A 251,036-nucleotide genomic window follows, 5' to 3' on the forward strand; every position below is an offset into this window, starting at 1 on the left:
AGCAATGTGCTAATATGATCTGCTTTTAGCCTTTATGTGCCTACAGTTCGATATGAAAGCGTCCTTTCATTTTAATTTCATGTAAGCAACATCTCATTTATATACCTATTTTTTGCATATAAACAACATCTGTCCTCCATAGAGTTTTTTAATCTTATCAATATGTTTCAGTGTATCTCTTTGACATCACCAAGAATAGAGCATGGCCATGTAATATTCATATCACTGCTAGTACCAGGTTGATTTGATTTGTGTAATTTGGCATACCTTCGCCTTTTCTTCCTGTTTCCATTTGTTAACAATAGCCTCTTGACAGTCACCCTTCCACTGAGCCCATTTCTGATGAGGTGAGGGATCTCTCAGGTCCTATGTCAGGTCTTTGCTGTGTTTTTTAAAGCACATTTCTTTCAGATACTGTTTATCTTCAGTAGATAGCCTTTCAGTTCTGCCAATAGTTCTTTTGTCTTCCATCAAGTTTCCTCAAATTTTTTAAGGACACACTGCACACCATTGACAGCTATCTCAGGATTTTGGTCAATAGCTCATCAGGAATCACATTGTTGGTGAAAAAAGTATTTTGTGCCTGCCAAACTGTCAGTCAAACTATCATTTCTTAAATAGATTCAACTAAAGAAATGGGAATCAGCTGTTTGTTTTTGTCACATGCTACTAGTGACAAAGTGCCGAAAGATATAATTTTAAACAGATTAATAGAAACACTTAGTACAAAGTTAGCATGCTAGCTAAAAGTTAGCCTGACAGTATGCTACTATACTAGCTGCTTTAAGCAAAAAAACATTGTATGAAGAGATGGTGCTTGAGTATACATGAACAAAATTCCAATAATTTCTTTAATTTCTATTTTATTTTATTAATTTATCTCTCTGAATAACCATAAGATAACTGCACAATATCTATTCGCCCCAAATGTAACATGTATGGTATCGGGGAATAAATATGGCTGCTTAAGCTTGTTGTAGCTGGGGTGCCTTCCAAAATAGGCTGTTGTGGTAGTAAACAGAAAGACAGCGGCCACAGCTTATCAAACGTCAATCTTTCTTCTGCTTGGCATAGCCAAAAGGTGAGAGACACATCAGTCAAGTCGCTCATATCGCTGAAGCAGATTTGATTTGTCAGGCAGTGTAACCTTGAGGCACGTTACACTGGCTCACATGGATCTCTGGCCTCTCACACACTATGATAACTGAGAAATTTGCATAGGACTATGGCACAAAAATGCACCGTCCTTCACTGGAGCTAGCTCATACCAACCCGTATCGCACACATACATATTGCATTCTGTTCCCTTTCCCAAAACAGAAATGTGCAATTTTTTCCCTTTCTTTTGAAACCAATTAAAAGGAAAATCAAAAATTCTGATTGGATTTTTGATCATTGTACGCCACTTTATTGAGCAAAAATGTGAGATAAAATCTGTTTATGAAAATCAGTATACAACAGTTTTCAGTAGTGTGCCTGTCTAATGTACACAGTGATTTTTTTAAATTATTCCCTGCAGTGCAACAGTTAACATCAGTGGAAAGACCAAAGGGTGCTACATACACGCTAACTTGAACCAGCAACACCCAACAGGATGCTCTGTTCTGACTCCAGCATCACTCCACAAACAACAACCTCAGGTTAAGCAACTAAGTAGACAGCATCTCTGTGTGACTTCAACACGGGTTCAAAGGTCTTCTGACTCAGGGATGAGCGCATTCTCGACAGAAACATTAGGGAGGGGGACTGGACCACCCGTAGACACCCACCCCAGAGCAGCTCTGTTGAAGGAGGGTCGAATTACCGGGGTGTCCCCTTGGAGCTCCGGGAGCTCTGGGAGGATTTCTACCTGAAGGGTCTTGACAGGAGCAGGCCTGGGTGCTTTGCTGAAACCACCGAAAGGGGTTGCCACCCTGGAGATGACAAAGCCACGGTGTTAACAGCAGACAACATGTGCTAATGAGAGAAACTTGAAGTGACATTTGAAGTGATGCAATTAATTAAAGCCAAGCAAAGACATTGACCCGGGGACATTTCTAAGATACAGTTGCTGAGTGTGAGAAACACTGTGCAACGAATGAGGTGAAGGACAGTATTTTCTTTGCTCACTCACCACTTGCATTCATGCTATATTAAAGCAAGAATGTATCATTCAGAGAGAGTTAGACTTTTGAATGGATGCGATTTACATTCATAAATAGTAAAACACACCCTCAACAGTTATATATTTAAATGTTTTATTGTTATAACTTCACTTTTAACTCCTAATTTCCATTTGTGTTTCCATTTGTTCACCTGTTTCAGGGATGTCAGACTTATTTTACATCGTGGGCCACATAAGGTCTGCTTTGATTCAAGTTCATGCAAAGAAGTTTAACTGTGCATTTAATCTCAGGGCTATCTTTTACATGATTATTTTGATCTAGTATGAATGGCCATGGGTGAGGCCTTTATCAGTAGGAAAATCTGTAAAACGTCATTTAAAACTCCAAAATATATGCCCTCTTTTACATTTGAAAGGATGATTCTGGCCCTCGGGCCTTATATTTGACACATCTGACCTATTTGGGAATTACCTGTTGAAGCTTTTGTACCCTGGCAGGTCTTGTTGAGGTGCCAGCTCTGGCATGCGGGTGATGAGAGTGTCAGCCAAGGCAGGGTCATTGATGATGGCCTGCTCCCAGGGTGAGTGGTAGGACTTTGGCACAGCTGTACTGTTGAACTTCTCCGGAGGGATGTCTTTCAAAGGACCTCCATACCCTGGATAAATTATACAACACTGGCAGTGAAGGCATGTGGGGCTTTTCTGTTTTTCTATGTCAAATAAAGACCAGGTGTTGGCTTTTTCCACACGGTTCGCAAACCAGAACTTTGTGAGAGTCAGTTCAAAAGACTTCTTCAACAGCCACCAGCGAACGTACTGTCCAAAGAAAGCAGATCCTTCACTTTCATCGCAGATCTGAAGAAAACTTGAGTTCAGAAGTGAAAAAACGTTTCCCCTTTCCACCGTCTGTAACTGTTAAACTTTTAACTGATTTTGGTTTGTCTTTTAGTTTGACTGCATGTAAATACAAAAGAACAAAGAGATCAGGTCATTTCAGACTAAAGGAAAGTGACATTTAAAAAAAAATATCTTCATCTGTATTTTGTTACAAATGTGTACCTAATTTAACAGCAGTCTAAGTGTCCTGTCTTTCTTCTTTAGCTCCTTTTTTTCTCATTAAAGTTCACAGCCAAACAGAATAAAGGCACAGCTTCCCCGTGTTTGTGCGTGTGGGTGTGTGGATGCATGCCTGCATGTATGTCTCCCCACATACACTGTGTGTGTTGATGGGAGAGTCCAATCGAAAGTACTATCCTTCAAACCCAGCGCTTCACTCAGGGGGGCTTGCAAGCTCGGCGTTACATAACACGGGCCGCTGTGTCACGTCCTAACCCCTCACAATGAACAATTCCCCCTTCCTGAGTTTATGTTTTGCCCTGAGGAGGAAGCAGGAGAAACCAAACAGACCTGTGGGGAAGTTTACAGATTTTTTTGGTAGGGGGGGAATAATCTATGACAAAACACTGTGTAAAAATGTTTCTGAGGCCATGGGATATTATTCCTGTGGTTGGACGTTTGGCTAAGCTGATACTTTCGTGGGAAAGGATGATTACACCCCAGTTTCATGCAGGGATAAAAGAAGGAACTAAACCAAAAAGGAAATGTGAAAAAAAAAAACAGCAGTTGGCTTAATTAGTGTCCAAGTGGCCTGATAACTAAAGGCACGTTTGCTTATTCCTTTTTCCATTGTTGAAAAATGGCACAAAAATAACTTTTTGTGAAGTTGAAATGGGCTTACTGTATATGACTATTGCCTGGCATGCACTCCTACAGTAAGTGGATGAGTGGGCTATTTTAAACATAATTCCCATTTGATACCTGATGCACTTTGGCCGGATTTCTGCTACAGTTGGACTGACTTCATTCACATACCCTGGGGTCTGTGTCCGGTCCACAAATAGCACCCCACCCTAGTGTCAACACGGTCATCCTTAAATCATGGTTTTGTGTCAGCTGAGCAAAATTAGGACATGAGGGAGGATGTGAGTGCACAGCTGATGGTATCAGCAGCACAAGAGCCAAACAGGAAACGGTTTCCGTGAGTAAAACTCAACGAATTTTAGAATGATGGTAAGAGCTGATTGCAATAAGGACGGTTGAATAAAAGGAGTAGACATGAGAGAAGGGAGTAGGATGAATATATAGAAATAAATAAAGGAGTCAGGCTCAGAGAGGGAGAACAGAAATGTGTAATCATATTTAGCCCGAGGCCAGCAGATTCCAGGCAAAGAAGAAAATTGTTTTCCTGCACGATCAAAGCCTGCTTGAGTACAAACAACGAGAAACAGTTGAATCCATATCAAAACACGGCACATCTAGTACTTTGTGCAGAGCACATGTGCGCAGTCACTCTGCTGGGAGCTGTACTTAGCATTCATCATACAGCAAAAAGACCAAAGTTTAGTACAACACAATTAACGCAAACAGGTTAAATGGATAGGAACAGCTGAATATAAGTCAGTAGTATATCACTGCTGTATGATTTTGAGTCCTTGGAAAGTTTTTTCAGTGCACTGTATCACACAGCTTTACCTACCCGGAGCAATGCGGGTGGGATCTGGCACCATTTCCATAGTTGTTGTGTCACATGTCACTTTCGGTGGCTGGTCAACACCTACGTTGTTCTGGCCGCTGTGGCTGTCAGTGGTATTCCCAGTCTCAGTTTGGAAGATGGCAATGCTCTACAAGAAAGATCAAAGAGGTCATTCGGGCCCACAAAAAAGGTTTGAAACCATTTATCAATCAGTTGATTCCTGACAATTCATATCAACGTTTCACACGATTTTTGGAACATTTTCGACAGCATTTGTTTGGTTACTTGGTAACAGGAGAAACAAGCAGCAAACATCTTGCCATCTTTGAGGTTAATATGACATAAAAATGGATAACCATGACATGCATATCAAAGTTTCCTCAGTTTAGAAGTCATAAATCTAAACAGTAAATCAGTTGTATCTTCATTGCAGCGATATCACATGATAAGCACATAACAGATCTTCAATTTTCCACGTTTTCCTTAAACAAAGGAGCTATCGGTTTGTCCAGTTGTCTGTCCATTTGCCCTCTACATTCGAAATACTATTCTCTGGACTGAGATGAAATGTACTGCAGCCCCAGCACCCGGCTTTTCATCCCCTCTGAAAGATATTTATGATGATTTACTCGAGGATTTCCTCAGGAAATGTTGACAACTTGAAACAAAATCCTTCTATTGCCCAGAGCAATAAACAAACCGAGATATCTAAGTCCTTCATACATCAAAGATGAGGGGAAAAACTTCTCTTGAGCATAATAATTATTTTATCTGTGGACTTAAGGGGGGCATTGAAAAGTACACAAGGGAACCACACAACTAAATTAAAGAGGACATAACTACGGATCCTAATTAATTAGATATAACAGAGAGAAACCTGGCTTTACTTGATTTTGCTGTGCGCTGTGAGACATGAACTTCTTTGTGTGACCAGATCAGCGAATGGTACCGCTGAGAAAAGAAAATGCTAACTTGGCGTGTTGCCCATCCATACACAAAGGAACATTAATAAAACCACTTATGACCAACTGCACGACTTGTGCTACAGATACACTGCCCTGTGTTTGTGGCACAAGCAATATAAACACTCGAAGTGCTTATACTTTGTCAGGATGTAAGGTGGAATGTTTTTCATGTTTTGGTGAAAGAAGATGAATTAGGAAAGGGATAATCGGGCATGAAAAATATGCACGCTAGCAATGTGGAATTCTTACGGTACCCTCTTAATCTTTATCCCTACAAATGATCATAAATTTATGTGCATTTCAATGATTAGTTGTGCAGTATAATGAGATTATCTGCTTATTTGCTGTCTTATCAGGAGTTAGGTGGTTAAAAGATTTAAAGATTGCAACCTTGGGTGCTAAAGAATTGACCGTTAGAGATGCCAAGAACTGCCTCCACTAGTGACTGAATCCCCATAGACTCCAGTAAGTAAATGCTCAGCTTTAGACCAGAGATGAACATGTCTCCAACCTATTACAAAAGACAGCTTGGGTTTGTATCAAAAGTTTAAGTTCTGCATGATTAAAAGCAGTAACTGGTCAGCACCAGGCTGGTAGCCATCTTTAGACTTCATCTTGGTGGCTGAACTGGACCTCAACAGTGTGTTTGTGATCTTTATCCTTTCTGGGGCCTTTTAATTAAAATATCTGACTCACATTATTGTTTAATGTGAGCTACAGTGGCCACATTAATGCTTTAAAGTATCCATTAACAGCTACGTATGGGATTTACATGCTGTTATGTTGCAGTGATCTTAAACTGGTACAGTTCAAACAAAGAAGATATGAAATGTGGATTATAAAGTTGTAGAGGACAGATTTTTTGGGGGGTTTATTGTTGGGTTGGTTGTGTTGGTTAATTTGATTAGTTTGGTTGGTGTTTGGGTTAGTTGGGTTGATTGATTGTTTGTTTGTGTTGCGTTGGGTTGATTAGCTTAGTTGGTTAGATTAGGGTGATTGGTTCGTCTGGTTAGTCAGTTTGTTTGATTTAATTAGTTTTTATCTTTTGAGAGAGTCAAGGTAACTGGCTAGCAAATCTTCCTGATAAGGTAGCCTGCTACTGCCTGCAGCTTTAACTGTAGTTCCTACGCAAACATGAACAAGGACTCGATTTTGGGACCTATTGTTGAAAAAGAAGATTTTTTTTCCCCAATATCTAAAGATTTCTTTAAGATAATAATTTAGACCACAGTTCTTCTTACATTCAGCTGTGTGTTGTTTTGGTTCTGGATGCTCTCAAAAGTGTATTTTTCTGATCGTCTCTGACGCATTTTGAAGAGACGGGAGCCCCGGTTGGAGGCGAAAGACAGCTCCTCCAGCATTATGTCCTTAGGCACACTCATCTTCTTTCCCAGATCCATTTCTATATCTGAACAGAAGGAAACAAAACAAGACACTAAACAACTTGTGTTTATTCAGTGCTTGAATCAGACTTCTGACAAGACAAATGTATTTTCACGATTCCTATACTCCCACCTATGCTGAATCAAATTAAATCCATACAGGAAAAAAAAAAACCTCCCTGCACAAAAGAAAAAATCCTGTACATGGCTGCTGACTTAGCATTCCTGCCAGTATGATGAACGAGGAATTATCTTCCCTCGTAATCAGCTCATATTCAGTGCTTGTTTTATGGTTTGCTCCGCATGTTAGCTACTGCATGCTGATCATGGAGATGTCATCGACCTATATTCAAGCGTGAGACACATAATTTGCCAGAATATCTTTCAGCTGTCAGTAGCCTTCAGACCCTCCCCATCCCCAAGGCGCACAGTTGTCCACGCCCTGAAATAGCGTGTTCAAAGGAGAACGACAAAGGATTAGTTACTATGAGCCATAAAAGTAGTCATTTGCTTATTTATAGGATCATAGAGGGGAAGGTTGGCAACTGTTTTGCTAGAAAATGATGGGCTCATGCCTTTTATAAAGTAAATTTTGGAGAATTTGACAGTAAGGCTAACAGATCTGTACTGTAACTTATGGTGTTGTTAACTAATTGTCTTTGTTTACATATTTAATGAAGAAGGTAAGAGCAGAATGTGGGAGGTCAGAGGGATCAGGAAAACATGCAAGTGAAGAGGAAACGATACAGCTACCTTCTTGGGCTTGAACCTCCCTGCAGATTGCTGCTGCCTGCATTTTCCTCTCTCTGGTTGTCATGGTGGAGAACTGTGACATGGCTGCCATTGGGGAGATTGGGGTGAGGCAAAAAGTCACAGGAGACAGTGCACATCAGTACAATCTGTTCAAATGTACAATCAAAGACAAAAGCAAGGCAGCTGCATGTTAGTCATCAAACACCCACAACACGCACAAAATCCCACCGAAGCAGATAGAATTTATCAAGGCAGTGAAAAGGGCAAAGTTAGCACTTCCCTTTAAATAACCTTGGGCTGTTAAACGCCAAGCACATGCTCTGCAGATATGGCAACCAGCAGTGTCAGGGGCGTCTCAGAATCGATATGTTTGAAATTACCCAAGTTGTCACATCGAACATGTGAGACAGCAGATTAGAGAGCAAATCGGAAAGTTTACACCGAGGTGTCGGAGAACACGAGTGTTTTATTAGAATCCAAAATGCTTTTCACAAAGCAAAGAACAATTTCTCAAAGAACCAACGAGCATTTCACAGCAAGTCTTCAAATTACCATCACTTAGAAATCAGTTGATAACAGACAAGGTTGCAAAATGCTTTACCTCCAATACGCTGTTGTGTAGATATATATATATGCTATTTATAGCTTTGTATTTGAGGTACATTCGCTTTAAATAAATCAGGACATATCCCATATATACAATTAAATTAATACAGAAAAAAGACATACATTTTCATGTATGTGTTCATTAAAAAAATAAAAAAATAAATATAAAAGCAAGCTATCACACCAACAGTAAAATACAGAGGGACTGAGTGTAGGTGGCAGAGAGAGTCATGCTTGATTAAAAGTGCAAGTGTCACGTTAGACATGGACAGCACACCTGTGGAGAAGCCCAAGCGATGGCTTACCTGTCCTGAAGGACCCTCAGGGGGTTGTCTCAAGTTGTGCCTGTCTCCTCGGGGAAAGAAAGGTGAGGTCAGACCGGGTAGTGTGACCCGTGTGGGCGCTCACGCTCCCCGTTACTGAGGCTTGTGTTGGGGAGGGCAGCAAGTGGGGGCTGCAGCCTGTGAGTGACTGAATGAGTGGGTGGGTGGGTGGGTGTCAGTTTGTCTGTTGTCATTGGTATTTAGTTCACAAGCAGAGGGCGACTAAATTTAGACCGCTGCCACTATTACTTCACTTGCCCAACACCATCTCCCTTGGCCCGGTGTTATTACAGTAGCTCAGAATGAATCTGTGTTCATTTCAAAACAGGCAAACATTTACCTAGCGGGCACTTTTAGAGTTATTATGTAAAAAAAATGAGAATGAACTTAATGAAAAAAGCAAATAAATAAATAAAAGGCAAACACTTTTATTAGGCATACCTGTTACCCAGTCGGATAACTGCAACTCACTGCATTTAGGCATGTACAGTGCTGTGCAAAAGTCCTAAGCCGCCACTAATTTCTTTATATATTTGGAAAATATAAAGTAGGTGCAGAGATTGAAAATCAGTATTTGGTACGATCGCTTCCATTCTTCAACACAGTCTGAGCTCTCTTAGGTAGCTTTCTCGTCATTTCTTTAAGTAGCCTTCAGATATAGTTCTCCAAGCTTCTTAAAGGACATTCAAAGAAGAAAGCACACACTGCAAGCTCTGCGGAGGCCATTGTGTTTGACTGCGAACCAGTGTGTGTTTTTCTATGCTGATATGCTTTTACAGCACTGGCAGTATTTGGGATCATTATCATGCTGAAAAATGAAGCTGTTACCAATTAGACAGAACCCCCACCATGCCATATAGATGGCCGAAGACACTCAGTGTTGTCCCTCGCTATCCTAACACATCAAAGATGTCTTGAACCACAAATTTCCCACTTGGATTAATCACTCTCTGAGACCTGTTGCAACTGATTTTCAGTCTATTTCTTGTATAATCCGACAGTCTCTCCTCCATGTTTCCCTTTCTTCAGAATGCTTTCTTGACAGCCACCCTTCCACTGAGACCATTTCTGATGAGGCTTCAGTGAACAAAAAGGACTGAAAATGAATGAAAAAGCAGCTAATGTCAAAAGAAAAACTTTGAAAGACCTTCAGAAAGACTAGAAAACTATTCTTCAAGAGCACAAAAATTGCAAAAAAAAAGTCTGGAAGCTAAAGAAGTAACAAATGTGGGGCGATTACTAGATCTGTAGTTCGGATAAACTTAAATGAAAACCCTCTGGAAGATAAAGTGAGGATATATCTGGCAGTTGATAAGTGTTGGAGGAATTGGAGTTGCTCTAACTATACATAGGGCAATAATGTGCTGCCAGCTTGCAACTTTTCTAATAGACATGCATTGAAAAATGCTAAAGACATGAAAACTCGCTTAGTAAACCACTGACAAAGCTTTAACATCAAAATAAAGCTGTTTCAGCACTCAGGAAATTGCTATGCACAGCTAACATTAAATATATTCAGTGACATCCACCACGGGAACATGGTCCCCTCAGGGCTTGCAGACCAATCACATACTATTTGTTTTAAGTGCCATCATGTGATAAAGGAAGTACCAAAGTCTAATGGAATTCATTTACTTTATAATACCATCACAATGTTTCCAACGACCTTGCTACATTTAATTTAGTCTCATTTCCCACCAGTTTTTTAAGAAGGCAGGCTGAGTTTGCGGCACATAGCAGAGCTACAGTATGTTGGATTCAGGGTTGGATATCAAGCTGAGTGGCATAACTGCACTGCATAGTGAACAGAAAGCTATGCCTGGGACACAGAATAATAATAAAGTTATGTCCCAAAAAGTTGATTCTGTTCATCTGGACATAGCGTGACTGAAGAAGTCACTTGGATGAGTTATGTTCAGCTGAACATAACTCATCCAAGTGACTTCTTCAGTCACGCTATGTCCAGATGAACAGAATCAACTTTTGGGGATTTTCTTACTTGGATAATTGAGCGTGCATCAAGACAATAAAATTACATGTGCTACAGTGCTATGCACTTCAACAGGCTTCACCCCTTTAAAAAGCATTTGAACCGCAAAGTGTTTCCCAGATCCAAATTGGTGGGGAAATACTTGCTTTTTATCGGCTCCGTCTGTGCCCTTATCTCTCATTCTCTAATGGTTCAGCTACACTAGGTACCCACTGTTGTTATGTAACATCTGGTCACCATGGGAACTGGTCTCCCTCTCAACTCCCCGTGCTGTATATGGAGTGACCATTTGAGACAACACATCTTGCAAAAAGCTTCACGGGATGGCACAGCAAGCAACAAATGGCCCCGAGCACAAGATGGGAATAGACAGCAAAGAGCACAAAAGGGCAACGTCTTAAATTGTGATATTTCACTGCATTTATTTTATAGAATGCTCTACATGAAATGGACTGCTGTATTGTATTACGACCATAATATGTGTTGTTTGAATGGAAGTGATACAGTAAAACAATCTGAGATTGTTACACTACACTATAGTACATCTGCATAAAACACAACACTGTGTAATAAATCTTATTTGCATTTATGAGGTTGCTCAGTGAGAATCGCATTAGGACATTATGCGCACTCTGTGGAAACACCAACGTAGCTTTAACATTTGGAGATGATTACAAGTCGATAGCAAAAGCCCAAACTAGAAATAAGCCACAAGCCAATTGCACAGTGTAAGTAATCGCCCTGGCAGCACTAAACCTTCCATAAACTAAACAAAAATCTTTTTTGTAGTGTTGATTAGATTTCATTGGTATGAAGCGATCGATGAAATTCACTCCCAACAAAAAGTTGTCAGTCGTTTTACATACTGCATTTGATTGTCTCCTATACAGTATATACTGTTATGTATGTGATGCTAGACAGTTGAAATGTCTATTCAATTCTATTTTAATGATATAGCACCAAATCACAAAAACAGTTGCCCCAAAGCACTTTATACTGAAAGGTAAAGACCCTACAATAATACAGAGAAAATCCCAACAATCAAACGACTCTCTTTGAGCAAGCACTTGGTGACATTGGGAACGAAAAACTCCCTTTTAACAGGAAGAAACCTCTGGCAGAACCAGGGTAATGGCCACATACCAATGCATTACTGAAAATACACCTATTGTGCACCAACGACATCACAGGTTATGGCACCTTTTCCCAAGGTAATTGCATTCTAGCACTTGAATCATTTTCTTATCAGAGGACACCACAAATCCTGCATGGATTTTGCAAAACAAGCAAAAGAAAAAAGAAAAAAAAGAAAAGTGTACACCCATGGTAGCAACCTACATGGCAGATGCATGCATCCACAGCAAAATATCAAACTCAGATTGCTGGAAATCCACAAGCTCAAGAACAACTCAAGAAACAATCTTCACTTAAAACCTACAAAATGACAGGTGTCTTTTTTTTTTCCAATCACAGATAAGTCCACATATGCAATCAAATGCTTTTTCCACCAAAGATATTGATGCACTCTCTCTAAACAACGTACTCATCTCTTTATCTAATCAACTAGTCTTCCACATCAGTGTGTTTGCCATCCATTTTTCCCACATCTTTTCAAATATCTAACAATAGAATGTATTAAAAGGTTCTCTAGCAGTTAACTTTCTGTCCTTTCTAACAAGCTGTTGTTTTTTATTTCCTGACTGCATGTGAATGTATTACGAAACTCAGAATAAATGAGATTTGACTCATTAAAGACCGCACAGGCTGAACTGTAGTCTACCGCCTCCAGCTCCAAGTGTTGCTGGTGTACACAGACTTGTAAGTTTGCTTTCCGAAAGGGCTCTTAGACTCATATGAAGACACCGAGGGCCTCGGGTTAGCCTCTGTCACAGATTTCTGAGGCTGCCACTGTCTGGGCAGGGACCTGTAACCGGCATGACTAACTGTGGTGGAGATAGAGCTCCTTACTGGCGACACAAACGATGGGAGCGAAGCTCGACTCAGGCTCTGGCTTTGGCTCCAAGTCTGGCTGCCTGTTTTCTGCGGTGCTTGGTAAGAAACCCTGGCTTTCCACTCTGCTGGCGGCTCAGGCAAGATTTTGCGCTGGGCTGCCAAGCGCACATTCGAGGCAAGGGTTTGCTGGAGGCTCTGGAAAGCAAAAGCTTCATCTACCAGGCCCATGGGATGCCGGGAGGCAGCCTCCCATGGTGTGAGGAGCTTTTGGCTTTTTTCCATCCAGCATGTCTGCCTTGCCGAGGGAGTTGTGGAGCCCAGTGCTGGGGGCTTTGGGGAGGAAGAAGTTGAAGCTGACTTCTGGCCCGTGAACTGTACTCTGGCTGGTGGAGAAAGGGAGTAGCTCCTGCCAGGGGCCTGTAAAGAAGAATCCAGACATCTTTATTTTAGTAAGGGTTCATTTGTGTTTGGCTCTTTGGCCAAATCAAATTAGCTTGGATAAGAGTGAGATGCAGAGTAGCTCCCTGCCAGGATTATTTCTTTTAAATGCAGTAATACATGTATAATTTACTTGTGTATAGAAGATCAGTCACTCTCTTATTCACAGGGGGTATGTGTATGTGTGTAAAAGAGTTCTAGGACATGTCATACTGCAGCCAGTGAATTAAACTGCACTAGCATTTGTCTAAACACATTGTCCCGCTTATTAATCAGAGCAACTGGCACATGAAAGTGCATAACCTTCTGGAAGTATAAGCCACATTCGGCTCATTTCCACTTAATATAGTTTGCTAAACAGCAACAGTTTGAAAGAATAATGAGACCGGTGCTGCAGAGGGTTATGTGGGGTGAAAACACAGCTATACTGCACATAATCTCATCCAATGCCTCCTGTTATGTATGGTGGATAAGCAGAAAAGCCAGTGCTGCCATCATCTGGTGAGTGATGTGCACTGTCAGCTGATAAAATATGGCACAAATTTAAGAAGAGAGAAGAAGAGCGTGCAGAGATAAATGCTAAATCAGTCAAGGGGAATAAAGTCTCTGCTGCTCAGGTATGCGGTAGGCTTAAAATGCCCACAGGAGTGGGGGTCCTGGGCACAAGAATATATGAACAGATCAGTAGGTCATATTTTTACTTTGCTGAAGGAGACCGATAGCCCATTTGCACATGGTTTATGTCCTTCTATGTGCCATTTCTGCCAGATTTAACATGCTCAGAAAACGAGCGTAACAGCTGGGCTCCTTACATTTTAAGACAGATGTTCAAAACAGTCTTTAAATGCAGGAATGTTACATCCTGATTTATGGTTTGGCTAAGGTTTGATTTAGGGCATAAATACAATATTTATCTTGTATTTTTCTTATTAAAACAGAAATAATATGAAGCAAAAGGTGTCAAAGCTTGGTGTATTAGCACTACAGGGCATTAATGTGTGGGCTCTAAAGCAAGAGTAAACATTTGCTGTCTCTCTTTTATTGTCTTTTGATTGCAGATTGAAGATAAATGAATCGGCATGGGGATCAATTCCCTTCAGAAATAGTCGGTAAAATCCGCTAACTAAGATTATGAAATGATACTAATACTTTCATTCAACATATATCTGCTCTTTTTCAAAATCCATGATGCAACATGGATATATATTTCAGCTGTGCTCACTCACTTGACCATAATTATCCGGTGAAGTCACAGCTCTAATAATACTCTTCGTAAATGCATCATCACATGGTCATTCTGCAGGAATGTGCATCTCAAGTTTCTAAACTCTCTCTTTCTTTATTTTATTTTATTTTTTACAAAAAGGAGGTGATTTGGATAATTAGGTGCACCTTGCTGATAACTCTTGAAAATGGAACCACCAGATGCTGTGGTACGGACTAATTTGTGACAGATTTTTCTTTTTGTTGACAAGGTCAATAAGGACAGTATTTATAGTGAAAGTGGAGAAGTGGTGAAATTCAGCAAGACAACAGCAAAGAGACTAAAAATAGAAGAAACCCTAAAAGCATGTTCAGAGGACAAAAGAAAAGGAAACCAAACAAAGATAAAAGACAGTTTAATGGCACTGCAGTGAATCATACAGAAAGTGCACTATGAAGAGAAACACACAGACACAAAAAGAAAAGAACACAGAGAACCAAAGAAGCGACCCTGTACCAAAAATCAACTTGTGAGCATTACCAGGCTGGTTATCCTTTCAATAACTCTTCCTTTCTAGATCATGTATCATCTGTTCACATATCAAAACAAGGAACAGATACATAATGGGTAAATCTATGAGTGATAGACATTACATAACTGTCTCTTATCAGGAAAAATACTATGGCAGTCTGGAAGTTGGTAGCTTTCACTGGCTTAAGTTGAAATTTAAGCCTACTCTCTGGACCTCAGAATCTTGTCTCATGAGGGACTTTAAATATAGTGTCTAACATGACGCAACAGCTGGTAGAGAGCTTTAAATAAAACCCAACACACTTAAGTAGGTCCTACCAAAAAGGAATTGGGGAAAGTACTGGGGAAAAAGAAGTATAGCACATTTTATGTTTAAGGAAAACAGTGTTAGTTGTCACAAGTCTGTCTGCCGTGTTATTTGGCCTAGAATAGCCTAAAATCCCACTGCTGTTACATAATCTCCGTACTCAACATCTGACGTTACACATTAAGCCTTCTGCTTGATATTATTACAGGCTACAGGCCCCATCCTTTTCACTTACCCACATACAAATACTTTTAGTATTTGCTTAAAAACTTTTTTTGGTCTTTTTAAAATGTAATAATTTGTAATATTAAGAACATTTATCATTTTCCCCTTTAAAAACATCAACCTGTCTTGACTTATCCAGTTCCACTGAATCTTTTTCTCGCACCCTTTTCTTTCACTTCACACTGAGCATTAGGCTCCCCTACATTCTTATTAATCACACAATTCTTTTGCATAAAATGTAATGAATTTACATTTATTACTTTTGCCTAATAAAATATGTTTACAATTATTATGACTATGCTGCGTCTGATAAGATATACTAAAATTCTATTAAAATAGGATGTAAGTCTATCCTTATATTCTTAATTTTATAGATATTCCTTTTTTCATTAGCTCCATGAACTTTTAGACTAGTAGGTTCTGCACTATGACAATAAATAGAGCTGGTAAGGAAAATAGTCCATGTGGCGGGGCACAAAACCTTTAATTCAAGCAGACGTCAAATAAGTCATGATTCTACAAGAATCACTCTTTATCAACTGCTGCAGGCTTCCACACCTGAGCTGAACTCTTATTAGCTGTAAACTTAGGCTTGGGAGCCACTCCAGGGTTACCACCAGATGCAGACTCAGGCCTAGCAGCCACAGGGAAACTGGGAGCAATATAGCTACTAAGAGGCTGTGGCTGGTAGGGCACTGAAGGAGCTGCCAGATAGGGAGGGCTATTGGCTGGCTGGTAACCAGCTTGTACCGAGTGTTGGTAGGGAGAGTTTGGAGACTGAGGGGCTTGGGGATGATAAGCAGGTGGAGCAGGTTGTTGATACTGTTGGTTATATACTTGCTGGTATGGACAACTAGGAGGTTGCTGATAAGGATTAGAGGGGGGATAAACATTTGGTTGGATCTGCTGATACTGGCTATCGTGCATCACAGGCTGCATTGGCATCTCATAGGTTTGTTGGGGGTATGGGGCACCAAATGGTCCAGCAGGCTGGACCAGGGGCATTTGCTCATATCTGATTGGTTGGTTATCATCAGGTGGATTAGGAGGCGAACAGCTGGTCTTAGGTGCGGAAGGCTTGGTGGCCTCTGCTGCTGGACCATAGATAAAGAGTGAGGAATTTAGTTGATAGGGTTGATGTTTCATGACATCTATTACATTAAGAGGTTTAGGAGCAGGCATCTGTTTCGCTTTGTCTTTTTTCTTTGCTTTGGTTGAGGGGCTACTTGAAGGGGGTTGCTTTGTTGCTGCTGGGGGATAAAAAGGTGATTGAATAGGGTTATATGCACGTGTAGGTGGAGCACGTACATTGGGAGTGTATTTCCACTCATTCGGTAAGGAAGCTGCTGGTGATGTTGACCTGCTTGCCTTATTTGCTTCCACCGTCTCAGAGTCCACGATATACTTCTCCATTCGAGACTGCCTCTTTGCAAACATATCAGCTCCTTTTCCTTTAACAGCTGGCATCTCAAATGCTGAACCCTGGGATGATGGGTTTAAGACAGTGGCCATTGGGTTGATGGGCGATGAAACTCTTTGGCCAATAGTGAAAGAGTGCATTCGCTGTGGCGGAGTAGGAGGGGATCGGCTTTGTGGAACATTTTGTGGTGGTTGCCAAGGTTTTGGAGAGGGGCGAGTGTTCACTGTCAGTGTGGAAATATTCACAGGTTTTTGCTGTGATTGTGGAGTCCAGGCATTCACAGGTGTCTGAGGCTGTGTCTGAGCTGGTTGCCATGTGTTTATTGGTGGTTGTGGTGGACTCTTTGATGTAGGCTGTTGCCACTTTGGCTGTGGTGCTGGCTGGGCTGGAACAGGTTGAGCCCATGGAGACTGATGGTGGGCCTGATCCTGCTCTTGAGTCCAAGAACTTATGTGGTGTTGACCGTGCTCTGGGGGGTGTTGAGCCCATGGAGGCTGAGACTGAGTCTGGGCAGGTACTGGCGCCCATGGATTTAAATTGGCTTGAGGCTGTGCTTGAGGTTGTGGTTGAGCGACTTGGATCCAGGGTGGCTGAGCTTGGGGTTGAGTTTGTGATGGGGCCCATGCATTCACTGAAGGTAGCTGTTGCTGTTGTGGTTGAGCTGATACCCAAGGTGGTTGAGACTGACCTGGTGCTTCAGTCTGTGGCCATAATTGTGGAGGAGCCTGATGTTGTGCTTGCTGAACCCATGGTGGTTGTGGCTGGGATTCTGGTTGTACCCCTTGAACCCAAGGAGTTTGTGCTTGGGATTTTTTATGAGGTTGTTGCATCCATGGTGGTTGATGTTGAGAGTCTGTTTGTGATGGCTGTGTCCATTGGTGCTGTTGTTGTGGCTGCATTTGTTCTTGGGCTTGACTCCAGTTGGGCTGCATTTTCTGTAGATGTGGCTGCTCAGTAGAGTGTGCCCAAGGTGGGTGAACCTGCGGCTGAGACTGAGGTTGCTCTCGTGACTGGGCCCAGGATGGCTGAACATGTGCTTGGGCTTGTGATTGCTCTGGAGGCTGCGTCCAGGACTGCTGAATTTGAGGGGTCCAAGTACTTGTGGGAGGTTGCTGTGCCTGGTTCTGAGTAGGCTGATGTGATACCCAAGGTGGGTGAGGTGAGGACTGTCTTGGAGGTGGTTCTGAGGGCTGCACTTGAGCTGAATGCCAAGAACTTGAAGATAACTGTTGTTGCATTTGTGTTTGAGCTGCACCCCAGGTAGTCACAGCAGACGACTCAGACTGCAGCGTAGAATTCATATGACCATTTGCCTCTTGAGCTACAGCTTGTGTGGGCTGTTGTTGAGATTCGGGTTCTGGGAGCGGCCATGTGTGCTGTTCCTCTTTGTTGGTACTGCCAGGATTCTCCTGGGGTGCAGCAGGGGGATAAGACTCAGGGGCAGGTGCAGGGGTTGGCTCTAGTTCTGGAGCAGGAGTAGTCTCTGCGGTGGGGGCTGCAGCAGGTGTGGATAGACTATTTTCAGCACACTGAGGCATCTCCTGGTTGGTTGCTTCTATCTGTGAGGACCAAGGAGGTGATGTGGGATTGATCACAGGCTTTGGGGCAACTGGTGGAGGAATCTTGTGTTTGACTCGCTGAGACTGAAGAAAATTACAAGCCTCGGCTCCAAGACTAAGATAATCATCCTCAGGTCCTGATTCAAACCCGGGCTTTTTATCACCTTTGTTTAGGAGGTTCAGCAATGCTGGGTTTGGGGATACTTTTGGGGCTTCCTTAAATGTGAACATAGGCTTGGCTGCATTCTTTTTCCTTGAATCCAACAAAAGTCCCGTCCTGATTGCAGGAGTAGAAATGCGCTCATCACGGGAAGCAATCTGCTCTCCTTGACTCACAGAATCTTGATTGGTCCCACTCATTGCGTGAGAATAAGGGGTGGCCGCCATGTTGTCTGCTGAGAAAGGCTTTGCAGTACGATTGCTGAAAGAGCTCTGCATTTCATTTGTTTGATGTTGGACAGTGCCATTGACAGTTGCTGAATACTGCTGCATTTTTTGTTGCTCCTGATGATATTCTTGCTGCTGGTGATACATTTGCTGTTGCTGATAGTGACTTTGCTCATATTGCTGTTGCTGATATTGCTGCTGATATTGTTGCTGATATTGTTGTTGTTGTTGGTAGTTCTGCTGTTGCTCATAGTACTGTTGCTCTTGAAACTGCTGGTACTGTTGCTGGGTTTGCTGGTGCACGTTTACATCCATGTAACTGCGGCCTTCTGCAGCCGACTGCATGTAGGAATGCTCCACTATTTTATTTTTAGCCTCTTGCACTGCTTCAACGGGGATCCCTTGGCGCCTAAGCTCCTCGTGTTCGGCAGAAATCTCATCCATCCTCTGGCGACGCTGGGCAAACATCAGCGCACCCTTGCCTTTGGTTTCAGGCAAAGATTCCATCTCTGCTTGGTTCTTCAAATTCCTTTCGATTTCAAGAAGACCCTTGTCCAAGGTAAAAGTTAGCACACTTTTGCCACTGTGGGTGCTAGTGAGAAAAGGCTTATCTATGTCAGAGTCGTTTGGGGCCACAAGGATAAATTGTGGAGCAGAGGTTTCTTGTCTGCTGTCTGGATTTTCCTCGTACTCCTCGTCGCTGTACTCTGGCTCGTCTTCTCCTGTGCCGTAGCTCACGAGCGTGAATTTCTTAGCTCTCTGACGATGCTTCTTGAACATCAACAGCCCCTTGTTATTGGGGTTGGTCGGAGCAGCCGTAAGAAGAAGGGCAATTCGTTTACATTTGGACTTGGCTTCCTTTAGCTGTTTCTCTGAAATGCTCTCGTTGCGCCTGAGCCCTTAACAGAGAAGGAAAAGAGAGACAGTTGTGTTTAAAAAATGGCCAAAATGAATCCAATTTAATGGTACTAAAACCTTAAAGAATTACAATCATAAAAACATTTAATCTGTTCATCTGAATTTACTTAAAAAAATAAACAGTTCGTAAAGATTTTGAACAAGAGACTTTAAAGAGGCTTTACAAACTGCACTAAACACGTGACTGTAGTTAATATTTTTATATCAAATGCTGTTTAGTTTTGCTCTCATCAAAGCTGCCTGGAGAAGTTATGTGGAGACAGAAGATACAATTCACCTTTAACCTCCTAGGACCTGGCGTCCACATATGTGGACATCACATTTTGGGTTATTTAGACCAAAATACTCAATTTTGCTCTACATGGGCCTGATATCCACTTACGAGGACATTATACTGCTACTGTTCTATCAAAATTTTAAACAAATATCCGTATATGTGGCTCTTATTTTTCATAAAAACAAAAATAAGGTAAAAAAAATAAATCTGGTAATTCTTTGTTTTTACGTTCATCTGGCCCCAATATGCCCAAATATCAAAGAGAAATTAAAAATGCATGCCGTGGAAGAGTTTGGGTCTTAGGAGGTTAAAATAAGCAAGCCACGAAGCAGTTTCATCTTGTAACGTTACTTTGATATTAACCTCATCCAGCATTTACAGCTAAAGCAGATACAGAAATAACAGTAAACTAATAATACAGCTTGCTCTGTGGTTGAACTGATCCAAACGCTCAGCAAATAGACTGTAAACTGAGCTATTTACAGATTCATTCACTCAAAAAAAATGATACATTACATATTTTCTCAGTCCACACATTACATTTACATACTTACATACTATCCAGCTGTGATTTTATCATTCAAATGAGCTCATTCCCTTGAACATAATACACTGGCCCATAAAGCAATAATGAAATTCTCCGACCCATGTCTAATATTCCCATTTGTACACTCAATCACTCATCCAACCCTGTAAAGTAGCCAAGAATAGGAAGCAAGAAAGATTATTTTAGCATGCATGCAATAAATTCACCAGGACAGCAACGTCTTTACCAATCCTTCTGTGTGTGTTGGCACGCAGTCTACTTGAAAGAAAAAAAATAAAATAAAATGTTTTCTTCTGAAATCACATTTCGTCCAATCCGACAGTCACGGAGAATGTGCGCCGAATGCAATCGCACAATAACACCAGCGGGCTTACTTTTTTATATTCTTGCAAGACTAACCTGAAGGTGGAGGAGACAGCGGGAGTGAGCGACAGACTCACTTTTTGAGTTTAGTTAAAGCACTCAGTTTGAAAGGATCAGGTAACGGGTCTGGGGGAGCACATGCTGGTGTCTGTCAAAGGGCCACTTCTGCAGGCATCGTCAGCGTGCTGGGGTTATATTTATGTCTTCTACACAGCTCAGAGGAACGCCCCGGTATCCATATTCACCATTGCCTCTCTTTAAATGGATGGTTTTAATGTTTTATAGGGTGCAGATGCTCCCCCCCCCCATACATACAATCCATTCTTTTTGTATCTTTCTCTTGTGATAGTGAATTCTTATATGATAAGACTTTGTTAGAAGCTCGATCGACCCGCAATACTATAACTTTGGTTCTGAGATAATTCAGGTTAGATCCGGATGCATCTCCTTCCTTTCAAAGGAATGAGCACCCCACCCCCCTTGCAGTTGCAGTGAGAGACTATTTTGAGGCGTACACACACTGGACATCAGGCTTTGGAATGCACACATGTTGACAAATGTAATTTAGTGCTGAAGATTACCCCTCTTAAAGAAAAGACAGTTATCCCCACTCACACACACAGAAAGAATGCACACGAAGGTAATACTGGTGCAGGTGGAACCAGTCCAAATATACTTACTGGCATGCCTAGCCCGATGCTTGTTGGGTTTGTGTTGAACTCCTTCAGAATCAGACTCCTGCTCTTCTGCAGGACTGCAGTCCTCTTCTTCTCCTTCACTTTGAGAACCAACTGTTTCCCTTACCCGAGTGCCACCTCCACTCTGGAGGCCCCTCCCTACTCCCGATGCCTCCAAAATGACCTCCACCTGCCCCAGCATTAAAGGGGAGTTGAGAACCACTCCATGATGGCTTAGCGGCTCCCTGACGGAGCGCGATGCGGTGGTGGCATTGGTGATATGAACAGCCTCCACACCCTCCCGGTTTGAGAGGTCCCCATCAATCCCACGAGCACTTCCGAGCGAGGCGCAGCCCACATCATCCAAGGTTTGCTCAGACAGGGACACCTGGAGCTCCACCATGTCCCCGGGTGAGAAGCACCGCTGTACTTTATCATCTTCTTCCTTAGATGAGGGGATATGTAGCTGAGTGCAAAGCAGCTGGCCTTCCTTGGAAAACTCTGTGTTGATATTAAACTCTTTGCTGTAGGTCTCATCCGGGGATTCAGGATTTGGGATTTGGGATGTTTGCTTTGGGGGGAAGATGTGAAGGGTGGTGCTCTCTAAAGTCTCACCCGCAGAGGCCCTCTCACTGCAGTGCATTTCATCCGATTCATAGTCTTCAGTGGTGATGGAGTGGTATCTTTAGAAAAGAAGAAGGCGAGATAAACAATGAGTGACGGAGTAAATGTGTTTTTTCTTTTCATTATTAAAATGAACTGAACTTGGGGGAAGACATGAAAACAATTACTTATTGATAAATGTTATTGGTTACATTTTTTCCTCTTCTACAGTTTGAAATGTACACTTCCTGTTTTCCAGTAATGTCAAAACTTGGACAGATTTCTTTTAGACCCGTGTTTTAATTAAATCTCTAAATAGACTAAAACCCACCCAATTTACACCTCTAAGCAAGATGCAGGGGTGTTCACTCGACAGAAGCAGGCATTTCAGCACTGGATTGAAGCCCTCGTTGTTCCGCTGAAGTTGTCAAAGCAATCAAGGAGATTTAATCTCGATGTAGAAAGTGAATCGAAAAGGTCAGGGCACCGAAGTGGAAAATAATTACGTTCAGACACCGATCTGCCTAATTTCGACTTTCAAGGTCAGTTTGGAGCAGCATAAACTAACATCATTATGCATGACAGCAACTGTGCTCAAGTCAATTAGCCGTTAAAGACCAGCTCTTGTCTCCAAATGTAATCAACTTCTGTCAAACAGCAAAGTTGAGACGATCTGCTCGGAATCTCCCTTTAAAGCAGCTACACAACAAGCAGTCAAGGCCTGTTAAAGAGAAAGCGGGATTATCTGAGGACATGTCACTCTGATAAACAGACTGGCACTGCCAGTTGAGTAATGGCTGAGCAGCTGCATGCCAATCAGACACACAAATCTGCAACACCTTGGCAAAGCCACTTGGTAGGTTCAGCATGGTCGAGGCACAGGCTACAACACACGCAGACGTGGCTGGATATGATCACAGAAACAGGGGTTCATTCAAGTATGCAAAAAGGCCACATGTCATAAAGCTACATGCTATCTAAATGCTAATAAAACAGTGGAACGATCAGTTTTCCCTGCTGCTGTGGTCACCAAGGACTTACAGTTTGCATGGCTCAGTTGTCACAATGCAAAGGCTCTGCGGTGTAACTGATAAACCTACATTATTTTGTGTTTTACTACTTCACATTATTACATGTTATCCTATGAATACGGTCCTGTGCCTTTGTTTTCTGAAACTCGGGGTTTTCTAGGCTTCGCACATGTCTCATATGATCTCAGTTCAGCGGCTGGCATGCTGCATTACCTTCTGACTAGCAGCTGCAGACAGTCGATTGATGTGTCGATTAGCGCAAACGCTTGTAAAAGGGTGAGGTCAGCACACGGCTCCCCGTTGATTGACACCACCTCATCTCCATCCTGTACTCCAGCCAGGGAGGCACGACCACCCTCCTCTACCTGCAGAAGACATTTGGGAGTCAGAAAAGAAAGGAAAAAAAAAAAAACACAGTTTGATGTGTAACTTCTTCACAAACAGCGTAGCGGGGTGCAGCATCAGGCAATAGAAGGATAACATGAGATAAAGGCCTGCCAAGAGTGAGATCTGCTGTTTAAGATTCACGAATCTCGGTTGTCATGTTTGAAATATTACCTGTCAAAAAGCAGAAAACAGTTTCACAAGTTCATATTTTTTCTGGGAAATCAGATAAGAAAACTCTTTTTCACGTAACACGAGGTGAAAATGGACGTCCAGTAAAAGCCAGTGTGAAGATCAAGCCAGCCAAAGTGTGCAGAGGAATTCAGACTGGACCGTTAACATTTTAGAGATCTGAAGAGAGCATGCCGGCAGCGTAATTTAACTTAACGTAATGTACATTTGGCACCAAAATGTACAAACACTGACATAGGCTAGGTGTTCAGTAATAAAACTATTAATTCTACCTTGAATCTTGACTGTGCTGCTGCATATTATTGCTGTAGTCGAGCTCTGGGCAGAGCCATTTAAAGGGCACCTCTTTACACAGTTAGACTAATGACTGATGGTTTCATTTTCTTCTAATTGGTTCCTGGAGCCTATAAAATGGTTCATTAATAAGAGGATTTAATAAGGAGAAATACCTCATAAATTCAGCACAAAAGGCCACTCATACAGCTAAGGGGATAAATTATTACTGTAGTACTATGCTATTAGAGGATTTGGTTTCAGGAGTTATGTTAAGATATTTTGCCAGTATCCCAATTACAAAGCTTTAGGAAGGTTTCTCAGATATCTTAAGACTGGCAGCCGTTTGAAAATGTTGATTCCTTTTTCTTTACGCTTTATCTTCGTCAGTTCTAGATTAAAGACCACATGCCATAAAAAAAATAAACCCTGGTAGTGATAAAGTTATGCTTTTAATAAGCGTCTTTGGCTAATTTTCCTGAGGGATTGATTTAGAGAACTTTATACTGGCATCAAAATCAATACACAGGGAAGGCACCATGATTTTCTACTGTTACAGAATGTCTCTCTGCTGAATGATTTAAATGATCTCCTGACAAGCTGCTCTACCTGAGCACTTGTACAACATGTCTCATTCACACAAGCCTTTTTTTTTTCTGTGGTGCTTTTCTATCTAACATTCACACTCGGATTGATGCATCAGAGACCAACTTGGGGATTTGTAACTTGCCCAAGGATATTTATCAAACCACCAACTTTCCAATTAATAGAGAATCTGCTCTATTTCCTGAGCTGCAGCCACCCCGTTAGTGGGAAATCAACCCCAAAATCTCTTATTTACAATCACTATGCTGTGTTATTAGGATGAAAATACATAAAGCTGTGCAACATCTAAAATGTCAAAGTCGTTTTACATTGTGTACCACATACTGCCAGCTTTGATCTTAAGTGGGTCAGAGTGGACCAGTGAAACTTGATAAATGGGTAAAATTACAAAAAAAAGTTCTGATAGTTCATTGCCCAGGACATTGTTCAATATCCTGTAATTCTAAAATATAAAGTTTTCATTAATTAACAAATGCTGGTGAAAAACATAGTAAAAAAACAACAGTTTGTCATCGTTTATCTATAACTTAATTACTTTGGTGTAGTAAGAAAAGTTGGAAAACCTGAAAATACAGGTAAAGATCTATGTACTCATTTTCCAAAGCTGTCCAGTGGGCCAGATTGGAGACTTTACCAGGCCAGTTCTGGCCCCCGGGCCATATGTTTGATACCTCTGGTCTTAGAATAACAATGCTTTACAAAAGTGTCCTGAAACTTTGTGACTTTCATACTGCAAATGAGGCAGTTCTGCATAGCTGCAGTGAAACAACTTCATCACTAGATGGAGATGCACACACATTGTACAGCTGATGGGGGGAAGCGAAAAACCTCTGAGTGAGATTTCATAATATAGAAAGGAATCAAAAGTCAAAAAAGCCTGCCTTTACTTTGTACACCATTTTTGATTTCACATATTTGCTATTAAAACTTTCCCCAATGAAACCAGTTGTAGTCTTTCTTCTTTGGATGTCATTACTTTTGCCCATTGCTTATATTTAAATATAATGCAAGAATGATCCTACTTTGTTATACATACAAATATCTTTCAGGTGTTCCATTATAGAGATGGTAACTTTCCATCCTCGCTCCAGTTTTTCGGAGCAAACAGCGAACAAAACAAGCCCTATATGGCAGCCAATGTGTCCGTCCCTTTGGGACTCGCACCTCGCTACAGGGAGGACGGTTACTTCTGGGATGCCACAGCAACGGTCCACACTCCAAAAAAGGAGGGGAAAGATTTGTCGTTGTCTCTCCTCACAACTCAAAAATACACAGTCCGCCAATGTTTACCGCACAGCTTACAAAGAAAAGCCTCAGATATGCACTAAGTGCCCTTGAGAGGATAGCAGATAAATGCTGTGTAGGTTTCTTCAAATGGAGAGGAACTTGTCAAAATAATTGGCCACATAACTATTTTAATGTGGGGCTGTAACAATGTCTGGGTAACCACTTTTCAAATGAGCTATTTAAGTGCATTAAACCTAACAGAAAATCACAGGAAATACAGGAACGGGTGATGTCTCTGCCTACCTCCGTGTGGTTCCTGCCTTTCACAGCTTTGAGCAATTATTGTTTTTAGATTACAGGCAGATATTTTCCAGGTGTTTCACATTTAGCACTAAATCCATGCTGGAAGATTTATATTTGACCCTCCTGTATGTTCCCCTTGTTTTGTGTTAGGTTATTTATGCTATCAAGAGTTTAGCTTTCCTCTAAATTTGCATCATTTCTTATTATAACTGTATTTCCTTTCATTTGAGCTGTATGTGTCTTGAGGAGAGATACATTTGTTTTTTTGTCATGTGCATGCATGCCAAGCCATAACACACCAATGAAGGCACTGAAATAGAATATAGATTACTTATTATACATACATGTGGAAGAAGATTACTTTTTTTTTTTTTTTAAACTTATAATATTCATAAATCATTATTCTTCATTTCTGGCTTTGATGTTTTTTCTTGCAAAGAATAATTAAGCCCCCATTTAAGATCTAGCTATAAATCTGTTATTGTTTGTGTCACTGGTAGACGTTTCTCTAGTCTGCAGTATTTTTTTCTATAATAAAGATGGCTTTTAGCTGTAATTGGGTTTTATTTGCAATCAGTAGCAGAATTCCCGACAGTTTTCCATTTGTTACATCATCTGGATGTATGACTAATGTATGGAGTAATGGATCTGGAATGACATCAGTTCCCAAAAACTGCCTAATGTCTTTTTTGAACAGCTTTCCAGAAATTAAAATAATTCTTAAAGATGTCCTGCGGGCACAAAATAGATGAAATACAGTTTCACTTTATTTTTTTTAATTACCTGGCTGTAAATCCCAGAAAGTTCACTTTTTCAGTGTGTGCATAGTAATGCCCTGCTCAGTAAAATAAGCCTTAAACTCAGATTAAACTAAAATAAATAAATAAATAAATGATTTATCCAAGAACAGCAACATTTAATTCATCCATCATCTATAACTCAACCAGTTGAAGGTTGCAGGAGTCTCTTCCTATCCTATCCCAGCTGAGAAGCAGACACTCATTCTTATGCATGCCTTCAGACTGTCGGAGGAAGTCAAAGAGGACCAACGCAGACACGGGGAGGACATGCAAACTCCACGCAGAAAGGTCCAAAAGGTCTAAAGCAACAATCCTAACCACTGCACCATCACGCCACCTATATCTGTGCACCACTCCAAACATCACACGCAATTGCACAATCAGCTATTTTAATATTGCCCTCACATTTGCACTGATGTGAGGGGAATAGCTGGACTCTGACACAAACATCACCTCTTTCACAATAAAAGCGACTTTAGAAGAAAGCAAGAAAAACAGTATTGCAACATCCAAGAATATTTTTTTTCTGTCACAAATTAAACACCACACACTTTGGGGGGTTGACGAAGAGCAGGAATGCCGCAAATACAAAGCTGTTTGAGCACTGGCCCTCATTTGTTTAGATGATGTGAAACAGAAAAGAGGAAAACAAGCCCGGTCAGCCATCGCGTAAGGTCACTGCTTTCTCCCAGGATTGGAAATGAGATGGCTTGTTGCACAACACAATGCCCAAACTCAGATAAGTGACTGAGCTGTGAATCACTCTGCTTAGTCTGGGAAAACAGCAGTGAATGACTGAGGAAACGGCTCATTGGCTCATTTCTTGGCAGCTTAACGAGGTTCCTGTGGCGCACTATTAGGGCCGAAGCATCAGCAACAAAAGCCGTCTTTGCTCTGTAAAAGGCAAAAGAACAACTCATAAAAGTTTTTATACTTTAACAGACTAACAGATTAGTTCATGTATGTAAGAATAAACTCGTGCAAACTTTTAAAAGTCTTTCATGAAGATCACAGTTATCACTGCGTGCTCCTTAACTGATCTGATGCATGTTGACATTTCACATACAGAGATGGAATACCTTAGTAATTAGGCCAAAAAGTCTCCTGATCAGGCTGGTGGGATTTAAACTCTCTTTAATTTTTATATTTTTTGTATTGGAATATCTGTTTAATATGAATGCATTCTGCATCACAGAGCAAACGCAGCTTTTTCACCTCGGTGCGTGTTAGTGAATTTGACACGGCTTTGTACTGAGCGTGCTCCTGCAGCTTTAAAAAAATAAAGTGACCTCATCAACTTTGTACTCAAGCCAGGACTCCAAATAAGAAGAAAAATACAAGCACCCTTATATGGACAGAACCTTTTAAGAGGGGATACAGAGCGCCTTACTCTGTGTCGCTTGTCAGTACACTGAACAATCACTTTCCCCCAGGAAACAAAACACGGTGTCCACGACATTCAGCAGAAGCATTAAAAAACACACATTTTTTTATCAGACGCGGGAGAGCCTCTAGCTCGAGAGCATTTGTCACGATCTCGGTATGTTTGTTTCTCTTTTTGTAACTTCTGACTAACAGACTTGGCTCACTCACAAGAAAAGTTTAAAGGTATGTTTAGAGTTATGTCTTCCAGATGAGGCAGACTGGAACTGAACCCCCCCCACACACAACCCCAGATGTCCCAAACTGGGGCATATGTAGCTACTTCACATTAATAGGCCCATACTTGAACGCAATGTATTCACAGCACCCGTTTGTTAACACACGGGAACACTTTGGGTGCAAGGATGCTTTAAAAAGCACATTTATGGCTGAAATTAGGCAGCACAGTTTCACGAGAAAATTAAAGCTTCAGGAGGCATCGAAGGGAGAGCAACTTTATAAATAGCTTTGCTTGCTTTACCTCACGTTAAGTGCTGTTTTTGGCTTAGAGTTGTGAGAGGGGATATAGTAGCTTATGTGCAATATTTGCAATTTTTTTCTCAATACAGTCTACTAAACTTTATGGGGTATTTCTCTCACTCAAAGCTAACAAGATTTAAGAGTTGTTTATTGCCCACAGAAGATATTTGTCTTCAGGTGCTTTTGCTGATGCTTTTATTCTGACATTAGGCAGACACTGAGTGTCAGGCCTGCGTGAGGGGGGCATTTCATAGGAAAAAGTGTCACTATACTATTTAATCAGACTAATCATATAAAGGACAGAAAGCAACTTTACAGATGTGGCTTCACTTGTTGGAGACATGCTAAACATCTGTCATGAAAATGATCTGCTGAGGTTTTTGGATTCTCCAAAACTTTCTCCCGGTGGCGCTTCGATGTCGCAGGAATGTGGCTTAAGAATGGTTTTTTTAAATTTATTTTTACATGCACTCTGTTGACAAGTTGATGGGGAATGTGTGCAGCTTGAGCACTTTGGAACATACAGACCATATATAGAGCTTAAGCAGCTGGTCAAGGTAACGGCACCTGGTTTCACAAATACTGTGCATCACAGTGTGTGCAACACTATCCCATGTCTTTAAGGCAGATTGGTTTAAGGTGATCCAGCCTTTCAGTGATCCTTACACTCACAAAGATGCTCATTTATGGTTATGGTAAAGAGTAAAAAAGCTCCACTTAAGCTTAAACTTTCATTTTTTCCATCCATCTACTTGTTTATTTGAACGTTTGAAGGCAGTAAACTAAGTTGGCTGGTACAATGGCTTTTACTGTATTATTAATTTTTTTGAGTGAGTTGTTGTATGCAACGCTGTCCACACTTGCATAATATGTAAAGCTGTTAAAAGTGACTAATTAATTATGATACTAATTTAAGTATCATAATAAGCTTTAAACTGGTTTCCATTATCACTGGCTGCAAAATGAGAACGTGTGATGGACGGACGAGCAAATAATAGGAAATAACCTAAAGAGTACAACATATATTATCTGTCTGTGTACATTTACATTACAGTATGTTAAAAAATGGCCTCTGCGTCTCATCAGAAAGTGGCTACATCAGCAGTTACCTCTAAGCAGATAAAACCCCGCACCTCTAAGGTTTATTACCTTATTATCAGGCTAAACAAATGTCACGAAGCTGAATCGTTCTTACAGCAAAACTTCAAATTTGCCTGTCCTCCTCTCTATCTCTTATTTGAATTCTTTTTGAAAGGGATATTTGCATGATAACCTCTTAGTTTTAGCCGCACTTGTTTTTTGTTCATACTAAAACGTAACACCTTGGTGTTATGCACATATACCTTCACTCTTCAGTCTGGTTACTGGACTTGCTTTCTTGCTTAAAAAGTCTTTGTGACTGAAAACAGATCATACTGCCCTGAGCTTCACACTCTGTCGTGGCCTTGACCATATAAGGGTGCCGAGGAATCTCTCACCAAAACACAGCCAACGCGCACAAAAATGCAGCGGCAGACAGCTCTCTCCCATCAAATTTCAGACTTTTTAAAGTCTCTGTTTTTCTGTTTTTTTCTGTTTTCCTGCTGAATTTCTCACCTTAAAAAAAAACTGTCGTGACTCTGAAGAAACAGAAACTTTTCCAGGATCTCAACAACAACATGTCCACAAACTTTCATTAGGCTGTTTATCCATCGTTGCAGTCTCACTAGCATTAGATTAGACAGGCATGACCCTGCTCAAGTGGTATTAAAACATCCTCCCACGCACGCTCGCATACATACCTGGGAAACTAGAAGAGGTCTGTAGGTGTCCCCTTCTCCCTCTCGCAGGGTGAATCCCCAGGGCGCACCACCACGCAGCGTTACGCAGATGTAATCCCCGGTGCCCATGCTGCGCGCAGCTCCTCAGCCAAACTTCCACGGCGCGCTCATGGAGCTGTCAGCCGGGCCAGCAGCACTTAACGAAAAACCACATCCACCGCACCGCTGTAGCCTATAACCCCCATCATCTGTCCTCAGAGTCCAGCCCGTTTTGGAAACGTCACTGCGCACGGACCCGCCTGGCGGCGTTAAACGCAACTGGTGGTGGGTGTAACTATCACTACTTCACCAACATCCCTGAACATCTTATTCAAAGGGAGATTTTGGGCAAGTGAGGTGAGGGGTACTTTTATGATTTAGAGACAGCAAAGACGAAGACAATGAATTATATTATAATAATACTTCTTGGTTATTTGTTTAAATCGAGAATGTTAATTCCAGCTTTGTTTGTGTCAGATACCTAAATAATGAGTACTGAATGTACTTTTGTGGCTTCATATCAGCATCCATTCATTCTCTTTGCCGTATAACTTCATTAAGGAATTAATTAGAATATTTAAAGTAGGTGTCTGATATGATTTTCATGTGTTTTATTACATATAAAAATGAAGTGTGACTAGGACATTTTTTTTTGTCGGAGAGAAAGCTCATGTGCGTTACTAAGGTGACGAAACAACGCATGTACTCTCGAGGACCACCACTCAACCCCTGTGGAGCCAGTGGTGCTGACGTGTATGGGTTCCCTCTCTTCCACGCATGCGCACACGGCAAACTGCGTCTGGGCCTCGTCAAATTAGCCACTCCATTCTGCTCGAAACAGAAGTGCATGTAATTCCTTCAACGTACAACGTGAAGTAGCGTTTTGAAACAAAAAAATAAGGGTACAAAAGGTTGTTATTGTTTTAGTTAGTCGTAAAATATTGATATTTCTACACGCAGGCTCGCGTTTGCATCGTTCATTTTGGATAAGCAAGTTTATTCGTCGTTAAGAGTTTTATTTTGAAACGCATAACAGGAAGCAGCTCACCGTTCTCTACGTGGCTGGAAACGCTGGTTTCGTCGCACAAACCAACAGAGCGACCGGTGCCGTGGTGGACTTTGACGTGGCACTCTGCTTCAACTGAGAGGTGTAGATAGTGAAGAGGACTCTGCCCGACACACAGGTAGATTACAGCCAACAGACGTGAGTATTTCTATCTCCGGTAATTCTTCATTTGAATGTATTTATTGTAGAAATAGCTACGTTTCTGTCTCAGAGGAAAACTTTGTAGTAATTTCCGCGTTGCTAGCAAGATGTTTTCAGTCTGTGTGATTATAACTGAGCCGAGTGCTGTGTTGTCACATTACTGCTCCTCCTTTTTTTTTCTTTAAAAAAAGGGCATTAAGCTACATTTATTGTCAAACAACAAGCTACGTGTTACTGACAAAATTGTGTAGTAGCAGCAAACGGGCCAACGTTTCCAGCTGGATGTGAATTAAAGGAAGGCAGCAATGCTTTCCCCCCCTTTTTATTTTTTTTATAAAAGCCATCATAACGGTATTCGACGTGGCAGCTCTCGAAAATGTCACACGCATTAACTATTGCACCGCTCAATTACCACTCATTGCATTTTTAAAAGGTTTTATTTGGGTGAAACGTGCTTAAAATTGTCACTTTAAAGTTATAAAAGTAATCATGGAGATGTCATAGGCAGCTGTTGCGCGTTGGCCCAGCTGTTCCCATTTCCTTTTAAAAACTTTACAGGCCACGTTTTGTTTATAAGGCGTTATTTTTATTTTATTTTAATTTGTTTTTTAAGAGCAAGTTTAAAGCAAGTAAAACTAGGCATTTTGGTTAAAGGTTTATTAATGTTGGCAGAAAAACAATGTAAACACTTTGGTAAACACTGGAGCAAAAACAGAAATGAGCTGCTGGTGTTGTTAATTACTGATGATACGCCAACAGATTGGCATTGTTTATTGCGAGATAAAGCAGTCAAAGGTTCATCTTACTGTGTGCTAATCATTGCATGAGGTCAAATATCAGTAGTCATTGGTGTGGTTTGTAAACACTGAAGATATGATTTGGTTTTGAATGAGGAGCGTAAAGATCCACCAAATGTTTGTGCAAACGGTTGTTAATTTTATGAATGTATGATTACAAGTCACATGTAATTATGTATGTGTCGCAATGAAGAACCAGACCTAAAAAGTTTTGATTTAACTTGTCCAACCTTGCCACCTGGCAGACACAAGCTTCATTATATGCTTGTGTTCTGGATACAAACATCTAGGATTTTTAGCAGGTTTTTACATAAACGTTCACCTAACAAGCAAAAGCTTCCTCGTTTGATTCCAGGAGGAGATGCGACTGCCTTTGAGGGGTGATCGTGGCTCAAGTTGGGAGTTTGCCTTGTAATCAGAAGGTTGCCGGTTCGAGCCCCGGCTTGGACAGTCTCAGTCATTGTGTCCTTGGGCAAGACACTTCACCTGTTGCCTACTGGTGGCGCCAGTGTCTGGCAGCCTCGCCTCTGTCAGTGCGCCCCAGGGTGGCTACAATGTAGCTTGCCACCAGTGTGTGAATGGGTGGATGACTGGATGTGCAAAGCACTTTGGGGTCCTTAGGGACTAGTAAAGCGCTATACACATACAGGCCATTTAGTATTTTGTCAGGAGAGGCATCCAGCGTAAAAATGAGACTTGCCAAGCTCTCCACTTTGGCAGCCAAAAGCAGCTTTATTTTCATATTAAACTTTTTTTTTTCAGACAAAAACAAACAAACAAATTAAAATCGCTATATATAAAACTGAAGTCCTTGTTTACTTTTTATAATCTAAGTATCCCAGTTTCACTGCCCTAGGTCATACTCTTTCATCTTGGCATGAGAAGACTGTGAGAGACATCCCAGCATCATGAGTCAACAGGGTTATGTCGCTGCACCCCCGTACTCCCAGGCCCAGCCAGGGATGGGGGCATATCAAGGTGGATTCGGATCTGGTCCTACGCAGCCCCTCTACGGGCATTATGGGGGCCCACCTCAGGCATTCAGTGCTCCACCTGCAGGTAAAATGCATTTAAGTGTATTAAATATAACTTTTTTTTTTTTGTTTATCTTGATGTGCATGTCTTTCAGAGTAAGAGTAATGGTTCATTTTGAAGCTATATCAGCTCCTGATATTATAATGTCTGTTACTCACTGAAGGTATGATGAAATCATCAGTTGCCCCAGCTGCTAGCATGCCTCTGCCTGCAGGGTCTAGTCAGTACAATCCAAACGTCCAGCAGAATGGCTCTCATCCTCAAAGGTAACGTTCCTTATCAGACTGCACCGACTCAGATCGACTGATTTTCCTTGAAGTACAAACAACAAAGTGATGAATTTATGTGGGCTGAAAGTTCACGCCATCTGCCTTTAAAAAAAATAAAAAAAAATAAAAAATAAATGTATTTTTCACCATCCCACACCATGAAAGATGTTCACTGTTAAGTCATGTTAATAGGTTGTTGCAATAACAGCTGCTAACTTTTGCCATGTCTTTAAAGCAGCTTTAAAAACAAGGAACTGTGCAAATATAAGAATGCATTGAACCTCACGTATAGCTCAGTGCAATAACTGTTGTTATGATCTTCAGCTACCCGGCTCCACCAGCTGTATCTGCACCGTATGGACAACCACCACACTCACTATACAACAGCATGGCATCACCTGGCCTGCCTCCAACACAGCAGCTCACCAATCAGATGAGTTCTATGAACTTAGGCAGCCATGGTAAGTTTTCTGTATAGCCTCAGATCATACGGTCTTTTAATTATAGTCTTGGAATTGTTAGGTTGGAAAACTCACTACATAAGATGTGCTCTTTTTATTTCTTAGTCCAAGGACTGCAGAGCCCTCCTCCTCCAGCAAGCTCTGTTGTTCAGCAGCCTTTCCAGACACCACCTCCTTCAACAATGGCTCCACCACAGATGCCTCCAGGCCTGCAGTCCCCCCACATGTCCCCTCTGATGTCTCCTCCACAGTCACCCCCAGAAAGCATGCCAATGGCAAGCCAGTCGATGGCAGGCACATCAATGGCAGGCATGGGTAGACCGTTCCCTGGGCCACCTCCTCCAGGCCCTGGAGGTTTCCAGCAACCTGGTTTGGGATCTGCTGGTCAGCCAGGATACCCCCAGCAAGCAGGTAACTCTGAGCCAAAAGCAGTGGACATCACAGGTTTTCATTTAGACAGGTATCTCAACATCTGCATCTAGGGACCTTACAATCTATACAGCATACAACACAATCTGGCTTTGATTCTGATCAGGAAAATTCAAGAACAGTGTCAGCAGTGTACCCTCCATGGAAATAGAAATATCATTTATTGTCCCTCATTGGGGAAATTCACATGTTCTAGCAGCAAAGTGACAGGCAGGTGGAGCATGCAGATTCACACAAAAGTAAAGAATATAAAATAAAAAACAAGAAATAATATACTGTAAAGCAGCGCTCCCCAACCTTTTTTGCGCCACGGACCGGTTTATGCCCGACAATATTTTCATGGACCGGCCTTTAAGGTGCCGCGGATAAATACAACAAAATAAAACTAGTACAGGTACCGAAAAAAAGAAGATTTATTCATAGCACACGTGAAAAGACCCAGGAAATCAGAGTTAACGATCACTGCTAATTCATCAAGTAGTTATAATACAGCTGACTGTTCTTGCATTCTTTTCAGTGGAGCCAATAAATACCTACAGATGTTGTTTCAATGTACAGGTCAGTTTGGAGGATACATGGCTGGGCCTCAGCAAAACATGCCAGGAGCCTTTCCTGGAGCACAATCTGCAATGGCTGGCCCACCTCAGAAGAAACTGGACCCCGACTCTATCCCTAGCATTGTGAGTGAACGATTAATCTTTCTGGAAAAGCATGCCTTCACTTATCAGCACAGCACATTTGTCTGTCCTCATTTTTTGTCGTGAACTAGCAGCTTATTCATTCTTCAAGAGTTGTGTGGCAAAATTACTGACATCGGCTACTTTGTTACTAAATATTTGTAGTGATTTTAATTAAAATGGTGGCTAATGCAAACAAAAGGATTAAGCAAAAAGTCTAAGATTACATAAAAAGTGTTCGGGGATATTAATTTGTCTTCAGATCTGGGCATGAACAGTATGTTTTTATTTTGTCATGGCAGGTCTCCTGTCTTTATGAATGATGGACATATTATGCTTTTATGTTGAAGTCTGAAGCCTGAGGCCCAAAAGCTCAGGATTCAAGCTACTCTAAATACCCAGTTTCTGTGTATTTTTCTTAAGCGCTTTGTTCAGTGTGATGTCAAAGGGGTAGCATGACTAATATGGTCATCTCAGGCTGTGAGCACATTAGCCACACCTACCTGCTGTTAGAATAAGGGGCAGCCAATCAGAACAAAGTTGGCTTATGCTACAGTCACACTAGGCAAAAACACTGATAGGACACCAAAGCGAAACCAAAATTGTTGTGATCCTGTACAGTGAACTTGTTGCCTTAGAAATGGTTGCTTTGAAGCCAGGGGTCAGGTCTTTGACCACTTGCAGTCGGTTTTTGTCTTAAAATTGACTTTGGTGTGTCAAGACGTTGATAAAACAACTCTAAGATAGTGTCAGTCTGCTATCAATCAGCTGTCCATTTGCCATTAAGTTGGGTTAAGTTTGCAGTTACATACCAACTTATCACATACATCAGTTTGTAATAATACCACGATTAACGGCAATAAATAAATGTGGAAATTCACATTAAGTACTTGAATGCAAACTCCAGTCATGACCTCATAGATTTGAAACAGAAATTCCCTCACAAATAGTGACGTAGTTGCTACGAGACAGCGTTTTAACTGCAAAGTGGCATAACTGTTTTTATATAGGAATATAACTGGAATACAACCAGTTTGCAAGCAGCTGAGTCGAGTCTACCACTGCAACGAGAGATGTCGCGCAAAGAGATATGTTGTACTCGTCACCATGGACTGAGTCAGACTCTGTCTGCATTTATGAATTACATGGAAATATTTTGCAAACCTTGTCTGAGAGTGACTGCAGTCAGTCTGTACAATTACCTTACAGCCAAAAGTGGTTGCCCCGAAGTTGAGGGTGTTGCATACTCAACCTATTACAAAATATTTTTTAATACAATAAACTGGACATTGTAGGGATGGTAACCTAAAGGAAAAGGAGCTAAAACAGCTCATTTCAGACAATGGATCAACTGCGGGCAAGTCTCAGTACAAGATAAATAACAATTATATTTAACTGTAAATCAGGTAGAATTACTGTAGCAAAAACATGGAGTTGAAAACTAGCACAATGTGATTACCTTTAATGAAGTATCCATTCTAAAAAAAAAAAAAAGTGCTTTTAACTAAATGATGTTAATAAATATCAGATTGCACTTTAATGCATAACATTTCTACTTTAGACCCATGTGATCGAGGATGACCAAGTGAAACAAGGAGGACAGGTTTTCACCACAAACATCAGAGGACAGGTTCCACCTCTTGTCACCACTGACTTCACAGTGACAGATCAAGGTAAAAAAAATGCATAACCAAACTTTTCGTTGAGCATTTAGTTACAGTAGAGTATTCATTTATCCCTTATAGCGAGTTTATTTGGGAAAGATTTAACAGTAAAAACAAAGAACTGTCCTTATATTGAAATAGTATAACAATATGAATTGGAATAAACAACAGATTATTTATGCTTCGTTTTGCTAAATCCAGGTAATGCCAGCCCCAGATTCATCCGCTGCACCACCTACTCGCTTCCCTGCACTGCTGATTTGGCCAAGCAGTGCCAAGTGCCCCTTGCTGCCATCATCAAACCCTTTGCCAGTTTGCCAAAGAATGAGGTAAGTTACCGATTCACATAAAACTTCATCCGGTCGCAACACAAAATTAAGATTCTACGATAAAAGGTGGACAGCTACTGTAAGGTCATCCATCCATTTCTCAGGGTTTGCATTTTCATTGTTGCAATATTATTTTCAAAACACTGGACGTGATGAGGAGTGAAATAACTATGCTAACAATTAGTGATTGATTGTTAGCAAATGAGCATATCACAGATATCCTTTTTTCAAATATAGTATCACCAAGATTTATAAAATAATTATTTTTTAAATTCACTTTTTAATTCAGTATGACCCAAAATGATGAACCCATTAGCAAAGTGTTTACAGAGACCAAGAGAGCAAGCTGTTTTCCAGTAGACTTCTATAAGAATAGATGTTTTTTTGCACTGGTGGCTTTCAGGTAGAGTTTCAGGTTTTTAGGCACTAATGCATCATCACTACAATCTTTTTTTAATATACAGTCTGTTGTTAAAATACAGTAGAAAGAGAGAGGAAAACAAACTCATCTTGTACTGTAAATGTAACATTTGCAATGACTGATGGGTGCTAATATACACCACTGTCTCTGAGAATTTATTCATATCTGTTGCTCATCCATCCCACACTTATCCTTGGACTGAGCTGTGTTTTTGAAATCTTGAACACTGTCATATATAATGATTCATAAATCTTACTCATAAAGAACACTTGACACTGACTGTTTCTAATGCTGTAGAAGGAGAACCAGTTGTTTATGCCATATTCTCCCAAAGAGTTTGACACTTTATAAAGTCTATGTTAAAGTCTTTTTGGCATCCTCCTGTAAGAGAGACAGGATCGTTAAAATGTCAAAAGTCACTTGTGATGGTTACATATTCTACACTGTTATTTCTCCTTTAATAGATGTTTCCATGAACTACAAAAGATCATTTGTCCCACGAATGACCTCCTTTTGGATCACGTGTGGTCCAAGAACCCTGTCTTAGATATTTTCCCCTCTACACTCTCCTTGTCCCAGACACCAGTTGGCCTTTTTAGGCAATGTTAGCACTGTCTCATCTGGCTTTTGGCTAATTGGCTAATGTCAGATCTGCAGGGACCAGAGAAGACAAAAAAGTCTCATACAAAAAGAATGGAAAATTAGACTCAGTCCCATCCAGTGCAAAAGGGAATTTAGAGTAGCCATAGTTAATCACTGCTCTGAGGTTGTAGAGAACCAAAAGAGCACGCTGCTGGGTCTTAATGTTGTTTCATTGCTGTTGTCATACAACTGCTTTTGCTTAGCTCCAAGATATTATAAACACTTTTACTCTCCTCCTTAAATTTGCTGGTGTAATAACAAACCTGCTTGCTGCCCTGTCTACATGTGTTTTAAGGCACTGGAGTTCATCTGATGCAAACATATTCAGTTTATGTTGTGTCAGAGAGTACTGAATAAACAGTGCGAAGACACTTTGTCATCTGTGCGTGGTGTGCGTAATCCTCACCGTTTCTATTCTATTTTATGATAAACTCTTCTCATTTTGAAAGCAAAGTGTGTTTTTATTTGGGTGCCGTAGAGCTGATCTATTTATCTTTATTCTCTGTGCAGACTCCACTGTATGTTGTGAATCATGGTGATACAGGCCCAGTCCGCTGTAATCGATGCAAGGCGTATATGTGCCCTTACATGCAATTTATTGATGGAGGGCGCCGCTACCAGTGTGGTTTCTGCAACTGTGTCAATGAAGGTACAGCACAATACAGAAAAACTAACTATATTTTAATCCTTGGACTCTGTGTGTGATTCACTGTTCAGAATATTACAATATTATTGTTGTTATACTCGATCTTGTGGCAGCATCCCAGTTCATCCTTTGTCTGAAACAAGTTGTTGAGCTCTATTGCCCCTCTCTTTAAGACATATATTCCTTGTGAATGACTGCACTTCATACATTTGAAAGGCAGATGGGTGTTTATAGCCAGAGCTGAGTGCTTAAGATGACCGTATCTTATTGACGTCATGTGGAGTAAACAGACAAAAAAACCCAAACGACTGTTTAGAGCAGGCTAAAGCCTGAGCTTTTGGCTCACAGGGATTACTTATACAAATGCTAACCTCATTATTTGAAAGTCTGTCCCGAGGGAGCAAGATGAAAGTTATTAAATTTAATTTAAAGAAGAAAAAGCACACAGTGATCAGCTCAACACAGAGTTATATTTCTCTCTCTGCTCCTAGTGCCAGTCTTCTACTTCCAACATCTGGACCACATGGGCCGAAGGGTGGACTTCTATGAGAGGCCCGAACTGTCCCTGGGATCGTATGAGTTTGTAGCCACTCTGGATTACTGTAAGGTACACAAAGACTGATATCAAGTACACAATATGCAGGGTAAATAAAGCTGGTCAGACTGATAGAAACAAGCACTTAGATTCAGGCGTTGTTTGCTTGTGAAAGGATGAGTTTATGCACTGATGCAACTGAATGATGTATCACTTCAAATAGCTGATTCTTTGTTTAGTTTGTTGAACGCAGTAAAAGAGATTTGTATCGGAAGAACGGCTTTTTGGATTTTTCAAAGGACATTTTTGGCCAAACATCCTGTGTTTTCAGCATCGCCCGAACAGGACAGAACAGGGTTCAGCTCAGTCTCTTCAAAGTACAAAAAAACTGTCAATGATGCCAATCAGTGTCCCCACTGAGCCTGTTGAGAACATTAGAGGGTTAAAGTAAGTAGGCAAAGCTGAGTCACTCCACTGGCCTACTTTTGCTCTGTTTAATATGCCTTATAAACAATCTAGGCAAGGCCAGATAATAAACAAAAGCCTGTAAGGTGAGTGTCTTGTAATGGGTGTAACTGTGGAAACATAATATCTCACTGACAAGCCCCCTCACAAACTTCACTGCTGTTCCCTTGTTTTTAGCAATTTATCCCTGATACGGTGTTCAGAGTTATAAAGAAGCATAGAGGGAAATATCTTTGATGAATAACAGAAACCTAAAGTGGAAGACAATGATTGATCCTGTTATGAGCTCACTGATATAGGTCTCTGATAACGGTGTGTTATCTCGTGACTTGTGTGTTTAAAAGGCCAAGGAGAGCTGCTTTCCTATTTGTAAATTCGACATGTTACGTTGGAGGTCAGCCAAGCTATCATTGCCCGAAAAGGAGCAACTCATTTATTGTGCCTGCTGCTGTTTCTCCCACAGAACAACAAGCCTCCAAATCCTCCTGCCTACATCTTCATGATTGATGTGTCCTATAACAACATTAAGAGTGGCCTGGTAAAGCTGATATGTGATGAGCTGAAGACTCTGCTGGAGAAGCTGCCCAGGTACACACAGTAAAAAGCACACTTGCTCACTACGCTGCAGGGCTTCCCCTGAAGCCTTACAGATCAGCCATCCTGCTGAACATCAGCTGAACATGAAACTTTGCAGATGACGGGTACGAGGGAGCGCCAAAAGGGAAAATATGACAGTGCACGCTCTCATCTTTGAAAAGTATCCTAAACAAAAAGCTTTGTTATGGTTTTCTGTTAAGAATGACTTGATTTATGTTAGAGGAGAGGATGGTGTACTTCACCTGGTTACTCCCAAAATAACTTGGAAACTGTCCTGCCTTCTCACTAGTCCATCAGTGCCAGCAACAACATTTCCTTAAATGTCTCCTGCCATGACATCACTCTTTAAACACCTAGCAGAAGCATATGCAAGATAAGGGCTTCTTTAGCTGCGTTTGAACCTCTGCTTTTGCTTTCACAGGCACTAAATTAAACCCACTGGATACTCGGTGGTTTTCATGTGGTTCATGTAATTCTGCAGTATTTGGAAAAAATGCATGAATAATTCACTTAAGAAGGTGGAGGGAACTTTAAATAGATCCAGATGTGTAGATGAAGGCTTTTAATGATATTTTTATCACCACTGGTATGAGGAAGAGCACAATAAATAAAATCTGCTGAATCTGTTATTTAGAAAAGCAGCTGTAGCTGTAGAGGAGCCCCGAGGAGCTGTTTCCAGTCACATTACATATTCCTACGGTGCGAGCCCTTGATTTAAGAACGTACGTCTACAAAGTGCAGTTGGGATTGTCAGGAAAGAATGTTTTGAAATCACTCATATGGTGACAGGTTTTTATTCATGGTCCAGGTCAGTGCAGCTGCCTATTAGACTTCTGAATCCAGGGGTTTCTGATAAATGTCAGCAGGTATTGTGTCTTTAATTCTTTACGTGTGCTGCCACCTTAACCCAAAATCATCTTTGTGCGCCTGGAGGCACAGTGTAGAAGCAAAAAATGACCACGGCAGGCAAGACTCCCCAGTAAATACACATCCTTTGGATTTAATCCATCCTGGAATTCACCGATTGCTCGTTCTCTCCACAGAGAGGAAGGCATGGAGACCTCAGCAATAAAGGTCGGCTTTGTCACCTACAACAAGGTCCTTCATTTCTACAACGTGAAGAGCGCTTTGGCTCAGCCGCAGATGATGGTGGTGTCAGACACGGCCGAGATGTTCGTCCCGCTGCTCGATGGCTTCCTTGTCAACTACCAGGACTCGAGAGCCGTCATCTACAAGTAAGAAGCACTTCGTCACTGATGTGCGGAGTCACTGTTTATCTTAGAGGGCCCTCTAGCAGAGAGCATCGGACGCAAAGTACTGTCAAACATTTCAAGAGTAGCTGTTGTGAAAGCATTAACGAGGCAGTGTGACACGTCCGTGTCAAACCATAATCCTCTTGCTTGTCTCTGCAGCCTCCTGGACCAGATCCCTGACATGTTTGCGGACACCGCTGAGAGCGAAACGGTCTTTGCCCCTGTCATCCAGGCCGGCGTGGAGGCATTTAAGGTTAGCCTCAGTGTGACACCTGTCAACGCTGAAGTGGAACTGAGTGTAGCTCCCTGAAACAAACACTTACTGTAGGTTTGTTTCAGGGAGGGTGTGGGCTTCCTAAAGGTTTGGGGTAATTTAAATCTAAAACGCAGTGCTACTAGGCTCTCACCAACACTGGCTCTCAAGCTTGAACTCATTCAACCTATCAACTGAGTGAAGCAACATGTAGATTTTACTCCCCCTGATATGTTTGTGTTTACTTAAAGTCCAGCAAGCTTTCCCAGTGATATGAAGTCAGTGTTTTGGCCAGTGACAAAGGGAAAGTTCCCACGCAGCTTTTAATTGGAAGCAGTTGCGATATTACACAACAGCGAGGAGTCAGAGACGTATTTATTTGTTCGTGCCCATTTATGTGGCGTACATGAAGTCTAGCATTAGAATATTTGCAGGAGTTGATATTTTTTTCACCTCTTGACCTCGTGGCTAAGCGAGATCTTCTTTCCCCTTCCATCTCTTGCCGCCCTCCAGGCAGCAGAATGTAGCGGAAAGCTCTTCATCTTCCAATCGTCCATGCCCACTGCCGAGGCTCCAGGCAAACTGAAGAACAGGGATGATAAAAAGCTGGTGAACACAGACAAGGAGAAGGTGAGTACCTTTTTATGTCAGTTGTGCCCCTAATCTGAATTCTGAACACACAGCGCTGGGCATAAGGAAAACCAATGCTGGTCTGATCTCAGTCTAATTACAATAAGTGTTTGAAACTGGTGACCTAATCTTGGTAAACTGTCTTGTACTTTTCCACAGACCCTGTTCCAGCCTCAGAAAGGTGTTTATGAGCAGCTGTCTAAAGACTGTGTGGCAAGTGGCTGCTGTGTGGATCTCTTCCTCTTCCCCAGCCAGTATACGGACATAGCAACCATGGCTGATGTGCCGTCACACACCGGAGGCTCCGTCTATAAGTACAGCAACTTCCAGGTACCAGCAGACGTGTGGTGCCTGTTTACATTGTATTTGGCACTAAGCGCACGCACGCACAAATGCTGCATGCAGACTCATAACGAGCAGTTGTTTTATTCTTGTAATTGTATTAAGAAGTCCTAATTTCACACAGAGGCAAAGTTTGCTGCCTAATAAAAGTGAATTGTACCTACATAATGAGTTTGGCACAGAAGCCAGTCTGATATAAAATAGTCCCAAAGGAACGGTGCAGTAAGCATGGGAAGTTTGCACATAAGTACAATGTTGATTTTTATGCCTGGATCTGCTTCTTACAGACACGGCTCCAACAGTAACAACCAACACTGCCATCTGCTGGCTAAAACTTTGTTTGTTTTTGCTTTTTGTTGACAGATAGAGACAGATGGGGAGCATTTTCTGAGGGACCTGAGGAAAGATGTACAGAAGAGCATCGGGTTTGATGCCATCATGCGTGTCCGTACTAGCACGGGTAAGAGGAAAGACACGGTCGCTCTTTTGGTGTGTTCTGATCTATCACGGCGAGTTACCTCCCAGTTTTTCACACTGGTCTTTGTCTCCTTTAGGCTTCAGAGCCACTGACTTCTTTGGCGGCATTTATATGAACAACACCACAGATGTAGAGATGGCAGCGGTGGACTGCGACAACGGCGTGACAGTAGAGTTCAAGCACGACGACACACTGAGCGAGGAGACCGGAGCGCTCATGCAGGTGTGTGTTAAACCAAGCTTTATCCCAGACTGGTCATATTTGAAATCTTTTCTCTGAAGATTAAAAACCCAAGTATGTTTAAAGCTTATGTTTCACGCTTTTTTCCCCAGTGTGCCTTGCTGTACACCACCATCGGCGGGCAGCGGCGTCTCCGCATCCACAACCTGAGTCTGAACTGCAGCTCGCAGTTGTCAGAGCTGTACAAGAGCTGCGAGACGGATTCGCTCATCAACTTCTTTGCCAAATCAGGTTAGATTCCTCTGGAGTTCAGGTGGACTGCATTAGTTCAAACTCTGCTTGTGGGAAACATATTTTATGATGTAGTGCAGAGGCACGGCCTGCTAACACACTCAAATGTCATCTGACATTTGTTGATTATATCCCATGTATCACTAAATAATCTACTTTTACTCATATGTTTCACATGATGCCGTCCTTCTGTAATCTGCACATAGCGGACCATGAGTCCAGCTGTGTTACTGACCTCTGTTACCTTTTGGTTTTTTACCTTTTCTTCCACCTTTTTTTCCCCCCATACTTGCCATCAGATGCCTCTGAGCCGCCCCCCATGTTTTTTGTCTCTCCTGCTCTTGCTTTGTTTTTTTTAACTAATCTTTTGTCCTGCCCCCTCAGCTTACCGTGCCATATTGAACCAGCCTCTAAAGAATGTGAGGGAGATCCTGGTGAACCAGACGGCTCACATGCTGGCCTGCTACAGGAAGAACTGTGCCAGCCCCTCCGCTGCTAGCCAGGTCGGAGAATCACACCTAGAAAGAAGTTTCAATGTGTATTTTAACTTTAGGATTAAAAAAAACAACTAACCATATATTTTTTAATAAATCCACCTGTAGCTGATCCTTCCTGATGCCATGAAAGTGTTCCCAGTCTATATGAACAGCCTGATGAAAACTGCCCCCCTGGTGGGCAGCACTGAGCTCTCCACGGACGACAGAGCCCATCAGAGGCTGTCGGTCATGGCCATGGGAGTGGAGGACACCCAGCTGCTGCTCTACCCACGCCTCATCCCTCTGGTAGGGAATAAAAACACTTTGCGCTTGGTCATCTCACTTAGACACACACTATTAGTTTCAGTTGCTAAACCCTTTGTACTGTTTTTCAGCACAACATAGACGTCAACAGCGAGAAGCCGGCCACTCCTGTGCGCTGCTCTGAGGAGCGTCTCACAGACTCTGGCATCTTCCTGCTGGAGAACGGCCAGTCCATGTTCCTGTGGCTGGGCCAAGCAAGCTCACCAGACCTCATCCAGAGCCTGTTCAACCTGCCCTCCCTCGCCCACCTGCAAGGACACATGGTCAGCATTCATTTCATCACTTTGGCCTCAGTGTGCTCAGAATCCACATGAAATGGTTTTTGAGATATTAGAGTTGACATTTTAGCTCCCCGGTGCCTGGCGGCATTACGGTATGGTCAGAGAATGTCTGGATGGTAAAAGTCCAGTTTTGAGAAATCATCTCAGCACATCATAATTCAGTCATGTTCGACTGTGCCCACATTTTATGAAGTATGACTCACTTGAACTCCACTGCTGTGTAAAATGAGCTAAACTGAGTCAAAGCTTTTGTAAACCTCAAAGTTTTAAACAAGTACGCCCCGCACACAGAGATCAAAGATCCACGTTTATTTTCAAGGCAGAACTCAAAGACTTCAGTATGTGGTACTGCGGCACAGGAAGGAGGCAAGCAGTATTTAGGACTGGTCTTTATTTTTAGTGATCAAACTGCTCCTAATTACACTAAATCTTTTTGTTTGTTTGTTTTAGTGTGCGCTGCCGGAGCTTGACAACCCTTTGTCGAGGAAGGTCCGCTCCATCATCAGTGGCCTTCTTGAAAAGAGGTCAAACTCTATGAAGGTAAGCGAAACACAATCCAAAAGCATTGTTTAAACACAGTTCACATCCTTTATATTTGAACCTATTTAAACCAAAGAGAACATGGTTTACTTGAGGTGAGGCAGAGACGATATTGAGGCTTTTGTTGATCTCTGCTTCCCTCTAGTGGAGCTTTACAGTAAATACACTCCCCCAAAAGTTGCAAAAACATCATTCATTTATTCATGTTTTGCCCTGTTTCTATATAAATAGTCTAATCAAAGTACATCTACAGAAAGCACTGTACAAATGGCCCCATGCACTGCACACCCAGTGCTATTGAGCAGTTAATATATAGAAAGTTTGAATCCTGGATCCACAGAGGACCACACACATATACACACACACCAGCCTTAAAGTGAAGCTGAAGTAAATTCGATAAAATAGATGAGAAACATGTTTCACAAAAACAGGAACGTGCCAGCTGTGACAACAGAAACAATGTGAATAGATTTTGTAGTGTGACAGCTCCTGTGTTCCAGCTGTGCTGGAAATCAGTCACACTTCTCTTTTCTGCCCTGCTCAGCTGCAAATTGTGAGGCAGAAAGACAAACCGGAGATGCTGTTCCGTCAGTTCCTGGTGGAGGACAAAGGCTTGCACGGCGGGGCTTCCTACATGGACTTCCTTTGCTACGTTCACCGAGAGATCAGGCAGCTGCTAACCTAACCCGCTCACGTTCGGGCTCAGGTTCCCCAACTGGACCGTGTGCAAACCTCTAAGGCTCAGTCTCATTAGGTTCTGTTTGAATCTTTAGGATGAGCCACAGAATGACAAGAAGAAACAAGGAACCAGGGAGAGCCCGTCGTCAATTCAACTTCCAGAGTCCAAAGTTGCCTTTATCATTGTTTAGTGGCCCACAGTATGATCTTCAAATAACCACTTGACACATGAGGAACTTTAAAGTAAATAAGGGAATGAAATGGACAACACATTAAGGATTTCCCGCTTGGGCACTCTGTGTGATGGACTGACATCGATGCCCGAGGCTGAAATGCACTCTGGCACGAGGCCCATCGGCATAAGCAGTACAACTCACTGTGTATTCAATCGGGTAAAGTGTTTTTCCCCATTTTACTTTGTAGATTTATAGGATCTGGATTAGACAAGGGGTTATTTGTGGGCCATACTGTAGACGTTCACTAGTCTACTCTCCCAGGAAGACTGAGTATATTTCACTTTTTAAAACTCTTTTTAAACAACAGATGTTCAGAGAATATTTGCAATATTCAAAGGTCTTGCAGAGGTTTGTACATTTCATCACGCTTTTGGTGTCTGACCAGAAAATTGATTTCAATAAATGTTTAAAGCATGTATCAGTCATTTCATAATTTAACAGAAACAACGCTGAAACAAAAGCCACAGGCTGCCAGGACCGAAGCGCGGTCCTGTTATCGCACCCTGAGTGATTCAAAGCATTCGATTCACACATGCCCCCACCAAAAATCTCATTCTTTGACCATTTATGGCTTCACTGCATGCAGTGGTAAACATAGCGTTTTGTTTGGGTGCTCTGAGCACACAATGAGACGAACACAGCTAAACCCTCTCTACATAGAGAACACGTCTGATGAAAAGTGACACTTTTTCTTTTCCAATTACGCGCGGCTCAAAACGGAAAATATTTAGTGAGCGATTACCTCAACAATCCAACATAGGAATTTATATATGACTTTTTGTTGTTGTTGCTTTGGGCCTGCGCTGCTGTTGTGCTTCAACTGCAGCACGTTTTAATTTATACGCCGACTTTTATGGCAGATAAAAACAGTCGAGCTACTGTTTGTGTCGGCTGATCATTAGTGTAAGGGACTATCTGCTTACTGCATAACCATCCAAAATTGTTAAATCTTGTGTTCAGTGATAACATGTAACATCATCACTTCATTCAGTGTAAGGTCACCTTCTGTTAAGAGGTACTGTACTTGCATCAGTATAATTAATGTTATCTATCTGCCTGCTTTTACGTTGATATATGTAACATCATAAAATCTACATGTCTCTGTGTAATACAATATAATTGTTTGGTTTATAAGCAAACTTATCTCAGGTAATCTAAGTATGTAGAAAGCAGTGGCTGGAATCTGACTGGAAAGATCGTTTTTGTGGAAATTTGTGCCAGATGCATTTCATTTCTCACCTTAAATGTCCTTTTTTTTTTTTTTTTTTTTTTTTTTAAATCCAAGTCAACTATTGTCTTTAAATGTTGCTCAACTTTGTGAACGTTTATGTTTTGTTTACAAGTGCAATTTATTACATCACCCTCTGACGCATATTAAAATGAAAACTTCATATCCATACGCCTCATTGCCGCTGTGCTTTTTAAACCAGAGCATTGTTGCTAAAGAGATAGTAGCACTTACCATGACTGGTGCTCATCCTCCTACTTCAACATCCATTTTAGCTACACTTGGTAAGATTCAAAATACAACATTCATTTTTTTCATCCACTTTTTTTCTCTATACACTCTAAACAACTATTATTATATATCCCAGTTTATGCCATTCAGGCAAGAAAGAATCAAGTCAATCGCCTTGTGTAATTCCACATTGCTACCACCAGGAGGCTTCAGTGAGAACCAGTAAGCACAACATACACTACATGGTCAAAAGTATTTGGGCCACGCCTCCTAATCTTCATTTCAGGTGTTTTCAGTCCCATTGATGTATGAAATCAATAACCGAGCCACGCAGGCTGCCTTTACAAACATTTGTGAACGAATGGTTCAAATGAGCTCCATGAATTTCAGGGTGGTGCTGTAATAGGACACCACTGCGGCAACAGGTCAGTTCATGAAATTTCTTCCCTTCAAGATATTCCAGGATCAGTTGTAAGTGGGATTATTGGAAAGTGGAAGTGTTTAGGAAACACAGCAGCTCAGCCATGAAGCGTCAGATTGTGAAGTTGCAGAGCATCAGCACGGAAACTGTGCACCGGGAGCTTCATGGCTTGGGTTTCCATTGCTGAGCCGCTCCTGTGGGTGTAATGTGTAGGTGGCCTGGTACTTTTAGATCTAAAATATGACACGCTCTTGATGGAATCGATTTTTAAAAGTTTTGTCTGCAAACTATTTGATCTGTTTGTAACTTTCCAAATCAACCGTGTTGCTCTTTTGTATTCCGTAGTGGATAAAAGTTACTTTTCATCATCGGGTCTCTGCAAATAAAATACAAATCACACTCAAACAAGCGGTTTAACAAACAGCAAGTTAAACAAGCTAAAACCAAACTATCTCCTTTTACATGAATAACAAGAAGCAGGGCTGAGAAAAAGTGTCATTTTCTTTACTAAATTATGGATGATTAACATGCCTCACCGAGGAGGTTCATATGTTCCCGACTCCCAGTGATACATCGTAGAAACACACTGTACACTTCGAAGGACAAACATGATGAACCATTAAATGTTGCGACACATTAACCATAAACCACAGCTCTCAAGTATAAGTCGTATTTCTGCCTACTTCCTGTGTCTAATATCCAAGTCTCTGTGGAAAAAGAGCAAGAAAAAAAGAGAGCGCATGTCAGACAGAAACACTCAGACACACTTGAGACACTTCTCTCAATAATCCTGTAGTTTTTGCTAACATTTGGGAGCCAATCAAACCAATCAGGCTGAATCGGTGTGGGCAGCTGCATCCCACAGGATGGAGGAGGAGGAGAGAAACAGCAAGAAAACCCAAACTAATGAGTATAATACAAAGTTTGTACCAATAACCAAACCCCACTGGCCTTTCTTATTAAAAACAGTGACTCATATGAACAAATCTAAAGACCTGAAAATCACCCGAGGGTGACTTTTCATGTAATACTGTACAATGACCTGAACACCTTATAAATAATCCCAAGCATTGCTCCTAGTGTAAACTCATAAAACCCAAAGAAAAACATACTGATGGATGATTTTACTTTACAGGAAATATACATACATGAGGTTAAATGAATTCCACTGAAAGCAGCATTTCTCCTGTGACAAAGAAATGGTTGTATAACATCATAAGTAGAGCTACCTGTGTGCTTCTGTAGACAAACCATCGATATTATGGTCCAAGTTTGACATCAATACAATCCTTGTGTTGTCTCATTCTAGTTGGCAAGTAAACAAGAACAAAAGTTTCTCAAAGAGTTCTTATCTAATAATGTTTTTTATAGTATGTACAGTTTAAAATGGTAAAATGTATTGTTTTTTCTTTTTTCCCCCCCTAAACAGTTCCTTCAAAGAGCAGAAAGACAGACCACGATGGCTAACTAAATCGGGAGGGAACACTCTGGAATTGGGAGCCGGTCTGGAATGTAAAAGCAGACGGAGTGTGACGTTACACCCGATGTTTTGTTCGGGTGTTTCTGATGCTGCAGAAAGTCACAGTGATCTGATTTGGCAGTAAATAAAACAGAACAGAATCTGTCTGAAGCCTTTCGTTAGACGTCTTAGGCAGAGTTCGGCAAACACAAAGACACTCCAGAGACAGAAGGCGGAAATCAACCTTAAAGTTAATGGTTTCATTTTGAAGCATCTCCTTTTAATCCATTTTCACTATTTCACTTAGAAGTTTCCCGAATTTGTTTAAAAGAAAGCGGCAACCAGCTCCAGAGTGTCCACGCCTATACCGCCTACTTACAACTGAGGCCCTCTGTAATGAAGAATAACTGTATCTATGGTCAAAAAGTCTGCATAGCACACTGTACACAGTATGAGTCCAAGTCAGTAACTGGGCCAAGCTAAAGATGATGGTCTCTTCCAAATCCTCCACAGCCAGCTGAAAATTAAAGAACGTTTTCAAAGAGGTGCATCGATCGCATGATGTTTTCATCCTGAGGATACAAAATAAGAGACAATACGATGAGCGGTGCTGAGACTGTGCCAGCAGCAGTGCGAGCTGATGTTCTGGGGATCGGCCTTACGTTTTGGCAACAGTCGATGAACTCGTCTATGGTTACCACGCCGTCTTTGTTCTTATCCATCTTCTGTTGGAGGCAGACAAAAGGAGAGATATGAAGGTTTTCTGAAGCCTCGTACATAAAACAGTAAAATCTGCCAACTGCCTGCTTGCCTGAAAGAATACTTCTACGTGCTGACGGGGCGTCTCCTCTTTGAGGACGGGGTATGTGCATTTTCCCATCATGTCGTAGATGGCCTTCATGATGTCCAGCATTTCCTGTGATGCGCAGAAAACATAACAGAGATAAATACAATGTCTTACACTCAGTTTGCACTGACTGCTCGCTAGCAGTTCTTGTGTCCTCACTCATATCTTACGTGCGACTGGATTCATGCACGAGTCGTGTCTCAGGATGAATTATTGGTCAGCGTCAGAAAAAAAATAATTTAAATGAATGGCCCTGAGCCTCAGCTGTTATGCTAATCAGCACGTGTTGCATTATAGAGCATTCATTTGCACCGGGACTGTTTGTTCTTTCAGGTCCCCGTAAAACAGATTCAAGGAGCAGGAAGTTCGAATAACAACCCTGAGAATTTAAGGATGGCGATTATTTTATGTTGTTTTGTGATTTCTGCGCTACATTATTACATTATTCAGCTTTACTTATAGTGTTGAATCAACATCCTAATGAGTGATATACATATATACTCACTGGCCACTTTATTGTTCAACTGCTTGTTAACACCAAAGTCTAATCAAGCAATCATGCGGCAGAAAATCGATGCATTTAGATACATAGACATGGTCAAGATGGGACCATGAAGTTCAAACCGAGCATCAGAATAGAGGAGAAAGTTGATTCATATTTCACTGACTTTGAACTTAGCACGGTTCTCGGTGCCAGACCAGTTTAGCAGTTCCTGAGTGTTTCAGAATCTGCTGGGATTTTCCCACACAACCATCTCTAGAGTTTACAGAGAATTAGCCAAAAATAGATAAAACATGCAGTGAGCAGCAGTTCTCTGCCTTGATGGTGTCAGCGGTGAATGGCAAGACTGCTTCAAGTTGCTAGAAAGGCCATAAGTCAAATAACAGCTTGTTACAACCAAGGTACGCAGAAGAGCATCTCTGAACACACAACACATTGAAGCTTGAGGCAGATGGGCTACAGGAGTTGAAACAAACAACTGTGCAGGGAAAATACTATTAGCTTGTTTAGGCCGGCTTTGAAAAAAGTGGCTTTAAATGTTTGCGGGCTGACTTAATCCCTGCGTTTGAATTAAATTAAAAGGAGCCAGCTTTGTTAATGAACATATGGCAGCTCGACAGCTTTAAAAATAGTGAAAGTAAAGAATAAAATTAAAGGTTAGGGTAGTTTTAGTTAAGCTGTAAATGTAGTCAGGCCACACTGGCAGTACTTTTGACACAAACTACTTTTGACACAGTAGATGGCAAAAAGAGCCAAATGTGGCTCTGGAGCGGCAAACTGGAGACACCTGCTCAGTACACGGACTGAAAACAGTACTGCAACTCAACCATAAGAGGGCAGTGTTTGTTTTCAGTACAGCTAATTCTTCCTAAGAACTTTTATTTTAAGTATTGTGAACTCCAATGCTTGAGTGCTTTCACACTGACAAGCTTAGTGAGCCAGTAGGAGGAGGATATGTCAATGTTAACCCACAGAGGCAGATTCCTGGGAGGATGTTTTCTTCAGTTTAACTGTTACATTTTGATCTTTACTGTACAAAAATCGAGCGCAGTCTGCAGGCTCAATGTGAACATTAGCAAAATGCAAACTGGCGTAGCGCTGTGCTCGATCAAAATCGACGAATCGTGAACATCCTGTACAACAACATGTAAGTGAATTAACTAAAGCATGCGGCGTGAAACACGGCAAATATCTCAGCACTGTGACCTTCGTGTTTTTAGGAGACGTACCTCTTTAGTGATATATCCGTCTTTATTGATATCATAAAGGTTGAAGGCCCAGTTGAGTTTTTCCTGGACTGTGCCACGCAGGAGGATAGAGAGACCCATAACAAAATCCTGTAATGGAAACGCAACTTACTGACAAATGTGCAAAACATCACAGCTTTAACTCAACAACGACGCATGAGACACTTTCTACGTGAGGCACTTCAACCGATTCCACCCTTTCTGTGAGGATGCTGTCCTCTATCACGTATTCATTAGAGGAAAATGATGAAACGGCAAAAGTGGAGCTATCATAAATCAAAAATAGCTCACTATTCAAATGTTTAGTCGACTCAGTGTCAGTCCTCAGGGAGATCTCGTACTTCAGAACAGAGTGGACCGCACATTAGGCAGGGAAACTTTGTTTGGCATAATGACAGCTGTTCCCTGTTCTGTCCTAATAAGCAAATAAGTGCCCTTCATAAATATTAATCAAATGTTGAGCATCTTGAGTAAACTTGATGAGGCTAGATTTTTTTTTCTATAAAGGGGGTTGCAGGTTACATAATGATCGAGTGTAAAGCCTCGTCTGTGGGAGCGTTTGATGCGCACGCCTTTTCGACAGCGAACCCACACACTGGTCGAGCTTTAAGACACTGAGAAATGAACAATCTGGCAACTCTGGGCTTACCTCAAAACTCACAGAGCCATTGTGATCCGTGTCAAAAGCATTGAACAGGAAGTGTGCGTATGTCGAGGCATCTATGGAGAGAACAAACAACCAATCACAGAACATCTGTCGTGATTACGGCTCGCTGGCAGTGGTGGCTACTGCAAACAAGAAAAAGGTTCAAAGCGGAGACTGTTTTTTCTTTTCCACTTCAAGGAAAACAGGCTCGCGATGAGAGGGAAGAACAGTGTGCTTAGAGCTGAGGGTTTTATCATTGTTTCCTCTGTGCTGTGCCATTATGTTCACTGGCCTGCCTTTCTTCTCTCTGAACAGATATATCAAAGCTTCCTAATGTTTCCTCTGTTCCTCCTCGGGTTGAATCTTTGCATAATGATGAGAGCCAACAGAGAGAAACTCAAGGCTGCCTGAATACAAACTTCTCTTCTCCCTCTGCCTCTCACCGACACTGTGTTTTCATGGGAGGCGAGGAAACCTAACGTACTCCGGACTTAGTGCAATTTTTGTAAACACGCATGAATGCGGGAGCTCCTGGGAAAGGGAAAGCATGCTGGGAAAACAAAGCAGCAGGCACAGACCTCCTTGCGGGAAGAACTGTGCGTAGATGTCTTTAAAAGTGTCTTCGTTGACGACCCCGCTGGGACATTCCTGCAAGACAAAATGGAGATGCGCAGGTTATCTGACATCTATGTTTACAGTCCTAGCCTTAAACTTGAGTTCACATAGTGCCAATCACGGTCACGTCTCACTAAAAACAGGGCACCTCTGAGAACGATAAAGTCGGCTAGCAGTGGGAAGATGTCTTTAAATGAAAAACAACATATTCCACCAGTGACTGACCATCGAATCCTCAGCAGCTATCTCGTCCATGCCTGTGGTTATCTGGCAGCATTCACTGGAAAAGACTGAATAGTAACATACCCAAGAATTGTGCGTGTGTCTCTTTTCAAACAATCAAAGTAGTGGATGACCTTGCTTGGAGCAGCGTGGTGATGGAGGCAAATAGTTTTACAGGTTCGATTCTGCGGCACACGCTGACGGGATATTGACTTTAGAAAGTTACCCCCTACATGGGCAATTTCCAGGGCAGGAGCCTCGTGTTTCTCTGTATTTTATGGAAGAAAATAGCCAACAGCAGCGAGGGCTTTTATTGGAAATCAAATATAACAAAACAAAACAAAACACGGTGTGGATGCAAATGCGAACACCTCTATGATAGAAGGACTTCTGAAGCTACATTGTGCTTGTGAACTTGCATCAACATCAACATATTCTATTCCCTTTCACGAAAGTCAAAAGTAGACACGTTAAAAGGCTCTCTGAGTATGAGTAACCTCGCTAGAATTAAAGGGCACGCCGGGTTTCCTGCTTCCCGTGACCACGTCTCATCAGCCACTTTGGGAAACAGTGCGGCGAGGGGAAGAAAATAAAGACGAAACCTTCATCGTCTTGCTTCAAACGGGCGTCTTGTGTTTCAAGTTAAGAGGATGCTGCAAGGTTGTCTGCGCAAGTCCCCTGACACCCTCCTCCTTCTTGGTCTCACAGACTCAGCTGAATATCTTGCAGGGTGAGGCGAGAAAGAAGTTTCGGAGACAGAATGTGCACAAGTCTGTCTCTGCGTTGTCATCTGGCAGGCTCTAACCTGATTTGTGAAGTCTGAAAGTCGTTGTTTGGACTAGCGTGTATGAATCATAATGATGTACAATGAGGAAAATTACTCTCCATCATGGTTGGAATAAATGACACCTAATTATAACGGTCACAGTGCCTGGATTGAGGAAAAATATTCAGGCTGTTAATTTATAAGTATTGATCTTTATTCCTGGTAAAACAAAAGACTGCAGCTGCAAAGAAAACAATTAGTGCTTTTTGACTTAGAAAAGTATGACATTGCTGTGATATGTGGATGTTAAATGTGAAGCAACAGCGTTGTGAAAAGTAATTTTTTGCATATCTGTCACACTTGCATGTTTTAGAGCAGCGGTCTCCAACCTTTTTTGCGCCACGGACCGGTTTATGCCCGACAATATTTTCACGGACCGGCCTTTAAGGTGTCGCGGATAAATACAACAAAATAAAACTAGTACCGGTACCGAAAAAAAGAAGATTTATTCATAACACACGTGAAAAGACACAGGAAAAACGAGTTAACGATAAAAACGATAACAAAAAACCCTGAAAACCGATAAAAACCCTGAAAACCATACATTTCACACCTGAGCCTCAACTCTCGCAGCCCGGTACCAAACGACTCACGGACCGGTACCGGTCTGAGGCCCGGGGGTTGGGGACGCTGTTTTAGATTATCAAACAATTACAACACAAATACAAAGTGTTTTTAAATGATGATTTTTTTTTATTTAGTGAAATTTAGCCCTATGTGACAAAGTTTTTGCCCCCCTTCTTAACTCATTAATTAACTGTGACTCTTCATTTTTTGGAAAGCTGAGTTCAATCTACCAGCCACGCCCAGGTCTGACTACTGCCATAGCTGCTGAATGACTTGCATGCTAACATTAGTGATGTGCGATACCACTGATTTCCTTTCCGATCCGATACAAAGTAATATTCAGGGTGGTATCGACGATACTGATCCGATACCGATACTTTGTACAAAAACGTATTTTATTTATTGTATCTCAAATTATAGCGTCATAATGATTACAGGGCATCAGATTTCTTGTTCTTATCACTTAATAATGCAGAGTAGGGCTGCCACAAACGATTATTTTGATAGTCGACTAGTCACCGATTATTTTTGCGATTAGTCGACTAATCAGATCATCATCCACTGGACGTAAAAGTACAGCTTATTGCACCAGCAGCATCTGCTCTTATATAACTATCATTAGCTTACAGCTTTAAGTGTTTAAGGTCTGTGCTAACTAAAAATAAAGACAAGATGATAGTTAATTGAATTCTAATTAAATGTGCAGATTGTTTCGGTGGAGTTTAATAAACTCAGCCGATTTACTCAGGAACAAATAAAATACTGAAAAAAGCCAAACAATAACATTTTTAAGTTATCTAAGTGACTTGTATATGTTTAACCTGAGTAGGGCGGTGGGTTTGAAAACGATCTACCGGGAGTCCGGTGCTCTCATGGCCCCCGGCTAGCTATCGAGCTAGTGGGTAACAGACGCCTCCGAAAACGTCGGAGCGCTTTTGAAAATATGTGGTGTCTTGATAAACTGAGCAGATATTTGAGGTTTACACAGCTACATTCTCGCCTGAAAATATGTTAAACGTTTATTTTGTGACCCAGAAAGAATAATAAGAGTAATATTAAAACTAACTAACTGCCGCCATTGTTGACAACTGCGCTGGGCCGCGCTATGAATTCTGGGACACAGTTTCTTCTTCTTCGGGGTTTAACGGCAGCTGGCATCCTTGTACGTGCAGTGCTGCCATCTTCTGTTTCAGTCCGTTATTACACTCTTAAATCCTGCTACTTATTCCTGCTTTTGGGATCTTACAAAGCTTCAAATGACGCGTCGACTATTAAATCAGTCGTCGACGATTTTGATAGTCGACGTAATCGTGACTAGTCGACTAATCGTGGCAGCCCTAATGCAGAGTTCATCATATAGAAATAAAAAAACTAAAGTTGTGCCTATTTGAACACCTTGCCTGCCTGCAGCACTAAAGGACTCCATGAGAGAGGTCTGCCTCGCCCTAGCAGCACCTGTCCCTGTCCTCCTCTTCAGTTCGTCTCAACATACGCTCGTCATATTCTGTGATATGATTTACTCTGAGGTGTTTGACAAGGTTAGTGGTGTTGCCACAACCATACATGCCAACCCTCCCAATGTTTCCGGGAGAATCCCGGAGCCACCATTCTCCTGAATTTCCACCTGGACAACAAAATTGAAAAACCATATCGCAGAATTCATAGCGGGCCCAGCCAATTCCAGTTTCCAACAATGGCGGCAGCTACTTAGTTTTAATATCACTCTTATTTCTCTTTCTGGGTCGCAAAAAACCCCCCAACTTTTAACATATTTTCAGGTGAGAATGTAGCTGTGTAAACTTAAAATATCTGAGCCGACCGACACATCGTTTTCAAACCCCCGCGGTCTTTCGCTACTCGGGTTAAACATGATTTATAAGTCACTTTGATAACTTAAAAATGTTATTGTTTGGCTTTTTCAGTGCTTTATTTGTTCGTGAGTAAATCGGTTTGGCTGAGATTAAAGTTTAGATTAGATTAAATTAAATTAAATCCATCGAGAGGGTTCCTCCGGGGTTTTCACACGGCTGAATAAACATCAAACAGAAAACTAATTAAAGAAAGTGTGAGACGGTCGAGAGTTTACGCCAGCGCCCGGTTATATTTTAGATAGCAAGGAGCAGACGGCAGAGTTTCACTCCACCGAGGGAGCTGTGACGTACTACCCGGCTTTCTTTAGACCGCGAAGGCCGGGTCCTCAAGTGGAAGCAGCCTCTGAATTTGGACACCCCCGCTGTTTCCGGGCCGGCCAATAATAACGGTGACATTTAACATATTTTATCTGATAAATAAACACTGTAAAATGTATTTAACCCCCCCCCCCCAACAGCCCTTTTCAATGTCTCCCTAATTCTGAGGTCTCAAGGTTGGGAAAGTATGGCCACAACACCTCACTTTTTGCCACATGTATCGCAAACCACGTCTCAGCTGTTTGTGAAGGTAAAATACGTCCGCACAATTACGCTCAGTCATGGTTGTGAGTGCGCACGCCAAGGGGCTGCGAGACATTTATACAGCCGTATTTCGCACATGACTATGAAAGGCGGAAAAGCTTTCTGTGATCTGTTCATCTATTTAAAAAAAAATTATCTACATCTAATATAAAGAATCAAAAGGTCACATTTTTAAGAAAGAGGAAAAATCCATTCACTGAGAGAAAAAAAAGATTTTTCAGGGGGGAAAGAAGGTTTTTTTTTTTTCAGGGAAAAAAGGCTGAAGTACAGTGGGGCAAAAAAGTATTTAGTCAGCCACCGATTGTGCAAGTTCCCCCACCTAAAATGATGACAGAGGTCAGTAATTTGCACCAGAGGTACACTTCAACTGTGAGAGACAGAATGTGAAAAAAAAATCCATGAATCCACATGGTAGGATTTGTAAAGAATTTATTCGTAAATTAGGGTGGAAAATAAGTATTTGGTCACCTCAAACAAGGAAAATCTCTGGCTCTCACAGACCTGTAACGTCTTCTGTAAGAAGCTTTTCTGTCCCCCACTCGTTACCTGTATGAATGGCACCTGTTTGAACTCATCATCTGTATAAAAGACACCTGTCCACAGCCTCAAACAGTCAGACTCCAAACTCCGCCATGGCCAAGACCAAAGAGCTTTCGAAGGACACCAGGAAAAGTATTGTAGACCTGCACCAGACTGGGAAGAGTGAATCTACAATAGGCAAGCAGCTTGGTGTGAAAAAATCAACTGTGGGAGCAATCATTAGAAAATGGAAGACATACAAGACCACTGATAATCTCCCTCGATCTGGGGCTCCACGCAAGATCTCATCCCGTGGGGTCAAAATGATCATGAGAACGGTGAGCAAAGATCCCAGAACCACACGGGGGGACCTGGTGAATGACCTGCAGAGAGCTGGGACCAAAGTAACAAAGGTCACCATCAGTAACACACTACAACGGCAGGGAATCAAATCCCGCAGTGCCAGACGTGTTCCGCTGCTGAAGCCAGTGCATGTCCAGGCCCGTCTGAAGTTTGCCAGAGAGCACATGGATGATACAGCAGAGGATTGGGAGAATGTCATGTGGTCAGATGAAGCCAAAGTAGAACTTTTTGCTATAAACTCAACTCGTCGTGTTTGGAGGAAGAAGAATACTGAGTTGCATCCCAAGAACACCATACCTACTGTGAAGCATGGGGGTGGAAACATCATGCTATGGGGCTGTTTTTCTGCCAAGGGGACAGGACGACTGATCCGTGTTAAGGACAGAATGAATGGGGCCATGTATCGTGAGATTTTGAGCCAAAACCTCCTTCCATCAGTGAGAACTTTGAAGATGAAACGAGGCTGGGTCTTCCAACATGACAATGATCCAAAACACACCGCCCGGGCAACAAAGGAGTGGCTCCGTAAGAAGCATTTGAAAGTCCTGGAGTGGCCTAGCCAGTCTCCAGACCTCAACCCCATAGAAAATCTGTGGCGGGAGTTGAAAGTCCGTGTTGCTCGGCGACAGCCCCAAAACATCACTGCTCTCGAGAAGATCTGCATGGAGGAATGGGCCAAAATACCAGCTACTGTGTGTGCAAACCTGGTAAAGACCTATAGTAAACGTTTGACCTCTGTTATTGCCAACAAAGGTTATGTTACAAAGTATTGAGTTGTATTTTTGTTATTGACCAAATACTTATTTTCCACCCTGATTTACCAATAAATTCTTTACAAATCCTACCATGTGGATTCATGGATTTTTTTTCACATTCTGTCTCTCACAGTTGAAGTGTACCTCTGGTGCAAATTACTGACCTCTGTCATCATTTTAGGTGGGGGAACTTGCACAATCGGTGGCTGACTAAATACTTTTTTGCCCCACTGTATGTCAAATTATATAAGAACTGGACTGGTAATCACTAGTAACAGATCTTTGGATAAATCCAAATTTAAAATGTTTGTTTAAATTTGTTTGGGATGGAGATCTTGTCAAAATTGATGGAAATAGTATGGTTGGATTGGGTTCCACCATGCAGTACTATCTGGAAAGCATCTGATCTGATTGTTGAATGATCCCAAACCCACTGCCAACACACAATGAAACTCAAACTAAAAATCAGTCATGGATTGGCCTCCCCCCAGCCTGGACCTCAACACAATTGAAGCAGTGTGGGATCACACTGACGGGGAACAGAACAATATGCAGAAACCTCCAAAGATGAGCTTTGAATGTCCTTCAAGAAGTCTGGAGAACTATTCCTGAAGACTACCTAAAGAAATTACAATAAACTTCCTCATAGAGTTCAGGCCGTTTTGACGAATAAAGGTGGTCACACCAAATAAAGCTCATCGGGGTTGTTGTCTGTTTTTGCCTTATATGCTTTTTTCTAGATATGTTTGCACACATTTCAATAAATTGTTATTATTGTATTATTATTTAATTTCCCATTTTCATACTAAAATATAAAGAAGTAAGGGTTGGATCAAGATTTTTACGTAACGCTGTGTATTTTTTATCTGTAGCTTCTTAAGGAATGTAGAAATTCTGTCCCTGCAGGGACTTCACGCATATCCACCATAAAGACAAAATGCACTGTAGCATCTTTGTATTTGACAGTATTTCTCTGTTGTTTACCAGAGCAGCTGTTAATTAATGCTTTGTTTATCTTCTACAACCGTGCAGACAACACGCTCTCAACAGTCAACCTCTTGTTGTAGTTGTGCTCTGTAAATAAATATAGTAAGCAGGGGGATTTTTTTTTTAATAGGACTTCTACTTGACTTGTAGAGTATGTGCATGGCTGCACCTGCGTGTGTCTGTGCATCACACACACTTCTTCTTCTATTCTCTCTACTGCAAATCATCCTAAAAAGCTGCAGAAAAAATAAAGCTCAGTGAAAGCTGTTGGAGCGAGTCTCACTCTCGTGGCAGAATTCAACTGATTGTATATCAGCGTTTCTTTGTAGCCTGATGATGACATTGGTGAGCGAGGCTATTTTTCAGTTGGGAATGGAGCCTGTGCGTCATCTTATTACCACATGCAATGCAGCGCCCCTGCAATTCAATTTCAAGTACAGAGAAATAGTTACACTTTGACTTTAGGTCCCATCAAGGAAAACTTTGATCTTGCTGAGCTAAAAGTCAGGAACTCATTTATTTTATATTATATACATATATAACATTAAGCCAGAGTTCATTTTATTTTCATAAAGTATGCATCTGTGTCCCAACAACAGATGAACATATCACCAAATTAAAGATATAACAAATATCTAAATGTTTACATTTACATACATATCGATAAAATTAATTAGCTTATTTTTCCTGCTAGGACTCAATTCATAAATATTTGCTCATGCACTTCTAGATCAAGACTTTAAGAAAAAGAAAAAAGCAACTAGAAAAACATGGGTTACATTTTCCAGGATGATCACCAACGTAGTCACTGTTTCCCTTTGTCCTCGTTTTTTTGTTTTGTTTTGATTTTGCACATTGTTCAATGCCGTTCTCATTAGACGGACTGAGAGATCAGAAAGTTTATTTGTATTCATTTGATATGCTTGTAAAATTAGCTCATCCATGATAATAAAATCACACATCCAATTCAATCAAATGCAAAACTGGCCAGGCATGAAATTCCTTTTGGAGACCCATGAAGCGAGGCGGCAATAAGCAGTGCGGGGAATGAAATATACCTACGAACAGACGAATCGTGACTGATGGCATCGAAAGTATGAGATCTTAATCTAATGCCCAAGTCAGTGCCCTGGACTGTGAACTGTGAAAGCTCAGAAGATTCAGTCAGACGTGAGGACAATATTGTGTTATTTTCTATAGTCTGAGGTCAAGGTTTTTTTTTTTTTAAATAATAAATTCTCTCAAACCTTTAAGGTGACCCCTTGCTCAAATTCTGCCTCGAGATCAAGGCCCAGAACCAGAGGTTTCATTTGGTAGACGAGACCTGCTCGACAAAGCGCTATATCTAAAACAAAGCACCACTTGTGCTACAAGTGAATAACTTGTAAAGTCTGTTGTCAAGACAGATGACCTCATCCTTCCACCAAATCAAACTTGGAGAAGTTTGATTTGCTTCAAAACCCTGGATACCAAGGACAAAGGGCCAAACTTCTCATCATGGGAATCATGCCAGCTTCTATTAGTCTGGCTCGCCTTAAAAGCTTTCCTTCATTCTGCCAATGTCACTGGGATAGGGCAAGACAAGATGAGCTGTTTGACCCCAGAAGTTAAAAAATGAGCCACACTCTAGATTTAGTGATGGACAGAAGCTATTTAATAGCTGTAATTTAAGCGTCATTACTCTTTCTCTTTGTCCAGTTTGGGGTCCTAGTTCAACCACATCTAACTCCACAGTAGACAGGAGCAACTGAGTAAACGGAGACGATGACCTCCTATTCCAATACATAAATGAATAAATACACTAAAAACATTATAACCATGCTAGTGGCTCAGTGAGGCTGTATTGAGGCTCTTTGATGTACAGAGGTAAATGCTAACATGCCAATATTTTACTATTCTAAACAGCAAACAAGCTAAACACAGTGAGGATCATGTGAATTTCATTTTTTGTTTTTTATCAAAAATCAAAGAATTTGAATTTAAAATTCAAGTTTAGATTTTAAAAAGGCAGATGGAGAATTAGGAAATGATACTGCGCGTTGTGGAAGGCCGGACAGATCCCCATGTACTAAGAAGAAGTAAATAAAATAAAAAGGTTAGATAGTGCTCAATCACAATCAGAAGAGTTGCCTTTTGGTACTTTCTAGTGTAAGTTAAAGACCCTGCAATAACAGAAAGAAAACCCCAACAATCAGATAATCCCTTTCAAGCAAGCACTTGGTGACTGTGGGAAGGAAAAACTCCCTTTTAACAGGAAGTGACCTGTTTGGAAAGCCATCGGCTAGTTTGATAACTTCTGGGCTAAGACTTCTTGTTGAATTGTTGTCAGATGATATCAATGGTTTCATGACTGCAGTTTAGCAGTTGCAGTCTTTGTTTTGCTGTCCACACTGTCTGCTTACCTCCATCCAACCAAGACCTGCTTAAAGGTGGCATTATATGGTACTCAAAAAACGAAAACCAGAACACTTCCAGTACCAAATGGAAATTATGTCCCTTGCTAATAAATTCTGCATATATTCCTGATAAATCACCCAGAGGGGCAAATTAATATGTATGCCTTTTTCCTGGTGCTCAAAGAAAGCTGAAGGGGCCACCTGAGTTATTTGGATTCATCACTTCATCCCTTCCAGTGGCAAAATAGAGAATGTCTTTAAACGCTGTGAAATCAGGCAGCGTGAAGCACAAATTAAATCCCTGATCAGAACACTTCTTACCTCTTACACCATCTCCAGTGGAAACGAACTAATGGGAAAGATTTGCAGGGACTTGGCTAGAGCACATTGCAGGCAACAGGAAACTGAAGCCTCACGGGAACACCATCACAGGACTCTCACTATCCTCTTTCACAGCCAGATAATCTGGGTTGGGTTAATTCTGGGTCATCTTATTATGCCTCACACCAGAGATGACAAAGAAGTAAGCTGGGAGGGGGTGGAAGGGTTGAGGTATGACCTCATTATCTCTGACACAGTGAACCGTGTACCGAAGTTTAAATTTTCTGTGGTAAGCACTATTGGACAGTTTAACATTTAATGCAGGTTGAGCTGCTTCAGGAGACTTGGGTGGAAACACCCTTGCTCACTACAGCAGGTTGTAAAAGAATACATGAAATAAAATCAAAAGGAAAACAATGTTTTTGATGTGAAGAAAAAAGAGATATCCAAGAAAGAACAAAGCATTCCAAGGTGTACATTATGTATGGTGGCCTCGTCACTTACATTCTTGAAGCCGCGGTAAAGAATCTGTAGCTCCTTTCGGGAGAACCGCGTCTGTGCTTCGAGTTGTTCCAGGCCTTCTGGGCGATGGCGGACTGCCGATAGTTCCAGCTCGTCTTCGACGCTGTCTGGAGAGGAGAAAGAACAAGGTGAGACATGAAACGCGTCCTTGCAAATTTGTATTTTTGACACTAGAATTTTAGCTATCTTGTTACATTTTCAGCAAATAGATAATCAAATAAAACAAAAAAAACAACAAAAAGCTCCATTCACAATGCCAGAACTCAACATTTTACTACAAAATGTTATTGGCTCATGGGAAAATCCATTCAAGCGGATCAGTTCTGAAGTCCTTTCTTTGCCTCACACGCCACATTCCTTTATCGGACCCTTCACAAAACCAAACAAAAAACCTGAATGCTCTTTTCTTCTCTACAACAAACATGACAGCAGAAGTAATTAGAGTTTTTTTGAGACCCTGGAACACAACAAGCCCTCGTGGCAGAGAGCCTCTTCATGAAAGAGGGTAGCTGAACCCTGTGAAATGTTTTAATGGGCCTTTAATGATAGCAGATGCTGTCTGGGCACTGTCACCGACTGCACTGTCCTCACAGCACAGCGTTTGACTTGTCTTGTGCAGGGTCTCTCATATACCTCAAGTGTGACACACTAAGTGCCTCATTAGCTCGAAGAGGCTTATTACGGCCCACAGTCAAAAGGCCAAATCTTTAAACGGACCATAATTAACCTGTTGCTATGGAACAAAAGCTCCGCATCCGTTGGGGGATGTCAGCTGATATAAAGGAAATAAAAATGGCTATTTGATCTCATTCTCATCATCATATTAGTCCAGAAACTGTAGCATTACAGCGGTGTAATTAACAAATTTCTGTTCACCTGACCTGTTTAGCATCACATATTCTTTTTCACGTCACCGTGTAATTACGCCGAAACTAATCTGCAATATGCGAGTGTTTTGTTTCAGTGAAAGATGACAGTTTTGACTGTGAACAGCAGTAAAACATTTTTATTCCCTTCAGAAAAGAAAGAAAAGATTTCACGTTGCAGCTAAAATGCAGCTCCGTCAATCATGTGTGACTAAAGCCTGTACTGGCTGAGAAAAGACACAGAAACAAAAGAACATCTTAGACAACAGCAACAAAATCATCAGAGAGACAGAGTGAAGGGAGAGAGAGGGAGAGAAAGCCTTGGAAGAGCCACTTGCTTTGATTAGTGGAGGATGGCTTTTTGGCTGTGGAGCATGGAAAGAGCCTCATGAGTCGAGCTCTCACCCCGCGCTTGTGGACAATCTGAGGGTAACCTGGGAAATACAGCATTAGGTCTTGTGGGTTACCCAGGCAACCAAGAGCCTCAGAACACTGTAGGACGCTGGACATGCAAGACGTGAGGGTCTAAGTTTGGACATGAAGCTAGCTGTCTTCAGGACAACAACACAGTGTTTTTGCTCTGCAGCAAGCAGCCTCAAAAGGAGCTCGGCTTGTGTCATTTTGGCTGTTACTAATTAGCTTTTAACACAATGCATAGCACACTGATGAGTAGTTTTTAGCTATTCAAAATCCTCAGTATAGGTCAAAAAAAAGAAAGATGGATGAAAAGGAAAAGGAATTTTTCAACATTGTTCTGCTCATTCTGAGGAGAAGTTGTCATGGCAATATCTCCCTTCAAATGGGAAACTCATCCCCAACAACAGGTTGAACCATTTGCACCAAGGACGAAAAACTTATTTTACATCATGTGCCACCCACAACCCACGTAATTTTCAGATTAGAAGGCCCAGAGACACTCTCCTTCCTGTTACTGTGACGACTTTAACTGCACTTTTATACCAAGAGCTCTTAATATAAGGAAAGTATGACAAAAAATATGTCAGACGTTTGCTTTGCTTTAGCTTTTTTTGTTTGTTTTTGCTGTGGATATGTTGTAAAAACTTTAAATTTCTACAGTAGACAGTAGAAAACAGGACATTTTCTTGCATTTATCTGTTTATCTATTACTTAATTACTTTGGTGCATTATGAATGACCATGGAGGAGGTCTTTATCAGTAAGAAAAGCTGTAAAATTTATGAAAATGCAGTTAAAAGTCCAGCTTTTATGCAAACCTTCAAATTTCCCAAAGTCTTTACCAGGCCGATTTGGTCCCTAGGCCTAATGTTTGACACTCCTGAGCTACACTACACTTCTCTTAATCCAGCCGAGAAACATCTTAGTCTGAACCAACTGGCAGATCAACAGACATTTTTATTTACTAGCACTGCTGAAGTTATCTCTGAATTTACTTCACGGACAGTGCTCCTAACAGATAAAAACAAGACCAACGAGGAACTTCTTCTTCTGTTTAGCTGAAACAGTACAAAGCTACTCCCAAGACCATCTACGAACTGTCTTTGGATTCTGTGCTTTGTCTACTGAGCTAGTCCTTGGCTTTTAAACAGATGTGCCCTTATATCTAGATTTAGTTGAAAAGTAAAACAGAAAGAGTTGTCCTTTAGGCTGAGGTTTATTGCAAAGAGTGTTCAGGCCCTTTAAATTTACCCACTGAGCAATTTTATGTTGATTAGAGAAAGGCCTAAAAGATCTGTCAAAACCTGTAATTCCTACTTGTGTCAACAGTGTTTAGTCCATCGCCTTGAAGCTGCCAATTTTGGGGTTTGCAGAGGTGGTGAAGAGGAATGGCGTCTTTTTAACCTTTTTAACCAGATTTATACTTAAAGTAGCATCTTTGTAATGACCTGAGAAGATGGCTTTTCACTTTCCAAGAGAACAGATCTTAACAGTGTTTAGGTGTCTGTGAAAGTTGCTTTCAATGCCATTTTGGTGTAATTTTTTTGTGCAGTTTTGATGCAGGTTGGTGAAGCTATGAACTACAGGTTCAGGACTGCAGAAGTGTGAGATAGGACTAGTTCGCTGGTTACATTATTAATCAATCTCCAAGCACATTGTTCTCCATCAGTGTAAAAGACGGGCTCTGAATGTGATATGGAGGCTCATGACCTCGGGTCACGATGTAAGTTAATATCTCATCGGGTGTCATCTCTTCTCGCACATAATCAAGCTGGTTTCTTGACAAATGTGTTGCCTCCTCTTTAATTTAACAAAGTGGTGCATTCAAGGTAGGAATTGATGACCCCGCTACACACCCCAAAAAATCTTCTGTTGTATGCAAAACCAACGCGTGAATATGAAAGCCATTAAGTAATAAGTCCACAGTGTTGCCAAAAAAAACTCCATTTGCCCTCCCTCTCCAGGCTATTGTGAAAAATTTAGTTCAAGGTTTGACGGCAGCTGTGGGTGTTAAGACGAGTGCTGTGAACCATTTGTCAATTGTGCACCAAGCACAAGGCAGCTCTCGCAGGAGAAAACAGTAATAGAGATGTAGCTCATGGCATGTTTATAACTAACTAGTTAAGATGGCTGATGAGAGTTGCAAGAGGTCTCTATAAACCTGGGCTATAAAGGGATGTAGTAGTAACAATTACATCATTGTACAGAGGGCATGGAAATAGTGTCATAAATCTGCAGCCTACACCGTCATGAAGTGTAGAAGCAAACTGGAGGTAGAGGAAAGAGAGAAATGATCCTTGAAAAGGTTGTTGAATTAATGATAATTAATGCTAATATTATTCTTTTGGATCATCTACTGTTTGGATCAGATGTTGCAGCCAAGGCTGTATCATACTTGCTTTATTTGTATGAATTCATGTATAAGCAAAAGTGGCTGAATTGGAGGAGGAAGAAGCTCAACCAAGCTTAGCCTTAAGCGTGAATTTTTACTCCTAATTTTGCCAAATACTTATTCCACAGAGCTGGAAAGAAGCCCCGGCAGAGTCAATATTTAATGTGCCTCTGCCTTTTCAGCCTCACAGTGTATAAAGCATAAACAGTGCACACTGTGTTAATGGACCACAGGCAAACCGCAGAGTGTAGATGGTTAAAAGCTCTTAGGTCTGGCCACATAATGACCAACATTATTGTGCACAACAAACTTGTTTGCTGTGAAGAATCTCTTTCTGTTGAAGGCCGCTTCATATTGCCTCCTCTGATAACACAATAACTTTGAGATTTAGAGGATGAAGCTCTCATCTGTTCTCGTTACCTCGGTGACACACACACACCCTCCTACCTGAGTGGAGAGGAGACGTCTGAGTGCCCCCTCACTGAGGTTGAACTAGACAGATGTTGCTTTTGTTATCAAGATATATTGGTCTTGACAGCAAGCTGGCTTCATCTGGAGGCATTACTGTGCTCCAGAGAGGCACCTTTTTCTACCTTGGAGCTCAAGGACATCATGGAGAAGGGCCTTTAGTAGATTCTTTAGCAGCTGAACCGAGTTTAGGAGGCAGCGCGAACATTACAACGAATCTCGACTGTACTGAAGCGACAGGATGACTTAGCAAGAAGGCAATAAAAGCTGATCTCTAAAGTGGAACGGAGTAGAGCTTGAGTGACAGAGTGCTTAATCAGGCAAGAAAAGAGCAAACAGTCACGGCTGTCTGATTAAAAGTTGCCCTTTTATTTTATTGACAAAAAGGATTTGACGCTCGACTGTGTGTGATTCTGTGAAGAACAGCTCAAGCTGTGTCCTCCTGCCCCTTTGATAAAGGTTAAAGGTCGCACCTTTGCCGGTATTGCACCGCTTGTGTCCAGTTCATTAAAGGCAATAAAACCGCTGTTGTTGTCCTGAAGAATTAAGTATATCATGCAAGTCTAAACATTTACTTCACTGGTTTAGTTAATACGTGCCAACTCATACCGTCATGCCATACTTTTGCCTTCCTCGAAAGAAAAAAAAATGACCTTAGCAGCTTCTTGAGTGACAGCAGCTATAATAGTAGGCTCTGGCTGACTGTACAGCTCGCCAACAACGTAATTCACAGCCACCCCTGAACAGCAAAGCTGCCTTCACTATTTTGGCCTACAGCAATACAAGAGAATGAGACTGATGTCTCAGCAAAATGTAATTACCACAGACCATAGTGTAACACGCTTTGCAGACTAAACTAAAATGGTCTACCACACAGTATCTTCTTTGTCAATGCCCTGCAAAAACACTTATATCCTGAAGAACGAATGTCAGGATATTTCCCTTCCTCCCAGTTTGGACTGATCAATCACGGCCCCGCTGCTACAGTCCCTTAATGTTTATTATATCAGGACTCATTCATTCCAGAGTTATAAGGTCAAGCTGGAGGATAAAACTTTACTAAATCAATCGGGTCTATAAACCGAAAGAGAGGGACTAATAAATACTTGACACACAGACACAACTGCTTACTATCAATAACTCTTGGGTCAGTGCTGTTGAGCTTTCTGCTTCTTTGTTGTGGTAAGAGGGGGTACGTACAGTCTGAAGCTGCATACAGCCAAATGATGGCCTCGGGGAACACATAGGACAGATGAATTTAATACAGTAAGTGCAAAAGACCTGACTCCGTGTGGGGTTCAAATTAAAATGATTAAATTGGTCTTTAGTGGGGGAAGTCTGCATTTAATCTGTGTGAAATTGTCCAAGATCGTTTTTAATTTCAGCCACTGATAGGCTACATCAAAGCCTGGATTTTGCTTCCTCTCCAGCCGTCATTTACTTATTTGTTACAAGCTGCTTTTTATACGGTGACAGTCAAACACTGTGAACCAGCAACATGTGTCATTTTTAAAGACCTTCTATTTTGTGTGTGTGTGTGTGTGTGTGTGTGTGTGTGTGTGTGTGTGTGTGTGTGTGTGTGTGTGTGTGTGTGTGTGTATCTAAGATTAGGTCTTATATACTTTAGCTCCAGCTGCTTTAGCACAGTGGCGCCAAGAAGGCAGAGCTCACAAAAGTAGGCCATGACTCCAAGGGAGCACAACTTATCTTCTAGCACCAACAGTTAGATAGGGTTTTACAGGCATTAGAAATGCTGATGTGCACTTGTACTGCTTCAGTAGGTGGTCTGAAGATGACCGTGACTGGACTGGAGAGTTTTGGTTATAGATGATGGCCAACTTAGAACAAAAATACTGCATTTAGGCACGGAAAGTGAAAACCAAGGTCTGGACATTGAATAAAACCTAAATAACGGAGCTTCATGTTTAAAATGTAAACAACAGCAGGTTTTGGTTACTCACACAGATGCGCTAAAGCTAAATGCTAGTGTCAGTTAGCTAACATGCGCACATACTTATAACATACTTATCTTTTAAGTATCATGTTTTTACCTGCAGCCAAATTCAAAGATGCAGCCCTTGAATTTGGGCAATTAGTTTGCCATGTTAGCAACCTAAAATGTTCCTATTCAGCATTATACCCATTGTGCTGCTAGCTTAGGCTAACATTAAGCATGTAAACAGAAAAAGGGGGAAAGCTACATGACAAAAGCTGATGATGACAAAATCTCAAATTCTTTAATACATCAATGTTTACACATCCTTAAATTTATATTCATGAAAAGGATTGTTTTTCTGCCCTATTTTTGAGCCACGCTATACAAGACACTGTTCTAGATTGCTGATGCCATATAAACGTAGGGACAGAGAGAGCTGTTGATTCTGATTTTGAAAGATGGTGATTTTCACTCATTTCAAAGTCAGTGCTGGGAAATGAGACCAATGGTGTGGTGAGTAACCACAGTCCTTAAATTTTAAAAGAAAGTAATAACTCCCCCTCAACTCCACCATTTGGTTTTGGGCTATAAAATCATTGTTGGAAACATATTTTACACACTGTGGCAGAAAAGTACAGAGCTCCCCCAGAGGTTTTTTTTTTTTAATCCCTAGGGAAAGTTTTCTGTAGTGGAAACGTGACTTTAGATGCATGTGCAGCACATCCTTAACCTCATGAGACCTGAGCTCTTTTTTGGGATGCACGAGATGTAACCGGTTTGAGACACGGGGTCTCAGAGGTTAAAATAAATTAATATAGAAGGACGAAAACGTCATTTAAAGTAGCTACAAAAGATACCACAAATACACCACATGTACGGCTGGATCAAAAATTAATCATTATGTGGTGTTTTTAGTATCAGTTTCCATAACAGACTCATGTCATCATGCTAAATCTATAATAAACAGATGTAAAAAACAAAAAACAAAAAAACCCTTCTTATCAGATTGGCTTTAGTGCAGAACACTTCACTTTAACAGCAATAAATAAAGAGATAGAGAGAAGAAATAAACTCTTATGAGTTATTGCAGCTTTTCTGGAGCAATGAAATAACAAAGATCATGACAGAGACAGTAAATAAGTGATGTAAATAGCTCTTTTCAAAGCGTCACTTACTATCAAAACCTGCCTGAATAAATCTGACTTCCTCACATTCACCAAAGTAACCACTGAGACTGGCCATCGATAAGCTCCAGATGACAACCAAACTCAAATCTGATCTTATCTTAACCCATGCTAACTCCTAATATAGCAGGTTCTGAATCCTGGCAATGCAACACAAGAAACTGAGGGTATCAAGTTAATCACAAGGCTGTGCTGTTTCCTCTGTTGGCCTTTTAGGGTCAAAATATGCTAACATAACAGCAAGGTATGGATGACTGCAATGGTTGTCAAACACACTACTGACTCAGATATTAAATAGTTCATATCCAAGAGAAAATAAAATGAGTGAATTTTAAGTTTGTTGGCTTCCAGCATGATTTGATTCGATCATTTTTTTTAGGCACAATATGGTCAGCAGTGATTTTCTGGGATCCTCCAAGTCACCTGTATGAGTGATTGTATGTGGCGGAGGACACCAGTGCTGCTGTCGCTTCTATCTGCATCCTGATGTGTATCTGGTCGAGAATCAAACTGGTTTAAAAGAAGTAATTAATCGCTCTGCACAAAATGGGATTGTTTTACTAAGCTAGAGAGTTAGTGAGGCATTGGTTCACTGAAGTGCCAGTGATTCCAACGATATTGGATAGTCCGTCAACAAAAATATACTGCCTTTTCAACAACTTCTGCTTTATAGGTTTTCTGGGGTTTATAAAAAAAAATAATAATAAGCTCTTTACAAAGACAACAAATGACAACATGCCAGACATCATTTATTAAGAGATGGATGGTATTGGATATTTTGAAGTGTTTACTGTCCTCAAGCCAGGTTTTAAAGTCAGTGGTTCCCCAGGTGTTAATCTCTTAACACCTTAATCTGTCTCCTGGTGGCCTCGAGACAGATCAAAGTTGGAGTAGAGTCCGAGCAGCGCCACCTCTTATCAGCCAAGTTTTACATTACAACAAAACACACAGCAATTTCATGGCATCTGCAGGGTCAGTGCCAGCTTAATTTGACTGGATCTTAGATGCAGCACAGCTATTTGCTTTTCCTTAAACATGCTTCATATCATTGAATGAACCAAACAGAGGCAAAATGACAAGAGGCTGTAAAAAAGGATTGTTTGATTGGATGGTATTTAAGTCGATGCTAGTGACTGGTAATTGCCATGCTGGTTTGTCAATACCTCGATTTAAATTCTCTCATCTTTCTAAAGGTCACCTTGGTATTAGTAATAGTCTGTATATGGAACATTTACAGAAGGTCATACAGCCAATTGATGAAATTCAGAGGCAAAGCCTTTTCGGTCATATAAATCGAATCTACTCAGCCGGAGCCAGGGGCTAGGATGCTTCTTTTAAGCTCAGTGTTATTTGGCTGTAACGCTACCAGTGTTTAAGTCCCAAGGCTGCATGCTGTTTTTGGGGGACAAACGTGGCAGATACTTGGCAGCTAGCAATTAACTGAAATTATACCCAGAGACAAGGGACGAGGGCAGCAGATGAGCAGTGTCTGGCAGCCTGCGCTTGCATGATTGGCACGAGCCTAAAAAAAGGCCAATGTGATGTGAAACTGACCTGAAGTTACATCAACTCTGATGTCACAAGCTGTCTCCCAGCAGAATACTGAATTGCGCTAAGTGTTGTGTGGCTATGTTGATTTATTGCTCAAGATATGCTTCTGTCAACACTAAAACATCTGTTAACAGATGATACCTCTGGCGCAGATGCTAAACATAATGAGCATGCATTAGTGTAATGCTTGCATTACAGTATGTTAACACGTCGAGCGCAGCCAGATTATACAGATACGGGTAAACAGTTTTCAAGCTACAAAGCAGAGCAGTAAATGGGACTCGTGCTTATATGGTGCTTTTGTGCTTTAGCTGAACACTTAGAGCACTTTGTACTACAAGCATCATTCACCCATTCACACAGTCATACAGCAATTTATTCTGTGCTTTTTGGCACTTTCCCTAACATTCACGCGCACAATCACACTCCAGTGGATGAACTGGGGGCAACTTGAGTTGCAATACATTGTCCAAAGACACAACAAGCAGACTAGAAGATGCAGGGGTTAAACCACCAACCTTCCAATTGATACACAACCTGCTCTACCTCTTGACCCGCAGCCGCCCAGTGAAGCAGAAGGTAAGCAGAAGGTTACTGGGTTGATGCCAGACTAGGTAAGTCTGGCATCAACTTAGATGGGGGTGATGTCACTGCATCAAGACAGTTGTCCCTGCTACAGTAGTAACATTGGAAGAACAAGGAAAAACTGGATTTCTTTTGCTTCTAACAAGGTCGAGTCATCCATCACTAGTAATTCAGCCCGGTCACAGCAGATGGCCGCCCCTCCCTGAGCCTGGTTCTGTCGGAGGTTTCTTCCTGTTAAAAGGGAGTTTTTCCTTCCCACTGTCGCCAAAGTGCTTGCTCATAGGGGGTCATATGATTGCTGGGGTTTTCTCTGTATGTATTATTGTAGCGTCTACCTTACAATATAAAGCGCCTTGAGGCGACTGTTGTTGTGATTAGGCGCTTTATAAATAAAATTGAATTGAATTCAATGTCTAGTTGCAACCCATTCATGGATAGTGCCTGATCCTCCATGAATTGCTTATTTACCAAGTTATAAATACATAAAGTAATAGCACAGATTGAATGATTTACTACTCTTTGCATGCACTGCCATCATCTTGGATTGTAAAGTCGAAGATTGCAGGACATGTCTATGGAACGCCAGGACTGCCATAATGAATTAATTAAATACACCATTAAATAATTAATTAAATGTGTCAATAATTAATTAAAATTGGAATTAATTAATTAAATAAATAGTTATGACACATGTAATTAATTAATTATTGACACATTTAATTAATTATTTATGTATTTCACATTTTAATTAATTATTGACACATTTAATTAATTAATTATTGACACATTTAATTAATTATTTATGTATTTCACATTTTAATTAATTATTGACACATTTAATTACTTATTTATGTATTTCACATTTTAATTAATTATTGACACATTTAATTAATTATTGACACATTTAATTAATTATTTAATGATATATTTATTTATTTCATTTTGGCAGTCCTGGCGCCTGGCTCTCGTCATGAAATAATTTTATCTGTCAGCCTCACCCATCAAACTCAGGGGGCGGGGTTAACGCTGCCCATGCAGCTTCTCTAACATTTGATTGGTTGCCGTGCAAAGTAAGTCAAAACAGGTCGATCCTAGATAATCGATTGCTTGTGTAGACTTGGGGCAGCCAGTTATCCCAGAATGCAGATCAAATCACAGGCAGCAATGGTGGTGGTGTAGTTTTAAAATACCCCGTTTTTCTGTCACCAGCTACACTTTTAACAGTGTTTTAGCCGCGAATGTCGCGACGTATGTCTGGTCAGGTTGTCAACATAGAACATGTTTGCAAAAGTGCTCAGATGTTTTCAGAGATTTCACTAGCTCTGCTAACAGTTAGCATGCAGAGCGCACCGAGGGGGTTACGTTAACCGGTTTGTTTACATATTCCACTCTCCGTGTTCCACATGTTGCATTCGCAGATTCTCATTTTCACCGAACGATCGTCTCTTTCCGCCTGGTCTTGTGTCTCTGTGCTTCTGTAACATAAAGAACGAGCTGACATTTTTCTCACGAAACCAGCGATCAGCTCAACAGACCCTCAGTTTACCTGCATGCATCCTCCTCCTCATCTGTCAGCTGTTTAACACCTGCTGCTAATTCAACAAACACGCCTAGTTACCTGGTGATAGTCACAGTTTAACTGGGCAGCCGGTGCTCGATATAACGCAATGTCAGCGCATTTTTCTGCACAAGATAAGTAAATATAGTATTTTCCCCGAGCGCAGAGCTGCTGGAGCTTGTTTCCTTACAGAGCACTTTATAGGCGAACAGCTTTATCAGCGGCTGATGTCCAATCACCAGCACACAGCTTTCAAACCTCAGCTGAGTTTTAGCTCTCAGTGGTTAAACGCTGGACTTCATTCACTCAGGTTCTGTCTGTCGGGTCACGTTTACTTCGCTGTTTTATTTACAACTGAGCAAATCGGTTTGGCTGAGGTTAAAGTTACGTTTCATAACTGCATAGTTTCACAGACGTTTAATGGTTCACTGGCACATGTGTTAGACTGAACTATCATCTAAATATCATCTGTTTTTTAATAGTTATTCAACTGTATTCTAAGCACCAGCTGTCTGTTAGAATGTGATTTTTTTCTCTCTCTGTTGGCAGAGGTATAAAAATGCGCAGGAAAATCTGACGTGCATGGCGAACTTCACCGACGATATTTAGGGAGGAATAAACACACATCAAACATAAATGAACCATTTGCCTGTCTCCATAATTGAGAGCATTTTCTCTTCTTATGTCAACACTCTCTCTCTCTCTCTCTCTCTTTTTTTTTTTTTTTTGCTTTTTCGGTCATGTTATGTTTACCTGTCAAAGGCTTGTTACAAACTATGAAACACATTGTGCAGACTTCTGGATGTTAGAAGAAAACGAATACTGCTCATGAATGAGACTAAAGGCAGGAAGGTGTCCTTTAAAACTAAACATGTTAATAGGACCTCCCTGTTTATATCATAGTTTATGATATAGCACGTGTATTTCAGTAATAGCCTGCTGAGGCCACTATACGTGCTGGCCTCATATCAAATGTGAAGGCAGACTGAGTCTATGTTTGACGTTTTTTATATCTAATCTTCCTTTTCAAACATTTAAACAGCAGCGAGTCTGCAGCTGAGGGAATACAAACTCAAATTGTCGGAACAGGTTTGCTCGTTTCTTGGATTCATTTGGTGATTTATTAAATGTATAACTGTTATTCTAATCTGCTGCTGAGTCTCTTACACTTTTCTTTATGCTGTATATTTTCACGTCTCTGGAATAGTTGGCAGTTAGATAGTCAGCTGGGAAACTTTGTGTTAACTCATGGAGCTGAGGATATCGTGGATATGCTGACCTCGCTGCGTGGTGTACAGAGCGAGGTCAGCATGATTAATATTCACAATAAAAATATTAGCCGAACATCATGAAGTCTGTATGTGTTTCATAGTGTCGAACAACCTTTGTACAGTTAAAGCCAGCAGTTACTACATGACGGAAACACCAACGTTATCTCTTTTATGTGTTTATACACAGGTCACGCTGATTACTGAACAAAAACCCAAAGATCAGATGTTAAACAGATTTATTTGCTCTCTCTCCTCCTTAAACATGTTTTTAATGTTAGTTATAATTCAGAATTGGCGACTGAAACACGTAGGACACATAAGAACATCAGGAAATAAAACATCGATAAATATAACCTCAGTAAAAGAAGTCAGCGGGGGTTACTACAGCTGTGTACCGGGGCCTGCGCTTTGTCGGTGGGATTGCTTGCGAGGCGAGCGGGTCTATCCCACGCTTTGCCGTGAGACTGGGACGACATCTCCGAAATCATCGAAGCACTTTTGCAAAGAGGCTGTATCTTGACAAACTGACCAGACACATGAAGATTAAACCACTACATTCTCGGCTAAAAAAATATTAAAACGGTATTTGGTAACACACAAACAGGGTTTTTCAAAGCTCAGTTCTGTTAGCTTCCACATGCCGGTTGTTGTGTGCTAGAAACAATGGCCACCAGGCCAAAGCAATGGTTTTGACTCGATCAGCGTTAACCCCGCCCCCTGAGTTTGATGGGTGAGGCTGACAGATAAAATTATTTCATGATGAGAGCCAGGCGCCAAGACTGCCAAAATGAAATAAATAAATATATCATTAAATAATTAATTAAATGTGTCAATAATTAATTAAATGTGTCAATAATTAATTAAAATGTGAAATACATAAATAATTAATGAAATGTGTCAATAATTAATTAAAATGTGAAATACATAAATAATTAATTAAATATGTCAATAATTAATTAATTAAATATGTCAATAATTAAAACGTGAAATACATAAATAATTAATTAAATATGTCAATAATTAATTAATTAAATGTGTCAATAATTAATTAATTAAATATGTCAATAATTAATTAAAACGTGAAATACATAAATAATGAATTAAATGTGTCAATAATTAATTAATTACATATATCATAACTATTTATTTAATTAATTAATTCCAATTTTAATTAATTATTGCCACATTTAATTAATTATTTAATGGTGTATTTAATTAATTCATTATGGCAGTCCTGGCGTTCCATAATGTCCAGCTCTCCAAGCCAGAAATTCAATTTGGGGGGGCAACTCAGAAGTTAACAAATGGAACATAGCATAATGGCTAGTTTATGGTGACTGCATTCACTGTGTCCCATACCAACTGGGACATCGTAGCCCTGTCGCTTGAGGCGTGCAGGACTCCCTGCAGTCTTCTCCTAAATGATAGGTGTTGCCACTCAAAATAAAGTTCCGCATTAGCGATGATGTGGGAGTAGAGGGAGTCAGAAAGTCTTAGCTTTTCGGACTGTTGCAACGTTTCCTTCTGTATAATCTGGGAATCTCTGAGCTCCTGTACTTAAATATCACTGACATGGTGGTAAAGGCTCACGACAAGACCAAACGACACTAAAGAATGGAACACACCAGTAATTGTGAAGTCAATTTCAGTGCGTGCTGGAGGGCATTCAAATGTGGTATCTACTCAGATGAAAGTGACACCATGTATATTCAACTCGGAACACAGCTGTTTGGGGAAATACATACTGAACTTTGGAAATATGCCAAGTAATAAAACTTAATAGCAAAGAGGTTGAAAGCAGAGCAAAAGCACCAATGAATCCATCATCTCCAGATCCGCCAGCAGACAGATTTTGCCTCTACCTGAAGCACTCTGAACACCAGAGCTGCCAGCAGTGGACATCTGCTGATTACAACACATTTTTTTTCCATGTGTAAGATCTGCAGATGCAAGTCAGTGAGAGATAAGTAATTGAAACGCAGGCCTCATGCTATAGCAGATAAATGAGAGGAGCAAAGAGGGAGGTGGATACAGACCTGCCATTTGTTTCCATTTTGGTGGTCACAAATACAAATAAGCTCTGAGACCAGAGTCAGCCAAAGCGATATGTCATTTCTGTTATTTAATAAAACAGTTTCTTATGGCAGGCAGGAAAAATGGCAGTGTAATCGCTGTAGTAATAGGAAGGAGTTGGAGGGCAAGGTCAGTCGAGCAAATTTCTTAGACCACATGGAACAGTGCAAACTCTTTTTGCTGAGATATGAATTTATTTATCCAGAGACATATTAAAAATTCTGCGTCATGCTGCCAGTAATGAAAAGAACATCCAAACGAGCCAAACCAAGGAGACCGGGAACGGATCCGTGTGAACAGAAGCCTTGACTATTCCCTTTACAGCAGGTTAGCTATTACAAGACAGAAGGCAAAATATCTCCAATTACAGTGGCTCTTTACTGGCACCAGGAACACATTATCCAATGCTTTCCACCATTAGTACAATTTGCTACAGCTTCTATGTTGCCTAATGCAATAATAGTAGTTTTAATTAGTTTAAACAAGCGGATACCGAAGACATGTAGGAACTAATTTTTCATGCTGAGTATGGCCAGGACCATAAAAAGCTGTCCTTTCCTGTTCTGACCTGAGTGTGAGTGACTGCACTGACTGGTGGTCTGGGAACCGGATGGCAAGGTTCTTTATGAGCGAGAGCGGACTCTCACGCCGGCCATAATGACACACCATCACCATTTATTGGAATCTGGGGGAAAGAGCAGTCTATGTTTTTAATTGCAATCATTTGTCATGTGGAAGTGCTTCAATAATAGTCTGTCTCTGGGAAGGCGTTGCTACAGCAGTGGAAGGAAAGGAACTTTGCCCTTTCTTCTCCAATCATTTTAAAGATTATAAGATGGGACAAGGGAGGGAAAAGGAGGTTTATCATACTTCAGCTCCAAAGATTAGAGCTTTCACGCCAAGAAAAAAGGATACCCGGAGAAGAGATGGTCTTTATGACTAACTTCAGAGTGAGTCATCCTTATTCCAGCTGCTGACACTGACGCTACCAGTCACTCAGAAAAGTGCATCAATGGATTAATGGATTTTACCCCAGACAATGTTTACAGTGTAATTCACATCAACAGTGAGATGCCAAAACAAACTTTTGAACTCACATCCAATTTTCTTCATAAACTGCGGCTCAGCCAAAAGACGTGATGTGATCACTTGAAGGGGAACAAAATGGCCCCAATAGTTGATTAACGTTTTACTTACTTCCTCCATTATTTCTCTGACAGTGAGGCTTTTACTCTGCCACCGCTATTGTGATGAAAAGGAAGTAGCCAGCTGGGATGATTTATGGTCTGCAACACCAGCCAATAAGATCCAAATGAGCTAAGTGATTTTTTTTCCTTCCTTTTTATTCAAATATAGAAAAGTATTATTTCATGTGCTCGGACTACATTAACATTTTCCTGTAGCTTTACAGCTGATGATGTATGATATTTCATCAGACTCAGTGCAAATTCAGACTTGTCCTTGCTCAGCAAATGGTTTCAATATAACAGAGGAATCTCTCGTGATATGAGATTGGTTTGCGAGAGGTACAATTCAGCACTTTATATTTCCCAGTGTCCCAGTTCTTTTTACAATAGTGCACACCACTAAATTCTTCCAAAAAGCCCTGCTGTTCAGTTAGTCGAGGAGTTAAAATCAAAACAAATAGAAGAAACATCAGTTGTGCCCAAACATGCAGACCCACCTCCCCCAGCTTCCACCCACAAACAACAAAAAAATAAATCCTCAGTGAAATTAATGGGGACTATAAACTCCACTGAATTCACAATCAACCACAACAAGAAACATGCATTATGAATAAGAACTGATGTCCTTGGTTTAATTATGGACAATACTGTTGCTGGAATGATTATTCATTTTGCAGGCTAATTAAAGCCAGAAACACGCTGAATGAGCACGCTTGTTGTGCAGCCTTGATTAAAAAAAAAGAAAAAAGGGGGAAAAGCACGTGCAACTTCAAAGGTCTAGAGATGGTTGAAAGAAGCAAGGCTCAAGCTTAAATTAACCCCAAAAAATGCAACACCAAATCCTTAAAAACCTCTTAATGTATTCACAAGACAATATGCTTTGGAGGTTGTGTCCTACATTGCTGCGCTGTATGTACAGGTCATTTAATTAAGTGAATCTTTAAGTATATATTGTGCCTCCTGCTCACTCGTCCATGGGGAGCTTTTTCATGCTGCCATCACCTATCTCGCAGCATATATATCCTTGCCTCAGAAGCATGCAGCTTACTTTTATCACCACTTATTACCAGTGATGTTTTCATCAAGATTGATTGCTTGTGTGATACTTGCCCTTGCTTTAAAGTAAGTCCTCTTACTTCCACTAAGATCCACTGCCAGGCCTTTCTTGCCTCAAAAGACACCATGAGGACCGGTAACGCAGCACAGGTGGTTGCTCTAAAGCATAGAAAGTAGCTAAAGGAAAATTAGACCATTTGACTGTTTAAATTTACTGCTGAGTGGATGAGAGATTAAAGCGCTACAAAACACTTTACACTTCTTTACCTTTGACTGGATTTGTTTCCAATCTTTTAAAAGTTTGCCTGCTGGAGTAATTATTAGATTTATTCCCACAATGGACACAGCCAAATGAATTTACTGAAAAGACTGTAAATGCCATCCATCATAACAAAAAGGATGCTAAACACTTCTGACCCAACTTTGATGATATGTGACTTAAACAAAACAATCCCATAATAAAGATGCACTAAACCATCTACGATGTCCAAAAAACAACGCGTTTGAATGAAAAATGAACGCAATGCACTTAAAAAAATGAAGAATACCTTTTTGGTATTTTACAGTGATATAAATCCCTCACAGGCTGTATGCCTTAAACAATATCATAAGTATGTGTACAGACAATGAAGACATAAAGACCAACACAGTTAGCTGTCATTCTCCTACTGCAGGGGTCGGCAACCGAAGGGTTAACTGATGGCTCGACCATAGCTGGACTGGCCATCGGGCATACCGGGCATTTGCTCGGTGGCCCGGTGACTTTTTTTCCCCTTTGTAACGGTAAAACACTGAAAGGTGGTGGATTGGCCAGATTCTGGTCGGTGTGTAAAAATAACTCAGTTGTTTGGTGGCGGGTATGGCGGAGCTTCCTCAGATTCAGTAAAATTAGCAAGTGGTGGAGGCCAGCAGGTGGATGAGAGAAAGGGGAGGCAGGAGGAGAGACCCGAGGCAGCCGCCAGTCCGAGTGTCAGGTGAACTGAGCTTCAGGTAAGAAGTTATGACCTGCAGTCTATCTGGGTCAGATATAAACCAAGTTTAGGTGGAGTTTATTTTTGTTGTGCTGACTTTTTACAGTCAGCTACAATAACTCGTACTGCGTACTAGCTAGCATGACGGAGTTTCTATACTGCTGGGTGGGTGCTATGATGTTACTTACTGATAGTGAACTTTATTTAATTCATAAGGTTAGTTAGTAGAGTTGCCAACCGTCCCGTAAAAAGACGGAATCGCCCCGTATTGAGAGAAAATATTACGCGTTTCGTGTTGAGGTGAAAAGGAACAGTTTGTCCCGGACTTCAGCTAGAATGAAAAAAGGACACAAGGCTGGAGTTATTCTGTGTCTTTGCTGCACAGCTGCCTCTTCTTCTCTCATCTCCCCCTCCCTCTCCTGTTGCTACTTCAATCATGAAACTGATCAATGATCAGCTGATCGGCTTTTCTCTCTTGTTTGTTTATCGCCCACTTTGCACCAGAAAGAGGAAACCACCGGATGTCGCGCTAAACAACAGCAGCACGTTTAAACTTGATCAGCTGTTGTTAGAATTTATTTAATATTACTTTCTACTATCAGCTGATGTTTGCTGGAGCCACAGCTGTAAAAGCTGCTGGTCATGATATCGGTTTGGTTATCTGGTGAGAGGGAAACATGAAGATGTCCTTACTGAATCATCAGAGCTGAACAGGTGATGGAGAAACAGGTTTACTTTTTAGGTGACATGAATGAGTTGAAGGGAAGTTATGAACTGTTTCTGAGAGACAAATAACACCAGGATCCTTTTCTACGTAGCTGACAGCTGGTAACTGTGCAGGGGCGGGTCTAGCAAAGTTTTGCCAGGGGGGGCAGGTAGGGCATTAACAGGGGAAAGGAGGGCACAAATAAATACTTTCTTATTCTCATTTAAAATGTCCAGCTTTTATTAAATAATTATCTGAAGCTTACAACCAAAGTTTTTATCTGACGTAAAATGTATAGAAATCATACATATAGCATCGAAGTAGCTGGAATCCATAGATGTGCGTGTTCATGGAGCTTGTATTGTCACCTGCTGGACATCACTACCTGACAAGTTTAACTGTCTTCAGAACATTGCAAAGGCCTTATTGACAGTATTTGGCTCTACTTATCTGTGTGAGCAGATTTTCTCTCACATGAGTGTCCTCAGGTGGCCGTCTGAATGCTGGACACTTGGAGACCTCTGTCTTTGAGTGGGAGACCAGAGATCACATTAACACACATTAACATAGTTTATTTTTCTTATCATTGTTGTGAGGAGACCATCAATAGCATTTGTATTTTCTGTATTTTCTGCCAACATCTGCGAACAAATATAATTCTATAAAGTGGTCCTATATAGTGTGTAACTGTTAATAAAGAGCATTATTAAATTTATTGCTAATGCAATCATATGGCACATTGACTTCTGAGGAAATTTTAAATGGCACTCGCCATCAGAAAGGTTGCCTACCCCTGTCCTACTGTATGGCCAGCTTCATGCCGAGATGATGTGATTATCAATGACAGGCATGTCAGAACAGCTTGATCATAAATAAATGCCACCAAACAGCAACAGAAAGGTCACTCATAATTTTGGATGATAAAAATTCACCAGCTGTGGGTTCCAAAGATTTTTACGCAGCAGGCTTTAGACATCTTGCTGCTTATTAACATTAGCTGAGCACGATTATAACACTCAGCAAAGCTTGGTTGATCCTTAACACCCAATCAAAGAAATCTGAAACAAAAGCGGTGTCACAATGAGCTCTAACTATATTTGCGCTATCAGCATTTTCATCTTCTTAACTTAGCACATTGATCTAAAATGTGTTAGTTATGTTTAACAAAAGGTGTTCACAACCTAAAGCAGTGGAAATGGACAGCAGGACATAAAAATTGTCTAAAGACAATTAATGCAGTATCTGTAGAGATATTGAAATGTAAACCAACTGGTGGTGCTTCAACTGGCTTCATCCATGTGACTGTGCATCCATTTTCTTCCCCCTTTCCAATTCAGGGTTGGTGAAGCCTATCCCACCTGTCACAGGAGGAGAGGAGGGGTACACCCCACACAGGTTGCCAATCTGTTTGCAGAACTAACGCATAGTGTCTTTTCTCCCGTCTTCCTCCCCTCAGCCCAAATGGTGGCAGTAGATGTGATCCATCCCTGAGCCTGGTTCCATCAGAGGTTTCTTCCTGTTAAAAGGGAGTTTTTCCTTCCCACTGCCGAAAGCTTGCTCAAAGGGGATCGCCTGATTGTTGGTGTTTTCTCTGTATTATTGTAGGGTCTTTACCTTTCAATTTGCCTTGAGTGTTGTTGTGATTTGCCACTATTTAAATAAATTGAGCTGAATTTAACTGAATGGAGACAGACAACCACTCACACCTACAGGCAATTTAGAATTTTGCCTTACCATTTAGAATCCATCATGTCTTTGGACTGTGGGAGGCAATCAGAGTACCCAGCAAAAACACACAGGGAGAATATGGAAACCAGGACCTTCGTCGATCATTCTTCAAACCATCCATGAGATATGTGATTATCAACAAAGTAATGAACAACATGATGTGCTTCAGATTACGTACCGCCATACTAACACCCACTATTCTATGTGTACAAGCGTGTCACTAAGTGTATCTCAATGCTGTGCTTTCAGTTAAAAAGTTAACTGAGAAGCACTCAATTCTTGCTTCCTTTTATCCCCATTTCAGGCAAAGGAAGGGACGATAAAGCAAGTTTTAGCTGCTAGAAAGAGGGTACACCAACACCAGCGATGCTAGTTAGCTGTAGCGCGCTAAAAGTCGTAGATTTATTTCAGCCACTGTAGGTAAAAAAAATAAATAAAAAATCGCAGACTGCGTCAAATGTTATTTTAAGTAGGTGCCTGACACGCTTTACAGCTTTACCCCTTCACCTTTGATCTCACACGGTCCTGTGAAAATGCATGCAGAAGTAAGCTGTAACGTACTACACGGTAGTACAAGTGTCCAAACTGACTGAAACCATAAGAATGGCTATGATGACGGTCCAGTTAATTGCAGGTGATTATTATGTCTGGCTCTATTATCTTGGCTTGATTTTACTGGAGTTTTTGTCTGCATCACCTACAAGCATAATTTGTTGGTACTAGGGTTGCCAACCGTCCCTTAAAAAACGGAATCGTCCTGTATTTAGAAACAAAAGTACACGTCCCGTATTGAGCTAATAAGGGACGCACTTTGTCCCGTAATACAGTGAGAATCAAAAGTAGTCTATAAATGTTAATGGAATTAACACTTTGTTTGAAAACATAATTCCCAGCCCCTCTCCTGCTTTGTGACCAATGAGCTGACAGCACACTTATGACAATTCGAGTATGACAATTCAGATTATCTCACTGGTCGAGGAAAGGTCGCTTACGGAGAAAATACCGGAAGACAACAGATGACCACAACAAGAAGCATGGCCAACAGGGAAACAAACGCCGACACTGCGGTGCAAGTCTCGGATGACAGTACACCTAAAGCTGGGCAGACACTATGAGATTTTTTCAGTCACGTTATTCAGCTCCTGCTCAAACTGCACGATTGACTCGCAGGGTTAGAAGTTGGTAGGTCACGATGCAGGGTCTCACACTATACGGCCCGATGCTCTGATGCGACCTGAGTGCTCACACTGTGCCTCCATAAAATGAAGGTTATAACAGAAAATCTGTCGCTCGCTCGCTCTGTCTTTCACTCACACAGACACACCACCACCATCAACTTTGCTAAATTGCTAATGAAAAACATTGATCAGGCAGCTGTGATTGAGCAGCAGTGTAAATCCAACTATTTTCACGGTTGTTGTGGTCGTGATCATTTTGTGATGCCACATCGAAAAGGCTCGGATGAGCTTTCCAAAGTTCTACTTGTATTTTCCTCCGTTTTCTATCTCTTACTCAATCATGTGGATTGAGAGAGTTTTTGTTCTTCTGGTGGCCGTGGAACTGTTACTTTTATCATGGAACGGGACCGCGGCACATCTCCTACACGCACGGACTGTTTACTCCAGAGATCAGCTGATCGCCCTGATGCCGGCCGGCTCGCTGGCCAGGCCCGCAGAAGTGCCCGCAGAAGTACCAGCTGAAATTTGGAGGAAAACACATCGGGGATGCAGAGGTCAAGGACAGAAGAGAAGAAAAAAGGTGACGGTGAGACAGCGGAGGCTCGAAGCGAGGAGGAGGTTTAAACCGTGTCTGCCGTCTATCGTGATGGGAAATGTGCGATCGTTGGCAAGTAAAATCGACGAGCTCTCAGCACTGGTACGGAGTCAGAGGGAATACCGAGAGTGTAGCCTGATGTGTTTCACCGAATCATGGCTGCACCAGGTCATTCCCGATGAGAATGCTTCCGTGGAAGGCTTCCACACTGTTCGGGCGGACAGGGACAGCATCGCTAGCGGTAAGCGTAAAGGAGGTGGGCTTGCTGTTTTAGTTAACAACCGGTGGTGTAACCCTGCCAACATAACAATCAAAGAAAGGATTTGTTGCCCGGACACTGAACTGTGTGCTGTTGGACTCAGGCCGTATTATTTACCCAGGGAATTCTCTCACGTCATCTTGGTGGTTGTTTATGTACCCCCCTCTGCTAACCCCACAGCTGCATGTGACACTATCCACTCTGCCATAGCTCGGCTACAGACTCAGCACCCGAGTGCCTTTATTGTGATCTCGGGTGACTTCAACCATGTATCACTGGACAATACACTACCAACATTCAAACAATATGTGGACTGTCCCACCAGGGGAGAGAAAACTTTAGACTTACTGTATGCTAACGTCAAGGATGCATACAGCTCCTCCTCCCTCCCCCCACTTGGTAGGTCAGATCATAACCTGATTCACCTCACCCCCCGCTATGTGCCAATTGTGAGGAGGGAACCTGTGACCACCAGGACTGTTAGGAGGTGGTCAGAGGAGGCAATAGCGGAACTACAGGGCTGTTTCGAGGTGACCGACTGGGAAACACTCTGTGAGCCTCACGCCGAGGACATCAATGGGCTTACTGAGTGTATCACAGACTACATAACTTTCTGCACCGACTCCATTGTTCCAGCTCAGACTGTTCATTGTTACCCAAATAACAAGCCGTGGGTGACTAAGGACATCAAAGCCCTCCTCAACAACAAGAAGAGGGCTTTCAGAGGGGGCAACAAAGAGGAGGTGAGGAAGGTCCAGGTGTTACTAAAGGACAAGATCAGAGAGGCTAAGGACAATTACAGGAGGAAGCTGGAGTGGAAACTCCAGCAGAACAGCATGAGAGAGGTGTGGAGGGGCATGAAGACCATCACTGGATTCAGGCCAACCAACAGCAGGGGAGCTGAGGGAGGTGAGAATAGAGCCGACGAGTTGAATCTGTTTTTCAATAGATTCGACACCACAGTGTCTGCTCCCACCCCCACAACCTCACCTGCAGTCAGCCTGGAATCCAGAGCCACACCACTGTGCCAGCCTCTCTCTTCACATGTTGCCTCCTGTGAGATTCCTGACACCCCTCCCCCACCCATCACCTTCACTCAATACCAGGTTGAGATGCAAATGAGGAGACTTCACTCAGGCAAGTCTGCTGGACCAGACGGAGTGAGTCCCCTTGTCCTCAAGGCCTGTGCCCCCCAGCTGTGTGTAGTCTTTCATAAACTGTTTATGCTGAGTCTGAGTCTGCAGAGGGTCCCGGTGATGTGGAAGACATCATGCCTCGTCCCTGTACCAAAGACGCCTCGTCCCAGTGGCCCCCAGGATTACAGGCCCGTGGCACTGACCTCCCACATCATGAAGACCCTGGAAAGGCTCATCCTGGACCAGCTGCGACCCATAGTAAGACCACATCTGGATCCCCTTCAGTTCGCTTATCAGCCTCGTCTCGGAACAGAGGACGCCATCATCTACCTGCTCAATCGTGTCTACACCCATCTGGACCAGCCGGCGAGCACTGTGAGGGTCATGTTTTTTGACTTTTCCAGTGCTTTCAACACCATCAGGCCGACCCTCCTGGGTGATAAGTTAGCAGCGATGCAGGTGGATGCTTCTCTGGTGTCCTGGATTGTTGATTACCTGACAGGAAGACCACAATATGTACGTCTCCCACAGTGTGTGTCTGACAAGGTGATTAGCAACACAGGGGCACCACAGGGGACTGTCCTCTCCCCCTTCCTCTTCACCCTCTACACCACAGACTTCAGCCACTGCACAGAGACCTGCCATCTTCAGAAGTTTTCTGATGACTCTGCGGTGGTTGGATGCATCAGCAGGGATGATGAGACAGAGTACCGGGCTGTGGTCGACTCCTTTGTCACGTGGTGTGAGCAGAATCATCTGCAGCTCAACGTGGCAAAGACCAAGGAACTGATCGTGGACTTCAGGAAGACCAGGAAACACTTGACCCCTGTTTCAATCCAGGGGGTCAGTGTTGACATTGTGGAGGACTATAAATACCTTGGAGTACACATTGACAATAAACTGGACTGGGCTAAAAACACCACAGCACTTTACAGGAAGGGCCAGAGTCGTCTCTATTTTTTGAGGCGACTGAGGTCCTTCAACATCTGCCAGAAAATGCTGAGGATTTTCTATGAGTCTGTGGTGGCCAGTGCGATCCTCTATGCTGTTGCATGCTGGGGGAGCAGGCTGAGGGTCGCAGATGCCAACAGACTTAATAAACTGATCCGTAAGGCCAGCAATGTTGTGGGGATGGAGCTGGACTCCCTCAAGGTGGTGTCGGAGAGGCGGATGCTGTCCAAGATCAAGTCAATGTTGGATAACACCTCCCACCCACTCCATGACATGTTGGTCAGTCACAGGAGCTCGTTCAGTGAGAGACTGAGATTACCGAAAAGCACCACTGAACGACACAGGAAATCATTCCTGCCTGTGGCCATCTCCCTGTACAACGCATCCACTTAACACACTGTTTGCTGCTACAATTACACATGTTTCTTTTCCAAATATTTATTTATAAGTGACTTATGTATGTATGTATGTATATATATGTATATATTGTACTATTCTTAGTTAGCGTATTGTCTGTCTTGTCTTAATGTTGGTTTAAAATGGAGCACTGTAACAAAAAATAATTTCCCCCAGGGATCAATAAAGTATTCTGATTCTGATTCTGATTCTACAAGTTGTGCCTCCATCGCTTGTGTCCAGATCACACGCTGCACAGCCGTGCTGCTCAGTCTTTTTCACGGCGTTTACGTGTTTGCGCGTGAGCAGTGTGAGCAGCTGCGGTGACACCCTCACGAGCGATTGATGATCGGGAGCTGGTCGTGAGGTGTTAATCGCTTCTCGTTACCCCACGTATACTACACGACGCACGATGAAGGCCAAAATCGGTCCGATCACCAAAACGGTCGCACGACTCAAATCAGCTCAAAATGGGCCTAAAACCGCACAGTGTAAGCCCAGCATTAGAGCAGCAATGTTTGTTCCCCTCAGAGAAAGGGAAGAATGGGAAAAGGAAAACACCTGGCTGGAAAAAGTTAATATGGGCATGTGCAGTGAATATCAGCGCTATGTGGCCAGAAGTGTGATAATATAACTTATTTTGTGTAATAAACAACTGCAAGGATAGATGATTACAACAAATAGATGACTAATACATAAAAGTAATACATAGATGAATAATGATGATGAGTTATGATGCGTAATCATGGGAACAAGCGGGTTTACAAACAGGAGCAGCTGATTAGCATTAGAAAAGCTGAAATAATACCTCAACTGAAGCCAATTGTACTAAATGCACTAAATGTGCACTGTTACAAGAATGTTTTTCTTTCTATTGTTTTCTATTATTTTAAGTTAAGCAGGACAGAGTTCTTTTAAAGAAAGATTTACTTATATTCTCAAAAGTTAAGCATGACAGGCTTCTGTTTAAGAAGGAGACCTGTTTTACTGTGTTAATGTTGTCATTTTGAGCTAAAAATAAATGGTAAATGATCATTTGTTTCCCATGTGTTCATATCACAAAGAATAGAATATGCATCTACTTAAATCAACTTCAAGTCAAATGGTTAAAAAATAATTTCACACACAAAAAAAAAAAAGAGCTACCACACTGGGAAGGGTGAAGACAACTGGGTCGCCCGGCCCTGGCCACGAGGTGTCCCTTATTTATTTTTCAGGGAGTTGGCAACCCTAGTTGGTACATAAGAGTCCTGTCACTTATGTACCAACAAATCGAGCCAACATGCTCATTAGCACTTTATTACCACTCTAAATAAATAAATAAAAACAGGCAATAGGGAACAAAAAAGGGTCCTGGTCAGTTGCTGACACAAATTATTTTTATTTGCCCGCCTTTGAAAATCCAATCAAGGTCACACAGAACATAAGAACATTGTTAGATGAATGTCGGTGCTGAGATGCTCTGTCCTCTGAGCCGGTAATAAACAAACGGCAGGTCCAAATTGACACAGTGTTCCATCACCGTTCTGGTAATGCTGTAATTGCGTGCAGTGTGTGCGTGTTTGCAGGGCTACGAGGTTACGGTCGGGGGTGTTGCTGTGTACAGCTGAACCAGAGAATAATTCATCATTTCGTGACATACTGATTAGCCTGCACCTTGAGGCTTGAGTCTTTACTCAGCAGTTTGCAATACTGCATTATGTAAGTAGAAATGTACATACGTGTGAGAAGGATCTGGATATGTTTGTGAATAAGCAAGTGTAAGAATCTACATTGTTATTCGCTATTCTGCAAGGAGGAGGAGAAGGCTTGGTGGTTGATTATTCAGCAAAAAACAAGCAAACATCGTAATTTCTCCATCTTTAACTCAGTCTCTAATAAAAGTGGTCATTACATTATTTCGCTAGCCGAGGAGGGCAAACACTTGCCAGCTGCGCTGCCATTCTGCTCAATGGCAACAATACAAGCACACATGCATCAGTTCTGCTGCATTCACAATTAAACTGAAGCAAGTGACTTTTGTGCAGCTTGCCAGACCTTACTTTTATTCACAGTGAATGCTCTGGTGATTGTGCACGGTCTGATGCAATAGTCCTGTTATATTTCTCCAACGTGAAAGCATGCCAGGAGCAGGGAGAGGCTGTTAATAAACTATTTCTCAGGGTCTGAGGTCCTTACAGTCTGTGAAGTCGAAATAATCAATCCCAGGAGGTCAGACTTGATTTTTTACAAAGGGTACAGTTTCTTACTTGCTGCCAGCTGACTCTTTACAGTAAAGAGCGGAGCAGTGCTGGGACACATCCAGAGCGTGCTCTCGGCTCGAGATAACTCCCGTGACTGGAACGTTGCCAGTTTAAATCTACAGCGCAGCTGAGAAACTCCCTCAACATTTACCCCACACAGGCTTTTGAAAGAAAGACCTTTATCCTGCAGAAGCCCCAGCGGAGCAGCTCAGGTGGCCTGCAGTAGAGGGATGTGATCGTACTGGGCAGCTCCCAGCTGTGAACGTGTCTGACTGTATGAATGTTAAGCAGACCGTGCGCTTTCAGTGAACCTCTGTCCCTGGAGGTTTCTTCAAAAATAAAAAATAAAAGGGGCAAAAACAAACTATTTTAGTTATTGCAGAACGTGACAGCTGCTACAAAGGTAAATCTATACAACTGTGAGGTTTATATACAAGTGAAGCTACGCAGATGCTCGGCGGTTAAGACTGTCAACTCAGATATTTGCAAGCACAAGCCCTGAATCCTGATCTTAGCTTGGCCTTTCTGAAATGCAGTTCTTTTAGTTTTAGTTTTTTCCGCCCCTGCTGACTTGAAAATATGAACGCCGACTGAATAATGACCTTAAAGTTGTTTTCTGAGTTTTGAAAATGCAGAAAAAACAAACCTGTTTCCACTTATTATTAGCTCCTCTTTCTGCAAGAAACTTACAAATGTGCAGAATACCCTTAAACCATTTGGAAACATGCTTGTTGTCTGTCCTGCTGAATCCTGGTTGAGATGATCAGTTTGTGTTTAATTCAAACCTCGCTTCAAGACATTTAGCTTTGTTTAACCGAGCAGTGGAAACAGGGAACACAACTGGTCTGTCTCTATAAAAGATGCCATCTAACACAGTGCAAAGTTCTCCTATTTACACATTAAGATATCTGCGCTATAGAAGAAGTTACATGGAAACAGAAACTGTGGAATAATGTGCTGTTGACTAAATATATTCAGGCCTTTATTGGCTTTTAGCTTGCTTACTAACAAGATCTTTAGATGGAAAGAGCAATTTATGTCAACATGGGATCTGTGAAATGAAAAAAGGACCTTTACTAATTGAGCAATCAAGAAAGGAATAAAACTAAAAAGTAATTCTTAGTTGCACCTCGAGTTTTGATGATTTATTTGCTTCTGTATGGGCTTAATTACAAAATTTAACTTCTTTCTACCCCCGCATGCATCGTGGGAGATTTTAAGACTACACACAGCTTGCGTTTGCCAGTGTTGATATGATTACAAAAAGATTTGTGGTCTCTCATTTGAAAACCTATTTGCCTAATGAAAAGCATTTCGCGTGCATTTTCAGCCCCTCTCCCAATATCTTTTTACCATTGCCTCGTCCTGAAAACGACTGCAAACACAAACAAAACATCGATATCTGTATTGACAGCCTGTCGGGCACCGCCAGCGCAGGCATTCTGTAAGTAATCAGGCTCTGAGACGGCTCCGTGGAATATAAATCACATCAACAGGCAAACGGCACCCGACATGCCAGCCCTGACATCTGTATAATCTCACCGTCGCCGATAATCAATATCATGTCAGCTGCGCTTGGAGATGCAGAGCGAGGGGAAATCTGAGTCGCCAGTGTTTAGCGAGGCATGTAAACTGTTACGTCGGGCGTGAGGTTCACCATCCCCCCAACCCAAATGAAAACCCAGCTCCCAGGTGCTTTTGAAACAGCACAGCCAGAGACAGTCAACAGACGCTAACACGTCCATCTAAACACTCGTCTCAGGTCGGGTCAGGTCGGCTTTTTCCTGCTACTGACTAAAGCACATTATCGACTCTCTATTTACTTGCTGCCCCTCTGAATATGCACCCACCTTTGATTGATTATTCTAATTACAGGTTAAGGTGTATTTACTGAGCAGCGTGTGCTGTTCTTCGGTTTGAAGTGCTTACCATAGTGCTCGACTTTATTTAACGAGACAGCTTCAGTAGGTCTAAACTGAACGCTTTCTTTTCTCATTCTGCGCTTGCCGAACTTCCCCGCTCAGTTTTCCTCAAGAGCAAAGTGAAATGCATGCACAAGAAAACAACAGAGGCTTCTAAGGTCTGAAATACAGAGATTCTCTTGCCTCTCAAATGTTTTGATGCTTCAGAAGTGACACCGTTTTGCAGCTCAAGACATTCCTCGATCTCATCACAAGCTCACGCATACTTCTGTGACATTTCCTTTGCTACGCATTAATTAGACCGTCTTTTTGTGCTTCCCACTCCTGTTTTGGCATAATGATTACCTCAGTTAACTTCAAAACTTTTCAAATTGCAGTCTTAGAAAGTTTCAGAGAACTTCGAGCAAACTGAGAGTGAATCTAATGAGTCGAGGGAGCAGACGTGGAAAGCTGAAAAGGTGAGACTGATTGAAAATACATCAGCAAGGCTTATTATAGTCTATCAGTGAGCAAGCTTTAACTTGTTGTGTCTGCCAACCTCCACCTCCCTCCACCACCCCAACAACCTTCAAATCAGTGTCTTACCCTCTGAGAAGCTGATGAGCCCCAGAAGGTGCAGGAGCTTGATGGAGGCAAACACCAACACCACGATGCCCACCGTCTGTAGCCCCTCAGTTTCCCAGATCGCGTTCAGCATCACTCCCCCTTCTGCCCACTCCCCACCGCCATACCCGGACCCGAACCCGGAGCCCGAGCCAGCTTCTTCTACTTCCGGGCCGCCGCCGGGACCAGGACCACCATTCTCACCTGGCCCCGCACTCCAGTTCCCCTGCACCAACTCCAGCGCTACGCCGGCCCAAGCGCACGGGCCGGGCGCCCCCTGGCACCCGCCTTCTGCTCGCTTGTTCTCTAAATCCACTCTGGGTAAGGTTAAAATTGGAGATTAACAATCAGCAAGACTTGTCCTCAGGTTTGCGAGAAGCCTGAAGTCATTAAGGATGTTTCTGATTTCGAGAAGTCACTGAGAATTCAGGACGATCCTCTTCCTCTTCATTTCCTTCCCTCACAAACGAGGAGACCCTTGAAAGCCGGGAGAGCAAACTCTGCTGTTCTCTGACAGTTTGGAGCTCTCGCTCGCTCTTTCAGGCGCACCGACTGCCTCGCTGCAATGTAAGGGAGGGAGCAGGAAAGGGGACGGATATGAGTGAGGGAGGGGAGATGGGACGGAGGCTGTGGGGAGGTGTGGTCCTAGAAGGCGCACAACCGAGCGGGAGCTACACATGTTCAAATTAACTTTAATCACAGGAGCGGCACAGCAAGCGTAACTGAATTCTGTCTGCTGGATAATTATACCATTAAATCAAGAAAACGGCATAATTCTGTGGTTATAGGAAAGACTGATCTTGGAGATGGGAGGCAAAAAAAAAATTAAATTGCAAAAAGCCGTACAGAGAGATCAAACTAACTTTTTAGCAAGGCAAGACAAAATAAATATCTCGTGGTTCAAAAGGAAGGAAAAAGAGAAAAAGCTGATAGCGTTCACTAGATAATCACCTACTTCAGGAGTAAAGAAAGCAACAAATCGCACAACTTTATTTAACTTAATCGCTTGTTTTTGAATCACATTTGATTGCGATGAGATGTGGCGAGCCGATAAAGAAAACTAGAGCGACAGAGACCGTGTGTGTCCAAGAGAGAGGCTGATGCATGCAGTCAGCGTTTGGAGCAAATGAGTGAAGACACCACCATCTACTGGTCCTGTGCAGACTGTAATTATCATACAGCACAGCATTCGATATTTATCCTGTTTTAACCAAAGAAAGAAAATTACTCCCATTTTATTTTGAAAATAATAAGCTTTCATGTTTCAGGAAATCAATGCTTTAACTCCAATAACTACAAGTTCAAAACAAGTAGAAAAGCCACATTGAAAGCTTGTGCGTTTCTGTGAGTTATTTGCGACTGCAAACACAATTTCACTGCACTCTACTTGATTATTTTGACTCAGAATGTCCCTCTGCCGTGTAAGCTGTGAATCAATTTAGAGTAAAGTCCGCCATATATCACTGATGTAAATGCACAAAGCCAACTTGATTACAATCATCACAACAGGATATTTTTTTGGCACTGTGAAAGAAACCGTGTCTCACCGCTTACTCAATTGCTCTATGATAAATATCCAGTGTGACGCAGTGCTCTTTTCCAGTGATGGAAAAACGCGCACTCATCCATTTACATGCGGTCCATCTGCCGCTGCTTTTTCTTCAGCAACACAGAATGGAAAGTAGGAGATGTAATTCCATGTTTTTTTTTAAATTCTCTGAATAATTTAGCATGATGCTATTTGCAAAAGAAAATAATATTCAGCAGACATCCTGCTTAACCTGAATAGCCCAGAGCATTTTTAAAAAGTCGTTGGTATGGGAGACTTGTCCTTGCAAAGTGAGACATTTAATGAGGACTGAACTCAAGGATTATTTTGTATGCAATAATTTTAAAAATGTGTATTTATTTGTATATTTGTATTTTGGGTGCGCTGTTCTGAAAACTGAGTTAGAGCAAAAAGTGCATCTTTAGGCAGTATAATACAGCATGTATTCTGTAATTACCTCGTGCAAAAGAGTCTACTTTTCTTTTCCAAACATTTAATGACTGCAAATATCTCAGTTGCTCTGTGTCTGGATCAGCTTTCTATGCTTTTTTTTTTTTAAAGGAAGATTTTTTTTCCTAAGTAACATATTCAATCATTGCTTTTATCTGTGTTTTACTTAAATCCATCTATTACAGACACTAAAAGAACAGTCAGATGCCATTATTGCACTACACAGCTTAGATAATAGCAGATAAAATAACTGTTGTTGTCAGATCTAGATGCCAGCAGTTTATCCCATAGTCTACAATCTATACATATATTTTTACTCTGAATTTGTTGTGTCCAAATCACAGGTGAGAGGATAGCAGACCAGTTAGTCCAGTCTTTTAAGTGGTATTTTCATACCAACTGTTTATGTTGGTTTAAGCTGAAAACCTCCAATGATCCGACTCCACAGAATCTCTCAGCTATACAAAATCCCCACGTTAAATCCCCCACATCAGTGAGCAACGTCATTGTTTGCATTCATACTTTTGTTCTGGTTGACTTTCATTGCTCTGAACAGCTCTTTTTGGATTTGGAGCTCATTAAATTATGAGGAGAAGTTAATTTCACTGAAATGCACATTTTCGAAGTATACACATTGTCAGTGCTTTAAAAACTGCATTTGTGTAGTGTACAAGGGCAAAATACGATATATACACACACACACAAGCAAAAATGAATGACAACAACTCCATGAATTTAGGCATTTAGACACGGTCAAGCTGACCCCCTGAAATTCAAACTGAGCCAATTCTGAGCATCAGAATTTAAGAGATTCTGAATGTGGCATGGTTGTTGGTGTCAGACTGGCTGGTCTGAGTATTTCAGAATGGGATTCTAATGGGATTTTCTCACAAAACCACCTCATTGTTTGTCTATTTGTTTTTCAGAAGTGGCCCAAAAAGGAGAAAATATTCTGTGTGTGGAAGTTCCTGGCTCTAAAAGCCTTGTTGGTGCCAGAGGTTAGAGGAGAATGGCCAGACTGCTTCACGCTGATAGGAAGGCAACCTCATGGTGCGGGGCGATATTTTCTCAGCACATTTGGGTTCCTCGGTGCCAACTAAACCCCACAGCCTACCTGAGTGTTGTTGTTGACCATATCCATCCCTTTATGACTACAGTCTACCCATCTTCTGATAACTGCTCGCAGCAGGATAATGCTTCATCTCACAAAGTTCTCACAAATCATCTCAAACTGGTTTCTTAAACACGACAATGAGTTCACTGTTTTAGTTCAGAGCCATTTTATTAGACTGAGTAACCAGTCTCAGTCTAATAAAGCACCTTTGGGATGTGGTGGAATTGGATATTCTCATCATTCATTACTATGATGCATAGTTACACTTCTGGAAGGGGACACATCAGGCTGCAGCTGTTTTGTACGACAGTGTAACATAGTCCTGATATTTCATAGTTTTGGTAAAAGTTTCCATTCTCGGTAACATCATTCCAGTTTTCCGTAAAAATGCACCAACAATCACTTTAATGTCTCCTTGAGGTCAAAGGCAGTATCAATCAACATATTTCCAATGTTAGTTTAGCATATTAAGCCAATCAAAGTCAATAATACACATTTATGTGGAAGAATTACAGGTTCAGATCAGATTGTATTGGTATCAGTATTGCTCAGCTTTCACATGCAATTTATGAAAAATCAACTAACCTAAAAGTTTAGTTCTTCAGTGTCTCCTGACAACTCACAGCAGAGCTGCCAACATGTGGGCACTGGCACTGCCTCAGTGAAGCCACAGCCACATCACAAGGCATTCAACGGGCCAACAGAGGCTTCACTATCCCCCTTTTCCAAAATCATGGCTTGGCTTGCCAAACACTTCCCAGAAGACCAATAGTTGATGAAACAAGTAGGAATAACTGTCCAATCATAACTTCTCTCCAGCATACAGATACCATCTTAAAACCATAAATTACTAAAGCTGTGAGGGCGGAGGTGAGACAAATGAGAAAAGTAGTAGTGGGGATTTTGTGGCATAAGCATTCACTCAGCTATTATCTAAGCCATGATTCTATCAATGGTGCTGACAGATAAATATTACACTCCACATCTTGCTCAATTAATGTCACACAAATTCTGGACAATCACCACTCTAAAAACTATTACAGGATGGCAGGTCTGACAGATAGAAAACCTGAAAATTCTGCGTTTATAGACCTGACAAGAATATTTATCTTCGCGAGACTGAGATTACAAAATGATTTTATTTCGATATTGGAGAAGAAAATGGAAGCTGTGGAAAGCTGACACTTCTATCATTTGAAACAAAGGCCTGAGGGTAAAACACAGCTCCCTGAATGAGGCTCTATAGAGCTGCTCACAACACTAATGATTCAATAACCTGTTTGAGAGCACTGAAATGTTATTCAAGGAATATTACATTAAAGACCAATAAAGATGCCAGCTGCCTCAATCAGACATAAAAATATGAAATTATCACAAGGAATAAGAAGCCTTTCAGCTGTAACGTGAAAGGCTTTCTATTAATGTCATCGGGACTATTTAAAAGTCTTGAACCAACCCTCATTTCTTTCTGCTTTCCTACAAAAATTGGAAATAGGCGGGGAAATTTATTGCAAACATACATGGGAATACAATACAAGGCCAAAACAGAATTTGTACTTTCCTAACGAACTTCAAAGTCCATATTTGGTATCATATATTAATAGTAATTCACATTTGACCACCTTTATTCTCAACAAGCTTCCTTGTCATTTCTTTAAGTCATCTTCAGGAATAGCTCTCCAGGCTTCTTGAATGACATTTAAAGTTCCTCTTTGGATGTTGGCTGCCTTTGATTCTGTTCTCTGTCAAGATGATCCAACACTACTTCAATAATGTTGGGGAGGCCAATCCATGACTGATAGGGTTCCACTGTGTGGTTTTTCTATTCAGGTATGCTTTTACTGCACTGGCAGTGTGATTAGGATGAGTGATCCATCTACCCTCATCCATTCGCTTCCGCTCATCCTTCTCAGGGTCGCGGGGGGCGCTGGAGCCTATCCCAGCTGTCGGACGAGAGGCGGGGTACACCCTGAACAGGTCACCAGTCTGTCACAGGGCTAACACACAGAGACAAGACAACCATTCGCGGTCACACCTATGTGAAATTTGGATTAATCAGTTAACCTATCCCTAGGGCTGCTCGATTATGGCAAAAATGATAATCACGATTATTTTCACTGAAATTGAGATCACGATTATTTGACGATATTTATTTAACCCTTTAAGACCTACCATAGAACCAAGTCCACCAGAGCTTTTTTTTTTTTTTTTTTACATGTTGTAGTGCCATTTGTGGGAGCATTTCAAGTTGCTATACATCAATACAACTGTTATAGCCCATATTTTAATAATATGTATGCATTAAGTCCATAGTAACTACATTAATTGTAAACAAGTGCAATAAACTACAAAAAAATTGAAAATCGTTTTTGTTTTGTTTACATATATTTCTACTTGGAGAAATTTAAGAGGTTTATCCCTCAAAACTTTAAATACAAAAAAGTTGCAAAAAATAGTTTACAACAACAGGAAATTTATTTTGAGTGTCTTCATAGTTTTATTTTGGAGATACAGCAATTTTTATATACTGCAGGAAAAACAAAAAAAAACAATCCTATGATGCAAATTTGCAAAGAAAACAGCACGTGCATCAAAATAAACTATTTCTGTCATGGTCCCCGTGCCTGCCCAGCCGGCCTCACAAGGCTACACTTGTGTTTTTTCTCTCTTTCTCCCCCTATCTCTCTGCCTGGGCGGAGCTCACAGCTGGCTCCCGCCCTTGGCTCTCACAGCTGTTGGCGATCAGCTGATTATCCGTCTTCTATTTGAGGCTGGGTCACAGATCCTCTCATCGCGGGATGATTGCGCTACTGACGTTAGTCTACCTTTCCAGCTCCCGTGGTCTTACACCTTTATGCCTTCGTGATTTGTGATTGATGTCTCCCTTTCCCTGTTCCAGCTTATCTTCCCGGACCTGTGACCTCCCCGCGGTACGAACGTGTGTGAGGACGTGAGCGAGCGTGAGAGAGAGAGAGCCTTCCCCTAATCCCCTGGAACCCTGAATTTCCCGTCACTGTATATATTATTGCACGGGTGTGTAAATAAATCGTGTTCTGAGACATCAACCTGCTCTGCGCTTGAGTCCCTGCTTTCAGCCCGTGACAGAATCATCCCGCCAGGAAATGGACTCAGCAGACTCGGCGGCCTCCACTCCCACTCTCGCCACCCTGGCCGCAATGCTGGAGCGACACGAACAGATGTTTGTTCATCTCCGTGGCGAGCTCGCTGCTCTCACGCAGGCTGTGGCCCAACGAACACCCCTGCCGGCAATTCCACCTGCCGCCGCTCCTCTCCAGGAAGCCTCGGCCTCAGCAGTAAGTGCCACACCTCCTGCTTCTTCACTTTCCCAAGCTAACAGATTTCTACCCACACCGAAAGCTTTCTCCGGAGAAATTGATAAATGTGCTGGCTTCCTCACTCAATGTGCCCTTCAGTTTCGTCAGCAACCGCAAGCTTTTGCTAACGATGGTGCTAAGATTGCATATATAGTTCAACTACTCCAGGATCGGGCTCTGATTTGGGCTCAAGCTGTGCTCCACGCCAACCCTGACATAACGTATTCTGACTTTTTGGATAAGTTCAAAGGCGTCTTCGATAGAAAATCCACCACGCTCACAGCCGGCCAGCGCCTGCTCGCGCTCAAACAAGGCAAGCGGAGTTTGGCTGATTTCTCTATTGACTTCTTCACCTTAGCTGAACAGACAGAGTGGGGGGAGGAGGCTTTAAAAAGTACTTTGCTTTCTAATGTTAACGAAGACATAAAGAAAGAACTGATGCTTCGTGAACTGCCTTCTTCCCTAGACGCGCTTATGACCCTGTGCGTTCGGCTGGATGATAGAGTACGTGCACACCGGCGCGCGCACACACGGACGGGACAGGAATCACTGGATTATCACGGGGCCTCTCCAGCCGGCCGCGGGCCGCGTGACTCTGACGCCGGTGATGAGGAGGAGCCCATGCAGCTTGGACACTCGCGGCTAACGCCTGCAGAGCGCCAGCGCCGTCTGGCCGCCGGTGAGTGGCCGTAAGGGTCACTCTGTCTCCTCGTGCCCGACGCTGGCAAAAGGGCGCGCTCGCCAGTGATTGAGAGGGTGCTGGTGGGCGATCTGTCTAGTAAAAACCCTCTCCCCAGACTTCTCTTACCGGCCAAACTTCAAGTACAATCTGTTTTTCACTCGCTTTCAGTACTCATTGACTCTGGGGCTGAGCAGAACTTTATTGACACCTCGCTCGCCGCCAAGCTGAACATCGCTTTGGAGCCCTTGTCACGCCCTCTCCGCGTGCACGCGCTCTCTGGTCACCGCCTGCCCGATATCACTCATGTCTCGGAATTCCTTTCGTTGTCTCTCTCGGGCAATCACACGGAGAGGATTTGTTTTTTTGCATTCACGGCTCCACTCACTCCGCTGGTTCTCGGTCACCCCTGGCTTGTGCTCCATAACCCGCACATTGACTGGGAGAAGGGTGACGTCCTGGGTTGGAGTGTTAATTGTCACATGTCCTGCCTTCGGGCGGCCACGGCGCCCATTCCGCTTCTGCCCTCTGGTTCGCCGTCCGACCCCCCAGATCTTTCGGCAGTTCCGCGGGTCTATCATGACTTGCGTGGCGTGTTCTGCAAGGATCGGGCGCGGTCCCTTCCCCCCCACCGCCCGTATGACTGCGCTATCGATCTCCTTCCGGGGGCTCCGTTGCGGTCTGGCCGCCTGTACAGCCTCTCCCAGCCGGAGCGGGTCGCTATGGAGCGTTACATCTCTGAGTCGCTCGCTACGGGCTTGATCCGTCCCTCCTCCTCCCCGGTTGCGGCTGGGTTCTTCTTCGTGGACAAGAAGGACGGTTCGTTGCGCCCGTGTATTGACTTTCGCGGCCTTAACCTGATCACTGTCAAGAACAGGTATCCTTTGCCGCTGCTTTCCTCTGCTTTTGAGCTGCTCCAGGGCATGACTGTTTTTACTAAGCTGGACCTGCGCAACGCCTACCACCTGGTTCGCATCCGGGAGGGGGATGAGTGGAAGACGGCCTTCAATACTCACCAGGGGCACTTTGAGTACCTTGTTATGCCCTTCGGCCTCACCAACGCTCCCGCTGTTTTTCAGACCATGGTGAACGAGGTGCTTCGTGACTTTGTTAATCGCTGTGTCTTTGTGTACTTGGATGATATCCTCATTTTTTCTAAGTCACTCGCGGAGCATCAGGTGCATGTGAGACAGGTCCTGCAACGCCTCTTGGAGAACCGGCTGTTTGTGAAGGGGGAGAAGTGTGTGTTCCACGCGCCTGCGGTGGCTTTCCTGGGCTATATAGTTGAGAACGGAAGTCTACGTACCGACCCTGGGAAGGTGCGTGCGGTGGTTGAATGGCCAGTCCCTCCTAATCGCCGCCAACTGCAACGTTTTCTGGGATTCGCTAATTTCTACAGGAGATTCATTCGCGATTTCAGTAAGATCTCTCTCCCTCTCACTAGACTCACCTCTCCGAAGGTTCCTTTTCTGTGGGACCCTGCCGCTCAGTGAGCCTTCGTCCAGCTCAAGGAGAGGTTTTCCTCAGCGCCCATCCTCCGGCAGCCGGACCTCACAAGGCAGTTCGTGGTGGAGGTCGACGCTTCTGACTCCAGGGTGGGGGCGGTTCTCTCACAACAGGAGGATGGTAAGCTTCACCCATGTGCTTTCTTCTCTCGCCGTCTCTCACCCGCAGAAAGCAATTACAACGTCGTGGATCGGGAACTCTTGGCCATAAAACTCGCCTTGGAGGAATGGAGACATTGGCTGGAGGGGGCTGCTCACCCATTCATTGTTTGGACGGATCACAAGAATCTGGAGTACATCCGTTCGGCCAGACGCCTCAGTTCTCGGCAAGCCAGGTGGGCATTGTTCTTCGCTTGCTTTGATTTCACCATCACCTACAGGCCCGGATCTCGCAACGTGAAACCGGATGCCCTGTCCCGGCAGTTTTCCACCACGGAGGAGGAGTCGGTACCCGAACCAGTTCTGCCGGCGGCCTGGGTGGTTGGAGCCGTTTCCTGGGAGATTGAATCCCTCATTCAGGAGGCACAAGAGACTGAACCGGATCCTGGGACCGGCCCAACGGGCCGCCTCTTTGTCCCCTCGGCGGTCCGCTCCCAGGTACTCCAGTGGGCTCACACTGCCCGTTTCTCATGCCACCCCGGGGTCTTCCGTACCCTGTCCTTCCTTTGACGCTACTTCTGGTGGCCCACCATGGCGAGGGACGCCAGGGAGTTTGTGACCGCCTGCCCCGCCTGCGCCCAGAACAAGCGGTCAAACCAACCTCCGTCGGGCCATCTTCTACCTCTCCCTACGCCGGCTCGACCATGGTCACACATCGCGCTGGACTTCATCACTGGACTGCCTCCTTCTGCAGGTTACACCGCCATACTAACTATCATCGACCGTTTCTCTAAGGCCGCACACTTTGTCGCCCTTCCTAAACTCCCTACGGCTCTGGAGACGGCTCGGCTCCTCGCCTCACATGTGTTCAGGCTCCACGGGATCCCCGAGGACATTGTCTCGGACAGGGGACCACAGTTCACTTCCCGAGTATGGAAGGAGTTTTGCACCGCATTGGGGGCCAAGGTCAGCCTCTCTTCTGGTTTCCACCCACAGAGCAACGGACAGTCCGAACGGGCTAACCAGGAGTTGGAAGCTGCCCTCCGGTGTGTTGCCTCCCACAATCAATCGACCTGGAGTGAACAGCTGCCATGGATCGAGTACGCCCACAACAGCCACGCCTCCGCTGCCACGGGCAGGTCACCCTTTGAGGCATCCCTGGGCTACCAACCACCCCTGCTCCCAGCTGTCGAAGGTGCGCACTCTGTCCCCTCTGTTCAGGCTCACCTCCGCAGGTGCCGCCGGGCCTGGCGTGCTAATCGGGCCGCTCTACTCCGCACTAAGGAGCGCAACAAAGCCCTCGCTGACCGTCACCGGACGCCGGCCCCTGAATACTCCATCGGTCAACAGGTATGGCTGTCTACCCGTTTTGTGCCGTTGCGGACGGAGTCTAAGAAGCTGTCACCTCAGTTCATTGGCCCCTTTCCCATAGACTCCATTGTCAACCCTGTGTCCGTTCGCCTCAAGCTGCCTCGTACCATGCGGATTCACAATGTTTTCCATGTGTCCCAGGTCAAGCCGGTGCTCTCCAGCCCGCTGTGTCCTCCTGCCAGGCCCCCGCCGCCCCCCCGGCTTGTGGGTGGTCAGCTGGTCTATGACATCTCCCGCATCATGGACTCCCGGCGCCGCGGCAGGGGTTTTCAGTACCTGGTGGATTGGGAGGGCTACGGGCTAGAGGAACGTTCCTGGGTGCCTCGGGCGGCTATTCTGGACAGGAATATGCTTCGGGACTTCCATCACAGGCATCCAGGTAAGCCTGGTGGGTCGCCGGGAGGCTCCCGTTGAGGGGGGGGTACTGTCATGGTCCCCGTGCCTGCCCAGCCGGCCTCACAAGGCTACACTTGTGTTTTTTCTCTCTTTCTCCCCCTATCTCTCTGCCTGGGCGGAGCTCACAGCTGGCTCCTGCCCTTGGCTCTCACAGCTGTTGGCGATCAGCTGATTATCCGTCTTCTATTTGAGGCTGGGTCACAGATCCTCTCATCGCGGGATGATTGCGCTACTGACGTTAGTCTACCTTTCCAGCTCCCGTGGTCTTACACCTTTATGCCTTCGTGATTTGTGATTGATGTCTCCCTTTCCCTGTTCCAGCTTATCTTCCCGGACCTGTGACCTCCCCGCGGTACGAACGTGTGTGAGGACGTGAGCGAGCGTGAGAGAGAGAGAGCCTTCCCCTAATCCCCTGGAACCCTGAATTTCCCGTCACTGTATATATTATTGCACGGGTGTGTAAATAAATCGTGTTCTGAGACATCAACCTGCTCTGCGCTTGAGTCCCTGCTTTCAGCTCGTGACAATTTCCAGCAGTGCAATTCGAGTTCTAAGCATCCCAGCAACTATTCAGAAAAGTATAGAGTCAAACATGACTTATAAAAACACTAGTATAAGTATAGTATAGTATAGTTTTTTACTTAAGGCCTACAAGTAAAAAACTACATTTTCCGCAAAAATGACACAGATTTTTGCAAAGCTTTATGTGGAAGGAAACTGTGACCGAGGACAAGCTGATGGCATAAGATGTAAGTACAACTCCTCCGGTTTCATATGCAAAACAAATTATTGCGCTAGCTTACGCGGTTCAGGTTCTACAGGGATTTAAAAATAGTTACGCAAAACGGAGTGTGCTGCTCTGACCGGCTTTAAAGGGTTAACAATAACAATGTATTGAATAATGACTTTAAAAAATAATATAAAATAGTGTGCAAATACTGATAACAGTGCAAATGTTTGCAATATAAGAAATAAATGAAAAATGTAAACATCTATGTTTAGTCAACTTTGCAGTGTTGCTCTGTGGTGCAGCTACTACATCGTAGCAAAGTTTACACACTGTCTACTTGATCCACGTCTAACTCCGCCAACCCATAATGTTTCCACACCACTGAAGTTTTTTTTTTTTTACCTCTTTTCAACCAACGGCAGTCACTCTCCTCTCCAAATAACTTCTGCTTAGCTTTCCGAGCTTCCCTCGGGTCCTCTTAATTGTTGTGACGCGTGTTCGAAATGGAGAGCGGTGCGCTTGACTTACCACACGGAGCAGCGCGAGAGTAAAGCATGAGGGAGGGTCTAATAATCGGCTCAGTCATTTTTAATGATCGTTGAAAGCCCAGATCGTAATCGTGATTAAAATTCGATTAATTGAGCAGCCCTACCTATCCCCACTAACTGCATGTCTCTGGATGGTGGGAGGAAGCCGGAGTACCCGGAGGGAACCCACGCAAACACGGGGAGAACATGCAAACTCCACACAGAAAGACCCCGGCCTGATGGTGGAACTGAACTCAGGACCTTCTTGCTGTGCAGCAACAGTGCTAACCACCGTGCTGGATGAGTGATGAAAAATTAAATTGCTGTCAATCAGATGCTTTCCAGATAGTATGGTAAATGGTTCCATTGGGTTTTATTTTTTTTATCTGGGTACTGTATTACTGTAATGGCAGTGTGTTTGGAATCACTGTCATGCTGAAAAATTAGACCATTGCCAATCAGATGCATTCCAGATACTATTGCATGGTGATGGCTGAAATTGAGTTTCAACCCATAACAGAGCCCCCACTGTGTTTTACAGATGGCTGTACACACTCATTGCTATACCTCTGTGCTGACCTCCTCTGTACATACTGACAGTAGTTCAAACCAAACATTTCCAAATTCAATAGACTGCTCCATAAGGCCTGCTACCACTGATTTTCAGTCCATTTCTTCTGTAATCTAGCAAATTTCATCTTTTTCTCCCTGCTTTCCTCGGCCACCGTGAACAGTAGACGGAAGAGCTGATAGGCCAGATGTAACGCAATAAGCTTTGCGTTATTGCAGCAGGTGCTTTGCTGAGTTGTCTGTTATGTGCAGACACAACACTGGTCCATCCTTAGAGTTAGGTTTTTGTGTTTGAATGATACACAGGTCAGTGTCAACTGACTTAAAAAAGAAAGCCTGGAGAATTATTGCTTGACTTTAAAAACAAACAAAAAAACCAAGTTAGCTCCTTGGAAACAAAGTATAAAGCTCAAGACTTTAGCAGAGCAATGTATGTTTAATGACAAAGAGCATTTGAAAACTGTGCACATCTAAAGATGTCTCCTTTTTTCCCCTCTGTTGAGCCACAGATGCCAGGGGATGTGTGTTTTTGAGAAAGACTATGGCAAAAAAAACCAACTATTATTTCCTGTGTTGTAGTTTGGCACAAAGGAGGTGTGCAATAATTTCTCTAAATCAGTTCACATTAAGTGCTTTTAATTTGGTAGTTTCTAGTTATTCCTTCTAATTTTTGAGAACCATACAAGAGACATGTGCCTGATGACAGCTTGCACCAACCAAATCCCCACATTCATCATTCCTTCACTGAGAGCTTTCACAAAGACCTTGTCCAACCTCTATAACCTTTGTTAGATAGCATCTTTGAAAAGAAAAAGTCTGAAATGTCAAGCTGCACTCAGGTCTGGAGATTTGCCATGTCCAAATTTCTTATCTGCGATCAGGCAAGACAAGTCTGAGTGACAAACATGCAGTCCTTTTTGTTCATTTGCCGCTGTAGACTGATGGACACTGATCTTGGAACAGATTACATATTTTTCTCACTCACTTGCTGCCCACACGTCTCGTCACTTTTCATGCTCAGTATTCATAAGGGGAGGATCTTATCACGTTTGGTCTGGGCAGAGTGGATACGAAGGACAGGATCGACAGTACAGGTCACTGAGAAAGTCTCGCGAGCTTAAAGTGTTTCCTGTGTACATGAAACTTATGCACCAGCCAAATGGACTAAAATTAAACAGTAGCCTATGTGAGGTTTTTTTCTTAAAAGATTTTACCCTTTTTTCCCCCGCACAGTCACTGCGTATGCATACCAAACAGGCCCCCAAGAACAAAATTCCCATTAAAAACTGGACATGTGTTATCTTTCTTAAGCACACGGTGAGCCTTGGTGAAAATACAAGACCAACAGCAGAGAAACTGGCTTCGATGTAACCGTCATCAATCAAAGCTACACCGATCGGTGGATGGGAAAAGAGGCGAAGATGAGATTGTCCCGCTGTTTACAGATCAGCTTAGAGAACAAGTGGATGATATAATTAGGTGACACCTGCAGTGATTTGCTCAGGCATGCAGAGCAGCGTTAGTGTTTGGGTTATGTGTTCCAAGGCACATTAAAATCAGGCTGTCATATTTACAGAGGCAGCGCCTGTGAAAGGGTAGACAATTATGAGCCGTGAACCAGGGAAACCCTCAGTGAAGCAGCTTGTGCAATCAACCATGGAGTGCCGTGGGGTGACTGATATTGAGGACTTAGTTTGTAGAAAGCACACTCTGCAAGGTGCGTGCGCATGCATGCATTTATAGAAATTTGCAATATTTAACCCTTTCAACCTCTGCATACACATTGTAACTGTAGGGAAGACAAAAATGACTGTTTCAGACTATATATAGGAAGTGACAATTCATTCTGTCTACTGAGTATAATCCAGGACTCAAATAAATGTGTATTTATGTGATATTCAGCAAGAATTCAACAAGTCAGCAAGTGCATGAATAGTGTACAGAATTTCATGTTACAGTATTATGCAAAACTCTTGAGCCACCCCTCATTTCTTTATATTTTGCCTTCTTTTTTAGAGTGCTTGACCAATAGTTCTCCAGGCTCCAGGCCCTTCACTTGATCCAGCTGCAGGTCATTGAAGCCTTATTAGAAATTCTTTCAGTGGAGGCGTGGATGTCAAGAAGCCATTCTTAAGAAAGCAATACATGGAAAATTGCTGAGGTATGCCAGATTACACAAGAACTGGACTGAAAATCAGTGGGAACAGATCTTTGTTGTCAATGCATCAATAAGAGTTCAAGACAGAAGTACAGCAGTGAGTGTCTGCAGCCATCTGTAAAACACGGTGGAGACACTGTCGTGGTTTCTGGCTCTATTTCAGTCAGTGTTGTTGGACAAAATTGATGAAGTTTTGAATGTAGAAAAGTACCATAGATTTTGATCCACCATGCAATACTATCTGGAAAGTGCCTGATTGGCAACATCTTCATTTTTCAGCATGACGATTATTCCAAACACACTGCCAAGGCAGTAAAAGCATACCTGGTTAGAAAAACACACAATGGAACACTATCAGTCATGGATTGACCTCCCCAGACCCCGGACTTCAGCATTAGTGAGGCAGTGTGGGATCATCTTGACAGAAAAAAAGGCAGCCAACATCCAAAGAATCGCTTTGAGTGTCCTTCAAGAAGACTGGAGAACTATTCCTGAAGACTATCAAATCTCTTATCTAATAAAAGCTTGTCTTTATAGGAGAAAGAGTTAAAGAATCCACAAGAAACCTTGTATAGGAGGGTTCAGACAATGTTGTAGAATAGAGGTGGTCATACCAAAAATTGAATTTCAAGCTCATAAAAATTGAACAACTTTGTTTTAACTTACATATAGTATCTCCATTTTTTATTTGGAAATTTCAGTAAATCGATGCACCAATTTTCCGAGCAAGATATGAAGAAATGGGGGAGGGGGGGACAAAAGAGTTTTTGCACAATACTGTAAGCTCACATCTACCTAAAGGAAATGCAAGAAATGAATACTCTGGGATCTGATGCATTTCCTATGGGCTGTAGTTTGTTTTTTGATCTGGACCTTATTACTTGTTTTATGTCTTTTTGTAAATGTCAAGTTAAATTACTCAACAACTGATGTAATATGACTGTAGTAACATTGTTCTATTTTAGAGATGGTATGTTTGAGCTTTTTATTTAGAAAGAAATGCAGAGCTGCGATGTGGCGTGATGATGTGCACTGCTATACTGAGCACTGTTACACATGCAGCACATGAACAAGAGAAACTGTCTTTATCATCATTCTGAGTTGTTGGGTGGTGGCAAAAATACATCTGTGTATGTGGAGACACCATCAATCTACCTTGTCTTTTTTTACTACTGCAGGTATGTGAGTCGGGCTTTTTGGTTATTTTCTGAAATATGGGTGTGTGTGGCCTCAGCGACATTCACAGGAAATGCGTTTTCCGCTACCAACTACATCTGCTGTGCTATGGCGATGCCTCATCATTCAAGGTTGGATGGCTAGTAAACACATACGCTCGTCCTCCCCCATTTCCCCACCTGAATCAGTTCTGTCCGGTCCAATTCACCAACTCTGAAAGTTACAAACATGCCCCAGGAAGCCCTTACTTTTAAAGGTAATGAGCCAATTCAGAAAGCAAACCTTACTTGTTATACGCTTTTGCATTTTAGTGGATTGCATGTTTCACCGTGTTTCCATGCAAAAAAACGAAAAAATGCTAATTCTATCCATAGCATGGTGTCAAATAAGGAAGAAAGGGAGAAAGACCTACAAATTGCTCAAATACTTGACCAACCAGATCATAAAGGATGCTGAAATTTAGCTCCAAGAAACAAAAGCACAATAAAAGAAAAGGCAACGTGTTGAGTGATGGGTCGGAAATTCCCTTTGGAGGCAATAAGCCTATAAATGAAAGACATTCATTTTCTCAACAAAACGGCAGCCATCTCTCTCTACAGCAGAACCACTAGATCTTTATCAAACTCCCAATTCATTCCACATGATTAGTTGTAGTGAAGGGAAAGGTCAAAGGTATTGTCTGCAGGTGGACAGTAATACAAAGATCCAGACAGCGTGCTACAGGAGATAACATTGAACTCCTCCTTTCTGTACCTCTGCAATATTAGCTCCTGCGCGGCTATCTGTTGGCTCACTGTGGACAACACGTGAGGCCAAAGAGCAGGACTCGAGTTGTCTTTGCACAGCCAGCCTGTCATCTGATTTATGATGCACCATCCTTTCAGCAGCAGCAAAGTGCCAGTCAAGCTGAGCTTCGAGTGCAAAGGTCGATGGAGAACATGCATTAGCAGGAACAGTAAAAAGAGACCAAGGGTGGCATAAAATGGCAGACAGAATACAGGACGGCTGGAGCCACTGTCCAAAGGATGAGATATGACGAGCACAGTTCAGCAGAAAGAAAAAGATGCTGAGAGGAAATCGATATAGAAGGCTGTTCCTAAAAGGAATCATCAACGTGGGTATAAATTTTTTTAGCAGGATGTGGAAAAGTGATGAGTAGTGCATGAGCTATTGTGTCAAAGCACTGCAAATACTAAACTTTCTGGGTTATAGAGAGCACGCATTGTGTTGAAGCTATTAAGCGCCAAATCAAATATTTATAGTACTGCTGAGTTTGCTACTCAAACAGACACTGATTTGATGGATCGTATCAAAGCAAAAACACGTGAACCCAGTTTATCTGCAAGACAGAATGAGGAGACTGAGCTATTGAATTTCAGGTTAATGCTTTTATTTCCTCCTCTTCTTTCAGTCGTGTAAACTTAACTGGCTGACACTCCGGGACTAATTCCCGTGTTTGCTTCAAAGTGTAACTTCATTCACCTGTAATTAGAAATAAACTCTGATAAATGAGTCCCAATAAATCTCATATCCTGCGTTGTGAGTTCAGTAGAGACAACTCTGGCTAGGGATGCTTAAAACCATCTTTGCACTGCTGCATGCTGCAGGGCATGCATGCTTTATCATATTCCTGATTCTCCAATTAGGAAAAAACAAATACAAACAATTTACTTTTGCCCTGAAAGCCAGGATAAAATAATTATGCCATAAAGTATCTAATGAAAAAATATCTGTATTAAATAAACATATCCACTTAATATTCCAAGCAAGGGGATCTCCTGAGGCGAAGTTTGGTTGAGGTGTTAATAATCTCGCACTGCTAAATATTCTGGTATTCAATACAGCTTCATTTCTAGTTAATTGTGTCGAGACATCCCCTGCCATAACAGTATTAAATGTGAGGAAATAATTTATGAAAGCTGTTTGGTCCACAGATCAGATATCATTTAGCAGCGGAGCATCCAGTAGAATAATGTTTTATCGAACCCAGAGATACACTTACAAATCAAAAAAATGTTCATCGTGCATAGCGAGTGATTTAATATCACGGGCGAACATGAACCGGAGTTCATTGCTGAAGAATTTCCTGATAACAGTGGGCTGTCACAGTGGCACAACAATAAATAGCACCACAAGCAGGTACTGCGTTATATTAGGAGGTGGTAAAATTATGTGAGAATGCACAAACTGAGAAAACTGCCACAACAACAACATGAAAGTGCAGTTAGTCTGCATTTTTCATGAGCTTATTCGTCATTTCTGGGAATAAAAAGGCTAAATAAGCAACAAGACCACTATATCTGCTATATTTTGGTAAAACCATAATCCGAGTTAGCACTATAATCTTGTTACAGTATACTGCAACCAAATTTTTCTTAACTTGCTTTAATTTCCTATTATAAAATAATTGTGCCAATCTGTTAGCGAAATGGCTTGTGTGTATTAGGGAATAAAACTTGATTTAGCTTTAACATTTATCATGAGGCTTTTATCAATGCCTGAAGGCAAGCATGTAATGATTGCACTGAATATAATCCCCTTCATACAGTTCTACACTGTGCACAGTCCACTATAATTTATTAACATTTCAGTGTGATAATGAGCTTTTCCTCATGTTATTGTTGGAATCAATTCATAATTTTACAAAACATGAGCATAAACTCGGACTATTTCCCACAACGTCTCCCTCTCCTTACCCCAAACCCCTGCAGATGGCTGCCCCTCCATAATCCTGGTCCTGCTGGAGGTTTCTTCCTGTTAAAAGGGAGTTTTTCCTTCCTCCCGTTGCCAATTGCTTGCTCATAGGGAGTAGTCTGATTGTTGACGTTATGCATCTGTTATTAACGGGTCGTTATCTTACAATGTAAAGCACTTTGAGGCAACTGTTGTTGTGATTTGACGCTATATACAAACAATTGAATTGAATCAACCAAAAGCAAAACCCAAACACGGAACAAACAGATATAAACATTCAAACACAAATGTGTGAAAGGAGGAGCTAGGGTGGAGGTGGGTTGCAAAGAGGCTTGCAGATGCACAATGAGATTTACCAACTGGATGAGTAAAGGTTCCATGTTCTAAAACGTCTACGTAAAAGGAAGGAGAGGTGACTTCTAAATGTTCTGCATGCTCCAAAAAGGCTTAACTCTACTTTTCCTTAATATGTGAACAGGTTCCAAAACCAAAGACCAAGCTTAAGGCTTTTAGTTGGAAAAAGTAGATTTTCAAGAGGAACATGAGATTATACTTTGTTTCCTCATGGAGGCCATACAGATTCCAGCACTTAGAAGCATTTGTTTCTACATACAGCTCAGCTCCAAAAAAAGCTTAAACCTCATCTTCCCTTTTACAAATGTGCCTGCAGGATGATCCCCAAAACAAATGAAAGCATCATACGTTCATGATTTTCCGAATCAATCATTAGTAGCTCTCTCATTGCAGAGATTGATGGCAGAGTAAAACTGAAGCCTGTGGAATCATCCCTAACAGAGTTTAATTCAGCAGAAAGACACAAGACACAACAATATTTCTCTCATACCTGTCTGAGGCTCTGGGCTATTATCCAAAATTATAATAAATTGCAGATTTTTTAATATTCCTCCACTGAATAATATAGGACTAGATTTGTGAAAAATATGTCGAGAAAGTAAGATGAAGGCAATAAGGAGCACATTACTCATGCTATGAAGGGGACTAAATGTTTTTTTAAAAAGAGAGAGAAATCTTACATATTCCACTTTATTTAATGTGCTCTATACAAACATGAGCCTCCCTTTGCTTTGTGCCCACATTTTAAAAGTTAATAACTGTCACATCCACATGTGCTGTTCTAACAATATTTAAATGCTTTGTATTTTGTTTAAAACTCACACTGTAGTGTGCTACTTTAGGTTTTACATTTGGTTTCAATTTGAGTTTAAGTGCCCTCCTGGTGTTTCATTTTCTATCTACAGAGCTTTATTACTGCACCCACTTACTACATTACTAGCATTTATATGGTTGCGCTGCACTTTGTTAGGTTGGTGTGCAAGTGCAAGATAAGACAATTTATGTTCTTCTTACCAATTACTGCCCATTAAATCACACAGCTGGAACTGCTGGAAAACGGAATCCGCCTGATAGATACTGGTTTGTTTTTACTAGAGAACCTGGCTTTGCCTCTAGCTCCCAATCCTGGACTCATTAGTACTGAGTGGTGAGGCTGACTGTAAACTCTGGTTCCCTCTGGTGGCACATCTGCTAAACATGCACATCAAAGAGAACATTTTTTACATAGGTTCAACTGTAAAACCACATTAAAAATGTGAGCTTATCGCAGAGAACAGTTATGGGCTTTTTAATGGACTGGAACTACTCACAGTGGTGTAAACATACAAATAATGTACAATAATAACTGTTCTCTGTGTTTATTATGTTGACAGATTCTCTGGTACACAAAACCATTGTAATAAAAGCTACACAATGTAATAAAAAACACACATAAACAAAACACATTATATCTAAAAGCCGTGTCATGGCAGCTTGAATGCCAGTGATTAAGCATCTTTATGTATTTTTTTCCCCAAACACAGTACTGTGTTCGTTCGACTCCAAGAAATCATGTTTTATAATGCAGCCAAGCACATCAGAGCACTCGCTTAGCAAATATTATTAGGATGCAAATACATTTCCTCTCCATTCACTATAGACCAGAGTAGTTTCCTCTGTAGATAGATAGATAGATAAGATAGATGAGATAGATGAGATAGATAAGATAGATAGGATAGATAGGATAGATAGGATAGATAGGATAGATAGATAGCATTAATAAATAACATGTGCACTTTTGTTCTTCTTTTAGCTGCTGCCTTCAGGGGTCGCTACAGCGCCTATCTGCACCATTCACCATCTCTAGCATCCTCCTCTGTCACACCAACCCTCTCCATGTCCTCCTTCACTACATCCCTGTGGTCTTCCTCTTTTCCTCATAACTGGCAGCTCTGTCTTCAACATCCTTTGAGCAGTATACCCACTATCCCTCCTCTGTACATGTCCAAACTAACTCAGTCTTGCCTCTCGAACTTTGTCTCCAAACTGCTCAACCTGAGCTGTTCCTCTGATGAACTCGTTCCAAATCCTGTCAATGAAAACCTTAACATCTTCAGCTCTGCTTCCGTCTTTCTGTTTGTGCCGCTGTCTCCAAATCATACATCATACATCTTTCTGTCTCTTACGCATCATCAGTTGCTCTGGATGGTTGATGCCAGGTATTTAAACTTACCTGCCTTCACCAGCACTTCCTGTCTCCCTCTTATTCACACATGTATTCTCTCTTGCTTCAATAAACAACATGTACACTGTAAATCTTATAATCTTGGGACACAGTCTGCCAACCCAGCAGGTGAGACCTGTGGCATGAGGGGTGCACTGTGTTCAATGAAGGTGAGAGCATACATTATTCCATCCAACACATGAAAATAATTTGTCCTCCTGAAGTCTAAGAGTCTAATTTACACACGGTAATGGCTATGGCAGCATGTACTGGCAGTGTGTTTACAGAGTCACAGCTGATGAAAGCCACACCTTCAGCAGCAGCCATGTAAATGGCTGCCCTTGTCAGCTGTCACGTCCCACTGCACTGGTGACACACCGCTGTCACTCACTGTCACACCACTGAAGAGAGGCACAGACACTGAAAAGAGCCATTTGGGTCTGGCTGTGTTGCGAGTCTATTTTTATCCAAAAACCATCAAGTGGGAGAGTGCCACAGAGTAATAATCAGCTCTACAAATTCCTGATATATTTCCTGGTTTATTGTTGGCTTGGTTTTGGAGAGAGCATGTCAAGTTAAAAAAAATCAAGTCCTTTGTTTTGGTTGGACCTTTGAAAAGGCACTCATACGGGACACTTCTTTGCTTTTATGACAATAATTTTCATAGCAGACTTTTAGTAGAGGGTGTATGGAATCATCCGATTTCAAAGTGCTTTAATTTAGCAGCTGTTGAAGGGTAACGATTGAAACATGTTAGAAAGAGCAGCTTACACATAAGTAGCATTACAAGAGCAGCAGCTGCAGTAAGCGTGGACACAAAAATATGGGATGAGTTTGACTATCTACCTGCTGGTTTTAAAGTTATTTTAAAGTCATATCCCTGAATTTGATTTTTGGTGACATAAATCATCTCCACGTTTCTTTAACAAACCTAAAAATACATTCTTTCTTCTGATTGGTTGAGTTCAGTATCGACCACAAACAAACTGCATGGGACATAAATGGGATTTTCTCACAGTCCCACGTGTGAATGTGACTGTTGCTGTTGGCGTGCTTCAACCGGGTGTTCGTGTCATGAAAAACATGGAGGGAACATTAAAAGTACAAGTGGAACGAGCAAGTGCTTTTAATTTTGAATTGTCAAACGTTGGCAAACATTGGTCCAACACTGGCAACCGACTGCTTTTATCCTGGCTGGTCTGAAGATGTTTGCCTTTCGCAGCCATAAGGCAAACAGCTTGGCAGCCTGTACAGTAAGTGGAGCTCATAAACAACAGGTGGTCTTCTGTGCCGGAGAGACCCAGCTCCTCAATATTAGATTCACACTTTGGTGGGAAAGATTCAGCATGGCACCTTGACAAATCTCCAGTGGGCGAGGGTTCAATCATTGTTCCCTCCTAAGCCAGGAGAAAGCGAACACCAAAAACAAAATGAATCATGAAGCAAAGGCATCTTTGAGAGTAGCCGCAACCAACAAGAAAAATTCAGATGAATATAAATCACTGCTTTTCTACTTCAGTACCTGAATTAGTGAAAACCTTTCATCCTTAAAATGACAAAGAACAGGATTTCATCTGGATTTGAACCCTTTACGTTTCCAGCTAATGAGAGAAAAGCAAATGTCACTGTGGCAGTTTAAAGCCCCAACTATAAATTCCAGGTTCTCAGCACCAGAATGAAATCCAGTCCTCATCATCATCATCTCTCTCTCTGTCTCTCTCTCTCTCATTTGGATAAATAAGTTAAACGACCCACAGATGATGCAGGCTTTCACGCCCAATTAAATTTAATTTCAATTTAATAAACAAACCATCAAAGTGGAGGCGCAAATGTCAAGAACCCACAAAGACTACCGGGTGTAAAATGAAATCCTAAAATTACACTGAGACGCAATGAAAAGGAATACAGTCAAATTATAATATTTGGATGTGTGTGATGTGTGAGTCATCACGACTGTTAAACCAATTAGCGGCAAAGTCAGGTGACTCAGAGAGATGCAACATATTCAATTAAAATAGCTTGAAGGGCGGACGCAGAGGCTGTCGAGGACTTCCGTTTGACGAGCAACAGACAACAAAGTTGACCTTATAAAGTCCACAGAGCACAATCACACAGCGAGGAGACAGTAACATCCATCTGAGCCTCTAATGCTCACACTCAGCCTGTAGCATTAGGTCTATTTTCAAGACATTTGCAAAAGGAGTCAGACTTGTATTGTATATTGCTCAGTGTCCACTATCACACGTTTTAACCATCAAAACACAAACATGTCAACATTTTTAAAATCTATGTAAGAGGACCTCCACTGTTGCACAGCAGGTAGTCTTACTGTAATAAACTACACTCTGCTTTTACAAACTTTCAGCAACAAGTGGTTGAATGCCAGGACAGAAATGATTTAGCTGTTCCCTTACCATCATAGCCAGATTCCAACAAACCAAACTGCTCCAGCACCTTAACGAACAGGACCACAACTACGAGCACGGCGATCATTTCCAGTCCCTCCAAGTTCATAGTCAACATGTCGGACAGGTCATAGGGTGCCCATGGCCAACGATGCAGAGCTCAGTGTTCAGCACTGTCAGCAGGCCATTTAACTCCACTTAAGAGCCCTGCATCTCTGGCTCTGATGAGAAACCGGCACAAGTCGGGGAGGGAGGAAGGGGGAGAAGAAGCACGTGGAAAAGAAAGGGGGGGGTAGAGTGGCAACGCTAAAGATGAGGGGGCGTGAGGAAATGGAAAAAGAGGCAAGGAGGGAAGGGCGAGGAGAAGGGATGAACCTGATCGTTGTGACAAAGATAAATAACAGACAGAAGGGTAAAAGAATGAGGAGAGACGGTGAGCCACCAGTTGCTGTGGGATGTGAAGCACTGATTACGTTTAGGTGTGCTCACATTTTTATACACTTTTTCTTGCTAATGCACGAGAGACAATCGTTACCTGTCAACATAATCCTAATTTTACACACAAACACGATGGATGGCTAATTTAATCATTAACACTCATTTCTATAAGCTTCAACAATAGACTACATACAAAAAAGGTAGGTTGCTTTGCTCTGTTCTGTTTTGAAGGCTGAACTATTTACCAGCTAATGCTAGCTAGCATTATCAGGCTGCAACCGTCAACTGTGGTTGTGTTGCACAGACAAATATCAATACTAGTGCAGACCTTGTAAAAGGTTCCAGTAACACAAGTCAAGAAGTCTCAAATCACTGACTTCAGTGTCTCTGCAGACAGTGACACTGTCACTGACACCCAGTCAAAGTGGCCATAACCTAATTCTCACAGTTTGAAATGTTGGGTTACAAAGGAGATTAACCCTGCATGTAATTTCTCACACAGAGTCGCCCGATTGTTGGGGTTTCGCTCCATTATTGTAGTGTCTTTACTTAAAACACTATGAGGTGACCATTGTTGTGATTTGGCACCATATAAATAAAACTGAATTTAATTAAAAATTTAGAGTTTTTGTGGATTAGTTACTGTTAGTTACTTTCATGCTCTTGTTTTTTTTTTTTTTTACAAGTCTCTTTAACATGTTTCCCAGCCATCCCCAGTGTTTCCCCTCATGCAGAGTTGATTTGTATATTTGTGTGTGTAATACTTTCATTTGTCTATTACTTCCTGTTTTGGCAGTCATCTGTTTCCTGTGTCTTGTATTTACTCATTATTCTCATTGGTTTCACTTGCTTCTTGTTACCCTTCTGTGCCCAGTCCCCTGATTAAACCGTTGTGTAAACCATAAATAGTTCTTTGTCTCTGTGGTTGTGTACCTGCCACATGTGTTTGCTCTCATCGTGTGCCTCTGGCTATAGTTTGCTTTTCCATTTTGGACTTTGTTTTTCACTTTGCCCTTTGGATTTCATGTTTTCCTTTATGGACTTTTGCAACAGCCTAATTAAACGTCTTGCCTTTTGTATAACCCCGCCTGCCTTTCGTGTCTGTGTTTTGGGTCCTCGACTTTTACACAGTCTGCATAATCTGCAGATTGTGACAGAAGGTCTTGACCTTTCTTAAATGCCACTTACGAAAAAGATAGCATGATAGAACGATGAACACGGCCACAGTGTGCTTCGCTTTCTAACCCATGCTGCAATCATTTATGCGACTGTCTTTAATAGACAAAACTTTTCTATAAGTATCGAATTTGCGCGATTTTACTCTTTTTTCCCTTTCCCTGAACAAATTAATTCAGTAGTTTAATAATTAATTATAAAGGACTATCCAAAACACCTGTGTAAATTAGAGGTGATATCAGGCTTAATCAAGGCATTGACAAATCACAAATACTTGCCACAATCGAGTGAAATGTGATACTGACAAGCTCAACTAATCAAAAGCAGGAAAAGCAGGTTCAAAACTCAAAATCAGCTTAACCCAGAGTGATTGTCTGAAAATCATGGCAAATCGCTCTAGTGATTGTCTTGACAGAAGAAGACTGCAAATCACTCAAGTGATGATGTGAAAATGTTTTCCGTCTTTTCTTTTTTTCAAACTCTGTTAAGGAACTAATAGCATCGTTGATTGAGGCGAGACACCAGAGAAAGATGGCAGGAGGACTGATGAGTGTAAAATGTCAGCTCGTGAAAAAAACAACAAAAAAAACAACATGTGTCTGACCTCCCCGTCACCTAGACTTTAAATAAAGAGCAAAACTATAAGGGACGGATGATAAGCGAGAGGTCAGGGAGAAAGACAACACTGCAGATGAGAGGGCTTTGAGGTTTCTGACTGCGGTCAGCAGTCGATGAGGTCAGAGTAAAGTAATCATCTGGTGTCTCCTGATTCTCTCAGTTCATAGTTGTTGATATTGTTTGTATCGTTTCCCTATTTATCAATATACGATATTACTTATTAATCCAGAAAACAGCCCAATTCCTTCACTAACGGTGAGTGAATTCCACAATTCATAGTGTGACCTGAATGTGTTTTTAAAATAGGTCATGCAAACTTAGGGCATCAAGCTGCTAAAAACTGATGAAAGGAGCAAGCAGCTTCTGTCAGATTTTCAAGATGAGCCAAAAAGTGAAATAGTTCTTTCCATTCAGAGCAATAGTCACAACTGCCTGGTGCAGAACCGCAGAAATATGATCCTGCCTAGGCACTTTTTGCATGTTTAATTAGGAAAAAAAGTGACATGGTAGTTTATAATTAAAAGCTGCTCCAGAGATAAGGTCCCTTACACACCCTCTCATGGATGGGAGTGATCATTTCCACATTTAATCTTCGCAGCCCGTTGGCTCAAATGAATTGTTAGGACGCTGTTTTGCCATGGAAACAACCGCTCTCTGCTGCGCATGCTATTGGGCAGCTCGTTTATCCCACTATCACTTACTTTCCTTTATTTGTGGCAGCTGGGTAAGAGCCAAATATAGCTCCCAGGTCTTGTGTGTTTGTGTGTGTATGTATGTGTGTGCACTAGCATGCTGTCTCTGGACATGAGAGGACTGGTAACTGTGTAGCTTTCAGAGAAAAGGGATTGTAAAATTGGTGAAAAGAAGGTGTGACAGAAGCCTCAGTGACAAAAGCTGTACCCCGACATGAAGAAAAAGAAAGTGTTTTAATCTGGAATTCAATAAGATTTTGCTCCTTTTTTTGTTCTTTCAAATACTAATATCAGACCACAACCTAATCGCAAAGATTATGCCTCCACTTCTCAGCATCTCAGCTCTCCAATCACCTCAAAAACGTTGCTCAGGGTGTAATCAAGGCCCTCGGCTAATGGTAATGAAAATAATCAAGGTCTGTGCGTGTCATCAGCACACAGTGTGCGGGATCAATCAGTGTATGATTGGTGATGAAGGTAATTGCCACTGCAGAGGATTGTGCTGTGTTGGATGGAGCATGCACTGTACTGTAGGGGGCAGAGGGCGTCTGCAGCACCTGCAAACTGACAAAACCGCTACAGGAGAAATACACGGAGCATCACATGAGCAGTGCATCAGTCTAAAGCCATAAAAAGGCAGTGAGCCGTACCCGCTGGGAATTGTGATAATTATAATTACAACATTACACAAACAGGGAAAAATGATTTAGTGCTGATATTTGAAAACAAAGCTGAATTCCTTTATGCCTGCGCAGATTCTTCCTGGAAAACAGTCACATGTTATTATTAAAGGAATACTGATTCTATTTTAGTTTATTCCTGGTGTCGATCAATCTTGACATGTCTCATGTGTGAAAATACCAACACATAGGAAATCTTGGGCGTAACAAATAGATATTGATGACTTTTGAATAAAATATATTACACTCCTTAATATAGTGCCATACTGCAATATATACACTCCCTAGACACTTTGTTCTTGCTAATACCCGATTGGACCTCCTTTTGCTTTCAGAACTAGCTTAATTTTTCATGGCACACATTCAACAAGGTGTTGGAAACATTCCTGGAAGATTTTGGTCCACATTAACACGATAGCATCACACAGTTGATGCAGATTTATTGGCTTCACCTCCATGATGTGAATCTCTTGTTCCTCCACATTCCAAAGGAGCCCTATTGGACTGAGATCTGGCGACCAGAGATGGGCAGTAATGCATAATCCAATTACTTTTTTCAAGTAACGAGTAAAGTAAGGGATTACTATTGCAAAAACGGTAATTAGATTGCCGTTACTTTCCCGTAGGAACGCTGCGTTACTGCGTTACTAAAACCGTGATTTTTTGCAAAAATGTCTCACGACAGTGACGTAAGCGAGTGCGCCGTTCGTGACAACAGCTGTGTGCAGATCAACAGTGGATCATATATCGAGTGTGGGAGAGAGTATGAGCGTGCAGCGTTTAAAGCGTGGAAGTACTGACCTTATTTTGAGTTTGATTCCACAAAAAGTGACAAAAACATTAGCGTCCATCGTGCGTGGGAAGAAAACTTATTTTTACAGCGAAAAAAAAACCCTAAACTTCCAAGCAAGCACCGAGTGCGCAACGATGTAACGGGAAACTCACAGAGAAACTCGCGGATTCTTCCACTGACCGCGGCACACCTGCACCAGGGTAAACCTCCGCCTACCCTACTCCTGCTTTACAGGTGAAAATAGAGCAAAAGCACCGCTGAGTCTTTGACTTTATTTATTTTCTGCTGTATTTTACTTGCATCTTTTTGAAAGAGTGAGTGTAGACACACAAGAAAAATTATTTTATGTGCTGGAATGTGCAGAAAATAGGTTTAAATGTTAAACTAATTTCTTCCAGTCAGAGAATGTTGCATATAATTAAATTTTTGCTTGATGCATAAAGTTAAAAGATTAAAACTAATAAAACAAGTTTTAAAAAGAGACTTTTCCATTTGATTACATTTTGTATGATGGATTATGTAGAAAAAGTAGAATTGGGCTGAAAGATCTATCGCTTTATCACCTCTTCAGGTTGTAAATCGTGTTTTTAAAAAGTAACTAAGTAACTAAGTAATTAATTACTTTTGAAAATAAGTAATCAGTAAAGTAACGGGATTACTTTTTTGGGGAAGTAATCAATAATTAGTTACTGATTACTTTTTTCAAGTAACTTGACCAACACTGCTGGCGACTGTGGAGGCCGCTTGAGCACAACTCATTTGAGCTCATGTTCACGAAACCAGTTTGAGATGATATGAACTTTGTGACATGGCACGCTATCCTGCTGTTAACAGCTATCAGAATGAGGTTATATAGGCCTGGTCATAGTCAGCAATAGTACTCAGGTAGCTGTGGGATTTAAATATGCTTAGTTGGAGTCAAAGTGTGCCAAGAAAATTTCCCCCACACCATTACACCGCCATCAACCTGAATCTTTGATACAAGTCAGGATGGACACATGTGCTCATGCTGTTTACACCTCATTGTGACCCTGCTATTCAAATGTCACAGCAGAAAATCAATACTCATCAGACCAGATTCTTTTATCTTGTATTGTCCAATTATGGTGAGCCTATGTGAAATAAAGCCTTGGTTTCCTGTTAATAGCTAACAGGAGTGGCACTCAGCGTGGTGTCCTGCTGCTGTAGCCATCTGCTTCAAGCCTAGATGTATTGTGTGTTCAGAGATGCTCTTCTGCAGTGGTTGTTTGATTTACTAATTTCTTCTCTGAAGTTTCTAATAATCAAAGGCAAATCTATGAGCACAACGTAGTGCAGATATATCTGAAGAACAAAACAAACTCAACCATTCTGCTTGTGCACATTTGCTCAGCAAGACATTAGGCATTCAAATAGTCTATTTAAGCTAATGTGATCACAACTGTGATCAGTGGACCTGCAGGTATAGCCCCCCTCTTAACATAAATGCAGTGGGGGGAAGAAACGTGCTTTCCTTACGTTAAATTAAGTTAAAATTGAATTCCCATCTGCAGACAAAGCAGAGCGCTGCAACATGGCATTAAAACAAATTAATGTCTTCCATTTGTTTGGAAAAATTACACAAGAAGGCCCCAGTGGCCTGTAACCTTCAAAGAATATGGTTAATTGCAAACTGATGTGATTTGGATCCCAATAATGAGATGGGTTGTGCAGTCAAAGTTGTAGTTGAAGACATTTTCTTTCTCATGTGTTTCAAAAGAACACAGTCAAATCAAAGGTCTCTTTTTTTGTTTTGTTCTGCCAATATTACTGGAAAATCAGGCACTTTTATTCTGGACAGGTCTGAAATGATCAATGAAGCTAATATATAATAAGACATATCAGTATCATCTACCTGAACTGCTTCAACACATGCTTAAAATTGATTTGTTTGTGCTCAGCGCTGTTTAGATTTGCACTATTGAGCAAGCAGAACTTGGCAGAAGATAAGTTGCCTATATCTGCTGGCATTTTCACTACTTTGAGGTTTTAGCCAATGGCAATCTGACAGGGCCACATTTTAACATTCTGAATCATCACTGAGCTTCTGTTTTTTCCCTCTTCCATCTTACTGCAAGAAGCTTGTTTGTTTGGACCTGCTGCCATCAGGTGGAAGAAGCAAGAATCAGCCGGTCAAAGCCCATTAAAGTGGTAACAAAGCAAAGCACAACGAGGCTTTTCCTCCAGACACTGTCATTGCCTCTATATAATTTTAACATGCCCCAAAGAGGATTTGGGCCTTTCCCTAAAATAAAATCAACAGGATGGCAATAAAAATATTTGTAATAAAATTTTCCAATGGTATTTCATTTATTCTACTTATGAAACTGTGCTTTCTCATGCAGCCAGCCCCGCAGCAGGCCCATTTTGAGCCAGGAAAAACCCTGTTGCAGCCACTGGCTCTGAAATCATCTCTCATATTGTGAATTTTAATGCTTGATAGTCTATTGCCAAAAAAGGGCATGGCACTGTATTTTGTGGCAAGTCATGCTTTTCTCTTCACCATCATGGGGACCTGTGATGAATCTGAATACTTGTAAATGCAAAATGCCGTTTTTCATAAATGAAACAGACACAGTCACATCTCTAACTATACTTCAACATTTTGGCTTTGGATCATTGCCTCTCTGTCGTCTTATCCTACCTTTCAACAAACAGTACAAAGTGTTATGCATTATTATGGCGACAAATTAAGTATTGATCAAACCAGCGCTGCACCCAGGAGTGGCAGCAAGCACCTGCGGTTGCTCTACAGATGTCAGTAGGAACTGCCGTTGTCCCACTGCTAGCCACGTCACTCCGCATTCAGGCTAAGCCTATTTTCCTGCACCTGCTGAGCTCCTCCGAGCAGGAAGCTATTCATTAATCCAGTTCTAAGTGAACCCTCTTAATACTGGTCACCATGCCCTGTGGGAACCGAGTGATTAATATCAGCGAACAAACTGCTGCACCGAGTACCACGCCACGGCAGGAAACGCAAAACAAGCTCGCAGCCCAAAGCCCACCGGTGTGGCTTCACTTTTCAATTTAAATGCTAATTTAGCGAGCAGCAAAACCAATACTGTATAATGACGGGGTGACTTTGAAAAGGACTGAGATTACGCGCTGCTGATAACATAAGAAAGAAAAGAGAAATCCAAAGGGAACTAGAGACTCCATAGGTGACCCTCCTCCTCATTTACTCCTGCAAGAGTAGCTGAGGGTACATTTGCATATCAGAGAATATGGATAGCTCTGTCTTTTACATGCCACATGGCTTAATGAGAAGCAGTGCCACTTTTCAGATATCATTCTGAGATAATCTTCCCAGGGAGACGGTATAGATTCATCCAAAAAGTGCAGGCTAGGCCTTACTTCATAAAGATGTTAACAAAGGGAATGTCAAGTCTTTTCTGAAGGTCTGCTTTTCACTCAGAATAATTCACAGAGACAATACATTCCAGAACTACATATTAACTGACTCCTTAGGGGATGTCTCATTAGCTTTCACTTAGTACTGTGATACTCATCAATGGACTAAAGAACCATGTGCATACCGAATGTTCTCTCTATTCTCTGTCACATTGTGACATCACCTAGCACTTCTGAACACGACGAGCAGCTCTGTGAAAAATGGTGCATGTGGCAGATGGGTTGGAAAAAAAAGATAATGAGATTCACTCAAAGTGCTTTTGGCACACAGTCCATTTTACAGTGATTTGCCTTTGACTCAGAGACTCTATGAATACAGTAAAAACAGTTCCCGCAGGTCTTTTTGAGACGGAGGAAGACGGGCACTGCTCAGATATGACTTTAATTAAACCAATTTCCAAACTGGTGCTCGAGCTAATAGAGTTTAGTTTAAATATGTTTCTTTGTTGCCAGTGTGCTCAGCAGAACCTGAAGGATTGGTTAAACACAAAGTTACAGTTTACAAGAAAAAAATAAAAGAAATAAAAATGTGTTTTTCCTATAATCATACGGGGCTGTGAGCAAACATGGTGATCGGTGGCACGGCTGCCCCTTAAAATGACATCTGCTGTCCCTGTGGTCGGCCAAAGTAGCCACTCAGTTCTGTAAACACCAGAAGGCCTGGGAGGAGAGGGGGCCAGCGACAAGAAGGATACTGGATATCTCTGTCGCCCTTTGTGTAAATGTCACAGGAAAGTACGAGAACATGAACCATCACTTGTTAGTTTAGACTGCGTGGTGCTATTAGTCCACAAAAAACAGAAAGAAAAAAAATCAGACTGCTAGTTCAGGATGTTTTGAACAAATTTCAGTGCGGTAGCTTGAGTCATACTGCGGTTAATGTTTTGCCGTTTCCATTTGAAGGGCTCTACCTCTGAGTGTACCTAGCTACTCCTACACAAACTCTACTCGCAGAGGCTCCCAACAACAGAAACAGGCGAGGGATTTAAATGACATCGAACACAAGGCCAAACACATCAGCGAACAACACCATAATGAGACTGGAACGTCTATTATCTTTGAAACATTTCAAACACTGTGGGGAGATTCAAAAGTGGTCCAGGTGCATGTTTGAAAAGGAGCTGGAGGCCAGACTACTTCCTGTGACTACTTACTGGACCATCAGCTCTTATCATGCCGATGAGTGGAGCTATGAAAATTAATGGAAAATACTAAAGTGGGTAGTGTAATAGCACCGAGGTCTCTCGGACAGAGCATCTTTTTTATGTTGTCTTTATATAAAGACCTTCTATGGTATGAATCAGTATGTTGCATGATTTGAGGAAACAGAAATGTCAGCAGTGGAACTGGTTTCAGCTGGATTTGCAGAATAAACAAAGGGTTTAAAAGGGTTTGCTTTGTTCGATTATGTAAGAGCCGTAGTTTTGTTTTTCACTTTCTTTCTGAAGGAGGCATCCATTATTCTTTTCTCTTTTTTCAGTTTGCTGATCAACAACTGAAAGTCCACAGAACAGAACAGCAGCAAATATTAAGGATGCACATTTGTGAAACTCTGGATACCAGTATTTAAAATTAAAATCTGCTCAGTGCCAATACTGATTTTGTTTTTCCAGGTTTTGGTTGAAATTTGTTTCTTAGTTTCTCAACATTTGGTGTGACATACAGTACTAGTAAAGTATTGGCTGCTAACAATGGTAAATGACATCTTATTTATACATCATGCTGATGTAACGATACTAATGTATTGCTATACTGTTGTACATCTACCAAATATTCGTTTTCCAGAAGCAAAACAAATTATTCTATTAGAATACAAATACTAATCACTTGATAAACTAATTAAGAGATCAATACACAACTTCCCAGAACATTTAAGCATGTTAGAAAGGACCTGTCAAGCTTCCTCGCATAAATAACAGTTAGATTTTTTTTTTTAAAAACTTCTGATGAATATTTTTTATTTTTTAATAAAAGAAAATAGCCTGAAGAAGAAGTGTGTGTTAAGCAGCATGTTCATATACTCCAACTAATTCTGACAATAAGGACAGTTAACAGGCTGCTCTTCAAGGTTCATTGTTGTAAAAGATGCCGCTACAGTCTGAGAGGCTAATGCCGAAATGCTTTGAATTTGCAATTTTCCTAATGGCCAGAAGGGGGGGTTCCTTCTCTGGCTGCAAAAAGATCTGCTCACTTGATCCATAACTTTAGTAGAATTCCTGATAAGTGTCTCAGTCGCTAGTTTCTTTTTCAATATGACATGATGTTAATTTTAAAATTTACAGCCCCAATTTGAGTCTAAACCGATGACGGCACGTGTGTGGTACGTGATGGTATGGTATGTATATGAACAGGTTAACTGTGAATCATAGATTGTTACAAAATGAGTAGGTTTGTGTAACTACATTGCAGCACAAACATTTCTGTGTCTTACAGATGGATCGCCAACTGATGAGGACGTGTTAAGAGATTCACTGACTGAATAGCCAAGGACATGAATTGGATGATTTCCAGTGCTCAGGCCTGACCGGTGACCAGCTGTCAACCTCACATACAATATATAATTATGTACCAGTCTGTTTTACGCACATGCACAGCGGGGCAGGCTAATACTCGCACCCAGACTCACTGCCACACGTTAGCAGCTGTTCGCTGTGAGTGAGGACAAGTGTTTTTAAAAGTAAACCACAAGGAGACCACCATGAAAAAGTATTTAGCAACAAACCTAAGGAGAAACTTAAACAACATTTACCAAGCTGAACATTTTAAAGACACTAATAAAGGAAAAGCGGATAACGCTAAAGCTAGCAAGAGCACAGAGCTAGCCACGAGCTAGCAAGCTCAGTATTAGCAAATAATCAAAGAACGCACAAGGAAAATTGTGGAAAAAGTGAATTTATAAACAGTTATAATCTTGGAAAATCAATTACGATCAGAAAAGGTCAGTATCATCTGTTAAATCTGAAATCAGTGCATCTGTATTTGCAACCAACCTAGGAAGTTAATTTGTAAGCAGTTAACTGCTCAGTTAGCCAATTAGAACCGATTTTACCAACACAGCAAGCTAAGAGTGTGAAAACCCATTTAACTGCTGTCTGACACCATGAATCCACTCTTTCATAATAATTTTATATTCTACGTTTATCATCACAGTCTACTAACAACCATCATCGACAGGCACAGCAGTCTATTTTGAAAAATCTCAGCTCTGTGTTAATTTCCAAAAGCTATAAACACTGTATACATGTACAGCAAGCATATGGCACAATATATGCAAGAAATCTCCTGCAAGATTGTGTGTATCTGGATCCCATGTTCTCCTTTCTAGGTCTCTATAAAATGTGCTTACAGAGCACACTCTGTGATCTATTGCTTGAGAGAGTTACATAGAGCCCCTCATTCATTTTGCTTTCAAGCCCTCCAACAATACCCAAGTGAAATATGACTTTCTATACTTTACATGTCATCCATTCTGTCTCTCTCCCACTACACCACTAAATATAACCTCTGTCAGTTATTGTCCACTGGCCACCCACTGAATATTTCATTGTTCTTTAATAAAGACTGGACTTCCTTTTGTTTTGTTACAGTGACAAGCTGTGACGGTGACGCTGATCAGCACATTATTGGAGGGATACGACGTTGTAACACAAGCTTGTGCGACTGCGTTGGCAGGGAGTCGCATGTGGCATGCTGTGTGTGTGTGTGTGTGTGTGTGTGTGTGTGTGGGTGTGTCTGTGTGCTGTCACGGTAAAATCAATACCGGGTGAAAAGCAAATGAAAAACTCGAGCAAGTTTGTGGAGTTCAGCCTCAAACGTTTACTGAAATGCGGCGAATTTCGAGTCAATTTCATGGACTGCTGGTGTGGCACCGTGAATTCATTTGAGATTAAAAGGAAAACACAAGATTAACAGGAAACTTCCACAACACACACACACATATGCACAAACACACACCATCTGTATGAAATACATCATACAGTGAAAGAGTAATCATTACTTTACTGGTTGGGCAATTAGTTTCGTTATTTACAGATCTTCAGTCTTGCGTACCTGTCTTGCGTCTTTGTTTTGGCTGAAGAGAGAAGATGACCATTAAAGCTCCCATGATGCCCTCTAGACTTTCTCGCTTAGTGATCTAGAAGTCCTGCTAGATTTCGCACACTTTCCCTCCCACAACTGGGTCGGCTTGAGAGTGAAAACGGAGGGAAAAAAATCCAGTGATATGCTGGGATCCTCACATTAGGAGAAAATAAAGTAAAATCTGGTCTCCGGTCCAAACTTCTCCTTTATATTCACCGTGTTAGGTGGGCTGTACGTAGAGCAGAGTGGGAGTAAAACATGCGTGCCTCTGTTGAGTTTTGAATTTTGACGCGCACGCTCTGCAGACCCCCTCCCTCCTCTAGTGTTCCCACTATGAAGTGAGAGCTTGCTGGCTGATCTCTGCACTGCAAAAGCTACTTTGTACCACTTGAGCACCTAGATTAATTGAGCGCTATGAGAGAAAGGCAGAAGCATGCTGTGGAGAGTGTTTGCCGCCGCTCTTTTCAACAGACCTTTCCTCACACGGGGAGGGTAAAGCTGGAGGGAGGCGAGAGAGCTCATACTGTAGATAGCCATTTTTCCTCGCTAGCTGCCTTTTAACTACATCTCCTGCTGGGAATGGGAGGAGAAAACCACGCTGTGTCCACGGCAGTAAGTTAGAGCTGATCTCTCAGGCTGGTGGCTGGTGTAAATATTTAAATTATGTGCAACGTTGCTTGTGCATAATTTAAAGTCTTCTCGTTGCAAATGCTGACACCCATTTTATAGATTAATGACAGAGCAGTTTTAATGTAACGTAGCCCAACTACTACAACCGAGGTATAGCAGAAAACTCTCTTTTATGAGAGATAACAGCATGGTATGTATATAAGAATGGTTTCTGATGCAATACTGATTCAGTACTCATAACACTGAATAAAGTCTCCTACTTCCATGCCTTTATCCACCCTGAAAAATAAAGTAATTGCCTCTTCAGCACTGATCCTGCACCCGCTTACGTGGCAGAGTCAGGCTGACTTCGTGGCAGATCTTCAGGATTACGGAGACGGTCAACAGGTCAGAAAAACGCTGAGGCCCACATCTCTTTTATTCTCATCCTTTGCTTGGAACATGTGAAAAAAAATACAGCAGAGATGCTTTGCCTGATGTGACACATCAAAAGAGGAAAATAGAATGAAAAATACTTCCGCTCCCTATGCCACCCACACGCAATTCATTTCATGAACTGTGTGACAGCAGTCCAATTCAGGAAAAAAAAAGAAAGAACAGCCAACCACAGCAATCAAGTACCAATTTGCACCCACTCCATTAACCTGCTTCCTGCCTGCTGTGTGTTCTTTGTTGCTCAGAGGCCTCTTTCAGACAGAAGTTAAAGTGCAGTTTAACTTCCACCTTTAGCAAACGCACTCTCAAAACCAAGTATTTATGTAATCTACACAAAAAGAAACAGACAAATGAGTGTCTGTAGCTAATCTGAGGTTCAAGGACTTTTAAATCACCAACGCAGAGTCCATTTCTTTAGTAAATGTTCTCCTGAAGGAATCTGACCAGCATTTACTGCAGCATTAGATTACCAACCACCTCCCTATTTCATACTCAGCAAAAGCATTTATGCTATTTGTCATGCTATATTTTCCTCCACTGGGGTCAGGGAACAGCGATTTTAAACAGGCTCAGCATTACTGTGGCTACATACAGTACGATAACTTACTGCCTTCATTTAACTTCATTAATATGACCATTTTCAGACAACCACAGCACCCACTGGATGCTTACCACTGCAGTGTTTGACAGTTAAAGTGGAAACATTATGCTTATTTCCACCTTCGTGTTTTTATCCTTGAACTCTACTAATGTGGTTTTGTATGATTCTCAGTTGACAATAACTGTTATTTATCTGGTTGCTCCTTGCAAACAGCATATTTGAACAGCAGATGGGCGGGGCTTCTGTTCCTGAGACAGCCATAAACAGTATATCCCCTCATCATACAGATCCAGGAGTAGCAGTCATAAACCGAGCGTTTAAAGAGCCTGATTATTAGAGAACACGAGCGTTCGGCTCATAAAGATTATTTGTGCATTCACTGACCTCATAATTTGAAATGCTGGAATATATGCATGTATAATGTGTGTGAATGAAAGCTAGTTAACAAAGTAAAATTGCATTATAGTAAAGTATAGACACCCAATATGAACTCTATCTTCAAACCCAGTTTGAAGATTGGTCCAAACCAGCTGAGCATGGCTCTTCAAAGGGTATCCTAATTATGTTGGAGCAGTAATGACTTTTCATTAAATTGGACACTCCAGAGAATAGGATGAAATAATCAAATGTCTCTGGGGTGAATCATCCCCGCATATGCTGAGGCATATTCCACACCACTTGAGGAAAACAATCTAAAAACAATCTGATTAGCTACATGGGTTTGGAGAGAGAAAGTGCAATAGCAGCATAAGTGCTTCGTAACTGGAACGAAGTTGGAATTTGAAGTTTACAGAGCTCTCTGGTAACAACGAGGCCTGGTCAAATCCAAGGACTACTGTTCAAAACAGCACGCAATCCCCCTGTAACTTCAAGAAATCAACACTTCACCATCTAAAGCAGGCAGGTGCTCTGCTGCCTACACGCACACACGTTTGATATGGTTCTCCTGTTGCTTTTCTTTCCTTCTTCCCTGCTTCCTTCCTCCCGTTGTTTCCTGTTGATCAAACTGTGCATATAGAGCGCTTCGTTAAAAGAAATCCTGGAAGGCTGTAGGTGTTTGTGACTCAGCACAGGCTGGCGAGCCATAGCCTCACTATCTTCTGAACTAAGGGTGGGAAAAGGCAAATGCAAATTGCACTTGAGCCGTAGCTGCAGGAAGCTTGCAAACAGTAACTGAAGCGAGATGAGAGCGATGAATCAGACAGGTTGAGGTCTGAAGAGGTGGCTGCAGGTGGACCAAAACAGGAGGTGCGTGCAACCCATCAACACAGCGTGCACAGAATAAATGAAATACCAGAGGGAACCTGACTGAAACTCAGCTCCAAACATTTTTAAAAAAGGTTATGATGGGGGTTTTTTTTGGCCTTTTTGTACAGATTAGGTAACTGGTAAAAAATGGTGCAATGCGCTGTGAATGAAAGTGTCTGAAAGCAGCGGTGAAAGGGTAGAGCACGTTTGATTTAGTATCATTTGATCTAGTTTAAAAAACTCCAAAGTCTATTAATGCTCCTGATTCATTCAAATGATATCACTCTACTAAGTCAGTTTAAATCAGTTCCATTATTTTTTTTACAATTTTATTTATATAGTGCCAAATCACAACAGCAGTCATCTTAAGGCTTTACATTGTAAGGTAGAGAAGCTCCACAATAACACAGACAAACCTTACCAATCTAATGGCCGACTTTAATGAAGCCCTTGACGACAATGGGAAGGAAAAACACCCTTTTACAGGAAGAAACCTCCAGCAGAACTACGCCATCTACCTCTACCAGTACACACTTAAAGTAGGGGGAGGGGCCAGTCGCAAGTCTTTTATGGTAAATGTAGTAAGCTCAAATATGTACAGCTTTGGAACGTGTTGTACTTGGAAAAAGGGTCATAAACACGTACAATATATTAAGTGAATTCTCTGCTTACTGAACTCCATGAACTGTGGAGCTCACACTTCATGGAGTTCATTCTTGCTTTATCCATTGAAGGTTCCCATACAATGCATTTAAACGAGATGTACTCAAAGAAAGACAGCAGCACTTTGACTACTGCAGTTTTATCGGTTAATTTTAAGTACTGATGAATGTGTTGGAACAGCTTCTCACTCCCGACCCGTAATATACTGACAATGTGTCACGTCTCGAGGCGTTCCATGGCAGCGCAAAAGGTGACCTTCCGCGTTCCTATGATACGCGCCGGATTGTGGATGAAATCGAATAGAATGACGCTCCAGCGGTAACACAGGTTCCAACCGTGTATTCCAGCACTAACCATAGCCTTATCCCTAATCTTAACCACCCCGTTAATCGTGTTAGATAGTGTTTTCCAAAGCAATCTAAGTAAAATAAACGCACATGTGTAGATTATTTCTAAACAGTTCTCACGTGTCTCCATTTTTTGGAACTTGTAATATAGGGACGTGTTGGATGGCTGAAAGCGTACCTAGCGTAAAATGTTACGCTTTGGGAGTGAGAACGTGTTGGTTGGAAATGTCTTCATGGACATTTTGTATGTTGCATTTTATTACCAAGAGTGAGCGCTATGTTTTCTTTTCTTCAAGCTAAAAACATGCAACTGTTTGAAATCTGCAACATGCATCAACAGAATTACACAATTACTCGATGTTTCCACCACATCTCAGATCTAATTAGCTGCATATTTCTTGTAAACACAACATGTACTGGGGATAAACATTAGGCAATATTTGCTGGTGTACTGATAATACAGAAGATTTACAGTGGGTCTTTGCTGATTTTATGAGAGACTTATTCGTGCTCTGTCAATGTTTAAGCAGCCGTATCTAAGCCACTGGAGTTTTTAGACCAAGTGCAATTTGCACAGAATAATTTGTCAACAATCATAATAATGAAGTTAATATTAAGGACACAATGTCAATTATTCACTTGGTCCACCATCGGTTTAGACTGATGGCTGGATCAGCTCCTCTAACTTTACTCGAGTTTGGACATTATTGGAATAAATAATGTATGCAGGTGTAGTTTTATTTCTGGCCATGATGTAATACTGATGAGAAAACCAGAGAACAAAACTATACTTATTTATCATTGTTTAATTTGTGCTAGGCTTTTCTATCGCTTAAGGAATGAATGTGAGAAAGTAAGAGACTCATCACTTTTACATTGTGTTTAATTAAAACTAAACTATTTTTAAAAAATGTTCTTTTCACTGTGTTAATAAAAAACCTACACACTGGATCTCATACAGCTTTAAACTAGTTTAATTCAGCAGCTGTGGCTGCTTTTACCTCCTGAGCCACAGCCATCCAAATGCTATGCAATATGTATTACTTTTGCTATGGCTCAGTTTTCACATCGTCCACTAAGTGGCAGCAAAACTGTGCAAGTTAGACAAAGCCAACATTTACTATACACTGCTCACTTTTTTAAAATGTTATCAGTGCCAGAAACAGGACAAACTCGATAAGCATCGTTCATCACATCTCACAGTAAGATATTTTCAAGCCTTTTTCCCTTGATTAGGACATAAGTTGCAGTACTATGAGTTCTAGTCCTCCATCAGTCCTTGTTATACATGCATAAAGAGAGAGAGTCATAAAATTAACTGCTGGCATACCATTAGTGTTGGCCGTATATCATTAAATTAGAAAAACATTTAAAAAAACAGAAATAGGGGAGAGAAAAAAGTGGACTTAGAAGTATAATCAGCTTGTTTGATGAATTCTATAATTCTATATATTTATATATATTAGAAACTTTCAAAAATCAAAGTGAAAGAGCATCTTCTATGAAACAAACACAGCCATGACCTCAGTGAGGCTTTTCTTTTTGTGCCACCATCAGTTGCATGCATGAAATTAGACACTAGAGGGCGCAATTGATCTTGAAAACTAAGAGCACCACACAGTCCAAATACATACATGGAAGGGAAATCATTTCTCGTGATCTTTACAATAATGTCACATTATCTTGCTAAAAGCAAGCACACCGTGCTCCCACTTCTTCTCTCTAAACATTATTTAGATGAAAAGCACTTACCTTTAAACAACCACACATGACACGCAACACAGATCTTATAACAAAGATTAGCGTCTCTTGACAAAAAGAGCAATGTAAATAACAGAGAGCAGACGTGCTTTTTTTTTTCTCTTCTTTTCCGTGACGCAACCCACAGCCTGCCAAAAGTACACTGCAAGGTGTCAAGAAATTATTCTAAAACAAACTATAAATCTTCTTTCAATATATATTTGAAAGAAAAAAAAAGAACTTGTCACACCAGGCAGCGACGATCCCGCCTGTTTGAAGGCTGCTGAGAGTTTCGGTCGTGATGGAAAACTCGAAGCAGTAGTCAGTACATTTTTCTGAAACTCTCTAAGAACTGCAAGCAAATAAGCACAATTTCAAGAGGAAATGAAATTGAAGGAGGACGGGAAAATGGTACATTAAGCCTTTTTAGTCAGAAGTCATTACAATAAGACAAAAAATTCTTAATCAGGAGTACATTTAGCTCAAGATAAGAAGAAAGAATCCCATTAAGTCGCAATGCAGGGAATGCAGTGTCGCTACAGTATATTGGTAAAATGGCAGAAAAAATGACTGCTTTATGCTTTATGCATTATTGGATGCAGAAAAGCAGAAACTGAGCCCAGTGCACCACTGACCAAAACAATATTTAGGCAGCAGGTATACCCAACATCCTGATTTAGGGAGAATCTGCCTGCTGGTTGTCAGTTCAGATCAGTTAAGAATGGTCTTTAGAGGACATAAGAGACGTAGTGGGTGCAGGGTTTGTCATGGGGCTTACTTTCAAAGCACAGCAGCAGCAGATTATGTAGCAGAGTTTGCTCATGCAGGCTTTACTTTGCAGTCATATAAGAGAAATGGCTTCCCTTGCACACAAATCATAATGATGCAACAATAAAAATGCCAGAATCAGAATATGCACACTCAGCTCCTTCTTTTTCCTGCACAGCAAACAAAGTGTTTTCTCTCTTCTACGCCCCCGTCTGTAAAGTGATTCTCCTAACATCCTGGGACTGGTCTAAACCATAACGTGTGGCTGCAATGACACTGGGCTGCACTACCTGGCACTACCCCGCATCCAGGTGGATGCGGTGCACCCCACACAGCCCAGATGGTCTGTATCAGTGGGGAACTGGACTGTGTGGGGTGCACCGCATCCACCTGCCATCAATCACAGGCAAATATGGTCCAGGAGAAAAAGCTTACTTCCCTTCAAATTGTGGCAGAAAAACAAAAAAAAACAATTTCCACAACAGGGCAAAGTGCGGCAATATAGCCACTCTAATGTTTAGTGAACCCCAGTGGGTTCGCTATTTGTTTGCTTCTATCTTAGCTAACAAAATATCTCGTGTTCAATGAGGTAGCACAGTCATTTGGGGAGATGTGGAAGAGACAGAGGAAGAATTGGCGAGCTTAATGTATTTCTGAACTTTTTTCTTCCCCCTTTTTCCACAGCCGTAAACAGAGGAGAGGTGTATGACTCAGCACTACCTTTAATGACGCATCCAAGTACAGAACTTTCCCGAAGCCATAATAAAAACCGAGCAGCAGGCCATAATTTTAATCAAACTGTGCTGCTGCCATATGAAGAACAACCAGGCAGCATTACTGAGAAACTGTTGAAAACAAATAACTGGCCCAGACGCCACACAGATTTCAAACCCACACCCGCTCGAGTGGATCTGTCATTAGCCACCCCACCTGCTGCCACCGTGCACCCCGTAGGCCGCGCCTGTGTCACATTCTTTTATTACAACCCTCCCCGACATGAAGCTGCTGTCTACCGAGCCCACTCTTACAGATCGGTGCCCACTGAGGCGTGCGCGACATCGGAAAGTGTCCAAAGCGGCATGGAAAAATTACAACAGAGCTGCTAAAGTGGTGCTTTTCTGCTCAGCCAGTTGAGAAATGTGTCGGGTCAAGCCAAAATCTAAAATCTCACTGAGCAGCAACAAATAACAAATCCGCACTGATGCAGGAAGACCAAATTATTGTTTTTCCTCCCCTTAACCAAACCACTTTCCTTGCTTCTTAACACAGTGGATATTGCACTGCAGCTGCGTAATGAGAACTGTCCGCCGTGAATCATAGCTTCTCACATCTCCAAATAAAAAAGGAAAAAAAAAACGATGAAACTCGTGCTGAGATGTGAGGGTGAACCCAATAAAACCTTGCGAGGCACATGCAGTGGCATGATTGCCAGCTATTGTGGTGGTACAAATATCACAAAATAAGCAATCCACAAGCAACATGAAAACATAATTTAATGCTCCTTTGAATCGGTGCGATCATAAACCCCAAGAGCAATAAACATTCCTCCTCACTCCAGTTCATTTTAGCAATACCGGATACTGTACATTATCATTCTACGCGTATCTTACCCAGTTGTGTTCTACTTGAGATGGCAAGGGAGCAGTTTAGTTTACTGCGTGAGAAATTATACTGACATATTAAATACGTGCTCTTTAATAAGATCACTCTGTTTTAGTCATATATACCGTTCAGCTCAGAGGGTGGGGACTTATCCCAGGGGTATCAGTAGTTGGTGCACATTTGAAATTTGTATTTTGGCATTATGGAGACATAAAACCAGTGGAAAACTTTTAATTAAAGACAAATTATGGTCTGCAACACGTAGGCTGAAAGGGATTAATGACAAAATGGTATAATATCCTCCACGGATCTTTTGTGAGTTCCACTGTTGGATAAACAAATTGTATGAGTACCCCTTTGCGGTCACAGTTATAAGATGACACTCATAACAAACTGGTAGATTTATTAGGTCAGTAAACTGACCTGCTAATAGAGCCAAAATGGTTCTGAAACCACAAAGACCAAATCCACAGTTCACCGTCTCATATCGAGGCTCGATCTTCTTGTGTCACAATACCGGCTTACAATGAGCTGCTGTTGAGCAATCACAGACATATTCAAAGAGCGTTTGTTTCCCGGAAGAGATGTTGTAAAGGTTATATAAGGTGCAGCAGCTTTGTGCATGGAAGTCAGGGAAGGAAGTTGATGACTGCTGCAAAGAGGGGGGATAACGTCATTACTATAGTCAGCTGATGGAACATATTGTATATTAGCAAATAGAGTCTGACAGATATATTGGCGGTGATGATATGAACTATTTCCTCATAAATTTATATTGGCATTTATAATGGTTCATAAATGAAAATGTAGAAAAAAAGAACGTACAAACATCTTTTATCGAGGCTAAGATTGTTGATGTTGCATAGTACGTCCACCAGGGGGCACTCTATAACATTATTGTTATAAAAATTTGTTGCGTTTTGAATGCAACAAACAATAACAAGAAAAACAAGACTATTTTAAAACTGCATTGTCATTGTAAGAAGTCATAAATAATACATTTTAGGGTAAATCTGTTTTGTGCGCCTGAAAGAAAAAATATCGGCTGATATTTTAGATTTTTAAATCATCAAATATCGGTATTTGTATTGGTCTGAAAAATCCTCTTTCGGTCAGGATCTGTGAACAACTTTTGCAGGCATCACTATTTGTGCTCGTGTAAACACCACGTGTACAAATATATGCAAAGATCTAGCTTAAATAAAATGATATTTAGCCATGTGCTAATGATGACCATGCTAGTTAGACACCTGGACCTGCCTGATTAAAGCATGCTAGTTTGGTGAAAGCTACAAAGTTTTAAGATCCAATTGTGATCTAGCAAAAACACTGGTTTAAAACAAACTGTGGATTTGTAGAATTACACCACCACCATCAGTAATGAATACAACAAATCAATGAATGGATTGGATGAATAAAAGTATGTTTCAGTGTTTATGAACTTCTAATTACTATTAAAAATAATTTAGTTGGCAATTATTCCAGTAAGGTTTTGGTCACTGGATGGGTGAAGCTACATCAAATAGTGCGCCAAAATTTCTACACATGGCAAAACATTAACTAACTATTGAAAAAGAAATGACATTACAAGTGGAAATTGCTCCATAGGCTTGACCACTTTGAATGTTTTGCCCATCATGGTCATTTTTTTAACCTCTTTTATATGATTTGAAGAAGTTCATAATATCAGCTGAGTAATACAGTTCAATATCCTTAGACAGACAGCCTTGGCTGTGCCAAGGTCACAAAAAGTGCAATAAATGATGCATTCATCAACTTACTGTGTGCCAAAGTCTCATCTAAAATCTATTAGGCTGGCTCTGATGACAGCTTATCAGCAGCAGTGACAGGTGAAACACTAACCGTGTCAATACCGCTAACACTGCATCGCCTGCCCGACATCCACCAGCTCGCTATTAATAAACCACAGGGTGGAGAGGAAACCCTTTTCCCTGGGTAAATGGCGAGACATGTTGCAATCCATCCTCTTACACAGACCTGCAGACCTTAACCAAACCTTATCTGTGCCAGCAGCTACTGGAATCCTCAAGTATCACCTGCTCTCTTACGTTACCCACATGAAACACAGATTACGTGTCAGTGCTGGGAAGTTGCAGCATGAGTTTCATCATGTTAAGATGATATTTAGTTCTCTTTCCGAGGCTGTCAGAAAGTGATGATGTTGTTTGAGAGAAAGAGTCGATTTACTCTGCTATTAGTAGTCTTATCTGATGTACTGCGGTAAGAGAGGATGTGAATGTGAACAGCAGCAGCTCCAAATGAGATAATCCTTAAAAAGATGGGTTCACTATCCAATTTAATTGCTGAACTCATGCCAACAGCTTCTGGTCATTAATCCTTGCAGATTGAGAAGGGGATATTAGTATGTGTCTGTTTTATGCCTCTCTAAATCACTCATGTTTGCTCGCAAAGAAATACCGTAATCCCTAATGTGGCCTCTGCGCTTCTTTGCATCTTTGATCTGAAAGTGGAAGCCAATCAATATGTACAATCCACAAGGCTGTGTAAAGCAGAGCCAGCCTCACACACATTGTTGAGTTCACACAGGGATCTACTTTAAAGCAACAGCTCAGACCTACAGGTATAAAATGCCTGCAGACAAACAGCGCTCCTAAAACGTATTATTCGTTTTTAACGCCTTTCTGATCTGTTGTTATTGTTTTAACAAGCATCCTCGGAAACAAGCGACCAAGGATGAACATTTCTAGTCACAGATTGTCTTCTGAGCGGATGCTACAGCACAGAGTACATCCCGTCAGCCTAATTCAGTCGCGCACATTTCACACCAACAGTTGAGAACAAAGTGCTGAATAATACTCTCGGTGTCTCTTAATATACAGAGACAAAGCAAAGGCAATTGCTTCAGTACCAAATCCATTGTAAATTTCTCACAGGGCCAAGAATTTGTTGATCCTAGTGCAATATACAGATACATTTTGAAGTATTGAGCTGTAATACCCAGCTTTAGTGAGGTTCCCTTCATTTGAATCATTTTTAGATGCTATAACAGGCAAAACTGCACAGTTTTTCCACAATAATAAAAGAACAATAACACAAAATGCAGAAAAATAAACTGAATTACAGTTTCACCTTCTATTTTGTACGCACATGCATCAACCCCTCGATACTATCCGAGCTTCAAAGGCGGGGATGAGCAGGGTTTAAACTAAAACACATTTTTTTAATTTCATGTTACACTGAGAAATGAGAATTAAATGGTGCCTAAGGTATGCTGAGACAAGACTGGAATATTTTACTCAGTGTGAAGATCCTAATGGAGAGCTGATAAGGGACAAGTGGAATAAAATTATTTTTCCTGTCTGAAATATATAATAATTAAAAAATGGACATAAAATGAGCTACTGGATATTAAGGAGATGATAGGTACAAGAAAAAGGTAAAAAAAAAGATAAAAGATCACATTTTAGGCAATAATCCAATTCCCTTCACTTGATTTAGATGCAGCACTGCAGGCCTGGTATGATGTAAAACATGATAGAGCAGGTAAAGCAGCGAATGTGAGCAAGCTACACAAAGCAAGTCATGCACAGGGCACAGATCTATAAATGAATCACGTGCCAGTCTTCAGCAGTCTAACTGCTGTTTGACGCATTGCTTCTCTCTTAACACTTTATCTCCAGCTCAAAGTCAAGAAACCCCTTAACCTTTAAAACCACCTCCACACAATACTATAGTGACTGACCTTTCACCCTACCAGGGATATTTCCAGAGCCAGCTCGTGTCTCCGGTGTATGTAACAGAATTCGGTTGAGTTCCTGCTCATAAAAATTACATGACTTTAAGTTGACTGGCAGATATGTGTGTCTGAATTATGCATTGCATGGTAAATACCAACCTCCGTGGGTACTGCTTCCAGAGATGTTTCAGTTCAGTGCATTAAGATCTTAGGCTTAGAGGTAATTGGTTTCAAAAGAGGCGAGAGTATCGTTGTATTATTAAATGTTTATGTGGTGTTATGGAGCATGTGCTGAGGACAAGTTCCCAATGCCAAAGGTGAAACGGTCACCTATCATGTAATCTGTTTCTTCAAGTATACAAACCTGCATTAACAGTGTGTATGCAGTTTGAAATCGGCTGACAACCATGATCTTTGTTTCCCTCCCCACCAGTGTTTTTTTTTTTAATTTAAATAAAATGCTTTTGTTTTTTTCTCAACATTGGCTACTGCCTTTCTCTCTTTCTGTTATGAGTTTGAGTAAATGAATCGCACAGAGGGTGCTGTTAAAACAGCGCTATTATTTTTTCAGTTGACTGCTTCTCTTAGCTTCAACCAACATTATAAGCAAATGTGCTCATGTGCAAATAAATAAATTGCTCTTGTAAAAACAGTCGGTGAAAGGCTCAGCCTATCATCGATGGTCGATATATTCATCCAGTCGCCCAACCTTAGTCTCTTTTGGACTTTTTCCTCATTGTAGACCTAAAAAGTAATTCACTCAATTTTGTACATTGACACAAATCAATAGATATGAAAATGCAAGGATACATTTCCAGCCGGGGTACCTCCGATCTGAGACTGTAGTTGAAATAATTTAAATGTGAAATATATATTTTAGGTTTTTTTTAAACTTCGTATTGTAGGGTTTGTTGTCATAATACTTTATTGAAAAACAAAAACAGATTTTTCAACTCTGTGGTTCAAATCTCCACAAGATCTCAGAAAATTAGAGTCCAAATTATTTATCTGTGGGCTAACATTATTGGTTGATGTAATTACCAAAATCGACATTGATGGAACCAGATAACATTTTAATTTTCAAAGTAAAGATGAGACGGGCAAATAGCTTTCAAAATTGTTATGATAATTGACCCCTAACCCCATGGAGTTACACATCTACTCATAACCAAACATAACAACTATTTGGGAAATCTGTTGATATTTCATGTGTCTGAAGGGAAGCTCAGTGACTTGACCTCTGCAGAAAATAAAACATAGAGTTGCAGAGGACCTACAAAACCACATAAGGAGACAAAAAAGCTTATATCTTATATCTTTCAATCTTCCTGTTGCTGAATCTTATGCAAAAAAATTATGGGTGGTATTACATGTCTCAGACCGCAAGCTTGTTTTCCAATAATCCACAGAGTCGGGAACGCCATTCTCTCCCCGTCAAACGCTCTTTCACTAACACTTGTCAGGTTGGTGCAGTCTACGAATAATGAGGTCTGGCTGGTATTATTAATTCAACAAACACAGAAGCACATACATGTAGAGCCATCTTCACTGTGCTCTCCTCTACATCCACCCACCAACTGTACATAACAAACACAGCAGGTGAATACATTCCAGCATGTCTACACACACCTGAGGGAGGGATTTGTTTTTCCAGCCAAGCACCAGGACATTGTGAGCCATGACAGCTACTGCCTCAGTAGCAGGGTTTTTCATGGTTTCAGCTGTAAATCAGAGCTCAGTGCTGGAAAGCAGCCCGTTTCTGCAATTATGCAGCTAATTTCAATTCTGCTGTTTGCAGGAGTCAATTATAGTAACCCACTCTGCAGGTTTACAAGGCCTCGGTGCAGTTTTAATGTGAAGCCGCTTTAAATTGCACCGAGTGCTGTTTAACATGCATTCGTCACAGTGGTACAAGCGGACGCCTCTCAAGTATTAATACAGTCATTTTCAGGGCACGAGAAAATTTAGTTAGGGGACATTTCAGATGTGTGCAACCACACAAATGTGCACAAAGACATACACACAAACCCAAGGTGAGCTTTCCACCAAGAGCTCAGATTTGTCAGTGCTCTGGGGAGGAGAGAAATGGAATAAGGCTTCTTTTTTTTAATGCAGTTAGAGGCCACTGCACCGTGTCACCTACTTGGTGAAGGACACGCGTCAGCCTGTGAGCTGCTACCACAGCCAAAGCTCATCATCTTTTCTGCTCTCTAGGAATGGCCACAGGGAGAGGGACCAAGCAGGCTTTAAAGACGACCTATTATGCTCCATTTAAGATCCATAATTATATTCTAGGACTCCAGTAGAGCAGCTTTGCATGATTTCCAATCCAGAAAATTCTTATTTATCTTATATTGGGCCTTGATGTAGCACCTCTGTTTATATTCTAATTATATGACAGACTGCAACAAAGAGTGTGTAGCTCCTCCATTTGTCAGTGATGGAGGTTCAATGAAAATGTAACTATACAAAAAAAAACTATTTTATTCTTGATTGCAAGTTGAGCTTTTTCCAAATCTATCCAAACATGTTGAAGCCCAAAAATAACAGTGCAGAACATGAAAACCAGAATAACATTACCTGCTTGTTGTGGAAGATAATACTCTTTCAGTGTGTCCCTGGTTATAACTGTACATCACCACAATGCTGAAAATACTGAAACAGAAAATGCCCGCTATCAGGTGGCGTAGCAAGAAAAGGTTATACTGCTCTAACTGTATAGCAGCTTCCTGGCTCATTGCTTAACGCTCTTTCACACATAGTGCAAGACTAGAATTATAAAGAGCAACTTAGCTACACTGGAAATATGCCTACTGTCATCATGAAAAATCACAAGCCACTTGGTCTGATTATCAATAAAAAGCTAACATTTCAGCAATATAGTGTCACTTAAAGTGCTACTGATGCTTAACCACTGGAATTTATAAATGTGCTCAGGCATTAGCCTTGGCAAAAATCCAACTTCATACTGGGTTGTACTGAAAAGTCCAATTGAATTCAATTTTATTTATACAGCGACAAATCACAACAGCAGTCCCCTTAGGTTACTTTATTATGTAAGCTAGACCCTAAAATCATATGACCCTTCTATGAGCAAGCACTTTGGCGACAGTGGGAAGGAAAAACTCCCTTTTAACAGGAAGAAACCTCTGGCAGAGCCAGGCTCAGGGAGGGGCGGGGCCATCTGCTGCGACCGGTTGGGGTGAGAGAAGGAAGACAGGATAAAAGACATGCTGTGGAAGAGAGACAGAGGTTAATAACAAGTATGATTCAGTGCAGAGAGGTCTATTAATACATAGTGAGTGAGAAACACCCAGTGCATCATGAGAATCCCCCAGCAGCCTACACCTATTGCAGCATAACTAAGGGAGGATCCAGGGTCACCTGATCCAGCCCTAACTATATGCTTTAGCAAACTAATCTTAACAGTACAGATAGTGTCTGTCTCCCAAATGCAAATTGGAAGCTGGTTGCATAGAAGAGGGGCCTGAAAACTGAAGGCTCTGCCTCCAATTCTACTTTTAAATACTCTAGGAACAACAAGTAGGCCTGCAGAGCGAGAGCGAAGTGCTCTCACTGCAAGGTCATTAAGATAAGATGGGGCCTGATTATTCAAGACTTTGTATGTCAGTAGCAGGATTTTCCATGTCCATTATGAAGCAAAATTTGGCTTTTGTGTATGTCTGTGTCCATTTTGTTTTCCTCTCCCGGTCTCAGTCACACAGCTTTAGAGACCAGTTCGCAACCCCCTAATAACCCCAGTCGGGGTTAAAAAATGTGTATTCATGGGTAAAACTGGTCACAAAGAAGATGCGGCACCAAAAACTTCTTTTGTGTAGTCACCTGTAGTTTGGATGAAAGACACCGACTTGTGTGACTAGGACCTTAAGCAAGCCAAGCAAAGCTTTTAAGGTTTTCTACATAACTTTAAAAGCCTTAAACTAAACTTTGCACACCTTAATCAGCTAAAGTGTCTAAATTTGTACAATCATTAGTTTGTGAAACGGTCTTGTGTTTATTTCCAGACTTGCTTGGATTGTGAAGGAATATGAATATTTACATAAACAGGTTTAAAGCCATGACAACCTCATATTTAATACTTTGAATAACTTCAATCTGCAAAGCTCCCCCATCTGGTGTGGGATGTCAGAAAAAAAACATCCACACCTCAAGTCACAGTGAGATATAGAGTCATTTGCTGGCACCAAAGTTTGACAGCAGCTCAAGAGCAATTTACATTTTCACAAGTATGATTATGTTAGTCTGGTATGTTGCAGGTGTAAGCAGACAACTCTTCAACTGGAAGACTTCCTGTTATGACAGGTGTCTGATTTACTTAAAAATCTTTGAGGACATAACTGAATCCCTACCAGCTGCATTGACGTTGTTCTATAGTCATTCTGACATCCATAAAACATCACGCTAACTCTGCTGCTTCAATGTAATCAGCCTTTCATGATCTCTCAATTGTCTGGCAAGCATCATGAAATCCCATTTCATGGTCGGGCTTTGGCATCACAGCGCTGTTTTGGATCTGAGTTTGGGGACAGTCAATACACAATCAATAGACTTCATTTCCCATCTTCACAGCTCAGCAACAGAAACCAATAAGGTTCACGAGTACACTCAGGAAGTAGACAGGTGCAGCTTGAGGATTTGAAATTTGGAACGATATGCAACGTCTATTTGAGACTACAACTTCAGGTGATGTATTCAAATGTGTAAAGCAACAGTGTTGACGAGCATTAATAGATACGCATTCTGAACAGATGCAGTTTAACATGAGCATCTCTGAGAGAAGCTGTTTGTGGCTGGGTGAATAACTCACATAAAACTCTGCTGCATGCATTCTCCTTGCCTTTCTTCATGGCATTTGTTCAGTGACTGAAAATAAATATGATTTGAATTTTGAATTAAAAGTTAGACTCTCTCACATGAATCCAAATTTTACTCACATTTGGAACCACTTTTTTCCCCCTAGCTTGAGCAGAGCTAGCCTCTCTCTACAGTGAGCATGGCTTTACGCCAAATCCCCACCTCTGAAAAGATCCTTCATAGCACAAGCTCTTTCATCGCCCGCAGCACTGTAAACCTTTAAGTTGAGTCAGGAACTCAGTCTTTTATATTCTTGCCCTCAGACATGGCTTGTGCATCAATTATTCACAGTCTACTGTTTGCCAGAAGTGCGGAATTGAATTTAAGACCAATAAAATCGTGGTTTAAACACAGATCATCAGTGATTCATGAGCAAACAGTGCACGCTATTGAAGGTGAGGGCAATATTTACCTCCCTATAATAAGCTTGTTTTTCTTTTGTAAATCAAGACATACATAGGTTAGGCAAAGTATGAAAAAATAATGAGAACACAACTGTTTGGATAAAGAACATGAAGTATCTGTATATGCGTGGTGATGTGTTGGGCTCAGAGTTACGTCATGTTGAGGTCATGAATAAGAAATCAGCAGATGCAATTTGATTAACAAACGCCCAAAAAGCTTGAGAACCCTGCCTGAGGACTTTTTTTGCCTTTTTATATTTATATACAAATCTCTACAATCTCTTTTTTTGTGCAGTGATAGCAGACAGATGCATTGTGACAGCCCACACATGGGCAAGTATTTTTGCACTGTTCTGTCAAAGAACAAGCCACAGCAGTCCCACTACTGTGACACAAACCCACTCACACAATCTCAGAGAAATGCATTGTGCAGTGGCCGCCTGATATGGTAGAAAAAGCCTGGCAATATCGGTTTGATATCATAAATAGAGTCAATAAACATGCGTGTTTGTCCTATATTTACAGAAAGAAATATTAAAATAAATCAACTTCCTGTGCCCTTCACAATGCTTATTTTGATAGCCCATTATAATACTATGGCTGGCTGATCAGAATTGCAAAGTGAGGGCAATCAGTATTTGCATAGGTTATAAAACAGTGGTATGCAATCAGAGCAAGCACACATGAGGTGACTACATAATAAGACTGCAGGAAAGTAATTTTTCTTCTCTTGGTGTCTAAACTACAGTGATAATGTGCTTTAATTGTCCAACAGCTCAAATTAACTTAATTTCCTTATTGCCATGTACGCAACTGTGTTTGCTGTCATCAGGGCCTGTGAAAAAACAACAACTGCTACACCTTAAAATCAAGTGTGGAAATAAACCTCACCACTAGCTTAAAGTTTAACAACTCCAAATCAGCCCCAGGGCAGATCAAGCAGGAGGGACTTACTGGGTTCTCATATCAAAAATGTACCTCGTGAACCTTTCTCTGCCTCATTATTCCAGAGCGTCACCCACCCAGAGAGTCTATTTTAGCGTGTCCCAGCTTGCGCCGGTCAAACTCATTGATCGTTGTGTTAAAGGACAAGTAATTGTGGGTGAGTGGTGAGCTCTGATTGCCTCTGGGCTTCTTCAAGACCAATTTGTCTGCTTGTCACTTTAGGGCTGGTGCTCGAGGCTCAACGTGGGGCAGGGAAAGAGCTTGATGGGAAATGTGATCTCCTGGTGACGTGTTGAGTGCTTCCTCCTTGTCTGTTTGTGAGAATTTGCTTGCTAAGTGTATTACACAGTACTGTATGTGCTTCTAGGAACCATTGTCAGATAATCAGACCACTTTGTTTGAGTTATTGTTTGCAGACTTGTAGGCTATTGTTGCTACAGAGCTCAGTATTTCAGATGGGCCTCAGACAGGCTGCAGTTCCTGATCTGGCAACTCGAGGCTGGCTTTAAAAATTGCAACAATCTCTCGCCTCAGAATGTCCAACTATAAAAAGAAATAAATATGTTTTGATCGGGAGAAGAAGCAGCTGCTCTATAAATCTAAATTGTTTTTTTTCCATACACCCCTGTTAAAGTTTATTAAAAGCATGGACATGCTGACTGGCAGATGGGTATACCATGTCTTCCAGACATCACCTCAGCTAACCGGACTCAGTGAACCTTTTGGAGCCTTTAAATACAATCCAACAAATATGACCAACGGTGACGAAATTGCATGTTACATGGCACTTGCTAGCCCCCATACAGTCAATACATGCATCCAGCTTACCGAGTATGCTAGTGTTAACTCTTAACTTAGCCCTTAAATTAAACCCTGACGTCTAAAAATAATAATAAGATAGCAACAGCTACAAAAAAGATGATGCTTCCAGAGGACGATGCCTGTCCTTGCTCTATATGCAGGTTTCCTTCATAGGTGTAAAAATATTGTCTTATCGAGTCGTTTTATTTGGTAGCTGTAAGAAGAAGTGTCAAGTGTTTGATAATTATGCCATTATAGTGAACTTTCAGATTGAACACCAAAAAAACTAAAAATCAATAGAGCCTCTTGTGCTACATCTTATTTATTGATCTAAAGAGAATTAACTGACTGGCTCAAGCACATGATTTAAAATATCATCCAGCATGCCGATGCTATTCTTTCATATATCAGGCCAGCAACATAAACTATAACAATGCAATCTGATTTAAGCTAAATGTAATTTCACACATCCCATCAGCGTCTTTCGCCAATAAAAACTGACTTGCTGTGAATACATACTTTAATGTGACGGCACATGCTAACACCTTGTCAGAAAAACCAATCACAAAATAACATCCGGCATCTTTAGTGAAAAAGATCATCACTTATACAGCGTGTACCCGCTTTAGAGCATTTTCTGTGTTGTTCCTGCGGGCTCTGGATGTAGCCAGCCATTACAGAACAAGGGCCATTTTTCATGTGTAATGGGGTCCTCCATTAAACATGAACCTGGAGGAACTATCATTTAGCTTGGCGCCATCACCTCCACAAACCAGCAGCAGATACTAGAAGAGATACAGCCTCTGTGACAGACTGGCAAAGGGTAAAGCTTTAAAGGTTGGGGAAGAAAAAGAAGAAACGACACTGTACAACCCCCGAGAAAATGACCAAAAAGCTCATCTGTGCAAGCTATAATTATGACCTATAGGTATGTTAAAGACAGCCATATGAAAAAAGTGCATGTAAAATATGGAAGTGGTGTTGTTACCCTGGTAACCTGGAAAATGTAGCTTTCTACATGTGTTTAACCCTCAAGCAACTGAACTATTTTAGCGTAAAATGATTGAGTGAGGTAATTTATGACCCAATTATAGCCTATACAAGAATGCTTTATTTAATATCTATAATAATATCTATAATAACTATAACAAATTATGTCTGTCAGTCAGATTTTTTGCATTTGGCCAGAGTTCTTAAGTGGAAACCAGATTTTCTCACCTGGTTTCCACTTAGCCAGAGCAAACAATCACAAAAAAAGGAAGAAATAGAAAGACAAACAGCCAATACTGAGGCATGACAACTAACTAAAAGATACAAAAGAGATGGCAGCAAAAATGGGGAAACACTGAGAAGAACCACAAGAAAAATTAGAAACACAAGAAAGAAAACAGGAACTGTAATGCAATAAATACCAAACAAAAACCAGGAACCATGAAAGAAAGCTTCAGCAAGTAAGTCTGGCTAATGTCAGTCTGTTAGTCATGAGTCACAGGAAAATTGCAGTTGTAAAAAACATAACTTTTCTTTTTCTTTACCACAGTAATGGACCGTATCCTGCAGAAAAAAAAAACAACAAGTCCGACAAGTTAATTAACCAAGTAAGAGAGATTTCTCTACCGCGTGGGTCACCAGAGCAATACCACAGAAAAATAGAGTCAACCTGACTCATTGGTGGACCATTATCAGCTGATAGTAGCTACTTGGCGACCTATCAGCATTTATGACAACCAATAAAATAAATTTTAGAAATACTGGAGGCAACCAGTGGTAGCCCTCAACCTCCTAGTAGTACACCGATGGCATCAATTTCAAAATCCTAGGTAACTTCTCGAGTTATCAGATTCACAAAATCTTCAGAAAACTTGACCTCTGACCTTGCCCTTGAGGTCAAGGTCCCTGGGATTAAACTCGTCTGAGAACATTTGCACATACACCTATGTCCTTATGCTGTAGATAAAGTCGTATGTCACTTCATTCTCTCTTTATTGCATTCACAGACTTGGATGTCCATGTCACCTAACCACCCACACCCCAGGCTGATGTTGGAGTAACCCCTTCAGCCTTTTGGGCACTCATCACCCAGAGGGCACTCTGTAACTTAACTGTTGGCATGACTCATGTTTGGAACGGCAGCTCAAGGTCCCCAGTATACCTTTTTTGCTTTCTTTCGACCACTACTCATGCTAGGGCCTTCGTCTGGGTCTGAATTTTCTCCAGGGCCCAGCTCAGATTGACTACTTTTTCTTCTCAAGTATTTATCTATTGCTGTTATGTGCTGCGTCGTCTCACACCATGACTATTATATAATTCCTTCTTCATCTTGTTCTGTTTTACTGGCAGTTGGCAACCCATTTAATTAGAGCAGGTAGCTGTACTGCCATCTAGTGAAACAGAATGTAATTGTTCTGACCGTTACGTTGGTCGCTTAGAGCAGCGGTCCCCAACCCCCGGTACCGGGTACCGGGCAGCGAGAGATGAGGCTCGGGTGTGAAATTCATGGTTTTCATGGTTTTTAGCGTTAACTCAGTTTCCCTGGGTCTTTTCCCATGTTTTATGAATAAATCTCCTCTTTTTTGTACCGGTACTGGTTTTATTTTGTTGTATTTATCCGCAACACCTAAAGGCCGGTCCGTGAAAATATTGTCGGACAAACCAGTCAATGGCGCAAAAAAGGTTGCGGACCGCTGGCTTAGAGTACCAAACAAGTGGAACCAGATAATCTTCCACGGCACACCTGATCATTTCTCACGGGACACCTATGTGCCGCGGCAGGTTGGGAAACACTGCTCTAAATCACTAGATATTGGTACAGTCCTAAAAATGTTATAGCTATACCTGTAAAAAAATTTGTAAAGTTCTGGAAGAAGACTAGCATTTAAAATATTATACTAACAGATATGTCAATAACATCAGTTATCTCTTTGTCATTTAGCTGCTACATAGCTTAGCTTTTCACCGCTCAATACATTCACAATGAAGAAAAGTAATACACCGTGGCTCCTAAAACCAGGAAATGAGAAAAGACAACGAATACTACAGCAAGCAAAGTGAAAGATCCCAGTGAATTAAATTCAATGAATTGCTGGGGCTTACAACTTTTTAAATTGAGAACAGGGTACAGTAAAAAAATAAAAAATAAAAATCAGGCAATAGAGATTTAAGAACAACCACCGGCTAGCAACAAACCCTTTTCATAATACCCAATCAAATCCCATGAGTGTCTGATTACACAGACAATACCAGTGTGAAACATGGCAGAGAAATCCAGTCTCCTACTCGGCCCCACTGAAACCCTGAAATCCCACACCACTATCCATGCTTGACAGACAATATCAGCCTCCCCCACAAGAGGCCCTTATCTTTGATAGCACTTTCCATCAGCACATTGTGAAGAACACTGCTTCAGTTGCAACCACTGTTACAACACTGGCTCTCAATATTTGCCCTGTATGAAGTCATAGCTCATCAGACAGCTTAAGTGAAGTGATGGTCTATAAATCAGAAAGCAAAGAAAAAGTAAGAGTCTAATGAAAATCCATGAGGCGCAACTAGAGGCGGGAGAAGTTCAAGCTTGATATTTTACCTTATACAATTATGATTTTCACAATAAGGAAAGACTTTAACACATTACCCCACCTGATATTACAGCTTAGAACAGACACACAAATAAGTTCATGCATCTTTTAGTGAAGAAATGGAAAGATAAATCTAAAAGCTGTATATTGAGAAAAATGAGGGGAAAAAACCCTTAGCTGCTACTTAGTTGGACGCCCTACTGCTTAAACTTAATTCAAACGTCATCTAAATTTCTGTTTAATGGCTGCATATGCTCAGAACACCAGACCACATGTTGGCTTCTTTCTGAGATCAAACCAGTGATTATACTTATTTTATGCTGGCTCTATCAAGAAATCTACACAAGCTGCTATATGAACGCTCACTGTAATGAGCATTCACTATGATTATGCACTTAATCATAAAGTTGCCTTGCATAACGTGATTTTTTTTCTTCCAATAAGCTAGGTGCAGCGTGCAGCCAGTAGCTGTTTGTCAAATAAGTATTTTCTCTTCCTATTAATGCATCTCACATGTCACCTCTAACTGATTCTCACTAACCCTGAAGTTTGCAGAGGCTGTTTTCTCTGCTACCATGTCTGTTTTTTAAAAATAAATTATCTTATTGTCTTATCTTAAGTATTATGAAGGATTGATACTCCCTGGTTGTTTTTTTAGGCTTTGTTGAAATCTAGTTCAAATGTAACTCAGCTAGATGATAAGATGAACATGAATTAAAAGCACATTCTTGCACTGCGTTCTCTCTGTGTTAACATTGGCACATTGTTTGGCTTCTCTGCAACAAAATGGACACTTCTGAGAATAGTCATTCTGGCTCAGTCCCTGGCATCAAGTGATACATTTCACAAAGGATGAGAATGGAAATGCAGGAAGGAAATATTGCTTTGTGCGCATCTCTATTTTCTCCTTCAGCTTTTCCATTTCTGCTCCAGCGACTCGACTCTATTTACTCTAGCAAAGCTCAGATTACACTTTTATCCACAGACCGGAAGAGATTAGAGCTGTAAACAACAGCATTACAATCCCCAGGCTGAACAACATACAACTTTTATTGTTTGTTGTCTTTGTTTGTTCTTAATAAATACCGTTAAATGTGAAACCCCGTGCCCGAGCAACCAGCTGCATTTTGGTCTGAATGCCCAGCAATACAGCAGGCAGCGATGTTGTCATTGTCGCAGACTGAGCCAAAAGGTAGCTCTGTTTACACTGTCCTCAAGTCGTCTGACCTGACCGACCAGGATCTGAACTGATGTGACCTGGATAAAGTGGTCTGTCACGCATATGAATAATATTTAGCTGAGAAATGTGTCTGAGAAATAATAATAATAACGGATTGGATTTATATAGCGCTTTTCAAGGCACCCAAAGCGCTTTACAATGCCACTATTCATTCACTCTCACATTCACTCACTGGTGGAGGCAGCTACAGTTGTAGCCACAGCTGCCCTGGGGCAGACTGACAGAAGCGAGGCTGCCATATCGCACCATCGGCCCCTCTAGCCAACACCAGTAGGCAAGTAGGGTAAAGTGTCTTGCCCAAGGACACAACGACCAGGACAGAGAGCCCGGGAATCGAACCGGCGACCTTCCGGTTACAGATACGCTTCCCAACCCCCTGAGCCTCGTGAATGCAAACATGACGTCACATTCACGAGGACAGTCGTTAATTGAAGGTTTAACGATAAAAATACCATCAAAGAAAAAGGCTGACCATCTTTTATGGTACAGTAGTGCCCAAAAGTCTTCCTCATTTCAAGATGATCCCACACCGCTTCAATAATGTTGGGGTCCGGCCTCTGGGGAGGCCAATCCATGACTCCTAGTGTTCCACTATATGGTTTCACTATGTGTTTGTTTTTAATCTACACTGGTTTGTTTGGGATCATTATCATGGTGAAAACAAATCTGTTGTTTTCCAGGTTGTATTGCATAGTGGATCAAAACCAATTTTGACATGATCTCCAACACCACTGGCTGAAACCATGACAGAGCCTCCTCTGACTGTACAGAAGATCTTCACTGTTGTACGTCTCTCCTGACTCCCTCCGAACTGATCATTTGTACCCAGCATTCCTAACTTGGATTCATCTATCCTCCATGATTCACTTCCTTTAAAATGGCTTCTTGACAGCCACCCCTGCACTGAGACCATTTCTGATGAGGTTTCAGTGGACAGTAGATGGATCAACTGAAGGACTGGATGGCTTACCCAGGACCTGGCTTTTCTCTTTTTCTCAAGGACACGCCTTTTAGATACTGTTCATGTGCTGTAAATAGTTTTTTCTTGTCCTGTTTCTTTGAATTTGTTAGAAACACACCAATGTTTCAGCTAATAGGTCTTTTGCATCAACCAAACTGTTATACTTACTCTATCCCCTCACTTAAATGTCACTTGCATGCCTCAGTGAATCATAGATCAGTGTTAAGTGGTGTAACATACAGAAATGAACCCAAAAACTGAAAAAGTGAAGATGGCCAGGTACATGAGGTGGAATGAGTGAAAAAGCAGCCAATAGTCAGTGAGTTAGTGCTCAAAACCACACTTTGCTTAAAAGTGTGGCTTCTTGGAAGCAACATATGAAGAAATGAGGGGCATGTTCAGAGCTTTTCCACAGTGCTATGTTTTTACCATAAGAGATGGTCTGCCTGTTTCTAGTCAGGCAGGAAATGTTGCATTCAAATAAGTGCAAATAAGGTTAAGTTTATTCAAAGGCCCATATTGCATTTGGGGGTAAGGTAGTCCTTTCCACTATAAAAATCCATCTGGGGTTTTGCAATGATGAATTTTCAGGTAAGTGAATCAAAATCATCCAACTGATCCATCTATTACTAAACCAATGTAACTATTCCCCAGAAAATTGACTGTGATTAATCATCTCTGTCGTGTAATATTATTATTATTTATTTATTTATTTATTTTTTATTTTTTTTTGCCTGTCCCGTTTGGCTCTTTTGCCATCAGAATTGTTGTCTAAAGGCAAAGAAAGATGCCCAACGGATTTACTTTACCAAATTGGCCATCCCAGCCTTGCCATAATGGTCCATTTGATTCACCTTTTATTGTTTATTTTATTTTCACTTACTGAACATGGGACAGACTTGACTGGGGGAAAGAAAGAGGGAAAGAGAAACAGCTGAGAAGAGGGACGGGGGAGAAGGGCAAAAACCAAAAACCAACAGAATGAGCAGAAAAAGAAAAAAAAGAAGAAAAAAAGAAAAAAAAATGCATATATCAATCACCTGGATCACCTGCTGAGAAAGAAAAAAGAAAACAAGCAGAAGAGAACAAGAGTAATAGAATAAACAACATCACAATGATATATGGGAATATGACAGTAAATACTAAATGTTAAACATTATTGTGCAGCACATAAGATCAACAGAACACAGTGTGCTTTGAGGTAGGAGCCAAAAAGGGTGTAGTTTGTGGGTGTGATCACCCGTGTGTACACCTGTGAGCATGGACGCGCTTGTTTTTTTAAAAGGTTCCTTCATGTAATGATCTGCTAGAGGGTGTGGGGGGGCCACAGCCCCGTCCTCCAGGGCATGAAGCAGGTATGGAGGAGATCAAAACTCCAGACATCCAGAGGCCCCCAGAACACAAGAGACCAAGGAAGACCAACAGAGGGGCAGCCGCGCCACTGTCCCGGAAAGAGCTGAGGAGAGTCCCAGATGAGGGCTCACTCAGCAGCCGCGGAGCAGAAGCCAGGGGGAGTTGCAGTGACGCGCCCGTGAGCTCCGCCGGCAGCCAGCCGTACCTGAGTGACCGAGCCCCAGGCCGAGAGGCCGGGGGCACCCCACCTCCGAAGTGGCCCGAGCAAGCCCCAGGCTCCAGGCCCCGATAAGCGGCCGCCAAGGAGTGAGCCGGTGTGTACCTGGACGCCCATCCCCGGACACAAAGAACCACCAACGCACCGACGTCTGAGGGAGTCCGCCACTGGCAGGGGAAGTGGTGGTAGGGGGAGATAGGCCTCCATACCTTGGAGGGCCTAAGATGTCCCCAGAGAGGTGGCGTCTGATACCCAACCTGACATATAGACACAGACATACAGGCACACACAGACACAAACATCCATTCCCACCCTCATGCTCTCATATGCACTTACTCCACACTCAACCAACGTGGAGACAGACATAAAGAGACGCTGTACACACGATCACACTCCCCAAGCGTACTCTAAGCCCCGGGTCTAGGTACCCCCGCCCCTGGAGGGGGGAACTGCACCCAGACCCAGGTGGTGTTACCCGTTTCCCTGCGGTGGGGGGAGGCAGACCGCCCCGACTCCGCAGCAGCAGGGAGGCCCCACACTCCAGACCGCAGTCGGACGGCCAACTCCTCCTCCTAGTCCTAGCCCCCCTGCTCCAGCAGGCCGCAGAGAATGGGGGTGAGAGAAGACTCCAAACCTCCCTCCACCCGCTCATTGTAATGTTGATGCATGTGTGTTCTAAGGTGCATTTAAAACCCAGGAGGGCATGGAGCTGCCTGCCAGAGAGCAGCAGGTAAGCGCATGGTCCCTCCTGCTAGCCCTCAATGTCTACATGTATTTAACATTGAGAGGTGGGCAACGACGCCAGGGGTGGGGTGTACACCCTGATGGTACTTTGGATTCCGTGTATCGTGCCCACCCCCAAGATCCTATATGTATGTGTAATGAGAGTGTGAGTAATGTGAATGTCTAAGTTGTGGGATAAAATTGAGGCAGAGGCAGCCAGAAGGGGACAGGGGGGGGGGGGGGGGTGTGTGGCCTCCTCTGCACCCTGGTGACATACCCCTACTCCAAGGTCCTGCATGTGTGGGTGGTTGTGGTGGAGCGGGAAGAGTGAGGCAGCTGGAGATGGGGAGGGAAGGAAGGGAGGGGCAAGTGACCCCTCCCTGGGGCCAGCTCCCCCACTTACCCCAGTAGGCACCCCCATACTCCGCGACCCACCAGGGAAAGGGGGCCCAGGCCCATCCAGACCGGGGCCCAGCGCAGCAGCGCCTCCCGGCCCCACAGAGCCCAGGACAGTCCACCCAACCCCACCACAGAGAAAACTGCACCCACCCCACCATCCACTCTTCTTCCAGACTACATAAGACAATAAACACCCAGGCTGAGATCTTCCTCCACCTCTCCTGTATCTCCCCCTCCTGTAGAGAGAGCCCCTGAGGAGAGGAAAGCTCCTGCAAGATGTGACAATCTTCCCCACCAGTTGAAGAGCCCCCCAGGTGGATCGATGCACCGGCGGCACCCTGCTCCAGGGCTGGGCCCCCATGCACCCACCCGCCCACAACCCCGGCAACACACCAACCAGGACCCAAGCCCCCGAGGCCCGGCCCGGGCCCCAGCCCAGAGACGGAGCGCCCCCAGAACCTCACGCCCATCCCGGACCCACCCAGGGGCAGCCAGGCTACCAGGTCAGTAACCCACGTCCGTCAGCACAGACCCTCCCCTAGTCCCGCTGCACGCAGCCGCGAGGAAACAGTCACCTGAGAGCCAACAGAGCCCCTAACCGGACATGACCGCTACCCCGGGTTGAGCCCCCCAAGGAAGATGCCTCCGGGGAAGCCCCCGACGCCCTAAGCCTGTCCCTACCCCCACACCAATCACAACAGTGAAGGCGGGACCAAACTATGACCCCCCACCCCCACTAGGTGATGGAGCTGATCAAAGGAGCCCAGAGCAATTGATCTGATGTGGTGTCAGAGGCTGTATCAAGACTAATGTAATCTAATAGATAATTTCTATATTGGTTAGAATTAAGATTGTTTTTATTTTTCCAGTTCATGAGGACTGTTTTCTTGGCTATGCATAGGGCAGTGAAAACCATATGGGCGATATTCTTTTCTGAAGTGACATTATCTAAGCTGCCCAACAAACACACTAAGGGGGAGGTTGGAATGTTACATTTCAGACACTTTGATAAGTCTTCACATATCTCGCGCCAAAACTTCTGAACTGGTGGACAGAACCAAAGAGCGTGGATATAATTGTCCGGTGAATTGGTTTGGCAGTGTGAGCAGTTGTTGGTAGACGTAAAGCCCATCTTGAACATCCGATGACCTGTATAGTGCACTCTATGTAATATTTTGTATTGAATTAATTGAAGACTGGGATTTCTAATTAGATGAAAGGTTTTTAAGCAAATCTGAGACCAGAAGTTTAGGTCTAAGTTAACTGATAAATCCGCTTCCCATTTTGCAATAGGAAGTGATATTGATTCATCTGTTTTAGAAAGCATTCTGTATATTTTGGATAGTAATTTGGGGGTTTTAAGAGTAAGAAATTGAACCACACTTGGTGGTGTTTGTAGTTCAACTTGACCCGGTTTAAATTTCTTTTTTACTATGGATTTAATTTGTTGATATTCTAAAAATCTTTTCTTGTTGATCCCATATTGTGTAACTAGTCTGTCAAATGAAATAAATTCTGTTCCTTCTAGTATAGGTTATAAATATTTGATTCCTTTACCACAAAGGCCCATATTGCATTTGGGGGTAAGGTAGTCCTTTCCACTATAAAAATCCATCTGGGGTTTTGCAATGATGAATTTTCAGGTAAGTGAATCAAAATCATCCAACTGATCCATCTATTACTAAACCAATGTAACTATTCCCCAGAAAATTGACTGTGATTAATCATCTCTGTCGTGTAATATTATTATTATTATTTATAATGCAGATCTCTTAGAAGGCTGAAAGTTACATTGGAATCACTTAAAACAGAACAACATGTCAGAAGAATAGGTACAGATTTCCTTGGGAGGGGCACAGTTTAATCAGAGAAGATAGCAGGAGGAAAAATAGGCTGCAGAAAAGAAGTGACAAGAGCGGAAGGGTAATCCATCCTTATTAGGTACAAATCAAATGCATCAACCGGCCAGTCAGAGGCAATAGAATGGTCAGGGTGATCTGTGAAACAGTGCACAGGACGAGATAGGCCTTAGCTGCTCGGGCCCGAGCTGTGTGATTGCTGGGGCAGAAGCACTGTAAACGCCAAACACAAATACCTTTTGTTCTGTTGCTTTGCATTTAAATTGAATTTGAGACAGTCAGCAGTGCGTGGAAACCGCAGGAGACTGAAGACAAATTCTAAACGATGTCTTGCTTCCACATAAGATGCTCTGTAGGATGCTCGGTTGCTCGGAGTCCTGTGCATCACTTCCCTTCCCCGTCACTACAGTCGCTCAGTGAGCTGCCACCATTTAATCTGTTTTCAAAGTATTCTGCAGTGTCATGCTGAAAGGAAAGCTCCTGCCAACTTCTCTTACTGGCAGGCTTGGCTAAAAATACAGCAAGAATCGGACTTTTCGAATCATCAAACATTAAAGATGTTGTGATCAATCTGGCACACAAAATACTCAACTGGTGGTCTATAAAGCTGCTGTTCAGCACTTATCTGAGAGAGCTTTATAGTCAAATTTAAGATGTGGGAGTGTGCATCGCTGTTTTAAGGTCAGATGAGTCCACCAGATGACGGCTGCTGTTGAGGGAGCCCTATCAGGAATTATGACAAAGAGCGGTGTTAGTGACGACAGAAATATTGTAATAAGTCATCGTCATCTAAAAAGTCAAATTCAATGGATTTCAAAAATAATGACAGCTAGAGGAAAACAGAGTGAAAGGCATGCCTGTGGCGTAAGGTTGCATGTAAGACGCACACAGACGACGGTCTCGCTGTTATCTGGACAGCACAGTCAAGTGTGAATGAGGCTCTAAGACACACAGGACTCTGCAGCTAACCTTACAAAGACTAATGAAGCACACGCAAGTTACACTAAAACACATTACTTGGCTCACTTGGCTAATTTATCAATTAATTAGTTTCTTCTGGTGGTGCAATGTGAGCTCCCTGATTATGCTTTAACAGTCATGTTAGACAGCTGAGATCCATTCTGTTTACGCCTGCCTGGTGTTGACACAGAGTTAGCCTGGTAAGTAATGGGACCCGTGGGGGTGGCGGGTGGTGTTGGTCGGGGGGGAATCTGTCTGCAGAATGATGGAGAAGGAGCTCCATTTTCTGCATGGCCATCCACGACAAGCTGCGCCAGAGAGAGTGAGTCATTACACCGTTTTACAACAGATGTGTGAGATGTGTGGGGACTTGATGGGGGCGTGGATGTATCTGGGCTCGATCTTGGCAACCGCACACTCCCAGCTGCGGCCTTGTCTCCTGCGGACCAGACTGTAATGTCCATCCAGGTTTTAGTGCCCTTGACTTAAGAGCTCATACACTGCTCGCTGAACATGGGCAGCAAAATTCTGGTCACACAATGCCACTTTATCCTCTGGAGCCTGCAACACAAAGCTGAGCGCCTGCACGGTGGAGCCAGAAAGCCATTAAGTTATTTCATTTGTCTGCATGATCTCTGCAGCAGCTGTGGCTATTCAAATTAAAATGAAATTATGCAAACGATTTGATTACAGTGTGCAGAAATAATCCCAGGGTGGAAAAGCAAACAACACAACAAGGTAATGTAATAATTCCACCTTAAATCATCCGTTTCCAAACTGTAAGTCTACTGTAAATCACATGCCCATATAGCTGCAAAGTGCACACATTCTTTGCATGATTGCACGTAGATACAGTGTGTGTGTGTGTGTCTCATGTGCCAGCTAGGGAGGAAAAACATGCTGACTTTAACTCAATGCTGCACCAAAATGAGAAGCAAATTGGCCCCGCAATGAACGAATGTAAAAGGGTGTAATTTAGAAGTTAAACACTGCTTACACTCTCTGCTTTAATGCAGTTCATTATCTTGGCGTCTGAAACAAAAACCTCCCCTGTAATATTTGTAAAACATTATTATTTCCTGTCCAAAAGTGTAGAAGAAAATAACACGAACAGCAATGCTCGCGACACTAATAACACCCTCAGACATTACGCCCTCGCCTCAACTTTGATCACGAGTCACAGAGAGAGCACGGCAACGATCATAGTAAAAAAGTGTCCGAAACTGCAAAAGTAACGGGCCGTCATTTACATCCGGCCTCGTGTCCGTCTTTTTATTTCCTCTGTCTATTCAACCGTGTGACATTTTGCGCAAGTGAGAGTGAGAGAGATTGATCTGTTTGAAATTTCAATCTGCAGCCAATCAAAGGAGACATGAAAACCATTTGAGAGCAGTCATTTTCATCAGTGGATCTACGCTTCAGGAAAATGAAAAGTGAAAAAAAGCACAGAAACATGAGAACACACACAAAAGCCCCCAATTCCTTCGGGACTGCAGCAAGAAAGGTCTCTTAATAAAACATCAAGTGTTCAATACTAGAGCTTCTACTTTTACTTTCGTGGACATTATCATTACAATCACAGAGTAGATGTGCATGAAGAAATAAGCGCGTGTTAATGATGCTAAGTTGCTCTTCTTTCCCTGGAGTCTCCACTCCGACCCTCAGAGGTGTATTGATTTTCTTGTTCTGGTTGGGGAGCTGGAGCAGGGCTGCAGTCCCAATAATTGCCAGCTAACGGTGCGTGGAGAGGACATTGTCTCTTGTATTGCGGAGCGTCTGGGGCAGGTTCAGTTTTTTTTGTTAAAACGCAGCCAAGGCAACTGACAGTTGGAAACATATGAAACAAAGAGCCTTAAAATTAAGTGATTAAACGTGGAAGAGGGAGAGAGAGGAGATAAAAGTTAGGACATGGAGTTGGAAGCAGCAAAGAAAAAGAATGGTGACAACGGAGAAAGGAGAAAACTTTTTAATTTAAGTTAACAATAGCAATGATCACATGAAGAAGAGTCAGAGCAGGGACAATTAATAGAACAATCTTCTGAGGTGCTGATAACAACAACAGACAAGGGAAACAAATCCACACCAAACAAATTACAACTGCTCTTAATAGCGAGTGTTTTAAAGGGCGTAGTTTGGTATTTTTATATTCTTCAGTGCTATTTGGCGTTGCTCTACTTACATGCCGTCTTTACAGTAAGAAGCTTAAACATGAAAACGACCCACCAAAGATTCAGTTTCTCATGATCTCCAAGTCACGGAGGTGAATGAAAGCTCAAATCTTTGAACACGCACTCATGCAGGAATTTGTAACCGAAGCATGCACGCACTACTAAAAATAGCCCGGCCATTCCTTCTACTCAGAAGGACTCTCGTTTACAAACATTAGCGCAAATGGAAAACCTGATTACTCTGGCTATAGGAAGGGTGACTTCAAAAGGACAGCGGCACAGGAGAAACACGGGCCAATGTCGAATGCAAATGGAGACAAATGAAGAAGAATGCCATCCGGGCGATCCGGAGGGTGTAGCGGTGTTGAGGCGGTGACGCTCGATAGGAGCACCAGAACCACAACTACTGTGTCAGGTTGCCTTAACAGCCCTGTATTTCATTTGAGCAAAACCTCAATTGGATTCCCAATCCAAACCAGATTTGGATGGGGAATAGAAAAAGGTCAAAAACTAAATACATTAATTTCAATTTTGACTAGATCCCCTGTACACATCAAGGTTTAATCACTCTTTCAGTTGTGATGGCGATATTATAGTGACAAGCTCATCATTGCCTAATTAGCTCTAGTAATTAATCAGCAGTTCCAGGACTGGTGAAGGACAGAGGTATTCTCTGCTAACACACCAACAACGCTGTTTAAATGACTGCACCAGCTTTCAAATGTGTTTTACTGGCTTTTATGGGGCCAAAACGATCCACCGGGGACTTCAGGATAGTTTTGAAATGTTAATAATCCATGTGCTACTTATTTTCCAGCCATAGCCTCGACAATAGCAAGGTCAAAGAATACTTTCACTATAAGAATACTTCCACGACAGCGAAGACGCTCTCCCTCTTCTGCTTTACATAACACTAGGCCAGATTGTCGAGCAGCACTTTAACGGGCTCTGACAGACACTCACTCATTTTCAGTCAGGCAGAGGAGGATCTGGGTGGACTGAGCTGGTGCTTAGCTACTGTAGGACACCAACTGTAAGTTCTCAAGCCAAGCACTGTTTGTACTGCTCTAATGAGCCAAAGAATCTGTGCTGCTCTGGTGCTGGACAGCAACACAGCAACAGAAACCAGAAACCAGAAGTAGGCAGGGACTGAGTAACGGAGAGACAGCAGGACGTACCTGCCAGGAAGCTGATACGGATAGATGTATCACCGTTAAACATCTTCCGTCTGCCCTCGCCAAAAGGGAGTGAACCTTAAGAAAGGGGTCATGGTGAAAGGTTACGCTTCAAGTTTGACAGAAACCTGTTACTGGATGAACCTGATGCGTCTTCTCTTCTTCCAGTTATGTAAGAAGCTTGGCAGAGATGATTCGATTGGATTCTACAATTGTCCAAATCTGTTGTTCGCTGTGTTAAACATCTCGCAACCATTGATTTCCATCTGCATATTTGTAAAATCCAGGAGCAGAAGGTGCACTGAAAGAATTTTGCACACTAGATGGACAGTTCAAAAGAATCATCAGAACCGAACTTTCAACACAGATCGTTTGAGGATTATATTTTGTGTGAGTAAAACGGAAGTTCATGATCTCATCTTGCATGACATCTATGTTCGTGATTCAAACCAGATGCTTGTCAGGTGAATCAAGCAGATGCTACGATAATGCAGTGGGTGTGAAAGAGACATTATATAACATGGTTTTCCATCTGTTATTGTTCCGCCTGTCCAAGCCCCAAAGAAATGTTCAACAGATACATGCACAGCTTTAATGCTGGGCACTAAAAAAGTGCTTTGTCTGGACTTTTCCTCGCTCAGAAAAGGCCTTTAGCGAGTGAGGTTTTGAAAAAAGGTTTAAAAAAGCTGCATCAACCTTCTACGAGAGACAAAAATCCTTTTTTTTTTATATTTGATATTTCACATTTGTATATTTTTTGGTAGTTTTGTAACAATTCTAGTAATTTGTGAAACATGCAGGCTTAAAACTTCCAGAAATATTTGGGTTTCTCTATCAGAAATGATCTCTAAACGCCCTCTCATAGTGAATGTCTTCATGTACAAGAAGTAAAACAGTCTGGCGTCTCCAGAGCAGGCACTGTTGCACAGATGTGATGCCAAACCAACCTGCCTGTGGGTATCAAATATTCAGTGTTTGGTCAGGGATTATGCGCTTTGAACGTGCTGTCCTCATGGGACAGGTGGAATATGACCTGCCACTATCTGTCAGGAAACCAAAGAGAGGGAAACAAAGAAGGGCCTTCGCGTCACTGGGCATGCCCCCACACACATGCTCACAACTGCATACTGACAGGTAGATTAATGTCGACAGCATTGTCGTATGGCCATAGATTAGATAAGTAACTAAACATCTCGCAAAGGCCGCATCGACTGAGTTTTCTCTGAAGCAGAACACTTTCCCAACACAAACAGAACAAATCTTTTATTTTGATGCCTTTGTCACCAATTAACACTTTTTTAACTTGTAGTTACTATACAGGTAAAAAGGCTACAGAGGGGTTTTTGATTTTAGCATTTTTTCCTTAAAAGTTCTACAAATTATTCCACACAGCAGACGAGAAAGCTCATTTCTAAGTTGATTTCCCAAAAAGGCGACACAAGTTCCCCACAAGATTGTCTCAAAGGACACGTTTCAAGCCCTGATGTTCCACACAGATACTGCAAGAACCATTTAAGGTGTTTGGTTGGGACTACTACTTTGGAGAGGAGCCAGACATGATAATCTGAGAAGCAGAGGCAACGTCTCCAAACTAAACAGTGCATGTTTTCAGGGGCAAGCATGTGGGCGCCTCTGTGCGTGACTGGTTACACTGCAGTCGTGAGGCTCATTTAAATAACTCTCTGATTCACGCCAAACGTTTATGTCTGCGCGAGGATAAAAATGTTCTTATATTCCGCCCATAAATACTCCCACAATGAACCATAAATCATCAGTGCAGTCTGGGCAAACATAGAGGTTAGTGTAATAAGCTCCTGCATCAACAGTGGGAACGAAACCACGTGCAGCTGATGACTTTGCACACTACTTAACCAAAAGGTGTCTCAGGTGCCATCTTTGAACCTGATGCCCCTGACGTCGCAGTCACGCTGAAACTGACGAGGTTTTACACAAATAAAATAATGTGAGAACAAATTAAGTCTTAATTTGACAGCATTAGAAGATTTTGTTGAAACCCCGCCGTGCGCTGCTCTTTCAAATCATGAAGAGGCTTGTCCAATTAAGCACTGCTTCCACAACCGACGGGGCAGAGTGAGCATCATAAGCCTGCCCCTCTTTTCTGTGCTCTGACAGCCGAGGAAAGTAGTGATAATCAAACGCAAAATTTCACATTTCAATTATAGTTTATTAGGGGAATATAGATATGTATTATTTGGCTTGGCCTGAATCTCACAAAAATAAGAGGAAAGAAGTGAAGAGTCTTGTCACAGGCACAAGCAAAAAATGAATTATTTTATATCACAACTATAAAACATAGTCAAGTCAAACCTTCTTTATGTATACAGGTCATTTAAAACAGCAAAAGATGATCTCTAAAATCTTTGTACCCATGTTTGGTATTCACAGCAGGTCACAACATCCAAACTGTAAAATCATCAGAAAGTTTATAAACACTTCAACTGTTCCATTGTAAGGAACGCAGCCAATAAAATAGCACACTGACAAGCCGAATTAACCTAATTAAAATGATGCAAGCTGCTAAATGGCTCATCAACGCAGTAGCAGTGCAGAGAAAACAAGTTTTATCGCACAAAAGGTTGAGAGGAGAGGTTGGAAGGGCATGTGCTGTGATGTCAAACGATATGCTTGGACTCGGTTACGAGCACGTGAGCTTGTCCTGATGAGAAGAAAAGGATGATGCATCACAGATGCTGGGACGCCTGACAGCCAGACACTGAGGGAAGAAGCGAACCATGACGATGCGGTGAAAGATTCCAAAAAAGTATCTGCTCCGAAGCAAATGGCAGATTTACTGTGTTCTGCAATGCAATCCAGCTAAATACAAGCGGGAAAATATATGCTTTAAAATGTCCCAGTGCACAACCACGGGTATTGACTCTAAAACGAATAGACATTGAAAATGTGCTACATAAAGGTAATCAGTATAAATAAACCTGTGACACATACTGATGGTGGACTTGCAGCTCTCCCTGCTCATCTGTCACAGTGGCTGAAATGGAAATGTTGAAGGAGATGAAGATTTCCCCTGGTGTGAGCAGCCAACAAGTTTCTGCCTCTCACACTATTGAGCATGTGCCGACACTGCTGTTTGGATTTATAACCTCAGAAAAGCTGTGCATCTGTGATTTGTTTCCCCTCTACAGTTGGAAAATTCAACGCCTGCAGTGGTGGTGGCACGAATACGAATGGTGGGCCTCTTAAACAGTTTATATGTACAGCATGTTTTATACTGTATGCTCTGTTTTTCTTTAATAAACTATGCCCTGCGCTCACTGCAGATATCAAAGGAACTCTCTTTGGAGTGGAACTTCACATTAATGATAATACATCTTTTTCAGAGACCTACACTAACAAAAAGGCTTTTGCGGACAGCAGATGCTCACTGCAGACATCAAACATCTGAAAAGCCCTGTCCTCTTACATCATGCGCATTACCCTCCACCTACTCTATGTATCCATGATGTCCTTGGCAACAAAATGACCAAATGAAGCGATGACTGTGAGTCTCTTCTAGGACAATGAACATCTCAATTAAGACCCCTTGGCCTGTTAACTGACTCCATCTATCATTCTCTTCCCCTGGTCATCCGAATATGGCCGAGCCAGCCTCGCTCTGGTCAAGCTCCATTTATATTAATCTGCAGTGCAGTCTGTGGAAGATGAGTTAATACAATGTGTTCATAGAGAAATGGACCCAACCAACTGGAAACTGGCTAATAAATTACTGGTATTGGGTTTTGTAACCTCATACATGTAATATCTTTTTTCGAGGAATTAAGCTCCAGGTGCTGACATGCAGACATTATCTGTACAGGTGGGAGGAGATAAACAACCAGAACTCTCTTAAGGATTTGAAATAGGGAAAATGTGGTGGCTTCGAATGAGGACTTCAAAACTGAATCAATATATGTGTGATAACACATATATTACATACAGGTGTAATTTAAAGCGTATTTTAATATTTAACTATAATATTGAGATTTGACTGAGCAAAGTATCCTCCTCTGGCTCAGCACATTTACAGTAATTACCCGGGTCCAAAGGGAAATAACGTCCAGCCATGCAGTCTACATGAGTAATAATTAACAAGTACTAACACCAACAATTAAGAACACAGTTTTACACATGAACAAACAAAGCAATGCTGCATTTTACCAGCCAAAGCTTTGGGGACATGAAGGTAAATTACTCCAGAATATACACTAATCGTGTTTATTACCAAATGGGAATTGCAGTCTGACTTCAGCAACATGCTGGTGGCCATGGAAACCAACAGCATACTCCTCTGGGCATATACTGTAGATGGATTTCTTCAACCTTTGCATCAACCACAAGCCCGTACTCATTGCTATGATTGGAAAACTGAAACCATCTACTCCTTTTATAGTTCACCCCATCGACAAGGTGACTCTTCTGTAGCTGCCTCCCTTCCTCCCGACTTGTTCCTGCTGTCTCAAAGGTCATGGACACCGCAGAAAGTAGGCCACATCTTAGCAGCTTCATTTCGCTCAGCTCAGTTCTTTGACTAAACACACACTGTAAGAACTGAAGTGGCTGCAAGAAGTAAAAATAGTCTTAAATGTTCAGAATCATGTTGTAATTCATTAGCATGTTCAAGAAGCACCTCTCCGGGGCTTAGCACCTTGCGGTGTGATAATCAACAACCTACTCGACAGGAGCTCAGTGAATGCAAAAACCAGACAGGAGACACACAAGGCAAGGGTGTCAATGTATGCTACTAGTGTTGTCACATCATCTGTGCACAAACCGCACATGCCACTGTAAAGTCCAAGAATAATCAACTCTCGAATGATAGCTGTGAATAATTCAGAGCTCGTTTGATGCATAATGTGCAATATGTGCAACGATCAGTATATTCTGCTGCTGGTAACCTTTATCCTTTATTGAACCCTTCATGGAGTAATCTGCTGGTAATCCACCATAATCCATGATTTAATCTTGTTAAAGCCATTGATTTACTATCCTGCTTATTAGAAAAGCTCTTGGTCTGTGTGCACGGATCCAAAAAGAAGCCGAACTATATTAGGCTTTGCAGCACGATACAAGTCCAGAACTATTGATGATTGGTGGTGTTTGTGCACACTGAATGCAACAACTTCATTTTCAAGAAAGGACTCGTAAGGATTTGGAACAAACATACTGCTACACATTATTTTTAATTGACTGACACCACATTACATACAATATGTTGTATGCAACGCTGCTTAAAATTGTTAAGATGCAGAAAACAGGACTGCAACGCTGAGCTGTCAGAACCAGCGAGTCAAATCCTTGAATACATAAAAAAACCTGCTGTTCCTGTATTGCGTGAGATGTTTGATTACATTTCTTTCCACTATAATGACTTCACCTTTGCCTCCGGTTATATTCTGTCCTTCTGTGCACATTTTAACATGCGCGCACAGTCAAACAAATTATGATGGAGAGCAGGCGATAAATCCAAACCCCAGTCTGGAAATCCTCAAGTGGGCTTTGCTGCTGTAAATGTATACACAATGTAAATACTGCATGGTCCTGATGTTACGCAAGGTGGATGTGTCCAATTTGGACTTTGTTAAAAAAAAAAAAAAAAATTATGAAAACATTGAGGAGAAGTAGAACAAAACTGCTTAGATGTAAATACAAAAATCGGCGGAGGTTTAGGAGAACTGCAGCAAAGACGCCTGTCAGAGTCTTACCGGTGTTGAGCGTGCCTGTGATGAGTCTGAACAGGTACTGTGCGAACTTGAAGATCTCACGCTTGCATCTTTTCCTGCAGCTCATCTTTGCAGTGGGGTAAAGGGGGATGCTTGTAAAGGTCAGCACAAAAGGAAGACTCTAGTTTCAGGGTTAAAATCCAGGAAGGACTTTCACTTTGACAAAGTCTTGCAACGGGGCAAGTGTCCTTTTCTCTGCCTCACCCTCCTGGCTGTGTCAGCGTGGCCTTTGTGTTGGTGTGTGGCAGGAGTGATGATCATGAGTGAGTGGAGAGAAGTGACCGGGGACTCCACTCGCAAGTGTGTATGTGTCCCAGCTCGTCTGTTGCGCGGCTCCAGGGTAAAGGCTGTCTGATCAGCACGGACACGGGGATGGAGTGTGCTCTTTTGTCAGATCGTTAATATTTGCTTACCGACGCTTTACCTCCTGCTCTCTGGAGAGAGGTGAAGGGACTTCTTTCCAACACTCACTCCCTCCTCTCTGGACTTTTCCTCCAACTCCTCTGAGCGTACACTCTGAGCATACACTCTGCTGCTCTTCTTCTGTGTTACTACTGTTGGAGTCACAACACAGTGGTTATCCAGTGGGTCTCTCCTTCTCTGTCTCTCTCAGACACAAACAAACACACACTCCCACACACACTCGTAGTGCGCCTACTGCTCGCTCTACTCAGCACCATCTGTGGATGTTTTACCCTCAATGACGGTTGCCATGGAGGTGTGGCCTGATTGGCCCGTGAAGAGGAGGAGGAGAAGAAGAAGAGAGAGAGAGTGGGAGAGAGATAGAAGGCACACACAAGGAGGAGGAGAGGCATAAAGGAGAATTAAGGGGAAAGTATCCACCTCGATGAATCAGCAATGGCAGTACATTACAGCCCTGCTGTGTGATGTGTAACTGAACGTTTTTTAAAAAGTGACAGTAATGGGCAATTTTAATTAGAGATGGACCGATCCGATATTACGTATCGGTATCGGTCCGATACTGACCTAAATTACTGGATCGGATATCGGAGAAAAATAAAAAATGTAATCCGATCCATTAAATATCACGAAAGCACCTCACAAAACTTGCAACACGCCGTAACTCACCTCAGAACGTTAGCACTCGGAGCAGTATGCATCACGTGATAGAGCAGCTGTGGCATGCGGGACCTGTCGGTGGTCTGGATAGCATTTGGAGCTTCGCTAGCAACCTGGCATTTCATCTCCGACAAAGTTATCCCGAGAGAAGTAAAGCAAGTGTGTAAGTCCATCTCTGAATGTTTGTAAAGCATTCCCACGTTAAGCTTAACGAGCGACTGCCTCTCGCTCTCCGGCTGCTACTTCAATCGTGAAACTGCTTAAATGATCAGCTGATCGGCTTTTCTGTCGCGAGTCTGTCTCTCTTGTTTGTTTTTGTCCCACTTTGCACCAGAAAGAGGAAACCAGCGGCTGAACAACAGCAGCACGTTTAAGCTTGATAAGCTGTTGTTACAATTTATTTAATATTACTTTCTACTCCAGGATCTTTTTCTACGTAGCTGACGGCTGGTAACTGTGCAGGGGCGGATCTAGCAAAGTTTAGCCAGGGGGGCCGATAGGGCATTAACAGGGAAAAGGGGGCACAAAGACATACTTTTCTTTCTTATTCTCATTTAAAATGTCGAGCTTTTAATAAATAATTATCTGACACCCAAAGTTTTAATTTGATGTAAAATGAATAGAAGTCAATTACTGTATATAGTAACTATTAAGTCTAGTAACTATTAATCTCTAGTAAGCTATAGTACTTTTTACTTTGGGAAGGTACCATCTGTGCAGTCTGCAATTTTGTTGAAGAAAGATGTTGAATCTATTTAATATTTCTTGAAAAATAATTGATTTCTGTGCATTTTTTTTTCACACTGCATCAAATTAAGGTTGATTACGTCGATTAAGCATCATGAGGTGGCGCGTGAGGGGTGGTTCCCTATTTTTTATTTATTTATTTTTGTTGTTGCTGGGAGTTGGAACCCTATTAGTTAGGTTGCTTAATATTTACGCTAAGTACTCTTTAAAATACCAGAATAGGGAGGATGGTGTAGGTCTAAGTTTATTAGATTGATCAGTATTGCTGAACTATGAAATATTTTTTTTGTACACAGGTATAACAGAATAGCTTTAGTGTAGTTGTTGTTTTAAACTTGAGTATGAACTTGCAGACTTGCAAAATGCAGCAAGATATTTTAAAAAACAGTTTTGTTGATTAAAAAACACTATATCGGATTCATATCGGTATCGGCAGATATCCAAATTTATGATATCGGTATCGGTATCGGACATAAAAAAGTGGTATCGTGCCATCTCTAATTTTAATGGCACACAATGGGCGCCTCAAACAGACAAGTGACTCAATAATTAAGGGTACATTTCATAAGAAAAAGAAATGAAAAAGTATTTTCTGCTAAATCATCAACTTGTTCCACAGCATGCCCCAACAGTATCTAAAATCCATAACCACAAATCATGTTTAAATGAAAATAAAAAATTATTATGATAGTTAAAATAATTATTTTGTCAGTAAAAGAAGAGAAAAGCTGTCTCACAGCAGAAATACATGAGAAACTACATACCTGAAAAAATGTGTTTAAAAGTTCTTGAGTCTATTCACCAGCGGTTTTCAGGTTTTCATTATTTATTCATTATTATTCATTTATACGTTTGAGCGTGGCTGACTGATTTTCTGCATGCCGATATGATTGGTGACGTCTCTTTTTGAGCTAAAAATCCACATTTCAGTCAATTTAAAGTTATTTAAAATCCATTTTCATTGCAGTTTAAACATTCAAAAGGTCACAACACAAACACCACATGTAACAGGACAGGACTCATGAGAATAAAAATATTTTGTCTTCTGTTTCTGCAAACGTGAACCCCTTCTCTCAGATTCACCATCTCCCTACACAAACTGTTTAATACAGTCATGGCTTAAAGGAGCACTTTGGAATTTTCCTACATGACTTGTATTGGATGAAATTACAGAAATGTAGCAGCCTCTCACACAAATGCATTGTATCAAAGTGAACGATACTTCATGAAATCATATGATTAATACTAGGTCAACAACTCGCCACCAGGGTTTAAATACCTGGGACTCCCCATCATTTGCTTTTAGCACTGAAGAAGCCGCTGGGATGAGAGGTGAAACGCTCCATGACCTGGATGTCTGAGAACCTACACAAACATACTTCTTGAAATCATTGCTTTGTTGATACAAGTACTGCTGAGGATAATATAGATGATACTAAAAGGCAAATGCTGCTTTAATTAGGTAGTGAAGCCTAGTTAGTCATTATTCATTCAGTGTATCAAAACAATATCAAAGCATTTAAATCTGAAACATTAATCTCTCCCAAAAGTATCATGTATATCCCATGCTTTTATCTCATTACAATGTAAATGCACCTCTTCTGCAATATAGTAATAATACTAATAATAATGATAACAACAAGAAGCCCTCTTGTAGCCAAGGAGACTCACTGTCTTTTCCCACTATTTACTTTTAAGTATTATATTGTGTTACTTTGTTCTTTTTAAATGTACTTTAAGACATTGTTAGTGCAGCAAAACAAGTGCAAAGTGCAGACTTTTGTTATTTGCCCTGCTGAAACCCAAGAAAAAATGTGCCTCAACTATAAGATTTCTCCTTGCTTGAAGTTAATACTTAATAAAATCTCTTCAATACAATATGTGAACATGAAATGTACCCCAAATTATACAACAGACCATACACAAAGTAAAAAAACAGTCATTTACAATATAAGAGGAGGGCAGAGAAGAAAAAGCTGTGGAGCTCAGGACGGCGAGTTATCCTGCAAGAAAATGTCAAGGTCGGTATTTATGACTGACGGGCTACACTAAGCATCTGTGATGACATTAGGATCAGTCGAGTGCATCATCTCCTCCACTAATTAGCCTACACTGTACCTCAATTGCACTCATCTATCAATGCCAAGCTCTCCCACCTCAAAAATCTGTCATTAACTCGAACCTTTCCAGTCTTATTACAGCAGTGACTTCACTCAAGAAAACTCTGATAGCCATATTTTCTCATTATTACATGTCCATCAGGCTGACAGGTTTAGGTTTCAGATAAGTTAAGGCTTAAAATGAGGCTAAGTTTCTACAGGTCACTTGACAGAGAGATACTTCTATTTTGGTAAAGTCTACTCTGTGTAGAAACTCTGCAGACTCTGACCTTGGACTTTTCATCAGCCTGTAATGCTACACAGACTTTGCAGACAGAGTCCACAGGCAAGAATAAAAAAATATGTGCTTGGAGGAAAAAGAAAGATTTCAAGGACTTAGTAAGTATTGTGAAACTTCTTACTGGGTCAGATTGCCACAGAGAACTAGCACAGTGTCTGAAATAGGTGAATAATTTACAAGGTACCTGTGGGGTGTAGCAGTGTCTTTGTGACACGACTTGCTTTCAGAAACAGGAGACACAGAAGATGAATAATAACGAATAAAAAACGTTCAAAGTATTTTCTTTATGTTCATCCATTACCTAAGCACTAACTACTTTATTAAATTGCTAATCGAGTCGAGTTTTCCATTTTCATTTGGCTCACATGCAGTTGACAATGACATAAAGGCACATTTACGACTAAAAGTCTTGGTTTTCTTTGAAAAAATAAAGTGTTCTTGAATCAACAAAAGTGAATGCCAGTCAATTCCAGCCAGTGACTGTTGACTTTGCTGCGAGTCACCAGCTAGTTATTATTAGCTTCATTAAACTGCAAAACGCTATTGTCGCATTTCAATTTGAAAACACAATCTCTTAAATGGTGCTAATAACTTCGTGTCAAGCAAAACGACAAAAGCTGAAGCTCCTTTTTAAAGCCGCTTTAGCAGTAAAAGGACAAGATTAGATACGCAATCTTATGGTCCATGAGTGCACAGAGCCATCGTTAATAATGGCATAATGCTGTTTAAATGGTTTAATAATGGAAAAACAAACAACGTAATAGTTCTTCTTTATTGTTTGTATTTTCTAACTTGTGAAAAGGCCTTGAGCATTACCACTGTAATTGTGTTATAGGTGAAAAATGTGCTTTGGTTGCTCAATTGTCATTTTCCACAAACCAGGGAAGAGCTGCAAACGTTAAACTACACTGAATATTGTAACACTACACAATGGATAGATCAGACACAATTGAGTGTTTACTATTTGACTAAGACAGACATAAAACTTCTATTTGGCCTTGTAATGCAAAGCCATGTTAAAATGTTTGTGTCAGAGGGTTTACTTTGTAAAAGCGCTTAAATACCACTTTAAAGTAACTTGAGTGCTAAACTGCAGTCGAAATTAACACTAAAAGTTATAAATCAAGTAAACGCATGGATGTCCGCTCAGAATGAACAGTGAGATAAAAGGAAACTATTTGGCGAGCTTTATAACATTATTCAAATGTGTTTATTAATGTGAAATATCGTTTTCCATGGCCCCAAGTATAAAACTGTCATGGTCTGGTTGGGCACCTGCAGGTCTCAGACAGCGGCTCCTCCTCCTTTAGGCGGAGTCCGGTTGCCCCTCCCTGGCTGACCACCTGTGAGCAATCGTGCCAGCGGTATATCAGACCTGCGCTCTCAACCACTCATCGCCTGAGTATCTCCTATTCCCATCGATAGCACCCGGAGTGGAGATCTTGTTCCCCTCGCTCCCGTCCTCCTGGACCTGGGCCGCCAGCTGCTCACACAACGTGGCCTGCCGACCCACTGCTCACCTGCCTGCCTCCCCACGCCTCGACCGCTTCCGGGTTTTCCGCTCCACCTGTCCCCTCCATCCGAAACCAAGTAAGGCAATTCAATTCAACTGCGGAGGATTATTGGTTGTCTGCTGGATCCCTCTGATCGTGATCTCCTCTTGTTCCAGTGCCCCGGCCCCTACCTAGTCCTGTTTCTACCTCCCCGCTGTCCAGCCGTCTCCTAGAGGTGTCTAGGTCGCCCTCATTTTCACAGACTAATCCTACGCGCCACTAGTGTGGTGGCGTCGCTTTGTGTTTCACCTTTGTTTTCCTGTGGGCGGAAATAAATCATTTGTTTTCTGTCACCTCGCTTCCGGGTTGGTTTCTGCGCCTGTGTCCATCCCTGTCCCCCCGTGCCGTTGAGCCGTGACAAAAACATTTGAAAAAGACTGTAGTTTACTTTGTAGCATTTCCAGGCGTCGTCTTTAACCACCAAGAGTGTCATTATGTCCCTTAAACTTGCAAATGCACCACGTTATTGTTGACTAACAAGTATGCTAGCTGTCAGTATAACAGTTAATATATGTCTACATTTACAACATAAACTCTAGTTGGGCCTAAGTATGTCAGATTGTTGCATTTTAAGATTTCTTTTTGACACAGGCTAAGCTAACTTACAGTACTGTGCAAAAGTTTTAAGCACACCCTTCCTTTATGTTTAGCTTGAGCCAGACGTTTTGTAATTTTTTAAAAGTGGTCTTAAGAAATAATGCATGATAGGCAGCTCACAGGACAACATCTTCAAGCACAGCTTAATAATGGTCGTAGTAAGCAAGTCTCAGTTTCAGCTATAAAGAGAAGACTTCGAGCTGTTTGACAGGATGAGTTGCAGCAAAAAACCCGTTGCTAAGACATCAGAATAAGACAAAGAGGCTTGCCTGGACCATGAAACACCACCATCGGACTACTGAAGACTGGAAGAAGCTATTATTGATTGATGAATCAAAATTTGAAATCTTCGGTTCACTACGCAGGATCACCATCGGGTAGGTGAAAGGACGGTTCCACAGTGTGTGGCATCAACTGTCAAACATGGACGAGGAAGTGTGATGGTCTGGGGTGTTTTGCTGGATCCATGGTCGGTGACTTGTACAGAGTGAAAGGCACCCTGAACCAAAATGACTACCACAGCATTCTGGAGCACCATGCAATACCCTCTGGTATGTGCCTAGCTTTCAGAGGTTCATCCTACAGCAAGATAATGACCCTAAACATAAGTCCACACTATGCCAGAACTACCTTAGCAAAAAGCACAAGATGGTAAGCTTGAAAAAACAGAGCAGCCAGCACGGTCTCCATCGAGCTGGTTTGGGATGAACTGGACAGAAGAGTGAAAGCAAAGCAACCTACAAGTGCCACACATTTATGGGAACTTCTGCAACAGATATGGAAAGACCTTTCTGAAGAATATTTGATTTCTATTGTAGGTAGAATGCCACAGGTGTGTTCAGGTGTTATATCTGCAAAGGTGGCTACTTTGATGAGTCAAAAGTCCATGGTTTCTTTTTTTCTTTTTCTTTTTTTAACTCCAGTTGCTTATCTGTACTATGTTTTCATTTCAGAATGCAACAAGACATTTAGCTTCATAATTTTAAATAAAAAAATGGAAGAATTTGAGTGTTCTAAAACTTTTGACCAGTTTTGTTTGTTTGCTTGGTAAGCCACTTAATGCTGAGCAATGAATCATTCACACATACAAAAGCCACCTAAACCAATGACAAACAGTGCTGTATCTATACATACCAGACAACTTAGCAAAGATCCAATTTTAAATTGTATCTTTAGGCACTTTGTTCCGAGCACGCTGTCACAAAAACACACAATTTGCTCCCATTTTTTCTTTAGCTGAGTCAATGAAAAATGCCAAAGATAACACAGTTTGACAGGCATAAAACAGTATTTTTGCACCAACAAGGTGATTTCCAAAGAGCTCTTGGCTTCTCTCTCAGCATGGTGTGCAGTGTGTCCTTAAAATAAGAAATAGCAAGCGTAAGAATCAACAGCAGATGAACAGCATCTGAAAATCATGCTCTTAAGAAATACGAAAAAATATCCAGCAAAGGCCTGAGAGATGCACCTGGTCCTTCTACTGTTCACTGCAGCCTCATCAAGGATGATGTAAGTGGAAAGCTGGCTCTCAATAACCATTCTTAACAAAGGGAAACAAGAAAGATTGCCTAAGAGAGCTCGAGCCGTGTTGAAGAATAAAGGTGGTCAAAACCATTTTAAGTACCCAATCTTTACTGGTCCCACACACCTATTAACCCTCTAATGGTTGATTTCAACCTCTGCAACTCTGATAAACAGAAAGACTCCTGAACTCTCTGTAATTATAGATAGAAGCACTACATTATATGAACTACACCAGATAGCTTCAGGTCACACAAGGAACAAGCACAAACTGCACTGACACAATGTTTGTCACTCCACTATTTCTCTGGTAAACAGATGGCCTGCTGCTCATGTTGGTTATTGGTAAAGCGCCGCTGACATCACTCACACTTGATTCAAGTACACTGTGCTGCTGCCAAACACTGAGCTAAAACCTATATATTTTCCTACAAGCCTGCAAGTCCATCACAGATCACTCTCAAGGCCTCTCCAACACTCTTATAGAATTTGAAGTGTGGAACAAATCACTACAATACAAGTCCACGCGCAGGCAGGAAAACTCTCACCAGGAGTAATGTTTAATTTAATGAGCTGGTCAGGACACGGGGGGATGGAATGAATACAACAGAAAATACTGAAATCTTACAAGATATTTGGGTGAGTCTAAACAAAGAGAACAAAGAGCAGATTTACACTATTCAGAAGGCTTGTTTGAAGGCAACACCAACTACAGCATTTATTTAGTAATTGCAATATCTTATGTTAATTAAGAATCATGAGATCTAATGAATATCACACAGCAAACTAAATTCTTAATTAAAACCACCCTAATCTTAAATTATATTACCATAGCTGCAGCCTTTAGGGTCCTATTAAAATACTATCTTCTACAACTTAGCATGATCACATTCCTTCCCATAGCACTGTGCTATATCTGCATTGTTTAAGTAATTGTAGCCTTAATGCAGGATGATTTGACGTCATTCTTCTCTGAAGCACCCTCGAGCCTACAAGAAGAGTTCACTTGATCGGGCGGACCTCTTTTCTGCAGAGAGTTTCCCCTGATATGAGACAGAACTACCAACTCCCTACAGATTTCAATTTGCAATTTCAGTCTGACATCAGGTGTGCTTTTCTACCAACACTAGGACACTGTTTAAACAAGAAATATCAGGATGTCCTATTGCAGCGAGACCATTACGTTCAGATTGCGACGTATTTGTATCCAATTGTATGCATACTGTAGGCAGCTGAAGTCATACTGAAAGAAATGTGACCTTGATTTTTGCAGCTACTTTACTCTCTACTCTGCTGTCTAATTTCTGTGGCAACTGCAGATATAGTTTCCCTGTCCACTGAAGACTATCGTATCCACCTGCATCTAATGAGAACAGCTTGAAATAACAGTCAGTCCCACTCACAGTGATGATTGGCTAATTGTTGGGCTGTCAGTGGTGCTCATTAGACCGATCGCTTTTCAACAATAAAACTCCTTTGGGGGGGTTTTCGTGTCAAAAATCGGTCAACAGGGTAGAGCGGACAAATTCAAAAGGAACCGAAGATCAAATTTGCACACACATTAGGGCTGAACGATATATCGCATTTGCGATAATATCGCGACATGATCAAGTGCAATTTTCTAACCGCAAAGGCTGCGATTATACTCTGGACATGTCCAAATTCATGGGCTGCATCCTCCTGAGGCCGCATTTGTAGACCGATTACGTCACAGCGACGTGCCGAAGGCTGTCCAAATTACTACCATATCCCAGAATTCATAGCGCGGCCCAGCCAAACTCCAGTTTCCAGCAATGGCGGCCGCTACTAAGTTTTAAAATTACTCATACTAATCTTTCTGGGTCACAAAATAAACTTTTAACATATTTTCAGGCGAGAAAGTAGTTGTGTAAACATCAAATATCTGCTCGGTTTATCAAGATATCCCATATTTGCAAAAGTGCTTCGACGTTTTCAGAGGCGTCTGCTACCCACCAGCTCGACAGCTAGCCGGGAGCTCGAGGGTTACTGATGCGGCCGAGAACGGCACAACTCCCGGCACATCATTTTCAGATCACCGCGGAGTTTCGCTGCTCGCGTTAAACGTAATATATAAGTCACTTAGACAACCTAAAAATTTTATTGTTGGGCTTTTTTCAGTGTTTTGTTTGTTCGTGAGTAAATCGGTTTGGCTGAGATTAAAGTTATTAGATTAGATAAAATAAAACTTTATTAATCCCCCGGGTGGGTTCCTCCTTGGTTTTCACACAGCTGACTAAACGTCAAACAGAAAACTTATTAAACAGAAGTATGAGACAGTCGAGAATTTACGCCAGTGTCTGGTTATATTTTAGATAGCAAGAAGCAGACGGCCGAGTTTATTAAATATTTATTCAATTTATTCAAATATACTGTTGTGATTGAAGAAGTTAAATAAAAATGTCAGTCATCAATTCATGCATCACCTCATGTCATCATAACAGAGGTCTGTCTTCCAGGAAAGAACAGTTTAAAATTAATGTAATATAGTATTGGCCATACTATATGATGTATTGCTTGTCTTTGTTTAATAATACAGAAGACAAAGACCTTAAAAAATAATCGCATATCGCATCGCAATCGCAATATTGGGGCAAAAAAATCGCAATTAGATTATTTTCCATAATCGTTCAGCCCTAACACACATAACATTAAAAGTCTCCATGTGGCTCAGCTGGAGGGAGTAAGAGCAGTGGCTTGCTCCTCAGATTTCCACATTGCACGCAAATGATGCATTATATTTTTGATTGAGCACAACAGCCAAAGATGCAGCTGTATTTTCCCCATCATCTAAAATATAAAGTCCCAGAGAAACTTTTCTTCATTCCCAGACTTTGATCGAACATGAACTTTTTCTATGTTGCCCCCTGCAGCAATGGAAGGAGTAAGAATAGGCTCTGCTGGGGAGAAGTTGACAGATATACTGATCCATCCAGAAAACACTGACTGCAGGTGCCCAGGGGTGAGAGCCAACATTACCACAAGAGCTTTTCTTTTCTACCCGCTGCGTGAGAGGCGCTCAGCCAGCTGAAAAGTTGCAGAGAGCAGCTTATCATCAAAAACAGGAGCGCGGCTGACAACCGCAGACTTCTATTGTGAATCGCTGCGTCCCACATTGCATTTAAAGAAAGCCCATTTACCACAAACTGCACAACCACTCTGATCCTTTAATGTGAACACAGGTGATACATCGCTGTCAGAAACTGAGCACTCTGAGGCAAAGTGGCCAGTAAACTGAACATCAAGTGCTGAGCCACAATCTAGTCGCCATTTGTCATCAAGAAGTGGAGTGTGCTTCACTGTGATGTCTAAGTGCTCCACCTTTCTCACTTCAGCGTGCTTGACAATATCCACAAAATAGTTCTACAAGTTGCTGGGCTGGAGCAGGACAAGTAATCATCCACAGCCTCAATCACCAATATGCGCCCTTTTACATTTTAGGGATGTTTTCTTGTTGCTAACGAAGGATCGTGCACAAAAGAGGCATGCTAATAGCCTTTTAAGGTAGTCCATTGTGCTGATTTCTAATCAGACCAGCTTTCGACAACTAAAGGGCGCTTCTTTCCCTGCCAGTATTAAAAACTGATCGCTTCTAATTACCGGTTCACTGTATGTGAATTCTGACAAGTGCACTGTGCAGTCTGACAGAATCCAGTATGACCGTTTACCACATGGCTGCTTCAGCTGCTCGATTCCTGCACTTGTGTGCGTCCACCCGCTTTATGAGTCACATGTGACCCTGGCTTTTTTCTTTCTTTTTTTCCTGCATTGCCTTCTTTACGTGTCAGGTCTATTTCTGTCACGGCGGCTCACATCTCTAGCTGTAGGTTGAAAAACACTCACATACAGCAATTACTGACAGCTGACATGAAGAAAATTGTCTAGCATTTCTTTTCTTTTTTTCTATTTCTCTTTTAATACTGGCTGACTGAGATGGTGTGAGGGAGGAATCTATGTTCAGCAGAGCAAAGATGCTGCTGTGGATAAACTTACTGTCAAATAAACATAAACCAAAATCCATGTGAATGACAGCTGCTCTGATGTCAAATTATCTACATTGACCTTTAAAATGAGCGATGACTGAGGAAAAAGTTGTGTCTTAAACTCAAAATACGGTGGCCTTGAGAGGTTAAACACACTGCACTTAAGACAACACCACTTATCAGAAAAGGATTACATAAGTACACAAAAAGAGAAACAGTTAGCGTGACAGAACCACCATGGAATTGACAAGCTAACAGTAAATGGCTGCGACACCAGAGATGGGTAATCCGATTACTTTTTCAAGTAACGAGTAAAGTAAGGGATTACTATTGCAAAAACGGTAATTAGATTGCCGTTACTTTCCCGTAGGAACGCTGCGTTACTGCGTTACTAAAACCGTGATTTTTTTGCAAGAATGTCTCGTGACAGTGACGTAGGCGAGTGCCATGTTCGTGACAACAGCTGTGTGCAGATCAACAGTGGATCACATATCGAGTGTGGGAGAGAGTATGAGCGTGCAGCGTTTAAAGCGTGGAAGTACTGACCTTACTTTGAGTTTGATTCCATAAAAAGTGACAAAAACATTAGCGTCCATCGTGCGTGGGAAGAAAACTTCTTTTTACAGCGAAAAAACCCCTAAACTTCCAAGCAAGCACCGAGTGCGCAACGACGTAATGGGAAATTCACAGAAAGTCGCGGATTCTTCCACTGACTGCTGCGGCACACCTGCACCAGGGTAAACCTCCGCCTACCCAACTCCTGCTTTACAGGTGAAAATAGAGCAACAGGACCGCTGAGTCTTTGACTTTATTTTCTGCTGTGTTTTACTTGCATCTATTTGAAAGAGTGAGTGTAAACACAAAAAATATTTTATTTTATGTGCTGGAATGTGCAGAAAATAAGTTTAAATGTTAAACTAATTTATTCCAGTCAGAGAATGTTGCATATAATTAAATTTTTGCTTGATGCATAAAGTTAAAAGATTAAAACTGATAAAACAAGTTAAAAAAAGAGACTTTTCCATTTGATTACATTTTGTATGATGGATTATGCAGAAAAAGTAGAATTGGGCTGAAAGATCTATCGCTTTATCACCTACTCAGGTTGTAAATCGTGTTTTTAAAAAGTAACTAAGTAATTAATTACTTTTGAAAATAAGTAATCAGTAAAGTAATGGGATTACTTTTTGGGGGACGTAATCAGTAATTAGTTACTGATTACTTTTTTCAAGTAACTTGACCAACACTGGTCGACACAGCCTGCAATTACTGGGTTTCGGGTTACATTGCAAGTTATGACATAGATTTCCAGCAGAAGTCTAAATCAGGCATTGTATACATCACATAATTAAAACGCACGTTACCAATGAATCCTCCGCTTCTTCTTTTCTGCCACTTTCTCGGTTGTTCAGTCACGTTACTGTCTCCTCAAAAACACTTCAGTTTAGTTTTGTGAGTTTTTACAGCATTTTTTTTTTGTTAGTGTTTTCTTAAGTTCCATTTGACGTCTCGAAAGACACATTTATTCAAGCCAAAGTCACTCTCATTAACTAATCACTGCAGCTTAGTTGCACAGTTTATGTCGTTACTAATTCATGAAACCACTAAGTGAGTAAAAGACAACCTTTCTGTTTTCAGATCAATAGTTATTACCTTTCGATCCACTGCCATGTCTGCCGTTTGCATTATGGGACTAGAATACTTGAAAAATTGATGGATACAAGTAAAATGTTACTTCCACCAATGCATAATAAAAATAATCCTCATTAACAGCAAAGCCTTTTTAAAAAGTCAGCTTGTCAAACTTTGCAGGTGGAGAATCTCCAGGCTGTCTTTACACTTCCATTAAGTCTAACGTCTTCCGGCACCTGGGAATATCGCAGAACACCAGCATGCACTGAGATGAGCGCTATCTGTAGCATAGCTGAGTTTTGGCAAACAAGGCAAATGTCAATATGCCTTCAGCACAGTGCAAATATCTCTAAGGACCAAGAAGTCACAGAAAACACAAAGCGGATACACAGGTGTACATATGGGAATGCCTATAGAATCAGAGGAATAGAAAAGCATTAAATGTTTAGTTTTAGCTTTAATTAACAGTATTTTCACATTAGTTAGACAGTCATTTTGTTTGGTGTTGTTTTTTCTTTTTACTTGTTTTACTTGTGAAATTTAAAAAAAAATAGAGGAAACTAAAAGCTCATCAACTTAAGCTGGGACAGTACCACACAGGACATTCTGCTGAGTGCACAGAAAGCTGGCAGGAGACTAAAACTGCACCATCAGTTCTGCTCACTGTTTTAGATAGAAATGAATCCTCGGAGGCTGTCTGCATAAACACTTCTACTGAAGTCAATTTCAACAGTGAGGGGAAAAAATAACTGGAAATAGTAAATATACTGTGGTCTACGGGGTGATGCATTCAATTCCAAATTGAAGAGTTAAGCCTGGGCTCTCTGCCCAGACTTGCTTACTGAATACACAATGTCACGAGCCTCAAAAATAAGGTGATAATATGAAACATGTCTGCCAAAGATACACAATGATGGTAAAATAGGACACAGCAATGAGCAGGACAGTCATCGCTAAATCATAAATAATGAAATAAAAATCTTGGAAAATGTACAGCAGCAGCTTTAGCAACAATCTCCGAATCCAAATCCACTTTAGCAAAGGCAGCGAGACGTGGATGAAATGCAGCAAAAATTTAATTCAACACATTTTTTTAGTCTGCAACCTAAAATTAACATAAGGTCTTATCAACATCTAGTTTGATAAAGAATACTATTGTAAAGCAGAGAATGAGGGAACTGCTGGGTTTCTCATTGTCATCTGCTGCAAACTTTCTGTATGGGTGAACCTAATAACACCAAGAGTGTAGTGAAACTAAGCTTTCTTTTCCCCCAATGGAGTCTTGCTCAAGAGCCAAAAAATGTCTTCCAAAGTCTTAAAGCTTAAAAGTTTATGGTCCAAAATATGTTGGTAATGAAACAGATTCTCTGAACAAGTCTATGGTTTGCTGGACTAAATCCCTTTAAACACTGGGTCTGAACTGTGCAGCCAAAAAGGAATAAAAGAGGAGCCCATACCACAGCAAACAGTAGAAACTAAAGCCAAGTGGCTGCTATAGTAACCTTTGCTGAACTGAAAGATTAAGGACACAGACGCAGTAAAACAAAAAACAACTGAAGTTGATCGATGTTGTTATTCTGTCATTAGCAAAAAGGTTAGCAGATTTGTTCAAGCATATGATGAAAAAAAGAAATGTAAAAACCCCTTAGGATTAATGCAGTACTTTCATCAGGGAATTAAAAGAGCATTCTGGGAATTAAGGTGAACGCTGAACTAACATTGAAGCAAATTGGACGATATGAGTGCATGGATACGGATCCTTGTTTCTGATCATGAACTACAGCTGACTTAGACAAACAGAAACTTGTCATCTTACTAAAAAGGTATTTTTAACAAGATCATGCATTTTCAATTCACTTCAGTTCACTTTTATTTATATAGTGCCAAATAACAAAAATAGTCACCTCAAGGTGCTTTACATTGTAAGTTCAACCCAACAATAATAGAGAGAAAACCCCACCTACTGTGTGCAAGCACTTGGCAACAGTGGGAAGGAAAAAGCATCTTTTAACAGTCTCAGGGAGTGGCAGTCATCTGGACCATTTTCAGTGACTCTTTATTTCTTCAAGCTTCTTTACAAACAAAATAAGAAACAGCATAGCTGCAAATAAACAATAATTACATTAGTGGTAAATCTGCAAATTAGAGGTGAAGACTCAGGGTCAGCTTATCAATGATTGGTCGATATGCTTTCCTCTAACCAAATTACCTGGTTACTTTCATAAGAAGAAAACTGCTACATCAGCATCCTTCAAGGATCATTCTTTAATTTTGCAACTTTTACAATCTGATGCAGATGCTAGGTTAGTTCGGGCAGGCCAAGAGATCAAGTTCAGCCACAAACCAGGCCAGATGCCGCCAACATCTGCAGGTAGCAGCTATACCTGGACCAGGCTGCATGTCAGGCGTCTCTCCTTAATCCTAACTGTTTGTTATTGCTCAAGACAGCTCTTACCGTAGTCCACCACTTAATCTAGTTTCAAGAAATATAGTCAGTTTAAAACAAGTAGCTTAAACGACTTAATATGCCGCAAATACTAGTTTTAAAAAAATATTGATTGCCAATTTAGGCGAATAAGACAAGCAGGTGACGTACGCTCATTGTAGTGTGGCAGATTAATATAATTTGGTTGAGAAATAGATACCATTTTTCCAGCAAACTGTTACTGGAAACCATCACTGTAAATAATAGTACTATACTATAATTCACGTGATTAGAAATATACACTATCTAGTTCTATATTAGAGCTGATAAGCTGACATTTCATGTGACCTCTGCACATAAAACATTTTTTTTTTATCACATAACGTTTTTGTCATTTTGGAATAAAGGTTTCACTGCTGATCAGTGAGACCTTTCTCACACACAAGACTTCAAATACTGCCAACCAGTCAAAGCCATGCACATAAGCTAAGCTGGTAAACATTTGTTACTTCTGGCTGGAATACAAATGTCAATTGATTTTCATTCAGCTGACTACTCGTCTCTATTTTAATATTAGCCCAGGGCATACATACATACATACATACATACATATTATTACAAAAAATAATGAACGATCAAAGTGCCTCTGAAGAATTAATGCCCAACAGTTTAGAGGATGTAGGAAGTGTTGCTACACTTAAGTGTTGTTATTAAGCCGGTTACTGCAAACATTAATATTGATGATTCTTTCAAAAGGGAAGGAAGAAATAACCTTAAATCATTAAAGGATAAATGGAGCCGTAGAGCTGAAGAAAAAACATCTTAACCCATCCCATTAATGCTAGCAGATGCAGAGCGCACAGGAATTTAGTGGTTTCCTTGGACAAAAGGTTAACCGTAGAAGTGACAATGCAGGGTGTCACTGCAGATAAGAGCCAGGTCGATATCTGACGACAGTAATGAATTGCTTATGACATCAGTGTACTAACGTTAGCGCAACTGCTCCCTCAGGGCACTCCTGAAAAGCATATGGGATGCCTCCTGAAATTAAAGTCCATTCCCCTGCTTTGTATGCTCTTCACAGATCACTCTGATGCGCTGTGTGTTTGTATACTCTGCATTTCAGAGTGATGGATCATTACTCTGAACATATGGCAGGTTTTAAATGGCGTTTTGCCCAAACGCTTGTCTAGATGCCTACTGCAGTCTGTCTTCATTGGCATTCATTAGCATTGTTTAGAATTAAGGGGTTTGTTTTGAAAAGGTCGTTACGGAAACTTTACGTGATCCCCTCGTTATAAATCTGGGTGCCTGTAATGGCACAGAGAAACCTGAAATGCTATCTCTGTTTCCTTCTGCTGAGGACATTGCTCTGTATATCTCCGTCATTATTCCTTGGGCTCGACATTTTATCTACACTCGGGTATCTCGCCTGGGCTATTTGAGGAGATGAAGGTTCTTGAACAAGACGCTGATAAGGCTGACTCACTTTATATGTCCATTCGCATGGATCTAAAGGGGGCCCGTACTTGAAAACTCATACACACAGCGAAAACTTTAGCACTTCAAAAACGAACGCTATACTTCGTCCCGATTGCATTTTAACTGCAGGCTCTGAGATGGCAAAACTGACTTCCAACTCTTTTTCAAGGGGCATTAGGTCTTATATTAATGCCTGCTGACAAAAGCTGCTTTCACACTGCAAGGCTTAATGCGCAGTTTTGATTTATTGTTGAGAACTGATTTTCTGTTACACACATAATGAACTCACTGTGGCCAAAATCTAATAGGAGTTTGAAAAGGTTCGATGTGGAAAACGAGCCACGTATTCCTCTTTTGTTAAATTCTTCAGATGTCTGAAGCAATCCCTAAGGCTCTTAAGTGTGAGGTGACATTGGAGACACATTCACCTGTGATCCTGTTCAGCTATTTCTTTTGATATGCTTTCAAACATGAGCGCTTTGAATTTTGCTGCAAACCTTTTTCCCTAAATCCTTATGAGGTCCAACACCTCATTATCCCACTGAACAATGCCCTTCATGCTCACTTGCTAGTACAGCCAACAGCGTGTATTCTAGATCCCCAAATAAAGTCCTACAGGGACATAAAACTTGTATGAATTTTTAATATGACTTCTGACAGCTCGTATAAGATAGACAGTGTGTCAGATTTGGGTACACAGGACTGAGCTGGAAATGTCAGTTTGTGACGCTGTAAAAGGCAGCTCTCTGGCTCTGTACCAGATGTAGCAGTGCCCACATCTGTCAGCAGAGCAGGTGACCTTCTGTTTAACTGGTGGACATCAAATAGCAAAAGCATGCTGTATAGATTATAATGTGAGCTAATGCATAGGGCCCCTGCAGCTTGTTAATGGATGCGGACGACCTGACTGCAGAGCGAACGTGACAATGTAAGTGCTGATGCTCATGCTTGATGTTTCCACCTAACACACAGTACGGTTTAATACTGGTGGGCGCTGTTTAACGGGCAAGGTGCCTTTTTATGCTCAAGCACTATAAAGTCACAAGGAGCAGTGAAGATGCATTTACGTAGAAGCTAAGTGCTTGTGAAACCCTCCTGCTTTACATGATCTACATCTAATGGTGTAGTTAAAAATATATTTCGACTGTTACAGACTTAAATTACACTCTTTAGTCATGACACTTAAGAAACCACAAGTTTTGAGTCCTCAGTAGGTCTTTAACACTTTTCTGAGACATCACTAAAACAAATCTGGCTACCAAGCACAGATTTGGGCAGTTACTTTGAAGGATTATCTAAATCAGCTTTAATTTCAGTGGTCACTGAGATATAAAAACTTAATGCATAGAATTAACTTTGCTATAACTTTGCAGTTCAATAACTGATTACTCACGTCTTGCTTGTACACTCCACAGCCACTATATTAAGTACACCTTGCTAGTACCAGGTTGGACCTGCTTTTTCTTCATAAATGCTTTAATTCTTAATGAAAAAGATTCAACAAGTATCAGGAAACGTTTATCATAGATTTTGGTCCATATTGACGCAACAGCGTCACACAGTTGCTGCAGATTTGTCAGCTCCACCTCCATGATCCTTCGCCAAGGTGCTCTATTGGACCAAGATCTGGTGACTGTGGAGGTGATTTGGGTACACTGAACCCGTTGTCACGTTCCAGAAATCGATTTGAGATGATCTGAGCATTGTGCAACAAGGTTACATCAAAAGATCAGAATCAGAATCAGAATGACTTTATTTATCCCCACGGGGCAATTAAGATGGAAATGCATGTGGTTGGGAACAATACTCAGGTAGGCTGTGGTGTTTAAACAATGTCCAGTTTGTACTAAAGGGCCCAAAGCGTGCCAAGAAACCATTACCCACACCACTGCACCACCACCATAAGCCTGAACCATTGATACGAGGCAGACTGGATCCATGTTTTCATGTTGTTTACACCAAATTCTAACCCTACATTAAAAGCCAACTCATTGGACCAGGCAGCATTTGTCCAGTCATCTGTTTGAAAGTAAATACGAGACCGAAGAAACACCCTTCAACGATGATGGTGTCGCATAGTTTGTCCACCATAGGTAACTCTGCTACTTCCTCATTAGCAACACAAACACAACGACCAGCTGGTCGTTGTGTTTGTGTTGCTAACTGGACTATTTTTAAACTGCTTTGTTATATTATCTTATTAAGGGATTATAAATACATAACAAAAGCTACACATATCCTGTGTCTGAATGAAAAAGAATATAGTCTGATATGTCAGATTTTTTGATTCACCAAATGTTGGCAATGGTTTAAAAAATACTGGCAGCTGCCAGTGTTAAATCTCAGCCACCTTTAGATACCCGTGTGGTATTAACTTAAAAATCAGAAAAAGTGACCTTGAGGTCGAGATCAGCGAGATTCAAACTCATCCCAGTTCTAAGTCACCTCATTTTTGAGTTATCACACTTAAAACATTTGGGTGTCCGCACAACCCACCCACTCCAGCTGGCTTACTACAATAAAATCCTAAACCCTAGAGAAGGTTGTGTAGGAAAAACACAGTGGATGCAGTGGATCACCAAACCAAACCTCAGCAATGCTGATATGAAAATGAAAAGACAACGATCACTACATTTTCTAATGACATGATCAGGAACACCAACTACCACGATCCCTAATGTTAAGTAGGGAGTAACACTTCTTGCTCACCTTTAACAACTCAAAAACTCTTGAAACAGCTTTTGGAAACATTTCTTGTGGAATTTCAACCTGTGTTTCTGATACTGGGAGGTGATGGGAAGAGGAAAGACAGAATGAAAAGTGAAGAAAGTAGAAGGAATTCACCATAAATCTGAGTAATGAACACATCAACAGCAGGGACAGTAATGAACTTCATCGTTTCTTCCAGAACCTCATCAGCCGGTTTGATTGAGTGAGGGGTCAGCATTCATTTTCACTGAGAGCAAAAACCAATAATGATCTAGAAAGCATCAGTCCCCCTGTATTTACTGTGGCCCGTTCCAGCCAGGCTTCTAAAGTATGCTGGCACACTAAAGACACAGACATCATGAATCTTAAACTATTTTCCACAGGTGATGGAATAGGGAAAAGGGGACAGTCACCAGGGAGATGTAGATGGCATTTAAATTATGGGTTTATACTGCAGAGTGCTGCTCCTACTCGAAATGGAGTTGGTCCAGTGTTGAATGTTAAGGTAATGTTCCAGACCGTCACTTTTTTGATTTATCACTTCTCCGGGGAAGACCATTCCTGCTATTTGACATAATAGCTGAAACCTGTGTTTCACTGTGATTTATTCATAACGATTATGATATATTATTAACGCACAGGTCCCTGTTAGTCATCTGGAGTTCCATTTTTAAGGTTTCAAATAAAAACACATAAAACCATTTTTTTTAAACATGGTGTGTGTTTAAAAAAAGACATTTAAACAAATACACAACCCACCAGAAACACATACATGAACACCCACACACATACAAATATAAAAATACAAAAAAGCCTGTAAAACACAAAGAAATATGAAAAATGAACAAACCTGTGGCTAAACTCACTAGTAGGTACATCTGCATAATTAGAATTATCAACATTATTATTATTATTAATAATATTAAATGGAAACACTACTTAAATGAGGGATCTGTGATCTAAAAGTGTGTTTTAAGAGTTTCTTGAAATTATCTGTAGGACCCATGCATGCACAGGAAGAACATCCAAACTCCACACAGAAAAGTCCACACTGGATTTAAACTCAGTCTCTTTTTTATTTTCCTCAGGCATTGCAGTACACAACCTTAATGCCAGACACATTCATTTCCCTGTTGATGGCGTGTAATTCAAAGTGAATGCATATTTATCAAAAAACATAAACGTTTCTCCGTTTAATTTTGTACTATTTACAATAAAACGTGCCGGTTAAATGATTTACAAGTCATTGCATTCGGTTATATTTGTGTCTGAGTTGTGGATGAAGACACAGCTTTATCTCCATGTTTTCATTTCCAGCCTGGAAATGTCCAAAATGTTGTTGAAAGTGTGAAATTAGATGCAAATTTTGAGCTTGAAAAGAATCACAGATTTTCTAGGGCATCGATTTTGATATGCCGGCCAGGAACTCATTGCAGATCAGGCAGTGGAGGAAGCTGCTGTTCAAACTAATTTTTCAAAGAAGAAAAACAAATGTTTCCATCTCTCAGGGATTGAATAGGCTTGTTTTAAATATTGTTACTTTGATCCAATTTAAAATAAATACATTAATCTTGTTGTATATGGTAGCCTTTCATGTGGGAGTTGGTTATGTAAATGTATTTGAGTAAGAGCCAATCAGTCTTCCTTCAAACTCTCCAAACACTCAGTGTGAGGCTAAATAGAAGCAATATGCACAGCAGTGATAGTATCAGTAAGTCTGGGATACATATGTCCTTTTTTACCTTAAAGACGTATTTTTCAAAAAAGCTTGAAAAGCTGAACCAAAGGATGGTCTGAGCATTTGGATGTAGTGCGAACATTCATTCATTCTGAGACGCTAAATCATTCATTAAAGCTATAGTGCACAGGAAAAAATTCACCAAGGCCACCTTTAGTTGGCTCACTAATAATGTGGCAGAAGTTGGAGGCCTATCTCCACCCACCACCATTTCCCCTGCCGGTGGCGGACTCCCTCAGGTGTCGGTGTGTTGGTGGTTCTTTGTGTCTGGGGGTGGGCGTCCGGGTACACACCGGCTCACTCCTTGGCGGCCGCTTGTCGGGGCCTGGGGCCTGGGGCTCGCTCGGGCCCCTTTGGAGGTGGGGTGCCCCCGGACTCTCGGCCTAGGGCTCGGTCACTCAGGCGCAGCTGGGGGCCGGCGGAGCTCACGGGCGCGTCACTGCAACTCCCCCTGACTTCTGCTCCGCGGCTGCTGGGCGAGCCCTCATCTGGGACTCTCCTCAGCTCTTACTGGAACAGTGGCGCGGCTGCCCCTCTGTTGGTCTTCCATGGTCTCTTGTGTTCTGGGGGCCTCTGGATGTCTGGAGTTTTGATCTCCTCCATACCCGCTTCACACCCTGGAGGACGGGGCTGTGGCCCCCCCACACTCCCTAGCAGATCGTTACATGGAGAAACCTTTGGAATGCAAGCATGCTGATCCACACAGGTATGCACACATGGGTATTCACAGACGCGGACTAAAGCTTTCTTGGCTGCTGCCTCAAAGCACACTGTGCGCTGTCTATCTTGCGTGCTGCACAATATCGTTTATTATTTAGTAAATATTGATATCTATGACTAGCTAGTTTATTGTGATGGTGCTTTGTTTTCTCTATTATTATGTTACTCTTTGTTGTTTGCTGTCTCCTCTGTTTGTTTTTTTTTGTTTGTTTGTTTTTTTCTCCATACAGGTGACCCAGGAGTTCTTTTTTTTTTTCTCTCTCTCTTCCCCCCCCTTCTCACCGTCTCTTCTCCCCTTTGGTTTTCTTTCTTTCTCTCCCCCTCTTTCTCTCATTCATTCCCCCTGTCCTATTTATTAAAAAAAAAAAAAAAAAAAAAAAAAAAAAGACAAAGGATGAACTGAAGCTCTGCCATCACGTAATGTCGCATACTGCTGTTTCTGATGTCATTTAGAAAAAAAAAGAAAAAAAAAAAAAAAAAAAAAAAAGAAGTTGCCGTGAGCATTGATGGAGAGGACAAAAAATACGAGGCAGGAGATTGGGTTTACTGCTGTGTGGCTGCTTTTTATTTCATGATTCACAGATTCAGAGCTAAACCACAAAGGCTCACTATCTGCCAGTTTTATGGACAATGCAGAGACTGCAGGAGCTTGGAGGGCACTTAAAAAGAGTGAAGGCTGAACTACAGAGCAGAACATAGATCGAAAATTCAACCACACTGAACCTCATCTGACAGGAAAAGTCGCACTAAGCTATAACAAAGTAAACCTTTAAACAAGTCTATAGTCACAATAAAGTGTTGCTAATATAAACTTTTAAACTGTACCTTAGTTTGGCTCAGCCATATGAAAAAGAACTAATTATAGTCTTACTGCTTCCTTAGGAATAAGGAGGTTAACTACAAGAAAGTTGTTACTAATCAAACTAATTTGATAAATTCAACATCAGTGAAAAGAAAAAAGGAGAATTATTGGCTGTTTGTTGGTCTGTAACATTCGGGTATGTGCTAACACAATACCAATGGACAGCACAGCAAATTCACCCTAATGTCAGATTGTGCATTGAACCCAAGAATGTCCTTTAGACAGACAAGACCAAAGTGATGATTTGGGCTTGTTTTGCAGCCACGTGACCTCGGCACCTTGCAGTCATTGAGTCGACCATGAACTCTGAAGAAGAAAGGAATCTAGGTGCTATAATGGCCTAGTCAAAATCCAGACATTTACTGTGGCATGGTCTTAATTGTGCTGCATATAAATAAATGCCTACAAACATCAATCAACTAAAGCAATGCTGTAAAGAAGAGTGGGCCAGTGGCATCCATATTCAGCATCCTTTGTCTAATATTCATCCGCTCTCCCGCCTCCTCATGTCCAAACCAAACTTTGTCTCCAAACTGCTAAACCGTCCATTTGAGCTCATTTCTAATCGTGTCCATTCTGGTCACTCAAAATGAAAATCTTAACATCTTTCCCTTCTGAAACCTCCAGTTTGGCCTTCCATCTCATTGTCTGTGCCATCATCTCCAAATTCTTCAACACAGCAGGTTTCACGCTTATAAACCTTCCCTTTCCAAAATATTGGCTGACTATGCTCCAAAACGGCGAAATCCACCACATCTCCTCTCCTGCATTTGTTGTTAGATGGAGTGGTGTCACCACACCATCTAACAACTCCTTGTCTTCTCTATTCCCATTAAACATGGCCATTAAAGTCTACTACAATCATCAATTTCTCCCCTTGGAGATACCGTTTCATCCAGCTTACAACAGAAGCCATCTCCATCTTCTAACTGACATCCAACCTGGGAGACAACATCTTGTCCAACATCACTGTCTGACGTCACAAATGAGCTTCTGGAAGAATGGTCACAAATTCCCATAAACAGACTCTTAAACCTTGTGGAAAATCTTCCTAGAAGAGATGAAGTTGTTTTAGCTGCAAATATTCGGCCAATCATATAGATTAATAGTATTTCACTTAACTTCATTAACTTATGAGTGTGAAGGCAAACAAGTGAATACTTTTAGAAATATAGTCTATCTATGATCTCATTTCTACCAAGGGGTTTTGCAGCTGCCTGCTGTGTTTAATACTGTGGGTTGTGTCAGACCAAACAACTGCAACCCTAATTTGGAAGTGGCATTCAGAGGCATGCTAGAAACATACTTTAACTTCAGTGTTACGCAGTCATCCTATCAACAAACTTTTAATTCAGTTAATTATGAAGGCTTCCTTTTGAACCTTTAAATCAGGAGGGGCACAATTCTCTCTTGCAAAAAAAAAAAAAAAAGCTATTTACTGAATGAATGCCTTTAAGATGAGAAAAATAAAAACAACTTAGTCGCTGTCATGGGAATGGGCAAATTACACCCACCACCATGCAGTACAAATGATCATTAGCACTGTAATTACTGGGAGGCCATCATGTTTGAAATTCATCAGCAGAAGTGGATTGCCAGTAAGCACTCCTAGAAGTACAAGGAAATGCATCACATGGGGATTATGTGGTGGGGTAATGTACTCTAGCTCACAAAAAGGCGCCAATCCTTCAAGTTGCAACTGATGGAAAAGAGACCATGTCTTCCTTGTAAATAACCAGAATTCAGCAGAGTCTGCTAGAGTTAAAAATACTGCAAAATAATGTAAAAGTCCTTTTAATACTGCTTTTCACTTTGCATTACCATAGGCACTGTTAGTTTAGCAGGACTCACAATGTCAAACACACAGGAAGAACGCAAATGGAAAACGTATTGTGGTGAATGACTTTGTTAATGTTGAGGGTAAACTGTCATAACAAAGCATATATTGTGCCATGCTAAAAAGCTCTGCAGGCCAGCTGAGAGCCATCTCTTTTCCATGACCTAGTTTTGTTTGGTTTCTTCCAGGAGGCCTGGTGTGGTTTGTTGACCTCATTTCTACAGGCTGTGTATCTGCCCACAGAGCGACATCCACAAACTACAACAGTTACTTAAGAAGGATAGGTCTTGTCCACTGGGAGCACTGACACTCCTCGTTTTCCCTCAAGTAAGAACAAATGGGACTGATGCCATTTGTGGAGCAGCAAACAAAGAGGTTGCCCTTAATCTGTGGCTGCAATGGTAACAAATTCTCAACCTTGTTAACTGTGAAAATAAGAAAAACCTAAAAGTGCCACAAAGATGAATTTCCTGATATTACCCCAGTCAGGGACTAATAAGAAACCAGCTCCCCATTGTAAAGCAAAAAATAGACTCTAGGGTTGACATAAAGGATAAAGTGAGCTTTATTTAGCAGTTACTCCTATTATGCCAGTAAAAGATCAATTTGAGGATCAATCAAGGCCCAGGGCATGTGCTGGTGCTTCAAAGGAAACTGACTTACTGTGCTAATTCAGGCTAAAAATATAACTGTATGACCCATGTAGGGCTCAGTGTTGTCTGGAAATAGTAATGCCACTGTAATTAACATGATGTTACCAAAACAATCATGTGTAATTTGCAAACATATCTAATATTACCAAAGCTGCACAGAAAATGAGGCTTATTTTTGTAGAAGCCCATAGATTTCAGAGTTGTGGGATAACAGGAGGAATCGCACATCATATTCACTCGCTGCAGATCCTACTGATGTGCATTTGGGAGATCTGAAGGAATCACATGGAGAGACAAACTCCTGGCGAAGTTCAAATCTGCTGCAGCAAAATACCCATTCACTCCTAAACAGTCAGACAGCATCATACTAAAGAAGACACAAACTCAAAATTATCAAAGAGGTTTGTGAAATTGGACGACTGTTCAAGTACAGAGTCTTTCCAGCACAGAGGAGTTTTTGGCTAGATGTTTAAAAGCTACTTTCTTAGAAGTGCTTTAGTTTCCTTCTTTTTCCTTCTACTGTGTGCATGTTAATTGGACATCAATTAAGATACTATATGATGTAAACATACCAGATTTTAGCAAAACTGTTGATTTACAGCCAAAGTCCCATAAAAGTCCCATAAAATTTTGCAATAACCAAAAAACATTCAGATCTGCATTAAAGCAAGCACAAATACAAGCATCACATCTTACAAATAAATAAAAAAATATCATACATCATACAAACAAAGACTGCCAAGAATGGGAGATGTAACGCATCCACTCATAAGATCCAATATTCACTCACTTTTATTGATAGCGCTGTTTGTCTGAATGCGGCGGGCCTATGAGGCACCCTCTAGTGGTGGCCTTGGTCCTAATCCCAGGTTCAGTCTTTAGATTCATAACTTCATTTAAAGGAGGTGGGGAAACACTTATATAAAGAAAACAAGCATGCTTCCATGTATCTTTTTCTTCTTATGGTTGTCATGCACGGTCAGGTTTATCAGAAGGGCTGCAGGAGACTCCAGTCTGTTCCACAGATTTCTGCTTGTGTCTCAGAGGAATGTAAAAAGTAGCATTTCTCTGCCTTTTCTGACAGAGATTCCACCTTCAGCCATCTGTCTCTATCACTCCTCATGCACTGCCCTTATCCAGTCCTTCCAACATTTCTCCTGCTTAATTACTCTACCCTCCCTCCCCCCTTCTTCTTCTCCTCTACTGTCTCAGATCCACTTATTGCTGCTCAGAGATGTCCTTCTTGGTTAAAATAGTCACCAGTGCTATAAATTTGCTTTAATGATATCAATCACTTCTCATTAGTCTCGTGGGCTAAACTGCAGGATAGCAGCACACAAAGGAGCTCTAACCAGAGAAACTGGGAGGGTATTCACATTGTGCCGATAATTGTTATTGCACAATTTGAACAGGGTTCTAATAAGTAAAAAAACTCAACTACATAGGCAAGGCAAGTTTATTTGTATAGCACAATTCAACAACAAGGTGATTCAAAGTGCTTTACACAGACATTAGAAACAAAAACAAATAAAAAGCATGATTTAAAATTTAAAACATAGCCTTATTATTCAGTCAAATGCCAGTTAAAGAGCATGCCTATCATAAAAAACTGAAAAAACAAAACAATAAAACCAAAATCATTTGGGGCCAGGCTATAAACAGACGCAACAGGAAGTGTGTTTTTGTTTCCGAAGTGTAACCTGCCTTCTTGCTCTATGACAGCTTATAACAGTCTCCAGCAACCCAAGCTTGATAAACAGCTGAGGAAATATAGCGATGGGTATTTGTATGAAACGTTGTCATAATTAATGCATGCATTCCTGCACTGTGTTGTCAGTTTGGCAATAACTGAACGGTCCTCCCACATTCCCCCGAGGCATTCCTGAGGTATTTCATTTGTGAAAATAAAACGGAAAACCCAAACACCTCCGACCACACAACCTCCGGATGTATAAAAATGGGAACTTATGTGTCTTTTGGTGCTGCCCTGCTGACCCTAGAGGACTGTAAATCAACAAGTACCTGTAAACAAGCAGCTCACTCACACCCTGCCAACAACCTTGTTAAACTCCTCCCCTTGGCCAGACGTAGAGCTCTGCATCTGAAAACTACCAGACACAGGAGCAGTTTCCTTTTTTCATGCCATCAATGTCATAAATAACTGAACAGGGAAAATACCAAAGCAACTCCTATTTGCATAACCACTTGTGCTACTACAACTCCATGTACTTCCTGCATTGTTACAGTCCTTTGTTACAATGATTTTATGAAGCTCAGAATTACTTTAAAACAACTGTACACAAAACATTCTAACATCCAGACCTGAACATACCAAACTACAGTTGGCCAGAGATGCTTATCCTTCATCATGAACATTAAATACAAAACACCTTATTAGACACGTCTCTGGGGGAAACATGACTGAACTTGTGCGCTCTTTCAGGCCTGCGTCTGAACCTCTGCCTGTAACTTGGATGGCATCTGACACATGCGGGGCAGATAAATTAGACCATGACAGGGACAGGTGTGTTAATGTCGAGTGGCACAGACACAAGAAAGTCATTTCTGCCCAGCAGCAGCCAAACGCTTACGAGGCTTCACTGTGCTGGGTATCAATCAGCAGGGACTATTTATAGAGGGCCCAGGCCGCTGCTAGAATACAAACACTTGACTGAAGTAGGTTACCATGAAAAGGGCTGTATCACCAGCAGACATGTAGAGAAAGGAGGATGTATGAGGAAAAGACTGGAGCCAGGTTAAGGATAAGTTAGAAGCTGATGATTAATTACACTTCCAACAAACTTCTCCTCCAGTATTTTTGCAGTCTATAACTAGATTTGAAACTTTAAAGTCTCTGCTTTCTGCTCTACTTAAAGAAATATAGAGTTATTTGAAGAGCCATTGCTGTTGATTATTATTTCAAGTAATCTTTTTTAGAAAATATATTTGGAAAAAAAAAAACACTCTAAAGACATTTAGTCCACATGGCCAAAAATCACGCATGTAGATATGGTCAAAATAACCTGCTGAAGTTCAAAGTGAGCATCAGAATGGGAGGCAAAACTGATTTAAGTGACTTTGAAAATAGAAACTGGTGATCTGCAGGGATTTTCAGAGAATGGTCATAAAAAGACTAAATATCCAGTGAGCGTCAGTTCTCTGGTAAAAATGCCTTGTTGATGCCAGAGGTCAGAGGCCTAAAGTGCTATGAGCTGATAAGTGGGCCGCAGTAACTCAAATAACACAGAAGAGCATCTCTGAATGCAAAACATGTTGATCCTTGAAGCAGATGGGCTACAGCAGCAGAAGACCGCTCTGGAAATGAGGCTACCATTCACACAGGTTCACACAGGTTCACCCAAATCAAAGACTGGAAAAAACATTGCCTGGTCTGCTGAGACTTGATTTCTGCAGCAACATTCAGATGGCAGAGTCACAATTTGGTATAAACAATGTGAGCATGGATCCATCCTGCCTTGTATAAACAGTTCATGCTGATGGTGGTTATTTAGCAAAGATCATTTAAACACCACAGCCTACCTGAGTATTATTGCTGTACATGTCCATCCTTTTGTAACCACAGTGTGCCTATCTTCTCATGACTGCTTGCAGTAGGATAACACACCAGGTCACAATGCTCAAATCATCTCAAACTGGTTCTTGAACATGACAATAAGTTCAATAAGTTCAATGCACTCAGATGACCTAGTTGTATATAGTAGGTTATCATGAGAAGGGCTGTGTCACGCCGAGAGCAGCTCTGGAATTTGGTAGAGCTGTGTGATGCTGTCCTGTCAATATGGACCAAAACCTCAGAGGAATGTTTCCAGTACCTTGGTGAAACTAAGCCACGTTAAGATATTTCTGAAGGGAAACTTAATGAGGAAACTCTGAAGTGCTTTTTTAAAGGTCAACAGTGAATTCAAATCCCAGTAAAGATTTTCAGGCTACAATAACAATAAGAAAAGACTGCCGAGTCATAATAAATGATAATAAATCAATGGGTTTTGACTCCAAAAGTACTTTTAAGCAATAAATGACTAAACCATTAAACCAATTGCCAAAATCATCTGTTCTTAGAAGCAGCGCTTAGCCTCACAGATATTTGCCCTCAGAAAATCAAACACTTCAAGTCTGTGAAAAAACACCTGCATGTGGCAAGAAATGCATCTTTAATGATGTGTAGAAAGAGCTCCTTGTATAGCCTGGACAAAAGGACCCAGCTTGGTTACATATATGACTGGTGCACAGTCACGTCTCCAACCAGCCAGCATCTCAGTTAGCTGTATCCAATTGACAAAGCGGAGAGGGAGTGCCACTGTCTGTCAACAGGCTACTTTAAGGTGTTATACAAACAAAATGGTTCACTGGGGTCGCCTATTCTCTGACTAATCCCTGGCTGTTAGCTGCTAATCCCTGTTTATCATGGGTGCGGGTCATGGCCAAGACTGAGAAACAGACTGACAGGCTCGCTACTGAGTCAAATACAGTGGAAGAAAGTGCTTCTTGAATCATGTATGCTTTGGCTAACACAAGCAGTTTCTGTGCTCCAAGTATTAAATAGTGAAAAAAACTAATTTTTTTCTTCCATTTAACTGTTTGTCTGTTGTATATTGATTGCTTGTGTAGTGTAGAGTGCCAGTGGGGGAAAATACAGTTAAGTCAAATACTTATGTTCCTTTTCACATTTTCCAAAGCTGTCCAGTGGGCCAGATTGGAGTCTCTTTTGGCCTGATTCTGGGCCGTGGACCTTATGCTTGAGAAACCTGCTTTAAAGGATCTCTCTCTAGCACTGAAACAAACATTTAATACAGACAAACACACACACACACACGGGAGCACAATGCACAAAACATTTTGTCCAGCTGAATGAGCCCAGCCTGCTACTACACCTGCAGCTCTGCTAGTGAAATATAAGCTAGATTACAAGCATGCAGAGGCTGCAGTTCTGCAAATTCACCATCGTCATCTCTGGGGCCATTTGTTGTAAACGGCGTGTAGCACCTTCTCTTTGGCTGCCACCAGCACTAGCCGGCACGATGAATAAGATTAATGTCAGGGAAAGGCATCGCTGTGGGATCCCGTCCACTCTTTCTCCAGCAGTGTTTTTCACAATATATGAATCAAATGAAAGACAACAGTAGGACATGTCAGCATCGCAGCCAGCCAGCGGTCTCTAGGCAATCGCTCTTTTCCCCCTGTCCTCTGAACTGAGAGGCTGCACGCTGCCTCAGCTACCTCTCTAATCCATCATTGCCTTTTTCCATTTCCACCTCAGTTCTACAGAGGCCCGCACTCTTGACCAAGAGGGAAAACAGATTGAAATGGAAACAGAGTTGCTTTATCGAAAGCAGACGTTTGGCCTGAAGCTACAGGCAAAAATTGTGATTTATCATTCGATAAAATGGGCAGAATTAGGCTCATTTGCTTAATGATATCTAACATGTTCTCCACAATACAGCAACATGGAGACTGGCATTATATCTCAAGGTTTAAGGTTCCTTTAAGACACTGCATCTAATCCCCAACTGTTGGACGTGGGATCAAATTCTCAGAAATTAATTTCACATTAGAGAGGAGAAGCGGTGGGATTTGAACAAGACAATAAAATGAAAAGGTGGTAATTCATCTGAACGTGTGTGGAATTTTTAAAAGAAGTTCATAACCACCGACTTGGCCAAAGCAAAAGCAAATTAATTTGGCTATTTCTGTGCTCTCTGAAGGACGTGACCAAGAAATGCAGCCTTCAAGGTGGTGAGGATCTGCTCTTTGCGCCACAGCATGCACAGTTATATATTAGCCAGGGAAATATATTTTAAAAATGCAGTGACAGTTATCATATTATGATATCTGCTAAAAAGACCTGGAAGGAAATAATTCAAACAGCTCTCCATCGTCTCCACTCAAGCAATATCTGCCACTGATGAACACTGAAATGGTTAATTCTCGGTGTCATGGATTTCCATGCAGTCATATTCTGATTTCCTTCCTCAATATTGTGCTGTAATAGGAAAAAGCTGCATCCCAGCTACACTGAGTGCATTTGGGGCCACTGAATTACTGCTGCAGTGCAGACATTCTGTGGATTTATGACAGTCTCAGTACCTGAGAGCGATTCTGACACGATTTCGGAGCAGTCTTATCTTGTAGGGTTGTTTTACTTTGTTTTCTTGCCTTTGAAAATTATGGTTTTGTTGTCATGGCCACACTTTTACATGTACATCGATGGAGTTAAAGCCAAGCATGATAAAACTGGGCAGATGGCTGCAGCTCCAGATTCCTACGGGTACCTACTGCACCTTTTATCTTGGTGGGATGTTTTTTACTGCAGTCTGTCTCCGCAGATCAGCTAAATTTCTGCATTTTGTTTGTTCAAAGTAGACAATAAGCTCTATTTTCATTACTGAGAAACAAATCTGTCATCTTTGCTCCTTTTAGTCCTCCTATTTGTGGTGGCAGTACATTTTAAACACATACTCTAATCCCATACTTATGTAATATCATCCTAACCCAACTAAATGACTCACTTAAATCTCCAAATCCAATAATATTCTCACAGCACTGCAGCTAAAGATCTCTGAATGCAGCAAACTGTTACATCAGCTCGGACATCTTTTTAGTCAGTAGCTTGCTGCCCTCTGCTGGCAGCAAAGAACAGGTGCAATTCTGATTACCACAAGTGTCCAACAAGGAAAAGTATGAGAATTTCTACAGGTTCAATGCAAAAAACGGGCATCAATGGAATTTTCAAGTTCCACTTAATGCACATTTGCCACATGAGGTAAATCTAACAATTCTATGTATTGCAGCTTAAAACAGGAGAGTGATGTGCACAGGTCCAGCACATTCAGAGTAAACTCCAACCACGCACAGGTTGGCAACATTTTGGGGCATGCAGCACAGCATGCTATTTCCCTATAAAGCAACTGACCCATTTCAGTGCGTCACATAGACAGCGGGGATTTGTAAAGAGCTCGCTTGTAGCAGACGTCTGTCCCGGAGACACAACATGGGGGCTTGTGTATTTCTAGAAACAACCGCTTTATTGAGCGTGTTCATTTTCCCTCAGACTGCCTGAAAATCCAGAGGGCACCATTGCCACCTGGCAGGTTTATGGTGTGATCATCGGCATGCTGAGAGGTTATTCTGGGTAACACGGGGGGATAATGTTATTAGTTCGAGATGCCAGCTAATGAGAAGAACACCTACAAGAAGAACATATGCTAAGAGAGGCTCAAAATCCAAAACAACTGTTGTTAAATCTCTGTTACCTGGTGACTCATAAATCTGTTTTTATGCGTGCATTAAAAAAGCAAGAAAAAAATGGGAAAAAAGAAGGAAAATTCATTTCTGCTAGGCTATTATAAAAAGTCATTATGTATCTTTGTGTCATACACTCCACAGCTTTTTAAAAACTTACAGTGGCCTGAAAATACAGCCCACACTCAGGGACAGCAGCGCCTTTTCAGCAAAAAAATGAGCAGCGATTGCAATGAAAGCGTAATTCTTATGTGGCCAACAGAAACACCTGGGTCCTGGTGTGGCTCCAGCTGTGTTTGTCAGCTCGCGTGTTATTAGATAGATTCAAAAGTTAACTGTAAGGTAAAGCAGGGGAAAGAAACCACAGTGATTATGAGATGTAGAAACTGCACCTGCCCCACTGGCTGCAATCTAATCAATACAACTACAAAGAAAAAACACTCTTTTTATGACAAAAGGTGAAATTTCACTGTTGCTTCTGTGATTCCTGAGGAAAAAAACCAAAACAAAAACAGCTGTTTTATAGACCTTCTGTTATTGTTTTACCCCTGCAGAAAAATGTTTACTGCAGATGCCATTTAGGAGTCCCTGCTGGGATATTCATGACTGTTTAATAGCATGCTAAATCACACCCAAACACAACCCATTTATCTTAACAACTGGCAAATCATACAAGTGCAGGAGACCACCTGTCTATTACCAAATGCTTTAACGGCAACGCTTGTCATGTCAATGAAATATAGTGCAATCATGGGAACTTCAGAAGTGTAAAAATAAATGAGAAACAGATAAGATTATAAAAAAGCCACATCAATGTGCCTGCATACTGGTGCTAAAAGCGCATAAAGGAAACCCTGAAAAAAAATTGATTTACATGTTATTAATAAAAATATCTCCAAATATCAGAGAGCAAAACATAAAAAGCAGAATAAAAGACGCCATGATGGATCACCAAAAACATTTCTTGTAACTAGGTCAGTAAAAAATCGATCATTTGTATGCAGATAAAACTAAAGCCAGAGCAAAAATGCATCACAGCAAGGATCACATGTGGTGGCTAAATGTATGCTCTGCTGCAACTGGCCTTTACAAAAAGACAGCTCAGTGTTTTTTCTCTGCACTTTAGTTTCAGTTTCAGTGGCAAAAAACAAAAACAACTGTAGCTATGAATCCAGTTGTGCATATATGGCTGTAGTAAATATGCTTGACCTGAGAAGTAATCAAGAGAGGGCTCGACTGTGACTTGCGGTGTTCAAATCATAAATCCTGGCGTCTCTATTGGAGGTGGGAATCGCCAGACACCCCATGAAACAATATTATCACAATACTTTTTTACATTTTGCAATAAGCATGAGTATAGCTTTAACATATACTGGAATTTATCACCTTTTTTTAACTGCAAATTATGTCCTCAAAGTTAAACTTCATTAGTATCTGTTTTATCCAGTAAGATAAAATTATCTCACTTCAATTAAGTGTTTTTGTTGTTGTTGCAAAATGAGCCTGTCTAAGAGTCTAAGAGTGTGTAAGAGTGTCAGTCTGATAGTAGTCTGCGATTGAATGGGGTCAAGTTGGCAATTACATGCAGTCTGTTTCAGATAACACAATATTACTATTGATAAATCAACAAAAATCACATATCTGTTGCTGCCTACATAGACAGATATTTACATTTAATAGAAACTGTCAGCAACGTTCCTGTTCTATAGGAATATAACCAGAATACAGCAGCTAATTGAGTCGAGTCTCCTCAAGTTGTGCTCATTGACAAAGGCTCTTTCAGACTCGTGTGTCTGCACTTATAAATTAGACAGCAATATTTGCAAACCTATGAGATTTTCTCTGATAGTGATTGCAGCCAGTCCAAGTCCGACTGCAGCTGCTTGCAAAAAGGTCGCCTCCTATCAGGCGACCTCTTGTTTAAAGTATTCCCATTATTTTAATTTATCTAGTAAGATATTGATATTTGGTTTCTCTGCATCGATACGATATCTCCACACAAAACTTTGTAATAAGTTGAGAGGTTAATGGATCAGATCCACAAGGCTTTACAACGTTTTGCTCCAGTTCTTCTTTTCAAAGCTCAATTTAACAGTACATGCAGTGAGTGTATAGGGTTACTGTTAAATCTAATCACATAAGTGAAATCAGCCTTATTATACATTTTCCAGTTCTTTAGTTGCTCACATTGTACAACAATGTTCTCTAGTAGAAACTGATATTTCCTTGACCTCCCAGTTACGGTAAAAACTTTGGGAATCGGAAGTAACTCATAATACGGGACAATCACAGTAAGTTGGCCATGGTAACAATGGGATAGTATAGAGATTTTGCACTACTCAGCCAACTATATCAGATGTTAGCCTGTTGATAATTTACATCTACATATGAGGAAATTACATTGTACAGATTAAAATTCTGTAATTTTCCTTTGTAATGCTGAAATCTGAATGCAATCCTGAATAAAACTGTTTCTGTATATTGCTCCTGTGGTCACTAAAACTTTCATGGAAAAATACTTGATTAGTTAGTAGCTGCACCTTTAAAGCAATAAACACAAGTAGAATAAATTCTACTGAATTCATACTGCCCATACATAATAAAGTCCATCTTATTCTTCTAGAGGTGGGAATCACCAAACACACATATCAAATTTTTAACATTTTTCAAAATGCTTAGAATTACAGTAACAAATACTGCAATTTATCACCTTTTTTAAGTTATGTCCTACAAAGTTAAACTTAGTCAGTATCTTTAAAAATAAACTTATTTCCTTTTAGTTGTGTTTTTTTTCCCCGCTGCAAAATGAGACTGCCATCAATGTTGCCATAAGTCAGAGTCACTCTCCTATCAGTCTGCTATCAGTCTGCAACTGAAGGGAGTCAAGTTTGCAATTACATGCAATCTGTTTCAGATAATATAGCAATAACCTCTGATAAATCGTCAAAAATGACACATATGTTGCTGTCTACGTAGACAGATGACAGACTGATGACAACATGTTGGCAATCTGTCTGCATTTATTAATTAGAGACCAACTATTTGCAAACCTCTGAGAGTGATTGCAGTCAGTCCGAGTCAGACTGCAACTGTTTGCAGAAAGTTTGCTTCTTATCTGGGGAGATAAGTGCTCTTATTTGTAGTATTCTGAAAGTTTTTTAATTTATTTAATTTTTGAAATATTGCTATTTTGTGTCCCTGTATCAATACAACATTGTCCAAGAAAATATCGTATTACTAAGCAGTATCGATTTTTTCCCCACCCTTATTATTCACTGAATGGGAATTGATTCCTGATCTTTCCAAACTTACAAATCTGTGCTTTTTGTACCTTGAGGGTTTGGCGAGGCCCAGGTGATGATGCGCCGCACCAGGCAGCAGTTGAGCAGGACTTTCCTGGAGAAGCCGTAGTCTTTGCGGAAATGCTGCAGGTCGCCCCTCATCTGGTTTGTCTTACTTGGCGTAAACATGGCTGGAGACTCGCTACTGTGAAATATAGCGTGCAGTTATTTGCAAGGACAACGACCAACAACTACAAGCACTTTCATAACCCTAAATGCACAGCATTATGAGAGTGCAGTAAACATAATTCGACTGCATATTAAAAACAAGAGACGCTGGTCTTCATTGCCTCCGGTAAAGATTCAAACATGAATAGCTGCAGCCACTACACCATGCAACGCAAACTGTCACAAAGCAACACACCTGAATAGATATGCTAATTTGGAATCTCTTTTTGCCCCCAGTTATGCGCAGCTATAATGATATGCGAGACATTTCCACATGCCCTTTTTCAGTAGCCAAAAAAAGCTCGTCTCATATCCTTTGAGCTGTGGGTTCAAGAAGATAGGAAATTTGTCCACCTATTGTGGCTAAAAGTAAATAAACTGAGCAGATTGTCTGAGCATTAAGCACCTGCAATGACAGTTTGCCTTTGCCGCTACACTGTAAGTACAATTCCCCTTAAGGTCCCATTTCAAGAGCAAAACTTTCAGACATCAACAGATCACAGGTCATTCAGCTACTCTAACCGCAAGGTCTGTTTTAAGGTTGGATGTCATTCATTGCACAGAAAATAGAGGTGCACTGCGCAGACTAACTGCTATCAATTGTTCCTTTGGGCATCATCTTACCTTCCAGGCTAAAACTCGATGTGGCTGCTCTCTCCGGTTCCTCAGTCTGCAAGTGATCCTCAGGTTTCACACAAACACTTTCCCTTTCCTGAGCTGATCAACAGAGTGTGAAAGGAAGGAGGAGGAGAAAGAAGCGGCAAGCGAGGACCGCTCAGTGAAGAAGACCCAGTGAATGAATAGCAGGGGAAGAGAGAGAGAGAGAGAGAGAGATGGAGGGAGGGAGGTAGAGAGAAAATACTCCATAGCAATCTGGCTTTTACTTCAAGTTTGGTACAAGCTGCGGGTAGCTGTTTGCAGTGGACCCTCTTTGATCATCCTACCTCATCCTCTTCAAACACATGAAAGCTGTGATACACACACACACACACACACACACACACAACCTCATCTATACAAAGTGCACAAAGTGCAGAAAGTCATGAGTTTCACTTGAATGTCAACCAGTTACTTTAAGAATTAAAGTTAGCACCAAAGGAAAAGTCCTGCAGTCACCAAAACTGTTCAGACAATTTTTTAAAAATCTTAACCTTGTGACAACCTTTGTGCAAGAGAGTGCCACTATGTACCTGCTAAGACCTTCTCCGAGGAACATAAATGCTAGAGACAAAAGTTATAGCGTTTCATTAAGCACTACATAGTTCAATTATCAGTTGGACCACCTCAGCTATACTGACTCCTGTTGCCATGATGATGTCACTACCATGATATGTTTTTCCTACTGCAGGTTCAGCATCAGCTGTACTGACACTTTACTGATTCAATTGCCACACAGACAGAGTTGATAATCAACATAAGCAGAGCTGATAATAACTGAACAGATGATAGCAGCAGGATAAATAAAATCATATCAATATCCCTCGTTATTTATGTCTGCATCTTGCATGACTGGGACACAATCTGGTTCTTCATAAAGAACCAGATTGCTAAAATCAGTGTTGCCAGGACCAGATCTTGCAATGGTGACACACACAGCATTCAGAGGTGAAAACGATACCAGCTCTGCTATCACAGCTAAGGATGCAAGTAACTTTTAAACCCCATAAAAAACTTGCTAAACCTGCATGTTTGTACTCAAGTGTTTAAGCATCATTACACAAACTTTCCCCAGACAACCATGGATTTATTACCAGGATCTCAGAATGCAGAATTTTGTCAGCACTCAACATACACCTTGTGTTTATCTTACAAGACTCTAAATGTCACTCATTTCTGTGACTCATGCGCTAATCATTTTGGCCATTTTCCAAATGAGCTTAAGTTTACATTTAAATGCACATAATATTAATTTCTGCATAGTGATATATGGTTGTGCTTACAGGGAGACAGCAATGCTTAATCTAATTGCTTCCCCTGAGATGTTCGAGACATATTTTGTACCTGAGGAGACAGAGGGGGGCCCGGGACAGAGAACTGGGAAAGGAGCCACGCTCTCCCAGCAGGCCGAGACGCACCGATGATTGAAATGAGAGAACAGATTGGTCGCTATGTTGCGGCATGTTATGCATGCATGGATATACATTCTGTGGGAGCACTTGTTAGGTGAGCACATTCTGAGGGACGTCCAAATCCTGAGGGAGAAGGCTTGAAAGGTTTGTCCCTATGCTGAATAATTTATACTCAAGGAGCTATTGATATTCAACACTGCCTTAGTTGAGTATGAGTCAACTCCAAGAGCAGGCATGGTTGAATTTTTGTATCGTCATGTTTCAAATTGAGACATAATGAGACACAAATATAGAAAAAACAGTAGACTAATATACTGCTCCGTAACCATCCAGAGGAGCTATGCAATGTCCAGATTCCAGCAATAATCTGCGAGATTTTACTCAATTACAAGTCTTCAGCTGTTCTTCTACGTTATGAAAAATATTTTGTCTGTCTGATTGTGGCACACCCATTCAGTGCAGCACATAAATCACAGCCAAGCAAAAAGAATACAAATGTGCGTGTAAGTGGAAGATGGGTGGAGTACTGCTCCTACCTCATCCTCTCAGTTATGATTATCTGTCCTGCTCCCGCCACCCCACGAAAAAAACTGAAATACAATCCACATGCATTGGCTGCTGAATGCCTTTAAGGTACTACGTGGTTTTGTAGGAGATATAAGACTGAGTCTGTGAATGCCTTAAATCTTTATTGTTCCTTGATTACAGACACACATCGGTAATGTCAGAAGCAATTTGTGATAATGTATTATAAAAAATCAATTCAGAGAGCAGCTCAAGTGGAGTGGATTTAGCGTTACACCATATGTGTGTGTGTGTGTGTTTGACACCTAGGCTTTATCATCTAAGCTTGTCACTAACTGCAGCCTGCAGGATGTTTTGGAAGACTAAGCCTCGCCCAGTTTTGCACAAAAAACACATTAGATACTGTTTTTATTATAAGCAGAATAAGCAGTAACTTTAAGTGTATGTTTATCCATTTGCTTTCCTTCTCAAAGACCAGAGAGTGAGACATGTACTTGACCAACTAGCCAACAGAAATGGCCGTGTGTCTACATGTTCTGTGGCCCTCATTATTAAGTTGAGCAGACTAAAAAAACGCCTGACTCAAAACTCAGGAGTCGATCCACTTTCACAGAGTTTGCACTGCTTGCGAATATTTTACCTCAGTATTCTGCAGTCTGGCAGCCAAAATCGAAGCAATACTTTTGCTACAGATTAACAAAGTCATAATTATCCCTGATTTTAGTTCATAAATCTCTAACGATTTGGAAACTGCCACACCGGCTTTCTTGTTCTTGTTACACAGGAAAGTACAGAGAGGTGGCTCAACGCAGGAAGTTGTCTTATTGGTGACTTTTACATCTACTTCAGACCCAGCTTTGTAACTTCACGTAGTCTGCCACTTCATGGTTGAGTTGCTGTGGTTTCCAAACACTTCCACTTTGCAATAATCCCACTCACAGCTAATCGTTGAATATCTTTGAGAGAAGAAATTTTACAAACTGTCTTGTTCTAACAGTACCACACTCAAATTCAGTGAGCTCTTTAGAAGCATTCATGACAATCTGTGAAGGCAGACTGCATGAATTACAGAAAATTACATACTACATGATATAATAATTTATCTACCAAAAATTAACCCAAAATGCTTCAGCAGTAAGTGAAAAACTAAGAGCACCCTTATGTCTTTCCCAGGAATTAATAGGTTAAGTAGCAGCCAGGCGCTAATAATCATATACACTCCAATAACTGATCATCAATAAGTGTAAGCACTTCTAAAAAAGCAGAAGTTTTTGTAGTTTCCTGGTGTCTATAATAGGGCTGCCACGATTAGTCGACTAGTCACGATTACGTCGACGACTGATTTAATAGTCGACGCATCGTTTGAAGCTTTGTAAGATCACAAAAGACGCAGGTAGTAGGATTTAAGAGTGTAATAACGGACTGAAACAGAAGATGGCAGCACTGCATGTACAAGGATGCCAGCTGCCGTTAAACCCCGAAGAAGAAGAAGCTGTGTCCCAGAATTCATAGCGCAGCCCAGCTCAGTTTCCAACAATGGCGGCAGCTAGTTAGTTTTTATATTACTCTTATTATTCTTTCTGGGTCACAAAATAAACGTTTAACATATTTAAGTCCATCATTCTGCAGTGAGAAAGTTTCTTCCCCTCACATTCAAGACAGCCGTCAATCTTCCCAGAGTCCCAGAAAATTCACCCCAGCGTCAGGCCATGCAATGCTCACAGACTGAAAAAACCCAACAGTTACATCTCTGTTAAATGTTAACAGAGCGGCACTTGTTTGGAAGGATTGTCCGGAGAAAACCAACTCTCCCTAAAAACGACATGACGGCACAGCTTAGGTTTGAAAAAGTTGAAAAAGTTGCATTTGAACAAACCACAAGACTTCTAGAACAATCTCCACCAAGCTGGAGATCTCTGACCACAATGCACAGCACCACGCCAGTTAGTAGATGCACATGTGGTATCAAACTCCTGCGTCTTTCTCACGTTATCGCAACCCCATCACCATTTTACAGCTGAGGGGTAAAACCTCAATTTGAAAGACTGTGACACACACCTGGTACTAAAAATTGTTACGTTAACAAGGTAAAAGCAAAAGAGGTCTATGGCTTTATTACACAGCTACTCCTCCTCAAAATTCAACATTCAAATTCAAATTCAAATTCAAATTCAAATTTTATTTGTCACGTACACAGTCATACACAGTACGATATGTAGTGAAATGCTTGGACAACTGCTCGTGACCTAAAGAAAACAAAAAAGGAAAAGGCTATGAATAAGATAGGAAATAAATATGAAAAATTAAAAAGGGTAAATTTAACTAGGAAGGAATAGAATATAAATTAAGGTTAAAAATGAAATAACTGTACAACACAAATTAGAATGAAGGGTAAATTTAACTGGGAAGAATAAGATAAAGATAAATATATAAATTAAAGTTGAAAATAAAATAACTGTACAACAAAATACACAATACACAATATAGAACTATATAAGAATGTATGAAGAAATCTAAATATAAATAAATATATACACAATAACAGCAGCTGTACAAGTATTAACCGGAAATGAAGAATATAGTGACCAGTGTTGTGCAAAACCAAAGTCCAGAAAGTCCAGTGTGTGTGTAAGAACCATATGTGTGGGTCAGTACTGTGTGGTGGTGTGATTGAGAGACCGTATCGCCTGCGGGAAGAAGCTCCTCCTCATTCTCTCTGTGTTGGTCTTCAGGGAGCGGAATCGCTTTCCTGACCTCAACAGAGAGAACAGTCTGTTGTTGGGATGGCTGAGGTCCTTCACGATCTTCCTGGCCTTGGTCCAGCACCGCCTGCTGTAGATTGAGTGCAGGTCAGGGAGCTCGGAGCGGATGGTGCGCTCAGCTGACCGCACAACCCTCTGTAGAGCTCGTCTGTCCTGCATGGTGCTGTTCCCGAACCAGGTTAAGATGTTTCCCGCCAGGATGCTCTCTATGGTGCACGAGTAAAAGTTCCTGAGCACCTTGGAGGGCAGTTGGAAGTCTCTCAAGCGTCTGAGGTGGTAGAGACGCTGTCGGGCCTTTTTCACCACGGTGTTGATGTGACAGGACCATGACAGGTCCTGCGTGATGTGAACTCCGAGGTATTTGAAGCTGTCCACTCTCTCCACTGGGCACTCGTTGATGACGGGGGTCTGGTAGTTCCTCTCCTGCTTAGTGCTGAAGTCCACTATCAGCTCCTTTGTCTTACTGACGTTTAGAAGGAGGTTGTTCCTCTGGCACCAGTTCTCCAGATTCCTAATCTCCTTCAGGTAGGCCGTCTCGTTGTTATCAGAGATCAGGCCCACCACGACGGTGTCGTCAGCAAACTTGATGATGGTGGTGGAGCTGGTAGTGGCCACACAGTCATATGTGTACAAAGAGTACAGCAGGGGGCTCAGAACACACCCCTGGGGGGCTCCAGTGCTGAGAGTGGTGGAGGCTGAGACATGTCCGCCCATCCTTACTGCCTGTGGTCTGCCAGTTAGGAAGTTGGAGATCCACTGACACATAGATGAGCTGAGTCCCAGATGCTCCAGCTTGGTGGTGAGTGTGGAGGGAATTATGGTGTTAAATTCTGGCAGTTACACGTGTTTCTGTTCTCTGTGTTCTGCTTCACCATGTTCAGTTTGAAATAATGGACACATTAAAGCACCAAGTCTCATCTTAGGCTCATCTTCCTCTAATTGTTTCTGGCAGATGTTTTAACACGCAAAACAGCTCACCCATGAGCTGATGGGGTGATGGGATTTAACAAGGAACGATAAAGACACTCTATTTTTGCATCAGGCACTATTTTCTGTGAGTCATTTAAAAATGAAATTTTGTTCTTTAGTAAAAAAACAGTTTAGTTCAAATTAAAATCCCCTTACTTTTCATTGTAGAGTTGTCTGTGTTTCTGTAACTACTGCAAAACAAAAGCTCACTTTGGGTAAACAGGTAGAACTTCCTACACCTTTATGTGAGGTTTTAAGAGGGAATCTTGCTTTTTAAGTCCAAATGTTGCAGGTGACTTTGGAAAAGCTAAAGACTTACTAAAAACCCAGCTCGGTGTGAAATGATCGAAGACACACATCGGAGGAAAAAAGGAGTCATTTGAACCAAGCCCAACATTATTATAAAATCTTGCAAGGATAATGCAACGCCCCATTACAGAAGCCATTACCCAAATGGAAACACTATCCAACAATATGAGCAACATATTATTAAATCTTTTATTTTCTTGAGTGTTCCCCAACACAGTACTAAACACTGTCCACTAATTGTCTTCACTGCTCAAGTAAGTGTAAATGCTCCAGGTTAGGGCAGATGAGTGAAGTTGATTTAACATAGACTATAGCCAACGTTAAATCTATGCTATAAGTTTTACCAGATCTGCCTGTTTGTCTCATATTAAGGTTATGAGAATGGGTGAAAGCCAAAGTCTGTTTGTTGTTGGGAATTTTTTAAGTTTGTCCTTTCAACACCTTTTGGCTATATTTTTTCCCTGCAGTACTCCTGATGCAAGTGAACTACTGCTTATTAGCTGGTTAGGCGAGTCTGTTTATATGAATATGCTACAATTACTCTCTAAGGACGTTGCCATACCTACTGTATAGTTTGTTTACTCTGGTCTGAATCGGTTGATGAGTTTGGAAACTTTTCCCCACGGTTTGCTTTGTATTCACACATAGAGAGATTTATTTCAAACCAATAGTGAGAACATTACATTGTAGGATTTCAAAAATTTATTGAATTATTGCCTCATCCATGCCCACACAAGGTAAAACTTTAAAAGCATACAAACACATACACAGAGACACACACACACATACACAAAACAGCTGCAGCCACTGCAGGAACTCTGTAAAAAATGCTGTCACAGGTTGGAGCCATAAACCAGGGAGCTCATTATTCTCTGGTGCAATAGCTTGAAATGAGCTGCTACCTCCTTTGCCATCTCCCAAGCCGTTCCAATGTTATGGTGGTCAGAACCCCTGTAGCTCAGTGTTACCGTGTTGGCTGGTAGTCACAGTGAGACACACTGAGCAGAGTGCTTCGAGGCTGGATGACTTTCTGCCTCCCTTCAGCACGCATAGACACGTACATTTTGTCTTCCCAATTTTTCACACACCGACCACGACCTTGTCCTCCAAAGTGGCAGCTAATATTAGCACAATGCAAGTGGGAAACAGCCCTGTGGATTAAACAAACTGCAATGCAGTACTTAAAGATGCGAGCCACACTGAAGGCTGATCTCAGTGAAGTCACATCTACTTTCTTGCTTGTTCTGAAACCCGAGAGCTCCATAATGGTATCTTTGCGGAAACGGCTGTTGTTAACTTATTTACTTAAGCTGACCTGAAACTGATCCAATCACTTCTTGAACCATGGCTGTGTAATCTGATCAGAGGTAAGGTGAAGACTACAAGAACCAAAGATCGGTGTCAGATGGGGGGAAAAAAGCAAACGTTGAAGCAAGGGAAGCTTTTTTTCCTGGTTCGGTAAGAGTCTCCGGTTACTCCAGAATGCAGCTGGTTTATTCACATGAACCTTCAGCAGCTTTGGCTGCAAAGGCTAATTGAAAGGTCACATAAGATAATGAAAAAAGGGTTGACATACCCACCTAACAAGCTTGCTGATACAATTATCTGTCAATCACAGCATTTTCTCATTATTATGTTTCAATTACATACCCGCACTATTATGCAACTGTTGTGTAATTAGGTGTTGAGCACTTTTATACACTGGGTAATTGACAAAGCTCTTAGGAGAGGGCCCCTCAGCGTAATGAAAATGAATGGGGCGAACAGTCCATCGGCTCACATTTGCCTGATCTCTCTCACTCTTGCTCGCTCTTTCATCGTTAAATGAACTGCAGCGAGATGTCCCACATAGTTTAAAAACAATGAAAAAAATCAAACGAGAAAAATCGGAGAAACTCAACACACACACAACACGCAGTGCCAAGAAAAAGCTATAGACACACATCTTTGAATATGCACACTTTCAAACAGGCACCCACAAACACACCCCCAGATATACGCCTCAAACCTTTCACCACCGCCCTGCCCTCTGTGGGTGTGTGCAGTTTCCTCTGTCAAAGTGTTGGAATGCCTCCATAAATTATTCAGCCGCAGCGCCTGCTATCTGAAGATAACAGAGAGTCTTTATCGGTCAGCGTGTACAGAGACACTGCGCTGGTGACTATACAAGCACCCAGAGGGATTTGGGGCACGTTCTGTGTAAGGATGCGTGTCACTGTGGCAGTCAAGCATATAAAAGAATATAGCCTATCTGCAGGTTTATGTAGTAAGGTCACTTTCATTGTCTCCAGGGATGCGCTTGATTTTCAGCTCATCAAACAAGGAGCAATTTGTTTGCCACTGCACAACGAATGTTCTCTTATCGGGATAGTTGCCTGTCATCTATACTTGTTTTATGGATTAGCACAATGGCGGTAGTTGCAGCTCCCAAAATGTGGAACAATTTGCCTTTGCACACTAAACAGGGCTCTTCTCTGTCTGTTTAAAATTGGCCTCTGACACCGTTTATTTTATTTTATCAATTGTATTTTTTAAAAATTGTGCAGCTTTTGTACAATGTATAGCACTTTGGTCCATTGTGGATTTTTTTCCATGCTTTACAAACAAAGCTGGTATGATATTGCAGTTAGCAAAAAATCTAACAATGAGTACATTCACTGACTAATGATAATAAAAAATAAGTCATAGAGTTGGTTTATTTTATTTTTTCTGCACCAAACTCTGCATACAGGGAGTGCAGAATTATTAGGGAAATGAGTATTTTGTCCACATCATCCTCTTCATGCACGTTGTCTTACTCCAAGTTGTTTTTGTTTTGTTTTTGAATGTCAGAAATGTATATTTGTGAATGTGGAGATGTTATATTGGTTTCACTGGTAAAAATAAATAATTGAAATGGGTATATATTTGTTTTTTGTTAAGTTGCCTAATAATTATGCACAGTAATAGTCACCTGCACACACAGATATCCCCCTAAAATAGCTACAACTAAAAACAAACTAAAAACTACTTCCAAAAACATTCAGCTTTGATATTAATGAGTTTTTTGGGTTCATTGAGAACATGGTTGTTGTTCAATAATAACATTATCCCTCAAAAATACAACTTGCCTAATAATTCTGCACTCCCTGTAAAATCAACTGATAAGAAAAAAATTCTAATATTTTAGCAAAAATACTACAGATTCACTCTTTCCTGTGTCATCTCATTTTTATTTTTCCTTTCTGTGGTAATAATGAATTCTATAATGATGCTCAAAATGACACAAAGCTACTAACATTTGTAGGCTGTGGGTAATTTAGAAGGGTATTTCTCACTATTCACTAATATTTCATAAGGATGCCGGAAAAAACTTCCCAAGGGAGGGAAGCACAACAAACAAACAGTTAGAGAGAAGTGGGATGCATCTGTCCATCCATGCATCCATTTTCTTACTGCTTATCCAATTAAGGGGTGATGGGGGAGCTGGACAGTACAGCCTGGACAGGCTGCCAATCCATGAAAGAAAGATAGAAAAGAAAAAAAATGCACTTGTATTTTGGACAACAGTTGAGGCTTAGTTCACAAGCTGTTCTTAAACGTGATTAACAATTAACTGGCAGAATAATCAATACCTAAATCACTTAGTAGCACCAGCATTAAAAGCAGCTTTATGCCTAAGTATGGCAACCTAAACCCAGTCTGTTTGTTTTTCAAAGTACGATAAGCAAGCATGCCCAAACTAGACTTTAGCACAATTATTTCATACTGTCATCTTGACTTATGGGCACCTTTTCTCTGAATGGCCACTAGGTGTCATCCTTGCACACTGCATGGATGCTGCAACTACCATACAGCTGGCCAATTCTTTCCATCACTTTCAAGGTTGAGTGTTGGTTGACAGAACGCTGCAAAAGATCTACTAATAATCACTTAAACAAATAATGATAAGCCCATTAGCAGTCATTGTCATTCCATGCAGAGTGCTGCAGTCTATTCTCAGTTCCATGCTAATTATCAAGATGGACCCAGGCTGGCATATGGCACATATCAGTATGCTTTGCATGTCATAATCTCCCACTGGAATGACAGATATGTTTAGTATTTTGCTGTTGTGAGAGTCTATATTAAGTGCTGGCAATACCCTGTAGGACATGGACTTTTGAAGAAACTAAATCCCAGAATAGAGCCCCCCTACTCCCCTCCCTATTGGGATGAGAAGAAAGACAGACGGACCCTCCAGTTGGCCACTCATGCCGGGCCTGCCTCCACATATGGCCTGTATGATGTTCAGCCCTGACACCATTTCATCAAGGAGTCTTTGGAAAAACTTGTTCTCCCAGACATACGGCGGATCCTTTAAGGGGTATTTTTATGATTTGCTTTTATTTTCAGTGTCTCGTAGTGGAGAGTAATGTTGGGGGCGTGAGATACAACACATTTCACCAGCTGAAAATGAACTTAGAAGCACATAGTGATGGACTGTTTCTGTGTTTCTTGTGTAATAATTCAGTGGTAAATATAAATCGACACTCATTTACGCAGATATGATTTAAAGTGCTCGGAAATCTTGCCGTAAGGAACAAAGATACATCAGCTGATATTAGTCATTTGCTAATATATCGGCATCAGCATTTACAGCAGCCGATAAATGAAAGATTTTTTAAATTTAGAAGAAAAGAAGAGACAAGGGAAACGTCTTTAACCACATTGTGTGTGCTGCAACTTCCCTGTTGGCAACCTTTGTTTGGGCAGAACAAAAATGAGTAATCCACAACTCCATGTGACAAGAAAATTATTTAAATTCACAAAATCAGTATCTTGTAATCCTATATCAGTCAGGCGCTATTATGGGATCACAGCAAAATAATTTCTGGACAAAATACAGGATTTTCTTTCTTTGTTTGTTTGCTTGCTGGTTGTTATAAGAAAGGCCCTGGGATCAGCAATGTAAACTATGAAATACATTACTATAAAAAGTCACCTTGCACCTATACAAACAACAGTTTCATTTATAAAAAAAGAGGTTTCCAAAGCAGTCCGAAAGTTTAATTGGAAGGGTAAAAGGTGACCATGGTTTCTTTTTTCCCTAGGAATGCAGTTCTTCCGCAGTGTGACCTTGGCACTAACAAACAAAGGCACGTTTGCAAGCTGAGGCCAAGCATTTCCCACCCAGTTGGAACCGGCTGTTTGGCGCACTATCCAAAGAAGTCCAATAGAATGAATGCGCGGCATAAACAAAGCCTGTGGGTGGACACATAAACACAAAACACAGTCTAATTCTTTCAGCTTCCAGCAGTCATATACAAGCACCTTATGTTCCTCCGTCCCAAAAGCAGTAACCCACAGAAATGGTACAGCGACCCTCCTTCGGCGTGCCAGTCAGTCGCACTATGTGGGTTCACACTTCACTGTGTTGTGTTGCCTCTCCTTTTCCGAACCCTGCATTCTCACCACACCCTCTTTTCTTTTTGACTTTTCCTTCCCTCATTCTTGTCTGGCCTGTGTCCCAAGGCAGATGGTCCATGCAAGCAGATGCTCCCCCCCCCAGTCCATGTGAAGGAAAAACAAAGCCTGGATGCAAAGCAAACAAAATCTGCTTGAGGGTGCCCATGAGATAAGGAGGGAGGTTCATTGTACAATTAATCCTAGATGTAACCACGGGTCTCCTTTTTATCGACAGGTAGAGAGGACACACGCGGGTGATTACAAAAACGAAACCTATCGACAACAAAGCCTTCTTTTGCCGTGATGATGATAAGTACACTTAACTCCACAGCAGTTGGTATGCCTCCGACTGTTTAACAAGTCAAACTGTCCAATTATGAATCTATTTACATAATTAATATAAAACCTGACAAACAGATCCAAAATTCTGATGATCCCCACTGCCAAATGATGGCAGATTTATCACGGTGAAGAGGCACAAAGCTAGAGCGAGCAAAGTCACACAATTACATCTGCAATTTTCCTGATTAAAAAAAGCCCAAACACCTGCAGATGCTTCCAGGAACGTGTCTCGAAGCTGCCACTTAAAAACATTACGTGGTTAATTCTGAATCTCATTAATTGGCCTTTAAATAGTTTTATTTGCATAATCTCCACGTCACACTTTGAGATCATCAAGGACAATGTAAATTGGTCTAATAACAAATCAAACAACTGGTGGTTTGAGGTAACAAAAAGAAGAAAAAAACAGAAGAGACTTTTATGTGATCCTTTACTGCATACTGTCAAAACACTCCTGTGAAATGCTGAATCATTCCGCCCTGCTGTCTGACAGATTTGGAGCAGTTTCCTCTTCAATCTGTACCTTTGCTTCACTGTGATCTCAGGACCCCTGACTGCCAGATGCTTGGAAAGTACACACATGCACACAACATGTGGTCAGTTCTCAACTCCATAAGTGCTCAAAGCTGAAGTCTGAACACACACACACACAAAACTATCTGTATGTATTATTAGTGTTACAGAGCCAATAAAGGGGAAGTAAAAATACAGCAGATCAAGCTGATGTTCAGTCAGTAAAACGTACCTAAGCAGTAATAATTTTCCTCTCATTTTTATAGCATAAACATTTTGAATACAGCACTTAAGTGTTTTAAAAAAAACATCAACTTAAACATTACCTGACCAATTCCTGACTAACTGCTAACCTCAGTGCGATTTATAAAGTTGCCCACATGTAGACCAAAATTGTGAATGACAACAGGGGTGTGCTGTCACTATAGTCATGACTTGTTACATCTGCTGACTAACAAAGGTCTTACAAATGTGTTAGCTGATGCATGGCGTAGGTAAAATGCAAGCTTAATCAAATGCAAATCAGAGTAAACGAAGCATTGATTCAACACTTTTGTGGTGCTGCTTTACTGCTAATATGAAAAGACGGCGTTTAGAAAAACTCCACAGTGCACTCCCAAAGGTTTAGGTGCAAGAGAAGGAGCTGGCCGTGGTGCTGAAAGCAACTCAGTCAGAACAATACGCCTCGCGGGGCTGCGCTTCATATACCGCCGTTTTTTGAAACTCTGGGAATCTGCACTAAAGGAGAGAAATGTCTAGGGGAGCCGTTGGCAGGCACCGACAGAAGTTGTAATGGTGATCTGAGAGAGCTCCGAGGCACTGATGCAAAGAATCACTGCACCAAGGAAGCAGCTCTTGGGAGGATCAACTCATGGCTGGGCGGTGTAGCATATTTATGGCTGATTGTTATATTTTAAGATTTCCTTGGGGCACCACCATAATGTGGTATCCCATTGGGATTTTTAAAAAAAGTAGTGATGGCTTTAGTGACTGGAGTTAAGGGAAAGGGAAGAGCTGAGGAAAAATAAGCGCCATAGGGGACAGAATGTGGATTCTCTCTGTGACAGTCAAGTGATTTCTGATGCAAGCTTGTAGCAAATGTCTACATGTTTCAGCCCCTTCCAGTCCCTCCCACACACACAGACTGACCCTATAGTTCTAATTAAATCTAAATTGCCTTAAATACCAAGCAAAAGGGTCAGAAGTGGCGACTACAGTAAATCAGAGAGGCTTAGAGTCAGCTGCTAAGGCAAGCTAACTATAGTCAGATTCAAACTCCCACAGGCCTCATTAACTTAAGATAAACAACATATCCTGCAAAGGTTTATGGTACGCCTGATATAGCCTCTCCTACACCCTGAGGTCTCTGTTAGTGCCTGTGGCACAGGGAGCACATGCAAACTCCTCAAAGAATGGCCCCAGATGGCAGATTCAAACAAAGGACAGCAAAAAATGCTAATCGCTCCACAGTCTCATGTCCCTGTGTTGGTGTCGTTCCTGGATCATCATAATTAACGTTGGTGCAGGTTCAACATAACAAGCGGCTGATCACAGTATTGTGATGTCATAGTTTTGCAACGTAGAAACACCAACTCCAAAACCATAATAACCCCAATTACATCCCCCAACCCCAACCATAATCCTAATGCCACTTAGTGCACATTGGTAGGGTTTTTTCTACATCACAAATCTATGACATGATAACAGTCTGGTCTCTGCAGTGGTGAACCTGGATCAACAATAATTATGATCAAGGAACAACACCAACACGGGGGATATCACACACACCCTAACCACCTCACACCCACACTAAGCAAGCAAGTCATCAATTGCTAGGGGAGTCTCGGACATGGCACTCTATTACTAGCCAAACCTCAGCCACACAAACCACAACAATCAAAGTTTAAACATAAACCATAACTGAAAAAAAAAGATTACAGTATTATGTAATTTTTAAGCTAAAGATTCAACCTTAAACAGTCCTGAGTCTTTGAGCACAGTCCTGATGAATACTTGGAAAAAAAAATCATAAATATATTATGACTGAAAAGTATATAGGCAAAAAAAATGACTAGCACAATAAGGTATCTCATTTAAATGAGATTTAAAATATCCTTCAATCACATAACATAAAGCATAATGTGTTTACATTCCAATGCAGCCAACAGACCGTTTTCACAGCAGCCATTTTTGGCAATAAGGTAAACACAGGTGTTACTAATGATGTTACCGAAGGCACTGTTCTGTTTAGCTACAGAGCCCTAATCAATGTGATTACTTACACCTGTGCTCAGCTATTATTTCATGTCAAAATGGCTGCTATGAAAAAGCTCTTTATACTGTAACTGCAACAGAAGACAACTGGGACCTGCCACAGTCTTCACTTTCACCAGCCTGATTGTCACAGTGCTTTTGTTAAAAGACAACATGACCTCATTAGTTGTTCTAAGTTTTATTCCTCACCAGTGGTTGTTTAAGCAGCTACACACAGTATTGTTTCCCACCTCTATACACCCTCCCGCTTATGGGCTAATACCTGAAAATCTAAACCTCCAGATGGCAGTACAGCGTTTGCTGGATGTGTTATGCTCCTCAGCAGCTCAAATCTGTTTAAAACCTTAAAGGTATGACTCACGTCTTTAACAAAAGGATAATTAGGAGTCAATTAGGCGTGCAAACAAACATTAACCCGTGTCAGGAATGATGAGAAGTTAACTGCTCCTTTTGGCTCTAAGAGAGGCAGTGAACGGCCTAAGGGGAAACCTACGGACTATAACTGAGTGATCATTATTCTGGATGCCAGCCAAGTACTGTGCAGGAGAGAGAGGTGGAGGAACCCAGGAGAGGGTTTGTGCTACTGAACCCATTATGGTCTTTTTTTATGGCTACATAAATTCTATTGCCACAAGTTTTGAGTATGCACAGTGTAGGGTACAGCTGCAGATTTAAAAAAAAAAAAAGAAGCCTATCACAAACAACTTAAAGTCAAAGAAGGAAAACCACAGGTGTCTTAATGAAGACTGGATTCTGTTTAGGTGAGGTCCTGCTAAAGGGTATGCTGATTCACTGTCACTGTCATCAGTTTTCTACGATTCTCCATTAATGAATAATGACAAATGTAATATAATTATTGAAAAATATAAACATAAATATTTTTTTTAAAGGAAGTGACGTATTTTGTGACATTTTAACGACCAATTGCCAAAAAACTAATAATTTAAATCTAGGTGAAACTGCACAGTAAAAACATGCGATGACAAACTAATGAAAGCTGTCAAAGAAATGGTCACCCAAACAATATCTGTCTTTCAAAAGAAGGCAAAAGTCCTGGCATGGCTCTGGTTACAAACAACGAAAAATATGCTAAGCATTAAAAAACATGCAAGCTAAAAAATTAGCATGGGAGTAATTTAATGTTGCCTTTGAAAACATATTAACCGAGAACCCACTGCACTACTAATATTAGTCACTTCATTGTAACTTTTCCCTTTGACAGTGCATTTGGTCTTATCTTTAGCCCAAAAAAGCTCTAAAGTTGTGGTTTTTACCAAAGTAAGACGTCCGCTTTGCCTAATTAAAGAGTATCCCTGTGTCCTCCACCTGTAATAACAGCTTTAAGGCACGCTGTAAAAGGTATTTTCACCAGGAAGCGAGGCAACATTAAATTTCCACTCTTCCGCTTGGCTTCTTTTGCATATATATTTTCCACACGAGAGACCGAGCAAAAGACACCTTATAAATCACTCTGTTATCGGCGCACGAGCCAAAACATGCCATCACTGTCCTACCAGTTGAAGAAACAGTGGCGTCCACGCGGGCGGATACGGTCTCCACTCTTTTTGCGTCCATTGTTTCTTCCCAAAGATGGAGGTTTTTTTATTAATATTATTGTTGTTGATCACAGGAGCTCGTCCTCGCTGACTTGTACGCGGCTGGGTCTACTTGCGCGCTTCTCATTCAACTCCCAAGTTTCGCTGTGTGTGTGAGAGGCGTTCTGCGCTGAGTGGATGCTCGTGCACAGTTGTTTGGCGGGAACGAGCTTAGGTGGGTGGTAAGTGATGATGGTGATGGTATATAGGGAGCTCTGTTTGTTAGTCAGGGGTTTCATTTCTAATCTAACTTATTTAACAATTTCCAGTTTAACAAATTTTTTAAAAAAAATTGTTTGTTTGTTTTTACCTTTTTTTAATCGCAAATCGCAGAGTTTCTGGAAGGTTAATCGATTAATTCCAGTTATTTACTGGACATATTCACGGATTCATCTTTATACAAGCAGTGTTAGCCACTGCAGATACAATCAATCTGTGTCTCTAAGGCATTATATAACTACCTGAGTAGGGGATCCAGTTCCCCATTTTCTGGGAAAAAACTGTATGTTCCTCCTCAGTGAGCCCTTTAACATAGATAGATGCAGCACTGAAAGCCAGTTTTAGTTGCAAAACGATGCATTTCTTACAACTCCATTTCCCCCAAAATATTAGGTGGTGTGTAAAATCCAATGATTTGCACATCTCAAATCTCAATATTTTATTCACAATAGAACATAGAACACATATCAAATGTTTCAGCTGTGAAAATGTAACATTTTCAGAAAGAAATTAGGTCTCAACACGTCTCAAAAAAAATGGGGGCCACGTTTGCCACTGCTGGACATTTAGGTGAGGAATGTTGTCCCATTCCTGACTGATTCGCAACAGTCCTGGTTTGTATTTTTCATTTCCTGATTCCCCAAATGTTTGTTGAAATGTCTTCACCGCAGACAGGCCTTTCCAGATGTTCAGGCTACCAGTTCCATAGGCACTAATGCACCTCCATACCGTCAGAGATGCAGGCTTTTGAAATGAGTGCTGATAACATGCTCGATGCTTCCCTTCCTCTTTAGTCTGGAGGACACAATGTCCTTGTTTTCTAAAAAGAATTTAACATCACCACAGAAAAGTTTTACACTTCGGCTTTGGGCTTTGAACCAGAGAAGACAGCAGCATTACTGAATCATGTTCACACATGGCGTTTTCTTGCCATGATACAACTTTAACCTGCATTTATGGATGGCATCGCAACTTTTTTGGAACTGGGTTTATAGTTTTTTAGTTTGGTCCATTATCTACCATTGCCCAACACCTTTACTTTTGCTTCTTCTATCCATGAGGCCAGATGACACACACCAATTAGTCAAACTGCAAGAAGGTCTTAAAGGCATAAATAGCCAATGACCTCTAATTTCCTGCTTCTACATTCAGATAAAACTAAGGTCATCGTACTTGTCTCTAAAAATTCGAGAAAAATTAGTTTTACTCTCTGCATTACCTTGGCATCCAAAAACACCGTGAGAAATCTTGGGGTAGTTTTTGACCAGTGTGTCCTTCAATGCAAATATTAAACTGCTCCATCCTCTTTCGCTTATCCTTATCAGGGTCGTGGAGTCTCTCCCAGCTACCATAGCTACCATCTTCCCTGTTAGATCCTTTTCCTCAAATACAAGGTCAGTAACAAATGAACTTTATTCAGTCTTATCTGACAAACCCCATAGTGCCAGGACCCATCAGAGCACTTGGCTCTTAGATTGTTGGCTACTTGGTTGGTAGGGTTTTTAAAACTAGAATGGGAGGACGAGTTTTCAGGTTGCAGGCTTGTTTTCCATGGAACCAGCTCCCAGTTTGGATTCAGAAGACAGACACCCTCTTTACTTTTAAGATTAGGTTTAAAACTTAATATATTAATGATGCACTGAGTGCTTCTTCTTCACTCACTATGTCCTTACAAACGACTCTGCATGTCATCATTAGTTATTATTAATCTCTGGCTGTCCTGTCGCCCCTCCCCCCTTCCTGAGTCTGGTTCTGCTGAAGGTTTCTTCCTGTCAAAAGGGAGTTTTTCCTTTCCACTGTCGCCAAGTGCTTGCTCATACGGGGGTCGTCTGATTGCTGGGATTTTCTCTGTAATATTGTATGGTCTGTACAATATAAAGCACAACGAGGTGATTGTTGTTTTGATGTGGTATTATATAAATAAATTGAATTAAATTTGAAAAGGTGAACTTAAAACAAGGATGCATGTACCATTTTTAGAATACCCCCCGCCTTCCTTGGTACCACATTTAAAAACAGTTCTGAAAATCCCCTTGGGTCTGGGTAACACTTTTAACAAATACAGTCTGAGGCTGTTTATGTGCTGTTACATCATAACATTGTCCTCTTTCACAGAGCCAGATCCATAAATAAAGGGATTTCCAGTTTTGGATAGAGGGACTTGGCTGACCTCAGTTTCATCTAACATATTTTGAATCTTCTGGAATGCTGTCTGCAAGCCAGGCCTTATCACCCAACACATCCCTGACCTCTTCTGGATTAACAAGCGCGAGTCCCTGCAGCCAACAAGTTTAACAAATCCTACCCCAGAAGAGTGGCCGAGGCATTAACGCCTGTGGTTTTGCAGTGGTATTCAGTCCCATTTGGGTATATTAATGTGGTGTCCACATACCTTTTCTTTGAGACAGCTCTTTAGGAATGCACTTTGCCATAATCCACAGTTGTATGCGGAATTTATGGCGCCTCTGCTACAGTGTGGTTTGTTTGGCACGCCATAGGCTACATTAAACTTTTACATTGTGGTTCAGTGACCACGAGGGGTCTTTAATAACAGTGTTTTCATCATAAATCGCTTCACTTTCCCAACTTGCCACAAACAGTTTAGACAGTTATATAACTCTGCTGAAGCCAAAACACTTCGGGAAGCTGCCTGATAAAAAACACAACAACAAAAAATGGGGTCTGCAGATAAATGCGCCCACCCGCACGCGCACAGAGCACTTGACGGGAATCACATACACTCACACACACTCACAAACAAAACCACAGTGCAGACAACATATCAGTTTTTAGACAGACGACTATGTCCAGAAAGAAATAAAGTGGAGATTTTCCACACGTACTGTTGCCACACAATGAAACGGCCCCACTACAGCTGACAGTAAAGCCCACAGTGAAAGATAAGCCAGGCTGCTTCTTAGCAAGTCAAGTCAGCTGTCAGCTTTTTTGAAGATTAGAACATTTTTAACAACGCTGCGCATCTGTTTCATGGCAGCTAAAACTGAGCAATTCCAAGTGATTTTTTGTTTTGTTTTGCTAAACACACTCTCAGTTCAGTTAAACACAACTGACAGCGTCAGACAAATCACCAAACAGGAGGCCATTTGCTCAGCAGGTATCATGGGAAATTGCTGACATTTCTCACAGCAAAAGCTTCATCCTTAAATGACTTTGATGCCTCTGTTGGATAACGTAACTTTAAACCTTGGCATATCAGATATTTTTAGACATATTTATTTCTGGCATATACATGAAACACATTCAGATGGTGCTCAGTTGGTCCACATACTTGACGTGAATTTCAGCAGATTTATTCTTCTTAAACTTCCAGCTTCCTGAGTGATTCATCAAGGCATAGCCTATTGTTCATCAAGGTGAAAGGTGCACACTCGACTGCAGTTTGCTTCAAGTTTTCTGTTTTATGCCCTGTGAGCATTTTTCTATCCAAAACATTTAATCATGACTCTAAAAAACACTTCGAGATACAGCCCAGCCTGCCTCACTTCAACAAATACTTTTAATAAAAGCTGAAACACAGTGTGACAACAACATGTGTACAGAGTAATTATGACGGAAAATTGACTAATAATTGGCTTATAAATGTAACTTTTTATTTGAAACATTGTTTTTCAAATGTTACACAGGCTCACTTTGGCCAGTGCTTCCTGAAAAGTTAAGATGATTGCTGGACCTCTGCAAAAGTCTGATTTCTTTGTGTTTTGCAAGGAAAATGGGAAATGTGTGCAGCCATTTATTAAAACACGTGAAAACATCAATGGAAATACAGTGTATAAGACAAAAACAGGCATTGTACAGTTCTAACCAGCATTAGTGTTCATCATAGTTTAGCTGTATTGCTCCAGGCCTGGCCTCCAGGCCTCTTAAAGGATATTCCAAAGCTCTTCTTTGGATGTTGATGTTATTTTTTGTTCTGATAATTTGAACAAAAAATGTCAAATTTGGAGTCAACACTACATCAGATTTTCAGTCCAGTTCTTGTGCAATTTAGCCACCTTTTTTCTATGTTTCACTTCTTTAGTTAAAGCTTGTCAGCCAATTATACTATCTTTGATGAGGCTTCGCTAAAGAGGAGATGGATCAGCTGAAGATCCACATGTATCTCTCAGGTCCTTTGTCAGCTCTTTGTTGGATTTTTTTCTATTTCTTAAAGACATGACTGTCAGATATGGTCCATCTGCTTTAGTTAGTCATTTTTAGACCTGTCACTTCTTTTGCACTCCACTTTTCCAGTTTCCTCAAACTTTTTAAGGACACACTGCACACCGTACCATCATATGCAATGTTTTAAAATTGGCGTTTTGCTAAGTTTTCCATTATATGTAAACACAACAGTGATTCATCCAAAGAGTTAGATGCCTGTTTTATGCTTGAGTGATTCATAGGCCAGTTTTAAGTTGCTTAACAAACAAACAAACAAAAAAAATTCATCTGAAAATGATCAGCAACAAGGACTGGACTCCTTGCACAGTTTGCACAGAACTTTATGCTCATGCACAGCCTACACAAAACTAAGTTAGAAGCCTTTGTCTTGTCTATGGTAGATAGATTTGTTAGCTTAGCTTGCCCTAGCATCAATGAAAGTGGGATCACATGGCTGCCCTGCCTCTTTTTTCAAATTTAAATTTTTATAAAATTTTCAATTTATAAAGGTACCTGAAAAAAACAAACCACAAAATACAGAATCTGTCCTGCCTCTTTTTTAAATGTTCGAAAATATTGGTGCTTAACCCTCTAAAAAGTTTCAAAAAATGTTTCAAAGGAAAACAAATTGCAATAATGGCTTTGACTTACTTTTAAATACGTTCTTTTCTTTTAAGCTGACTAAGATGTAGCCACTTACTGCTTCAATTTTGTTCCCCAAAAACTTATGTTGACAAGACACATGTATACCAATAGCTAACCTTTTGATTCCTCAAATGTACACAACAGGGAGGGTTACTCTCTCCAACTGTCACCATGAACAATGACTGAAACTTTTTTTTTTAGGTGGCTATAAATAACAGAGCACCTGGACAGAAAGAGGAAGCCAAATCTGTATAGCCAGACCGGCACAGATAGATGGATGGCAATATGAGGGCATTAATGAGAGCACAGGTCTGCCAACACATGGGATGTGAGCTCTGCAGATGGCTTGATGTCATTATTATATGGCAGTGTAAGAGGTTACGTTGCTGTGACTTTGGTGGGTGGTGGGGCACAGGGTAGAGTGAATGAGAGCTTTAAAATCATAGCAAGAACAAGGTCAACTGAAAACTTTGATTTTACTTACTTGTGGGCGATCAATATCTCAGCAATCGAAATACAAAGAAGGAATTACCATTTACACTGTCTTGGAGTTCTCTCTCTCTCTCACGCACACACACACAGACACACACACACACAAGTATAACTGATTTAATGATCAAGCCAGCAGCACAGCCTTCCTCGCCCCCTGTGAGATGAAAAAAAAAAGTGAGCATCTATTTCTGTCCTCATCTCTAATGGTGCCCAAAGTTTAATCAAGATATATTTGGTTTTGCACAAGGCCTCTGTGCTGTATTTAATAAGGAGACTGTGCCGATATTAGAATTCCAGCACTTCGATTCATCAAAGCATTTACAAAGTTTACATCGCATTTTTCATCGCAGCCGTTCCAGTGCTATGAAAACAACCATTGGTTAAGGCTGAAATTTATGGCGGATCTACAACAAAAGGGCGGAGAAGTTCATCGTGAAAACTGAAGCTGATTGTAGGGTGATTTTACAAATGAGACACGGAGCCGCAATTTCTAAACCCATAACGGGCGGATTGTGTTGTTTAACCAGGGCTTCTGCCAATAAGAACTATGGAAGGCTCAATGAGTTTGAATGAATTAAGGCAGAAAGGTGAAGCATTAATCTTATGCTGACCCATGACTGAATGTCACGGAGGCAATAGCAGAACCCATTATGCTATCAAAAACGATATGACAGGAAGTAATAAGATTCCACGTTTTTTGCTGGGATTTTTTCCCCTTTGAGAAGTTATGGACTGTCAAATATGAGCTACAACTTGAAGGGCATGGTTTGATCAGAGGCTAAAAAAAAAAAGAAAAAGAAAAATCTCCTAGAATGAAAACTTTTCAAACAGGAAGTCTGGTCTGTGTCCCAGCAGCTGAGCAACAAATGAATACAAGCTAAGCTGCCTTTGACATTGAAGCATCAGCACTACAACCATTAAATGGAAAGGTCAAAGTTCACGTTAACCCACAGTCCATCGAGCGTTTACCTCCTGAACTTACTAACTAAAGACAAACATACTAAACACCATCCAGGCTTCCCATCATCTTTAATACTTTGCATTTGCCTTCAATTGTAATTCTTTTAAAACAGTTACATAATGTGGATCGGCAAGTTTTTCCTATTTCGGATTCAGTTTCCATAAAAAACTATTTAACTTTATCAGCAAGAAAATCAAGTTTGAAAAATGCAAATTTGGTACAGGGGAAGATGTGGGTAAGCCATTCTGAAGAAAATGAGGCGGAAAATACATCATTTTCTCACTGAATAAGATATCAATTAAAAGAATGCAAAAGTATGAAAAGCATGAAGGGCGGCTGTCGTTTTCAGCCTGAACTTGCATTTATCTTAAAACTGTGCTAGAATGTTGGGAAATATGTTGAAGTGTTTGTAAGAGCCCTGACATACAGTAGGGCTTCAACAGGGTTCATAATGCTTTTGCTAATGATCTGTTATATAGACAGTGGAGGAAATTAGGTCAGAGCGTGTAATAGTAATTTCAGGCTGTTCTTAACACTCACTGGGTTTTAGGCAGCCTTTTAGACTTGTGCTAAACCGATGTCAGCTCAGCATGGACCTCCTTACACAAGGTTGCCTCACTTCCTTATGGAAGTAGGCAAGCCTAACAAGCACCAAGTATTGTTTTTGAATTACCCTCTTCTTCCTCTTGCATCCACTTCTTCATTGTATCACTCTGTTTGCTATTTGGTCCTTTAACTAAGTAAAAAGTACAGGTGGCAAGTTATGAAGTAGTACAGTACAGTAACTAAGTACTAGTTGTACTTAGTTACTGTACTAGAATTTTCATGTATCTGTACGTTACTTGAGTAGTTATTTTTTGGACAACTTGTTACTTTTACTCCCTACATTTTAACACAAATATCTGTACTTTCTACTCCTCACGTTTTCAAAACGAGCCCGTTACTTGAGGTTTAAAAGTATCTTTATAGTGTTTATACTCAGCCATAAGTTGTAGTTGACCATCTAGCTAGCGCTACTGAAGAGGAGCGAGCATTTTTGAGTGGCAGGTAAAATGCAACATTTGTATTAGCTCAACAGTCGGTCGCACAGTGTGTCTGCTAGCTAAAGGTACAGCAACTGTATTTCTCAGGGACAGAAAACAGTGCAAAGTAATTTCAGAGATGGACAAAGATGTAAAAAGACAGACAGGACAGGAGAAGAGAGGCACATTTAAAGGTAAGGACTGCTCAGGGGCATTTGATAACTTTAGATTTTAACATTGTATCTAATGTTGTCATTTTTAATTACTAACTGGATCTGTATATGATTTGTTTTGATAAATTGTGTATTTGCATATTGGGAAATGCCCTTAAGATTTTTGGACAGCCACACATTAAATCAGACATCTTTCTATGTAGTATTTAACTAACAAATAAAAACATATCTATGTGAATACATATATGTTTTGTTTGAGGAAGCCAGGCGAGGGGGAGCCAATTGGAAAACATGAGAGGGGTTCTTAAAGAGACAGGAGGGCTTGTTTCAGAGAGAGGTTCACCTCAGGTTACCTGGGGTGTCACAAAGCGGACTCCTGTGATAAAAACATCGAGCTGGATATTAGCATAATAGGTCCCCTTTAAATATAACCTTAACATTGATGCGTGTTTACCTCATTTGCAAATATTTAAAGTGTCTCCTTTAGCTTGCCAGAATATACAAATCGCCAATTATCGGTGCAGACAAATGCTTAAAGGTGACAGTGATCATGACAAACTCTGGATGCTAATTAATTCTTTAATCTATACGTCAGATTTCTATTGGGTAACGAGAATATTGCAAGTTAAGAAGAAAAAAGCAGAAAGCGGATCCTCTGGACAGCCAGATCCACGTAATTACAATCAGCAGTCAGATGGCTTCATGTACTAGAAAGTATCAATCTTCATTCCAGTGGCAAGCTTCCACAACAGAGCCAGATGCTTCCTCCAGGCACCATGAGCAGCAACTGGAAAATGTAAACAACACATCACTTGTCTGATGTTGGTCGTTCCTGAGCCTCCCGGTAAGGAATTGTGCTCGGATGCGCTCTACAGAGCACACTAAGTGGAAACGGGGCGGAGAGATCCTGCCATGTCTGAAAATAAAGCGTTCAGCTGTAATTGATGCTTTTGGTGTCTGAATGTAATTCTCTCATCGCTGATTTATTATTTTGGAGATGGGTGATCTAACCCCAAGACTCCCGAATGAGATTAAGAAAAGGCCTAAATGACTTAATTTGTTTTATCTTAATTTATTATCGATTTCTGCCCAAGGTGTCCCAGTGATCTTAAAGCCGAGATACTATCAGTTTATTTGCCTTGATGAGCTTTTTCCCCACGCAGCACCAACACCCTCCGATTGTCATTCCCCGCCACGCAGACTGCCTCAAATGAACTTTATAACAGATGGCAGCGCTGAAGAACCTTTGCGATTATTTGAAGATCAGTCTTTCATGCCTCCGGGGAATCAGCGAGCCTGCCACTAATCAAGGCCTAACTGCTCTCTACATAATTCAAAAGTCTTATTATAATTTGTCACATCCAAGATGGCCAGGCAATATATCTTTGCCCGAGTGAAATATGTGTTTTATTAATATGCCATTAATGAAAAATTGGAGTTATTGGAGCTGCAGTCTCTCTCGGTGTCTCCTGTGAATGGGGTGATCTGTAGACGGCGATTACTGATCGGTTCCTACATGTGAAAAATTGCTGGCGTAGTTTTACGTCTGACCTTCCAACATTTTATGTTGGTTAGTTAATGGCAGGCTGTGAAGATGTGAATACATCACTCGGAACAAGTTGTTTTGTCATTTAGTCTGAGCTTGGTCCTCCCAAAAGTCGCAGGGACTGTCGTGTGTTCCTGACCCCTTGTTTGGAAACTGTAACACTGCAGTGGGAAGTAAATGCTAGTCATTTTTCAGCAGAGCAGATATCTTAAACTCTAAGAGTTTTCCCCGAGGGAAACAAGACAGGCTGAAAATCTTAAAAAGCAAAACTGAGTGCAGGAAGAATCATTAACATTATAATTCTCCACAGTTTACAGCATCTCGGTCTGTTCCCAGCTTTCGCTTGTAGCGTTGCATCATCATTAGCTAGGTTATCGCACTGGATTTCCAATGACTCACTTTGTGCTGTCAGTGCATTTCAACCCTCTTAGTAGTCGACCAGTTGGGTCTTACATGTATCTAAATTTCAGACCCTACTGTTACAATGACCTGGTGCATTTCTGTCTTAGGAAGGAGACGTGTATTCTGGATCCTTTTAAAATTATATTAAAATGTAAAGTTTTGCATTAGGGCTGTCGCTACATTAAGTAAACTGTGGCTTGCTGGTTGTCTAATTTTACTACATATTCTCCTCCTGTTATTTATCTATTTAACATAAACTTAGAAGCACATTTGGCTCATGTTAACCAGGATTGAAGGTATTAGTGTATTTGATTACTTTAGGTTCCTAAAATTTGCTAAAATCACGTCTCCACAAATCATTGGGTGATGTTAAATCGTCTACATCCATTCTGCTATAAACACAACACTGTGCATTCATGTGTTTCAGTGGTGATTGAGTTTACCACCAAATATTCACTGGTGGCAAATGAAGTCATTATATACCTATGCTCTTACACAGCTAGGGAGCTGAGCCAACATCAAGCTCGTTGCTGTTGACAGAACCACCAAGTCTACATGCTACATGGCATTCGCCCAGCAAAAAGTCACAGCAATTCATCTCTTGAGTACTCAAGCAGTCAAATCACACTTTGAGTCTCTTACACGCTCTGCCCCAACAGCGATGTCAAGCAGCGAGTGGAACTCCAGTTCAGCTGTCAGCTGTGGAGGAGATGGAGAATGGAAAGCGCTGCAAGGAGAAGAAGACACTTCTCTCATTATCCTTTCTTCTCATGGCAGCTTCACTTGCCCTGAGAGTCAGCTGTCAATCACAGCCGGGCGCATTAAGACAGCGGGTGCCCCGAAAGTAAGGCGCACTCATCAAATCTGCCAGCAGGCAGCAAGAAAACACCCATAGAGCCCACAGCCACAGCCAGCTGCAATTAAAGTGCTGCACCACTGTAGAGAAAGGAACCCGAGGCCACCTGAAGGTCAGCGAAAAACCCAATTACCAGCATGTCATATATTGTCAGGGAGAGTAATTCCTGGAAACAAAACAGCTCTGACTCACCTTTGCAGTGGCTGCAGAGAGCAAAAGATGAGATCGTGGGTGCAAGTGCAAGAAACAAATCTCTAAATTAGGTAAATGGAACTTTTGTTTTAATTATTGTTGGAACAAACTAGAAAACGGGGGGGAAAAGGCTCCAGGTTAACGGTACGCACAGGGCCACACAGCTCAGACCATGCGGTTTCATGTACAAAACTCTCAAAGTGGTGGATTAAAAGTTATAAAAATAGAACATTTACAGAAACATATCTACAAAGTCAGTTCATTGGCCATAATTCGGCTACTATTTTCCAATTTTTTTTCTTTTTTCAAGGAAAAAAAAAGTACAATCAAACAACTAAACCAGACATTCACAGCTTAAAGTTGTGAGCACATTATTATGCAGTCTTTAGCACAGAAACGGTTGCTACACAGTAGTTTCATGTTTCCACAAGCCGGTCTTTACTGCGGCTGCACTGTCCGCTTTAATTACAGCCACTGCCTGTCCATTCTCTTTAAGCGCGCCACCGTTGTGAGTGATAAGGTTCAGCCCATAAGACTTAGGGTGGCTTTCCAGTCCCGTGCTGCCAGGCTGCTTTGCAGAAGCAGAGTCTCTACTTGAGCTCGACCCTGCCGCAGTAACCGACTGCTCAGTCTCTACGGTTACCACAGATCCTTTCCCCAGCGTGCTGCCGCCTCCTTTATCTGAGTAGCGGGAGCGCCGCGGCAGGCTGGCGCTGTCGCTGCTGTCCTGTTGCAGCTGGCTCTGATGCCGCTCCCTGTACGCCATGTAGGCCGCTCGTCTGCTGTTGCGAGCTGCCATGTCGTAGTGATGGTGTCTCCTGTGTGGGGCGCTCTGCACGCTGCCCTCCACGCTGGTAGGCACGTCGTAGGCGTACTCTCGCAGCACGGTGAGCCGACTCGCCCTGTGCGTGCGCGCTCTGTTTTTGTGATGCCTGCTTATGTGGCCGTTGGCGGTGGCGGCGACGGTGGCGGCCGGGTTGCTCGCGTTGTTCACGGGGTGGAACTGGACCTCGAGCGGTGACACGTGCATTTTGATTTCATTGTCTAGTGAATGCTCGGTCAGGCTGTTGTCCAAAATAGCAGCGCCATTGGCTGCCGCTGATGCTGAGGCTGACTTGCACTGTGCAGCCTCCGCGTGGAGATTGGTCAGCTTGCTGCCGTGGGCGGAGTTGCGCATGCTCGGGGCGCTCTTGTTTGTATAGGAAGAGTCCGCGCTGCTGTGGCCGCACTTGGCTGACTCCCCATCTGCCTTGTTGTCAGATCCTGTCGTGGATATCATCGCCACGCCTGGCTGAGGCAGAAGGGTGTCCTCCTGTGCGGAGTACGCTCGTCTCCCGGAGCAACAGACCTGGGACCAGTGGCGCCTCATATCTTGTCTGTTGACGCAGTGATGAGCAACCATGAAGGCCCCGAGCGCCAGCGCCGCCACCCCAAACAAGCAGGTGAAAGCTAAATCAAAAGGGTGGTCCTGTGATACCGCCATGGCGCCGAACACCCACAGGGCTGCGTACAGCCCCAATGCCCCCGCTGCACCCATCAACTGCCCAGCGAAGGTGTGCTCGTTCTCCAGAGCCGACAGTGGCACAGTGTGGGGGGGAAACACTAATGAAGAGGACGCCTCATGTGGCTGAAGCTGGAGGGTGAGGGGGTGGCAGTGGCTGCCGGGAGCATCGGGCCCAACCTCAGTGTTGGCCGGAGCCAGATGCTGCTGCTCTTCGGTTGGCTCTTTGAGCTCGTAACGGCGCTCAGGGTGCCGGCGCAGCTGCAGCAGGATGCTGAGGAAGTACATGCAGTCCACAAAGATGATAAAAACTACCGGGCCATAAAATGCTCCGATGCTCGGCTCCCACGCCATCCAGCAACTAATGAAGACAGAGATAAGACGATTCAGACATCAGATGTGGCTTTTTTTTCCAACTCTATATCAGGCTCAACGTTTAGCATTCATTTAAATTTACCGAACATGCTAATGGTAAAGTTTTCCCTCATTAAAACAATACCTCGTCTCCCCGTCTTAATCTGTCGCTGTGATTATTAACCCGAGAAACTCGAAATTACTCTGGAAAAAGTTTTGCGTCTCATTCTTACAGTTACTGTCCCATTACATTTAATAACACAGGCTGAATTTGTTTTGGTTGCAAGAAATTAATTAAGCTCCAAAGACTCCAAGACAGATACGGCTCCAGATTTCTCAATTAGTCAGCCACGCTACACAATCTAAACAGCTGCCGCCGTAGAGAGCGGGGCGGGGGAGCTCGCTGTAAACTGGCAGCAGTTTCTCGTTGCTTGGATGCGCATATCATTAAAAGGCATCTATAATCAGAACTGGAGGGAATAAACCTTCCCTCATAAAAATATTCGAGCTAATGCAGTGCAGTCTGGCCTGGACAACCACAAAGTCAATTTCTCTTAAAGACAGAAGGTAGAAAAATATGTGAATCTGTTGACCAGATAAAATGGCACGGCGTTTCCATGAAATCAAACCAAGAGAAGGAAACTTTAATGACTAAAGTTCTACTTACTGTGGCGCATTGATCTGGCTGCCGTAGTTTTTGATGTTTGCTGCAGCAGTGATCCCACAGACTATGATGGGTATCCCTCCGCCAATTAAGTAGAACCTTTTGGAGAAAGGAAAGAGAGGTAGTTCTGTTTCAGTCTTTGAATGATAAAATAGGCATGAAGGAAATAAAAGAGATCAGGTGATGCTTCGGGCTTCTACAGTGACACCGTGTGGTGGCAGCCTCACTAAAATGTGGCCACATATAACAACAGAAATGTCATATACACATTTAAGGGAAGGTATGCTGAGTATATATACAGATAAGTTTTATGACACAGCGTAGCGTGTCCTGCGCTACGTCTGTAATTTGTGTAAAAAACACACGACAGCTCAAGCTTGGTTCACATTATAAAAGCTGCCTGCTGCTACAGATTTATGCACAGGAAGAATCACACGCACACATCTCAACGGACAAAATGCACAGTCCTGTTTATCTGAACAGTTAAAGAGCCTGAGTCTAGTTTATGTGGTATTTACAAGCATACGGATTTTGCTGTACTGCTATTAATTCAACTGCGCCTGTGCGATCCACACATGCTGCAAAGGAAGCAGGCACAAAATAAGTGAAGCTCTGGTTCATTTCTTCACTTCCAGGATAATAAAAAGATAGAACTGGGTGAAACAAAAGCTCTGAAGCCATTAGTAGAATTACTACATGTTCAGATGGTTGACAAGGCTATCATTTGGAGGGTGTAGTTTAAAAAGGCACCACTTTTGCCACACATCTGCTGCGGTGAGAGAGTCAAACCTCAGCATTGGCCGCGGCGGTGGCGGTGGCTCGTCCAGCTCCTCGTAGCGTTTGGCCTTGCGCGTCACTTGCTTGTAAATGTTCCTTGCAGTCACACCCACCCAGAGAGTGGTAGCGAGAGTGGAGTAGTGCAGCAAAATGCCCACCTAGGAGAGAATGGACCATTATAGTAGCAGCGAAATCAGTGAGTGTCAGTATGACAAAATGTGCCTCTTCAGCTCTATTCTTTAATCGATAAAAGTAAGAGAACGGAGCACACTGTAGATATTTTTGTTTAGTGCATCTTCTGCTTAAGACATCATCACATTGAGTTGGATATTAACATTAGAAAATATCATTTTACATCAAAGCACATTCAATAAATCAACAAGGTCTTGCATCCAGATTGGTGCAATTTAAAAAAGAAAAAGAAAGAAGAAAAAGTAGTGCGTCCCACTCCAGCACACCTTGAGGAGAGGTGCAGGGTTGCCTCAAGCCATGAAACGAGCTACAGTATCTTTCTATGCCACCCCACCCTCAGAGTTTCACAAGTGCAGTGATTTTAGCCAAAGGCAACTTTTTCAACTTCTTATTCCTAGAAAACATTCAAAGTGGAAGCAAATGCGGCGGGGAGGCTGGGAGAGGCTCGGAGTGTGCGGGCGCTGTATACTCACTGCTTGACAGACGCTTGAGAATCGCGTCTGATTGATGCCACCTATAAAAACCCCACAGGTGAGGGAGATGTGGAAGCAGAGGTTGATCAACATGTGCCAAAACTTCCGGCTCACTCGGACAGACCTGCAGTCGCAGAAACAACAGATTGCAGAGCTATGAATGAGACAAGGGGGCTAATGGGAAAGCCGTTCAATACCACTGGTTTATTCTCTTACCTGTGATGGTAGATATAGCTTATAATAATGGTGGCCAGGCACAGGAGGAGTATGACAGTGGTGGCGTAGATAACCGGGTGCAGTGGCTTAATGCTTGGCGAGGAATATTCCATAGCGCTGAGATCCTGAAACAAGAATGAGATCATAAAGAGATATACTAGAGGGCCAGTGAGGTCATACTGTGCACACGGGTGCTGATCGCCTCACAAACTCCCCAGTGAACATAAAGAGGCAGCCCAACCTACCATAAGCAGGCCATAGTTGCCCAGAGAGTTGCATGATATGGTTGTGAAATTGTCGTGATGGTCTAATATGCGGCAGCCGTCGCTCTGCCATCCTCCCTGACCTCCCGCCTGGCTCAAGTTCCAGCAGGCGGACACAGCATCTGAGCCGCGGGCAAACAGGCGCAGGGTGACATTAACGGGGGTCTTCAGGACGCGTGGAGTCATGCCATCTGATGCCAAGTACACAGTGGGGTAAAGCACATTAAGTTTTAAGTTTGTTTCCTGATAATGTGTCCTTGTTGATTAGAAGAGCTGACCTTTTGTCAGGTTAGGGTTTACCACTATGCCTGCAACATCACGACTCACCTATCTTGGCCATGATGACAGGTGTGGCTACACTTCTCCTCCGCCCTCCATCAGCAAGTTGGGAGGAGTTGCCAGTGGATGGAAAAAACTTGCCATTGTGGAAGCCAAGTAGGTGGAGCTTGTAGACCGTGTCCTCTGGCTGCCCAGGAGGTACAGCCTCAGTAAGGAGAGACTGGGGAAACTGCAGGGAAGCCTCCGCTGCAGTGCTCTATAAAGACAAAAAACACAATGAAAGAACAACTTGTCATGTTAAACTACTCAAAAGACGCTGTTACGACTAAAATCTGATGAATTCATTTATAAATTCAGAAGCTGTCCACAAATAAAAGTTCCGCCTAATGAAACTGCAAACTAGTTTTTTTTCCTGGCAGGAGCTGACCTTGTAAAAGATGCTGGAAAACGAGCTGCTTGTGTTACATTTGAAGGTGAGCTGGCGGTCCTGGCCGATGGGGCGCTCAGGGATGGCCCTCTGCAGTAACACGCAGGACATACCATTCCAGTCGCTGACCTTGACAAAGTGGACGTCCAGTGCAATGTTAGGGGAGGTCTGGAAGGACAACAGAAAGAGTCAAATGCAGCTCTGCGTTACACATAATCTGTAGTGCAACATGTCTAAATGCTGTTGGTGAGGCTAACCAGGGGGAAGGCCTGAGGTGTAGCTGGGCGGTAAGCGGCAATCTTCTGGAGGCAGGCGATGATGCGGGAGCAGGCCATGGCTTCACGCTGAGCCATCGACAACACCCTCTCGTCGGCCAGCATCAGGTTACTGGCCATGCTGACCATCACCTGACCCAGCTAGGAGACAAAGAGACACAACAAGATTTCCAACTACATCCAACTCAGCAGTGCATACTCCAAGTTTTTAAAAGAGAAACAATTAAATGTGAACACATAAGCACATCCACTTACGTCTTTAAACTTCTCAACAAACTTCCCAAACTTCTCGATCATCTCAGCCACAAAGATGATATCCATCTTGTCTGAGAAGTTGGCAGCATCCTTCGTGTAGACAAACAGGCGTTGAGCTATAGTCACCACATTGCTCTCATTTAGAGGCATCTAGGAAAAACAAAACTGGGCATGAATAGAGAGCTGTGGGCCACAGGTACGAGGAAGCTCAAAACCATCAAATCACAGCCTGAATGGCCAGATACAAACCTGGTTGATGACATTGAGGAATCTTGTGACATCCTTCTGAAACTGGCAGCGGGAATAATCCTCTTCTGCCCATTGGCCCTCGCGATCACAGTAACGCCAAGCCCGCTGCTCTTCACTGGAGCTGCCCGAGTACGTGCTTCCGCTCGATGGCAGTCGGTTGCAGGGCAGGTAGGCTCTGATCCCTGCTAAGGTGCGTGGCCACCTGGGAGGATTTAAATAAATTGCTGTTTATTTCCTCTTCAGGCTGTGTCATGTGAGCCAAAATAGGTCCAATCTGGTAACTGAAGGAGTAACACCGTTTGGCCACAAGGGGGTGCTGCTTGCACAATAACGCAACTGCTCCAACACAGCAAGAATACACTTCAATCACAAAGGAAATTATTTATTACTTCACCTTTGGTATATTCCATCACACTGGATTTTTGAGTTTTAAGTGGTTTTAAGTTTAAAAAGAGAAAAAAAAGGAATAAGTATCCACCTGAACTCTCCCTTGTTGTTGGAGACACGTTCAGGGACGCAGTACTTGGCTGAACTTTGCAGCACCACAATGTGGACCGTCCTGGTGGTGTTTCCCCTGCTTGTCCTGACCCGACACTCCCAGTTGCCCGTAAAACCAGGTTGGATGTTTGAGATGGTCAATGCACTGATGGAAACCATGAAAATATAATATATTTTATGTTAATTGGTCAAGGTGGCTATATAAATTCCTATGAACTGCAGAATACACGAACACCTATCTTCATACCTGGCAATCAGCGAGCAGTTCTGCACAATGCGCTTTTCAATGAAGATGCCTTGAGTGGCATCAGGCTTGACCATGTGGCCCCTGTGGTACCACAGCACCTGCATGTCCTCTGCCACGAGGGAGGCCTGACACTGGAACGGCAGGCTGTCCCCCTGAAAGACGACCTGCCGCTGGGATGGGGTCAGCTGGAAGGAGGGCAGCTCGAGTGGAGCGTCTGAGGAAAACAAGCAGGCGAGTCAGGCGGTATTTCTCAAAATAAAAATGAAGCGTCGCTCATTTTTCCAGTTCTGTTTACTATACAAGTTAAAACTGCATCTTTAAATTCTCAGAACTTTTAGTGCCACTTGTAATTCATGTCAGGCCAGCAGCTTCTGCTAAATCTACGCCATACATTTCATAATCCCTCACTGAGATGAGTGCCAAACCGATAAGACATGAGCAAGTACAAACAAAGGCAGCGCTGGCCTGGGCAGCCCTTGTCTTATCTCCCGTGTCATTGCACAAGCCCCTGTTACCCAAACACTAACCTCACTGATACCAAAACAGAGACGTTAAAGGGACAGCGCAGCATTTTGACTGTACAGTCGTCTGAGCTGCTGCTCAGTTATTTAGACATGTTTAAGACAGGACAAATGGCAGATTCGAGTCAGCGGCAATTAAAATGATGCAGTTCTGTTGCAGGATGTTCAAATGATTATATTTTAACGTGTGCGTGTGTGTCTCCGTACCGCATGTAAAGAGCTCCGGCCTGATGGAGGTAACTGACTGACCCTGTAGAGACTGTGGGTAGGAGCACTCTGTGTTCCTTACAGAGATTTTCCTGTCTTTGATCCAGCGCAGCAGCCAGAGAAGGTTGCAGTCACACAGCAGGTAAGGTGTCTTGAAGTCCCTGGAGATGGACAAAAACAACACCTGGGGTCAGTTTAGGTGATCGAGCACCATCAAACAGACTGACAATGGCCACGTGCATGAAGTTTCTTTTCAAGCTGAGCATACTCACAGCGCCTTCAGAGACACCAAGCTGTCAAAGGTCCCCTGAGCCAATGAAGAGAACATGTTCCCTGTAAGGTTTCTGAGAGGGGAGAAAAAAAAAAGAGGTTTTATTTGGGATGTACTATAAAGACATGACTAGATCACATTCACAGCAGTGCAAATGACTTACAGTCGGATCAGACTGGATAGACCTTTAAAGATGTCGCTGTTCAGACAGCTGATGCTGTTGTTGGCCAGGTCTCTGCAGTGCACACAGAAGAAGAATGACATTTTATTTGTTTGACAGCTGAAAAAATAAACCAATCTAAGAGCCGTGTTGTTCTACCACGGTGACTCTTAACCAGGGGTACTCAGAGATTAGCTGTACTACTACGTTTAATGAAGTGAGACAGAAAAGTTAATTGGCACAAAACAGCAGACAAATTGTATTACAGTAGATAAGTAATGATCAAAAAATAAACAAATAATTTAAATCCCTAGGAGTTCACTAGCTAATTGTATAGATAAAGAAATCAGACTGAACATAACAGATCTTCTCTTTCTTCTTTCAGCTGATGCCTTTAAGAGTCGCTACAGAAGATCACCCTATCCCTGGTATCCTCCACTGTCACATTACCATCCTTGACTACTTGAATCTCCTCCTCTGAGGTCTTTCAACCTCAATGGTAACAATAACTGAGAAGCCGTAAGCTGAAAGTCGTCCGCATCCAGTTTAAATGAGTTTTACTAAAGTTACTTGAAAAGTATGCCAGAAAAAAAAAAAGGTTGGGGACCACTGGGCTAAAAGATCATCGAGTTGTCTTCATCTGAGCTGCAAATGTATTAGAACATAAATGAACACCTCGAGAAACGCTGCTGAGTTGCTGAGATAAAAAAAAACAGTAGGTTTAAAAGAAAAAAGCCAAGTTCAACAGAGGCAGGTTGAGACAGAGATCTCCAAATTCAGCCGACAGGCTTACAACTTCCAAGGTGATTTTAGATAATGTCTGTGTGGGCCTGCGGGGGGAACCTACACATCAAAGGCACAGCAACACTGTGGTAGGTGATTAATCACCCGTGATTAATGTCAAATGCAGGAAAAGTGTGTGTTTCTCCCCTTCGTGTAACCTGACATGATGTCTCTTGCAAACATCAGATGGAAGTGTCAGAGACTCTTTCAAAAAGGAAACTCGGAGACGGTTCAGGGGCTTAACGGGGAAAAGATGGAGGCTGCCTCTGTGAATTACACTGACTCTACCAACATTCAGAAATATTCACCGAAGGAAGGTCCAGGTCAGCTGGAGCACACCGCCTTCAGCAGATATAATCATCATCAAGGGATATACATAAAGATGTTTATACAACCTCAATACTACTACAGCTAATAATTACAATAATAAAGATGCATTTTATTGCGCAAGTACTGAATATTTTCTGATGTCCAAAGACCTCAATAAACTAAAATAATAAAAAGTAAAATGTTTCAGTGGATTAACTACTTCTTTCATTAACACATAAATCTAGTAACAGTAGTGCAACTAAGCACTGTTAGCATTCTGGTTAAGCTGTGTTTCTGGCATGCTGTCAGAGGGAAACTGACTTAGTTGCCACATTGTGGCGTCTAACAAGATTTGTATTTTTTCCAAATACAGCTGTGACTGGGACCAAGGCTAATGATGGAGGTGAGACCAAAACCTCTGAATTAATGCTGCGACCCAGAAACCCAAAACAATGGCACTAAAATATAATACTGAGAAGAGGGGAATGGTATATCCTTATAATCTACTAGATGTAGACTGTAGGTCTTTGGTTCAATAATAACATTAATTTAAGCTTTTAACATTATCCAAAAACCTACTTCAAAACAAGAAAGCAAGGCGGCAATTTTTCAGTTTCCAGGGAGACAGCATTGAATCAAACCCTTGTTATAGCTGTAACATATAAACCTCTGTGCGAGGAAACCAATTGTTGCAAAGTGGCAAGAAATGAAACAAGAGCCAGTGAGAAAAGGCAGATCGTTACCTCAGCTTGCCGCCAGCAAAACTATATGTTCGGGTGCTTGAGGAAGGTGATACTAATGCAAAAATGATACCTGAAAAACAGCTGGCAGGTATATCCTAGCATCCCAGAATTTATGTAATTATTGGTGTTGCGCCTTAAGGTGCCGGCCGTGGACTTTTACGGTGTGAGGTTATTCGTTTCACTTGGAAGTAAAGAAAAAGCCTCCTTTTGCGGGCCTGCCAAATTTGTGTGTCATGGGAAGGATATAGAAGTGAGGCGGGCGTACTTTCATCTCCGGTTATCGCCTGGATTCAACTGCTAAAGTTACAGCTACACCAGGAGCCTCGAGAATATTTGTTAAAATAGCTAAAAACCAAAAAAAAAAAAGTGTCACTTTGTTACTGAGTGAAGTCACATGCATGTCTTTTGGCCACAGGCACGCAGCAAATTAACAGCACAGAGGAGCGCTCCAGAGCAGCACATTTGAGGAGCTGAAGCAAAAATAGCCCGATGTGATAAGGTTCGAGTGGGAATCGTTCAGCTGTTGGGAGGAATGCCGAGTAAGGAGCGCCGAGCCTAAAGGAATCCATAGGGTCTGAGAATGCTGTAGTGTTGGGAGAAGTCTGCTTAAATGTTTTAGTGTGGAGAAATTGAGTGTGTGAACTGTGTGTAAAGTCAGGTAAGGGATATACTTATCTTGGCCCACGGGGTTGTAACCAGCAGCGCGGCCTACACCCAAGCTCTCAGCGTGAATAAAGAAACCCAGCTGGGAGCAGCTGACTACGTCTAGATCAGATGTTAGCTCTCTTGTAAGAGAGATCATTATTATACCCGTCTTAACATCTTTTTTTCTTTTTAAACTTGTCACTGGTGCGGGCTGAACACAAATTCAGTGGAGACATGCGCCAGTTTTTACGCATTCTGTCTTCTCATCGACACGAGCGCCGCATCGCCTGTCAAAACAGTTATATAACGTCTCTCTTTGATTTGGAGCGAACGTTCCTAAGCCCGAAAAACACACACACAACCGTAATGATGTTGTAGTGATGCTGGAAGTCGTCTCAGTGTGCACTCTAATGGAAAAACCTGCACTGAAGCTACAGTGAAGAGCTGTGGGCTTTGAAACAAGTGTTTCTGGAGCCTAATAAATACTGAGTAATGAATGCTTTGGACCATTTTTAATGCAGGGTTTTGGAGCCCTGAAGTTGATCTGCGTGTGGTGTACAACAGTGTAAATATTCTGGCACGAGTGAAAAGTGGGGACACTCTCAAGGAGTTTGGAAACTTGTTTCTCTTCTCTGCAGCACAATCTTTCCTTTAAGATGTGTAAATGTGAGCTTTTTATTGTGGCCTTCAATCTGCAGCCTTCGCTTTAAATGCTCCTGTGCTCTGTGACATGGCACGCAAGATAAATGAGGCCTCCAAATGGCACATCTTGAAGTGAGGATGGGAAAACTCTAATTAGGCGATTGGGGAGGGGGCTACAGTAAAGTCAAAGATAAGGGCTAAAGCATTACGTGCCAAGTTTCTGAGGCGTTTCATGACATTACAAACCCTGGCAAAACTTATGACATATGAATGAGCCATAAAAACTGGCAAAGTCTGCAAATTAACTCCACTCCTATTTTTCACAAAAAATAAATAAATAAAAAATGTATATTAAAAAAGCCGAGCGAATGTGTCGCTTGTAATGCCAAGCCTTGATGTAGGGCTTCTGTGTTTACATTCCCAGAGTCCAGTACTACCTCATCGTCTCCTTTGCTCTTCTGTGCTCCCTCCCTTTCACAGCCGAGTGACTGTTACCCTTTGAAATGAACTGAGACAGGCGGTGGGGCCAATTAAACTTTGCTACAAAGCCAAACTGTAAACTGGAGCACGTGTTTCCACGATGATCTCTGTGGCGATAAGAAAGGCCTTTAACGATATCTGTGTGTGTTTTAGATTTTAATATGCAGAGGACATATAGACAGGCACGTATCCATCAGAGAATATGCATCGAGGAGGAAACGGGGCCAATTCTGATCCGAGGAGCTGACTGCCTTCCTGTCTCGTTCTTATTGCTCTACAGCAGCAGCCAAGCTCAAGTTTGTGTTGGCAGGGACTGGGTGCTGTCGGATCATTCCAATTCATGCTGTGTTCTTGCTCTCGCTCTCATGCGCGCACATCCACAGAAGGGAAACACGCGGCGACGCGCTTACGTTCGACGCCCTAAACAAGCACGCGGCACCCAGATGGAGTTGAGAGTTACGTTTTCTGCATATCAGAGTTATCCTCCGTAGATATTCATAGACATCACACGCGCATACGTGCTAAAAGACGTCTGAGTGCGAAAAAATATAAGTCTGCACGGTGTGTGCTGTGATGTCTGACCAGACAAAACAACCCAGTAGCAATAAGCCCGATTCAGACGAGAACTTTTTTTTCCCGTTAATTTGTTGTGAAGGCAGCCTAACAGGGTCATTCCCAGTAACATTTACATAACATTTACAACACGGCACAAGTCTGAACTGCGTGCAGTGGCATTAACAACATGGCAGGCACGAGATGATGACGCACGTCTCCCGTGTTCGTGAATTCATCAGTTCACATCAAAACACTTTATTTTAAAGAACAAAAAGCTCAATCTGAGGTTACATAACTGATCTTCAAGAAGAAAAGATAACCTGAAACTTCCTGCTGACTTTACCTAAAAATCAGGTTTTCAAAAAGCTTTTTTCACACGAAGTTACACATCTTTGCTGTTAAGTAACTCCCACATAGACTGAAATTCAAAGTTCTTTGAAATACTATGTTTTACTGTTTAAGAAACTCAGAAAGACTTGTGCCAGTAGCTTCTTAACCATTATAGGTGCTAGAACAACTGCTCTTGAGAGAACAAATGCAGAGAGAAAGCACCAGAATTGGACTCTGACCAACTCCTAGTAAAAAATCTGTGGATTTCAAGCAATAACATTGTTTTTCAAATCACTAGGAGAAAATAGTTTAACCCTTTAAGACCTACCATAGAACCAAGTCCGCCAGAGCTTATATTATATATTTACATGCTGTAGTGCCATTTTTGGGAGCATTTCAAGTTGCTATACATCAATACAACCATTATAGCCCAAATTTTAATAATATGTCTGCATTAAGTGTATAGTAATTACAGAAATTGCAAAAAAGTGCAATAAACTACAAAAAAAATTGAAAATCGTTTTTGTTTTTTTAAACATATATTTCTAGTTAGAGAATTAATTAAAGAGGCTTATCCCTCAAAACTGTAAATACAAAAAAGTTGCACAAAATACCGTAATTGTCGGGCTATAAGCCGCTACTTTTTGCACAAGCTTTGAACCCTGCGGCTTTTAGTCAGGTGCGGCTTTTCTATGGATTGTCCATGATTTTTGTCATATCGTAAAACGATTTGTTTTGTTTGTTCCGCTGTTGTACGGCACTACGTTGCTTGGCGGAAGGGCATGTGATCAAACACACAGGGTTCAAGAGTGGTATGTTGGTCACATGTCCATCCGCCAGGCAACATAGTGCCGTAGAAGTAGCGCGAAAAACAAACTTCAAAGTAGCGTTACACGTTCAGCGGGAGGCGTGGATGACGAGCGGCGATAAACTTGCGAAAAGCAAGTTATGCCCAACTCCACCGGTGGATTCTGACAGCGTGGAAAAGTGCGAAAACATCCACGATCACCAACGGATTTCGAAGGGCTGGACTGCTGCATGATGGAGAGGAGGACACCGCCACGGCCCTTCTGAGGGTGTTCGACTCTGACACTGACAACGAGGATTTCTTTGGTTTTGAAAGTGACAACGAAGGAAAGAAGCTGAGAGTGGATAACGAAGCCATCCTGAGCCTGTTCGTATCCGACACTGGAGAAGAGGACTTTGGTGGTTTTAGTGCGCAGGAAGAAGAGAAAGATGGTGGTGAATGGCTGACTTTTCTTCTTGTTAAAGCCGTGTCACTGCACCTGAGCCTAAAAGGTAGGCTGAATCTATTTTTCTGGTGTGCTGTAGGTTATTGTTATGTACTACATTTGTTACTCATTTATGAAGCACAGTACATGTTTCGTACTTGTAATTACCGGTACTTGTACACATACCTAAAAAGTTATGCAAATATGTACCTATAACTTGTTTTTCAAAATATTAATAAAAGGGGTGTGTCTCCAAACAGCCATCTCTTTCCTGACAATTCCCTTTGTGCATATTCTCTTACATATGATAAGTCAACATTGAAACACCTGCGGCTTTTGGTCAGGTGCGGCTAATGTATGTACAAAACAGGATTTTCCCCTGATTTTAGCTTGTGCGGCTAATATTCAGGTGCTCTGTAGTCCGGGAAATACGGTAGTATCCCACCACAGGAAATTTATTTTGAGTGTCTTCATAGTTTTATTTTTGAAATTCAGCAATTTTTATATACTGCAGGAAAAACTAAAATAAGTATTATAATGCAAATTTGCAAAAAAAAAAGCATATGCATCAAAATAAACTATTTCCAGCAGTGCAATTTGACTTCTAAGCATCCCAGAAACGACACAGAAAGTCATAAAGTCAAACATAACTTTTAAAAACACCAGTATAGCCTTACAAGGCCCTGATGGTAAAAAACTACATTTCTACGAAAATGATGTCACTTCCGGTGTCGGGCAGGTCATGGCGGACATGCGATAGTTCGCGCTGATGGACGTAGGAAGTGTTACAAACAGCTAATCGGATCGGCAAAGCGTGTTTCTTGAATATTATGTTTTTGTTGCTGCAAGTGCTTTTTATGCAATTTTTGCAAAGCTATATGTGGAAGGAAACCGTGACCTAGGACAAGCTGATGGCATAAGATGTAAGTACAACTCCTCTGGTTTCATATGCAAAAAAATTATTGCGCTAGCTTACATGGTTGCAGAGCTACCGGGATTTAAAAATAGTTACGCAAAACCGAGCGTGCCCGCTCCGACCGGCTTTAAAGGGTTAAAATAACATGTGACCAACAAAACACAATTTCAATTAATAGTTTAAGAGAAGACAAGCTGAACAAAATCTGTCTCCTAACAAGATTCTGTTCTCAACTGAAATATAACTAAGGCAATCCTTTGAAAGGTTTAAAAACAAGAACACCTCGGCAATCCCTGAGGGCCTGAATGTGGGAATATGGAGTACACACACACACACACACATAGAGAAACCACATTAAAGAGACAGCAGAGCTACAGAAATACTCACAGTCGCTTTAGTGCTGGCAAGCCAAGAAAAGCTCCTGGTTCAATATGACTGATCATGTTACTCCGCAGGTCCCTGTGGAAAAATGAAAAGATTTGAGCAGTGCAAACAGCAACAAGACAGCACAACTGCAACGGTGTTGCTAATCAATCATCCAAGTCTCCTTAACAAAACAGTTATAAGTTTACTGTTCTTTAGTTAAAGCGAGGAACACTGCTGATCAGAAAGAACATCTGCGAACACTCTCGGCTTGAAATAAAACATCTGGTTGCTGCAAATTTTCTTGAAATTTCTTGATATGGCTTTGAGAAAAGGATTTGCATTTGGGCTTGTGAGATACCTCCAGATTTGTGCTCAGTAGTTTGAAATCTTTCCAGTTTTCTACTTTGAGAACAGTCAGTGTAACCACTAGACTCCATTGCCATCATCTGAAATTAACATTTCATTGTGCAACATTCAGCACCCATAATAACATGGTTCCTGCTAGGAAAACTTTTTATGCATGCATTTTTGTTTAACCCAGTGACAAGATCCCTTCTTCAAACTTAACACCCTTTGTCACCACATAGCTGTTGTCAAGGACAACCTGAGCCTCAAAGCTGCTCTCTTTCTCTTCACACACAAGTACACAAACCTCCCAAACCTGAGGTTCAAAGGCTCGCGGTCAGAGATTTCCTGCGGTGCTCACCTGTGCTGGCACTGCCAAGTCACTCATTACAGTCGAGGTTCAGGAGGCTTTCTAGTCGCCACCTGAACCCACACAAAAGGCCTCTGGGTAACTCTGCCTGTTTGATGTCAATGAACTGTCATCTGAAGGCAGGTATGTGGCCACAGATAAGTCAGAGACTGAAAAAACAACAACACACACACACAAAACTACTGCTTGTTAAAAACTTTTGATGTGCTGGCTTCTCTGTGAAGTTGTGTTGAGAGAAAAATGAGAAGGCAGGACAAAGAAATCAAAAATATCCTTGCAGAGCCGTCGCAGCCAGGAAGAGCCAGATTGGAGAGTGTACTGGGTGCATAAACAGGCGTGTTGAGTCTGGTAATTTGCTTGTTGCTGAAGCTAATTTATTTTTTGTGTAAACTTTGCTTAGAGTTTCAGTGTTTACAGTTGGAGGACACAAACACAATCTGGCAACCTCAACTGGGTCCAAGAGAAGCCAGAAAAGAACGCTTTCCCTCCATCTGGCTCAATGATCAAAACGCATAGCTGCCAAAAAGACTAATGTCAAGCTCAGTGTTGAGTGCTTTTAACCAGGAGAATTACAAAATAATGTCTGCTGGAGGTCTGAGCTCTAGATCTGCTGGTGTAACCACTACTACTAATAGCAAAAAAAGAACACCATAGCTCTCTGTTATTCCAGTATGTGGATTAGCCAAATATAAATACACTTCTCATTCCACAGACATCCAACCACACATGACCTGGTACCTTTTAAATCTATTTGCAAGGCGAAAAACGCCAGGTTTCTTCTTTTGTCATGCTCAGAAAGAGCTGGCTGAATACTTCTAAGTGTTCTCCAGCACTGGTCTTGAACTGGCAACAAACTGAAGGGTGGATCTGCAGCTGCTGCCAATATTTCAGGGCACGTGTATGCTGTCTTCCAAAGGTGTTACTCATGCACGTTAAAACAAATTAAAAATGTGTCATGTAAATATAAGATTAATGAAAGCCTCTTTTCCAAGTTTGTTTTTGGCATGGTGGGTTATATATTGAATATGGAAGGTTTCTGGCATTAGACTCGCATTTCCACTGAAGAGAGAGAAGCTCGCGCTATTCAACCAACCACCAGCATCATTTTTAGAACATGATCGCTTTTGGGGTTCAATACCTGCCAATACTGAGCTGCATACTGCCATGTCGCTCACATTATTTATCACCACACTCATTTCAGTCAGCTTCTGCACTGATGTGATACTATAAATACAAACTAGAATGATTCCCACTCTTTTCCTTACATTATGGAACACGGTTTAACAGTTTAACAGCAGCACTGGACTGACACTTTGGAGTGGCAGAGACACAAACATGTATGTCATATTTCCTGTTGCCAAAAGGGCATATTTGAAAGTGAGACTATAAAGCTTTTTGTGTTAACGGGGCTGTGAAATTGTCGAGGGAGCTGGGCGTTCCCTTAGAGAGACTGTTAGAAGTTTGACCATTCAGGAAGAAGATGTACACATGCTCAAGATGACCTGCTGAACTTCAAACCGAGCCCTGGAAAAGGGGAAGAAAGGTGATTTAGGGGACTTTGAATGCGGCGTGGCATTTTAGAAACTAATCTACTGGGATTTTTCCACACAGCCATCTGTAAGGTTTAGAATGGTCTGAAAAAGAGGAAATATCCAGAAATTGGCAGTTCTATTGATGGCAGAGGTTAGAGGAGAATGGCCAGACTGCTTTGAGCTGACAGAAGGGGTCTGCATCAGGGCATCTTTGAACATCTTAAACTGGTTTCTTGATCATGACAGTGAGCTCATTGTACTTAAATGCAGTCACCAGATCTCAGTGCATCTTTGGGATGTGCTGGAATAGGAATTTTGCATTATTTGAACAAATCTGCAGCAACTCTGTGATCATCTATCATGTCGATGTGGATCAAAGTCTCTGAGGAATGTTTCGAGAAACTTGTTGAATCTATACCACAGAGAATTAAGGCAGGTCACAAGGTAAATGCAAGGGGAATTATTGCACATCACATGGGTAACTTACAGTTCTATGAAGGCACCATTAATGCCAATTTTTTTTTATATCTATCTATATATCCATATATATCTATATATATCTATCTATCTATCTATCTATCTATCTATCTATCTATATATATATATATATATCTATATATCTACAATACGGCAGCAGTGATCAGTGAGATGCTTGGCTACAAGTTGAACAGCCACAAGGGGCAGTACCCTCCATGGAGAAGGAGGCTAGAGGGCAAGATCAAAGTAGCACGGAGGGAGGTTAGCCAACTAACAGAGTTGCAGAAAGGTGCGACAAATAAGGTGCCTAAGAAATACAGCAAGCTGTCCATACCTGAGGCCTTGGAAACTGCCAAGCAAAGACTCACAGCCTTGGCCAGCCGCTTGAGGAGGTACACCAGAGAGATAGAAGGCAGGAGAATAAACCAGCTGTTCTCCACAGAACCAGCAAAGGTGTACTCTCAGTGGCAAGGGAACAATAAGAGAACAGCACCACCAAGGCTGGAGACGGAGCAATACTGGAAGAGCATATGGGAGAAGGATGCAACCCATAACGGCAATGCTCAGTGGCTAGTGGATCTGAGGGCAGACCACAGCGACCTCCCTGAACAGGGTCCAGTAACCATCACAGTGGCAGATATCCAAGAAAGGGTCTCCAGTATGAAGAGTTGGACAGCACCAGGGCCCGACATGGTTCACGCCTACTGGCTGAAGAAGCTGACTGCACTCCACGAGCGTCTGGCAGCACAAATGAACCAGCTGCTAGTTAACGAGAGACACCCGGAATGGCTAACTGAAGGCCGGACGGTCCTGATCCCCAAGGACCCCAAGAAGGGACCGGTCCCCTCCAACTACCGACCAATAACCTGCCTCAGTACTACATGGAAGCTCCTGTCAGGCATCATATCGGCTAAGATGAACAGGCACATGGGTCAATACATGAGCGGGACACAGAAAGGAATTGGCAAGAATACCAGAGGTGCAAAACACCAGCTACTGGTAGACAGAACAATCAGCCGAGACTGCAAGACCAGACTGACCAACCTGTGCACTGCCTGGATTGATTACAAGAAGGCCTATGACTCAATGCCCCACAGCTGGATACTGGAATGCCTAGAATTGTACAAGATCAATGGGACCCTAAGAGCCTTCATCAGGAACTCAATGGGGATGTGGCGTACAACACTAGAGGCCAACTCCAAGCCCATAGCACAAGTTACCATCAAGTGCGGGATCTACCAAGGAGATGCTCTGTCCCCACTGCTGTTCTGCATAGGCCTGAACCCCCTCAGTGAGATCATTAACAAGACTGGCTACGGATACCGACTACGGAACGGAGCAGTTGTCAGCCACCTCCTGTACATGGATGACATCAAGCTGTATGCCAAGAGTGAACGAGACATCGATTCACTGATCCACACTACCAGGCTATACAGCAATGACATTGGAATGTCGTTCGGACTGGAGAAGTGTAGTCGGATGGTAACAAAGAGAGGGAAGGTAGTCAGAACTGAGGGGATTGAACTACCAGAAGGCAACATTGCAGACATAGAGGACAGTTACAAGTACCTGGGGATCCCGCAGGCAAATGGGAACCATGAAGAGGCCGCTAGAAAGGCTGCAACCACCAAGTACCTGCAGAGGGTCAGGCAAGTCCTGAGGAGTCAGCTGAATGGTAAGAACAAGATCCGGGCCATCAACACATACGCCCTGCCCGTGATCAGGTACCCTGCTGGGGTAATAGGCTGGCCAAAGGAGGAGATAGAAGCCACTGACATAAAGACAAGAAAGCTCCTGACCATGCATGGAGGGTTTCACCCCAAGTCCAGCACCCTGAGGCTGTACGCTAAGCGGAAGGAA

At 41.7% G+C, this 251,036-nt stretch overlaps 5 protein-coding genes across 17 annotated transcripts in view; 1 reads left to right on the forward strand and 4 right to left on the reverse strand.

Moving 5' to 3' along the window:
• Positions 1 to 1,380: 1,380 nt before the first annotated feature.
• On the reverse strand, positions 1,381 to 10,535 carry myoz2a (myozenin 2a). 2 transcript variants are annotated; one of them, XM_086283451.1, is made up of 6 exons: positions 8,649 to 10,535; positions 7,738 to 7,821; positions 6,844 to 7,010; positions 4,641 to 4,785; positions 2,577 to 2,760; positions 1,381 to 1,913 (listed from the first exon to the last, which is right to left on the reverse strand). In XM_086283451.1, exons 2-6 carry the CDS (start codon positions 7,817 to 7,819, stop codon positions 1,688 to 1,690), a joined length of 804 nt encoding a protein of 267 aa, XP_086139577.1. In that variant the 5' UTR covers positions 7,820 to 7,821; positions 8,649 to 10,535; the 3' UTR covers positions 1,381 to 1,687. The 2 variants fall into 2 exon arrangements, with proteins under 2 accessions (XP_086139577.1, XP_086139568.1); XM_086283442.1 differs by lacking the exon at positions 8,649 to 10,535 and having other exon boundaries at positions 7,738 to 7,828.
• Positions 10,536 to 11,058: 523 nt separating this feature from the next.
• synpo2a (synaptopodin 2a) lies at positions 11,059 to 30,786 on the reverse strand. 3 transcript variants are annotated; one of them, XM_086283404.1, is made up of 5 exons: positions 30,565 to 30,786; positions 23,310 to 23,461; positions 21,466 to 22,145; positions 16,683 to 19,579; positions 11,059 to 13,026 (listed from the first exon to the last, which is right to left on the reverse strand). In XM_086283404.1, exons 1-5 carry the CDS (start codon positions 30,670 to 30,672, stop codon positions 12,433 to 12,435), a joined length of 4,431 nt encoding a protein of 1,476 aa, XP_086139530.1. In that variant the 5' UTR covers positions 30,673 to 30,786; the 3' UTR covers positions 11,059 to 12,432. The 3 variants fall into 3 exon arrangements, with proteins under 3 accessions (XP_086139530.1, XP_086139522.1, XP_086139514.1); XM_086283396.1 differs by having other exon boundaries at positions 16,623 to 19,579; XM_086283388.1 differs by lacking the exon at positions 11,059 to 13,026 and having other exon boundaries at positions 14,650 to 19,579.
• Positions 30,787 to 30,849: 63 nt separating this feature from the next.
• Positions 30,850 to 48,117, forward strand: sec24d (SEC24 homolog D, COPII coat complex component). Of its 3 annotated transcripts, none has more exons than XM_086283415.1 (24): positions 30,850 to 30,939; positions 31,619 to 31,786; positions 33,443 to 33,645; positions 33,785 to 33,887; positions 34,215 to 34,351; positions 34,457 to 34,762; positions 35,339 to 35,460; positions 37,019 to 37,130; positions 37,323 to 37,450; positions 39,024 to 39,162; positions 39,651 to 39,766; positions 40,623 to 40,747; positions 41,800 to 41,991; positions 42,169 to 42,262; positions 42,776 to 42,892; positions 43,052 to 43,222; positions 43,598 to 43,694; positions 43,789 to 43,934; positions 44,045 to 44,183; positions 44,568 to 44,686; positions 44,786 to 44,965; positions 45,055 to 45,246; positions 45,715 to 45,804; positions 46,349 to 48,117. In XM_086283415.1, the coding sequence occupies exons 3-24, from the start codon at positions 33,495 to 33,497 to the stop codon at positions 46,487 to 46,489; spliced, it is 3,117 nt and encodes a 1,038-aa protein (XP_086139541.1). In that variant the 5' UTR covers positions 30,850 to 30,939; positions 31,619 to 31,786; positions 33,443 to 33,494; the 3' UTR covers positions 46,490 to 48,117. The 3 variants fall into 3 exon arrangements, with proteins under 3 accessions (XP_086139541.1, XP_086139556.1, XP_086139547.1); XM_086283421.1 differs by lacking the exon at positions 30,850 to 30,939 and adding an exon at positions 31,340 to 31,484; XM_086283430.1 differs by lacking the exon at positions 30,850 to 30,939 and having other exon boundaries at positions 31,339 to 31,766.
• On the reverse strand, positions 45,594 to 221,092 carry kcnip4a (potassium voltage-gated channel interacting protein 4a). Of its 8 annotated transcripts, none has more exons than XM_086283473.1 (9): positions 220,873 to 221,092; positions 65,050 to 65,145; positions 63,828 to 63,952; positions 53,878 to 53,947; positions 53,303 to 53,373; positions 52,636 to 52,743; positions 50,869 to 50,973; positions 50,720 to 50,782; positions 45,595 to 50,629 (listed from the first exon to the last, which is right to left on the reverse strand). In XM_086283473.1, exons 1-9 carry the CDS (start codon positions 220,931 to 220,933, stop codon positions 50,582 to 50,584), a joined length of 747 nt encoding a protein of 248 aa, XP_086139599.1. In that variant the 5' UTR covers positions 220,934 to 221,092; the 3' UTR covers positions 45,595 to 50,581. The 8 variants fall into 8 exon arrangements, with proteins under 8 accessions (XP_086139589.1, XP_086139599.1, XP_086139617.1 ...); XM_086283491.1 differs by lacking the exons at positions 65,050 to 65,145; positions 220,873 to 221,092 and adding exons at positions 203,991 to 204,142; positions 204,793 to 205,062; XM_086283482.1 differs by lacking the exons at positions 65,050 to 65,145; positions 220,873 to 221,092 and adding exons at positions 203,991 to 204,145; positions 204,793 to 205,062.
• Positions 221,093 to 231,713: 10,621 nt separating this feature from the next.
• The window catches only part of adgra3 (adhesion G protein-coupled receptor A3), a 32,752-nt gene continuing 13,429 nt past the window's right edge, over positions 231,714 to 251,036 (reverse strand). The window contains exons 3-19 of the mRNA XM_086283538.1: positions 246,474 to 246,545; positions 239,455 to 239,526; positions 239,293 to 239,364; positions 239,021 to 239,181; positions 238,293 to 238,506; positions 238,026 to 238,190; positions 237,548 to 237,749; positions 237,299 to 237,448; positions 237,026 to 237,184; positions 236,769 to 236,936; positions 236,390 to 236,597; positions 236,045 to 236,253; positions 235,800 to 235,924; positions 235,584 to 235,707; positions 234,931 to 235,076; positions 234,145 to 234,240; positions 231,714 to 233,484 (exon numbers count right to left, since the gene is read on the reverse strand). Of these exons, the coding sequence (XP_086139664.1) occupies positions 232,026 to 233,484; positions 234,145 to 234,240; positions 234,931 to 235,076; positions 235,584 to 235,707; positions 235,800 to 235,924; positions 236,045 to 236,253; positions 236,390 to 236,597; positions 236,769 to 236,936; positions 237,026 to 237,184; positions 237,299 to 237,448; positions 237,548 to 237,749; positions 238,026 to 238,190; positions 238,293 to 238,506; positions 239,021 to 239,181; positions 239,293 to 239,364; positions 239,455 to 239,526; positions 246,474 to 246,545 (3,802 nt within the window). The 3' untranslated portion in view covers positions 231,714 to 232,025. The remainder of the gene's footprint in view (positions 233,485 to 234,144; positions 234,241 to 234,930; positions 235,077 to 235,583; positions 235,708 to 235,799; positions 235,925 to 236,044; positions 236,254 to 236,389; positions 236,598 to 236,768; positions 236,937 to 237,025; positions 237,185 to 237,298; positions 237,449 to 237,547; positions 237,750 to 238,025; positions 238,191 to 238,292; positions 238,507 to 239,020; positions 239,182 to 239,292; positions 239,365 to 239,454; positions 239,527 to 246,473; positions 246,546 to 251,036) is intronic.

Source organism: Aulonocara sp. 'chitande type north' Nkhata Bay, linkage group LG3 (assembly GCF_057382095.1).
Source record: "Aulonocara sp. 'chitande type north' Nkhata Bay isolate Kocher_YH1m ecotype deep benthic linkage group LG3, A_spYH_male_GT1.1, whole genome shotgun sequence".
Taxonomy (NCBI): Eukaryota; Metazoa; Chordata; class Actinopteri; order Cichliformes; family Cichlidae; genus Aulonocara; species Aulonocara sp. 'chitande type north' Nkhata Bay.

Excerpts from the sequence above, each read along its gene's own strand:
- sec24d (XM_086283415.1), top strand. The coding sequence starts at position 33,495 with ATGAGTCAACAGGGTTATGTCGCTGCACCCCCGTACTCCCAGGCCCAG. Across the intron at positions 43,935-44,044 it reads AGACCGGAGCGCTCATGCAG|TGTGCCTTGCTGTACACCAC; the intron begins GTGTGTGTTAAA and ends TTTTTTCCCCAG. Across the intron at positions 44,966-45,054 it reads ACCCACGCCTCATCCCTCTG|CACAACATAGACGTCAACAG; the intron begins GTAGGGAATAAA and ends ACTGTTTTTCAG.
- kcnip4a (XM_086283463.1), bottom strand. The coding sequence starts at position 65,221 with ATGTCCAGCGTCCTACAGTGTTCTGAGGCTCTTGGTTGCCTGGGTAAC. Across the intron at positions 53,374-53,877 it reads ACAGTTCTTCCCGCAAGGAG|ATGCCTCGACATACGCACAC; the intron begins GTCTGTGCCTGC and ends TTCTCTCCATAG. Across the intron at positions 50,974-52,635 it reads ACGGATATATCACTAAAGAG|GAAATGCTGGACATCATGAA; the intron begins GTACGTCTCCTA and ends TGCGCATCACAG.
- synpo2a (XM_086283388.1), bottom strand. The coding sequence starts at position 30,672 with ATGGGCACCGGGGATTACATCTGCGTAACGCTGCGTGGTGGTGCGCCC. Across the intron at positions 23,462-30,564 it reads GACCTCTTCTAGTTTCCCAG|GTAGAGGAGGGTGGTCGTGC; the intron begins GTATGTATGCGA and ends TGTCTTCTGCAG. Across the intron at positions 22,146-23,309 it reads CTGCAGCTGCTAGTCAGAAG|ATACCACTCCATCACCACTG; the intron begins GTAATGCAGCAT and ends TCTTTTCTAAAG.
- myoz2a (XM_086283442.1), bottom strand. The coding sequence starts at position 7,828 with ATGGCAGCCATGTCACAGTTCTCCACCATGACAACCAGAGAGAGGAAA. Across the intron at positions 4,786-6,843 it reads AAAACAACACACAGCTGAAT|AGCATTGCCATCTTCCAAAC; the intron begins GTAAGAAGAACT and ends TCTTTCTTGTAG. Across the intron at positions 1,914-2,576 it reads GGGTACAAAAGCTTCAACAG|GGTGGCAACCCCTTTCGGTG; the intron begins GTAATTCCCAAA and ends TGTCATCTCCAG.